Source organism: Scomber japonicus, chromosome 12, assembly GCF_027409825.1.
Source record: "Scomber japonicus isolate fScoJap1 chromosome 12, fScoJap1.pri, whole genome shotgun sequence".
Classification (NCBI taxonomy): Eukaryota; Metazoa; Chordata; class Actinopteri; order Scombriformes; family Scombridae; genus Scomber; species Scomber japonicus.
In genome coordinates, this window is record NC_070589.1 from 24046031 (window position 1) to 24281855 (window position 235825).

Below are 235825 nucleotides of genomic sequence, written 5' to 3' on the forward strand. Positions count from 1 at the left end.
TTTTTGTTTTGCTGGCAGCTGGCACACGTTAGTGTTTTCTGTTACGTGCACAGCTTAACTGAGCAAGGTCAACGAGACAACTGGAATCTTTTCAATTCAGTGTTTGCAAATTTGTCCTCGCAGTGTTCGACCTCTGGAACATATTTGCAAGAGTACGTGCTATCCAGGTCCAGATGGTGCTACAATATGTAGCATTATCTTAGCTCAGGGACACTTATGGTGGTAGTTATAAAATAAAAGGGATGAAGGAAGGGAATTGAACAAATGTAATTGAAAGAAGGTGCAAACAGTTGAACTGTTGTCTCTCTCTTTCTGAAAAACCTTTCCTGAAGCATCAGTTAATATGAATATCAAAAACACTTGATTTGTTAGCATATTATTCATGTAGACAATTGTATTACATTCAGTAAAAAGTGCAAAGGAAAAAAAGAAAATAAATCAATCTTTGGAAAAACAAAATCCAATCTGCAATTTGATTGATGTCCATTGATGCGCGTAGAACATCATATAGCAAAACCTGTAACCTATAACAATAAGAACATAATGCATAACGATAATGTAAGCTGTATGGATTTAGGACAAAACAAATGTATCTCACATAGATTAAAGTAATCTCTCACATATCTGAACCTCACAGCAGCCCTGTTTCCTGGTGTTGTGAGTGACCAAGAGTAAAGCATTGAGCCCTAACATGATCTCACATTCACAGAAATATATATGCTTGCATCCTAAGAATTAGATAAGAAGATTGATACCACTCTCATGTCTTTGTGTAATATGTGGACCTTAAGCAACCTTTTAACAGTAAAGAGCCATGTGACAAATCCAGTGATATTTGAGGAGACCTTACCTCCTCTCCCCTTGAAGAGAATCATCAGTGTTTGTTAGTCAAAATGCTCTCATGTGTTCAGTGAGTCGAGTCGAGCAGCAGCACGTCCAGTTGAAACTACAGTAGGCCCTACACCTTTTTTTAAACTAGAGGTAGATTTAGATAGAGCTAATACTTGTACTAACTAAAAATAGTTGGCAACACTGGTGCTGACATCCTCACAATAGCCTCTTTTACACAGACTTGTCAAAGCAGTTCTAGCTGTTCTGTATAAAAGGTGTGAACACAGTATGGGGGGATATTGTTGTTCCACCATTAACCCAGCAGCAGAGGTCAGATTGCCAGTTTTCTACACAGTTAGACATCTGTGTAAAATGGACAGCTGGCATGGCGAGATTACCATCACATACAGTTGCAACTTTACATAGTGGCAATATACCAGCTTTGACATGTTCTTCAAGGAAATATTGTGGGATGTCTGTATAAAAGATGCAATACATACCAACATCTGCTATTTACCACAAAGTGCAATGTTTTTGGTCATAAACCAAAGCACTGGCCAAAATGAAATGTTGACCTGATGATGGCACTAGATTAAAAGTCATGGAATCACAGAATCAAGAGAAACATTTCTGTTATATTTCTCTGTTTCTGTGTGTTAGATGTTGGTACAGTATGTGTATGCTTTTCAGGCTTGCTGTTCCCACCTGTTTCCATCTATTTACCAGTCTTTATGCTAATAGCTAGCATGCTACTAAGTTCACAGACATCATTTCCCAAAAGTATCAAGCTATTAATTGTGATCTGGATAAAAAAAGGGATTGGTTAAATGGTTGAATCATAAAGAAAATGTGCACAAGTAAATCTGCAAAAACTGTCATATTCTTTTTATTTTATGGAGAAAGCGGTCAGTGTAAAAAGAGAGATCAAATGTTCTTTTCTCAAAGAATGAATGAATAAAGACATCCATGTTAGTGTTATCTGTAATGCTGATTCTTTCATTTGCTCATGCTTCAGGCTTGTACTGTAGTTGGCTGTCGAGCATCTGTACAAATCTTTATTTGCATCATATAACTTTTGTACCCTGAATCTAAAAGTTGTTTTTAATAAATGATTGAACCTTATTACCTGTGTTCCTGACCTTTCATTCAGCCCAAGTCTTCTCTTCTCTCAGTCTGAGTCTTCATTCATAAATTAAAAACTGTCTCCAACATTTTACAGATCTGTTACACTAATGGCCATTTTGCTTGCTGTACCCAGTCAGTGGGTGTAACACATTATTTCTTATGTGTTACCTATTTATTTCACCAAATGCCTCACTTATTCTGCTGTTTCAAGTTTACCCCTCTTGGCATTGGGAGGACTGTAAAACTTTGTGCTAAATTATCTAAACACATTTTATACCTAAACACCGATTGGCTTCAAAGTCCTTCTAAGGACTCTCTTATTATAATGTCTCTGTTGGCTTGTGTGTGGTGTCGTCAGAAGCAGGAGAGGCTCACGGTCGTAAACATCTAGTCACGTGTACTCTGAGATGGATGCGCAGGTCAGGAAATGACGTAAACGGACCGTATATGGTTTGTTATTTGTGTTATTACGTTACGTGTTGGACTAAATACATGGACATATTGAGAAAAGTATTCCGGTTTTATGGAAACGGATTTCATATTTCACAAGAATGGATACTTGGCGAGCTGTACAGAAAGTGCTGAGTCATGAGATGATCGTTGTGGATAAAGGGAAGACGTTGAAGGTATGTAGCATTATAGCTTTTCTTACTTAGCTCAGGGGCTAGCTGAGCCAATCGCTAATACTATTACGGCTGTGAGCAACCATATAAGTCGTGAGTGGTCTTGAATGAATCAGGACAATCTAAGCTTTCCAACGATGTACGGCATGAATATATATGTTTAAGGGTTGGTGTTTAAAACATTCAGAAGAACTTGTGGCTACCTCCTAACATCCGTCCTGTCCCGTAGACGGAACAGCGTGCGTTAAGTGGTTAATTGTTTCCACCCAGTTTTAACAATGAAATCTGGGAGATTGTCATTAGTCTCGATGAGCGAAGTGTTTAATGACCGACTTGTGAGTCTAATTGTATTGTATTATGTGACAAGACGGCCTTTATGATAGCCATAGATGCTCATAAAATCTTTTCTTTCATGGAGTATGTTTGCTCCCACTGGGGTCAAAATATGAATAAACATGAGTTAAATCAGATATGCCAGAGTCCAGCATCTGATTGTGCACCAGAAAACAATGCAGCGTAGTCACTCCAGCTATATGTGGAATACAAGTCAAGAAACATTATATCATCTTCCCCCAAGCGCTTATCTCCAGCTGTGTTACAAGGCTCAAACCATGTGTTTGTTTGTTTATGCCTTTGAATGTTTGTAACTCATTTGCATGTTTCATGAGAACTGTGGATGAAATGTGTGCTGACATTGTGCTTTTTGGACTCTGTCCTGTCCACTTGGCGCACCACTTGTGTTTGCTGCCAGATCCTGTTAATTGGTGTATTCCACTGGTTTCAAAGTGGCCAGTCAGGCCAGTATCTGTGTCCATTCTCAGTTAGTGGCAGAAATAAATGAGAGTCCATGTGGGAGTGAGCAGTGAGCCCTAATTTTCTTTGCCTTCTGCTCAGTTTTTGAATTATCTATAACATTGTGAAGTGCATGAAACATGTAGGAGTGTCATGGAAATTCTGGTCCCACAGAAACGAACCATCTTTCAGAGCTTTTATACTCACTTGTGCACAAGAGAGTCCATCAGTCTGTGTAGACTAATGGACACTGAAAAAAGTTAAGCATTTCCATTTTATACCTGATGTTACACCCGCAGAATGGCAGTTAAGGATAGCAGAAAAGTGTTAAGTACGATCAGGAGGTTATCAAGTGGCCCAGAGTCTCATGTTTCTGTTTTCCTGTGCTGTCCTGTTGTTTTCCTATAGAAAGTAACATTTGTCTACTTTACTATATGTAGGAGTTTTTGTATATATGCTTATTGTCTTTAATGCTTAAGGGTCATTCATGTGAGACCCATTACTGCCAGTAATGGATCAAAACACACAGTTTATCTCTGCAGTCTTCTACAGCGACTCCATACTGTAAGTCAAGAGTCTGTATTACACATATCTAAGTTAAAAAATGTATGAGGATTATATTAAATATATAAGAAGTCAAATTCCCATTACAGAGTTGATTATGTTTTTATTAATTCCATGCAGGTTTGTTAAAAGCTCTTTAACAATATATCCCTGTCGTCAATCTTGTGCCTCATTAATGACTTGCATGCAGCAGACATCACTTTGATCCCTACATTTTACACCCACCTCCCTAAAGAAATATGAGTGCGACACTAATTGCCTCATGTTTATATTGATTACACCCACCTCCTCCAGTAGTTGCTCATCCTCCCATCTTTTCTTTCTTTGAGCATATTGAGCCTGTCAGGAATCAGGAGTGTTCAGAGGATAAAGTTTATGGGCTGGCTCTAAATGTCAACACTTTTCAGATTATCTGAGGCAACAGAAAACATTCAACTGTGACTAATTGCAGCCGTAGCTCTGACAGAATAAATCTCTGTCCTGTCATGAATAGCTACAGTATATTCTTTCACAGTCAGTGTTCATACTCCTTAGTTATTCCTGCAATTATAGCGCTTGAATTATTGCAGAAAATTTCTGTTTAACATTGACTGCAGCTAGGACTGTGTAATATATGACCACAAGCTAAATAATGTCTCAGTTAATGTCCCTGTTTACAACCCTCTCTTCCCATCCTTTCATCAACCTTGATGTAATCAAAGTTTATAACATTCTACATTTCCTGTGGTCCTGCAGGTAATTGAATCACTCAAAAAGGTCTCTGGAAAGCCTCCTTCGCTCATTGCAATCAATCATCTCCTCGGATGCCTATTTATACTCATCCTAATACATTAGCCACAGGTTTTCTCTATTCATTTTCAGTGCCTTTTCAGTTTTATGCTGATGACACTCTGATTTGTGTGAAAGCAGACAGAAGTGATAGACCCCTCTGTCAAATACACTGCTGGGAGGTGTCAGCTGCTTTCAAGGTGCATGAGGATCAACGATGACTGCAAAAGAGTCCTAGAAATCATCGCCTTTCATGTCTCATTCATATGTGACAAACATTACCACATTCTTCTGCCGTTTGTCTTTATGCAACCCCCCTAAGCACAGTGGGTAGTAATTTACATAAAGCAACTGTAATTTTTTATATTAACACTATATCAAATGGTTGTGTCTATGTGTTGTGTGTGGGTTGTATTGATGAACCTACAGGGAATTATCTGAATCTCCCCTTAGCTTAGACACAGTTAGTGACTATAGCTCGTGAACGTAGTGATAAATGAACAATCTCAGGGACCTCTTTCACACTATACTTAAGTCATTTGAACCATTAGTCATGTAAAAATAATGATCAGCACAGCTTTTATTAATTAAAAAGTATTTAAGGAAATGTCAATCAAGTACATAAATTAAACAAGAATATGGGTACAAACACATTCACAATTAATTAAAGATGTAACTAATATGTCCTACTCCTATAAGAGTTGAATAGTGGCACTTACAGTACAACACCTGTAGACAATTGATTGATTGACATTCTTATTGATTACAAGTTAAAACAGTCCTAAAGCCAAAGAACAATTGCACACTGCTATACAAACTGCAGACTTTCTGGACTTTCTCTATAGTTAGCGTTACATAATTATGCACCCTACAACTTTCTTTTTGTCCTTGGTTGCACCCCTCTGCTTTTAAGGAAGTGGCATTTTCATTATAAGACCTTTATTTGTAACGATGTGTGTTGAGAATGTGATATTCTAACTTTTGCTTAAAGGGCAAACTCCAGTTTTTTTTTTCAATCTGGACCCTATTTTCCCATCTTTTTGTGTCTAAGTTACTAATGAGGACAACAACGTTTGAAATTGGTCCAGTATTAAGTAAGAGTGCTTCAGCTGGCAGCCGCGAAACAAGTTGCAATGTAACCTGAAGTGACAATAGTGCCCCTTTAAGTTCTGTACGTCCACTAAAGGTGCTTGATTTTGGCATTGCCAGTCTCAGATTGTTAATATCAGTGTTTGACAACATTATGGAACGGGCTATAGAGAGAAATAAAATGTTCTTTGCCTTTACGTTTTTGCTTGGTCTGGTCTGTTTGTTATTGTGTAAAAGCAAATCTTGCTCAAGGGAAAGTCTCATTCTGAAATGTTGTGAGAGTTGAGTTATTGCACACTGGAAATGTGAGAGAGATTTGGAGAGCGGAGTGTGAGCAAAATATTATTGTGTTGGAGTGCATAAAATGTATTTTAGTGTTATCTAAAAGATTTTCAAAGACATGACTGAATATTTAGCAGATTATTTCACTGTCTTCCAAAAACAACTCAATTCTCACAAGATTTTAGAACAAGACTTCTCCATCAGCGAGCAAAAGATAAAGAAAGATATTACTATATGGTCCTTTTTCATATTGTTGTCAGAACAAGGTGATCCTGTCAGTGCCAAAAACAAGCACTTTTGTTGGATGTACATTGATGAGGTGCTATTGCCCCATTGGATTACATTGCATCCTTTTTTGCGGCTGCTGGCTGAAAGCACTCTCACTCATTACTGGATCAGTTTCAAAAATTGTCCCCATTAATCACCTAGACAAAAAAGATGGTAAAATAGGGGCTACAGAAGTTGAAAAATTCCCACATTTCCCTTTAAGTTAAAGTTCTAAGCATGTCCTCCACTGCAAACCAGTTTGGCTGATTTAGTCTTAGGCATCATTTAATTTCATTTTTGAGGCAGTGAAGAAACACTCGTAACACTGTAAATTCACTGGCAATGTTCCCACTTCATATACCAGCTTTTCTAACCATTAGACTCTCACTAGTCAAGACCAATCTGAAATCAGAAAAGAAATGCTTCCAGTCATCTGAATGATGAGTATGATTTTATAGGCAGTAAGAGATGTTCACAGTGCATTTGCAGTCATGCCAGGCCGCTGACGACATGAAAGATTTCGCTGCCTGTGCTTGCCAACTTGGTGAAATTTAGGAATCCATTGACAGCTTGATGAATCCGTGCTCTGCTGGAAATATGCTTCCATCTATAGCAGATTTTTAGCCCTGAAGCAAAGTAAAATTGCAGTACAGCCCCACACACCCGTTGTTCTCTTTCTAACCAAATATTATATGAGCACAGTTATCATTCCTGCTTTAGAAACCCAGCGTGTATGTTGAGCAGTTTGCATGTCTGTCAAATCCTCTGAGGCAGCCCTGATCTCTCTAGGGATTCTCCCACTACAGGGACAGAGGAACTTTTCAAAGCCTCCTGAAAATTAGATCTGTCCAAACGGATCCAAAAAAAAAAAAAGATGAAAGGATTTGTGGTTTTTCAACAGCAGGGTTGTCTGTCGGTCTTGCTGCATAGTGCAGCTGTCTGAACATTCTTGACAAGCCATGGTACATCTGAACTGTGATCCTGACAACACCATCGTGGACTTTTCATTGAAACTAAATGTTGTGTTCTGGAAAGAAATGATGCCGTTCAATTTTGTACATGCAATTTGTCACAAATAAACTTCTATTCTATTTTCCAGTTTATCCATTTAAGTTCCAAAAGTTTGACTTGTTCATGATAACATCTGTTGGAAGTGTAAAAATTAAGCAGGTCATTAAATTAATGAGGGAATGCTATTTTGTTTCTCCATTTTGAAAATGAGTCATCAAAAGAATGACTGAAGCACTGCCATAATCCTCAGCTTTGCTCATTAGGTGACAGGTCTCTCCAACCACCGAGTTTATCCACACAAGAATTTGTTGGGGAGTCAGACTAAACCTGAGTGTCATGAACGCTTCAAATAAAAGGATATGGCTGGTGATTTTCTATATCTTTCTTACTGTCAAGAAATCCAATGTGCAGATCCAAACCAACAATTAATTGATCCTACTTAAAAGTATCAAACGCCTGAAGTATCTTATTCATCTAGACCAGGGGTGTCAAACTCATTTTAGTTCAAGGTCCATATACAGCCCAATTTGATCTCAAGTGGGCCAGACTGGCATAACTATTGTATAAATCCTACAAATAATAAATAACATATATATATATATATATATATTAATTATAACTTTACTATAATAACCATCTATTTACTGTGAAAAAATGAGCAATTGCAACAATATTATAGTTTTTTCAGACTATTTTGCACAGAAACTGCTGATTGACAACATTTTGTACAATGTTCAATATATGAATGTTTTAAATCTGACCTCAATATATATTCATTGTTTTTTCAGAGGATTGTATTCTGGTCAGGGTGGAAAAACCTTTGAAGCAGCAGAAAAAGTGGAATTACTTTGCTGCAATTTTCATACTTTTCTGCAATATTTCCAAACTCAGATTGGACCAGTTCTATTAAAAACACGTCAATGAACCACACATGTTCCTTTGCCATGAAGATGACATTAGTTTGCATAGAAACATTTTCATAATCATGTTTTCAGTCTTTGGAGAGTAGTTCTTTGTAAGGCAGATGTGTACTACTGTATGTAGTGTGCTCTTCACAGACTGAACATTATGTTTTCTATTATTAGTCTTTGTAGCTGTTTCTACACAAACTCTTCAGGGTGAAGGAACATGTCACACAATGCTGTAGCAGAAAATCTCTAATGATTGCAAATAGAATTACTATTAACTGTAGTCCCATTATTACATTTATATAAAAAAGCAAGCATAACAGAGTAAATATTCCTCCTGTTGACACACTGTGAAAATGTACTGCCTTATTTTTTGTTATATTATATTTACACTTTCTTTATATATAGATTTGTATTTTTCATTAGTGTGAGCTACTTTTATGTGCACACATTTGTCTGTCATCTGTTCTTCAATAATTAACAGTAAGATTGTATTTATAATGTATGATGTGTATAACTGTTGAATTATTTGCTACTGTACAGCAGCAGCATTGTGTGTTCAAAGCAAATTTCCCTCTGGGACAATAATGTCTTATCTTATCTTATTATAGTCTTTATGTGTTGGAAAGTTAATGAAAAACTTGAATTACAATGAAAATACATTATATTGGATGGAAGCAGGAATCTCAGAGGCAGTTATCTCAAAACCTGGACAAATAAAACCCAAAATATCTGCCTGACTAGGTACCACTAGAGATAAGTGAAAAAATATGTTTTTGTATTTTGAGTGAATCAGGCTTGTAAGATTTTGATGAGAAAAATCAGACAATACTACTGTCCCTAATCACAAATTACATTTCCTTCTAACCATCTAAGAGGTCACTACGATGAGAACAGTCTCCTGAGCAACAGAGATTGATGCTAGTTTAATCACTTATTGCTGAACCTTTTGCCATTAAGAGGAACAAATTAGTCAGATGGGAGAGATGGACTGTTTTGAAAGGTCAAACCCAGGATTTGAGAATTCAAAACAAACCATTCAGTGATTTTTTTCTGCACTGAGAGTTGTTAAAGTAAAAATGTAACAAAAGCATTTAACAATTTACCAAGAAGATATTATATTTAAAAAAGGCAGGACTACCTTGGCTTTTGCACTCTCAGACAGCATTACAAATGATTTCAGACTGCCTGGTTTGCAGTCCTTCACTCCTGACTTCTGATAGCTCCTTTGTCACCCAGGAAGTTTACCCCAGCATCTGGTCCACTCGCAACCCCCCATGAGAGCAAGCATGTCGGGGCAGACGAGTGTGCCTCCCTCCGGGCCTGGATGATGAGACAGTGCATTTACATTAGTCTGGTGAGGCAAGAGCAGTGGCTCGCTGCCAGCATTGAAGCACAGAGCATGCAGCCAGAGCATCTGGTATGTTTGTGCTAACATCAGGAGCAGATACATTCACCGACACACATGCGGGCAGGCAGGTAGACAAACTGGCACACAGTCAGATCATAAAGTCAGATAAACAATCATATTCAGGGAGTTAATTAGCCATTACTCATTCAGCCAAATCATTTGTCAGCCAAAAAGGGAGACAGGCTCCTGGCCTATACCTCAGTCAGTTATTACCAGGGAAGAGAATTAGAGAGAAGAGAGGGGATGGCTTCATTTATGGGAGTCTGGCCTCCAATCTCTTGGCTTGGACGGTGAGGACACCAGGTTGTCCAGTTCATGGGGAAATTAGGGTGGAGAAAAAGTCACTCGGCGTTGAAATTACCTTGGATACAAACTGCAATTTTCCTCCCAACCACCAGCCATCAAAGGGGAATTTTCTTTGGATTTCAGCATGAATTTCAATAAAGATTCAAATGGAGGGGGTTGGGAATGGGACACTAAAGTGGCACTTTGAAAGAGGCACTTAGGTACACCAAATGTGAATTTTCATTAGTTGGAATGGAGGATGGACCAGTTAATGGCAGCGAGCACAGCAGCATTTTGGGGAAGGCTGCATTACACACAGATTTGATGTAATAGAGAAGTGGAAAAGTGCAGTTCTTTAGCTGAATTTGGTTAAAAATCATTGTGCACTGTAGCTGAAATAAGCGATAAAAATAGCACCAATGAGCATTTATTACAGCTCACAAAGCAGCAAAATGCCACAAAATACCTTTCAAAGCAAAACAGAAAGAAAAGAGATTGTGGATGATTGACAGCAGTGGTTGCCAACCGTTTTGTGATCCTGTAAATTGTACTTATGACCCTGTGTCACAGGGGAAAGTCTAGTTAGGATGCGAGTTGTGAATAGGTAACCAAATAGTGTTTTTTTCACACTTGGATTCTTTTATTCAAAGGTTTTATTTATTTATTTTTAATATAAGGACAAGTACATACCATGGACCAATATCACATACCACAGCCCAAGCTAGAATGCGGCTCAGCGGGCTTTTATATAAATACACAGCTCACAAGTCTAAATGTAAATTTCAAAACTGTACTGTACTTTCACTTTTTCAGCCTTGCTCACTACATGTTTTTCAAATGTTATAAGGGAATATTATATAATACCAATACATTTTTATCAGTTCAATACACTGACCACTAACCTTAAATTGAACTTAATAACATGGGATGCAACAACTGGATGGAAACTGAAATAGTTATACCAGATAGCTAGAAGAGGATCATCTGCTGAAACCTGCTTTATGACATAAATCTGGAAAATCATTAATACTGTATATAAACTGAAGTCGACCAAGAATGAAACCCTGTGGAACTACTGTTTCACTTTTTAAGAAAAATAATTTCTCATTGTTAAAGAAGAACTCCACAAATTTTGCACATCAAAGTCTATTTAGATGTCTTGGGGAGCAGTACTGCATACTGTATGTAAATGGTTGTAAACAGCCCTTTTGGTCCAAAGGGAGCTTCATGAAGTCTGATAATTACTACAAGTAGAAAGAAGTGAATTTATGAGCCCACTCCTGATCTGTGCTTGAGGCTTGCTGTTCCAGGATACATTAGCTGATACTAGTATAACACACCAAAGGGGGGGGGGGTGAATGGAATGAGAAAGATATCTCTGAAACTGCCACATTGATTTGATCCTTTTTTTTAAACCACCCATCATGAGTCCAACAATGTTGTAGGAATTCTATGCTGAATATTAAATGAAGTTAAGTATTTTCGGTTGCAAACCCAATTTATCCAAAAAGTCACATTTTCTGTCTCGTCTTGTGGTTGAGAACCACTGATATACAGTAGCATTAACCATCTACAAGTAGCCTACTGCACCTCGAGCTGGTTGGCTGCTTGAGTGATTCGGGGACAGTGATGCATCACCACAGAGTTTCTTTTGCATTTGGTGAAGTCAGACTGTGAGTGCTGGTCTCGCCTCTAGCAGAGGCATACAACAAAGCTAGACCCTCACAAAGCACCAGGTCTCCCTCTGCACCCGTAGCCCAGTCACCCCTGAAACTAGATTCCCTCTTCGATCATGCCTGAGAGAACAATTTAATTAAAGGCCAGCTCATAGCAAAGGACACCTATCACCCTTTTTCTTGATGCGTCTGCAGTCAACAAATATGGAGAGCAAATAAATCCCCTTGGGGACACTGTTTTGCGGCCTCGCAACACCAACTGTAAATACACACCAAGTGAACAGATTGTGGTGTAATGACAGTAATTTACTGGGCAAAGGGGAAGGCTTAAATATTGTTTGGGCCTCAAGTTATTTTCATGGGAATTGTCTTCACGATTGACTTTATTTCATTGAATCCAGCCCTGGAAAACGGTTTTCTAATTTACCTGCAGTCCAACCTGAATAGGATTCATTTTTTCATCCCGTCTGGTAATACAATCCATTCATTTCCCACTAATGACCTGTCAGCGGTGGTTATCATGTTAACAATGTGTTCATCACAAAAAAAAGCCAACCCAGCATTCCTGCAAAGAGGAAGGAGGTCAAACTTAAACTATATATTTCAGTTTCAATTTCCACCATAGACAATGGGTCCAATGTGATTAAAGGATCAAACACTGTTTTTGGTTTAGCTCATTAATGGAACATTTTGATTTATTTAAAAAATGTGATGATTGATTAACTTATCAATGATCAACATAAAATATCTCCAGTTTCTCAAATGTGAGGTTATTCTGCTTTTATCTGTTTTACATTACTGCAATCAGAATATTTTTGGATTTGGACAAAACTTCCAATCTAAACATGTTGCCCTGGGCTCTGGGAAATGTTATGGACATTTTTTAAACATTTTGTAGTCTGGACAATTAATTACATTTCATTGTTGACCTCGGTGTGTGAAAACAATCTGAACTTAAATGTCGGCTTGCTATTGGGGTCAACCTCAATGTGTTAGCACACATTTTTTCTGTTTCTTCTTTCATTGTTCTTTAAAGATTTACTGTAAGATGTGGTCTTGTGTAGCATTATTGTCTATATGTGAATTATTAATAAAAAGCATTATATTGGGGTGGAGGCAGGAGGCAGTTATGTCAAAAACCGATGTAAATAAAACCAGAGTTCTGCATGGCTGAGTTTCACATACCAAAAAGACCACAAAATGAAGCTAGCCAGTAGTTACCGTGAATTATATTGTCTCCATTAACTGTGTTGAAGTTACATTATCAGCTCAGGGAGATATAGACAGACTGCAGATTGCACTGAACAGGGCAGCAAGATTGATCCTATGATATGTGTTTGAAACAGGAGCGAGTGACTTGCAGAGCATGATGAGATGGCCAACAGAAAAACATGAGACAACATTCAGTTGCACAAATTGGAAAAAATAAAATGTTCAAAAAATCAATAAGTATTCAGGACAAACTATTCTTGGTAAGAGATAAACACAAAGTCAATATAAGGAACAAGGATTAAAATTGTATTACTAAGATTAAAACGACGAGACCTTTATTTACAGGACAATCAAACGATGGAACTCATTACAATAACATGTTAATATAATTGACATATTGGTTACTCTCACTTCTGATGGTGGTTGTCAATATGCAATACTTGTACCATTGCACTCAGAATTTGTGCATATGTTTAGATTTATGCAGATATGTTATATATGAATTGTGTGTGTATGTGTGTGCGCGCCACAAATTGTGTTTGTATGTATATATTAAGCTTAACTGGGTGTGTGAGAATGAGTCAGCGTATTACAATCCTGTGTATACAGTACAGTATATGACGTGAATGTATAAGTGAGTTGTAGTATTCTGAAAATGTTTCATTGGGTTTTTAAGATGGACTCTTTAGAGATTTGTGTTGCACTAAAGCTAGATCCAAATACACAAATCAACAAATGAGGTGGTGTGGCAGGTGTAAGGGAAGATTGATTTGACAAGTCTGTACAATACACTATGATGGATTGAACATCTCAGGTGAGTCTTCAGAATCCACTAATTGATATTGATACTGTAGGGAAATAAAATCAAACCAAAAGCTGCCTTGAAGGTAGAAATTATATTTTAATTCTAAAATGCTAAATAATTGTATGAAAAGCAGTTAGCAGTGATGTAAAATAGATGTGAATTGTTGTAAATACAGTTCCACATACACTCAGTTCTAAGTTTACTGACAAAACAACATTTCTGATATTCATTAAACCTGTAATGACAGTTTGTTGAAGTTAATTTTCTTCATTTGCATGACTTAATCCCCCTGTGCACCTGTCCACCAGATGTGCATTGGACTATTTTCTGTTTGTTCAATAATAAATGAGCTAAAACACGCCAATTCCCCTCTGTGTGTTCAGCACTCTGATGAAACATGCTGATATTTTCTAAGCTGATGGGGGAAAAAAGAAATCCCTGTTTGCATTTTGTGTGATAATTGAACTACCTTGTGAATGTGTCTCCAATCTCCCATCTCCCATCCTCTTGTATGCACTGTTGTTCATTCACCGTGAATGGGACAGCCAGTGAGGCTGCATTAAAACAGGCCTCCTCGTCATTTGTCTCTGGGCCCAGGGGTAATGAACAGGGTGAATTGGATGTACTCTCTAATTATGGAAAGGACAAAAAGCCAGTCAGACTCTCTTGTCAAGGTCCCCCTCCTGCAGCACCACAGGGAGCAGATTTCACTCATAAATCAGAGGCGAGATACAGATCTGCGGTGGATTAGAGAGAGCATAAAAAAGGAGAAATATAGGCCTGTGTGGACCCTAGACAATCAACCATGTAACGGCCTACGACAGGCAATAAGGGGGTGCCCGAGCCCCTTGCCTGTTATAGGCATCATAAACACCTGCTGATCAGTTTCCACCACACTCCACATGCTCAGCAGCAGTAACAGCCGCCATCTTTTACAGTAACCTTCCCATTATTATCATCACCATCGAACTGGCCCTGGCGATCACACAGTGCTCTGTGAGAGCCATAACCTTAGTGTTACAAGCACCATTAACATCGATCAACATGCTCCTAGTGCTGGTGGCATGTTAAGTTGCTTGCATGCTGATTGCATTTTAAATTTGCATCACAGCCTGATGATGTGGAGAGTGTATAGTGCTGAGCTGCCCACACAGCAGCCTTCACAACCTTCACTGCTATTTTTTAAAAACTTGTTATAAAAAAAAGAAAAGATTTTAAAGGTCACTGCAATGAAAGTTATTTTGAGAAATATTTTGTGAACATTTCTGAATGTTTCTTCCTTGAGTATTTGCAGTTGAAAGGCAGCAGCATGAAAAATTGCTCAGGTGGAATTACAAGCACATACTTTTAATAGGACAAAGAAATGAAAAAGCAGAGTTACTTTAACTCAAGCAGCTGCTACTAGACCAACATTTGTGTCCCTGGCTTTATGGTAAAAAACAACTTTCATTTTAGATGTATGCAGTAAATCAGTGTCTCTGTGTGTGATCAGGTATAACTCCCTGTTCAGATTATACTGCAAATTTAGATTTTTTTTCCACTGACTGTGAATCTGCACTTTTTTCCTATACTACTGTCAGGGGACTGCAGATAAAAATCAGCAACTCAGGGGGAGGTAAAGTAAAAGTGTCGCCACGTAGATGTCTTGTTTTCTACTAAGTGCTGGTTGAACTTTTGGTGCACTATGCTTCTATATCCCAAGAGGAACTGTGAAAATAAAAACCGAACTGTTCTCTTTGAAGTCCTTTAACTTACACTGAATGCAATCGCAGAACCCATCAGCTCTCGGTCTGATGACAATTTAGCCTCTGGGGGCAATGACCAATATTTTGGGGGTTTCAGTGTATCCAGATAACACATATCTGGCAGAGACTTCCTCTTCAATACACTGGTCATTGTTCACATTCTGGTAAGTTTTCTTCTTATCGAATGGTTGTATTGGATAGGATACACAAAAATAAGCCTATTCCTTTTTCAGTCATTGATTTTGTGTCTTTTATTTTGTGAAATGGATTGGTATAAACATGTACGATGATGTTTTGTCAGTTACATGCCCACACAAATTGTAAATTTTGTCCCTTTTGATGTATGACTGAAATAAACTATATATCCATTCATTCATTCATTCATTCATTCATTCATTCATTCATTGCAACTTTTCTGAGGCATTCTAGGTCCACACAACATTTCGGTTAATCTCTATAGACAGATATCTGTATATGCATGCAGATACATTTAAAAAAGTAACTAAAAAGCTTAATTGCCATCAGATAACAGTCGATGGGTTCCCAGATTGTATTTCAGCCAGTATGTTCTGCCTCTTTTGCTCTCTACATGGACTGTTTACCTGCATGCAACCAAACCTTACTCAAACTAAATTGGTCAATATTATTCAGACAAATGGGAAACCAGATGCTGCAATTATATGCAGATATCTGTTTAGAGAGATTACACTGAATAGTCTGGTCATTGGATAGTTTTATGTTAAAAATATTTTCAGGGTTTTACTCATACATGTAAAATTGCAGCTATAGTTTAAAAAAGCCACAAACTAAATGCATAATAAATACATGAAGACTTGTGCAAGCGTTACCTCTGCAAATGCCTGTTATTGCACATTTACCAAATTGCCCAATATCCTTGTCAAATAGAAAGGCTACATTGATATTTATTAGTACTTTCAGAAATTCAATGTGCACCATACACTAACCGCCAGACACACAGACGACTACGATACCAACAAAAAACCCCAACAACACACAAAAACAGAGCACCGCCGCGTAATTACAGACCTCCACACAACATATCACCAAAGTGCTCTACATATTACAAGGTGCAGCATCCTCACACACAGAGGTGCAGTTATTTTTGTAGCTTAGGGACCCACAGGCCTGCTGCCCTTTCACTGCCCTTCAATAACTGCACTCTTCAAAGACGGCCTTTCTTTGAAACTGCTTTTCTGATGTGTTGCTGTTGTTGTTATTGTTGTTTTTGAGCCTTCCAACCTTATCGTGTGTTATCTCACATTATTCTCCAGTGACTCCTATGGCGACACTGATGGGGATTATTGCTTTTGGGAAGCCTCTCTTGTGTCTCGCATGAGTACTTGTTTCTTTTTTATTTTGTTTTTGCTTTTTTTTTTTCCATAATCACATTATCAATTGGAGTGACACATACAGCAGCTCTACTCAGGATTGAAATCATTGATATATGTGGTTTATCTGCCCATTGTGTGGTGGATTGGTGCATGCATGCTGCAGTCATGGTGACCAGAGGAGAAATGGATCTTTAAAAGGATAATCCTGCAGACATTCATATTTTTTTTTACAAATCCCATGAAAACACTCAAACCAACAATGAATGTATCCTAAAAACTAATATCGTCTGTGTATCCAAAGCCTGATATTGTTTATTCCTGTGTGCTATAGACCTCCAATATTGTCCACAACATGTCAACAAGACATTGGTGAGCCACACTAATGCACATGGTGACATGACCCTTCAGTACAAAGACAAGGGCTACTATAGTTTATTTTGAGGCACTAATACACCATAATGATACTTTAAATATATCTCGTACATTTCCTCCCAAGAAAAGGGACAGCACCAGCATATGTTTCAACATATGCTTAAAAACAACAACATATGTTCACATTCAGGTGACAAAGACCCCTGGCTAGAACCTACAGACAATAATCACCCAGCTCTGCAGCTCTGCAGCTCTCAGCTTTAAGTCACTTCTAGCTCATTGTTTAGCTGTCCGACTACAGATTCACTTCACTTCTATGTTGGTTCACTCTCAGCGCTCTTATAGTGATGTTTTTGGCTCCAGCAGTCAGTTGTTTCCAGAGTTAAAGCTTTAAACGACTGCACTACCTGCACAGCACTAAGCAAACAAAAACAGTTAGGGACTAAGTCTAACAAGTTCAACATACAGTATCTTAAAAGGTTACCTGTTTCTGCTGCCAGTGAGTGGCCAAAAAATCTGTTGGTGTAGGAAATGCTATCATCCTGCACATGTGGTTGTCAGATCAGAAATATGTATTATTCTAGTTAACAGTTACAAGCAACATATTTTGCTGTAACATTTCATTTCAAGTCCCCCTATTTATCATTTATACGCTGATGGGGCAGTTAATCCATTTAATAAGTTTATAATACCCTATAATGTAGATGTAAGCAGATATTAGTGTTTATTAATGTATTTGTCACTAAACGTGGATATAACTTCACCTGGACAACTGGACACCTGTATACTGCTATTTAAACAGATAATGAATATAGTAAAACACAGTTGTAATAATAATTTGCTACAAACTACAGTACACAGCTGGAAAGCTTTAAAAGAAATTAAACAATATATCCATGCCCTGTTTTTAAACATGTACATCTTCAGTTGGAACAAATAGGCCTGGTACTGAGAGCTACAGTACAGACAGGGAAGAGAAGTCAGAGAGCATCGAGAGATGGACATAATAGTTTTCTGGTCTTTTAATGTGATTTATTGAAAATGACAAAAAAAAGAACATTACAAGCCTTATCCTTTAATCTGCAATTTCTGCTTTTGGTCTGCTCACTGTGTTCCAGCTATCAGCATCAGTGTTATCTTTTTCCTTCCTTTTTTAGTCCATTATTATTTCTTTCTTACTTATTTCTTTGTCTATCATCCAGAAACCATCTCCAAGATGCTGTCTTTTCATCTATTGCTGACCACATGGAGGTTAAACATGCTTTTATATCATCTCTTTAAAGAGAATTTAATTTTGTCTGAGACAGATTCCCTCTCGTCTCTGCAGTCGTTAAAGCCTGTAGCAACAAAACTTTCAACTAAATATACAAGACGTGACTCTTTTACTTCTGCTTTTAGCTTTAGCACTCTGGTAAATTTTTGATCCATCATTTTAAAACATTTTATTGATCATCTTTCAAGTCTGAACCAGCCAATAGCAAACATCTTTGACCTGTTGATGACCTGAGATCCAAATCCCTGCAGGAGATCTTCAGGCAGTAAAAGATGCTGCTTTTTAGTTCATCCAGAGCTCAAACGAGGAGAGCTGACCTCTGTGTGGATAAAAATGAAGGACTAGCTTCATCATTGTCTTGTTTTATATCCCTTCTGTACATTACACACACGGTTTGCTTCATGTTTATGTTACATTTGAATTCTTCTTCTGTCTTTTTATTACTGGTTATTTCATGTTGCTCTTTGATTACATTTCTTATCAATTAGTTAAACTGTATATTTAAATGTGTATATATACATAGTAGGATAGTTTCACAATCTTTCAAGTGTATCAGTCGCTGTAATCACCTGAGCAGTCCACCTGTTCATACTGACTATTAAAAGATCTACTTCAGATGTGCTTTAATGTAAGTGACGGGGGCCAAAATGTGTCATTGTGTGTGCCACACAGTCATTTTGTGCAAAAATGCATTTAAAGGTTTATCTGAGGCTTATATGAGGCTTCAGCAGTATGAGTGAGTCATATCAAGTGGATAGCTGCCACATTTACAGTCTTTTTAGTATCAAATAACTCTTGTTTCCCTGAAAGAGAAACAAAAGGGGCGACTAAAATGACTGTAACATTACAAGTTATTTACTTAATTTGACTCATTTGGGTGGCCAAAGCTTAATATTAGCTTCAGATAAAGTTTTAAATATATTTCTGCACAGGAGGATTGGGGCGTTTGTCCCCCATCACTTTCATTGTGCATTATGAAGGGATCTTCTCATCGTCAGTATGAACAGGAGGATTGATTGCAGCAAGAAAAAAATGTTTCAATGTTCATTTGGGCTCCTGACTGTTGTTTTAGGGTCGACTTGAAAGAAAGTCAATGAGCTTCTCTACACCAATAGTACCTCTTAATATTGTTAAGAGGTAAGTCACCATTGCACCCTCAATTGTACAAATCTGATTATGTGTTATGAAACCAGTCGTCTGCTCAGTCTCGTGTCCACGTTACTTTGTGCCATTTGACCTTAAAAAGCCTCTGCACGGCCCTGTTTCTGATGCATGTTTTTAGTTTGCATGTTTCCTCCTCACTGCTGCTCTGTGGAGCCCTTTGAACTTTGTTTTGAAAAATGTTCTGTATAAGAAGTTTGTTAATATTTATGCCAAAATGCTGTTGCTGCTGTTGCTGTGCGAAACATAAAATGCATCACTTCCAGGACTCCACAGAGAGAGTTTAGAGCAGCACATTTAAAAGCGTTTTAAGAAGCGGCCATTTGATGTTTTACTGTGTCAACTCATTGTGCTGATGTGAATCTACTGTGCTATACATGCAAACACAGACGTCAGGGGTTTATATAAAAAAGACCGACAATGAAAATAGGCCCAACACTGACTGACTCAACACCATAGCTGCACCCTACAATATTAAGGTACGATGTGATGCGATATGATGTGATACAATAAAAAGGTCAGAACCTTATCCCAAATTATAGAGTGCATTATAAAATTCAAAGAGAATCCATTTTAGGGGCATATAAATAGGATTAATGTGACAGTTCTACCTTGTTGTGACATAATTGTCTGGGTAAACTTGAAGATAAAATGCAGTAAGATAAGCTTTATTTATCCCACTCAGGGAAATTGAAGTGTCACAGTAGCAGAAGTACAAGAACAACAGATGCATAAACTTTAAAAAAAAAACTGGAACACTGCTTCATGAATATCTACTAAATACAAGTGAAGCAGAAAAAACATTTCAATAAAAATGTACTAAATATTTTAATACACTAAGATAAAAAAGTAAAAAGTGTAGGCTATTGAGACAAAAGAAAGTCAAATAAAGTGGAGTGAAAATAAAGCTGGGAACAGAAAATGGAGTAAAAGCAGCTGTTGTAGTGTATTAACCGTGACTCATTCATTGCATGACTTCTCTTGCATCCATAATCCACCTCATACTTTATGCACCAGACGTCAAAAGATGACGTGGCGTGGATTCAGTGTACTCCAGAGTAATCCGAGAAGAGATTTACATCAAATATTGCTCAGCAAGAAATAACCATTAAACAAAACGGCCTTATCACCCTCTTGCAGGTAGTCTCTTTAATTAACTGCGCTGCGCCTTCACTCTTCAGCCTCTGAAACTCGGGGGGCTTTAAGACCCAGCAGAGGTGTAATAGTGAACATCTGTCGCCTTGGTCTCCACTGTATGAATTGCGCCTGGGCTCTAGACTGGAGACACACAGGCAGAGGCAGGAGGGCAGGCAGGCAGGCACAGTACGGACGGGCTGAAGTGGATCCGGGATGCGAGCATATGCAGCTGGACCATGAGAGAAAGTGGAGTCAGACTCACTGAGCCGCAGCGATAAGACAGCGCGCCGCAAAATGAAGACACCTATGGTGAATATATCTGCCATGTAGTTCATAGAAATAACTGTTAGTGCTTGCTTTTAAATCCAGCATTGTTCTGTGAAGTGTGCTCCAATCGCCATAACGCTGCTGTGTGTACACTGTCGGATCAAAAGATTAGGATCTGAACAATGGACACCCAGCTGTGCGCTCCGTTTGGCACTAAGCTCTGGTTTTTCTTATAGGCTACTAGGGATAGAGCATAACACTCAGCGCACTAATGTGTTTCCCCCCTGCTTTTAATGCAGATGCATACATTTCTTTTTTAAAAAGTGCAAAGAATTTTATTGCTTGAATATTTCTTTTAATTCGCAAATGTTGTTCCACAGCTGCTAATTGATTCAAGAATCTTTGACAGATGTGTCAACAAACAAATCAGAAGTGTCATGAGCTGCTTATCTGGTGTAATTTTACGTGGATTTATTTATAAACTCAGGGTATAAGCTCAGGGTTTAAACTTTAGAGCTTTTTTTTTTTTTTTTGGCACCAACCTTAAGTACTGTGCAGATGTGTTCCTGAGCGCGCCTGGAACATTAAAATGCATGCAAACTAATTAAAGATGATCATTAACAGGCTGTCATCTTTTCAATTACATTATTACGCCTGTGGCACTAAATGAAGATAAGGATAAGAGCTGATTTTTTAATGTTTTAGTCGCAGGCGATGTTAATTACAGGAAGTTGGGGGTTTGATTGACAGGTAGAGCAGCCTGCGCTTTCATCCGCGATAAAGCCTATAGCCAGGTGAGGAGACTCAACTCAGTCCAGTGCTACAGGACTAATTTGTCAGCATCTGCTTGTGTCTTTGTGTCAGCGCCATGGGGTAGCCGTGCTTCTCGTGCTCCTCCTGTGTGCCAGCTTGTTCCTTGTGTACAACGGCAACTTCAGCAGCGCTTCCAGGGACTCTAACGATACTCACATCCGACAGCATGAACAGCTGCGGCGGCCCACTGAAGCTACCGTCAGGGTGGCCAAGCCTCACCCCCCAGTCCTCCAGGGATACAGTGGCATCATCGACCATAAGGTAAACAGATGTGGTTTGCGAGTGTCTCCCATAACGGGCAGATGAACGGCTTCAAATGCTCAAATGTAAATGTAAATGCACTGCCAACTAGCCTAGAAAAGCCTTTGAAGGTGAAGGCAGTTTTATTTTCATCCATTAGGAACTTCTTTTTTTGCGCTGCATCTGTACTTTATCCTCCTGAAACACTCACACACACACACACACACACACACACCTTTCTTCCCGCCTAATGACCAGCAGTCATCTATCTGCAGGGCTCTTTAGAGAGAGATAGCCTCCCCTCTGTCATTTATCACAATTTTCTCCAGCACAGTGTTGCGCCATACTCAATACCCACCTGTCGTTACTAATAACAGCCTAGGCAACAAATGAAATCCTTGGCTGCATTCTTGCTCTAATTGATAAGCCCAGGAGACCTGCAGCTAGGTGAACCCTGACGTCACCATAGGGGCATCGACTTCTATCTATTTACCAAGCCAGGAGAAAACAATCAATGTGAGTAGCAGGGAGCAAAGGCCCTGCAAGTAAAGCAGACCTAATCACCTTGTAAAGGCTTTTTTAAGTCAACATACAAAACAGTGTGCTTCTCTGCAGGCAATCTGGTTGATAGATTGTTGTGTAGCAGTTTGCACCACTGACCCAAACCATGGATGCAACAGTTCTCCTATCTTTGATTTGAGATGTTGAAGATTAGAGGAATGGGAAGCCGGGCTAATCAGTGCTGCCATCTCTCTTTCATGGAAAGTATCTGTTGGCTGCTGAAAATAAGCTTGAAGTCATCAGTTTATGTCATAAGTTAATTTGCATCAACCCAGTCTCACATCCAAATGTGTCATAGCTACAGTACACAGCACCGACAGCACAAAACTATTAGTTTCACAGTAACAGCTCTAAAACTCTGAGGTGCCTGTATACACACACACACACACACAGGCCAATTTGTTTCTATTGGCCTGCTTCCACATCATGATTGTGAAGTTTCTGTCTTTGAAAACAATAGCTGTTATTTCTTTTATTCTCAGTGGAAAATGCAATATTTGAAGATAGTTTTGGACAAAAAAAAATCCCCAAATTATTTTAATTAGCTTAAACTAACTTCATGTTTCTGTGTTGAAAATTAAAAGAAAACCTTAACATAGTGACATTGAGGACAATACTTCCGGGAAGGTACTCCTGTCAGCTGATCCCAAAGCTTCAGATTCTGGATTTCAAACTCAATCGCCAGGTTACATTCGTTCAATTCCTGGAAGCCTATCATCATTATGTTATTTGATCCCATAAACACTCAACAACTGAGCCAAGATGACCTGATATTGATGTTTGACATACTTCAGACTATGCCAAATGCATAAAAAATATCTGTCTGAAGGCATTTATTCGACTCTGATTCTGGGGAAAGTGGGAAAAACAGTAAATTCCCCCAAACTACCATAAGCTACCTCTTGATTATCTCTTTAACCAAATCATACACATTTATGCTATTCTATGTGATCTTTTGATGACGTATATGATATATCACCCCCCTCAGGAAGGCCCACCTCCCACTTTGAAAACCTCTAAGCTAGACAGATTTGTGAGTCAACACATTGTTCCTAAACGTCTAAAAGGCTGGCTGGTAAATTAACTTTTGCTAAATTAAACACCAGAGGCTCTGAAGAGTCACTTAATCTTGTGTCACTGTAATGCAGATTTACAACAGAGGGTAAAACCATCATTCATTAAAAGAAACCTCATTGGTGCAGAAACCAACAAGTGTGGAAACCACAAATGTTCTCCACTGATGGCAGAAAAGTTCAGCTGCACCAGATGTTTTCTCAGCAGAAAATCTGCTTGTCTGCTTGTTTCTCTTTTCAGTTTCTGCATGTTGGTGACCTTTTGTGTGAGAACAGGAAACGCACAACCATTCAAACATGACAGGCTGTATTTAGCTGATGTATTGTGCTACATCTGTTAAGAAAAATCTGTCTTTTGCATTTCATGCAGGGCTGCAACAATTAGTTGATTAATTGATTGATATTTTGATAATTGATTAATATGTTGAGTCATTTTCCAAATAAAAATCAAATGTTCTGGTTCCAGCATGTCTCGTTGAAGGATTTGCTGCTTATCTGTTTTTGATGTCATTGTAGTCTGAATATTTTGGGATTTTTGCTGTTAGTTGGACAAAACCAGACATTCGAGGATGTCACCTTGGTCTCGAGGACACTGTTACTGTCACTTTATAAACCAGACAGCTAAAGGAGTAATCCAAAAAATAATCAGCAGATTAATTTTTTTTTTTTTTTTTTTTTTTTTTTTTACAGTTTGTTGGCCTCTTTTTATTAGTTATGATCATGTATGTATATCATAATGTTGCAGTGGCCATGAAGTGGGGATACAGTGATGACTTGAAAACAAAAAAGAAACATTACAATTATTACTGAAACTATCTGTTACCAACATTTATTCAGTATTCAGTTTTAGACTTTGAGCGTGAAGACATTTTTGAACAGTGGTTGATCGTCACTTCTTCTAAGGGATGTTGGAGGCTAAATACTTGGTTGTAGGAATAATGTTAAATTTAGGTTTAAGTTAGGGTTAGGCATGTTGTCACATCAATCACTGTGATCACTGTATCAGATTAGGTGATAAATTCTTCCATAGACCAATCATAGTTTGTCGTTTTTCATAAAGTGCATATCAACATACTGTAAGTGATCAGTTAAGTGTCAGAAACAGACATTGCATCTTTATACAACCCCTCAGTTGAGTCTCTGTGTGACACAGATTGTTTTAGCTCCTGAATGGGTTCATCAAAGCCCTCCCAATGAGCCCCCTCTGTGTGATTGGCAAGTTTTGGGAAGCTGCCCTTCAGCAGACTTGAGTCAGCTCTGGAGGCTACATTAACAAACAGTAGTTATTAGAGGATTTCACTTCTTTTTCTTCATTCTTTACTGGAATCTGGAAATTTCTCAAATACATCCATACATGTTTAATCTCAGAGCCCAATCTGAAACATATGAATAGACAATGTAAATAATCTGTGGAACAACTTCAGCAACAAAGGCTACGGCACAGACAGCCGTCAAGCTCACGTCATCACAAGGAGGGAGTAAAGGTAACACTGCAAACAAAGCTTTCAGAGCAGACTGAAGCCCTGACTAACCAATAACAATGATGCCCCCAAACTATTACAATAAATCTCAGGTTGTAAAACATTCAATTTTGCTTTAAATGTGTTAACCTTTAGTGTTTTGACATAGTCTAAATCAGTGTGTGATGTGGACTGTGGAGCTGTGGTTTGCTTCATAACATTAAAATTCAGTTAATATTTGTCCAGAGGTTCGGTCAATATGCCGGAGGCTGTTTAGGTTTTGGTCTCTGAATGAGATTTATTGCATGGCAAAGTCAGGCAGTTCGTTGAGATTTCAAGTGGCACACAAATAAATATGAAATATGAGTCTGAGTATTTTAAGACAGCAAGATGGCACACAGCAGCGTCTTTTTCCTCACTGCCTGAAATGCCAATACTCAGTGACCGTGTGCGTCCTGATTTGATGAGGATTTGTCTGTAATGCGTCAGTAAACCCAACTATGGATTAGAATTGATTTTTCTTTTTTTTTTGACGACCAATAGAGCATCATAAGAAAACTACCAATTTATTTTTTTCTCTTGGCAATAAACTTATTGACATTTTGGCTATGAGGAACATCAATTAGGGGCCATGGCTCTACTGAACAGCATTTATGGCTCTTCAATCCTGCTATTGTTGTCACGCTTCACATTCTTCAACCACAAGCTGATGTCAATGCTTTATGATTAAATGCATTTTGCTACTACAGCATGTGGCAGTACATAATGCAGTGCAACCTTCACATTCTTAGTATTCAGTTTTCCAAGCCATTGTGTCCTCCCTGTAGTTTGACAACATGGAGGAGGTTTTTGTGTATATATCCAGGAATGAAAAAGTTGTTGGCCTTGCCTCGTATTTGTTCTCCTGCAGTGCAGAATGATCTCTGTTTGGAAAAAAATATCCTTGACATGAACATTTGTCTTTTTCATCTTTACTCGCTGACCTCTCTGCCATATTGATCTTTTCGAGATGTCAGCTGGCTGGCACACGCGGTGCAATCCCGGTCAGCCTCTCGCCATTTCACTTTATCTTCTACGGTTTCCAGCATATTCAACTCATCAGAACCCAGAAAACAGTTTGTGGACTATAGGATTGATACAGGCTGTTGGCCAATATGCTAAAACACAACGTACCAGAACATTTAAAATTATTTTTTCACCATCAGGTTATGAACTAATATATATATATATATATATATTTTTCAAATACAGAACATATTTATGCATCCTTCACACCAAATACTTTCTTTGCAACATGTTTGAATTGGTTCAGAGTGAAGGGTAATTTATTTCTAGCTGTTCACCAACATTGGTTAGCCTGGACATGTGCTGTGCAAGCCAGGCACGAGATAAGGAAGCAAAGAAAGAAACTTAAGAACGAGATGAAAAGGCAAAGAAACTCTGGTGTAAGGGCAAAGAGAATGAGAGAAGAGGACAAAACTAGGAAAGGGTAAGGACTGAGAAAGTGATAAAAGAGAATATAGGACCCAGGAAAAGTTCAGCCTGAGAGAATGAGATGAGAAAGTGAAGAAGGCAGAAACCGACACAAGAGCAAAAGATAGAGAACCAAATCCCAGGGGCTTCCTTTCTTCTAGACTCTCCTCCGTTTTATTTTGTCAGTGAGGAGAAGGAGGTGGAGAAGGACAGGAAACTACTCTCGCCTGTTTCCCTTAGGAGATGGAAGGACGAGACAGCGTAACCATCTCCTTCTGATTGCCTCTCTGACAGCAGAATCATGCAGATTGCTACCTGATATCCCGCAAGTCAGTTGGAGATGAGGCTATAGGGGAGATTTCAGAGAAAACGAGGAGTCTTATCAAAGATGAGAGGCATCCAGATGTCATGCTGGAAAGGGATGAACTGAGCTGACTTTTTTCTGTCTAAGAAGACATGATAGATGTTTTTCATATAATTAAAGTCCAACTTTTGGATTCTTAACAAAGGAGTCTGCAGCTACAGCAGCAACTCTGTCAGACTGTACTTTATTGTACTGACTTATATTTATGAGGTGAAAGGTAGATGGTCAGTAGGATTCATCCTCTGGGGATCATGAATGTATCAAATTCAATGTCAATCCATTCAGTTCTTGTTGAGATATTTCAGTCCAGACAAAGCCACACTGCTATCGTGTCAAAAAAAAAAAGTTACCAGAAATTGTTGTGAAGCTGCAGACAGTCCCACTGAGATAGCACAATAAATTTACAAAGCAGTTTTCTCCGCACAAACTCTGCCCAGTGTCGGTTTTAGACATATATGGGCTGGAAATACTCTCTGACTAGGTACATTTTGCTTGAAGGCATGAGCCAAGGAGAACGAAGCCATCTGTGCCAAGGAGACATGACAAGGCATCTCTCTCTCCCAACCACAGCTTTTGTGACAGCTGGAGAAGTGAGATGTTTAATATTTCATCTCAGACAGCCACATCTTCTATGGTTTTCTCCGCGCACAAAGCCATTTTTCACCATTCATTAGGATTTTGCAATGCAATCAGCCAGCTGGATAGCGAGACTGAAAACTCCCCAATTAGGCCGTTATGGCCAAGGACTCTGTAGTCATGTTATGTGAACTAACAGCCTTATGAAATCTGTAGAGTGGTGTGTATGTGCATACAGTTGTGCATGTGTGTGTGTGAGGTCTGTCTTTGTGTTTTGTACCATACATTGGCAACAGATAACCACTATTTTTATTCAGAGACCTCGTTAGAATGCTAAAAATGCTTTGTTTCGACTGAGGAGAATAGTGGTTTCGTTATGCCACAGCGGTCCCCATTGGGGCATAGTCTTGGATTTCAACTTATCTCCAGTGCATTCTGCTCCCGCCAAACATAACACAGCTTCAGGCTCTTTCCAATGCAGGCCTGTAAAGCAATTATGGATGAATGGGGGGAGGGGGGGCATGTTGCTTCTCGATAAGCATTCCCTCGACGGAGTAATCTCACACTTGGTACCTTTTGGCATTCTGTGGTGGGGGAATCACTGGAGAAGTCATACATTTTCAACATAAAGGAAGTTGAGGGAAAATTCTTGAGGCATGTGTTAGGAGCTGAATGGTGTTTTCATGCTTCTCCATGTTTTAACCTTTGGTGCTCGGTAAGCTGCCGCCTGTGGGGCGCTCTCCTCATTTGGCTCCTGAGAGACCTGTGAAGGATCTGAAAAGGTTAAACTATGATAAATGGATGATACCTTTTGGCACAACATCAGGAGATAGATGATGAGCTGCCCCTGCCTTTCACATCGTTGCGAGCAGATGCAACAAGACGGCAGGCAGAAAGCTTTGCAATAAAACCCAATTTCTTGGCGTTTCCTTCCTGTGGCTCCGTAGATACATGAGGCTGGCTACATTACTCAGCTCTTTAGGCAAGATTAATGAGTATGTCCTCTATAGTGGGTGAGAGGACTGATCAAACTGTTATTTGTATTTTGGCGTAATCTCTTTTTGTATGCCGTGAGCATTATTCTAACCCCCCAGATTAGAAAAGAATTAGATGCCAAGGTTATTAATTATGGAGACATGGACTTTGGCAAAACAATGGACTTGTTGGCCAAAAATAAAGCAGAAGAATAGATGTTTTTTTTGTAATACAAGAAATGACAAAGCAAAAGTCATAGAGGAAACCTTGACTTTGAGCACCAGAGAGAGAAGACGACAGAAACAGCCCGCTGTAGCCTTTTAGTGTTTTGCTGATGTGACACGAACTCATTGCCTCCACCACGACGTCAGCCTTCGGTCGAAACTGTCCCAATTATAGAGCGGACTTTGATGCATATCCCATCATCCACGCATTGAGGAGACAGTGTCATGGTTGCTCATGGAGGGCTCTTTGGTCTCTTACACTATCTGACGAGCCCACTGATTACAATTTCAGGGGCGTTGAGGAGTAAGCATTTTTCCTGCATGCACACAGAACTGCTTCCTTTGTCCCTCGTCTCCACTGGACGGGCTCCACATTAATTCAGGTTATATCAATAGCAGGGTCTGTTATGGGACGCCAGATCTCTGTAGTGTAAGGCAGATAGACAGTCTTTTCTCTCACAGAACAATTTCAAATAATGCGTCGTCCACTGCACTGAAAAAGCCAAGTTGTATACGGGCGACAAAGTAATGAAAAAACCTAAATAAACAATGCAGGTGCTTCCATACAGGGGGTCAGATTGCTTGTTTTGTCCAACAATAAAAAAAACCCCCAGAAGCATGAGTTAATACATTTTAAACAAAGGCATTATTTTTCTTAAAAAATATGTGATGACTGTCTAAATTGTTGCCAAATACTTGTCTGTCAATTAACTAATCAATTAATCTTCTGGCTCTTTATGCTGCTTTGATTTTAAAATATGGAGTGGAAGTATATGGAGAGTCTGTCAGTTGGCAAAAAAATCTTTGTGTTCAGAACTTGATGCATGTGTCTTTTTTATTAATTTCTGCCAACACAAAGATGATGGCCCATTTTATCACCAGTGCTCACTGTGTTGATTTGTCAAAAAATTGTAAAAATGTGAAATACTTTGGCCTTAAGGTGCAGCACTAGATAAAGTTTAGATAGATTTAACTTTACTGAGATCTTGGACATGCCTCTGCAGTGGCAAGTAGGTCATACTGCCATTAAGGTCATCACAGGAAGTTTCACGATGGTCAGTACGACTAAATTGATTTTTGGCAGGGAGGCTCAGGGTGTAGACAATGTGGTCAAACCCTCACTGGCTCAACACTGGCTCATCAAAATCCTTCTTTCCTCCTTTTACAAAAATAGAACATTAACGTTCATTTTATATTTGATCAAAGCGTTCATGAAGGCAGTGAAGGTCGTGTTAACTGTAGCTAAATTTAATCAAAGCCATGAGGAATCTATCATGTTGAAAATGCAGGTTGCATTGACATAAAACAGTAAAATAAGAAAAAGCTTACTTGCACTTCTTTCCTAATTTGCTGTATGTAAATATAATGAGATTAACTTGAACACTGACACTGTGGCTGCACCGATTAACAGAAAAATAATCATCAACTACTTTGATAAACTTCTTATTGATTTAAGTAATTTCTTCTGTTTTCTTCTAAGACAATAAACTGAATATCTCTGGGTTGTGGACTGTTGATTGGGACAAAACAAGACATTTTAGGTTATATATTGGGCTTTGGGAAGCAATGATTGACAGTTTTCATTATTTTCTAACTAATCAATTAATCATGAAAATCATCAGCACATGAATCGTCAATGAAAAATAATCATTAGTTTCCGCTGTACTTTACACTGTCAGACAATAAGTTTGGACCTTCAACAGGTATTTCTGACTACTTATTGATGCGTTCTTGTCCTGTCCTCTTCTTTGCTACTAAACAAATAACAACTAAACTAAATCATCAGCTTCCTCGTTGAATCAATGGACGTTTAAGCTTTGATATAATAAGATCAGAATCAGATGGGATTCATGTTTAATATGAACCAGAAGGCAGGTTTCTTTTAAAAGACTGCTCTCTCAGTTTTTGTAATCAAATAAATTAAATGCATTGTTTGCCAGTGAAACAAAAACAGTTCAATAAAAACTGAAATTATTTCCTCAGTAAACATTTGGAACAGCACTTGTGTATCTTTCTGATCATGCCAGCAGGGAATTAACTTCTTATTTATGAACTCAACTTGTTTCAGGATTGTTTGAAACTCCTGTTATTTGCAGTCAAGATAAACAAATGGAGCTTTGAGTGAAATTGGGAAAGAAAAAAAAAACAAAAAGAAAAACTTGTTAGCTTTCAGTTGTTTAAAATAATGTGCTCCGATTTGGTTTATAGAGCCTAGACATGTCCCCAAAATCCCCAAATTTCCCCCAAGATCATTAATTCTCTAAAACTCATGGAGATCTGAGAAGAAAGTCCAGTTTTTAACTGCAAACATGATTAATTGTCATTTTCACACAAAGAAGAAGAACGACTCAAAGACAGCTGGCTTCAGCAAATAACATTAACAGATGCAGAGGCTCATTTCAGTGACACAGAAGACTATCTGCCTATTTATGAGCTGAAGATGAGTCAATTTGCTCGTCTTGTAATTACAGTGTTAATTCCTCCTTCCATCATCCTCTCATTAATAATGCAACAAAGTCTTGATGATGATGATGATAGCATCAGATGCTCAGCTATGTGAGGTACAGTATGGACTGCACAGGCATTAACATTAGACATCAATCAAACATTCAAAGTTACAAAGAGTTTGACCATCGAGCAAACAGCTGTGTAGAAAGTAACTAAGCACATTAGTTAAGTAATGTGTATTTTGAGACATATTTTGTGTTAACTGTTTTATGTCCTTTGTCTATGAATAAAAAATGTTGCTTTCTGTCTTGACCAGGGCTCTTGAAAAGGAGATTTCTTTTAATCTCATTGAGGTTAAAAAACAAGTACTATTCTGAAATTTGACATTGGATAAGTTTTGAAATACACCACATTGTCATATATCCGACCACTGGTTCCTAACTAGTCGGCGTCCCTTACCAAATATTTTACAAGTCCATGAGCAAAGATTTGTGAATAAGAACTTTCTTTTCTTCTTTTTTCTTTCTTCTTTTCTCCGACTCTATCAATCAACTGGAGGGGTCCCAACCATATGTTGGGAACCAGTAGATTAAACTATCTAATGTTTTTTAGGTAGATAGATAGATAGATAGATAGATAGATAGATAGATAGATAGATAGATAGATAGATAGATAGATAGATAGATAGATTTTGCTGATAATACTCTTTTAACTTTGAATGCAGGACTTGTTATGGAGTAAATTTACATTGTTGTATTGGTACTTTTACATAAGTGAATGATTTTAAAACTCTATGCACGTCTGTGGCTGCATGATTCTAGCTTTTCCTTGTGTGTGATGTAACGAGAAAATGGCTGATCAGGGCTCATTACTGGATAAAACGGTGTGGGAGCACCTCCCCAACAGAAGGCTGTTAGCGTTCTTGTGCGCATTGTTTGTGCCTCTATGAATTCCTGCTAGGCAGAATACACTGAGGATTAGACTAATGAGCCCGATGTTTGTGGGGGAGGCTCATCACCTTGGTGAAAAACTGAAAAAAAAGGCTCCAAACAGCCATTTACTGATCTGAGTCGGTTCCAGAACTGCTGGCATGAATTATTTCTGTCATTGTGAGGATCAACCTGTGTGAATGCAGCTCTCACTCACATGTTCCTAATCACCATTTTCGCTATTATCGTATCTCAGGTGCGTATCCATTAACTAAATGAATAGGCATTACCGTGGCAATAAATATGAGCGTTGTGATTCATTTCATTAGCATTTTTCCTATTAAAAGTCTGTGTCTCAGGGAACGCAGCGGAAAAAAGCATAAACAAGCTTTCATTTCTTTCCTTCCTTTTGAGTTCCACTGGTTTGCACCAATGAATTTGAGTTTTTTTATGAAGAGGGGCTTATTCTTATTATTCTTATCATTATAATGATGATGATGATGATGACTATTACTAGTAGTAGTACTAATTTCACGCATAGACCAGTGACGGCAGAGGTAAAAGTATCACAGTACCACAGTGTAAAAATACTCCATTACAAATGAGATTATTACATTCAAAATCTTAAGTCCCCTTCCACTGAAAAATGTGTCTTTCTTCCTGTTACCTCCTTTGGATCTTTGAGTTTCACTGTGTAGAGTCTGTATTTTCCAGTGAGGAAGAAGGGGAAGATTTAATTTGAAGGATTTTTAACCAACCAAACATTTTTTCTGTGGAAAAAACTAAGAAAAATTAACAAAGTATCAAAACTAAATGTGTAACAATCCCTGTAACTAACATTGTTTATTATATATCATTATATTTAACATTATTAAATTGATAATAACAATGCATCAATGAACACGTGCAGCTGGTCGAGATGTTTAATTACTTTATTTACAGTCCAGTCTGTGTGGTTGTGAGACGAGTGATGGAAGGAAAGAACTTCTGCTTAACAAATGTGTATTTATTATTTAGATTTTTTGTGTTTCTTTTCTTTTTTTGTGAAATAGTTAAACCTTTATTACCTTTTAGACTTGAACAGTTATTATGTTAAATGAAACGGAGAGGTTTAGACAGTCGATCTCTCGTCAGTGAAATGCTACATCACCTCTACTGCAGTACACACGGCTATTAGAAAATACCAAAAGCCAAAAGGCTCAGAAACCACTGTAACATTATATTGTATTTTCTGAGATTATAAAACTGTATATTCTTTTAATGCAAATTCATAGTTTGTAAAAGAACTGTCTATAGTTGTACAATAAATATAGCTGCGTATAAAGTACAATTTTCCCTCTGAACCGTAGTGGAGTGGTAGAAGTATAAAGTAGCATTAAATGGAAATACTTAAGGGTAGTATTTGAGTATATTTACTTAGTTAACAGCACAGAGAGACTGCGAAACACACTCACGTGTCCTGCTTGCTAATGCGAAATCTGTCACCTCCCAGGAGATTCTTCCTGCTTGACGAATGTTGTCAATGACAGCTGGTGTTTCACACTCACGCACGCTCACACACACACACACTAATGACACACACTCACACATACCCACGCACATCCTTTTTGGTTACTGTCTCTCATTATCCTCTGTTCCAGCACATAATGGACACTCTCCAACTAGAATATTTAGCATTGACAATGTTTTCAGATGGAAGCAGAGCTTTTCCACACATTGGGACTGTCGTATTGGCGATGTATTATTGATGTCTCCTTTTTGTTTTTCTTGGGCTTGTTGTTATATTGCAAGAACACAACAGTAATTGCTCCTTTGGGATTTTGCTCGGCGGGATTTATTACACTCGCACTCCAAGATTTAAAAACCAGGCTGCAGTCTGGAGGAAGAAGTTTTGCGTTGGTGTGAAAATTGCCTGTTTGCCCTTGTTCACAACAAACTTGTCATCTCGAGTTTGATGGTTAACAGTTCGCCTGAGTGCCATATTTAAATTTCCTCCCGCTGTCCCTACCCATGCATATATTCGTCTCCACGCTAGGATTATGCTGCACCTTTTATCTTTCAGTTTAATTTTCAACTCACTGTATCTTGTGTAGAAAAAGGGTCTTTTGCTGTGCAGGATGGACGTGATGTGAAAATGAAGCAGTGACATACACCTTGAGCTCAGATGTCTCCTCCAAGTCATTACTCTCACCAGACTTCTCTTAACAAGATCATCTTCTCGTTATCGATTCAGTTCATTGTTTACAACGGGGCGCTGGGAGATAACCATTCCTATCACTCAGAACAGCTGATCTGAGAGGATTATGGGAACATATCAGCTCCCTGCATCAATAAACCGTGTGATGATGAAGGCTGCCGTGAGCTCGCTTGCAAATGTGAAATCTCCTCAAAACATGGAGTCATTGACTTCAGGTGTTTGGACACGCTCAGATACAAAGAGGAAACCCTGCAGATGTTTTAATGATGTTTGCGAGGCTGCCGCTTTGTGCTTGCATAATGACCTCATCAGACACTGTATCATTATGTCGGTGCAGCTGTAAAGCCAGTGTGCATTTCTAAGTCTTTCTCATCAAAGGATGTCCCTGAAATTCATCCATGTCTCTCTGAAGGCCCTGCCCTACATTTCTTGGTCTCCAAAGTGCTTCTTTCTCTGACAGCCACTCCTTTTTCTTGCTCCTCTTTTTCATCTATCAGATTGCCTTTCATTTTCCTCCCCTCCTCAGCCCGCCTCTGTCTGTCATGGCTCCCCCTCTTTCACCCTCTCTCTCTCCCCCCGTCTTTCTCCCATCTTTTTTGCCTCCCTCTCTCTTCCTAATGTCCTTCTGTCATTTCTTCCTGGCTTTTTCCTCTTCTATCTTCTCCGCTCACCACCTCCTGCTGCAATTTCAGAGGAAAGGGGAGAGGGAGAGATTCTTTGACCTGGTAAATTGCACCTCATCTTTTGTATTCATGCCAAGGCAATCATTCCTATGGGGATGTGTCTGTGTGGTCCTCACAGCAGTAGCTCTCTCCTCTATCTGGGTGGAGGTTATGGGGACAAGCAATAGCTGCATCATTGTACAGTCTGCACCAGCGGCAACCCAGCTGATATGGAGCCAATTAAGGCAAAGGAGTGTGTTGTAACACGGTGCAACCTGATTTTCTCCACACACCCACTGGCTTGACACATTGGGCTGCCTGGATCTGGTCCTTCCAGCAGAACATACTAATAGATACTCACAGTGAGAGGGGGCGTTTGTTCTCTTCTCCGGGTCACCCACACTGGATGAGGTGAGGAAGAAGATGGGGAGGAGGTTCGCTTTTTATCTGGGGGAGAAGAGAGACACAGAAACAAGGTGCAGCATTGTTCTTTTCACCTTTTGTGCAGGTGGTGAGGAGAGTTAAGGTTTAATGACAGAGTCCTACCTTCAGGGCAGAGCTGAAGTTGCAGAGGAGTTTGCAATACAAGGGCATTTTTGATTGGGGAAGCACTGCAGGGAGTAGAGTGTGAGACAGAATTGAAGCCTTGGGTTTAATGTTGGTGGACACATTAATAGAAACACCGGTATAGTAAAATTCAGTGCAGTGTAGTTATGCACTGTGTTCAGACTTCATTCACAGAGATGATGCAACAACCTTGTCGTAACTTTTGAGGCTGTGGTTTATAGATGTGCTTTTTATCACATTCTACATGTGTTGTTGTGTCAATCGCCTCTAGATATAATACACCACTGCTTGTTGTTGTTTGTTGGGAATTTCAAGGAGACAAGGATTCTTGTCCTGAGCATGTCTATAAATCTGGAGCAGTTCATTCGAAGAGAGATTTTTTCACTTTTTTCGATGTTTCGTACGGGACTGAAGAAGCAAAATGACTATATTTTACAAGAAATGATTGAGAGAACAGACTGATTAGATTAATTAGAGAAAAAGACAGAAAAGTACACATAATTTTGTGTATCATAATTTATTTTTCCCCCAATTGCTTACCTAGAACAATCACCCAAAAAGACTTTGAACATACTCCCCTCAACTCAGGCCCATGAACATTGCCCTTATGCATGTTACACTTTACATGTGAATTATATGGCTCATTGGCATGTTTTTACACACAATACTTGTAAGTAGGATCAGTTTATTGTTGTTTTGGCTCTGCACATGAGATTTGTTGACATGAAGACTAATATGGAAAATTGCCAGCCAAATCCTTTTAGTTAGATTCAAAGGATAAAGTTCTTGCTGTGATAACTTTCCAGATTTGCAAAATCCTATTTCATCATGTTGTAAACCACCGTGATGTGTTTTGGGATTTGATTATCCTTCCAACTCACAGATCTGCTCTTTAAATTGGCCCTCCTAAAACATATTTTATCTTCTCATTGGTACCTGGAGGCATTCAGTCTGGCTGGACCAGTGCAGCCACTTGCATTGTTTTTTGGCAGTTTGAACTTCCAAAAAACTTTTAACAACATCATGCTACATACTTACTTGCTAGTGAAGATAAAACATTTCAATCTATCAAACCCCCCCCCAAAAAAACAAAACAAAAACAAAGCTGTGCCATTTTTCGTGAAGATAATCAATATTTGCAGGAGGTCAATCAGCCTGGTGAGGACAGCCAACTGACATCATCCCTATCCAGCTCTTCCTCCATACTATCCATTCTTTAAACTGCATTTGGCAGAAATTTCAATTCTGTAAACCAAAGTGATAGAAAATTAATTGCTCAGTTTTGCCCGCTGTGTCATTGTTTTTTTAATAGATGAATCTCAAAACAATCAAAACTTTGTTCAGTTCATTTCAGACTTGTTAGCATTTGTCAGTAGGAAATCTCCCTGTGTGCAGCTTTAGTCATTAATCAGTATATTAGACTCACTATGTGACCGAACCATCATGTTTATGAGCCCCTATCATAGGATTCAGTTGTTGCTCAGAAATGAACAGGACTCACAACTCTGTCAGCTGTATTGCACCGTGCTTTGTTTTTGTCCTGTGTGTGTGAGAGAGAGAGAGAGAGAGAGAGAGAGAGAGAGAGAGAGGGAGAGAGAGAGAGAGAGAGAGAGAGAGAGAGAGAGAGAGAGAGAGAGAGAGAGAGAGAGAGAGAGAGAGACTCATGTGCTTTAAACTGTTGCATTCCTCTCCAGTGGCCATACTTGTTTACTTTGATCACGAACGTGCACAAAGTCGCACATTGAATCTTACTGTCTGTAGCACTGTCTGTGTTGAATCTCTCTCTCTCTGTCTCTCTTGCTCTCTCTCTCTCTCTAGCTCTCTCTCTCTGTGCCACACACACACATACACACACACAAAGTGAAGAGCCCTCTTTAAACTCCTGCTTGCTTTGAAGATCACAGCTCCGCCGCCAATCTCTCCTCTTCTTCAAACACTGTGGATGATATCAGTTCTTGTTTCAACCGTGCCCTCCTAACAAGATCATCAGCCATGTCACTTATCCAAAAAACACTCCATCAATGAATTTTCATTAGTCTCTTTTTTTTTTAGGTCAGACGCATTTATTTTTTTTCTGAAGTAGATAATTGCCCTCCATCAAACATGTCTTCTATTCAAGGTGCTCACAGAAAACTCTGCCTTAATTGAGACCAGAGTGTCAGCACAGCATGAGCTGTCAACCTGGAGTATGACTGCTGACCACTGGAATCCCTAATTGCCCCTGTTTCGATATCCACGCTTCCCCCTCGATCCTCCTCCTCTTCCTCCTCCTGTCCTTGTCTTCATTAGTTCTCAGCAGTGTTTGCTTCCCACCTCAGCTCTCTCTAATGACTGGTCAAACGTGCATGCTGGACAAAACAGCTCCAAATAAGCCCTCCTCCATCAACTCTGCCCTGCAGCACTCAACCTGCCGGACTGTGTCTGTGTGCCAGCATTCATCAGCACAATAGAAGCAGGTTTGATTCTGGTCTAAATAGGACTTTTATACAACCATGACTGAATTTTTCTCTCTCTGCCGTTGCCTCCAGCTGCCGGGAGATTTTACTCTAATTGGTAGCCAGACTCATGCCGCCCCTCCCGTCCACTCCTCCTTTGCTGCCATTGACTCTAATTGGTGTTTTGTTTCTCCGTTCGTTAACTGTATTCATTCAGTCGTTCACTCTCTCTGTCCCTGTCCATTTCATTCTTTTATCCTTCCATTTACCCCTCTCTTTCTCTTCTTTTAATCCTCTCATCTCATAAATTGCACACAGTTATTTTTGAGGGCATTTTATCCCTTAATCTGATTTTTTTATGATGTTTTTTTTTCTACTGAATGATGAAATAATGCATTAGCATTGCAAATATACGCCCCATTGATCCCAGAGAGATTTGTTTTAACTTTACTCAACAGATAAAAAACAGCTGGCTTTACAGAAGATTGTGATGACATTTTTATTCCTAACCAGTCTGTCCTCCGCTCTGCATTATTAATATTTATTTTGTTTGAGGATATGTTCACAATATTGGTTGTTATTTGTAACTGTGTACATACAATTGGCATGACTAACGGCAATGTTGGTCTGTTGATCCACCACTGGGGTCCAGGCTGAAATATTATCAACAACTGTTGGATTAATTGTCATAAGATTTGGTACAGATACTCACTAGGCTATATCTAATGACTATAGTGATCCACAGACTTTACTTCTAATATCTTCATGAGGTTAACAGTTCTAGTTTTTAGTTAAATGTCTCAATTGTTGCACTGATTTTCATGAAATTTTGCACAGTTGTTCATCCCCCTTAGTCATTTTTCAGTCATAACTTTGGTGACCCTGACTAGCGCTGTCATCAAATCGTATTTTCAACTGGTCCAGTACTTTGGTTTATTACCAAATATCTGCAAAACTAATTGTGTTTAATGCTAATTGTTTGCAAGTTAACACACCAAAGACTGGGACCATCATAAACATCAGCATTGTTAGCATTAATGTCATTTTGTTATGCTAGTGTTAGCATTTAGCACAAGGCAAAAGTGTTGCCAACTATTTTCACTGGGAAAACAGTTAAGCTTGCTTGAACAGTCGCTAGATGACGCCACACACATGACATAATGTAGTATTTAAAAAAAAATTGAAATAAAGAAAATGCACTTCAACTACCTCAATATGTTAAGTCTACCTCTAATATGTACCTAAAATCTGCTTCATGCAGATTGTTGTATAGACTGTAAATGAACTGCCATCAATAGAGAAATTATCTAGACATGGGAATGTTGGGTCTCTTTAAAATTAAAATCTTAAGAGTTCGGTTTAGAACCTGCTCTATGTGTAAAGTGCCTTGAGATGACTTTGTTGTGATTTGGCGCCATAAAAAAAGACTGATTGATTGATTGATTGATTGATTGATTGATTGATTTAGAATTCATGATTAATCATATGTAGGCACATTCACAACTCATACTCTGTCTGGCTGATAATGGGTCCACAGAATGTGTTGCTGCTCTGTGTCCCACCCAATGAACACAGTCAGAGAGTCACAGCCACATTCACTGAGAAACACTGCCAACTCTATCCAAGGAAAGTATATGGTCTGCCCAAAAAGTTGTTAGACTTGTCACCAAAGGGGTCTAAAAGTCACCAAATCTATTGAAAAAGTCGCTTAGGTGGCAACACTACAAAGGAGTGTCGTGTAAAAGTAGTGCTGCAACCTCACAGAGCTGCTAACATAACTGCAAACTCGTGCTTCTTGGTACAAACTATTTGTACTGCCACAGGCTGAATGTTTGGTCGTTTTCTACTCAAAACCTGCTTTGTTTTACCATCAGTCGCCCATGAACAAACGCTGCATTCACAACCCACATGAGCAACACATGAGCAACACATGAGCAGTGTGACATACAATAAAAGATACTTATATATCAAGGTCATAATTCCCCCCGTTTTTCTATTTAAAGAACTTTTCAGAGCATTTTTGCTTTAAGCTACCATTAATTTCTGTCTGTGTGTAGAAGCCTTTTCTCTGAGGAGACTGTAGAAAACAAAGACATCTTTGATGAGCCTAAAGGTCAGCCTGGAGGAGGTTGAAAAATGTTCTGTTCTTTTATCTCTTGGCGATACTAGACAGCCAGACAACATCCTGCTGGGCCGGATGATTGGCGCCTCTCAACACTCACATTTACTGGCCATATCCTCCATTTCGCATCCTTGAAGACGCGGCATCCTCACTAAGCCCCCGCTCGATCCTCCTTCCCACTGCATTCACCCACACAAAATCAATAACAACACTCGAATGCTATTTCTTCACTCAGAGGGGGTATGGCATACATCAAGCGTAAAGGTTCACTGCAGTGTAAGTATGTCTTTTCCTCAAGGGACTGAGATGCGTTGGGGAAGTGAGGGGGGAGTCGGGTGAGGAATTAAATCTGATTTCACACACCCTTAAGTCCCATGTGAGTTTTAACCACCAATTATTACCCATGTTACCCATGGGCAGCGAAGGGCTGTGAGCGTTAACCACGAAACCAATCAAGCTGGGCTGAACTGCACGAACTACAATCACACAGTAATAATGTGTGATTATATGAGTCCTCTATGGATTTTATTCCTCCCCGTTGTTTAATTTCACACTCTCATACATGGTCTTCAGCTGCCACTCAATAACACCAGACTGACACATGAACAATGAAACACCCTCACTGAGTACAGCTGGAAACACATTTTGAAAACTAAGCTTCATTTTATTCTGTACTTGAATCAATTCCAGAAAACTAATAACAAACCATCTCTATTTGGTCCCCAAAGGCCCACACCGTCTCTCTCAGCTCTGAAGCATACTGCCTCCCAAGGTGGTCTGGGACCGAGCTCCTTCTCCCTTTCATCCCCTCCACTATCTTCTCAAGGTTAATCCCTGCAGCTCTGACGGACATGTTTTCCTCCACACAGAGTGGGTCAGGATGTCAGACAGGGTGAGCGGTGGGCAGGCAGTGATGGTTCATACAGCCCAGTGAAGGACAGGTGCTCCAGAGGCAAAGGAAGGTTCAGATGCCGACAGAATAAGGAAATAGAGGGGGGCGGCCTCGGCTGTCTGGGTTGTCGCTCCAGCAGGTGAAGCAGAGATGTGACAGGCCGTTGTCTGTCTGTATGTTGTTGCTGTACCTTTACTAGGACAGTGTGGATGGATGAAAAAGCTTAATGAAACCAGGGCAAGCTCCTGCTGTGTGCCACAAGTGGGACAAGGTTACCCTTCATCTCTCTTTGGCTGAATATCCTATAATAAAATGAAGAATTATTTTTTTCATCCTGCGAGAGTTAATTTTTAATGTAATATTCTTAATATACATACGCTGTTTAACAATATAGGGCAAAAAAATTCCCTCCACTTTCCAGTTCATTTGTAGTGGTGTTTTACATAAATAATAAAACTATTTAGAGCTAAAATGATTAATCAGTTAATCAGTTGACAGATATAATTTGACACATTTTCAAGCAAAAATGGGGAAAACTTGGTCCGGTGAGAATTTCTCTGATTGCAAAAATGAATCTGCTGGATTTGGGTTGTTTAGATGAAACAAAACTTCTGGCACACTGTGATTGACATTTTACATTTTACCATATTCTAATACTTTATAGAATCAATTAAAAAAAAGTAATGCCTGCACACTTATTCCAAGCCACAAAAGATTAATATGAAATTTTATAGACCAAATGATTACGGAATTGACAGAGATAATACTCAGCTTCATTAATGATTTGCCACTCTTCAGGCAAATAAAAGAGATAAAACTACCTTTCACTCCCTAAAGAATCACATAATTTGTTGTACTTTATAGACCATCAGCTATTTTTCATCAGTGACTCCTCCCTGCCTCTTAATCCTTTTCCATCTGTCAATTTATTGAAGAAATATAGACTGACACATGCTGTGTGAGTTTGAAAAATGCCCCTGAAATGGTTTTATATTAGAATATCTCAAAAAAATAAAGGGGACTTCTTAGTGTCAACAAAGAGTAAAACACTCAGCAACACTAAGATATATTATTTTTGTTCATGAAGTCATTAGGAAAAAGAAACAGTGAGTAGTGTGTAAATCATTTTCCGTTACATAATATTCATATTAATTTCATCAAGATGGTTTAATTTCCTTTTTTATTATGCTTAGTTTATCAATTTGCGACACTACAGCTATAATTCAACTATGGTTACAGTGCCTGTCTGTGGCAACAACAAAATAAAGTTCCACAGCAATCTGTATTTAATGTTTTATTAGTCAATAACTAATCAAAACTTGTGTTTAGTTTCATTTTCGGGACAAAATTAAGGATTTGTGACAGCTGCTCGTAAATTGGGACTGGTACAGGAGATAAATGAATGTTTACTTTGTGCAAACCTGAATAACGTTACCTGAAGATAAATAACATAACAGTGGTCAAAATACAGTGTTTATTTTGGGCAATCACTTTGGTTGCATCACTTTCATCGGGTGATGTAACAAGATATTGGAGGAATACTTTAAAACACTCGCAGTAACTATGATCAAAGGTGTTTTGTTATGAAAGTGATTTCAAATACATAAATGATAGATGTGTCTTGAATTATGAACAATTTATTGCATTAATTATTGAGTAGTAAACATTTTGTTGAGGATAAATTCAACATGAGTGAAATTTTCAGTTTCCAGCAGTCAGGAGACACTCACAGCCAGCCCTTAATGCCAGGGTCAGACGTAAACTACAGTTTACTTCGACTCCATCACCTCAACCCAAGCCACCATATTGGATGGGCCACGTAATTCCGGCTGAAATGGAGAGCCTTGTTCAGACCATCCAGCCTATTTCTCGGTAATAGCCTGACTGGGCTCCCTGAAGAGGCCAATTCTGGCCAGCAAGGCTCACTTAAATTCTCCCTGAGACAGAGGAAGAGAAAATAGGGTCTGTGGAGCCACTTAAAAGCCCCTGGGTGAAAATGGGATTTCTGACCTGCTCCACTGGTGTGCGCTACAGCCAGATTGGCTGTCAAGGTGCTGCCAGGTGGGAGAAGGAAGGACAGAGGGAGATGGGAGGAGTGGATGGATGCTGCTGCTGGTGTAGACCGCCAGGACCTCATTAGCTCAGCGTTTCATCAAACACTGGTAGCAGTGTGGCTCTCACTGCCTCCATATATCTCTTTCTCTTTTGCCAGCTTTTCTTTTTCCCTTTTTTTCTCCATCACTCTCTCACCCAGTTTTTTTCCTTTATCCCTGTTTCCTCTCCCCCACCTCTTCTTTTCATCTCTCTTTCTCTCCCTATCTCTGCTCCTTAAGGTCTCATTAACCAGATGAGCCAGATCTGCTGGTAATCTGCCACTAAGTCAAAGTCAGCAGATGAGGATGATAATGACACATCTCCCACCACCCCCACACCACAGCAATAACCATTTGTTCTCATTAATGCCACGAAAATGTAAATTTGTTATGGCTATAAGCATGTAAATAACTACCATATTTCTGCTGGGGAGATATTTCAGGGCACATTAGAGGGCTCTGCAGGACTGGTTTGCATATCATTGATTTTCATTGCAGAGGTCTGTGTGGAAGCAAGAAGAATTCTGGACACACCCACATTCACGCATACTGTACATGTGCAGCAGGCTCACAACATGTAGAGCAGCTTAACATACACAAATAGGTCTGTTAATGATTTATGTGCATGCACATCCTGGAATGAATATGCTGATGACAAAAAGAGGCCACACACACAATCAACCACAGTGTGCATTTACAGATGCTCCCAATGTGGTTTCAAGTAGCAGCTGCATTTCTGACAATAGCAAAGAAATTCTTTGTGATTTTGTGAAGAAAAGTATTAAATGAAGAAGCAAAAAGATGCTGACAGAAATCATAGCAAAATCACATGTTGCTTTGTGCTAGAAAATATCATGGATGGATAAGATAAGATAAGAAGTACTGAAATTCTTTAACAAAAGTGAGTCTACTGCTTAGATTGCTGTGCCTGCTCCTGTGAAACAATATGTGACAGAGATGTCTTAATTATTAATTTTTGTGGATGTGACAGTCTTTGATTCAGCCTGGTTAAATGAGTGCATGTTTTCTTTGCAATCATCAGAATAGTAAGAATATTTTCTGGTATTGTACTGTTGCCAGCAGAAAAATCCTTTTTTTTCATGAAGTAGTTAACTGATTATTTGTTAATTTCAGTTAAAGCTTTCATTACTTTACATTACATTACATTACATTACTCATTACCTATATCAAAAATGTGTTAGAGAAAATAATTGGAATAATGTAAAGCTCCCTATTTAAGTATGCAATATGAATTGTATGCATCGGGTCTGGTTATGGAGGTAAACACACATTCCCCTGTTGTGTGCAAGTGGGAGAAAGATTAAAGGTGAATCCTTTGTACAACCCCCGGGTTTCTACCAATCACAAAGCAATATGACAAGCTACATATAACCAGGAGGCTCTGTCTCTACCCGTTTGTCAACAAAGCATTTTCCACCTCAAACACACAGTGAAGCTTTTTATCAAAGTCCCCCTAGGTGTGCATTTCTGTCCGCTTTGCATATATCTGTTTAAACCAAGAGCTAAACACAACTCTCAGAACATTTTTGACTACTTGAAAATACATTGGTGTGTTGACTTATGGTGCAACATAAACATGTATATTCTGCTGGTAGTGCAGTGGTTACTTCCACAGTGGACAAGGAGGACAAATATTTTGATGCACAAGATATTAACAGAGACACCTTTTTTTAATGTTTATTTCATTCTTTTTTTTTTTATGCTCTGCTTCCATTAATCAGCCTCTCAAGATGCACTGCCAGACCTGCGCCCTGGTGACCAGCTCAGGTCACCTCATTGGAGGCGGTCGGGGTGAAGAGATCGACCAGGCTGAATGTGTCATTCGCATGAACGACGCTCCCACCGCCAGGGGTTACGCCCACGATGTCGGCCGACGCACTTCCCTGCGCGTCATCGCTCACTCCAGCATGCAGCGGGTCCTGCGGAGTCGCCATGAGCTGCTCAATGCCAGCCAGGACACAGTATTCATCTTCTGGGGCCCCAGCAGCTACATGAGGCGTGACGGGAAGGGCCTCGTGTACAACAACCTGAGGCTGATGAACCAGGTGCTACCCAAACTTAAAGTCTACATCATTTCCTGGCAGAAGATGCTGCAGTTTGATGAGCTTTTCAAGAAGGAAACTGGCAAGGACAGGTGAGGGGAAGATGAATATGCAAGAATACAATAAGGAGGGAGGTAATTTAGATTCTCACCATGAGGTGTATGGAGGACAGAATATGTATCAAATTTAATTACAGTGAAATCATTCTATTGTGATGATACTTTAGGGTTAGAAGAGCATTTCAGTGAGGTGGTTTTGCATTTTTAAGCTATAATTACTGATTAAATTGGGCCAGTACTCACCAGTGCACAATGACGGCATATTAAGATTTCTTTACAAATGCGTACCTTGACTTGACTTTCAGTATCACCATGTTCTTATGATGGTAGGTACTCATCTGTGTGAGAGAAGGTATAAATGTGCAGCTGCATGAGATAAAACCTGGTTCAGTTCAGGCACAAATTGGTGGATATGAGCTTTATTCTTTGTACTTAGCCTGGCAGGTAGCAAGGGTACATTTTATTATTTGATGAATGAAATACTCCTTAGTGAGTCAAAAATAATTATAGCTTGTGGGAAAAAGGCTTTTTGTATCACTATACAGTGTGGCACAGAAGCATTGTTTGTTTTGTGTGTTTCTTCCCATATGTCCATTTTTATACCTAAGACTAAATAACCTAACAGTAATTAAAATACATTGACACAACATGCAAGTCTTCTAAAGCAAGACAGTAAAACTTGTCCTACATATAGAAAGCAAGAAAAGAGTTAGAACCAGTAGAAGACTTTCAGCACAATACAGTCACTGCTTTTCTAACAACAGTTCATCAGTATTTTGTACTACAAATTAGTCATTTGTATCCTAAAATTAAGAATGCTTGTGCCCCAGAACACTATCTGTATGCTATGCAGACTACTGGGTCCAATTTGAGCTCAGACTACAACAACAAAACACATATTTTGCAATATTTTACCCAGCATTTTAAGATTAATTTCCTGTCCTCCGGGCTTCTGTCTCAATTTCTTCAGTACAATATGAAAATCAACTTGTAGAGAAATTAAATTTGCTTGAAATACAGTAGGTAATCCATCAACTTGAATGTGTGCTTGTAAGTGTATAGTTTATTTTTCTGTCAAGGTCATCACATAGTAATACAATGGTAACATTTGGGTACTATAGTGCATTCAGTGCTTGCAGGAAGCCCCTGGAATCAAAGACATGAGATTCAATCTGTGCTGTTACTGAAAATCAAGTTTGAAAGACAGTTTAATTAACATGGACATAAAGAAAGTGATAATGGTTTCTTGCTGCTATTTGGCAGCAGATTCTCATGTCATTGATGCTGTGGGTTTCCTGCAATCACAGAGCGAAAGTTGTTAATGCCCAACGTTAAATAGTGATGTAACTGAAAAAACCTCTGCTTTGCTTTGTGTGATGTGCAAATGACTGAGTTTCTCTTTCTGCAACACCTTCTCTCAAGCTGAGCAGTGTTAAAAGGACTCAAATTTAATGAAACCAAGCTGAGTTCCTCGGTCCTGTGGCTATTAATGCTTAATGAAAACACTACCGTACACATCCTGTTTGTTTCTCTCTCTCTCTCTCTCTCTCTCTCTCTCTCTCTCTCTCTCTCTCTCTCTCTCTCTCTCTCTCTCTCCTCTCTCTCTCTCTCTCTCTCTCTCTCTCTCTCTCTCTCTCTCTCTCTCTCTCTCTCTCTCTCTCTCTCTCTCTCTCTCTCTCTCTCTCCCTCTCTCTCTCTCTCTCTTTCTCCTACCCTGCTGTGTCTTTGTCTGAGCCTTTGTCCGAGTTGTCAGTGGAGACTGAATCTGACTTCAGCTTAAGATAGGTGTCAGAGGAGGGAATTGCCAAGTAGAGGATTTAGTGAATAGCTGAGACATCCATCCCTCAGAATGTGTGCCTCCAATCATGGTAAATGTTAACAGTGATCAAGTGGCTTCTGTTACTGTTCCTATTACCTGTTTCTCATCCTTTATAGCATTAGGCATTAACTTTTGTGATCTCGATTTCATATGAGAGAAGTTTAAAAGAAGCCATCTGTATGCAAAATGTGCCGTACCTTTATGAAATGACAATATTTTTTACCTAATTTATAAAATGAATCCTATGGTCTTTAAGGATTTAGAGCCTGTGCGAGTGGCATTAATAACAGAGTTTCTGGGTAATCAACTGTGCAATCTGCAACCCTGCAGCCTGTAACTGTAATTATGGGCTATGCCATTTCAGTAAAGGTAATTAAGATGGTGTGGGATGTTGCCACATCCACCCATTTTAATAACACCACCGGAGGAGCAATGAAAAACAGGTGTCCCTCTGCATCCTCTGAGTTAAATTGCCAGGCCAGAATGAGCTTCAACTGGTGATTAAAGGCAAATTAGCTTTTGAAATAACTTTTTTTCATTCCTTGTTTTATGTTCCTGTAATGCTTTATTGTAATCACTAAAAGCTTCACTTTGTTAGGTTTCTACTGGACCCATTTGGGCTGAGTTGAGGTGTAGTTTGCTGGAACAAAATGTGTAGGTGGCAAGCATAGTGGTGAGAGATCGCTCAATTACCAAAAGATCACAGGTTTGATGTTTTTAAAGGACCATCTACCCACTACTGGAGAGCTGACAAAATGGATGTTGATGTTAAATCTTCAAAAAGGTCTACCATGCCAGCTAACGCCTGGCAATCCTGCAAAAATCATTCTGTGGTGACTTATGAGAAAAGGTCAAAAACAGGAAAAGAGAAGAGCCTCAGCAGGCCAGCTGTGCAACACAGAATGATGCAACAGCTGCGGCAGCAGAGAATACACAGACCTGAGAGGAATAATTGGTCGCAATAGGAGCTTTACAGGATGAAATGGATCAAGAGCAAAGAGAATCAGACCTCCTCCATGACTATAGGTTTTTTTCTGCTTGTTAGTCTTTGCTTTAGGGGGGAAATTTTGCCTTTATTGGACAGCGACAGTGTAAGCAGCAGGCAGGACTCATGAGGGGGGGACAAAGAGGGATATTCAACAAGAAGTCCCCAGCTAGAATGTTTTGTGGTTATATGCGTCATAACGTCTAGGCATCAGAGACCCCATCTTCAACTATTGTAAGTACATGTTTCCAACACCTTAAAGACCATGTAAAGTGAATTCAGACTTTTTCTTTTCAGACTTTTTTTTTTCAAATATGTCACACTGATCATGCCTTCACTTCACTCTTAAGTGATCATGTGATTAATCACATGTATTGAATTCTCAGAGCAAAAATAGCCAATCAGACAGTAATTCACACTTTTAAACTGTATACACTGTGTATGCCAAACATCACCTTATGAAGTAGTGAGGGAAGTTGCATTATATTGACATCACTTCATTGGGAAGGTTCAGCTGCATGCAAAATTAGACTTTGGCAGGTGCAGTATACGTAATTTGAAAGTGTCAAGTTGTGTTATTTGAATGCAGATTGAAGAGACCTGGCTAGTTATGCACTGTGGCACTGTGAGGCACTCTTAAGACAGCTGATGTTTAGTTGGACCTGGACAAGTCAGAGAACCACATAATGGTAGCCCTAGTCAGCCCTCTGAAAAGCTGTTATAGATTCACGACTAGGCTAAGACGGCATTGGTGCAATAGCTTGTATAGCTTATAATATGCATATTTTTTTGTACTCTTATTGAACCTCTCTTTTTATACTATTTTTCACTGTGTGTTGTGTTATATGGACCTGTGTCTGCAATAACGTTTATTATTATGCTAATAGTGGCTAATAGCCTTGAGCTCCTAGCATCAAGAAAAGATCAGGAGTGGGCTACAGAGGTCTGGTAACCTCTCTTTTTTCTATCTCCAACAGTTTGGTCTGATAAAATTGATTAAATTTCCCACAGCTCCCTCCCTCCCACAAAAGTCCTTATACGACTTTTTCACATATTCATTTTCATTAGAAAAGTACTGGAAATTGGACAAAACAAAAACAAACTGAAGCAGAGGGAAGTCTGCTGCTGGTCAAGGAGGTACATCAAAGAAGATAAAGGGGAGGGAGGGGGTGGGGGGTCTAATCCAAAAAGATGCATGGAAAGAGATAAACAAAATACATGCCGGCACACTTTCCATTTCTCAGAAATTTAAAAACAGTGATGCAACAAAAATGGGAAAGATGGCCTTGGAAAAAAATGGAGCCTTTAATTAGTAATCAGCACCAAGCAACATATAATCACTGTAGTCACTGAGGTAGAGAGCAGCAGGTACAAAATTCATGGTATATGTGCCTGCTGGTGTTTCCAGTGAGGGAAGCAAACCAGGAACTTCATTAAATAATGAATAATGATAAAAAAGGTTTTTTTTAATGTGGTTCATTTACATATACTGTACTCATAAGAGTGTACTGATACTGATTGTTCAACAGGTGTTTCAGCATTAACTAATTATGCCTAATCATACCTTCAGGTGACCTTACCCTCAGCAGTTGCATACTAATAATAATAATGACAATACAGCTGCTCTTTAGAAATCAATACAATGCAGTAACAAAAAACACAGAGAGAAGCACAGTTCTGTTTTTCTGATCAACTCTACTTTTCCCAATTAGGCCTGTACACACAAAAAAGTCTTGACTAATTTGATCAAGTATTGAATTATTTTTCCCACATGGAATAAAACTGTGCCTGCAAAATCAACTTGTACTCTAATATCAAGGGTGATCCTCTTTAAACCAGTCATCTCTTTTGTTAGATACAAGTGTCATTCTTAAGTACTCTCAGTTTTTACTCATTTTAATAGAAATAAGATTTTAAGACTCAAGGATCAACACACAGTTAAACTACACTTTAATTGCTAGATTTAAAATACCAAACTGAGCAAACATAGGGAGCCATACAGTTCTCCTTCACAGGGATAAATCTGTCTATCCCACTCACAGCTTGCTTCCAGTCCTTTTTAAGAGCTTGACATTTCACACCACATTATTCATCAGCATGTTCATAAACAAGGAAATGAGGAAGACTTCTTAAGTGAGATTAGCTGCATGCCTCCTGACTAAGACCTCCATGCATCCACCACAGAGTGCTTGATGACAAAATGTTGTGCTTTGAGCTATGAAAGTTTTCTCATTTTCCGAAGATGTGATTGATTCAGGGGGTTTAGGTTGTTTGGCAACAAAGTAAAGCAGCAGGCTCTGTAGTAAAGGTCAGGCTGGGAAGAAATAATGGAGGAGTAAAGATGGAGCATAACATGATTGTTTGCTTTAATGCATGTAAAGAAGGCCATCACTTTGTATGGGCTGAGCTGACTGTAGTAATAGACCCTCTCTTTCTGTCAGTATTATCTTAGTCTACCTCAACTTATCTTATCAGCATGAAGTAAGGTTATTTTGATATCTTGATAGTGAAGGATGCTATCCCATAAGTCTGAACTCTGGTGGGAATGGGAAGACCACATGTAGGGCCTAAGGTTTGTTACCAGCAGTAATTTATGAGTGTGCTAGGTGACATGACTTAATATTGTGCATTTATTCATGTACACTGGTTTTGGATTATTGAGTGCTTTGCTTGGTGCAATGCCATTCTTAATATATTTTAACCTCAGTAATTATTGCGTGTGCAGAGTTATTACTGTTATCACTGATATTCAATTTGTTAAAGATATTTTTTTCTGTAAGGGCTGATATGCCACAGTAATTCTTTCTCTCTCTCTATGGCAGCAACTATTAAGGTTATTGATACAGATATATTGAATTCTGTTCATTTCATTTGGTATTTGGTCTTTATTGTTTATTTGTAACCTAGTTATATACATAATTTATATACTTAGCATTTGTTTTTTGTGTGACAATAAATAGAAGATAACTGAGAAAGAAAGTCACTTTTGGTTTGTTTTTTCCCTTCAGTAGTCCTGGATTGATGATCACTAATCATTCATAGCAAATAGTTACTAAGGTAGGACCCCTATTTTTACTTGATCCTTCAGGCCAGATTCAGGCCAACCATGTCAAATCATCCAGATAAGCTCACAGTGCAGTTGGCAGACTATACTCTCCAGCCAACTTACCAACAAAGGGGGGAAGAGGAGTGTGAGAGGAGTAGAAGTCACACTCGCTCATCATCACCAATAAGTCAGGAGCATCAATGCCCGCCATTATGGGAGATCCTGGACAGCTGGGAAGAGAGGACTATACGCTACAGCAGGAGAGGCATTCCTGGAGGCAGTGGTTGTGTAATGAGGTTGGTTGTGTAATTAGGATCTATACCTTCAGTCAAGACAGACTGTGCACAAGCTATAGCAGCTTAGACACCACACTACCTTGGAGACTGGGCAGCTTTCTCAACAGATCAACAGAGCAACTAGGAAATGTTTTCCAGCAGCTACAATCCACACATTTAACTGCAACACCTCAGCATCACAGTGATGAGGCCCGGGAGGGAAATATGGATATTCCTTATAGTCCTCCACAGAGCACCACACCAGGATATAATAAGCCTATGATTGAAGGCCAACACAATAGTGTAAATCCACAACACAATACAAGAGATGAAGGTACAGAGCACAGGCCCTCTACAGACTAAGAGCAGCTGGACAACAATTCAATGCCCACTCAAATGCACACAGCCCCATCTCCAATGGACCATTACTCCCTTAAGCATCATAACACAGTGCCTGTTATGTGATATTCACATTGCAGAGTCATGTGTTGGATCACAGCCATGTGGGAGAGGATGTACGTGAGTTAGTCTTTCAGTCTTTTAACATGGACAACTGTGTGCAAAGCATTACAACAAAGGAAGTCCAAACCCTTGTGGATAAACTGCTAACCTTGCCTGCTAATGCGGGTTTTGAACTGTGACAGTGGGCAAACAAAATAGAAGCTGTTATCAGCTACCTGTCAGCTGAAGCCAGGTCAGATAGTGCTGAGCTTAGGATAGCACAAGGCAAAGTAATCAGCACTGGGTCTTCAGTGGTACTGACCCCCAAACACCCTATTCTTTCAGTTCTTCCTCTCAGTGTTTCCACAGGTCACCAAGTGAACCGACATAAGATTCTGGCCAGCCAATATCTTGGGTTTACCATTCATTACATGACGAGAGGCAGGGACATATTGAAGCACCAAGAAAGCAGCTGAGCATCCCCAGACTAAAACTCTATAGGGCACTTACACAGCTATCACTGCCCATCCATCAAGTCATACTACGGACAGACTCCACCACGGTCTTGACTTGGCTGCAATCGATCAACAAGGAGGAAATAGAGCAACCAATCACCTGTAACCTCACATTTACAAGCCCCATGACCGAACCCGAGATAGTTCAAGACCTTTGTGGATCAGATGGCTCTCTGTCTCTCTCTGTCTATTTCTATCTCTCTCCATGAGTATCTGAAGGCCGCAAGTGCAACAAGACTGCTTCCCTGAAGAACTGTCTCTATTGTGCCAAACAACAGTCAGCTTCTCACTCCTCATGCTCCTGATTTACATAGCAGCACACAGTTTATTCGGGTAGGTGGACATCCATGTCACAACACAGGATTTGGTCAAGCCATTTGTCCACCCTTACACAGCTCATCGTCAAGGACATAGATGGGAAACTACATCACCAAGGCCCAGAATGGTTCTGACCTCAAGAGGTGGTCCATTACATTTTTCCATGTAGGAGGTCAGAAATGTTCCAGTTCCAAGTTGTCTAGCACACAGCAAAAGGTCTTGTTCAGGCCAACTGCATTTTTTATTTCATTCTGAGCTCTAATTCAGTCCAGAAATAACTTTCCTCAGGTCCCCTTTGGAATGAGTTTCTTCTTTTTAAAGCGATGCACTTTGGTTAGAGATTGGTTTTCCCTGGGTCCACTTGAGAACAGGTAAAAAGAGAGAAAGAAAAGAAAATTGAACCAATGACAAACTCTACAAAATTTCATTTGCTATTAGTTTCTGAGACATGTCACTCTGACACTGCACCTGGACACCAGCGTGGTGTGGATATAAAGCTTTGGGAACTCAGGACAATAAAGTATATCTTCTTACACTCAAGGATCATGTCTGTAAAGTCCCATGGACTCATTTCAACACTCTGGGAACATTTCTTTGTTCTTCTACAGCTTCCCAGGAAGTTGTTTTTCTTTCTCGCCATCCCCAACCAGGGGAAATGTTTCAAATACAATGCTAAACAGGCCTTTCATTTCACAATTTTTTCCTGATGTGTATCCCCCCTACACTGTTCTCTGTGAGAAACATAAGAGAAAGGAACACCTTTTCAAACAACCAAGTAAACCCTCCACTCCAAATGTGTCACCTCCATCAACCGGAGACGAGCATGGTGTCGAGATGCCTGCCTGGTTGTTCTTGTCAACATTTTTCTTATCAGGCTTTGTTTCTCTATCTTGTGGAGGGAAAAAACAGCTGCTGTGGATTTGGTGTATATATGTGTGGGAGCAGACAATAAGCAGCAACAAGCTTTATGGAAGCAGCAAGGTGACGAGGTTGACGAGAGATCAGGAATGCATCCTGTCAAACTGCTCATAAGCTAGAGGTTAAACCGCTGCATATGCAAAATCACATCATATGAGATGATAAATATAATGGCTTACCCTTAAAAAATAAATAAATTAAACAAATAGTCATGCATTTAATATTGCGTTAAAATTGTGCACATTTGTTTTACAGAGGAAATCCTAAGTGGATGTTTTTGAATGGCCAATAAAAAGAACTGCTGCACTGCATTTGGAAATGGATAAGTTATATTCTAGTATGTTTTATTACCATTTTATTACAGTATCACATTACCAGACTACAGTACCACTATACAGGCTATTGTAGCGCCGCTCTCAGAAACTGTTGAGGGTTTGTGATTGCTCTGATCAATATTTATTCATTACATGCATCATAAATGTGACATCAGATTCTTTTTCATTGACGAGGGTGGGAACATTTCGTAAATGTAATGTGACTATACCTATAGACATGGTATGACAAAAGTCTAACTTAAGGTCAATATTCAGCTCCACAGCTGTGATACTATTATTTAACAACACACAGCAAAAAGTACATACAATTTTTCCTGTATTTACAAACTGAAATGCCAATAGTTTGACTTTCACTTCTGTAGTTTGATTTAGTTCGAGTCTGAAGGTTTTGGCTCACACTTAACTGGCATTGCGCCATAAAACAATCTCTCTTTGTGTTTTCTGTCAAATTCAACCATGCTTCACTAAAAATAAAATGCTATCAATATGTATGATTTACCGATGGCAGAATACTTAAAGGTGGCTGTATTGCATCTCAATTTAATGAGGAAGTTCATGTAGTGTACAGTAATTGCTGTGCTGTGTATTATTGATTTTATGTTATTCCTTTATTGTTAATTTATTTTTTCTCATAAATCTTCATATTGTGTTGCAACTTAATGCTGACAAACTGCTATACTACATGCACACTAGAAAATTACCCTGGTGGAATAATTATAATAAAGTTAGCAAAGCTTATTTATATCCATCCAGTAACCTTTGTGCAATAATAACCGATGCACGGATACATCCACTGGTCACCAGTCACAATTCCAGTCAGGATGAGGTTCAGCTGTGCAGCAGGGGAGGCATGACGAGATGCACAGCTGTGCTTGATTCAGCCGAAGGAATCAAATATATCCTTGCTGAATTTTTCATTGTAAACCTGTTACATCAGCTCATACTTGTATGAATATTTTCATACTTTCTGTGAAGGAACAAGAACAAATATAAAGCAGAAACTAACTTATAAATTGATTTATGCTTCAGATCACATCAGTTAAAACCCCTGCATGACTGTGCTTGGCAGATTACAACGATGGCTACATGACAACAGCCAGGGATCAGCATCATGAAGTTTTCTGTCACTACTGCATAATGAAAACCAGACTGTAGGGTATAAACACTAGCAGCTCTGTGAGGCTTAACTAAGCAAAGAGGGTCTTTTAGCTGAATGCTAACATGCTCAAGCTAATATTTATAATGCAGATATTTACTAATTCACACTAAACACAATGCACTTATGAGGTTGTTGCTCATTATTTTGGCAGGTATTTGGTCACAAACAAAAGTGTTGGGAAACCTGATGATGGTTAGATGATGAAAAGACGATCAGAAAAGTAATTCAGATTTATCCTCTAGGGACCTTGAATATCTTTTACATTTCACAACAATCCATTAAATAGTTGTCAAGATATTTCACTCAAAACTAAAAATGTAAACCTCATGTTGATGCTAAAGGAAAGGTCAGGGGATAACCAATGTCAACAGGATGCAATAGATGTTGAGATATCTCAGTCTTTGTGGTAGAACAACCAACCAACATTGTCATCTTAAACATGAAAGCATTTCAGGAATGTAAATAATTCAAAAAATCCTCTAAAAGGCATTTTGAAAGATATACTGTATTTCATTCTGCAAAGTTAAATAATGTATTCTTATAAACATGTTATTGTTTTATAATGTTTTCATTACAGCATTTTCCATTATAGTGCATGTATTTTCTGTAAAAAAAAAAAAGCTAAATTCTTTTCACTTTAACTACTCCTGCATGGAGTACTTGCCACATAGAAGAAGTACATGTTATCTGAAAATTCGGAATCAGAGATTAATTTAATGTACAACTCAGCATTAAGTGGGCTTGTCTGTAAAGGGACCCCTTTGAAAATGACCATGACAGTTTTTTCTATCTTTCCTTCCTTTTTTAGCCTGTAGCATTATGTAGCCCCCTTCTTAACAAGCTAGCATGACATGATTGGTACCAACTGATGCCTGCTATAGCCTCTGAAAGACAGTAATGTTGGCCGAGAACATTTTTTTTCAAGGTCCCTCAGAAGTAGTGCAAATTTAATGACTAGAGTCCATTAAATCTATTAAAAACCAGCGTTGAATTCTTTAAAAAATGCCTGCTAATCATTTTTGCTGTTCAAGATCAAATTTGACCCATTTTCATATTTGAGAGCTGTAAAAATACTGAATACTCATTTCTTTTGCAGCTAATGTACATATTGGTACATACAAATGTGCAAATTTACAAAACTTCACATTCCATAAAATGTTCTCCTGGACCATAATATAATGAGAATGTGAATGTTATATCCCCTATAAATAGATAACAAACTCTCTGACAGCTTTATTAAGGATTAATCAAATATTTATTAATGACTGATGAGGTATTTATGAATGTAAATAGATTTGTGTTTCAGAAGTTTGGTTTAAAGATGAGTCAGAATATAAACAGTAGGGGTTAAATCTGACAGCCACCCTGAAAAAAGATCACTCTGATGTACATTTAGATTTACAGAGATGTTCTAATGCAAAGTAAAATAATACTTTCATATTTCTTTCATTATAGCATATTTCAGAAAACTGATTAGTGTTCATTTCTTTGTGGACATGACTTCTGAACTGCAGACTTAAAAGCAGGCAGATCTTCCTACAGCTGAAACTATGTGATTCCAGATATCTGCACTACATGCAGACCAAGGCTACTTTCTGATTAAAGGTTTGATTATTTGACAAGGTTCATTTGTATCAGTCGATATGTAGGATAGATCTGTATTTTAATGAGGCTGTGAGGGAACTTGAATGATCTTGCAGTCAGGGAAATCGACCCCTGGATTTAGATAAATCTATATTCTGCCATAATACACTGACATGAGATTTTCTGATTATCTATCCCAGTTAATCACATTCAAAAAATTCAAATATGGTACAGTTTTCATCCTTGTGGTCTCCCACCCCTGAAATCCATCTAACTGTCTTCTTTCTCTCTCTCATCTTCCCTCCACCCCTTCTCTCTCCTGCAGGAGGATATCAAACTCCTGGCTGAGCACCGGCTGGTTCACTATGACCATCGCCCTCGAGCTGTGTGATAGGATCAATGTCTACGGCATGGTTGCCCCTGACTTCTGCAGGTGAGACAGTGAAGCTGAATGTCAAACATCATCATCAGCTCGCTAACAAGTACTATCACTATCTACAAGTACCATCAGAGTTTTAAAGCTGAGCTGTATATGCAGTCGCTTCTAGTGTAAATAAATTCATAGCAGCACACACAGCTGCCTGATAAGAAGATTAAAACTGTGAATATATTCACGCAGCTTATAAATAAAATGTCAGTATGGCTAGAGATGTTTTCAGAAGGCTGAAATTGCTTGAATATTAGCAAGATGGTAAACTGATTTAAATTTTTTGTGTGATCCAAGAGAGGGAGAAAAAGTAGAGGTCTCACTTTGCCCATTTTCTGGTCAACATAAACATTATTGAAAGTAGTTGAAAGTTTTCACAGTGATTCAGGGTCTGTTAACAGTCCAGAAGTTTATAAATATGTTGCTGTATTACAGATATACATGTGTAAGTTTCTATACTGATAACATTACATATTACATTTCCTGTGAGGTCTGAATCTGTGGACAGGCTTCCTCTATAGTGCAGATAATTCTCGCAGTGGCTTGGACTGAAGGGTTGAGTCAGGTCGTCAGAGAGATTCAGCTCATGTGGACTGATCTGACCCGCTGCTACACTACATGAGCTTGTGGCAGTTGGACAGTCTTCCTTTATTTCCCCCTGGATAGGTCCACTCTTTTCAGTTTGGTTATATTTATTTTGTATGCCGCACTGTAAAGAAACCAGACGGCACATTTTTCATTCATTCTTTCCAGACACCACAAACATCCGGCGAAGAATACATCTATTATGTCCTCTTAACATCAAGTAAGAGCGGCCTGCTTTTCTTTCTTGGCTGCATTTGAGATAAGACAGGTCTTACTTACCCTTACTTACGTATTCTGATTCATTCAGTATTGAAATGCTGACTTGCAGATAATCTATTTGGTCAATACTCCATCACCATATCACACACATTTCGTAGTCATGAAGAACATTTTCAGGGGCTTTAAAGGCTGCATGTGTTGTGGTGTGATGTTCCCTCCCTAGGTGGTACAATTAACACTTTTTATCTCCAAAATGTCAGCTTTTAATGACAAAAAAACAAGTACTTTTAAAATAATAAAGAAAGATTTAATCATTCATTCTGCTTGTCTCAAAGAAATTAAAATTCTCACATTTTAAGGTCCTTGATTTTCACTGTGCAGCAATTTAAAGCTACTCTTCATGTCCTCGTTATCAATGGTGATAAGAGTTTTGACATTAAAACCAACATGAAAAAATAATAATTATCGCATCAGTGGCAAATTAATCTGCGGGTGCTTTGCCAATCCGACATTAAACAGATGAATCACCACAGCTGTAACTATGGCACTGAAGTGTAACCACAACAAATATCAGATTGAATCCAGGTCAGAGTGAAAATGGGACTGACTGCGGGCTGCCATGGAGACACACTTATTTGGCAAAAAGTGAAGACGTTTGGGTTTCTGTGTGTGTGTCTGTGTGTCTGTGTGTGTGTGTGTGTGTGTTCAGCTTCCTTAGAGCTCAGAACAAAGAAGTGTAGAGAATTATTTCCCTCTATATTCATCATGCTGTGCACACTTCAGGAAAGCACATTTTCCAGGTCAGTAGGATTTGGCCTCTTTTAATCAGAAACACAGTGGATGTGTCAGAAAAACAGCACAACAATAATGTTAGTCCTGTATAGTGGTCCTCCAATGTGTAAAGAACTAGGGGATACAGAACTATTGTCTTGCTTCGAGCAACTAACTCATCCAGCCTCATTAACACTGTTTAATGTTTTGAATTACAACTCACGTCTCTTCCACCTCAGCCAGCCCTTTAATTGGGGGATTTTATTGGACAAAGAACAAATCTTATTAGATTTCTCAGTAAAAAAAAGAACAAACTATAAAATGTTCAGTATATCTTGGTTACTGGCTGTATTTGATAAGGCAATTGTCATTTATTTTAGTTTTACTGTAGGCATAAATTTAATCATGAGGATAAATATATATAATTCTTATAGTTCTTATGACAAGCGAAGTGTAGATTTTACTGGAAGTGATCCAAATAAGAATTCAAACCATATTTTCTAACATCATGTTAAATACACCCTATTGACATGAAACATTTATTTATAAAGTCAGAGCGTCAATAAATGAAAAATAAATATAAACAATGCATCAGCAGTAATTCCCAATAACATTTAATTGTTTTGATACTAATTGCTCATTTTTCTTTTGCCCACTCCCCCCCCCCCCCACCCCCCACCCACACACACACCTCTCTTGTTTCTGCAAAATAATAGTTTTCTAGGTTAAGCTACTGATATGTGTTGATGTTACTACTTTAAAGTGCTCCCCTTTCATCTATTTTCCCTCATGAAGGAAATGTTGTTCTTACAGACAACTGAGCCACTATTTTTGACATATATGTCAAGTCTCAATGACAGTAGTTGTAAAAGTGTTCAAATGCAGATGTGAGATGCTTCTTTTCTTCCCTTTCAAGCTTGTGTCAATGGCATTTTCATTCATTTCACATTTCGTTTGTGCAGAGAGAGTGTGGGGTGACATGAAACAAAGGTCTCCTGTCTGATTTGAACAGAGACATCATGTATTTCAATTGATTTGATTGTTCATTTAAGTGTCCTACATCCTTCTGGTGCCCAGCCTATATGTCTTTAACCAGGATGACCACATGACAAATTATGATGTTAAGACACAAAGATTCAAGAAGGGAACATTTTTGATTCAGTTTATATGGCATAAATGTCCTCTTATGATGGATACAGTGTTGTCTGTCTCAGCTGCCAAGTGTCTCCTATAAATCTTACAAAAACAAAGATCTCCATATTAAAAAGCCAACTCAAGATATCAGCTTTAGACAACCAAATAAATCAGGATTTTTCAATTGGATCTTTTCAAACAAATACTTCCTCAAGTCATTGTAAAAAGGGTAATGAAATAAAAAGTGAAATTCATCCTCAACAATGCCAACATCACAAAAAACACAAACATTGCTCTTTAGGAATACCTTTATATCTGCCAGTGGTAAAGTACCACTTCTTAACTGAGCCCACAGGGATTTTCGTCTTCTCTGTAAATGTCTTTTATATATAGCTCTGTCCTCTGTATAGTAAACATATTTGATTTGTTTTTTTTTTTTTACAAATGTCCTCCCTCCATTGTTCCTCATGAAGGAAAAATTCTAATCAGAAAGAAAAACTATTGCAAACCTTTCTCAACTCAGGATAAATGTGTGCTCGATCCCAGTTAAAGATCTTTTTGGTCTGTCATTCCTTTCCTTCCTCCAACTGAATGAGAAGAAAGCACCTCATGGTTTGACTCTGGATGGCATCACTGGCGGGGGAATCCTTAAAAGCCTATACTCCTGTAGCATAAAATGAAATTGGGCCTACCATTGAATCATAAAGTTTAGTGAAGGTTAAAAAACTAAGGTCAGGACACAGTTTCATTTTATTCATTACAGACCTATATAGCACTATTCCTGCTGATTCTGAAACTAAAGCAAAGACATGTATAAAAACTAGAGTACTTTAGAGGCATTGATCCAAACTTAAAAATATGGTTGCTCTGCTGTTCACCATCCAATTTGTAATCTGTGTTTTGTCTCTATTAATTGTCAGTCTCCATTGACTACACAATAAACTCAAAGTATTTTGTTGTAAATTAATCTCTGGCTCTGCAACCAACACAGTATCATCAACATATAACAAAACACTTAATATTATCAATCACTATACTTAGATTGGCCTGCTTGCTTTCATTAGAAATAATAGGAAAGTAAATATTCCTGCTTCACTACAAATGGAGTAATAAAGCAGCCATTCCTGAAATTAATTAACTACAAAGTGGGACTTTGTGCGAGGCTTTGATGGCATTATGAAATGTGCCAGTGATATCAGACCACATCAATTTATTCTCTACAAAGTCTCTATTGATCCAATCAAAGCCTTTCTTGAAATCAATGAAACAAGCAAACATATTTTTCTCTTCTTGTAGTCTTGCTCTCACCACTGAGGATATAACATAACCACCAATAATCCATGAGTCTCTATGTAATGATTCAGTCTGTTATATAAAATCATTTTAAAGTATAATGGAATTCTGGGGTCAACTTTTAAAAATTTAGGGATAGGTTTGATTATATATTTATTTCACACAAATGAATCAGCGCCATTCTGAAAGTATGTTTGATACCGTTAATGTATTGGAGTTTTAAAGACCTTGTTCAGGAGTTTTTCTACACCCACAGCTTTATTCGCTTTAGCTTTATCTACCGCTCTCTGCACTGCTATTACACATTCCATTTTCAAGCTCACATTTTACAAATTTCATTTAACAATTGACCATTAAATAATGAACTATTACATGCATACAAATAGCTATAAATTCTTTTCCACTTCTTCAATATCTGGTCAGCCTCAAAAGAAGATTCAAAGTTGTCCATTAAAATCTCTATTGGAATCAACTTGGTCTTTTGTGGTTCCAGCTTTTTTTATTTCTCCCTAAAATTGCTGTGGATTATTGAGCTGTAAATGTTCTAACTGGAGAGTTTGTCCTCTTTTAAAACGTCTCTTGAAAAACCTTAGCCTTCTATCAAAATGAGATTGAGTCCTTCCTTTACTCTGATCCTTACAGATAAGAACTTGCGCCAGTCAACCTATAACTTATTGAATTTGTCATTCCTGTATGGTTGGTTTAATCTATGATGCTTTTTTACCACAACCTTTTTACCACACTGTATTTATCCATTCACTTATTCATAAGGTTACAAAATGGGTCGTTTTTCCAGTTGATCTATGACCTTGAGAAGATGTGGGAAAATGATCAGGAACATTTCTACTTTGTCTTTTCACTTGTTGTTGAGAGCCTACAATATTACAGCTAGTAAATAATTCTAATGTTTGGAATCGTAGACACAGCACTGAATTGCCAGGAAGTCTACTACCATCATCTATAATGGTCAAAACTTCAGATCCAAGTTTTATCACAATAAAATGGATTCAAATGAAAAATCTGAGAGTTATTATAGGTTGCAGAATCATTAGCAGAATTGTTTGCAGCATACAAGACCTCTTCTGTTGATCTTCTCATAATGGTTTACTCACATCAGCTGCTTTACAAAACTCTGTTTCTTTATTTGACTTTTTAAATCAGTGTTCAGCTGCAGGTGGCATTTAAAGGTTAATAAAACAAGTTATATTTAGCTGTGTGAGACACAAATAAACGCAGATCAAACCATAGTTTCCCTGCTTTGCTATGAAATGAAAAACACTGCATGGTGTCACATGAAACTCAAGTGACTCATTAAAGCGTTTTTCAAATGTCATCTGTCTCTCTTCCACTGCAGGGAGCCTCAGCACCACTCCGTGCCCTACCACTATTATGAGCCACGCGGCCCAGACGAGTGTGCCATGTACATATCTCATGAGCGCGGCCGGCGTGGCAGCCACCACCGTTTCATTACAGAGAAGCGGGTCTTCGCCAACTGGGCACGGACATTTGACATCCACTTCTACCAGCCGGACTGGAGCCCTCCACCACTTCCAGCCAACCGGACGCTGGAGGCAACAGTCACTGCAGCGCCCCTGGTACACCATAAGACGTGATTGGTGTTGTGGTGAAGAAAATGATTGAGAGATTCATCTCAGAAGGACTGAGTATGGAGGGTTACTGGACCCTTAACTGAAGAGGAGAAAACATGAAGTAGATGAGCAAAATAGTGAACACAGAAGACTGAGTCTCGTTGATCCAGCTGGACATTTGTTACAAACATTTCTCCAGCTCCGCTACTGCAGCTCTAGCAGTGTGTTTTGTTTACGGAGTTCAAAGTTGTACATCCCTTTTGTGAAAACCTTGAGAAGGTATAAAGAGGCAACATCATTACACACTCCACTTTCAGTGCATGCATGCAGTGTCTTACCGTCAATCCTCCCGGTCTTTGTGCATATATGTGCGTGAGTGTATTTGTATGCATACCAGAGGGATCACTGAGGATACAGACTTGAGTTTGGGCTCCCCATAAAGCTTCTGTTAGATGAAGGATCCATGCAGTATTCACTATTTACAGTTCATCGAAAGAAACACACCATTACAATGCCCATAATCAAATAATGTAGTGCTCCAGACAGTGTAGGCTGAATACTAATAATGTAGCTTGAATTACGTTTGGCTATTTGAGGAAGTAGGAATATCTCAGCAAAGAGGTTGAATTCTTTTGCAGTTTTCAAAGATTATAGAGGCCAAGTTGGATGCGATTCTTCATTGCTGAGATTCTTCATCGTGTGGCATGCAGCAAAGGCTAGAACTCCATCAAAGCATATTTATAAATCACTTCACAACCTTTCATTTATACCACCTTTCAACTGTGTGCATCGTAAGCTCACCAGTGTCACCCAAGTCAAATTTTCCTGGCTGAATGAAAAGTGTGGCACATTCACACTGAGGTTTTATCTTGTGTGTGTGCACCTCCTTGGCCCCCGTACGTATGTATCATAAGGCTCTGTCGGCTCCTGTCACCAGTTAATAGTGCGATTTATATAGCTACAAGCTGTATTTCCATGTAAATGCACAGCCATGTCACACAAGACAAGTGGGAGATTAAGATCGAGAGCAGGGATGCAGCAGCAGCATCCATCCTACTATATTCATCTGCTGCCGCTTCTGTGAGCCTGAATCGCCTCGTAGGAGAATTACAGTTTGAAAGAACACCCGGTTTTCTTTTTTTGTTAAACTGATGAGTATGTGATCTGTCACTCTCTCAGTTGTATTTTATGTGCACACTCCTTTCATTTGATGGAGTGTATGCTACATGTAGGCTGACCTGCTCTCTGCCCGAGATCCTTTATATTTCCACCTCCTTTCTCTCCTTGTCCATGAATAAGAATCAGGTGTCAGTCAGGAGAAAGTGATGAGATGTGTGGTTATCTTAATGATACATCCTGGTGCTAAGTCCCTATTGATTTTGCCTTCATCTCTGTAATGTGAGTAATGCATGAAGAGATGCTTTGGGTCAGATACATAGGTGCTCACTACACAAGAACTTACATCACGTTTCCTCAGTGGAGATGAGGACACGATTGCCTCTCATACATCAACAATAGCTGCAGCTGTGCAGGAGTGGTGATAATGCATGTCGCCTGGTTGTCCATGTTGAATTTATACAGCAGTAAAGACCAAGATATGTGTTTGTTTTTTTAGGGGCAGATGTGCAAACAGCTGTGTGCTATGGTAGCAAAGTGATACGCACTTGAACATTTTAGGTTAGTGCCAAATTAAACCTGTACCGAGTCATAGTATGTTTTGTTATTTAAAGCTATACCTCTGATTATTTTCATCATCAGTTCATTGTTGAGGTCAAGAAATTGTGTTTCCAGAGACCAAGGTGATACTTTCAAATTGTTTTTGTGTAAAAATCAGCTTAAACCTGTGAAAGTCTTGGTATTCTTGATTGATCAATTATCAAAATCGTTGCAGATTAATCTTCTGTTGCTTGACTAATATGACTACTCATCTCAGCACTAATGTTGGTCTGTTTTCTGTCCTTTTTGTTTTGCACATGATGATAATGTCATTCCACTTATAAATAAAACTACTTTTTCAAAATTTGAGCAACTATAATTGAATAATTATTTCTGTATTTGTATCTCAAAGCATCACTGAAATGAATCTGAAACAAGGAGGTTTTATAGAGGATGAGAGGCCGGTGCAAGTAGGTCTATCTGCTGACTCTCGGTAACTACACAACACACACACACTTTATCACATGACCCTTCCGCTAGGTTAGGTTTTGGCATGAGCAGTGAGATGGTTTGGGTCAGGGGTCATGGGTCAGGGGATGTGTGGTGTAGCATGTAGTTACGTTGACATCAAGGCATCGGGGGGGGTTGTCATGTAGCATAGTGAGTGTGTCATGTGGGTGTGCCAGAGTGCAGATAGACCCTTCTCGGCCTGTGACTCACCTTCACCCTCCACTGACGGCACTTTTCAGTCTCTCTCTTCCTGTGTGGTTGTGACATCAGGCTGTGTCACACTGAAATAATAATGAAAGACAGGAAGAGCTACAAGGCCTTCTCATTACTCCCCAGAGGTACAAACACATCCCTGACTGTCTTCATAACTGAGTGTTGGAGCATTTTTTGGTATTTGAAAATATCACTATGTCATCTGAAGGTAAGTCACATAGATCAAGGAAACACTACATGATGATGAAAGGAAGCTAAACTTCCTGCAGAGATTTGCTCAGAATATAAACACTTCACTATAAGACAGTGGAGCCTTTACCATGTCAAAAAAAATGTACTTTATATGCATTAAAGCTCATTTTAAAAACTATGAACAGGGCTGATAACTGAATTTTTTTCTCTTTAATAATCATATTTAAAAAATGGAGTTCTGATACAAAGACTGCAAACACTAATTACAGTATTTTCATTTTCAGCTAATCAGTTAAGCCTATTCAATTGATTGTTTAGTCTATAAAATATGTGACAAAAATGATAGTTGCTTATCACAATTTCCCAGAAGTCATAATGACGTCTCTATAAGGCTTATATCTTTACATAATTCCCATTTGCATAAAACAAAGGAAAGCAGCAAACTCTCACATCGAGAAGCTGGAACCAGTTTGTTATTATTGCTACATTAATAAATAGATAGCTTTTTATCAATCAATGAATTTATTATTTTAACACTACTGGATACATTTTACTACATAAATCCATAAAATATTTTAATATTTAAGAACTGAGCCAGAGAGTTCACTCTTCACCTTTCTAAATTTAAATCTCTTTTAAGATCCACTTACTAACTTTTTATAGTGTTTTAAATCACATCTCTTGGTCATCTACTACTGAGTTTTCTCTGTTGTCATGGGGACGGCTCAGTTCTCCTCCCAATATTAGATTATGGAAGTTTGGTTATGTGATGACGAAGACCATGAAAGCTCTGGAGGAAAAAAAAGTGGGTCTTGAGTTGATTTTATGGTTGGTAAAAGTAGGAACTGTGTTACATGATAGCTACGTTATCTAGGCTTATATTGTCATGCAATTAAATCTAATTAACATAAATTTACATATTAATTGAGAAGAGAAACTCATCCTGAAGCCAGTTTTACTCACATTTACGGAACTTTCAATCATCCTCAACAATTGGAGTTTGCCCAGATGTCATGAAATTATCAACATAACATTTTTAACATTTCTCTGCCCACTTGAATTTTACATCTGTGTTGGCTTAAAAATTTAGACTGACAGTTTACTTTTGATGTTGAAAGCAGTCTATTCACGTTTCTGACTGTTTCCAATGGCAAGAATGAACTTTAAATCTATTTAAATGTTGATCATAGAATCAAACATTCCAATAATATTTCTGATTCTTGCTATACCAATATTGTATGAAGCTGTCCTTCATTAAAATTCTCTTTGCTTTCTTAGTTTATACTTTGAGTCAAATCTATTTTGCATAAATGAATGAATTTCAAACAACACAATTTAGACAGAGGAGAGAAAGCTATTCATAGTTCTAAATTTAATAATACAGTAAGCAAGCAACCACTGAGCAAGATTTGTGCCTTGGCTATTGTCGCAATCTTTACTGCTCTGAAATTACTATGAAAATTCTGGTGAATGACTGACAATACAAAAGCTCACTGACAAGCAAGCAGTTAGAAATCCCAAGTTTCCATGGAAATTGGACAACCTGTCAGGCTCATACACAATCTCTAAACTCTATGCGTGTGATTGTTTGTGCGTTAATCATTAAATTTAGCAGGCTGCCACATGGGGCTGATGTCGACACTGTTACACTTCTTAAGACATGGAGCATATGTGTGCGCATTCACTGGTGAATACCGACGCAGTTCGTCGTTTGAACAACCTATGTGACATATTCAGAGCATCCTACCTGACTCCTCAGCCTGAGATCTCTGTGCCTTTTTGGAGATGGCTTCTCTAATATTGTCCTGTCACTGTTTTTTTTCCTCACCACCGAGTCAGGTGTGAAGGAACACAGACACTGATCTTTATTAGCATAGAGAAACCATTGTGACAGAGGAGACGGGAGTGCATCACCATGCTGATAGGCAGAGTATATTCAGTTCTATCTGCAGGTGCTGAAGTAGGAATGAGAGGCACAGATGAGATGGAGTCAATTTTGAAGTGGGTTTAAGAACAAATAAATCCATCTGAGATAGGGCAGCTTTTATTTTTACTGTGTCTACTACAAGCCTGGTATACAGTGATTGCATATGGAGGCTGGGATCCAGTGGCTGCTCTGTCTTTTGTCTTTTGAAATACAAGACTGGAACAGAAAAGAAAACTGCATTTAAAAAACCTCCCCGGACTGTTTGAAATGTTTCCAGTAAGAAAACAACAGAGCAGGTGTGCAAGTCAACTCAAGCAGCACAGATTTCAAGGATGTCCCGGTGGTATAAAATAAGCTTAGACTATCAACTCTGCCAGGCATAAAGTGCATTCAGAAAGTATTCAGACCCCTTTACTTTTTTCACATTTTGTTATGTTGCAGCCTTATACTAAAATCATTTAAATTCATCTCTTTCCCCTCATCAGTCTACACCCAGTACACCACAATGACAAAGCAAAAACACGACTTTAGACATTTTTGCAAATGTATTAAAAAGGAAAAACTGAAATATCACACTGACATTAGTATTCAGACCCTTAACTCACTGCATAGTTGAAGCACTTTTGGCAGCGATTACAGCCCGAAGTCTTCGTGGGTATGGCGTGACAAGTTGTGCACACCTGGATTTGGGGATTTTCTGCCATTCTTCTCTGTAGATCCTCTCAAGCTCCGTCAGGTTGGATGGGGACCATCAGTGGAAAGCCATTTTCAGGTCTCTCCAGAAATGTCTGACAGGGACTCTGGCTGGGCCACTCAAAGACATCCAGAATTGTTCCTAAGCCACTCCTGTATTGTCTTGACTGCATGTTTAGGGTCATTGTCCTGTTGGAGTATGAATCTTTGGCCCAGTCTGATGTCCTGAGTGCTTTGGACCAGGTTTTCATTAAGGATAACATTTTCAGTGTCATTTTTCTTTTGCAAATTCCAAGCCGACTTTTCTGTGTCTTTCACTGAGGAGAGGCTTCCCTCTGGTCACTCTGCCATAAAATTAGAGTAGGAAAATGCACACCAACCCTTTCTAAAAGGTGCTGGTACTAACAGCAGAATGCAGATAGGATTTATAGGAAAAAGTACCACACACTTGGCTTCACTTCTAGTTCTTTTAATCACCAACATTTCCTAATTTCCCTATTTATCCATACAGGCCAGATGGCTGCAGTCAAGGTTGTCCTTGTGAGAGTTTCTCCCTTCTCAATCAGGGTCTCTGGAGCTCAGCCAGACTGACCGCTGGGTTCTTAGTCACCTCTCGTACCAAGGCCCTTCTCCCCTGATTGCTCAGTTTGGCTGGGCAGCTAGTTCGAGGAAGAGTCCTGCGGTTCTAAAAGCCAAAGTGCTTTTAGGAACCTTTAACAAAGCCCTCATGGCTTGGTTTTTGCTCTGATATTCATGGTTAGCTGCAAGACCTCATATAAAGAGGTGTGTGCCTTCCCAAATCATGTCCAATCAATTAAACTTACCACAAGCAGACTCCAATCAAGATGTAAAAATCAAGGTCTAGAAACATCTTAAAGATGATCAAGAGAGATCACTTTGTCAATATGGAATATTGAGTGTAGATTGATGAGGAACAAAGGAAAATAAGGAGTTCAAGTACTTTCTGAATGCACTGTACCTTCAAGGTTTTGTAACAATAAAACAGATCTGGTGTCTTCAAATAGTATTAGAGAGGAATTAAGGAAGCTTAACATCTTCTTAAAAAGGAAAAAAAGGCAATTAAAGACATACATTCATTCCTTTGATTCAGTATTTCATCTTTAATCAGGGCATCAAAATCTCACCAATTGAGGAAATAAAATGTGCTAGCTCTCACCAAAAGGGAAGCAGGAGGAATAAGATTACAGGAAATAAGAAACAAGGAGGAATCAGGAGGAGGAAATAAGTGTTGCATAAATAATGTATAAGAAAAGGTACACAGTGGCTGACACAGCAGCTGCCTTCTGATACATATGGTTTCATTTCCAGCTCCATCTATTTTCCACATCAGCCGCCAGGCAGAGTGGCACTGGGCACCCCGATGGGCGGGTCCACACGCCAAGGGAGCAAAGATAAACTACCACCGGTTCAATCCATATGCCATGAGCATCAGTCATTCCCCCAACAATGGCCCTAATGTAAAGTGGTTACATATGGAGAGAAAGAAAGAAAAAAAAAAGGAGGAAAACATGTCCCAGCAATGAGAAGATTCATTTGGGATGGCTGGCAGCTTACTAGGTTATCACTCACTTATCGCTGTTGTAGCATGAGACGTTGAATGGCTGGGAAATAGCTGTCCATCAGCCAGAATACAATCAGTGGAGTACACAGCTAGAGAGCTACGAGGGCAATTTGGTGAATGGTAAAGTAGATGGGTCCATCATGTGATATGGTATTATGTAGGGTTGTTATCCTTCACAAGCATGATATGACGGTCAAGAGGTGTACTGTATATGGACGAGAGAGACATTAAATTGTAATCTCTCCACAGCTCACTTACAGCCAATCAGCCTGCTCTCGTGGCACAATTCCCTTTCTGACTGAGTAGATGTTCTGAGTAGCACTTAAAAAAAAAAAAAAGCTGCTGCTGAAATGTGCAGAGCTCTCAAAAATAAATTAAATTCTTATCTAAGGACTCGAATCAGTGCATTTTAGCCAAATCAGCGCAATTATGGAATGGCTTAACAAAACAGAACTTGACACCCAAAAAAATAAAATAAATAAATATATTGATGTCCTTGTCAGAGTGAATACATGAAACAGGTAAAAATGGCTGTTTTGCTGTAGGTATACGCATGCTAACACTCATATCTTATGCATGGACTTTCAAGTATTTAACATTTCTCCTCAAATGTAAAAAATGTGTTAACCTTTCATCAGTGTAGGGAGCAATCATAACAAAGTAAAAAAAGGCATCAGTAGCATTACAGCATATCTGGCCAGGCAGCTCCATGGAGGGTAAAAAACAAGCCTGTCACAAACTGCTCCTTCCCTCTAATATCCCTTCAGTCCAGGCTCCTGGTCTCCCTCAGCTCCACATCCTCTGATATCCAGCGACGTAAACATGGAGCCCTCAGAAGATGTGTTTGAGGTGCTTGATGCCATAAGTCTTGAAAAACACCAGGAGGATTAGGGTCCACAGCCCCAGGATGAAGCCATCAGGAGGATGCCAGTCTTTCTGTTTGGGTTTCTGAGGGCAGGTGGGGGGGTGAGACAAGGTAATGTGAGGGTGGGGACCAGGGAAAGAAAGTGGAGCAGGGCATGGAAGGGTGGGGAGGGGAGATTGCAGGTTAGTAATAGTGTGTATATATCTCCTGTTGAGGCCACCGCTGATTGTTCTGTCATTCACACAGGCAGGCAGGCGCAGAAGCACACACTCACGCACACACACGCTCACTTTATCTCTACACACATTTTATGTACACTATCTGCCGTCTCACACACACAAACACAAAGGTTCACACAAAAAGCGGGTGGTAAAGCTCATCAGCACCCCTCCCCTGTCTTGTGTTTGTCCCATTCACTGCCACATCATCACTTTGTGTATGATTATACTTTTAAATCTCCGCCGTATTAAACATGCATCTCACAAGGAGCACATTTATATGCTAATGCGGCGGTGATATTCTGCAGAGAGATGAGATTTAACCTCTAAAAAATCTTCCTAACTCCTCTGCTAGCGACAAAGCTATAGATAGGCTGTGAGGACGCACTTAAAAGATTTTTGTTATCCCTTGCTATACAAGCTGCCATTATTCCATCAGGAATTCAACAGTCAGAAAAGGTATCCCTCAAAGCCAAAACCCCCACTACTTGGCAAGGAGGATGAACACACAGTAAGCACCCGGAGTCTGCCTGAGTTGCAAACTGTTCACACAACAGTCGGCCGACATACTGTAAAGTCCTCGAGAAATCTGTCTGTCTGCCTCACTTGCTTCCCTGAGCACCACTACAGTATCCAGTGTACATTTACTCCGTTTTTTCCTTGCCACCATCACCAAGTACTTGCTCATGCAGGAATTTTGGGTCTCTGTAAATGAAAGGAGTACGGTCTTGACCTGCTCTATATGAAAAGTGCCATGAGATAACTTTTCTTGTGATTTGGTGATACATAAATAAAATTGACTTGACTCATTCTGAAGTACATCCGTATCTGAAATACACACATTCACGGACACACTGCGGTGGGAGTGGGAGCTGGAGCAAGGCTGACAGCAGCTTGACAAGCCCCGGAGGATTAAATGCTGGTGTGAAAACCCAGTCCAGGGTCGTTACTCCCTACAAAGTCACAGACGCATAAAACTTTCATACAAAAGTTATCTGCAACAGAACATGTGGATCAAATTAAATGTATTAATCAAACACTGTGATACTGAAATTGTGTAGAATTATAATCAAACTCCATAGATCCTCAGAGCTCTTTTCCCACTTTTAGCTCATTGCTTTGCTTTACACATTAATTGTATAATTGACTCTGAGTAGCTTTCATCAACCCCCTGTAGGCAACCATTTTTAGCACAAAAAGCTCCAAAAAGAACCTGCTGTATGCCACCTGCCCAGCACTTAAAGTTAGTGACTATCTCTCAAATTTTCTCCCAGATTAGTATTTATAACCTCAGAACAATTCACAGTCGCATTTCAGAACAGCAAATTGGAAGAAAATGTTGGGCTTGTGAGGCTCTGATCAAACACCATCATATAACCAGCGTATATATAATGTGTTAATTGTACTGAAGACAGAATCATATTTCTTCCCATCCTGATGACTGTTCGCACCTGGCTGTTTTGAAATGATCTATTTGCTCTGTAAAATGTGAGTAAATTGTTTTGTGCATTCAACTGGTCACTATCAGAGGATGATTGAATAGGTATACATACAGTGGTACCTTCAGCAGCATTAGTGCCAATACAAATTGTGTGTAATGTCTGAAATTACCACTCACTGAGCACCAAACGCCAGTAAAATCTGTCTAGCATTTGAACACCTCAGTTTCATTAAGTTCAACCTGTTTCTGAAACGTTCTCCCTGCCGATGAATATACAACTCAGTTCATCAGCCATTCAACTCAAGCAGATTTTTCCAATTGTGACTGAAAGGCTCCTTCTACACAAAGTGGCATTATCTCAGCTCGTGAAGACGGGGTTGATGATGAACATGAACACTGCATAATACAGAGAGTCTTAAAATAAAGCACTGCACCTGACTCTATTCATGAAATAGCATTTAGAGTGGGACTTATTACATGTTTCTTTGAATAATGAATATTAATTGCTTTAGCCAGTATAAATTATTTTAATTTCTTATTAGTTTAACAGCCCTTGGTAAGTGAGGCGAAAAGCTCATTTCAGGAACTGTGTGTGTCTGTGTACTCGTTCCTCCATGCAACTTCTGTGTGCAGGGTACTGTCTTCTCAAGGCTGTCTTTTCAATCCAAACTCCAGGTTACGTGACAACGCTGCCAATTTCCAATGTATAAAGACTGAAGACAGCAGTAAAATTGGATTACGTCTGACTCCAAATTTATTTAACAGCTCAATCAAGTCAAATCAATAGAGCTCCACAGCCATCCAGAATGCTAAAGCAGAGACTGAGAGGCGTTTGCAACCCACGTCAGCCCCGAGCTCCAGGCTAAGCATCGTGTTGGACAGTCACGGCTGGAGTTACAAGGCAAAAGGGCTTCTGATTTCAAGTTGCATTCCCACTGCAGATTTTACTTGACGCTCTCTGCATAGGTTATTTTTAATGGCCTAACATGTCTGGCAATAAATACAAATGGCAAGTGGAATCAAAAGGAGAAAAAAAAAGAGACAAATTCAAGCTTAGAGAGGAGCTTTGGCACTACAATCCAAACCTCCAGTCAGTTGCAGGCACATCGCCCACCTACAGTGTATCTACAGTAGATAGTGTCTGACAGAACCCAGCTGCAGGTTATGCAGTAAGAGCTCAAAGCGCTTCAACAGAAAAGCAATGACTTCACTGAACAACTGAAACAATGAAGCTCAAACTATAAAGAAATACTTTCAGTGTCTGATTCAGTGCTGTTTTTAAAAGAGAGGGAGAGAGAGAGAGAGAGAGAGAAACTACAGAAAACATGTCTGAGAACAGACAGAATTATGAACTTGTTTGTCTGGTGTCAGATGTCAAAGTGTTGTTGTTTTTATAAAAGGCCTGTGCTAAAGGTCTCAATCACAGCTTCTTACTGTGAATGAATGGGAGCCTGAATGGACTTGCTATTTTCTGCCTTAATTAGAGCACATTTTTTGTCATGAGTGATTTCTGTATTTGTGTTCCAGTCTCCACTCTTCTCACTGGTTTGAAGTGGTTGGGGCTCAGTTGGAAAAAGGTTATTAGCAGACTTTATTAGGTATTGTACAGTATCAGTAGTAGTAGTGTAGTGTTAGATATTATTTATTGATGGTTTAAGGACACCTCATTATTTTCCCCCTAACCTTAAATGATTTTATTGTTGTTGTTTGATTGATTTGTACAAGTGAGTAAATGAAATGTGATCCATGAACACCAGTTTGAGAAATAGATTTCAGGTGGCAAAATATTGTCTTAGATTGTGCACATGCATGTGTTTTGTTTGTTTGTTCATTGTTGGATGGCAATGCATTACATTGGGAAAAAAAGTTGAGCCAGTTCCAAACAATTGTCTCATACTAATGGAGGGATTACATGTATTTGATGCAAAACTGTCTCATGTTTGTGTATATTAAAGGATAATTACCGTTTTTTACAACCTGGACCTTATTTCTAACATAAAATATGATTATTTACTCACCCAGACAACCCAGGGCTCGGAGGGGAATAGCACTAACGTATCATAACAAAATATTGGTGAAATGAACTAGTTTCGCAGCAGATCATGCGTTATATAGAGTCTGCGCTTCGGTGCCCCGTGTACTCGCATTATACGGATATACGCGGCGCTCCACTGGAGCTAATTTCGTCCGAACGACTCCAAATGACACCAAAGTTGTCCGGGTGAGTAAATGATCGTATTTTATGCTAGAAATAAGGTCCAGGTTGTAAAAAACGGTAATTATCCTTTAAGCCTGGCCAAATGTGTTAAATATTCTGAATCATAAGTGAATTCAGATACTTTCTGAGACGAGATAGGACTGCCACAACAGACGGGCATATCTAACATTAACATCTGTTGAAACAGACCTCCATCCTGACATGACCGGCAAACTTATTAAATCACACAAATAATGGTGAAATTCAGTGTAAAAAAGCACATTATGCAGTCATGGTAGCAGGTTGGCTTTGCAGCTTGATTTTTCGCGACAGTGCAACCAGAATCCACTCACAATTTCGAGTGCGATCCATTTTGACTTGACTGTTCTAGTTAAACTGAAAACTCTGCACCCCCCCCCCCCCCCACACACACACACACACACACATCCCATTTCCCAATTAAATTTGCCAGCATGCTTGAGTTGTCATCTTCTATGTTTTCTGGTTTAACGGACACAGGGCTATGACAACATCGATCTATCCTGTGGAGACTTGACATAATCACATGAATACTGATCCGACAGGTCAGACAGCCTTTGCACGGCCGATGATTTCAGACCGCATAAATGTCCAAATCATTAATTCAGAGCGTTTTTTTTCCCCCTTGCTCTGACTACATCACAGGCATCAAATTTGTGTTACATAACAAAATTTGAGTTGGGACACTTTCAGCTTCAATCTTGGTGACAAAGTGACCGAAGGGAACAGAGGAAGAGGAGCCCAGGGTTAATTACCAAGAGGAAAGCGGAAAAGGACAGCTGGGAATGTTCATAACAGACGACTGGGAGCATGTGGCCATCGGGGCCAGTTGACCTCTGTGACAATGGTTGGCAGAGTTGTGCAGGATTTCAAGAAATGTATTTGTCATATGCATAATTGTACATGTGCTACAGCTGTGAAATGAAATTGCGACAACTACGATAACTGTGCAAACAACAAATGTAAAGCTATAAATAAATATAGAGCTACATACAGGAAGTAAAAGTAAATATCAATATAATGATAATACAAAGCAGTCACAAAAGTAATATGTACATAATAAAAGTAAGGTAAATATTAAATAGAAAGAAATAAGTGGCAAGTTATAAACAATTTACAGTGTTAGCGAGAGTGAGTGAAAAGCAAATGTAGTATGTGTATCAAAGGTGCTGAGCTGTAAAAAGATGCAAAGTGCAAAACAGTTGCAAGATGTGTTGTTTAAGTGCTCAAGGTCCATATGGCCTGGGGGAATAAACTCCATAGCCTCACAGTCTCTTTGGCTATGATGGAGCAGAGACTGTCCTTAATGATCCAGTTTGCCCTGGACCTGCACCACCTGCTGTAGATGTCCTGAAAGTAGGTCCTGTGCTGTCCTAGTGTTGCGTTCAGTGCACCGGATCACTCTGTGAAGGGCTTTCCTATCCTGAGAGCTATAACTGCCGTACTAGGCAGTGATGCTTCAAGAGCGTGACTGTGACTCACTGTGTGTGTGCACGAATATGTGTCTGTGTGTGTGTGTGTGTGTAAGTGCAAGACCCTTGGGTAGGGAAGAGCAGAGGGAGATGGATCGACTGTGACAGGAAGCCACGTCAGCATAGCCAGCAGAGAGAGGAGCATATGTCAAGAGCGAAGTTAGGGAGAAAAACATTAGAAGAGAAGTAAAGCAGTATGAAGTCAGAGCACAGCGGATGATATCTACACACAGTCTCCACAAATGAAACTAAATTAGGGTTGCAACTAAAGATTATGTTCACTATTTGTCTCTTGTTTTCAATTATTCAGTCATTTGTTTAGTGTATAAAATGTAGCCTGATCTATACTCCATTTTTATGGCTGAGAGTTAAAAAAACACAAACATATATCTGTCGATAGTCTCTATGTAAAAAATGATTAAAAAACATCACTGATAAAGATTGCTTACATTTGGTTCTTTAAGATCTGTGACCGAGAATGAGTGAACATTTTACGGTGAAAAACAAACATCTCAGTTTTCTCTAGTGGAAAAACTGTGATAGACACTGTTTCTCAAAAGACATCAGACGCATCTTTCAAACAATTCTTGTTACCTATCAGCCGACATATACAAACGAAAACCCAAAAGGCTCATACTGCCTTATGTATCATCTATCACTTAAATGAAACTTAAATCTTGAAAAACTTGTGGAAAAAAACCTCCCAACTAGTTTACATTGTCCAAGGTGCAATTCTTGAAATTGCCTGTTTTTGTTTGCTGAAAATGTTAAAATCCAAAGTTTTGAAATTTTGAAAAGCAGAAAATCTTTACAATTACGGAGCTTGACAACAGATCAATCCTTCATCAAAACAGTTAATATGTTTTCTGTTGGCAGACTAACTGATTAAATTAATATTCGATAAGGTCACAAATTTATAAACGACTTTGAAAGTCAAATTTGAGTTGCCTTCAATAGAAATCAATGCTCTAATCTGCTCACAGACATGTATGAGTTTTTGCTTTTTCCAAAGAAAAGAAAACACAATGAAAATCCTTCAGATAAAGAAAAACTGAATGGAGGATGGCAGGATGAAAAAAATGTTAGGGATGGGGATGAGCGAGAGGAGAGAAACAGCTGTGAGAGAGAAACAGAAAAGAGGCGAGTGTTTGCTGACCTTCAATGATGAAACCATTCACATGCCACAGCCAAGGACAGGGACCTACACTCAAGCAGCCTGCCTCCATTACACGCACTTTGTGTTGCGTATTCAATTCACCGGTAAAATCAATTAACGGCTACCCATCTGATTGATTGGAGCTAATTAACATGGCCACGCAGGATGCTAATGGCCATTGAGGGAGGTCTGAAACACCCTGCCAAACAGTAGCACTCCAAGGTCAAAACTGCAGCAATGTAAGTTGTGCAGAGCTGGGTGACAGAGCAGTAGTCACTGAGCGCTGCCAGGACTCTCCACTGTATTGTCTTGACATTTAAGCCCTCAGCAAGTGCTGGACAGTGGAAGTAGAGGGTTTGTTTTTCTCTCATGAAGCATACTTTGCTTTTCTAGAGCACATAATTTGTAATTATTGAGCATGAGGAATGCAGAAACACAAATTCCAATTGATATTTGATTAAACGGAGGGAGCTTGTCAGAGTGGGCTTGGCCTGTGATCCACACAATCCCAACATCCACTTTTGAAAAAGCGTCACTGTTGCAGCCTGAGTGAGGATTTGGAGAGGAATGGGAGGGAGGCGAAGCATTAATTTTCACTGTTTTCATTTTCAATTCTCTGGAGCCATATGGTGTGGCGTCAAGCTGGCAAAAGAACAAATAACAATTTGACGCCAGAGACCAGGACTCACAGCAGCGAGAGAGAGAAAAAAAGTAGAATACACTAGAGAGTGGAGCGGGGGGAAAAAAAGAGTTCCTTTTAGTTATTTCCAGAAATGAACATATTGTGATCAGGCATTGGCAACCTGATGAGATGTGTGAGGTTGGGAAGAGGAGGTAGAACCACTAATGTGACAACAGCTTACGGTAACAGGGCATTAATCAACTCCTCACATGCACACATCAGCATACAAGATTGTATACAGATGCCATATAGCACAGCCTTATACATCCACCATCAGTCAATCTTATGTCTTTTCTATTTACAAGTTGACTCAAGTTCTACTGGCAAATGGAAAAATAGTTTGTTTATATGATTTGTTTTTGTTGGTGGCACAACTGAAATCAGCTACAAAACACTTGGGAATATTTCGGAGATCAAATCTTAGGAGATTCAATCTCATCTAGCTCTTCAGATGAGTGCATCTGATCAGTGACAACAAAGGGCGCTACCACACCTGCATGAAAACAAAGATATCTCCGAGATTGCAGCACACAATATGACAGCAAATCAAAAACAGAGGAGCTGTCAATAGGCTTGATGGACATTGGTCATTCTGCTGCAGTGCAGATGGACTATAGTGAGGAGGAGAGAGATGAGTCAGTCTGTCAAGACTCCCATCTTCAACCCAGCAGGAGTGCTAGCTGATAATCAAAATCTCTGGCAGGGGTCGTCGGGTTGACGAGCGTGTTTGTGTGTCGTACGTGTGGATGCATTTAAAAAGAGGAGGGGGAGGACAGAAATACAAGAAAGACAGAAAAAGATGTATGAAGATTAACTGGCAGAAGGGAAAAAAGAGGCAAAAGAGAGTGTGAGTCAAGATATGAAGCCAAGTAGCAGATAGCAGAGGCTTAATGGGATGTGTTTGTGTGAGTGATCGTGCAATCTTTCAATAGTGTGATTGCCTCTATGTATTGAAAATTACATACACAGTTTACCGGGCACTCTTATGTGAGCAGCGGGAAGCACATCTACAACCAGCCTGTGTTTGCCAGGCTTTAGAGGCAGTCCTCAGCTAATTTACCAGAGTGCCACTGGGTGTGGAGACCCCTCCAGTTTCCCATCACGACACTCAATAAGTCGTCTGACAGAGCCTAGGCCTGTGGTCAGCCTCATTTCTCTGTGCCAACTGACTGACTCCTTTATTCACACCAACAATATTCCCAGCAGTGTTGTGTGTGTGTGTGTGTGAGAGAGGTACTCAGTCAGCTGGATCTGACCCCTTGTATCAGCACCAACAGTTTAGTGTCTGCCTCGACAGAGGAGACAAATATCATTGTCAAGTCAAACGTCAGCCACTCCAGTTTTACTGTAGTCACTGAATGACCTATGATCATTTCAATCATATGAGACCTCAACACATTACTAACTGTTTTCGACACACAGTCTTGATGTCTTACAAATCAAAAACAGCTAAACAGCTTTTTTTGAGGGAGGTGGTGACCATTGTTGTGAAAACCACACAAATTAGCTGAAACACAAAGCCAGGTTTGACACTTTTACAGCATTTAACATATGTTTAAGCATATAAAGTAAAAGAAATAATGGAATATACGGAACTGTCATATTCTCCTCAACAAGAATATCATGTTAAATAGTCTGCCTTGCATTCGTTGGAATTTTTTAAACCCAAGGAGATACTGTAAGATGACCTTCCCTGAGGACAGCACCACTATGGCTAATGGTCAGGTTATGCTAAAAAATAACTGATTAATATGATGGATCAAAGCCAGCCATCATGAAAAGGGAAGTGAAATATTGTGATACTGTTTAAATACGGGAGTAACAGTGCAACTTTTCAGGCAGTCTCTCCTGGTACACTTTCACAGTGTTGCACTATGTTGTATATATGAGGAGTGACAGAAATAGATGTGTAAAAATGAAAGAAGAAAGCTTAAGAAAGAAGGTCAAACTCTGACTGCTTTTTCACCTCCACACAGTTGACCAACTGCTGCATCAAGCAGGTGTGAATGTTACAGAAATGGTCTGACGCATACCCCCAATGGTGACGTCTGAAAGGTGTATGGGGAGCAGGTTTTTGAAGGTATTCATCCACCCAACAAGCACTTTACTGGCAACTTATAGGAGATCTAACCCTTACTCTAACAACTTGCCTTATCTTTGTTAAAATGTAAAACATTTGAATACAAATTTAGGTTTTAATATGGACAGTAAATCTGGGGTTTGACACAGCTAATTATTGCATTGGATAATACTGTATAGATATGCCCCTTTTGTATTTTTTAGTATGGGCAGCTCAGTGGCAGCTGAAGCCTAAAAGTAATCACCAATAATGTCTGCTCTTGCCTGTGGCAAGGATTAATGTGATGTCTTTACTTTTCTGAGGCACAAGTTGAAGTGGGAGTATAGAAATAGTATTTTTAATAGGCTGATAATCCTGCAAGAACAGATACAGGACCCACAAGCTGCTATTTGAATGCAGAGCACATGTTCCTGAGGTGGAATGAGGAGAAATAGGTGTTCATTTGTGAAGGTCGGCCCGACTGAAAGCCACAATCCATTTGGGAATGAGGTGAATGCACAATTCTTTACCACGATCCTGCCTATCCATTCTGCTGGATTTCACGGTGGCCCCTCCACACCGAGACCAGGAGGCACTTGCATTTCACACTTAGAGCTGTCACCATGGACACGGCACAAAGACATCTGTTGGTGGATGTTGCACATAACTTTGTGTTCTGTGGCCAAATTAGGAACGAGAGTGGACACACTTCAAATAACAAAAACACAGGAGCCTGAACAAATGGCTGCCTACGCTGAAGCAGAAAGGATGACAAACACAAAAAGTCTTGTCTAGGTATAATAATGTTAATATGTCTTACATGGAGCTGGTGTTTGTGTGGATCTCTTACCTGATGGATGATCTCAGACACTGGCAGCTGGTCCACGTATGAGTATGTAACCTCTGTTTGCAGCTCTCCATTCACAGGACTAAAAGACAAAACACACACAAAACAGCGCTATTCTTTAGCATTTACCTTAAGTAAGTAAAATGCACTTTGGAAGCATTAAACTTTTGTTATATGGGCCACTATTGTTCAGTGATGAAGAAAAGCTGTCAGGAACAGGAACAGACCCCAGTGTTTCTGGCAGTGTGTGCGTAGACGAGGTGTGTGTCAGTGATATGCATTGCAAATGGATACAAATGAACTCCCAGGCTCCCTGAACTACCCACATTGCACTCTCCAGTTAGATTTGTTTTTCTAAAACCTGAGTGAACATTGTGGCATTTGAAACTTAAAGGGAGCCTCAGACTCAACTTCAACTCACTGACACAGGGCTGGCATTAGATGTGTTGAACAGGTAAACAACCTGTGATGCAGCTGCTGTTTGTTGATGCCACACAGCAAACCTCTTTCTGCTGCATTTCATTTGCTAACATGTTACAATCACGCAGCAGTGCTCTCAATGAATGCTGTCCTATTCTCTTCCTGTTTATACGTGACAGAAATAGAAATGATAATGGGGTTACATATATACTTTTTTACGGAGTGGCATGAGCTCTGTTGCACCAAACAACATAGATCTGGAGGGAAAAGCCTCTCAAGTGGAAGTCAGTGATATCAAAAGAAAAAAGGAGGCAAGCTGTTGAATATAAAATGAATTCAATTGTGAGGATTTAATGTGCTCAACAATATGTACTCTGGATTTGTTTCAAAACTTCCATAAACTGTCATGAATACCTGAGTCAGTCTGTACTACAAGCTTCTGGTCTCATCTCTTAAGTACTACAGTATGTATATCAGTTGGATAAGCCTGAAATTTGTAATAGATTTTGCTATAAATATAACAACAAAATCTGTAAAGGAAAACAAAACTGTTAGGTTGTGAAGGATTTGCTTTTGAGTTTTTTTCAAATTTAATTGAATTGAATTTAATCCTTTAGTTAGCCAGGTAGTCTCATTGAGATTGAAAGTGCAAGTGAAATATGAGAATGCAGCTTTAGATTTTTCTGAAGCTCATCACATTTGTGTGCAGCCAAATTAAATAAGTATCTAAGGAGCCATTTCGTACTGATAATATCTGCCAAGGTGTATAACTTTCACTTACATAGATTTTCTAAGCAACATGAGGTAACTAACAGGCTTTTAAAAAGGCTCTGAGAGCTCTGAAAAGCATAGGCATCATTTCAGAAAGAGCAATTAACACCTAATTAGAAAACCTTGCATCCTGCCTCCAAGGTTAAGGGTACAATCATGAGTAATGTGTTTTATGGACAGAAATCAATGCAGAAACACTTAGTTTCTAAAGTAAAATATGGTCTTTCATCCTTTTTGGCAACTAAAATACACAGAAACAAGACATTTACACTGCAAGCATTCCATTTTCTTAGCCTCAGCAAATTATATTAATGAAGTGAGTTAAGGGTTCAGTGTCTTTGTCAAGGACACTGAAAAAGGGTCACCACATGGCAGTTGATGGATAGACATCCATTAATGTGATCCAAGATTAATAAAAAGCTGTGACCTTTCAGATATGCAACAGGTTATCCAGTCACAGGGCTTCCCTGCGTTGCAGTTATTTAACACTGCCATTGTTAAATAACACATTAAAAATACAATAATGAGTCACATTGTTGCACTGAATGACATGTTCTTTATTACAATGAACATGGCCACTGTAATTAATTTCAAATAAAGCCTACATATACTATACTGCTGCTTTAAATGCATTAAATCCTCAGCATACTGTAAATGACTAATTAAAAGTACAATGCAGGAAAAAGTCCCATTCTGTCTACTACTTGCAGATTTACTCTACCTGACCACTAAATATACAATATATATTCAATGTGGAAAATATTCTTCAACCAAGATGCTAAATTGCCACGGGCAGTTTTAAATGCTTGTGTACTTCCGTGTATTTATCTGAGCGACCGTTTGACTCCAACATCCCATTCTGATACAGAGTCAAGAAGAAGCATCTCAGCTAAAGGTCACAATCGAGTGGAGGTTTAACTGAGTGGCTGTCTCTGGCTAATCAAAGAAAGTTCAGGTCAGACAGCTGCTCACAAAGTGGGCCATATCCCTTAGTGAGTCACCATGGCTCTCCTCCAACCACTTGCTCAGAAAGGCAACCTGCTCTCCTTTTTCTTCCTTTTTCTTTTTGTCTTTTTTCTTCCCTCAGTTACTTTTGGTATTGGTCTCAGTCGCTCACTCAACATTTTTCCCTCTGTGGTTTCTGCTCCTCTGCATCTCCTTTCCTGTATTTTTTCAGCCTTTATTCTTTTCTTTTTAACTGCATTTCTGTGCCCTGCTCTCTTCTCGACATGTCTGTGCGGTAGGGCAGAAGTTGCTCTGACAGACGAGAACAGAGACAGAAGAAAACAGGCCGAACTGGCAGGCAGGGAGACAATCTCCTGCTGAGCTTTATACGTGCTCTAAGCTTTTTCTGCCGCTGGAAACATGTCACTGTGCACCGATGTCTCACCGCTGCCCCCCCCCCCTTTTACTTAGCACAAGAGATGAGCTCTAATTCAATTCAAACCACTTTCCACTTTATTTTCCATAAAGAGATTTTTGGAGAGGATTTTTCAATCCACTTAGCTGATTCTAATGGATGTGGCTGCCCCTCCCCACCTCCAGCTCGGGTATCACTGCTGTCTCCAGCTGTCATCTTTAGGTCAAACAAATTTCCTTTTAACATCTGCTCTTCTAATGGCCCAAGTAGTTTTTGGGGACTCTCTCCGGCGCTCCAGGTCACAAATTACATTACATTTACTTAATAACTCAATGGGATATGAAATTCCGCTTTAATTTGATAGTTATAATTATTCTGGGAGCTGTGTGACCCACAGAAAGACGTGTTTTGGTCAACACCCACCCATAGCTGGAAGTGAGTAACTACACAATGTCATTACACTGTTAAACCTATGTATAATGAAGAGGATTGAGGGGGTCCATTAAAATGTCCTCTCCATCAAGTGCAATTCACTTAATGAAAGAGCCTGTTCTGAGGAAAAACGGCCATTTAGAAATGGTTGAGAGGAGAGAAGAAGAGAGAGGGAAAGAGAGCTAGAGGATGAGTATGAGACAGGCACACTTGTACACACATGTACCCATCAAATATCCTCCTCCACTTGCCTGAGTGGCCGAATGAGCCGACAAAAGTGGATTAAAGCATCACTATATTCAATAACAGCTTGTTTCAGAGGACATCTGTGATCTTTTCTCTGTGGGAACACAAAGGGTTCACTAGGACCCATTTTCAGGTCTTATGAAACACTATTATTCAACTTTACCAGTGCCGTCCGAACTAAGGTATAAATAAGTCCTTATTCTGTTAACAAAAACTGTCAAAAGTACTCATTTATTATTGTTTAATATGCAAATTAGTCTCTAAATTAATCATATTTCTAAAAAGAAAATGTCAGATAATAGTAAAAAATATATATATAATTCACCAGAAGCTGAAGGAACATTCAAATTGCTTGTTCTGTCAAAGTAACAATCTAAAAATACTGTAAGATAGAAAGTAACTCCTCCTTCTGAAAACACCTGAAACCTGAAAACATTTTTTTTCTTGAAAATTGACTGAAAGGATTAATTAATTCTCAAAACAGTTAGTGGAAAAAAGCTTAAAAACAAAAAAACAAAAAAAGCTGCTTACTGCAGTGTAGAAACAAAACCTGTTCAAAATGTGAGGACAGTTGTGGAGTGGTTCGCTTAGGCCACTCTCAGTCAAGATGGATCACACACACACACACACACACACACACACACACACACACACACACACACACACACACACACACACACACACACACACACACACACACACACACACACACACACACACACACACACACACCTAATGCAGCAGATTAGTTGCCTTTTTTTAAGTTTGAACTTTTTTTTTCTTCTAAACTTTAAATGTATTGCTTATTTAATCATGAATAATTAATGTTATAGTGAACTACTTAAGATTTGAAACTAAGATTTCAGGAGCTTTAATCAAATGACTTGATAAGCCCACTAATGGTGAAGGCCATGGTTTTTCTGGCTAGAATAATGAGCTCATTTACCAGAACAAAGAGCAAATATTTAACTACCCACCTACTCTTAATCCTTTCCAAATGGGGGTAAAGAAACACTAATGTGACATCCAAAATGATGGAAAATACCATTAGCGTCCCCAATATCTCTGAAGTTCCTCAACAGTACTTTTTTAATCACTTTTGGAAGCAGCAAGACACTAGTAGACCTTTGGTGCATCAGTAAACTTAGCTCCATTAAAACATCAAATGAATCAGGGGATTGCTGGTTTCTTACATCAGAATTGGAGATAAAACATCTCTCTAGGATGGAATTAGGGCAACAGCCAGCTCAATAACACCAGTGGTGTGCTTCTGTGTTGCATGCAGCAGACCTTATGTGTTGGCCCTAATCAATAATAAAGTAATAGGGGAAGTTGTGTGCAGTGACTAACTAGCCGGAGGCCAAAACAGCCAATGACTAAAATCGGTATGGCAATTGCCTCTAATTACTAATTAGCAGCCAACCGCATTAGATTATTTGACTATAATACCTCCCAGTGGTTCAATTAAAGCCCAGCTTAATGAAATTAATAGAAGTGGAGGGAGCATGTAATCGCGAAATAAAGTTTTAATTTCTATCAAATCTGTTTGCAGAACACATCAAACTGTTCTTCACCTGCAGTCATGAGTCAATATCTGAAGGACTGTTTGGATTTTGACGTATTAGCTATGTGGTTCCTAAAACTCCTGATCACTGTCCTTATTATAGGATTAGTCTGTGTGGGAACAGGCTAATACGAGAAAGCAAACAATATGTCACCATGCATAACGGGTGTTAAGCGGATGATGTTAAGGAGTGTGGCAGTTCTCTGCAGCCATCTAGTGGAAAAGTCCATTTATCACAACATGCATCGACCCAATGCAATGGCAGGGTGTTTTGAATGGGACTTGGGTGCATGCTGTCTAGCTCACCACATGGTAGCGCCAAACATTATGTATCAGAAACACTGCTGCTCACTCCCCGCTACTTATTAACAGTGACTGAATTAGAACCCGAGGACAGTCAGGGAAAAGGTCCAATTATCACCTTCACTACGCAGTGAAATAGAGCATTAAGTGCTGGTGATAATTATATAAAGCAGTAAATGTCATCAAAATGTTCTGTACTATCAGTCCCGACAATAATCCTATTGGACAGCCTGACAATAAAGTCTTCTATCACCTTGAGGGTGCCCATACTAAGATCCACTGTGTGCTTTACTCTCCCAAACACAGACTCGACACTCAACATTAGTAGAGGAATCAATATCAGTAATGAGAGATGTTCTAAGCAGAAATCGAAGCCTAGTTAGTTGGATACGAAAGAAATTGAATTTGGCCAAAGGCGCATCAATTTAAACAAAAGGAGGATGACCTCAATTAAGGTATTACATTCATTTTGTCCCTAATCCTCAAAATCACTACACTTTAGGGTTAAAAGTGTCACTTATTTTCCCCTATACTGTATTTTTTTCTAATTAGTAATATAAAATATTTCAAAAGTAATCATGATATAATTTCTGTAACATAGATCCATGATGATTTTGTGTTTCACAGAGTATATTATATTAAGTTAAAAAAAGAAATTGTAAGGTTAGATTTTTATAAACCAAAAAAAATAGAGAAAAATGAAATCACAGTTTCCTACAGCCCAAGGTGATGTCATCAAATGTCTGGATTTTGGATCATTTGGTTGCTCAAAACAAAACTATCAATTCATTTTAACGCAAGACAAAAAAAAAACAGCAATGTTTCACATTTAACAACCTGCAACTATCAAATGTTTAGCGCTCAATCAATTATTAAAATAGTTACCAATTAATTTTCTGTAGATGTAATAATCGATTAACTGACTAATCAGTGCATCTCTACTCGACTCAGTGTATTTCCCTGTGACGTGTGTCATTAACTCATCACTACACAACAACAACTGAACCTCTAACACAGCAAAAGACAGTATTAGACCCATAAAGTTTTTTTCAAAAGCTGCCATTCATTTTATAATCACATTATTAACACCACATCATATGAAAAAGTTAAAAATGAGTCAAAACATTTGAGCTTACTTTTCTTCCAGTGGCTCAATAGGGTTGGTCAAGTTGATGGTTTCCATTGTGATCTCAACTTTGCGGACACTGCCAAAGAAATCTGTGATAAGGGCACTTCCTGGGTCTCTCAAGAATAGGTCAGTACGGTGGCCTGGAGTGGACACACACTGGCTCTTGGGACACACTTTGAACTGGGGAAACAAAAACAGAAGACAGAAAGACATTAGGGGCCACATTCACATTGTATTTATGTAGATAAATACTGTAAAAATCCTTGTGATGCTTTCAGGAACTTCAGCTGTGCAGTGATAAATAATGTGCATCTCTTTCCTCTCATACTGTACCGCTGATAACTAACTGTGACCTGTAACTAGACATATAAAACCTGGATAGAGCTGCAGTGAGAGTGTTAAAATATGTGACAGTGTGCGGAGAAGATTAGAGGCTTGACATTTTCACATGTCATCGTCAATTACTAAATTTTGCGGTTCCTGGTGTGTTACCACTTGTGAGTTAATCCTCTTATGTGCACGATTCATCCGTGTGTTGTCCAACTGGGCTCTTCATTTGAAAAGAATAATAAAATCATTAAACCGAAGTGAACATTATCTCGATCAGCCAAACAGGACTTGAAAACACACGATTGGTAAAGGATTTCGTAAGGAAGGTTGATGCTATTTCCGTGTCATCAAAAGGAAAGCCTTTGCGGTCCATTATATCGACCCTTAATTCTACAAAATTGCACAAGAACAAAGAGTGCATCTTCAGAGAGGGGAAAATTGGAAAGAATAATAAGGATTACTCAGAGCACATTGATTGCGCTTGGAGTCCCTGACTTAGGATTTGAGATGTTTTGATAGTAACTCCTGGTGAGGTGGAGTAGGTGTTGGGGATGAGGACTCATCACTGGAGCCAGTGGATCTCTGCAGGTGTGGAGAAGATGAAAAGGGAGATGCTGCTAAGATTGAGCCAAGCCCCAGAGCAGCATGTACTCACCATCTCCACCCCCATGTGTCAAAGGCCGACAACCTTAACACAGTATCAGACATTCTGTTTCAAGTGCAGAGTTCAGCGAGTCCTGTTTGACTTAAAAGTGTGCATAGCAAACTAGTGTTGAATCAATTAGTCAATCAGATGATCATATTTCATTTGTCAAGTAAAAATGCCAAACTTTAGTTTTTCTTTGTTTATATCATTATTAAAAATGAGATACTTTTGGTTTTGAACTCTTGGTCTGACAAAAAAAAGCTGAAGACGTCACTTTTGGTTCTAAGAAACTGTCATGGGTAATTTCACTCATATCTGAGACTTAACAAGCAGTCAAATAATAAATAAGAATAATTGATAACCTAAATGAATGTTTGTTGCAGCCCTATATGGCCCACGTGCTCTCTTATATCCTCACCAGGTCGTTCATGTTGGCTTTGCTTGCAGGGTGGATGTCTTCCAGGAACTCCAGCAGGTAGAAGGTGTAACGGTCCATCAGGTGGACTCCGATGGCCAAATCTGGTTGATGCTAAAATGAGACAGATGGGCAAATAAGATTAATCAGTCTCCTGCATTATCAGTATTTCAGTCAGTATTTATTACATTGAGTTGAGATGAGGTGTTTGCTGCCATCCATTCTTAGTTTTGTTTCAAAATACCTCTTTACCTCTTGTCTTTAGACACTAGTTCAGATGGATGTTTCCTTAAAAATGAAATTGGGACCAACTTCCAGCTGCTTATCAAAGCAAAAAATCCCAAACATTGTATCTGCAATTATTTTTGCTACAGGATCAGATGATTGATGGCAGGTAAGAGCAGGGAGTCGTAATGAGTGGCGGCTAAACTACACAGCAGTTTTAATTTCTAGTGTAAAATGTACTTTGCAGATATTTCTGTATTCAGAGATGGTGTCAGGATTAAATAAATAGAACATTTTAAATTAACAAATAGCTGAGACTAATGGATGAGTAATGGCATCAAAAGAAAAAATATTTGGGTAACTTGTCTTTAAAGTATAATATTTTTTTCTCACCAGTAATCAGTGAGGCAGCAGGTGTAATGACAATTAACATGGGTATCATTCTGTAATGTGTAGAAAGCAGATATCAAATGCACATCACGTCTCAGCGTAAATGGGCTACGTGGAACTTGTGAACAGGTGTGCAACAGGTAAATAATTAATATTCAAATAATTAAACACAGGATTTTTAGTTGGCTACCACAGTAACAGTTTTACGGTCAATTGGAGTGATGAAAGCATCAGCTGGAAAGAATACAGTCTGTTCAAAGAAGCAGCTGCTGCCTACATGAAACCTCAGCAGCCGTGAGGAAAATAAATTAGTTTGAGGATTCAGTACTGGATGCAAGAACCAGACCTGTTTTCTTAGTCCAATCCAATCCCCCTTTTTTAAGAGCCCATAGACAATATTAAACATAAATGCTACCATGTGATGTTTTGTCTCAGAGTTATCTTAAAGCTCACTGACAACACGCCACTAAAACAAACTGATTAAACAAGACAGGACACATAATACAAAATGATAACGGTGGCAGAGTTACCAACAGAAATTCTTACAAAAGCAGACTTTAAATTTTTAGCTGGTGACAGTTGATTTTGCCAGCTGTCACAGGCAGACATTATCAGCTGTAGCGAGCAGGCTAATTAAACAAATGTGTAGCTCTGTCAGTTGGTTGATAACACCATCTCCGGCTGACTTTTTAATGTTTCCAGCCGACTTGTTTTAGAAATCCTGTAAAAACGGTCTTAAATACACACTTAATAGCTTAACCACACCTCACAGGCAAAATGTCAGGTCAGTATCATCACCAGCTGATGATCCATGTACGGTAAAAGATTTATTTTTTAGTGTAGCAGTGTATAGTAGTATAATAAGTTAAAATGTGTTGTTTTTTTCTAATATGACCATGTGGCTGCTTAGTTTGTACTTCTTGTGTTTGTATTTTCCAACAAACATTTTCTCAGGATTTGTTGGTATTTTTCTGTTACAAGAGAAAAGGGTTTTAGGATGAGGATTATCCAATGTACATAATTGGAAAATATAATGCTTTTTTTGAAATGCTTGGGTAATATGGCTGGCCTGCCAGAGTGAAAACTAAATTCAAAAAAGAGCAGGTTAAGAAAACACTTGGATTATATTCCAGGCTGAATAAACTTGACTGACACTTGACTTAGCCTTCAGTCAGACTCTGGTATCAAACCTCACTACTTATTAAAAAATGTTTCATTCATCTCTTCCACATGAGGGATGGTAACTCACCGACAGGGAGTCCTCTCCAACTTGACTGCTGGCCAGAGCCATGAGGTTTGGAGAGTAGAACCTCTCATACATTGAGGCGCCCTGACAGGTGTCAATGATGAAGAGCAGCTCGTTGTACCTGGAAACACACACACACACAGAAACACAGGCGCACACACACACACACACACACACACACACACACGATGATACACAATCTCAAACAGCAAATGATGAGAGAATACACAGCTGGCATAACAGTCACCCATTTGTTCTAATAACACATGGTATCACACACAACCTTCTAACCAATCTTTCATATTGCAGTTGCCATGGTGACCAAGAAAAAACGACAGCTCCATTCAGTTCCTGCTAACACACCCACGCATAGTTTCTACCCCTTTTCCTCAGTCGCATCCCTCATTGCTCCTTTCCTCATTTAAACGAGAAAAATTCACAACAACTTATTTTCCATGTTTATACAAACATGATACATATTTTATATTCAGTTGACTGAATTAAGGCAGTTTGGGGACGATAACGGGAGGTGGAAAAGTCTCGATAGTGGCTGTAATTTGACAGTTGAAGCCTGCAATTATCACATCAGCATCAAAGCTCGCATCACTAAGCTTTTATCTAGCAGCCCGCGGCTTGACTGTAACCCAGACACTCTGTATTGATAGGTTTGGAGGATAATAGAGACACCGGTTGCGGAAAGCCGTTTTAGCTCATTTATTGTCTCAGGATTCACAGATTAAACACCACAGCAGCTTTAAAACCAGCAAAATTCCACTTATAAAAAGAGTAGTCTGTCACTCTCATATACAGTTGTGCTAATACGTATACAGTAGATGTATCACAGTCATTTCCTTGCTGTTATAGTTATTTATGTGTATCATGTGTCGACACCAAAAGGTAAACAGACAAAGACTGCAACAGATTCAGTGTGTCTGCATCTTAACAGTGATGTCACAGCCTGAGTACAGCCTGAGTACAGCCTGAGTACACAACATCACAACATCACTGCAGCGAGGTGAGAACTGAAAAGCTGAAAAGAGTTATGAATGAGAACAATCAACCAAGAGCATATCATAATATACTTGAATATTATAATTCATGCTTCAGTTCACCCACCAACAAAGTGGAGCCAATTCTTACTTCACCATGAATTTATACTAATGTATGAGAAAAGGGCTATCAGAGGTCTCTGCCACCAAAACAATATATTCTCTTATTCCCTAAAGCACTTCATTACATAAGAACAAAGAAAACACAACATGGTCCGCATTTCTCACAGATAAACTCCTACAGAAGATGTTCCTAAGTTGCTAAGTTTCATGGCATTATATGCTTTCTGACATGCTGCACAGCTAATTGCCCCTCAGGGAAAAGGGAAAGGGAAAGTCCAATTGAAGTGAACTTGCACTAGAATAAAGACAGTATTTGGTGTTAGTTTGCAAATCCCTTTACCATCTTATATTCCTTATTTATTTACCTTCTTTTCTGCCACATCTGCTCAAAAGCGTCGGCCAGTTCCACATTACTGATCTCCTCCGAGTCCTGGAACTTCAGAAAGCCATTTCCACCATGGCCTGTTAAACAAATATATACACATATTGTCAATAATTAATTTCTTATTCATAATGCAAAAATATGATATATAATGCAAAATAACAAGATGCATGAGAAAGGCTGGCAGCAGTGTGCACTGTGTAGAAGAAAAAAATGTAACTCTGTCACAACTGAGACCGAGGCAACATTCAGACACATAAGTGAGATAAAATGAAGAGAAAAGAAAACCGAACCTTTCAACTAAATATCTTTATAATATATCACAGGAGTGTAAAACACATATGACCTGCTGACTAGACTATGATGTGAACTAGTTACTATTAGTGTTAGAAAATAGTCAGGTTTTTAGGTCCTCTTAGTTTCCCAATTTTTGCCAAAGCAGTCTGTCAAAAAATGTGCTGTACAATCCAACTAAAAAACAATGAAATACTGTTATAGTCAACTCATCATTTTTAGTGGAATATTTTTCACTACTGTGCATGACTGCCCAAACAGGCAACCTGAAGTCTGTATTTTAATGCTCAACTGACATCCTTGTACCTTAAAAAAACACTTAAAGCCAGCTGAAAATGTGCTTGCTCTTACTACTCTCTTGCTCGCTCCACCTAAATGTATAATATAAAACCATAAGAAGTACATTTGAGTCCTTTCTCTGTGAAATAATTTTGTGAAATGCAACCAATTATTGACCAAACCACAGGTAGATGAGACAGGGAAAGTGGGCACACAAAGAAAAGTATTAACAATGCTTCGTCTCCAAATAGTCTTCAACGCTGAAGATCACACACTCATGAAATGTAGTGTTTAAACAGGATTTTAGAGGGTGGATTTGTCCTTTAATTACCTGTAAGATATATGAGGATGTTGCTTCGGTCATCAGAGAGGAGGCGTTTGGAGCGTGGAGTGCTGGGCGGCAGCCTTCCAGTTAAAACTCGCAAGAAGTTCTCCACCGTCACCTGACACATGGACAGGATACAATTACAATGACTTTTCTAATCTAGTATGAATGGGAAGAGATCAGTTATGTAATGTGCATCTTCACATTCAAAGCACATAACGGTTTAATAACACAGTTAGCAAATTGGGACAATCAGAAAAAAAAATAAAAGAGGACTACAGAATTTTCACCAGTCAAAACATTTTCTCCATCAGTAAGGTCAGAATGAGATAACACACAAATATGTTTGTCCTGCTCTACTTATCTTTTAATTAAAGTGTGAAATCAATTACTTTCTGTGTTCTTTTCTCCTTTTTTCCTCTCTTCAATTTCAGCTTTTCTTGCACATGATTACAGTGTGACAGCATACATGTATGGGCAGTTCAATGTCTTTATTCATATTTAAATAACCAGCACAAAGCAGGGCAAATAATCGAAAACAAACTGAGATAAAGAGTGGAAAACCTTGGTCCATAACAAAACAAAGCACTTGGATTCTCCTCTATTTGAGGATTGATATAATATCAAGTCATTTCCTGGTCAACAAACAGAGCAAACTCTGGATAATCAATGTTAACCATTTTTCTTTGATCCCCTATAGCACCTGTTTATATTTATCTTTGTGAGTTTTGTTATATTAGACAGTCTTTAAAAGCAGGTGAAAGTCCTTACATACCACCACCACTGTTGTGCATCTGGCAAAATATTGCCAACTCAACATTTTAGTTTTTTCATTAAAACTGAAGTGTGGCTTAGAAACTACTGAAGCCAGTGAAAAAATGTTCTTAAATGAGGCTTAACAAAAAAAATCTGTTTAAAAAGCAGTGACAGGAGTGAAATGTATACTGACCTCATATCCTCGGTAGTCCACCTCCACATCGTCTCCATACACATTCAGCTCCATGTTCTTGTGGCTAAACACTGTGGCTGGCTTCGGGTTTCTGTGGTTACAAGCCATGTCATCAGCTAGCATCAGGACTATGTGGCTGGAAAAAGAGAAAATATCATGAGATTCAAAATTATAATATCAGAAAATATGATATAGAAGTCGTTCATGTAGTCAAGCATAAGTTCAGCAACCAGTTATGGAGTTTAATACCACTGGCCTGATAAGTTGTTTTTGGTTTTTCTGGCATTCAGAGGGACTGTTTCTTGTGAACCAGAAAGAACAATTAAAATGAAAAACTAAGTTAGATCACATTCATTTAGCAAAAAGGCAGATCAAAACAACAGTGGTAACTGCTTAGAATATCAGTGCCTACCTTATTATAATAATAATGAATCTTATTTATACAGCACTTATCTCTACTTGCAACCAACACCAAAAAAGTGCTTTACAAGGCAGACATTAAAGGAACATAGGACAGAATTAAATGCCAAATACCCACATACAATATATCATTTAAAACAAATAGAGATAGATTAATAAATAAAGGTTATAATAAAGCCTTAGTATGCCTACTATACTATTTCAAAAGTGACTTAAAAGAAGATATTTAAGTGTGTTCTGAATTAGTATTTACAGTTTACTCAATGAATGTTAGTTTCATTGTAGGGCTGCAATTAATGATTATTTTCATCATCAATTAATTGTTTAATATTGTTTTGATTAATGGATTCATTGTCCATAAAATGTCAGGAAATGGTGAAACTTGTCAGTCACTGTTTCAACCAACCTTGAACACCTTGTTTTATTTATTTTTTATCCAAAAGACATTCAGTTTTCTGAATCATATCACATTTGAGAAGCTTGAAACTGTGAATTTGGACATATATTTCTTACAAAAATAGCTGGTGATTAATTTCATATTTACCAACTAATCGATTAATTGATCAATCGACTAATCTTTGCAGCTCTAATACAGTAGTTTCAACATTACCTGTCAGGGATGCCCAGTCTTTTAACGCTTCTGTAGACAGACAGAGTATTGGCCACATGACGGTAGTTGAACCAGAATCTGGATGTACACACCTGTAATAAAAAAATATAGAAAAAGAGGCAGATAATCAGACCCATACATGTTTCTACTGCCCCTATTATTCTTATGGAGTATTGATATTAGCATGTTTGCAAAGATGAAACCTTAATAAATACTCACCAGAACAGCCCAGTTATTGGTGTGACCACTGCTGAAGAATTGCCCTGCGCTATCCTGTGACACAAATGAAAAAATATAAATAAAAATACGTGTTTTTAGATTTAGGCTCATCACCAAAACAGCAGGTGACTGGCTAGCATGACAGCACCGGAGGCTAACACGAGAGCGACGTTTTTTGGAGAAATGCGACGTAAAATCACACAAATAGTGGAGATGTCAGAGACAAATGCAAAAGCTTTACACTCACCTCGATGTTAACGCCATTTGCTAATAAATATGTGGAAAATAAGCTCAATAAAGTGAGTATTTTCATTGTGCAGCACTGTCAGCTGTGTGCATCCAGGAAGTGAAAATGACAGGCTCCGCCTCGCAAAAACTTCCGGTTATGGTATTTCAAAATAAAAGCTGTGTTGTGTGGCAAGTAGAGAATAAAATATCAATAATCGATTTCTACTAAAGAAAGGGAGCTTATGACACATTCAATAAGATATTGCACTTCAGGGTCATGGGACAAGACATTTTATGGCAGAGCTGATAAATCCTCAGTATTTCAAGATATCACTGATATAAATTTTTTTACTTTATTTGTGTAGTTATTGTCTCTTTTCTGTATTGGTGCATCTGTCCATCTGGCTTAAGTGTGTCTGGTTTTATTTTATTATATATGCAAAACCACCATAAATATAATGTTCCAAATAAACTGATTTATATCACACCTTTTTTTAAAAAAAAATCTAATTTAAAGTGCCTTACACATAAGTGATTGACACAATGTTAAAAATTGATTTCGAGAGTAATGCACACCAGAGTTATTAAAAAAGTTATTAAATAAGACAACAATAAAATATGGGTAGTTATGATAATTAAATATAAATGCTAAAATATTATGCAAGCAATAAAATAACAAATAATAATATTGTGAAATAATACACAAAATAAAAGGATGAGTAACATCTTAGATTAGTGGTTCTCAAACTTTTTCATGTCAAATATCCCATACTGACACAAATTAGACCACAAACCCCCTTTTGATTTTATTGATGTTTTACTACAGAAAGTGTATGAAACCAGTGACCAACATTCTCACATATTCTGTCAGTTTCCCAGAAAACAGCAGGTCCACAGTAACTCTCAGATCTTTTAAATCAAGACTGAAGACTTTCCTGTTTGCAGCTGACTATTATAAGATCCAATCACAGTGTAATGTTTATTCCAGTATTTTATATGTCTTATTTTAGCTGTTTTTTGCCTTCTATTCTCTTGACTTTTTATGACTGTTTTTAATTGTATTTAAGTGTCCATTTATTTGTGTTTCTTTTGCACTTTCACTTTCAAAGTTTGTAATGTTTTATGTAAATAAACTTTCCTTATCATTGTGTACTTATTAATGGAATTAGAGTGAAATTAAATGAATCCCCTTTTTACTTGGACCCTCGGATCCTCCTTAAGAACCTCTGGGACTTCCCGTAGCCTACTTTGGTAACCACTGCTGAGAGGTTAATTATTTATTGACTTACAAAATGAAAATATTTTATGATATATCTCAATATATAACTTAAAACTAAACCTGGGTCAGTAGAATATTTCCTTTTTCCCTACTGTGGTACATGGTCACAACAATAATGTGTCCTCTCCAACATGAACTTCAAATAGCAGCAGGAAATTAGTACAAACATAAACCACACATACACATAAAAAACTAGTAAAAATACACTGTAGCCTATACATTGCAGTCAACTGTAAGTTAAAGAAAACACAATCAGTAAATTAAAAAAAAAAACATTTAACTGTGTTAAGCCCTTAAGAGGATTAAGAGGATTCAACCCTATTGGATTTGGATATGTGGCAAGGATTCGCAGAGCTAATGTCCAGCTGCCAACACCATACACTAAAAATCAGAGAGAGAAAGAAGAATGCACATATACCTTAAAGTTACATGAAAACAAGCAGAAACAGTGCTTGCTCTGCAGCAACCTTATGTTATGAATATATAATTTGGTCTTCATGACGCCAAATGGTCCAACTGTGTTGAGTATAAACTGAGATGCCTCTGTGAAGCAGTGAGTTAACTATGCCACGCCTCTAGGTAAGCTAGACTTTTTTTCTATTTCCCAGGAACTTTAACGAGACTGCTGATTCCTGAATTCCATATTTTGAGTTTGTGTACAATTTTATGGTCAGATATGTGGATCTTTAGAGGCCCGTTTGTTTGTCCAACATATACTAAAACCAAAAGACATTTTAGCATGTAACCCATGTGTGCTGCTGCAGTTTATGAAAGATTTTATATTGTTTTTCATCAGTGCGTGGATGTATTTATCCCGTGGGTTGATTTGGCAACTAAGAAACAAGTGTTAGGACAAGCCTGGCTCTCAAACCGCAAGAGTGTTTAATAGTGACCATGGGAGGTGCACAGCTGATATTATCTAGACATAGATCACTTCTGAGCATATGGCTGATATTTGAGGATAATTAGCTTTACTTCATCTGCTTATGGAGAATATTCAATGGAGAAGGTAGTCTTTGTGGAGGTGTTTCCCTACACGTGTGAAGGGCTCTCTAACCAGGAGGCAAAGAAATGCATGCTTGGAGAATTTTCTCTATGCTGGAAATGTTATCTCATTTCAGCAGCTTAGGACTGAAACTTTATTGCAGTTTATGAGCAACCTTTTGCTGTGGTCACTGTGCACAATATTCAAGCTCTTAAAATATTATACACTTAAAACATCCACAGTGTGATAATAAAAGATATCATATAATCTTTCATAAATTGCAGCAGCCCACATGTGGTCTACATACTGAAATGTCCTTGTGGTCTGATGTATATTGGACAAACAGAAAAGCCTCTGGACATCCGTATTCATGAAAACTAGGTTGAATGAACACCTGACCTTGGTTGACTATATATGTGTATGTCTTTTGCCTTTGTCTGACTTCTGATGAAGGCACAATATGTGGAAATGTTGGTGTCTTTACACTATTAAAAGCCACAATTCAATCAGTGTGCTCCAGTCTTCTGCTGTCCTTGACCTGAGCAGCATCTGATTCAGCTGCATTTTACTGGAAGATGTGCCGAGAAACCCTTTCTAAAATTCTGTAGTTGTTTTTCTGTAGTTGAGACATTTCTGACACCCTCTTTGTTCCTATCTTACAAGAATATCAGCTGAAAACAGAAACTCTGGTAGGCTTTTTGTAACCTGAAATGTTGTTGGGTTGTGGAAAATGTAAGAAACTATGAAAGATTGTGTTTTAATCATTTTCATTTTGGTGAATCAATGCTGAGACTGCTGAGAGTGAGTAATAGCATCTCTGTGTGGTTATCAGAAGATGCAACACGTGTATGTGTGGCTTATCATTGCATTGGCAGATACAAATTGATTTTGAGGCTAAAATCCAGAAAACAAACAATATAATTAATTTCAGTATTTGTACATATGGGCTATATTATTGTGTGGACGCATGCTTCTAATTTATATTGACAATGTAAAACAATTACTGAAGTTTAAAGAGAGTTTTAAAGAGAAACAAGGTAATATTTGTCCTGTACAGTCCATTGTGATATTAAAATGTTTAGTTTAGTGCTGTGATTTCTTTTAGTATTTTTTTAATGATGTGGAAATTAAAAAAAACAAAAACAACCCTTAAATACCTTAGGGGTTAGAGCACAGACTTCACTACATGTTTATTTCAGCATACCCTCACATGGCCAGATATGCTCAATCCACTGATGGGAGAAATAAAAAAAAAAAGATTAGACATTAAATTATGCTGACAGCTTCATATTCAAATGCCCTCTCTGGCTAATTGGTAAGGGCATCGATAATGAGAAGTGACATGGATATCGCAGCCAGCAGATGTCATAATGCATGTCATGTTAGTGCTAAAGTAGCCCAAGTGTCTAGGAGCCCCGTGGTAAGTCGAAGCAATGAAAAAACATACAGTATCCTTCTTGCAATTCTAATATAACATCACAGTACAGCCAGCAGACACTGAAATCATTTTGACACATCACAGGGTGCCTTTACAGTTCTGCCAAGCACTCTAATCCTCTGGACGTCTCCTACTTCTGTTGCTTTTTGACCTGCAGCATCACCTCTTTTTTGCCCGCACAACTCATCATTGTAATACTTTTTTAAAATGCATCACGTTAAAAAATTATAAAGGCAGGACTGTGCTCCAACAAAACAGTTATCAGTCGCATAAATCTAATGATTATACCATTTTTACACCATAACCTTTTTTTAAATCCTCAACTGTGACTGATTCTTGGCCAGACATGAAATGCTATTCAGTTGGAGTGAGCCTCACTTTCTAATCTACCTTCTGATCTACTCTAATGTTACCTGTGATAAGAAGACTCAACCTGAGCAGTCCAGTTGTCAAGAGGATTAGTGGCCTATAAGGATCCAAGCCTATGGGATATACTGTACCAGGAAATCAAACTGGCCTATTCCTGGGTTGCCTAAGAAAGACTCGATCTTATGACCAGTAGAATAAAACTTTTGTAGACCGATATATTTTAACATATGACCCAAATTAGATGTTAGATGATGGCCTTCAGCCAACCACATGCAAAAAGCTGCAGTTAGCTGAATGGCTTAATTTAAAAACATTACTTACTATACAGTGAGCACTTAATCATATATTTGGAGGGCACTGGGCTGTATTTGTGGTATAAAGTCTATGTGATAACGTGATTTACTTCGCAATAGTTTTAATCTATGATACATAATTACATTCAGTTTGTCTCAAAATATTGAGCTTTATATTTAATTTTGGCATTTGAAATGTGAAGGATAGACAATTCAAATAGGTTGAAAGCTCTGGGGATTGAGATTCTTTAAGTGTCAGGGTAGTTAAGGCACCTTTTGAGGGATGTGAGTAAAACCAAAACTAACGTGTTTCTCTTCCCAGTTAACATCTGTTTTAACTGAGTGTGTCTTCATTACAACCATTCTGTGATCAATGGGCGTTTTGTCTAAGCTATTATCAACAAACCCCACAAGTTCCCAGGCGAACTGTGGACTAGTGACAAAACGCTGGACGGAGGCGGTGCGTGCGTTTTTTGGCACACCCAGCGCGCAACCTCTGTGCCAACGTCAAGGCACACACATGGTGCGTACTGGAGGCAGCGCGCTGTAGGAGGGAAGACTGACGAACCACGCATCCGCATCACAGAGGAGGGTGGCGCGGTGGCATCGCCTGCAGGAATCCAGTTGTAAAGTCCACACACAAGGCAAAAATGCGCTGAGGATAAATCTGCCTGGAGCTCGGTCGTTAACCAAAGATTATCCTACAGCGCTGAAACAGTTCAAGAAAAAACCCTCCGGATAAGTTTTTATTTCAGAGGAAATCCGACAGAAGATGAATACCAACGATGCCAAGGAGTATCTTGCACGGCGGGAGATACCTCAACTATTTGAGGTGAGAGATGGGGTGCGCTTTGGGGGAATGACAAGTCTGGCGTGCGGATTTGACAGTTTTATTTTACACAGAAATTCATGTTATTCATCGATGCATTACAACATGAATGTCAGAGTGACGGCAAAGATCTTTTTATGTCTACATCTTGTTATGGTTGATGGAAGTGCGATGTCAAACCCACTTCTTCATTAAAATAGTGCTTTCACACAGCTGATTCTTTACAAAGTGCTTCCGAAAATCATATTTTGCAATATTATGCAGCTGAATTTATAATTATAGTAACACTGTAATTAAACCCTAAAGACTTTCCTCCCTTTCTTTGTACAATTTGCTTTCAATTGACGTGGGCCAGTCTGACGTTAGGATTCATCGCTGCAAGCTGCATCATTTTCTTACAAGAATTGAAATTAAACACTTGAACACGGTGCAAAAAGATGCCTATGATATGTAATTGAAGCACATCCAATTGTAATTATCGCAGCGAAAATGTGATAATATGAAACCCATAAATGAAAGAATATTAGCGATATATGAGGAGTTCACAGTTCACAGTACAATTAACTATCAATCAAGTCTACAGGAATGCTGTGGGAATAATAAAGTGATCGACTATTATAGAAGATAAACACTATAAAACACTATAAACTATTTTATTTAAATGCATAGACAGTTTGATAACTTTGAAAATATAGCAATGGAATATCATTCATTTTCCTGTGGGGATAGTAAATGGGCTCATCCACTTAATTAGACTTAATTCCAAGTGAAGAGCAGCTGATGTATGCAAGCAATCACTGCTTGTTTACTTACAGGCAGTTTAAATTACATTGAGCAGTGAAGTGACACATCATAATCATCATAACTGTGCTGTAATTTTACAACTGCTGCTCATATAAAAGTGCATTCAGTATCAATCAGCTAAATAAAGCATGTCAAATTGTTTTCAGTGGTGGTGGGAGATGTTAGTGAGGAGAGTGGTGGAAGGGGTAGGAAGTCCCAGAGGAAGGAACTGTTTTAAAATATTCATGGTCTGAGGACAAATGTCGCACGAACACACACTTGGCATGTGTTTTGGTTTAAAGTTAGCTCTCACATTCATCACAGTTGCTGGCTTTTCTCTCTGACAGTATAATAATAACAGGTCATCGTGGTCCTGTGTTTGTTTACCAGGCTGAGTTCAATTGCATGGACTTCTGACAAAATGAGATGTCGTGTTTCCCTCGTGGAGCCTAGCCAAGGCAACCAGATCCGCATTTCAAAACTTCACCTCATTAAAGTGGGCTGCTCAACGCTGCCACAATGTCACCGAATACATTATAGCAAAGATGCAGCGAGTCAGACAGAACAAACATCTCCTCCTTGTTTCTTATTCTACCTCCGCATCTCATCATGTCCTTCTGTTTACTACAGAGCCTGCTGACGGGTTTGATGTACTACCGACCCGATGACCCCATCGACTACCTGGAGGGCTGTCTGAAGAAAGTCAGGGAGCTCGGAGGAACAGACAAGGTGCGGTGGGATACCTTCGTGGGCCAGGAGAAGAAGCCTCTTCCCCCTCTCAACGGTGGCCAGTCACGCAGGTCCCTTTTCAGAAATGGTGAGAAGTGAATGCTGATTGATTAAAGCTGATCTTGTTGTGTTTCCTGCAAGAAAATTACAATATTTACTATTTCCAGACTCTTAAATGTGAATATTTGCTGCTTGCTTTAGTTTATGGTCAAAATAGTACATTTAAAAGATGTAATATTAAGCTCTAGAAACTTGTGTCATCTATTCTCTGACATTTCATTGACTAAACTATTAAACATGGCACTGTATTTTATCACATCATGTTTTTTTTTCCACAACTGCTCAGATTAGGGGTGGAGTAAAAACTGTCTGCTACTGTGGGATATATATTTTGGCACTAACCTACTTTCTAAGAATGCTGGCAGCCATTCATCTTCCTCTCCTACGCAATCAGGCTCAAACAGCATTTGAACAGGAAAAGGTGTTGACATTTATACTCTACCTCCAGCCCGCTGTGGTAGATAAATTGTTCAAACTGTTTATGCTACTGATGGAAATACTATAAATACTGTTAGAGCATGATAAGACGGGAGGATCGCACAGCTGTGTGTTTATTGACACTCTCAGATAGATTTGGGTTTTTTTTTTAAAAGTGCCAGAGGCGATTTCTGAAAAACCAAAGAACCCACAAACACACACCACATGTAAAGCATGAGCGACAAAACTTTTAGGCTACCCCCGCTGCTGTAAAAACAAGTGAAAAACAACATGTTCAAGGACAGCATTGCTTGAGAAATGTACAGCCTTGAACATGCCTTTGCTGCCTTCAGTGAACTATGGATTTGTTGGTAGTCTGGCAATCTGTCACTATACAGTTCAGTAAAAGACAGATGAACATGGGGTGGTACATTATTGATGTAAGTTTGGATAGTAAAAGGATCCTTATTCATTAGTTATTGATTCTAGCTGTGGCTTTGAGCATATGTAAACAATTCAGGAAATACCCTAGATGCAAAACTTTGTTACAATTTGCAAAGCAAAGTCAAATACAGCTCCCATGTTATAATGACATTTGCCATTTCCATTGTTTGATGATGTAAGTAAACATGTAGAGAGGAACTACCATGACATTAAATAACAGCAGTTACTGTAGTTGTGTGAGAGTAAAAATTTGCATGTTTTATGCCACACAAGTGATAGTAGCAGACATGAAGAGATCATTTTCATAAAAACTGAAGCCTTCACAGAGACATAGTTAAAGAAGCATTTGGAAATTTGGTTTGGTCTCACTTCTCTTAATATTGTGGAAACTATATAAACTGCTGATCTACTGGGAACTGAAGCTTAACCAGAGATAGAGATTTCTCTGCCCTGCGGTTTAAAGCTGACATATTTCAAAACATTTGCCAGAAGGGACCGCTGCTCTGCCATCTTGAATTTATTCTCATGTGTGGCCTGATTGACTGATTTATATGCTAGATATGTTAAAAGAGCAGAAGTAACCCTGTAAATTCAAAGCCGAGGCATCATTATTACTAATTTACAACCTTCTGTGTGTTTTTCGAAATTGCTCTTTATCCTAACGGGCACTTAATTTATATTGCTTGCTCAATTGTATAAAATAGCACCTCTTTTCTCCTCAGTTTCAACAAACCCTTCATTTCCATTTCTGGTGTATGTATTGTCATTGCTAAAATTGTATGATCAATACCATCCTCAGTTATATAATTGATAATACAGTGTAAAGGGATTATGTTTGGTTCTACATGTCAATTATAGCAGTTCTGCTCCCTTGGAATAGCATACAGTAATGATTTCTATCTTTGGTAAATGTGTTATCATTGTTAGTTGCATAATCAATGGTTCCAGTGCCAGAGATGGCATTACAATTACCAAACTGGATGAAGCAGCTTCATCTCTGTTGTATTCATCACACTAACATTTTCATCTCTAATTGACTGTCCGATCGTAAAACAGGCTCAATTTATTTGGGTTTTTGTTATAGGATTGGGGTTAAGATAATGTGACACCTGTGCCTATAAAGTAATCATAAAACATGAAAGATTAAATGATGATTGAGATGTTGAATGATGATTTTTTGTAATTTCCCCCCCTGTATGTTGTAGAAAAAAAGAGCCATTTGTGGATACTTTGCTGAAAAGCAGGCAAATTGGTTCTCATTTGCACTTTGTCTGTGTGTGTGTCTGTGTTTGTGTGTGTGTGACAGTGTTGCCCGACAGTCCCAATTTCCCCTACAGACGGTATGACCGCCTCCCTCCCATCAGCCAGTTTTCCATCGAGAGCGACTCGGACCTGTCGGAGACGGCGGAGCTCATAGAGGAGTACGAGGTGTTTGACCCATCCAGACCGCGGCCCAAAGTCATCCTCGTTATCGGTAAAAGATCAGTAAAACAAACAAAAACACAACTAATAAATGTATAAAAATATACACACAACACAAGAATGAGGAAACTATGAGGCAAAAATGAAGGCCCATTTGTTTACTGTTTCCTCATCTGATCTTTCTGATTAGCACTCACTTAGATTTCTGCTGACTCATGTTTTCCATTAGATAAGAGACAGTAAGATCCTTTTACGTATAAAAATAGAAAAACAAGCACTGTGACCAGTGTTCCTTTATAGCTTCAGATGAGCACTATAGCCATTTATATAAAAAGGTCAACACAAATACAAAGTAGACGTTTATATTTGCCATACTAATGATCTAAAAATACATGGCCTGGATGGGAATCTACGAGAGCATGTGTACACTACCAGTGTGTTTTCCTGGTATTTTGAACGTGGCCCCGCCTCTCTCTGTTAGTATCAGCAGGACAGATCTTGTTGCATGTCACTCACTGTGTTAGACGTGCTCTCCTAATCTGATTTCCTTGATGGGCCTCCATTAACCTGTCACATACGTTCATTAAATGTATAAATTAAACATGGTAGCTGTACAATAAGAGTAATTAGACTGGTTGAGCTGGGCTTAAAATAGTTCTCTTTATGAAACCTTTTTAAAATAGTTTTGGGGGTTTGATAAAGCTCACTGTTTGTCTGTTAAAAAGCCTCAGCATGTTTTGATTTTTGGTGTGAACACCTTGGACATAGTGTGGATGATAGTTATTTGTCCTCACAGCACAAAGCCAGTTCCTATCACGTCTTTGTGAGCACATCATGCCCTATTTTAAAGGGAAAACAGGATGGCAGCAGCTGTCATCTCTTTGGAGGATTGGGGTAAATGTTTTGTCAGTCAGGTTAGCAGAGAGACAGGCAGACATGAGATGTTTGGTCAAAAAAGGTCAGAGGGGTCAAAAGTTAGAAAATAATCAGATGTGAGAAAGAGCTAAATATATAATAAATAAACACATATTAGAGCATTTGTCTGATCCTCCCCAGTCCTCTAGCACGAAACTTTCTCTATCGCTACATAAAAATCACCTCTACATCTATTTCTAATTTACACTGTCAAGAATATTTTGCTAAATCTTAAGACCTGTTTTCCTGGCTGCTTACCATTTAGGTGTGCCTGTTGTTTTAGGGTAAAACTAGTCACATGCTTACTATGGCACATAAATCATTAACATTATTAGTTGCACCTTTGCTTTTTTTGCTATGATGTCAACTTGTCATGAATGAGTATGTGCTAATTTGTGGTTACGTTTAAATGGAATAGTTCTGCATTTTGGTTAGCTTAGTTAAGCATATAGACTGGGAGCTGGGGGAAACGGCTAGCCTGACTCTTTCCAAAAGTGTAAAAAAAAATACTCTAAATATCACTGAATATTCAACTTTAGGTCGTTATGCCGAGCTAAGATAACTGACTAACTCTTGGCCAGACAGCAAAGATGCCTACTGCACATGAGATTGAACTATTCCCTTAAAAGGGAAATATGTTTTCCGTCAGAGACATTCTCAATTCCCTTTTCAACATTTTCAGCAGTGGTACCAAATACAAACAGAAAACATATATTTGGACTTCTTTGCTGATATTTATCAGCTGACAGATATTCAACAGAGCATTGTAATGAAAAAAGCAAAAGTATCTATATCTGTTAGGAAGTCAGGGTTGAAAAGTCTGCCCTCGCAAAGGGGAGCGAGACACAATGTATTGTATAAATGGAGATTATGGTTCGCGCTATCAGACAGTCTCTCCTCAGAAGCAAGTATGATGTTGCACTCAGGTGTACACACGACAAATGACAGCAATAGTTGAGTGAAAAATGAAGCAAGAAATTGAGAAAGAAGTTCAACCTCCCCATCACCATCCCCACCAACACCATCTTTAAATACTAAACCCAATCCATATATAATCTACACTGTGTGAGATTAACCCACACACTAAATGCCTGTAGAACAGTGGTTACATGTTTAGTGACAAATTACAACAACTTCACTGAAACTTGACTATCTAACTTAAATCTGACCTAATGATATATTAGCAAATGTTGATCTGTTACCACGATGTAATAAATTATCAACACAGCTTGTTCTCCATCTAATTTCACTTCACTCCTGCCTGGATATCAAACAGGAACAATTTTGGAGTGATTTCTATGGTAACGGAAGTACCTCTGCAATCCTGAAAATGAAACATAGTTATTTGACAGCGGAGCAGCACACAGAAACAGATATACATAGACCTTTACAAACCCATTGCCCATTTTATACATAGCGAATTATAAAGATGGTAAATTTACTTTAACATTTTCAAGTGGTTCTAACTTTTGCAATTCTTACTTTTGGGTGAAATATTGATTAGGAATCTATTGAAATGAATGTTGCAGATGTTAAAACGTGCAAATACAACATACCTTTTTGACCATATTCATATTTACCAAACTATGCAGCATCAAGCTGAAAGCTACCTTCTATTGTTGTTGCTCCTCTGCAAATCTTTTCATCTGTCAAAATATGAAATTTTAAAAAAGAGGATTTTTTTTAGCGAATGCAGGAGGTTCACACATACCTGTTTCTCTCCCCCCTCCTAAAAAGCCCTCATTTCCTGCATAGACTTGCAAAGCACACATAACCAATTACACACAGTCACAAACACCCTCTCACACATGTGCAACCACAAGTCATAAACACACACACACACACACTCACAAAGTCTCACATCTCTCTGGTCTTCTCTCACTAATACACACATGCGCCTACACAAATACACCCACATACATAATGTTTCACACTCAGAAACATTTCTCTCTCTCACACACACACACACACACACACACACACACATTCACACACAACAAAAATCTCTCCAAAAAACATCAACAGCTCTCCCTCTGTGCTTAGGTGGCCCTGGCAGCGGCAAAGGAACACAGAGCCTGAAGATTGCCGAGCGTTACGGCTTCCAGTATGTTTCCGTGGGCGAGCTTCTGAGGAAGAAGATGATCCACAATGCCACCAGCAACAGAAAGTGGAGCCTGATCGCTAAAATCATCACCAACGGAGAGCTGGCGCCACAGGTAGCAAAGAAACAGAGGAGGTGATGGGGGAAGGTCATGTGTGAAACAGAGAATATATGAGAGCAAGAATGAGCACCAAGTGTGTCTAGTCACTCTCAGGTCATCACCACAGTGTGCATGTAACAAGGGGCTAATTAGCAGCATCCATATCACAAGCATGCTGGTGAGAGTGATGCCTATCTGTCTTATTAGCATCCGCCTTGGAAGAAAATGGGCACAGACCCCCAGTGGTTGTTTGCTAGCTCAGATGCTGAATCGAGAAGGTTGTACTCTTATGCTTCATGAAATTAAGATTGTTGACTTGATTAATATTTAATAAGTACAGAGGAAGGACCAAACCATAACATAATCATATAAATAACCAAACAGGCTTTCATGTGTCCTTTATTGAGGTCTTTTTGGTTGGTGTGACACCAAAATGGCAAACAGCAAGTTATATTTCACATAAAAAGAAGATGAAAAGTTCTTACTTATACTTTACTCAATCATCTCCATCTTATGCCACAGTACTTTATACTTTTACGCCACTACAGTTCAGTGACAAACTGCACTTTTTACTCCTCTACATTTATTTGACCACTGTAGTTACTAGTTACTCTGAGGATAAAGGCTTTACAGTCAAAACTCAGGATCAGTTTATAAAATATGACTAAGCTATCTATTAATATATGAAGTAGTTCGACCAGTTATAAATTGCTGCATTCTTATACTTTGATACAGTACTCTAAGCACATGTTGCTGCTGACACATCTGTGTTCACATAACATTTTGAATGCAGGACTACTGTATTACATAATTAAGTATTCAGACCTTGATGTGTTGCTACATTTACTTTAGTTAAGCTCTGAATACTTCTTCCACCAGTGCATGTAACATTTTTTTCATCTGACTCTTAAATACAAATGCAGTGTTAAGTCCAGTCAAATGGTCTTATGTCAGGAAATATATATATATACATATACATATACATATACATATATATATATATATATATATAATTACATATATATTATTATTATAATATATATGTGTGTAATTGTGTGAGTTGTAGTACTTAGCTGTCATATCCTTAATCCTGCTTTCCTTGTACTATTACAACATTTAAAGCGAGCATAGATGCAAGTTTATATCATGCAGTTCAGAAAACTAACGTTAACCACTTAACGCACGCTGTTCCGTCTGCGGAACGGGACGGATGTTAGGAGGTAGCCACAAGTTCTTCTGAATGTTTTAAACACCAACCCTTAAACATATATATTCATGCCGTACATCGTTAGAAACCTTAGATTGTCCTGATTCATTCAAGACCACTCACGACTTATATGGTTGCTCACAGCCGTAATAGTATTAGCGATTAGCTCGGCTAGCCCCTGAGCTAAGTAAGAAAAGCTATAATGCCTACATACCTTCAAAGTCTTCCCTTTATCCACAACGATCATCTTATGACTCAGGACTTTCTGTACAGCTCGCCAAGTATCCATTCTTGTGAAATATGAAATCCGTTTCCATAAAACCGAAATACTTTCCTCAATATGTCCATGTATTTAGTCCAACACGTAACGTAATAACACAAATAACTAACCATATACGGTAAGTTTACGTCATTGTAACCTCTGCCACTCTTTGTCAGTAAGTCACAGAATCACACAGACACTTTTTACTCCAATTATTATGGCAACCACGGACTGCACAAATGATACTAGTCATTTTACCCGACTTCTTTCTACCCTTGATTTCAATGTTAGCTAATGACTCGGCTGCGCCACCGGAAGTTCTAACACAAAATAAACAAGATGGCTCCGCCCTTGTAACCATGGAGAATAGGGTGAATATGGAAAAAGACAATGTGGAAGTGACTTTAAATTAATAATGAATTCTTTACTACAAAGTAGTGGAGATGGATAATGTATGATGCAGAACTGATGTCTCGTGCCGTTGGTATAAATACTGACAAGTTTGAGTAGAATGAGTAGCGCAATAGTACCTGGCCTCCGCCAGGGGGGCTGTGGCCTTGGGGCTACTGGGCTCTGCGTGCCAATCCGGGCAGTGATTGGCTTTGGCGAAAACCCGGAAGCGTGGGAGACCCAGTGGCTGTTGTCAGTGTTGCCAACTTGGCGACTTTCTCGCTAAATCTGGCGACTTTCCAAACCCTCATAGCGACTTTTTTCCTCAAAAGCGACTAGCGACTAATCTAGCGACTTTTTCTGGTGTTATTGGAGACTCTGAAGTGAAAGCACGTATCGTTACTGTCCTCAACGAGTAGCGGGTGCTGCCGTGCCGAGCCCCTCCCCCGTCCCAAAGCACTCACAGGCGGTCAGGTTCACAGTAGCCTCACACAGCTGCAGTCAGAGCAGAGAGGAGACCCACACCACTCCGCATCCACCCTGCATACCAGTCTTTTGATTAAATTTGATATTCTAACATTTAACAATAAAGATCAAAATGTATTTACATTTAAAAAAACAAACAAACCAAGAATCAACATAAGAAAGCTCATTTGTAGTTCTTAACATATTTAGGGTTTTTTAACTCACTTTTTGTCTCTCCCAAGACGTTATTCCTCTCCCCCACAGCGTCCAATACAATAACATGCAAATGGAAATTATGCAAATTAGGCGATGACGTCATTTAGCGACTTCTAGCGACTTTTAGGACAGCCTATAGCTACTTTCCTTACTGAGGAGTTGGCAACACTGGCTGTTGTGTCCCTGTTTTTTTTGCCCACGCTGATGTAGGCTGGCACATTATGTCTATGGGCTGGCATGTGCCCCGCTAAGCGCAGCGGCTCTGCCGGGACGCTTGGCTGCGGTCTGCTGCTGAACCGGTTTCACACAAATATTCAGTCAAGTCGGACAGGTTGATCTGCAGTTCGTGATCCGTGGTGAGTTGGCTCTTGTAGTAGTAATCATAGCGGTTGTTCAAGTTTTTTTTAATGCAATTATGTGGGAAGCAAGATTTGTTTCTGGCATGACCGTGAAAGTTTGACCTAGACTGCTTGCACGTGAAACTCAAGAGCGAAAGCGGGGGAAGAGGGTTAGGTTTGTTTATATAGGAACCGGAAGGGGTGTAATTGGGGTGTAACCAATGATTGTCAAGGAGGAAGAAATTCAATCTTTAAAAAGTGGTCAGTGTTCATGCAAAGTATACATGATTTGAGTTTTTTGGTTTAGAACCCAAAACTCAAAACCCCAAACCTCATATTATATGCATTCTTCTACCCATTCATCCGGTTCCCTGGTCACATTTGAACACTTTGTAAGCCTGGAGGTAGCTAAGGCCACTTTGGTTTGGTTCAATTTGGTTGCCATGAGGACAAAAAAATTGAATTGGTTTTAAACAGTGAGTGACTGATTCTGGCTGTTTGGACACATTTTGATTAACATAATGAAAACACCTGAGAGATCTTTACTGTCATCACTGGCACCATGATGCATTGATGATGCAGCGAGATCCAAGGCTGTAACATGGACACCAAGGACCCCTCCTGCTTTGTGACCAGCATTTCTTAGCATGTGTCCCCTCATGTATTATCCTCAAAAATTACCTACCTCATCATTTATCACCCCCTCCTCACATGCCTGGCATTATATCACATCTCCCCTCTGGCCATTTAGCAGTTGTCAATCCAAGAACCAGTGAGATAAAAACCAAAGTAGGCCAAGCTGCAGATGTATTAGATATGATGTAGAGACTTGTGGCTGTTAGGCATTTAATTTCCTGCCACGATTAGTTTAGCAAAACAGATAAGAATTTGGTTTCATGAAGATGTTTCGGTGTGTAGTGGTTGGAGGAAGGGGGCAAAACACTCTTGGTACAGTATATGAGAAGGAGCCCTGGTGGCAGCATGTGCTTGTGCTTGTGTAAATATTGTTTCATTATGTGTTGAGTGTCATATTACTGTACATTTAAAGTAAGGGGACAGTCACTATAATTAATTAAAGTATGATGTATCATTTCAAGTCCTGTTGCTCCCTATTAACAAATGATTAGGTCACTGTGACTTAATTTGATTAGTTTACACTTCATAGTAAATTAATTAATATTGTTTCACAGTTACTTTATACATTACACTAATTGATACACACCACAAAATTAGTGGAATTCCAGTCATAGTAAACACCATTTTAACCCATTATTTATTTAATCACTCTCTATGAAGCTGCCATTTTTTCTTCTTTTATCAAACTGGTAGCAAGATGTAATTTACTGTATTTACTGCAGCAACTACTATCAACACTAGACACATCACAATCATGTTGTATCATATACCCAAAATTACTGTGGATAAAAAAAATGTCTGTTACTACATCAAATAACTGTGAATTAACATGTTTTAATTGATTTTAAATGTAAACTGACCACATATTGACTTGACTATGATACATCCTGCATTCATTCGTGCATGAAATCATCATGATTCATGCTTTAGTTAAGCATTAGACCTACTTAAGTACAATATTTTCACCCTTATAAATTGTTATTAAGTGTTATTACTGATTCACAGATTTAGTGATGCAGGAAATGTTGCAAAGGTATTCTTTTATACCTTATTTTCCAAATAGCTTTGTCAATGATCAGTTTTAAAAGTTGCCTACAAAAGTAATAAGTAATCAGATCAGAACTGTTTATTAAGCTGACTAAAGGTTTAGTTGGATATTTGTTGTTGGATGAGTATATTGATTCTACTCTCATATCTGTTTGCTAGATATAAAGCTACAGAGAGTAGACTGTTAGCATAGTTTAGCATAAAGGTTGGAAATATAAGGAAACTGCTAACCTGATCTGAAGCCACTGCACCTGGCCAAGCAATCATCCATCACCCCAATAATACCACAACTTGTTCTCTTTTAAAGTTGCAACAATCAGTTGATTTGATTGACAGGACAATTGACAATTAATCAATTAGTCATTTTTCAAGCCATAATGTAAAATTTCAACTGTTTTCACTCAAATGTTAGATTTTGGCCTGCATGCTGTAGCCACCAATTATCGCTGTTGAAAGTTTTTTGCTTGTAGAGTTGTTCATGCGTCTCTGTTGCAAACAATCTAGTGTAGTCTGCCTTCGGTGAGCAGGAGGAGTAGATTGGATTGTTTCAATAATAACAAACATACATTTGCATAGAGCAAGCATATGTGCCCTATCCCATGATGATAAGAGTATTAAAAACTGAGAAATATCCCGTTAAAGTACATTTAGCTTCATAATAAGTACAGCTATCTATCTGTCTCAGCAAGAAAATGAGAAAGCATATTTTATAAAATGTGAAAAAAAAAATGCATTTAAATATATACAGTAGCAGTCAAAACTTTTGACTTTTGAGTTTCTCATTCAAAAGAACGGGAAAGTGTGTCCAAACTTTTGACTGCTACTGTTTTTCTAAAATTTAGATCTTTCCGTCTGTAATAAGGGTGGGAAAATGTCACTCCTGGGTTTCTAAATAGCCTTGAGTACTGAACTGTGCTCAGCTGTGAAGCACTTTCAGTGCTGCAAATGATTAAAAGTGCAGCAAGCATTCAGTATCACTTCACTCCACTGACTCTCAGACAGCCTCAAAGTCAACTTGAAAACTTGCTGTTTGTCTGTAATTCACTGCAAGGTCATGTGACTCAGAATATTTCTGAACCTCTGTTCCCTCGGAAATCCCGCAGGCTTTCTCATAAAAGACTCCTGGATGTCTGACAGTCTGGTCTAAAATTAAAGAGTGATAGCACTTTTGCTTTTATATCCTTAGACTGTGCTGTGGAAAAATCTTCATATAAAAATGTGCTTAGAAAGATCCAGCGGTTTTAAAAAGAACAACTAAAGAATGTCTTATACTGTTGTTGAGTTTCAGCCCTTATTCACCATTTTTTATCTACTTTTCTTTTTTTTCTTAAGGATGAGTGCCATGTAACAGAAGCTGCGTGCCAATTCCATAATACATACTTACAAATGGGTGGCAATCCAGCAGTGATTTTGGAAATATACTGCCAGTTAGACTTCACAGAGACAAGTGAGATCTCACTCCCATCAGCAGCAAGACTCTTTTTGCTTCTAGTAGCTCCTAAATTTTCTTTGTAATCACCAGCAGCATACTGAAAAGACCACTTGAAACAGTGCATTATTGATCTTGGAAACACAACAATGCCAACTCAAGGACTATTCACTTGTTCTGGCACTTTTGACTGTATTACTCAGTCACTTGGTTTCTATTAACAGATGGAGGTTTGCTCATTTGCTATCAACCTGCAAACCTGTTCAAACTGCATTCTTCAATTATTATGAGCAGCTCTAGGACTTTTCATCCATGTTGTTAAAAACGTTTTTGACTATAGTTATACTTTATTTTATAGTACGTTCTTACCGTTTTCCAAGCTCAATCTGGAGCTCTATCACCACCCTCAGTGATAAGGGAAAGTAAACATCAATACACACTGTCGAGAGAGGCTGAGTCTTAGGTATTTACGGCAAACATCAACACGATCATCTTACTTCTGGAATTGAACCCAAAAGTTTCAGTCTCACTTTGGCTCTTTGTCCACTATGTAATTAAGACTGAGCCACAAATGTGAAAATAGATTTAAAAAGAAATTCCCCCAGTTGAATGAAAAAAGTACACAGTATACTTTCTGGTGGCAATCACACAGCGCACCATATGAGATCGATGTGAAAATTACAACTGTGGGACACTAAGCCTGTCAGATGTGACGCAAAATGATGATGATTCATATTATGTCTGAAACCTTAGTACACTGCTCAATTTATAGCAATCTATTGAGCATCTATCATATAAAGAATTGTGAATGAATGAAAGATGGAGTGATTTTGGACTGCAGCTTCAGTGATAACGCTTTATACTATAGATGTTATTGAGTTGTTGGTGGATTTTCTCTATGGGAGACAGAGATGATTGTTTGAGCCTGGCATTCCTGTGAAAGCTCCGACACTGAGTCATATGGTGGATCAGGGGGCTTTTCTTAGATTAGCTTTTCTCTCTTTATCTCACATGCATACATTAATCTGTTCGATGGAATCTAGATTGGGTTTAATCTCTGTATAGTCTGCTGGGCCGCTGCTCACATTGTGTGGGTGGAGGGAAATGAAACCTCTCTGTTAGTCAATGTTGGGCACGGCAGCAGCTACAGCCACTGATGTTATTTTTAGATCTGAGCATTGCTCATGTATCTCTGCCATATCATATGATGCATTATGCCTGGAGAAATACATTCGAACATGTTGACCTCTTCCAGCCATGAGGAAGTAAGTGACGCTAAAAGATGCTGGCACTTTCTGGCCGCAAGTACCCTCAAGACAGTCATTTTGCAGCATTCAGAGTACAATTGGATAAATACATCAGTTGTACTGTGAATCCCCCAGTGTGCTATCATAGTTTTCCATTGACCGTATTTATGGCTCTGTATCATGTTCAAGTGGTTTTAACCAATTTACGTTCATGATGGAGCCATACTGGGAATTACAATACCATCAAAATAACTAATCTTCTTGTGATGGAATTTATAATTACATACTGATGTTTGTTTTCCAGGAAACAACAATAACTGAGATCAAGCAGAAGATCATGAAGATCCCAGAGGCTAATGGTATCGTCATAGATGGGTTCCCTCGTGACGTCGGACAGGCCTTGTCCTTTGAAGACCAGGTGAGTTTCTATAAAAATTAGATTCTCCTGCAGAAATCTGTTGAAGATTAATTCTGAAGGAAGTTCTCCTCTTGATCCAGATGTTGGGAGTCCCTGCTTGAATGTGTATCTTCATTACTTCGTGTTCATTCCCACACATCCCTCTGTGACTAAAAACTAAGTCAACTGCCTCACAGAGATGAGTTCTGGAAACATATAGTGCTATTTTCATTTGCCCACTCACATACATGAGTATTTCAGAGTTTTAAAGAGTTTTGACCTATACTTACACCAAATGTCAAGTAGACAGTCTGCAAACCACAACATTCTCTCTTACCTGCTATAATTACTGTGTGACTTGGATGAATATGTTGTTCAACAGCATATGGAGCAGTTGGCTTTCACATTTGGGACAACATGAGAGGTGGCCACCTGGAACTGAGTTAGATAACAACTTAAACACTTCATCTCAAATGTACCAAAAACTCATGGGCACCTGCCTCACTTACAGAAAACCTCTCCAATCGATCCAAGAGTGAAGCAGCTCCAAACAGTGGTCAAAGAAAAACAGTGATGTGAAAAACACTCACAGATCTTGTTTTGGCATCCAAACAAGTTTCAGAGTCACTGTGTTTATTTTATGACGTAGATGCAGCAAAAATTGAGCCAAACACAAAGAGCTTTTAAACTTAATATGCTACAAGGCAAATATGTAAATTAGATGGTTACACACCATATTTTGGAGCTGTCACCTCTTTGGTTTGATCTCCAGTAACATCGGTGATGAGATCTGAGGATAGCAGGTGACAGTTGCTTCAGGGTTTTGAGTCAAACCACCAGGGATTGGTATATCTGATATCAGCGTGCCCAACTTCTAGAGGTCACCATTGGGACATTTGACAAGTTAAAAATGTGTTTCTCTTCATGTTCTTTCAGTTGGATGTTTGAGCTTCACTGTGCAGAATGATGTTAATGGTGAATGGTAAATGGACTGTACTTGTATAGTGTTTTTCTAGCCTTCCAAAGACTCAAAGCACTTTTACACTACATGTTACATTCACACACACATTCATACACTGGTGGCAGGGGCTACTATGCAGGGTGCCAACCTACTCATCAGGAGCAATTTGGGGTAAAGTATCTTGCCCAAGGACATATCGACATACGGACTGGAGGGGCCGGAAATCGAACCGCTGATCTTGCGATTAGTGGACGACCCGCTATACGCCCTGAGGCACAGCCATAAGTGCAGAATTTGTTTTGTCATCTGCTAAAGGTGGAAAGCTTCTCGAAACTCACCTTAAATCTCAGTTTCAGTCATTTAACCACAACCAACTAGTTTTGTTTGGAGCCAAGCCAAGTGTGATGTGGAAACTTGACAATGAGAATGGAGATTTTAGTCAAGTAGGAAACATCTTGTGTCCAGCAGTTAAACTTTTTAAATGAAAAATAATTTGTATATCTATTTATCATTCTACACAGAGGATTTAATTTGTGCAAAAACTTGTCTGGAGGGGATCTATAAATATTAAATCAGATTACAATTTGATAATAAAAGGTCCAAATCATAACTAATCAAAATTAAATTATAACATTATTTGCATCTTTGTTGCATCAGCAAGTTGCATTTTTAAATTTAAAGAAACCCTAAAACACTGGATATAATGAAAAGTTTGTATTAAACTGAAATTATAAGTTTTTGACCATAACAAATATAATCTCCACACTTAGAAACAGATATGTAGTTCAGCAACTTTCAGCAGTTTTCTCCATATGGGTCCCTGAAGCAATATCTTTTCGGGTCAGTAACCTAAAGTGGGTCTCTTTAGTGCTTGAGAGCTATTTTTCCCAGATATTCCATTATTTTTTTTCTCATTAATAGACTGTATGGTGTTTTGAACTAGATGTTTTATTTGTATCTGAAATATGAGCTATGAACCATCCAGTTGGTGTGCTTACAGTGTCAGTTTGACTTATCATTTGATCATATATATCATTCAGTCTTAAATTGCCTTAAATCAGTGTGTTTTAGCTGCTGATCAGCTATTCAACACACTGACACTTTGAATTTCGCTGCCTAGTCAATGTTCCTGAAAATGTGCAGATTGTGACACACTGAGCCAGGTCTCTACCCTTTGACTGGCAGATCGATTCACATGTTGTTGAGCATCTGTCCAAATAAAATGTCCTTGAGCATGACTTACCTTGAAATCCCTGGCAGCTGTCGTCCTGGATTCTTTAACCTGTTTCCAAAGCATTACCTGCTTTTTGTCAGACAAAAACCTCTCTGGAGTTTTTTCGATCCAAGAAGTCCACTGAAAACATCAACATCTTTGTAAGTTAGCAATGCATGGAGGATAAATGATAAACCAATACATCTCCAAATGTTTTTTTTAATTACAGCTGTGACTTTGGACATATAGCAGTGCTTTTATCTAAGCAGGAGCACTCTGATGGAAATTTACTCAGTTGAGCAGCTAACTGTGACACAACGGTCAAATGCTTTCAGAAGAATTAATGCTCTTTAAACTCACTCAAATTTGTCATTTAAATGAGCACTCATTGACTTTTAGAGTGGTTGTGGAACATGTCGGGGTCTTTCTGGGTCAATGTGAATAAAGACTAACCTTGTAATCTGGTAGTTTTAGCTGCCTCACAGGAAACAAATGGAAGGACATCAGGATTAATTCTCCAGGAGGTGTTTAGTGTTATATTATCATAAATAGATTTTTGTACTTTTCTTAATACCAAATTGTTTATACATTTGTGAAAAGCACATTGTCTTTGCAAGTTTGGGTTCAGTTAATCCAGGATAGTTTTTTTTAAATTATTGTAGCCCAAAATGACTGAATTGGCAGTGGCATTTCTAAATCCAAAAAAGTGTTGCTAAAATGTGCAACGTGTTATTTTGTAATAAATGTCTGTACTAGTAAAGTAAGCCTTAACATTTTGGATCATTTATGATGTTACTGAAAATCAGTTCTAGTGAGAATTAATATCTTAGAGAGTGTGGTCTCCCTTTGTTTTGATTCTGGACTGTTGGACATTTAAGAGCAATTGGTCAGAAGATGTGAGTAGTTTTGGTGCAGAGTATTGGGTTGTAATTCATAAATATAAGAGGGTGCAATGCCATGGAGGGCTTTGAATGTGATCAGGAAGATCTTGAACTAAATTCTGAAGCATACAGGAAGCCACTGTAAATGGTTCAGGATGGAGGCAATATGCTCTCTTTGTTTAGTGTTTGTCACAAGTCTGGCTGCCATGTTCTGAACCACGTGAAGTCAAGCAATTGAAGACTTGCTTAAACTGGCAAATATGGGGTTACAGAAATCTAGATGGAGGAGATAAAAGCATGGATGATTTGCTCTGTGATGTTCTTAGACAATGCTGAACTGACTTTGGCAATATTTCTGAGTTGTAAAAAACAAGACTGAAGGTCAAAATTCAGTTTTTGAGCAAACACAGCACCAAGATTTCTAGCAGATGGTTTTATATTATCTGCTGAATACCTGTTGTATGAACCAATACTCTTTGAAACTTGGTCTGGGCCAATGAGCAAGATTTCTCTAAACTCAGTGACATCTAGTCTTTGATACTAGTAAGCCAACAGTATAGAGTATCGGTTCTTTTTAGCTTGTCAGATGTAAATGACACATAAACCTGTGTATCATCTGCATACTGGATTAATAATATGACCAAGGAGGAGCATATAAAAGCTGAACAAAATAGGACCGAGGATTGAACCTTGTGGGATGCCACACAACATGTGATTCGAAATAACAAATGAGATAAATCAATAAGAGTCACACTGAAAAATCTCTCTATTACAGTAGATATGTGGGACAAAATCGGAGGAATGTTTCATCTATGCCAAACCAGTGATTTAGTGTATCCAGAAAGATGGTATGATCAACAGTGTCAAAGGCAGCAGACGAGTCTAATAATACTAAAATGGAGCAATGACGAGAATCTTCATTCATAAGCATGTCATTAATGACTTTCAGCAGAGCAGTTTGAGGATTACACAGCTGGCGAAAACCAGATTGAAATGGGTCGAGAACGTCATTAGCTTCGACTATTTCGGGTAGCTTATTAGAGACAGCCTTTTCAACAATTTTTGAGACAAAGAGTAATTTAGAGATTTAGTCTGTTATTATGCGGGAATGTTGGATCAAGGCCAGGTTTCTTTAAAAGGGGCTGAATACAGGCTTGTTTGAAATAGTCTGGGAACAAACTGTAGGACAGTGATTCATTTACAATAGAGAGAAGACACAAGGGGCAGTGACTTCTAATACCTCTTTGAACAATCTGGGGGTGTAGATTATCAAGGCTATGGGAGAATAAGTGCATGTGTGACAAAGTATCAAGCAGATTATTCAAGGAAATTCACTCAACAATGTGGGGGAGGCATCTGGAGAAGTTATACGTGAGGTGGGGGGCATTATAGAGGCTTTGATACCCTTTACCTTCACAACAAAATTAGCTAAGAACTTATCATGATCCTCAACAGAGGAGGCCAACACAGCTGAAGAAGCCAACATAACTCTAGTTATACTTTTTTGCAGCTACAGTACGAGGTTTGTAAAATATTTAAGTCTATTTTTTATTAATAAATTATAAGACATCAATAACTCTCTCATATGAAGGAGATGGACTTGTAGGTTAATTATCATCGTTATTCTGCTCTTCTACATACTCGTTTTAATTGGCGAGAATCCTCACTTATGCAAGGTGATGTATTCGACTGGTACCTTGACCTTTCCCTTATGGAAGCGATCTAATCTAAATAATAATCAGTAGTCCAAAACTGATGGACATAAAATATTAAACTGATCAACCCAGTCATTTACATCATACAACTGAGTTAAGCTGCTACACTGAGCAGAGATTGAGGCATCAAGGATACAAGAGTGAACTGTAGGTTTGGGTGAAGGAGTAGCTTGAAGGGCAGTTTTGTGATCAGAGACAAAATCTTTCACACTGAATGAAGTAACAGATAACCCCACAGTAAGCAATAAATCAGGAATGTGGCCTCCTTCATGTGTGGGATGTGATACATGCTGTTTCTGGTTAAAAACACAAATACTTGAATAATTCAGAGGCAAAACGATCAGTGGGGTAGTCTATGTGAATATTAAAATCTTTATTAATCATAGACACCAACAACAGAGGAAATTAAATCTGATAAATCAGATGAGAAGCTATTATTGGTTTTTAGGTGGACCATAAATAACAATAGTGCAGACAGAGGTATGACAATTGATTTTGAGCATCAGCACTTCAAAGCTAGGAGGTTTCTCCACTGATACGGAGCTACAGCTTAAATTATTTTTTAAAAGCTGCAGCAATGCCCCGTAAGCCACCAGTAAGTCTGGGAGAATTAAAACTCATATAATCGGGTGGACATGCTCAGCGAAAGCCAGGTCTCTGTTAAAAACACATAGGCTGTCATAAAACTCTATCGGATAAATGTCCTCCTCACCTGTTAGCACTTGTTATTTGACTTTGGCTTTTAAAAGTGCCTCTGACTTTATTTTTATGTATAATTAGGTGATTTCTAATACATTTTTTGGGGGGGACTATGAGGATTTGGAAGATTGTAAAGCTTGCAGACTATGAATTACTATAGGGCCACATCCATGTATGAGTCCATGGATGTGTCTGGTGAGGTCTAACTGGGCTGGATCTCATGCCACTGTACCAAAGTTGTTTCACAGGGCTTGTTCGAACACCAGCAACGAGTTTATCCACCCACAGTCATGTGTTTTTTTGACGTGTCGCTTAAGGAAGCACTGAAGCAGAGCACGAATGTAAATTTCAAACAGCATTAAATTTTACAAACAGCAGCTCTGCGTCGGCCCACAGAGGTGATTAAATGTCTTTGTGGGATCCTGCAGAGGAAACCAGATGGGGCTCTTCTAGACGTACCATTTAGTGAAAGATTGCGGGGCGTTTTCTCTCGACATATTCCCAGACATAACGTGTAAATGGCTTGTTAATGTGTGCGACCGAGGCCAATCAGCTGGCTGTATACAGTTACCCTGCTTCAGTCAGTTAAGCTAACAAATAGCACAGCAGGCAGTCTCCCTTTCTGGGACTGTGATTCTCATTTCTCATTTCACATCTATTAGTGAGAGTATCACATAAGTCAATGCACATTCACACAAAGATGAGACACGAGTGCACACAGTCACGCAGATCTACAGTGTACAGTAATACATTAATACAGGTGCATACCCACACATGCTGATGAATGCATACACTGAAAAACATGCAATGTACACACATGCAGACACACACCAATACTTTAATAATAACATAAAAACATGCATGGAACTTTTCTAGGCTACCTCTCTGGTTTACATTCAATCACATTGATTTTAGTCATGTTCCCTGATGTTTGAATAATATGCTTTTGCCACCGTGGATGTTTTGAAAATGTGTTGTTCATTTATTTTATATTCACATGGTATTTGTAGTGCAGGAGCGGCTCTAAAATAAACATGTAATATATTATGTTAAGTAGAGATTCTGTTAGCATACACATGCAGACAAATAACACAATCACATTAAAATGCATGCACATTAATGTAAAGAAATCCTTTGGTAATTGCATATAGGTATAAACAAATCATACACAGAACAAACAACTGCATAAGTGAAATTCAACACGATCAGGTTTTCATATTTGCTATGGGAGTGCTTTTTAATTGTCTTGTTGACTTTGCATATTGCATTTTTTAAATATTTGTGGTAATTAACGCCTAAGAATTAGTCGATGTGAAACCGCTCAGACATGATCAAGATTCTTTGTATATATATTTTTTCAGATGTTTTCTGTAAATGTATTATAGAGGTTTCCTGCTATTGAATAGCTGAGGTTATGTTTTTGTATAGTATCAACAAATCACATGACAAGACCAAAACCAACGATGTTTGTCAGGGCAGAGGGGCTTAAAATGATTTTTAAAATTACGCCACCTAGTTTGAGGAGAGCAGCACTGGGTAACCATGGACTCACACCAAAAATGATTACAACTTCTAACTTACTACAATAAACTAAAAATGAAATTGCAATACTCAAATAATAAAACCCAAAACAAATAGATACATTTCTGCCCTGTCTGTTTCTTGATACTTAATAACTTCCCTCCTTTGTCATTCTTACTGAAGACAGAAAGCTTTGAAAACAGGTCACATACAATTTCAATTTTTTAAGAGGCTCAGTCATTTTATAAAACAGCTGTGCTCTGTATGCTCACCTGTGTGCTCTGAATCTTCTGTAGATTCTTACAGATTTGATGCTCCATCAGGAACACACTGTTCTAACAACAGAAAAACTAGAAAGGCATCCATTTTTATAATTAATTACAAATATATTCTTATTCCATCTTATTTTGTTTGGATTCTCTGATTTTTTTCCATCATCATGATCACTGCAAACTGAGTATTTTTAATTTTGGACTGTTGGTTGGACAAAACATGATATATAACGTTGGGTTTCTGGCATATTGTGATAGATTTTTTTTTTTTTTTTTTTTACATTTTATAGACCGAACAATTAATCAGTTAATCTAGAAAATAATCATTAGCAGCAGCCTTCAAATAAGCTACAGTATATCAGGCTTTGGCTACACAGGATGTTAAGGAAATTATATATTCTTAGAGCTTAAATATTATAAACCAGATTTTAAAGCTTTAAAACTATAAATTATTCTTCTCTTCCTCTGTTAAAATCTCCTTTAGATCATAAATACTGCTCCCTTATTCCATGCACTGTATGTCTGTAACTTAATCTTCCACTCATACCTGATCTATCGCACAGCAAATTGTTTCAGGCATCATGTATAGATTCTTTAGTCCATCATAATAACTGGTGAGGCTTACTCTCTGGCTCATGTCTTCGTTATATTCTCTCGTCTCTCCGGTAATTGTACATTCTCTCCCTCTTTTTGTGAAGAGGCCCACGACTCGGCATAATGAGAGCTCGTAATGTGGTTGTGGTTGTCTCCCAGTCCACCTTGTCTGGCAAGAGATTCCACTCAGTACATGTTCCCTGTCTGAAAGCTGCCTGAGGAAACAAAAAGACAGAAACAAGATGATGTATGTGGCTGGCTCATGTACAGAGAGAGGCGTTTCTAACTAGACAGTATCTGCACAAACCCTCCTCCTCCCCCACCTTTGATAGGGCTCACAAGTGAGCTATTACTATGGTTATTATCAACAATTCCAGCTGTTTCAAACATGGAGCTGATTGGATGTGATTAAACTACCTTCCCTCACCGTCTCCACATCAGTTCAGGCTCTAAATAGGGAGAAAAATACTGTTGCTGAACATTTGAGAATCAACAGGCATTTCCACATTCACGGAGCCTGGAAGTCTCCTCATTAAAATCCCATCTCTCATCTTATAATTCAGTAAATGACATTCCATAATGTCATTCACAGAAATTTGATTCCGCTGACAGGATTTTTGTAGTTATTGTTACAATATTATTTAAATTGTTGCATCAAAGGGTTGCTAAAAGGCTTGATGATGGTGTGCAATGAGGCCTGGGGGTTAGATAAGGACTAGAGGAAGTTGACTGGAGGCAAAATTGTGTAGATAACATATGTATACAGATATGTTTATAACCGTGTCCCAGCAACCGCACAAAAACAGCTCATATAATCATTGGAGATTGGACGGGAGCTGATGACCTCTGAGACAATAATGCAAAGATGCAGCAGCCCTGGGATTTACAATTGAATTAAGTGACAACTGGTTATTAAAGGGCCTTTTGTGCAGCTGAGAGAAAATATCATTGGTATGCTTTCAAATGAGGTGCTGAGACCTTGTGGTGTCGTCAGAGCTGAGCCCACTTAGCAAGTGTGAGTCCAGGTTTTGGTCAGCCTCCAGCTCATTGTTGATATAGAATAGTAGGTTATAAAAAAGACATAAACAAGGCTGGTGAAGCTTTATATTTCTCTTATGAATCCTATACAAAGACCAGAACAAACAATGGTTTGATCCTATTAAGACGTTTTGTCTCTTATAACTTATTCCTCTGTTCCATTGTTTACCAAAAGGAATTAAAAACACATCAGTGAGTCACACTGTTACACTGGGTGACAGATTTTTACATTATAATGAACATGGCAGCTTTAGTTCTTATTGAGTGAATCCCACATACATTATTGTATTGCTGCTGTAAATACTCACTAATATGTATTAATCTGCAGATGAAAATATTCCCCAAGAAATGCACTGTTGAAAAAAGAGAAGTGATAGTGTAAGTGTACTGTATATTAAGTACACTTAGTGAAAACAAACAACGAAGGATATATTTACATTTGAGCAACCTTTCGGGCATTTTACATGGAAAAAATTACTTTCCAATAATTGACAGTTATTGTTGTTGTTGCGCTCCATCAACTAATCATTTAATTCTGCACTACAGAGCAAGGGCTGTGACTAATAATTCATTTTCATCATTGATTAATGTGTTGTTTATATTCCACAACACAAAGATATTCAGTTTATTGTTAAATAAGACTAAAAAAAAAGAAAATATTAGATGAATATTGCAAGCTGGACTCATTTTTTACTTTTTATTCTTAAAAAATGACTCAAAAAACAGTTGGTTATCACTTTAATTGCTGGACACTAATCCATTAAGGCAGGTATTAATCACCTGGGCCTGAATATACTAAAAAGACTGCAAAGTCCTTTGAAGCACACCTATCTCACTGCCGTCACATGGCCCAGTGGGGCTGCTAAAAACAGGACTCAAAACTCTACTTCATTAGCAGCAGCACCACATGTGAGACTTGAACACCGGCCAAGAGAGCAGCTTTTAACACAGAAGAAGAAGAAGAAGAAGAAAAGTCTGAGATGGTGATAGGGAGACCGCTGTGATTAAAGATGAAGGGCCGAGACAGATGGAGAGGAACAGAAAGTAACACACTGAGCTACAAAGTCACAGAAAAGGCTGGAAACTTTATCCGAGCTCTGGAGGAACTACAGTAGTTGTGTTCCTGGGAGAAGGATTAGAGCTGACAGATCCAGACGGTAGGCCAGAGATTTAAGTGATCAAACTCTAAATATTTCTGGCTATACATCTCTATTCATTTTCTGTTGCTACAAAGATCAACACAGACATCTTACATGACCAGCTGTAAATTTTAATAAAGATTAAAACACCACCAAATACACTAATATGTTTTGTATCAGCTGTGTAATCATATTTCAGGCTGTATTGTGTCATGTTGTTTTTATTGGATTGTATAATAATAATAAACACTTTACATAATTTGCAAATCAAATTCTTTGGGGGCGTTTTATACCTTTTATTAGACTGCAATGGTAGCGAGATAACAGGAAATGAGGGGAGAGACAGATGGGGAACGATGTGCAGCAGCATTGCGGTTATGTTGCATGGTAGTCTAAAAGGCGCCCCATGCTAATCAGATAAAACAAAACTAAACACTGAGTTGAATCAACAACACTTTCTCAAAAACATTTCAAAATCTTAATTGAATTTTACATTTACATTTTAAAAATATCCTCTTCACCTCACCTTAATTTCACTACTTTCAGAGGAGTTTCAAGCCATCAGCGGTCTTCAAATCAAGTGCTTCTCAAATAGTCAAAGATCATCTGAAACCCTTTCCTCCTCCAGCACTTTCCCAAAGTCAAGCTGTGTTCAGACAGGACACAAAGCTCATTTTGATTTGCGTCATTCATGTGTATTAGACCATTGAACTGCGTCTGTTTTATTGCCCCAAACAACCAAAGTACTAACTGTTCATTAGCTTTAAGCAAGAAGGTTATTTCCCTTCAGTCTTTCATGTCTCCTCTGAGTCTTTGCGTTTATGAAGCACATTCATAAAGCCTTTGCATACACACAAATGCTTTGTGCAATATTTATTTATCTTTTCTTAACCTTTTTTATTGGACTTTCCTTCCATAAATTTGCCTCCCATAATAACTTAATCGAATCAAATGAGTCTATAGTTAAGTTATGAGTCTGAGTGTAGATTCTAGAGAATACCGCTTCCAGAGATGGAGACAGAGTCAAAAATGCATCAGACAACACAAATTGCACCATCTACTAGGGAAGTAGAAAATACATAATTAGAAACTAAATTAGAGACTAAATGTAAACCAAACTAATGAAACCAGATCTTAAAGGATTACTTCACAATTGTATTTTTTGTCTATAGAGATACAGAGGAAGTAATTAAATCCTATAAGAGGGCTTTCAGTGGTAGTTTGCATCGATTGTTAGCCAGGTAGGAGAATTATTAAAGCTATCATATTGTAGCCAGTAATTCAGGGATCTAATACTATCATACCAAAAAAAACAGATTTTTTTGTAGAGACAGTCCTGCTAGTCACTTAGCTACCCATATTCCAGAGGTTACTGAATCCAGCCGCCCTCTACGACAGCTGGCTTTTCATCCCACATTCAACATCCTGCTTCAGAGTGTTTACAGCCTTACAGATCTGAATACAAACATTCAATTTCTGCCATGTTTTTGCATCAAAGTGGTCAAGCGTAGCTATGTTGAATATTTGCAGAAACCATTCAGCCAAGAGAAAAGTTAATTTAATGGAGTGATCCTCTCACTGCCTATTTCCTTTTTGTAGTAAATATTGTGGAAAGTTCAATACTTTATTTTGGATCCCGTATTGCGCAGCGCAGTGTGAGCTCAGAGCCAACCGAGTGATCCTCTGAGGACACGCAGCATCTATTTTCATTAGTCTCCCTCACCCCATGCTGCTGCTCTGCCCTTTCAACATCACAGCAGCCATTTATGGGCCTCCACAACAGTCCTGCTCCCCTTTTATAGCTGCCTGGAGAGACCATTTATCCCTTCATCCTCCCCTCAGGCCTTTTTACCTCCACTCCCATCAACTATGGAGGTGTCAATCTTTCTATTCATCTCTGTCAATCTACTTGTGTGGGTGTCTAAATGTGAACCCACAACATGACGCACACATCTATCCAATCCATATTGATCATCAATTGATCTTCTAAAGTGATTTGTAAGGAAAAAATGCTGTTTCCATCTTTTCGAATGTGAGGATTTGCTAATTTTGTCTGTTTTAAACAATTGTAAGTCAGTTCGAATTGTAATCTTTGTGATTTTTCCGGTTCTTTTTTTTGATAATCAAGCACACACAGACCAGCAGTATTGCTCTCTTTCAGTATCAAAGTCGAAGTCCACACTACTGTACGTTTCCTGTCAAACAAAAGAGAAAAATTAGCAAATCATTATGCTTTGAGAAGAATTAATTACTGCATACTGCAGCGCAAATGGTCTCATCCACCTCCTGGTGTGAGTGTTCTGGTAAAAGTATTATTTCTGGGAGCTCCAGGGGAAGTTAAATAATGATGTGCTTCAACAGGACACAAGTTTTCCTTCCTCACATTTATTCTTTGAAGTTGCACCTCGACATGTGTCTACAGGGAATTAGGAGGAAAAGTGGAAAAATTACATTCACAGAATCTATAGTGGAGCCAAGATGAAAGTCTTGGTTTTCTGGTTTCTAGTTTCTAGTCGCTTTTAGACAAAATTCATAGATCTTTGACCACCATGGTTGACGTAAAATTACTTGAATACAGGTCCTTTACTAATAAAAAGAGGAAACTCTTTTAGTGCCAGTGAAACTTCCGAGAGTTGTAAAAGTATAAAGCAAAAATTACTAATTGATTAATTAATTGATTAATTAAAAAACCTTATTGTATTCCACTCACTCTCATTTTTTACTGTTTTTAAAATTAAATGATTATTATCATTATTTGAGAAAATGATCATCAGATTAATTGATAATGAATGTAATCATCAGCCTTACACTGAACAAAGCAGAGGGTATGTATGGTTAAATTTAGCTGATGCATGCACTGCACTGATCTAACTCTATTTGCCTGGACAAGTAAGAACAAAGCCATTTGAACCTTCCTGAGAAGTGCTCAATGACGGATAAAGAGGAAACAATCCCAGGACATTCGGCTTTATGGAGACAGATGGAGACGTCTGATAGTCAGCAGCCCCACATGCTTAGAAAGGCTGAACAGAACAAAATGAACCAAAGGCAAACAGTAGTCTGGACTGATGCCCATATTGAGCCATTTCCTCATGTAGGCATAATGGGTATAAACACCAGATAAGTTCAATTTACATCCCATTAGGTAAAGTCTGACCAGCTGGAATTAAGTATCCCTCACTCAGATGGGAGGTAACTATAGCATTCGAAATGTGTACCTATGCTTTTGTGTCTTTCATTAGACAAAATGCAAACCCTTCTAAACTCTTCTACTGCTTGTTTGTGTGCCTGAGACAGTATCAGTATCATCTGGATTTTATATTTTGTTTCATAAAGGATGTTGACTTTTCTCTCCACATCACAACAGGAAGGCACATTTCAAATGCTTGATTTGCTGCCATTAGTTGTTTTTTTTCATCTTCTTTTTTTTTTTCTTTTGATGGAGTGCATTTAGCAGAACATCACTAAAAGTATAACCTGCTGTGTTTGGCAGTGTAGTCAGGTCAACATCTGCCTGCTTATGCACCTTATGTCTGGGTGTGGGTGTCTTTATGTACTCGCGTGTGTGTGTCTATGTTTGTGTGTGTGTGTGTGTGTGTGTGTGTGTGTGTGTGTGTGTGAGGAGGCCTAGAAACCTAGCACATGCTTCCTGCCCTTTAAGCCAGAGATAGTATCGCTGACGGAACTGACGGCATTAGAACAGTTGCTGAAAATAGATGGCTTTTTACTCTGATGTGATGTGATGATAATACATTTCTGGAGACATTTTAATGATGATAAAACTAATAACTGCTGTCATAAGAAGTGGTGCCTGATTCCTGCTCCACAGTACTGTACAGTATTGTTTCGGAAGACTCAAAACTGAGTCCCGTTGCAGGAGTGGCGTGTGCCTCAATAAGCAACACTATTCTATCTATTTTTTGACTCTGGCACTACACCAAATCAAATGCAGACTCTGGAGTGCTCAGCATGTATTTCATCTAACTGAAACACTCACAAACGACAGAGTATGAATAGTAATAAAACACTCTGATGCTTTTTATAGATGAAAGTTCCCAGTGGTGAGCAGTTGTCAGGCTCAAGATGAGTGTTCAACAATCCGTCCAACACAAGGTGTCTCACCTAATGAGGTCAGAACCATAGAAACCAAGTTATTTTAGTTTGGCGCTGCTCTGCATTAGATGGATATAAGCTCAATCTATATTGTCTGATCTTTAAATACACAGCACACACGTCATCCCCTGTTATTCTATTGAGTCGGTGGTTACTGAGGAATGTCTTTGTGTGGTGGACTTTGTGAAAAGATAAGTGGTCAAGCTCATTGGCCTTTCATAAATGAAATCTCTATTACTCAGGCCTCAGTCAGTGCTGTTGCTGTTATCTGACCTTTTCCTTTAAATTAGAGTAGTTAGTGTTCATTTTCCCACCATTATATCTTGGCAACAGGTACTGCAGGCCAGTCGTAGTTACAGTAAGTCCTGATTGCAGTAAATTATCTTAACAACATCACTTTGCTGTATTTTTAGAGGATATCTTGATTATATATGCGCTCGAGGCTGCTAAAACCACTTTCCTACAAGTTCCCACGCATACACACATACCAGGTATCATTTGTCACATTTGCTGTCGCTTAAAAACATCCCCAAACCTCATGTGGCTTTGAAAAGCTTTTATATGCAGTTACATCAGATCACATTTTATCTTGTGTAGTGAGGCATAAAAATGTTGAATTGCATATTATCTTTAGAGGAGAAATAAGTAATAACATTTTAACAAGTTATGGGCACCAAAAATTTATGAGATCAATCATGCAGTAGCTCAGCTAATTAGAAAACCCAAAAATTATGACTGACAATAAAAAAAAAGAATTACAAATTGGTGTGATACTGATGTTTAGCATATTTATTGTCACAGTAGCTATTAACCGTCTGGCCACAACAAGCTAATGTTTGCCTGAGCCTGAAATAGCTTTAACACCTTCACACCATACGTATTCTGTGATAATGTGCAAACTAATTATCAAAGATTGTAAGATTTTTATAGTTTTTTTTAATTGGAATAATAATATTTCTTCATTAAAAACTTTTAAATTTCATCTATTGCTTTTCATTGAAAAACTATAATCAAATAATCTGCAAATATTATTAATTTCAAAAGTTTTACTGCTGGACACAAGATGTCTACTTCTTCACATAGAGTTCATTCTCACTGTTTGTTCACTGGAGACTTCAAGTTTCAAATTGCATCTTGGCCCATGATTGGCTCCCAAACTAGTTGTGACATCACAAATCCTGCTCGTTGACCCGCCCATTGAAATTAGATTTAAGTTAAGCTCAGAGAAACTTCCCTCCTTCAGCAGATGAATGTGAAAACAGCCTTCTAGTGTCAAACTCTGCACATATATCATTCTGTACACAGTGACGTTGAAACATCCAATTGAAGCAAAACATGTGTTTAAGTGTAGGGGGACTTTAAGAAAGCAGTGAAATCAAAATAGATCATTTAAAGTAACGATAAGTGGTTGAAATGCTTCAGCCACAAGACAAAGAGACCAAGTCTGAACATCAACAGTGTTATAAAATAAAATATTGTAACAATATCTATTTTTATATGATTAAAAATAATTATCATAATAAACTTTTCTTGACAAAGTTACAAAGTGCTTCACAGAACAAGAAGAAAGAACCAAAGCAACAAATAAAAACACTGGGGGATAAAATAGATAGAATAAGAATATAAAAATATAAATACACAGCAACATATTAAATATTCATGAACACTTTCCTACAAAAGAATGTTTTAAGAGGATATTTAAAAGACTGTAAACACACTGTGGTGGTATGTCAGACCAAAACCGCAGGACTATATGGTCTGTCTTGAATCACATATTAATTCTGTTATTTCATAGTTTGACAAAAAATAGATTTTAAAGTCTAAACACTTGATACATTGTCAAAGATGTTATCAGATTAAATTTGCAAAAATACGTTCATAATTGTATTTTTCACATTTTAACGCAAGTCATGCAAAACCAAGAATCTCTCTCTGTAGACAGACAGACAGACAGACAGACAGTATGTATGTATGTTTTGAGAGTGTCTTCCTATCATTGATCATGAATGTCTTTATACTTCCACTCTTTCCATTAGAAAGGAGCTTCTTCTATTTCACCATTGAGTCTGAGTTAAGGAAGAGGATTTAGATTGAACCCTGGCATATATCCTCCATGCTTCCTGCAGATGGGATATGATGGGATGGGATCGATACCGGAGAGACAATTTGGTAGACAAGCAATTCAACAAAGGGAGAGGAGATCACCCACTCCATCTCTGGAGGAGCCCTCTCTTGGAGTCATACCCACCGAGCTAAATGTCTGCTACTAAAGTCATAATGATGAAATAGCAGCTTAGGCAGCCTTACACTCCCCTATAAACTGGAAGTTGGAGCCTATTAAATATTCTGTCAAAATTTTAGAAAAACACAAAGTGTGGTCCATCTTTCTACATCACACACAATTTCACTCAAGTGGCGAGGAGGTAAAATGTCTAGCTGTCTCATACCCTCTTCAAGCAGGGTCAATGTAATAACTCTGCTTGGAACAAGGATTTGAGGCAGTAGGAAGTCAGAGAGAGTGCTTCAGATTTTGAGCAGTTTGCTTCATATCCAGCAAGCTTTGAGAATGAGATGTTACATCTTGAGCTGTTCAGTTGGCTCCTTTTCATACTTGATCTCTAAACAGAAAAAGTGCAAGAAAAGGCTGCATGTGTGATAGCACCTATAATATCATTTGCTGTCTCTCATACCGTTCATCACAAGAACGAAAATGATTGTTCTCATCTCCTGCTGGGAGCATATAGTGTAGCGTCATCCTGTTTGATTCATAATCCCACCTGTATTATAACTGGATGATCAATGGAGCCATTTCAAGCTATTTTCAAAGCTACAATCGTGATTCAATCCAGTGCAATTCAGGCGGCTGCCAAATTCAAATATCCAATCTATTCAGACCTAACTGAGTAGAAGTCTTCATTCTGTGTGAAAAGCAGTTTTGACATTTTGACCTGAATGGATTTAAAAATGAGACTGACCTCACTTTCATTTGTCTGGTTTCTGGGAGCTCTGAGACTGAGTCTCCTCGAGGTCATCAGACACATAATGAATGAAGTCTTAGCTGAGCGACAGGACTGGCTGTAACGTTTCCACACATGCCTCCTCTCTCTCCTGGTAGATCTGCACTCCTGACCTGGTGGTGTTCCTGGCCTGCACCAACCACCGCTTGAAGGAGAGGCTACAGAAGCGAGCCGAGCAGCAGGGACGACCGGATGACAACCCCAAGGCCATAGACCGCCGCCTGACCAACTTCAAACAAAACACCATTCCTCTGGTCAAGTATTTCCAGGAGAGGGGCCTCATTGTCACGGTAAGGCTGATTGAATAGTTGCTTTGTTTGTGTTTATATTGGAAAAAAATACAGGAAAATATTATGTTAACAGGCCAGTATCCCTACATCCGATGCTCGTGCAACTTGGTGCTAACACAGGAAGCAGTATGTAGCAGGAAAGGGTGTTTGTGTGTGTGGCATTTCCGACTTTTATGCCAAAGACAGCAGTTCCCATCCTATGACAGACCAATAAATTCACATTATGTGGAATAGAAAGTAGAGATGGGAAAGACTCTTATGGGTACAATTTATGCTATTGGTCACAATACCAACAAGTGTGTAAAATGATTGTGAGTGTGTAAAACAGACTATATTAATGACTACTAATAACAAGTCTAATTTGAGCTCTGAATGAATAACAATAGTCATCTAAGGTTGAGTGATTGTATGATAACAGAGTCTGAGTCATTTGAGATTCAAAAATACTATATATGGTCAATCTAGCACTATATAAAGTAAATTACAATGTAGTTTTCATTCAGTCGTTCGTTCATTCATCCAACCTTTACTTACAATGGGTGGTGCAGTGAGAGCAGAATACTCTCTTTTGCATGGGCGCCCTCTTCACACAGGAGAATAAAAACCGAAGCGTGACTAAGTGCAAAAACAAGGCAAGCAGTAACATTAACATAAGACAAGACAATTCTCTCAAATCTGACCACAGACAGGTACAGGTATAGTTAGTGGTGGACTCAATGAAAACTTTATTATCAGCTAAAGAAATCTGTTCCAGTTGCTATCTGTTTCATTATTTACCAAGTTATGTTTTGTATTTCTAGGACATGACACTCCTGAGATTTAGCGAAGCAGTGGATTTGCCTGTACCGTAGATGATATGTGAGATATATGGGCTGTTTTCCCAAAAGGGCTTTTATAAATAAATACTAAAGAGTGCAGGTCTCTTCTGACAGAGGGAAGGCCAGCCAACACTCTTACATAAGTCACAGTGATGGATCCTAAAGCTGTCACCTTTTATGAATCTCAGAGTGCTGAAATAGAGAACGTCTAAACAGAGCAAATGGAAGAGCATGCATATTAATAACACCATAGTGAGTACAGATGAGAGGGAACAGAGATAGAGAGAAACAGTGTTTATGTCTGTACAGACAGTTTAGCTCCTGTTAAATTTATTTTCCATGAATAATTAAATGCTGACATGTGGCATGATGGTTTGTTTGCAATTTCGGATGTTTTCACATTATTTAGTGTCAAGTCAGGTGTTGAAAATTGTGATAGAAAGTTTGTAAGTTAAAATTGGTTTGTTTTTAACCTGTGAAAGCTTAAAAAAAGCTTTCACAGGTCCACTGACAGTAGCTTTTTCCAGAGATTTCAACCATGGGACCAACCAGTTGCTGTTTAGATTTAATCCGCAGGAATCTAAGTTGGCTTAAAGGATAACAGTTAAAGACACCCTGTGGAGTCTGTGACCTCTTGTAGCACTATAGAGACGTTTTTTCATGAGTGGACGACTGCTTAGTTTTGTCTTTGTTTCCTAATGAGTTTATGGTCTAGTTTCAACTCTTCTTCAATATAGCATGATGTTAATTTTTTTAAATTATTGTCCTATTTAGAGTAAAATAGACAATAAGGCAGGGTATGCTTTAGTACATGGCTACCTTGTGATTGACAAGTCACTACCACAGCAATAACATTAATTACGTAACCATGGCGTACAGAGTACAGGCGTAGCTCGATTTGCTTACTCAGCTGTCCAGGAATGATTTTAATATTATTAATTAGTATTTCATGTGCACGTTCTACCTATTTTGTGGCCACGAATTAGTATGTCGTGCGCACGTTATAGCTATATTTTGGCCACAATTGAATTTATTTTTTTTACCATGATACCAGAGGGGCTCCGTAGTTTTAATGGTTTTGAGACAGTTTTTTACTAGTGAATTAACATTAGCATTAGCATACCATAGACTGACTGCATCATGCTAACCAGACTCACAGCTAGAGGTGAAAATATTGTCACTTCTATCTCCAAAAATCAAAGATGAAACTGTCAGATCACCAAAATAGACTTCAAAACGGCACTCTAAAGTCATGTGACTATGTTCATATTTGTCCATATTTGTCTTTTTGGCATATTTGGCAAGTGTTTTATGAGGAAGGAAATGCATTCAATACAGTTGATAGACCTCAAGGACGAAGACTGTTACAGTGTAATGTTTGATGAGTAACACTCAATGTGAAGTCGTTAATTGGGGTCTAGAAGTCATGAATCTTTTCTAACTTTGTCTATAGCTACTGATTGCTTTGCAAGGTGAAAGGCATATTGTAGTTGCTGAAAGAGAGGATTCTTTTAATTGCAGACTACTGGGATCTTTCATTAGAGTGTGTGGTTTGGTGCAGACAGGCATAAGGTTTCCCTTGGTACATGTGAGCTGGGTGTTAATAGAGCTTTTGACTCCTGCAGTCAACAGGAAACGGCTTCCCACTCCTTTAGCAGGAGTTATATTGATCTGTCTGAGTCTCAGCACAGCATTGTCCACCACACAGCAGAGGGATTACTGAATAACTCTTCTACTGTATTACTGTGAGATTTTCTTTGTATGCTTTTAGGCTGTTGTCTCACGGCATTTTAAAATAAAACACTCAGGATAATCTCTGTTGGATCTTACATTAACATTCAAAAGAATGAAAGTTAAACCAGATGCCCTTCAGAAGTCAGTGTCTGCGATTTATGTGTCAGCTCTCTCTCTCTCTCTCTCTCTCTCTCTCTCTCTCTCTCTCTCTCTCTCTCTCTCTCTCTCTCTCTCTCTCTCTCTCTCTCTCTCTCTCTCTCTCTCTCTCTCTCTCTCTCTCTCTCAGTATAACTGAAAATGCTGGTGAAGTGAACAATACTCCAGAGAAGAATTAAAAATTAAGCCTGTGTCTGTATTGTTATTGCAAAAACATGTTTTTCTGCTGTGTGATATCTTTTCCAATTACTTTTATACTCTAATACTGTGCTTATTGCATCCTTGTCTGACTCGCTCTTGCCTGCTGTCTCTTATTTCCCTACAGTTCCCAGTTTTTGAATCTTGCCTCTTGCAATATTTTTCTGCCAGTCTTTGGTCTATTTTCTGTCTCTGTGTATCTCTCTGCTAAAGAAAGGAATCTCTGTCTGTATGTCCGTCACGTAGCTCTTGAATCATTCATCCATATGACTCCACACTTGACGGGTGTATGGTTGGGGACCCAAGGGGTTGCAGTGTTGAATAGGGAGTCAAATAAAGTTGATATCTTTATATAGGTTATATAAGTTACAGTCTTTTTATTTTTAAAAATCCCTCTTTGTGTTTTGATATATAGATATTGACTTGATTTGACAAATTTGGATCACAAAAGCTTCACATTACCTTCAGATAGACTTTTAGATTTTATTCCCATCGCTCAAACTGATTTGGAAGGGAATTTTAAAATTGTTATTAAAAGTATTTATTACATCAAGAAAAAGATGCTAAAGTTGTACTGATATCTATTCGGTGTGTTCTTCTGTTGTAATTCAATGAACCCAAAAAGATGTGTTCTAGGTTAGGTAGGGTTATCAAAAACAAATATTGCTTTGGTATTGGTATCAAAACTTGTGATTCATATAATATGGCCTTCACAGTTACCAGGTCTCAACCCAGTTGGCAACACAGTGGTGCGTCTGTTGCCTCATATCCTGATATAGGTTGTTTCATATAGATCAGTTGTGAATGTATGGACGCTCAAAGACTGTTTTTGATTGTTTTTTTTTTTGCAAAGTGAGGGACATACTTGATAATGTCAGTTAAAACAACAATAAAAGATATCATTGTAAACTATATGTATCGCACACTCCTACTGCCACCTCAAAGCAACAAGATTCTGTGTTCAAACCCTGCTCTGGCTTCCTCCCACAGACCAAAAGCATGAAGGTTATGTTAATTGGTGACTCTAAATTGCCCGTAGATGTGAATGGTTGCCTGTGTCTATATATGTTTGCCCTGTGATTGACTGGTGTACCCAGCCTCTGACCCAATGTCAGCTGAAATTGGTTTCCGCTCTCCCGCTCCACCTCTAGAGGATAAGCAATAAAGAAAAATAAATGAATGAATTCACATTGTACGGGCACTTGTATCTAAAAATGTTACTCAAACAACCTGAGAGCAACAATCAAACTGAGAACCAGTCAATTTTTTATACAGATGAGATATATCTTCACTTTTTTTCCAATGATGACTCTGTGAGATAACAATAACACTTCCAAACAATATAATTGGCCAGAAAAAAGTGCTGTATGTAGGTGTTTTGTTGGCAGGAATGGGCAAACTTTAAAATTGTTCTTTTCACAGCTTTTTGGTTGTTGGCAGAGGCTGCGTTGCCTCAGACACTTCACAGCCAGAGAAAAGCTGCATGCCTGAACTATCATAATGCTACATTCACACTCTAGTGTACAGTAATCAATAGAGGTTATACTATTTAACTGTCTGTGTCAGCCTTTTTTTCCCAATAAAGTAATGATAAATGTTGCTTCAGCTTAAAGCCACAGTAGAGCCCTTACGATTCAAGAGAAGTACTGTAAGGGTGGGCCAAGACATGATTTTGTCCTCATTTTTTAATGGAAAGCCTGCAGAGTGTCTTCTCTAAGAAACACTCCACATGGAAAACAATGACTATATATATAAAGCACTTTTATAAACCAGCATTACAAAGCATTTAAGGTTAGAACAAGAGTATAAAAAAAACTTAAGTGCAAATTGCCTCTAACATGCACAAACAAGTAGATTATAGAAGGTGTAATGTTATCCCATCTCTTAATTGTACTGTGACGTGCAGCAGCTGACTAAAGCTTTTTGCTTAAGACACAAGATCACTGCAGACGTGACTAAATAAAAAACACAGTTTTAGTATCTGTAAAATTAAGGACAGGTCTAATCTCTGCAATCCTCCTGAGGTGCAATATGTGTTTGCTGTTAGCTTTATTGCAGGTTTGAGACTTAGTGCTACCTAATTAGAGAAATGCTGAGAGTTAAACTAAAGAAAGTAAGCAGGGAGTTATCTGCAAGTACGTGTCACGTGACGGTCCGTTGATGCAAGGATAATTGTCTCGTCGGCTATTTTCACTTAAACGAAACGTCAAGAAAAAAATACTGAGGACATGACCTCGGTGTCCTCAATGGTAGCTACAGCCATGCTTTTGAGTCTCCTCTCTGGGTGCTTCTACTGAGTTTTAGAGATGGACTGGGCAACATCCCCCTTTAGACATAATGGTGAACTACACCGTTTTGAAAAAGCTGTATAAAGCCTTTTGTGGGTCCTGAGAGAGATGTTTGAAGTCTCAGAAACAGTTGGAGCAAGTTTGAAAATGAAGCATACATCTTCAACTCTGAACAAACTGTTGCAGTGCATTGCGATAAGATACTATTTAGTATGCCAGAAAAATATTTAGTATATCCTAATACATGACCCATGATCCTCTGCACAGATAGGTCACATCGACAGCCACTGACAGCAGAGTATGAACTACAAGGGACCCGGGGGAGTTGGTCCCTCTTAATAAGACATGAGCTCCCCTGAAAACATGATTTGTGCAATTTTGCAGGGTCTCTAAAATATTGACAATATGATATTTCTGCCATGCATTTATATCTTTCTATGTCTTTTACATCATGTATCATGTGTAGACTTATTATTAATGTAAGATTCATGCATGAGGGTGAATCATCACTAATTCACTTTAATAAAGATAGCACCATGCATGCTATTCTAGCCATCACAATTGAAGCCTCACAGCTCAATATCATAAACTCCCTTTTACTCAAAAAGTGAAAAACAATATTTTGGATTTAAAATATTTGGATTGAAACTACAACTTCAAACATTAAGGAGAAACTTCAACACCGTTAAATATACATATGAGTGTTCCCTTGTTAAAGATTTTGAGCCAACATGTATGTAGATGTTTCAACATGACCAGCTGAATTGTAAATGTAAAGCTAGAACTGAGATGAGATTGCTGCAGCCTGCTACATTTTTTTTTAAAATGAGGAAAGCATCTCCAAGTCCTTCCTGTTGTCCCAGTGGAGCCAACTTCATTAAGACAAAGTTAGTTGTAAGTCTCTCACAGTAGATGCATATGTACGGTGTGAATCTGCAGTGTCTTATGTGGTGTAATTATCTCAAATAAAACCCTCCATGGATACATGAGACGTTTGAAGCTAAATACCTATGGATAAGTGGATTCTGTAACTACATTCACGATCCTTAATACGATGGATTTTCTTTTTTTCATGTTGCACAGTTACATATGAGTTGCTGTCCAGGATATTACAGGCCACATGGTAAAATAACATGTTTCATACATTTTCTTGAAGATATATACTCTAGAATATTGTAAACATTTTGGCACAAGTAATTTCTATTTTTATCCCATACAAATTAGTCATCCACAATTCACTAATGCTCATTTGTAATCAGAGCATTATATGGAGCTGAGCCAAAGTTTTTATTGCCGACTCTAACAGTAAGTAACAGTGATTCAGGAAAGATGAAGTTGCTCTGGACGAGACTGTCAGCTAATATCCATAATGTTAATATAATGTGCTTTAAATGTACAATAATGTCCATTTATAGACTTATTGTTGGTTTAGGAGATATAAATCACCAATAATTAACATAGACATATAACTCATAGATTAAAGCAATTTCCAATTATATCAGTGGATTAACAACTACCAAAAGATTTCAAACTTCCAAACTAACCATGGTCCCATACAGGTACATCGTCCTTCTGCCATTTTGTATTTTTGTAAAGACACCTGGGGAATAACAAATGTCCTCTCCTCACACTTGTGAATGAAAGAGGTCTGCAGCCGGTAGCCATGTGATTTGAACATTTTGAGAATTTATTGATGGATTGTCCCTTCTGTGAATTGTTGCTTTGAAACTCCACTTCCTTCATGTAGCGTCAACATGCAGCTGCCACCATTCTCGGACAAGCAGCATCACTCCCCCTTCACTCTCAGTGTGTCTCTTGCCTGTCAAATTGTCACGGCAATCACACACAGAAGCCCGACACCCCGGATATCAAAGGTTGGCACAGACTGAAGTGCTCTTAAAAGACAACTTCATGACAAATGATGTCCACACTTCTTGGGCGTTCCTTGTACTTCAGAACTAAAATCTTGACGAGAAGAAGAAAAACAATATCTATATTTATTTATAGAAGATGTGTGGAGGATTGCTGCAAGCTACTGAACAACTACGTGTTGTTATATTGCACATTTCATCCCACATCACCTAACTGCATGTGTGTTTGTGGGTGTTAGTAAGTGTGAACAGCCCTTTATCTGAACATGCCTATTAATCCCTCCTTGTGTAAGTTTACCAGAGCTTCCAATCAGAGACCAACATCAGTTCTGGACACATGAAGCCACAAAAGGCGACAAAATGTGATCTTTATCTGCATGAAACTGTCTGCCTAACACTGGCACAGAAACTTCCAACATGCCTGACATGGAACTGTGTGATTTTCTGAAATGAACGTGAAAGTCTCTGCTTAGATTAAGACATAAAGGTCTTCTTGCAGACATTAACTCCTGAAGCAAAAGATAAAAATGAGTGCTGTGCTTGATTATACGATAAAGCCATGACTGTCTCTTATTATTATTATTATTACTGCCAATTTTACTGCTTATTACTGCTGTGTTATGGATTACAAGTTATGAATCCCCTGTAAGCTCTGATGCCTCAGTTCTTGGCTGTTGGTCTCACATTTAATTAATATTCTGTAGCTGCAGCTGATACAGTATTCCTGTCAGTACTGTGAGGTGTTTTAATGTTCACAACAAATTATCTACTTTGGCTAAAGTGCCCTCTATCAGTAACTATCTAGAACTATAATTGAACGATTTATTAACACTATATTGCATTTATTGGAAATTTTGAACAAGAAAAAAAAAGAAAGCTCAACTATAAAACTCTGATGCAGAAGCCACTTTAAATGCTGAACCAAGTATTTTATGAATTCATGCATGAGCTGTGATTATTCATACCTCACACTGTGGAGGTAACCAAGTAGCCTTGACAGAGAGCTGGGATTTGTGTGTAGCAGAGGGTTAAATATGAAAAGAAAAGTGATGTTTGTTTATGTACTATATTATTAGAGATAATTAAAAAGACTTTACTGTGAAAATAGAGTTTAACAAGTGGTAAAGCCATCCAGTCTCTAATACTTGAGGGGGCATGTGCTCATTATGTTGAATTGGCATGACACCTCTCCATGGGTTCATGGGTGGGTTTATTAAAATAATCCCACATTTTCCTGTGGGAAATTGGTTTCTGCCTTCTTTCTTGTTTCACTACTGGATTCTCACTGCTTGACATGTAGTTGATTTCCTTACCGTTAAAACAATGCTGATTATCTTGAGGGGAATCACCTGTGTGTCCTACTTAAAAGCAGCTGCACTGCATGAATGTGATGAGGAGCAGAAGGCCAAAAATATTTTGTCTTCTGTAATTAAGAGATCTTTCATTATTGAGTGTGATCATCCTGTGTCATCATTAGTGAAAATAATACGGACAACCCACCAGTTCTTCTGAGCACAGTAGAAGCTCTATGATGCCTCTTCATACAAGCTTTGTCTCTGTTTTCTCCGTTTTTTCAGTATCTTTACATTAATAGTCAATCTCAACATTTGTAGGTATGAATATTCATCTGTTTCCAACCTGCATCCAGTGGTGAAAGAAGTATTCAGATCCTTTACTTAAGTAAAAGTACCAATACAGCAATGTCAAAATACTCCATTAAAGGTCAAAGTCATGCATGAAAAATCCTACTTAAGTAAAAATATATTTGTATTATGAGCTTGATTTAGTTAAAGTATTGCAGTAAAAGTAGTGGTTTGGTCCCTCTGTGTTTTAATGTCCTTAAACACTATAAAATGAGTGAATAGTCCTTAGTTTCTGTCTTATCTAATCAAATTCTGATTGGATAAGTTTGTCCCTCCTCCTCAGTAATTATCCCAGGAGACGGACTCAATAGTTGCTTGACTAATGAATGCAATAACCTCTGGGGCTTAACTGCTTTCACTAAGCGAAAGGCTTCTGTGTGAAAGAAATCCTTTCATTTCAAATGTCACGTCCAATATGGGAAGGCATAATTCTATAAAAGAACAATGCTCTCCATCATCAGCGCTGAATTTGAATGACTGAACTGTCAATACTCACATCTGCGAGTCTATTAATTCTCACTGTTACATTGAATTAACTTCTTATTGCTGTCATATGTTTGGTTTTATTTTAGAGCTGCTGCCTGTCGGAAAAATGTGGGATTTATGACGTTTATCCTGAAAATGACATTTGGACTTTCATGTATAAACGTGACAATGACGAGGACGATATATGAATGACAGCCTCTTTCTCGTGTAGGGTGACTCAACTCACACAATGTAACCTTACAGGAAATTGAAGCACGTAGAGATAATCGTTTGTTTCGGCCTCGATACGAGCCGTCGTGTCATTCTGGGAAACACGGGCCATCTAATTAAGTATTCCCTGAGCGAGTTCAGCTATAGCTTCGTTCCCACGTGTTGCTACTGTAGATGTCACACAGATACACTCAAACAAAAGAGATCTCGCTCCATCTTTCTGGGTGTGTTATCTCTCTGGGGGGGGGGGGGGGGGGACAGAGCTCACCTGAATTTTAAAATATATCTCGCTTTGACATAGACTGACTGGAATATACTTAAAATTGGTATCTGATATTTGTATGAAGCTGCACTGTCTTTTATAACTTTACCACAAGAAGTCAGTTTATTTTTATAATTTTTTTATATTTATATTAATTTATATTCTCTTCTATTTTCTCTTCACAAGAAAGAGTGACAACACTGAGCTTTATATAAACATCAAAAATACTGGAGATGGACTGTCATGTGCTGCTAGAATCGATTCAAGTTTTTTGTCAGCTCCATCCCTTGAAAAACTTCATTCAAATGATCAAACAGATTATAATTAATACGCGAAACATCTTCCTGAAAAGAGTAGTGGCCTCATTTCAAAAGCAGCTGCAGCTTTAAACTGTCTCAAGGCTTTAATACTCCGTCATTGAGTCATCAGTTTCCTTTAATCTGTCTCGATTCGTGTGATAATGGATGATGCCTTTTACCTCAACTCACCTCATAAATTTACTTTATTATAAAGAAATGTCTATTTATACTTTATATGCTGTATGTTCAGTGCATGAATTAAAATATGTATGTTCTCTGTAGGGTTGTGCCTATTTATGAGCAACTAATTAATTAACTAACTAATGTCAGTTGAAGAGGTGATTACTCATCCTCCTGCCAAGTCTTTTTTTCTTGGTGCTATATGTCTGGTGGGAATAGTTTAAAAATACATACATTACTACTACTACTACAATACTACATATATCTTCATACATTTGACGGAGTGCTCCTTTAATGGTTATCGTTGTGCACCACTCTACTTTGTAGTTTACATCCAAGCTGCTTGAATTTCAAAACGCTTCTTTTTCTCTACATTTTGATCCTCTGCTCAAACCTAAATGTTCACACCCAAAAACTCAACTTTTCCAAACTACTCGATAGTGAACGATTCAGAAAATGAACAGAACTGAGATGTGATCTGGAGCCGTGTAACAGAAAAGTAAAGGAGACACCTTTTCGTCAATAGTGATTTGATTCATGCTTCAGTGAAGCTCTGAAGTTACTGGGCAGTGACAGTCCTGCTCCTCTTCAGATGTTGAACAGTTTTGTCCTTCTGCAGAGCTGTTCTGCAGCTTTTGATCTTATGAAACAACCTTCAACAGCAGATTAAGTTCGCAGAGAGGTCATGAAATTGTTCTTCTTTGCTTTTTGTGCATTTCAAGGATTTCTTGTTCATGTTGGCTTAAAGGTTTAAATTGAAAGTTAAATCTTGTGCTAAGCCCAAGATTTAGTTTTGGTGGAGCTTGTCATTGTATCACACATCTCTTCCTCAGCAGAGATTACAAACTCAAAACTTAAGGGACAGATTTTATTGTTTTTCTGTTTTGGTGTCTTAGCGTGAAAGGAAATCTTGTTTGAAGTGACACATTTTTTTGTCACACATACAGTAAATGGCATTTTCAGGTTTGTTGGACTTAATTTGAACAGTTTTATTAATTATTATTATATTATTATTAACTATAGGAAAAATTGCACTATGCAACTTGTTATAAACAAACTTTGTTCTTCCTGCCCACAAAAGCAATTCTGTGCACTGTTAGGCAAGCTATGGACACATTATGGACTCCATACATTATACCTTTATAAACGTGCATTATGATTCCATAGTTTTTCCAGTTTTTTGTTCCTTGTACTCTGCCTTGTGTAAAAACACTGTAATGACTTTGAATCAGCCAGACAATGTTTAAGCCTTACCCCAAAAAAGTTGAAGCCGTTAATATGTCCTTGAAAAATGACACTTACCCTGAAGACTCTCCAGCAGCCTCTTCTTGTAAGCATAAATGAATTATAACAGAGCCTCTTTGCTGGATTAGGAGCAACTTTTGGTTATAAAAACACTCAGATCAGTCTCTTTAGCTGCTCATGATGCCAGAAATGGAGCGGTCTGATGTGTTTTTCGAATGCCACGCTCTCTGGGGAATCCTCAGTTTGATCTCATCTGCTCCTCTTCTGCAGGTATAAACTCACAGGGCCCTCTGGGCTCAGGGGACTCTCCCACGCAGTAGACATCAGATACTGGTCTCTCTCTCTCGCTCTCTTTTTTTTTAAGGTTGTTGCCATGGAAACCCACAGAGGAAGCTGGGTGTTGGTTATGGACTATTCTTATCTTGCCTGACCTCTAGCAATCATTTATTTAATTGTTTTTATGTTTTTATGTAAATAACCCTGATGGGATTCACACACCTGAAGTCAGCAGGAAACGCTGAGCGCAATATGCCACGTGTGTTTAATTTTGCACTTTTTTCCTATTGCACGGTTGTCTCTCACCCTTCAGCTGCTTGTCATCGGCTCTGACGAGAGCAGAGGGACAGGCAAAATGCAGATTAGGAAGGAAGAGAGATTTGCTTCAGTCAGCTCTGAGTTCACTCACAAAACAGATTTTTCATGGTCCATTTGCAAGCACTGTGCGTGCAAAGAAAGGTACTCGGCCGCTAAATAATCCGAAAGAGACCACTTGGCACAGAAGGGGGGAAAGAGGGGTGGAGTAATTAATCTAGTGTTATTAAAGCTTCCGGTGTGTGTTGCATACAAAATAACTCAAGTGTGAAGCTCTCAGCGTCAGACCTCATTTCTAATGTTTGATCTTATAATGAGTCTTATTCCGGATGTCACGGCAGCTTAACAGACTGAGCATGTCCGTTCTGCTGGTGATGATGTAAGTTCGGGTCATGACTTTTGCACATGTCAGGCTCTACTAAAATGCATCTTGACAATAACTCCAACGATGAAGTCACAATAAACTGAGTATTAATTCATGTTTTTCTTCTGATTTTAGCTGGATGCAGACCGAGATGAAGAGGAGGTCTTCTGTGACATTAGTATGACTTTGGACAACAAGCTGTTTCCCTCCAAAGAGCCTGCTGCAGGTGAGACTAACATTTATAAATACATGAGACAAAATCTGCTGAACTAGATCTCAGCTTCAGTAACATAATCTTGGGTAATATTTCAACCCAACAGGGATCCTAATTAAGTAAATTACATTCAATGGCAAAATTAGACTAAATTGGTCTAATTACTCTTGTCTAATTAAGAGTGATATAATGGGACTTCACACAAATTTGGCTCACTGGGAGCAAAAGTTAGCAGTTTTATTGCTGTATTAACATTTTAGGTGCGCTGTAGAATAACTCATTTATTTAAATTCCTTCTTGTAGGTACGGCTGCATATTTGAGCTTCACTGTGCAGAATGATGAATGTGCAGACACTTGAAGGCTATTTTCACATTCATCTGCTGTAGCTGGAAAGTTTCTCTGAGCTCATTGAAAAGCTCAACTTAGGGTGTGACATGATTTGTGACATCAAAACTAGTTTGGAGACTAATCGTGATTCAGCATGCACCATACACAAGTGAGATGTGGAAACTTGAACCCTCTAATGCATGCCAATTGTATGTAAATAGCTTCAGAAACAACTTGCTGTACGACAAAGGGGAATCTTGGTTACAAGGAAAGATCAATTTAGAGAAATCTAAACAACTATTAATGAATAAAATGTCACAGATATGTTTAAAATAGACTCGATATTAATTAGAATTAGTAAAAAAAGGCCATGATGTCAGATGATGTTGATCTTTAAGTCAGAGATACTTCTGCCAAGAAATTGACCATTTATAGCAAGATAATTAGACTTGTTAGAAAGGTGTGAGGGAGCTTTACAGTAAAAGAATTAAGGTAAGGATTATGCTGGGATAACTAATTCCCACTTCATAAACACATACATGAACCATAGACCATATAAGAAGCATGTGGCAAGATGTGACATCATCCATTGGTTTGCATTGGAGCCAGTTAGAAGCCCAAAGTTGCTGCTTATGGTTGGTGCCATGTTTTCCATTTGGAGCCAGGACCTTCCAAATGAGTTGGATCTTATCTAAATCTAAGGAGAAAGGCAAAATAGGCTGTGAGTGGATCTGTTGTCTGCTGCTAATAGACTCAGACAGATGGGCCTGTCTAAATGGCTGAAAGCAACAAAGACTAAGAGAAAGTCTCTCTCTTTTGTCTCACTATAGAGGTGAGTTAAAATTACATATTAACAGAGACATCTATCACTGCGTAAACCACCATATATTTCTATAAATACATTATTAAATACAATTGTGTCTGGTGTTTTACATTAATATTTTTTATATTAAACATAATGGAAAATAATTGTGAACTCTAACATTGTTACACTGAATAACTTATTCTACCAGTCATAGGTTAAAAGAAAAGTTAAATTTGGCTGAATTATGAAAGCAATTAATAATTATTAAAGAGCCATTTTGGAGCCAAAAGAGCCGACTCCTCTTGCTGAGCTGAGCCAAATGATCTTGCTCACTCAAAAGAGACAGAACTCTCAATCACTACTTCCAATCTAATTAACGGAGCAATCATTTCCAAAATGACCACCAACATACTTAGTAGAGGGCCTGAATTTAATGATTGAAACCATAGTGACTCACTGAAAAAAAAAGATGTACTTAGTATTTGTGGAGAGAAGTTGATGCTTTTTGAATGGGAGTCAATTGGAGCCAGCATCTCGTAGCTGTTAGAGGCATTGCACTTTAAGATATTTCCACACTGGCTTCAGCCTAGAGCCGTGGTTGCCATTTGATATCACTTACAAAATTACAAAATCTTAGTACATGAGTTTGAGGCAGATGAGGTGAAGAAAGCTGAAGCAAATGTGACCCTGGCATGAGTGTATATTGGACATGTTGTGCGCCTGCATGAATATGAATGGACATTACTCGTTAGCTGGTTGCTAGGCAGCTGGTGAATGAGCCAGTGATAGAGAGGCATGAATGAAACAGCTGATGCCAATCAGGTAACATCAGTGCAACTTCAGTGATCTGCCTAAACTACACCATTATATGCAGATCTATGTAGAGGAGTACAGATGTGCCAAAGTGTTTGGTGCCTCTCGGCCTGCAAGCTGTTTATCTCACATAAAACACTTGGACATTTTGATCTGTGTAAATATGTGTTTCCTGCACTCAAACTACTGATTTTAACTTTAACCATGTCTTACACAAGTTACATTTAGAGTATATGGGTGAGATTTATTTTTTAGAAAAGTATTTTTTCTTTTCTGATATTTTTGAAGGGTAATTGAAGGTAATTTGTCACCAAGAAGTGAAACTGCCTGATATTACTAGTGTTAAGAAGAAATGTTCCTTCAACCTTTCTTGCATTCGATCAAAGTTTTTTGAAAGCTATTTGCTATCATTGTGTGTGTACATATATAATGTAGAAGAGGGAATTCTTTACAGTAGCTGTGTGCCAAAGTGATGATGAAATGTGCTGCAAAAGATATCAAACACCAAAATATCAACAATCAAAGTAAAGTAGACTCTGAGGAGTTATAGGCCTTTTTAAACTGCTGCCAGTGCCTGTGTATGTGTATGTGAGAAAACCTCCAAAAAAGGCGAGAGAACAAGTGAAAACCAAAACCATCACCCACCAGCTCCCTGGTTACCACAGGAGTTGGCATAGCAACCAGTGTTGCAGGGTTAGGTACGCTTTGTGAGAAATACAGAATCAACAAGGTAAGGATCAGTGTTTGATCAGAGAGATGATATGATAGAGACTGTCTGTGTTACATAAAAACCTGATCATTTACTGTGTTTAAAATGGGTTGAAGAGCCAGACAGATCAGATCCACATTCCTGAGTGTGGACCTGCTAAAAGCATCTGATGTTGGTTTAAATGATATGATCAGTCAGTTCTCTGAATGTGTTTCTAACAGTCAGTTTGTGATAATTATCATAAAGTTTTTATTAAAAGGAAGAGATGTTAACATTGGCAAAGACAGAAACTGGGGAAATATTCCTGGTTTTGGTTGCAAAGCGGTGATTAATTTCGGTCAGTATAAAGTGACTGTGCCCACACAGTACAGAAACCCAACAGCTTTAGTGCAAAAGCAGCTCACAGCAAAGACTCTTTCTGCTTTACTGTAACATACTGTGTAAACACATGATGAATTAAAAATATTAATAATTTTCAGGGAGAGAGTTAATTAGAAGTCTTTACTTTGTAGTTGTGTTATTTTGTGTGTAGTTCTTTCTGTTTCTCTGCATTGTGAATCCAAACTTCTGCTTCATTGATCTGGTGCAGCTGTTCTTAAACATTGTTAAACCACTGTGAGGGTTTTTTTCAAGGCATCTCTCTTTCATATAGTGTGTGTAGCACCTTTCGCACAGGTTAACTTCAAAGTGCTTTACAGATGTCTAGCCAATAAGACAGAAGAAATGTAAACAGTAAAACTATTTGAGACTAATGCACAGCAGAAATGAAAAAGAAAAAGAATGAAAACTTAAAGAAACTAATAAGCAGAATTAGATGAAGCACATAAAACACTGAACATGTAGATAAGATGTTGCTGTATAGATCTGTTCATACTTCATAGGTTTCAGTGACAAAAACACACAACATCAGGCTTTATTTTTCTCTCTTAGTTGCTTGAAAGGTTTCACATTATTTCCGGCTAAAGAGGTTTTGTGTCAAAATGTCTCAACAGCTTGTTTGACAATGTGTCCGTGCAGATGACACGCATGACACGCTCGGTGTGGGACAGCCAGCTTTTTGCTCTCTAGGAGAGGTGGTGTTCGTTCTGCTTGCTCTGGTTTGGCACACCGTCTTAAGGGCCAAAATGCATCAGCACCTCTTGGAGCTCTGCATTATTTGTAACAAACCTTTCCATCACTGCTCTGACAGTCATTATATCTGACTGCTGTGCACCTGGAAAACTCATGTGCCAGGAAGCAAACTGTCAGCTTTCATCACATCAGTCTTACAGTAGCTGCTGTGTGACTGCATATTCAACAGATCAGATTTTAATAGGATGAGTTCAATGTTTATTGCTTATTTCTTCAGTTTGAGAACATAATATGAAATTGTCACGCTGTCCTAGATGAGGTGAAATATTAAAAAATTTGAATATATCTTTTCCATCCATATCTGAATATAAGGACAGAGGTTGTTAAAGGCTGTGCAAAAAAAACATGATTTGAGTCTTCATAAATAAACCTGCCTCAAAAGACTATTTTTTTGTTGTTTTTATGTTTATGATTCATTATGTCAAGCCACACAGCTTGGGCACAGTTGCAGCACAGCAGGAAGATGCATAGAAATTAGAGAAATACTTTATCAGCATTGGCTATTAGTGACAACCAATAAAATTACATTTATTTTACAAGCAGTGCAATCTATAGCATAGTGTTTTGGTAAATTCATGATGAAGGAAACAGTTTGGAGCACATTTGCCACAACAGATTCACTCAGGAGGAAACTAAAGTTTGTGTCAGGAGGTGCAGAATCACCACAAGGGAACATATGGCACCTCAAACTAGTTGAGGAGGAGTAAACCTGTTTGGATACTGAGATCAGAGGAGTGCTGCCACCCCATGAAATAATCAGGTCAATGATATAACAGATTCACACTCTCTAGTCTGTATGTCATTGTTCAAGCAGACAGCTGAAGCCAGGGTGACACTTATTCTGATTTCATATTGAAGTCAAATTCACCTACATACCATGCATTTTTGTTTATAATCCATACATGATGTGATAAAGCCCAAACCCATACTGCGGCAAGCCTGAAGCTCACATTTCCAGTGATCCTTGACATCAAAATTGTCATGTAAGACTTGACAGCTACCAGATAGCACCTCTCTTCTCTCAACACTCGAGAACAGCCTACTACATGACAAGTCACCAACATACGAAACAGTGGATGAAACAAAGAGAGGGGCCATTAAGTAGCATATATCCTGCAAAAATCTTAAAAATAACCCTTGAATAAATGAGAAAGCCCTCATGAAGCAAAAGAGAAACCTCAATTAATTGTTCTCGAAATAATATATTAGTCTTGTGGAAAGCAAAAACCTGAAAATATTTTATAGCATAGTATGTAATAGCATAATTGTCTGCCAGGTGTTCCAACCAAGAAGTCACTTACACACCGTTTTTTTATAGCTACACTTTTAGATGCATTGAAAAACAGCACTTCTACTGTACATATGTTCTTCTACATATATGTTCCATAATGGAGCCTCACAAAAGGTGTTCCTAGGGATAAAAAGGAATGTAGCACTTTTTGAATGGACCACTTTGGTGCTGCATATCTCTAAACCACACTTAAGAAATGTTTGAAATCTGGGTCATATTTATACAATTCTAGCTTAAATCTTCTCATTGATGACATGTTCAAAATGAAACCTATATGGAATAGCTGAGGGAAACACAAAGACAGAGTAAAATTTAAAAATAGGCAGCACTTGACAGCAACTCTTTAAGGAAAATTGCCTTTTAGTCCATCTGCTGTTTCTAGTGCCACATTTCCCCCAGGAAGCGAGGAAAAACCACTGCCTTTCTCCTCCAGCCTCCAGCTGTGATTATCACAGCAGCACATGTGGACTGAAGTGCTGCTGATGACCACCTGACATCACTGGCCTCAACAGCATAACAAAAATCTCCACACAAAGAACAAGATTCAATCTGACATGTTGCCGACACTTAAGTTTGTTTGTTTGTGTGTTTGGGTATGTGTCGGGTTTCTACACAAATTTGGTGCATTCTGGAGGTGTTTAACATAATGCATCTAGGAAATTCACAGCTGCCATCTCTCAGGAATCTGCCTGGCTGTATGAGGCTGCAGAATCCTTGCAGACACTAACCCACTCAAGATGCTCTGTCCTGCAGAAAAAATCTGCCAAAGGGGAAAGTTGTTAACGACACATTTCCACTGAGGAAGGTGATGAAAATCTCCCTCCGCTGCTTTTTAACAGCAGAAGTTCAGGTGTTTATGAAGCCAAAATGAACCTTGCTTTGAGTTGATTTCTCTTTGCAATGTGTTGCTCTGACTGAACATCAAAGCACAGATGTGCAGCTGCATCTGGGCGTTGCTTCACCTGCTGTTGTGGCACACAAAGACAAAATGAGCTCACATGTAATACAGAGAGATCATGCGATATACATCAGTACAGGCATATATCTGCTGGCTCCCCTTCCTACCATATACCCGTTCTTGTCTGTTTTAGGGTGGAACAGTCATTATGGGGAGATAGCAGGTCAACAGTTTATGCTACATAGAAGATCATCGGAAATCTGGGAAGTTGAAGATAGTTAATAATGAGATGCGGTTTAGCAATGTGTGTCATGTTTTTCTCGTCATAAAACTGTAATGAGCACTGTGTTTTGGTAAGGTGCCTATTTAGAGTGCAATATTGGTTGCAGCAATTTTTGGGTTGATACCATTTGTTACACAGATTTGGTGCCAAATTTAACTATATCTTACCACTCCAGAATTGATCCCTCCAAAATATCACATTAAGACACCAAGATATTGATCAACACCACAGAAAAAAACAGAAAATGTCATTTTGTGATTTGGTATCAAAAACTTGACATTTGGACATTTCTGTAAGAATTGCATTGTTTGGCAATCGGATGGGGAGCACTTCTGTTATGGAAATTACTCTGAAATTATTCTAACCCTAACCCTATTGTCAACATACCCAGGAAATCCATACATCCTAATTTGTGGTTGTAAAGTTTTGTGAGATAGTGACTACAGGCCACAAAAGGTATTTTTTATGACTACTAAGGGGAATTACATCATCAAATATAAATACAATTGGGCTCATTGTAGTCTCAGCTTTCCAGTTGTTAAATGTATGCAATTCAAACTGTTTTGGGATCCCTGTATGCAAAAATATTCAAATACACTATTTTAAGAATAGGAGGGGACAGCTAGCATGACTCTGTCCAAAGTTCAAATATGTGTGTACTAGCAGCTCTAAATATCACAAATAAACACTATATCGTGTTTGTTTAATTTGTACCCAGCAGCTTCCTTGAGTCTTGTCCTCATTAAGACACTGCCAGGAAATTAGTGACTCTTGGCAGGCTAATTACCTCCTAATGCTTCTAACTCCATATTTAATACAGACATGAATCGTATTGAACTTCTCATCTAACTGTCATCAGGAAACCGATGTTGAACTATTATTTTAAGCCGATACCTGCATCAAGTTTTGTGATTGTTGTTGATGTTTTTCCTACAGGCCCCAGTGAGCTGGATCTTAGTCTACTGGGAGAAACCAGCAGCTTGGCAGATGTTGCCTGCAAGTACGATGAGGTAAGATCATGATTCATTAGTATCCGTTAAATGTGGAAGGTTGAGCATGGCGGCTCATTCCTGAATTTGAGAACACATACTGTATATTATGATGAATATCCTAAGGCTTATTTTAGTTTACTGTTGTCTCTTTCTTAATTAGGCAGAACCATTAACATACTGCACAACAGACTTCCTCCAAGTATTCTGTTGTTCATCAGAAAAGTCATCGTCTCTGGAAATATGAATTCATTTGGGTTCAACTTAAAAACACTCACCAAGCACATTGTACATTACACATTGTAAGTGCTGAAACGGGTCAACGATGTCTTCCAAAACTCTTAAACAAAACAAATTGAAAGATACTATTCGATGGAGAGATTTCTCAAACTGGAACCTTTTACCAACCAACATAAAACACTTTTCTAATACAAGAATTATAAAATAAAACAGCAAATCCAATATACAATCACCAAAAAACTATTATTAGAGTTAATTACAGTTTATTAGTCTATTAGAGTTAATTGCCAAAGAGGTACTGTATATTGAAAGTTATTCCTAATATTTTGCCCCCCTCATGTATGTTAATGAGGTGAACACAAATATTAGGAAACCCTTTCCAATATAATGCACTCTGGTACACCACCATATAAAGTAGAATTATCACCTGTCTAACAATGTCGGCAAAAATTGAACATGTATAAGCTTAATGAATGCATTAGATCCATGTGCTCAATGAGTGTATATTGGCTAATATGATGTATTGTTAAGATCTATCTCTTTATGGTGATGTATCCGCTTCAGTCTTTCATGTTAGTCATTCAGTTTTGTTTTATGTGATATATGCTAATGTATAGATCTCGTCATAGTTCAATATCATATTTATGTGTACAAATGGATCACAGGAAGACTAGCAAGTGAATCAGCACATTCTCTTAACAATACACAATAATATTAAATGCCAGAAACATGACTACTAACAAAGAAATTCAAAATATTCTGACCTACTTGCTTAGAAATACAAAAGACCTGAGTATACACAAGGAGGAGGAAATATAATTAGTTTTATTTCAGGAGTTTCTCACTATAATTTTATTATACCAGAAGTCAGCATAATATACCAGGCTTATAAGTTTACAACAGAAACTATATACATCAAAAGCCTTCATCAGCCTCGAGATGACGGCAGTGCCCCAAGCAGTAATGCATTTAGGAGAATGAGCTAAATGTCAAAAAGCTAAACTGTGAATCTTTCACCTCAATCGTCTCCATTACATCCTTGTTCAAATACTGTGATCTGTAGTAAGTTCATATTAATCTTATTGTCCTTTTTCGTGTTAACAGATATCTTATTTTTCCCCAATTCCAAACCTCCACTCTCTTTTTCCTTGCTCTACCTTTTTATAGTTGCAAAACATAAATGACAATCTGCAAATTACCTTTCTCAAAAATGGCAAACAGTGAACTTGTTTCAAAGGCCGGATGATTCAGCGGTGTGCAGAGAGTTGGAGAAGTTTGTTGCGTAATGTTTGGCAAAGGTGCAGATGAGCATCTTTCCTCCGCACAGTTCTGCCTCTGCTGTGAAGCACAACCCTGACCTCTGTCTCATCCTCCATCCTACAAAGTGTCTAGAAACAAATTACTCAGCTCTCTTTCGCATCAGCTACTCTCTGCTTCTTCCACTTCATTTTTCTAACTCTAGGCTCCTTTGGTTGTGCTGTGTTGTGTTGATGGAGGTTGTTGTTGTTTATTGTTGTGTGTTTTTTGAGAGCATATACACTCTTTCTGCACACAATTCACATTTAATAGTGAGTGCATTTAATAGTGAGTGCATAATTCACACTTGAGAGCTGCTTGTGGTAATTCAGTCTGTCAGTCTGCTTATTGTTGGCTGCCACAGTAGAGGAGAAGTGTTGGTTTACTCTGGGGTATAGAGCAAAAAGTCTGTTACATTTCTGTCTCAATCTTCCTTGTAGATTATAGATAACTTGTTTTTCTATTTTTTTCACATTTTGCTTGTAAGTGCCTGTCAAGTTTATGTCCTTATGTAGCTCAGTACACCGGTGTTCTGATTCCAATGGAAATATTTGATGGTTGTAATGGAAAGTATCAACTCAGTAGGGTACTATATGTCCCCTACAGTATTTCAGAAGAGATTTTTAAGGGATTCACCAATTACACATTTTAGTCCTGATGACTTTGTCCAATAACTCAATTCAGTTCAGTATTGCCTGATACAGAGTACTGATTTCATACCAGTGCTTTTCTTTTTTTCTTTTAAATTGAAATCTATGTCACCTCACTATACTGAACTGATTAGGATCATAAATGGTAATATGTTGCTGTAAATGAGAATATTTTTATTACAGTGTTTTGAGTCTTTATAAAATTGTAGAAGAATGGTCTCACTTTCAGTGACTTTCACATCCATAATGTATGCTGAGTATCCATCAGTTTAGATATTAATCTCCACACAGCCATGCAGCCCAAACTTTGCTTACTCAGCTGGAAACTTCAGCAGTAAGTCTGTTTCCATCCACCTGTTTTATTTTCAGATTGTGCATACAAGCATAGCAGAAAAAGGTTTAATGTCACAAAAATCTTTACATTTGGCTGATGTGTAAAAGTTGGCTGTATCACTAAAAAAAAAAGAATGATGGGGAGACTTTTTTATGTGACCTCTTTTTCTGCACTGGACTAAAGAATCATCAACAAAAACTGTTTATCTCGATGAGCCAAACTCCAAATACTCACAGTACAACAGTAGTAAATAAAAACATGCATTTGTATCTCTTTTGCTGATTTTATGGAAATGTGGTTTAAATTTGCAGTGCATTTGGTTGTAAACTTGGCAGATATGCCAATTTCTCTCGTAATTAGTTCAATTTGCTACAGCTGGTGGCGTTCACTCCAACTGCAGGAAATATTGAGTGAGAGAGAGAGCAGCTGATCAATACTAAAGCAACCCAGGAGGATGATTCAAAACCAAACAAAGACATTGCCTGGCTGTACCCAATTACAGTCATACTAAATTAAATTTAATACCAGTAGAGTACTCTACTTAACCTATCAAAGGCTGCAGCCCTCTCTTCCAGACTCAGCCTATTGTGATACAGTATGTGCTGTCGGTGTGTAATTGTGCACAGAGCTCATCACAGAGCACCAGCTCTGCCCACAGAAAGAGTGACTCTCACAGAATTACTCTCACAGCCAGGTGCCTCGTTACTGGTCTGCCAGCAGCCTGCTGGGGGTCTCCTGGGCTTCATGGCCCACTGTGATTTCCTAAAAAACACTCTTAGTCATACAGTATCTGTTAAATGTGAACATTTTTAAAAAGTTCAATTATCTTGTTAAAATCCTTAAAATTACATCTACAGTACTCCCTCATTAAACATTTGAGAATCTGTGAATATGCAAAGATGTCTCCTACTTCACTTTAAATCCATTTTCAGTGTTTGTGCACTGGAGGCTTCAGGATTCTTGAGAGGCTGATCAATAATTATTGATTAATGTGACCTAATTGTCATTATTCAGACACATTCAGCCTCAGAATAAAGCCTGACCTATCAATACAGAATGCTGCTAATCCTTGTAGAAGAGATCACAGAGTGGTTTGTGGACAAGCAGGGTGCAAACTAAAAGCAGCAGCCAGCTCATTGAAGAGCTAGCAACCCTGTGCTGTCCTTCCTGCGGCGAGCAGTGACACTCTTTTCTGTGAAGTGGAACGAAGACGCTGTGCAGCCTTGTCATCCTATATTTTTGGCCTTGGATATGAGATGGAGATGGATTTTCTTGGCATGCTGCTGTACAAAAGGTGGCGGAGTAGGGAGACGGAAGGGCAGAGCAGCTATTTTGAGTCTCGGGTGTCAAATCTCATAAACATTTTCCTCTAATTATTTCTTGCCTTCCACCGCTCCTAATTTACTCTGGATAAAAGAGCATCGGCTGTGGATGTGCGTGGCATTTATGCTCATATTTGAAGTTTGATGTAGCATATTTCTTATTACCTTTGATAACTGGCCAAATGCAAATAATGTAAGTACTATTCTCTACATAATCTACTAGATGACATTTACCAGAAAATATCTAAAGGTGAACATGGCGCCAATATTTCAGAACACAACATTTCCTCAACAATGGTCAAGGGAGAAATCCCCACAGAGATAATGTATTCAATGACATTTAAGGAATACTATGGAGCCCCTAAGGGGACATAGGCAAAAAATATACACATATTGAGGCCACGTATTACTACATTGAGTGCTCAAAATATTATTGCATGTGTAAAGATACAATTTGTTCTCATGGTTTGGGTCATTTCTGCACATAAGATGAGTGTATATATGCAAAGAACCAACAGTTCAGTGCACCTGCCTCAACTATCAGGTATCAGAGTGTGGCTGCCCACTACTCCTAAACAGTTAGGATGGGTATCAATATAATAGGATGGGTAAGGATAGGATAGGATGTAGAGTATACATTCCTACAATAAAAAATGAGATTTGGCTCATAACAGCAATATTAATGCTGTGTACACACTCCTCATCAGCTTGGTAAATGTTAACATGGATTTGTTAAAGGGGACGTATTATGCACATTTCTAGGACTATATTTAGATTACTCTACCGGAATAGCTTTATATGATTTACACTTCACATAACTTCTTATGTATCTTTTCTCTTTATGCAGCCCCTCAGTTCAGCCTCTATCTGAAACATATATATATACATATATTCACCCCAATTTTTGGAACTTTGACCAAATTTAACACAGATATCAGACATTATAACAGTATAAAAGTTGTAGAGTGGTACCTCACGGAAAAACAACAGCTGTATCAGATTGGAGTCAAACTTTTTAAACCACTTCTGCATTATAATATACTTTTATTCCAGTGATGAAAAACTGTTTCTCCACAACAGAGCTTGATTTGCTGTGTGCATGTCATGCAATCACCCACCCATAGCTCATGACTTGAGTACAGAGTACAATATCATCTGGAAAAAGTACAGAACAAAGTCTCTCAAAGTCAAACTAGATGTTTACCTGACATTTAATACAGTATCTTAATGGAACGGCTATTCTCTGTCAAAAGGCATTGTGGGAAATGTAGGAGATAAGTGCTGTTCAAAGGTTAATGATTTGTTAGAGGTAAAATGTTTAGAAGGGTATTTAGGCTCCAGTGAGTAATTATTTTCAATATTGATCCATTTGCTGATTAGTTCTTTGAGTAATCATTTTGTTGGTAAAATGTCAGAAAATTGAGTTAATAGTTATAAATTCTAAAAGTCAAAAATGATATCTTCAAATGTCTTGTTTAGTCTGATCCGCAGTCCATATCCAAAGATATTGAGACCTTTAAGTTCTCACACCGCAACCTCAGAATATTAAAATTATTTAGCTTAAAGACAAATGCTAAAATGTTTTTTTCTCTGATCAAAATCATTGCTGATTAATTTTCTAAAGGGCACACTTTGCTCCAGTGAGTGAAAACCACATAGAAGCAAAGTCCATATCAAACTTTCATCGTCACCACATCAGAAATAGACATTGTGCTGCTGCTCCCTGTGTAGTGATGATGATGTCTGGCATTCTTCAGCCCACCAGAGGATCTCCAGGCTCATTTTGACAGACATGACAGTTCAATATCAGGATCCTGAGGTTTGAAAGTAATGAGTTTAGGGCGATAGCCACCGCACATTTGATTAGATCACAAAGGTGACTCATCAAGAGAGTCTGATGTTGAGGATCATAAGAAATGGACATTGTGCTGCTGCTCCAAACCTGCTCCATCAGATATCTGTAGAGGTGAAGCTCCAGACATAGTCCAGACATTCATAGTCATCAGAGGATTAGTCCTAATGGCTTTTGCAATCCCCTGACTTTTAGTTTCATTCCTAAACTTTACTTCATTACAGTATGTGAAACTTTAAAAACGAATTACTAGCAAAATTGGATTGCAGCATGTGCACAAAACTTAAACCCAATAAAAGAAACATACACACTAAGAAGAAAAATGCAATCCAAAACATCTGCAGATAGGAAACATCCTTTATAAGATAAATAAAACTACTGCACAGAACCACCCAGCAGTGCTCATGGAGATATAATGAGAGAGAAAGCCCAGAAATATAAACAATACAATTCTTTCCACTGTACTAGTATGAGTAATAGGAGTTGTTATGTGCAAGGCAAACACACACACCCCTTCCCCCTTGTGCTGTGTGTGTATAGATCGCTGTGGCTGATGGTATAAAGGATTTTCTCCCTTTTACTGCGAGGGGCCCACAGACGTCGACCTGCCTGATGGAAGAGGCTGAATCTCACTAAACAGGAAGAGTTGTGGGTGTTTTTTTTTTTCTCTTTTTTAAGATTACTTTAAGATTGACCGTCTTCTAGAAAGTGTGTTGCAGTACAATATCCACCAGTAGAAACAACAGCATCATTAAACTTCTATGGTTATGTTTAGGTACTGGCAGCACTTATTTACAGTCAGGGGAAGTCAGGGGTGGTCTTACACAGAGAGGGTTGCAGTGGCTTGAAGCACATTTTCATTGACGTTTAACTGAAACCACCAAGTGCTTTATTTAAAAACCTAACCACACACAAGACTCAGGATGTGAATCTCTGCTGTCACTGAAATCTCTACTGTGAGCCAGTATAGATTTGTCAAGTAATGCAGATTTCACCAACTCTTTGACGTCTTTGTACTTTTGTGGACAATGTTGCATTTTATTGAGCAGCACCGCTTTATGGCAATACTGGATTTACTTGCAATGATGAATTCATGGATTAGTGTGATTATCCTTGAACTAGCGTAGTAGTAGTAAGTAGTAAATTATACACGTAATAGATTATTTTTTCCATGTTTTAGTACCACAGTCAGGCCACAAAATGAGGAAGACTACCTTGAGATTCCCAGAACACTTCTGTGCTCACTGGAAGATAAACCCATTTGAAATCAATTTGGCCTTTCCCCTGATACCGCCCACCCCTCTAGTGGTAAAGATACCAAAAAAAAAAGAAACCCCAGCAAAGTTGTCTCTCTAGCATCCATCTATTAGATTTTCTTGACAGTGCAGTGTAGCCTCACTGGGCTGTTAACATGAATAGAGAGACTTTAGGTGTTATGTTGTTATGTTTTATGATTGAACGTGTGTTGCTGTGTGTATTACGTATAGTCAATCATCACCAATATACAAAATCAGCTGCTGGAATAAGATAAGATCGACTTTAATGTCCCGAGGGAAATTTGTCTTGTGCAAAAGTGCTACGCAGAGCTGCAGTCAATCGATACAATAAATAAACATAGTCAGAAATAGAAGAATAATCTTTACAGATTTGAGTGTTTGCGTGTGTGTGTGTGTGTGTGTGTGTGTGTGTGTGTGTGTGCCTCTGTGTGTGTATACATGTCTTGTCTCCGTCACGTGTAAGCAATGCATGCTGTGAATGTGTTTCTCTCCCTTTCTCTCTCTGAGTCATCGGACCAGTTGGTGTACCCACATGCCAAGCTGGCTCGTCGTTGCCACCCAGCACTCCCCCACACTGACGGCATTTATTTAACACTAACAGAGCTCTGCTTCACTCCAATCCTCCGTCTCTACTGTTCTGCTACTGTATGTGACTGCAGCTTTGCTTTAATCCCTCTGCTGACAGCTACACGTCTCTATCATAAACCATTAAAAGTCAGCAGTAGAGTAATGTGAGGTCAAGAGCCAGCAATAGATGGAAATGTCAACTGAGGTCTTTTTCTGCAGTGATCTGTGCAGCCTGTGACCTAAATTGGCTTTGATGCCGAGCTGTTTTCTGATATGTTTTGGCAGTCGGCTGCATTTCAAACTGCACATTTAAAATACAGCAACTCTGTGTCAATGTTTGGGCACGAGCACAAAGGATTTCTTTAGACCTTTTTTGACATCTCGTCTTCTTCTTCTTGTTCTATTTCAATAACAACTGATCGTCACGTAGCATATTGACTTGACTCCCACTAGTAGCCCAGTGTTTATCGTCGATCCATAGAGGACGTGCAGAAGAGTGAAATGTTCCTCCAGGGCCACAGTGTAACATATATGACAGACAGCAGAGGCTATCACTAAATGGCTGTACTATACTGTTAACTCTGTTACTGAATCTGCTGACAGCTACACAGCTGACAAGTTCAACAAGACAGCACAGACAACTATGCAGAATAAATACAGAATATGAAATATATAAATAACAGTAAATATAAACATGTTCACATTAGATGTAGAGTCAGTCATTCAGGAAAAAGACTGTTTATATTTGAACTAAACACCCCAAACAAATACACCCCTCCCTTCATGCTGCTTCAGAGGCTCCACCCTCAAATTCATGGACGCTCATTGACAAGGCAACAGCCAAAAAAGAAATATGGTGGAGCTCAGACTGACTGTAGAGTCACTTCTGTTCCTCTCACACTTTGTCATGAGCAGAAAATCAAATTTCATCTCCTGAGCACAACGTTGTATTGATTTGTTGACACTGTTAAAATAAGTTCAAAACACATATATAGCAGCAAATTTGAGTGATTTAAGCAGCTGCCTGCTCAGATTTGTGTCACTAAATGCGACACAAACAGACTCAGAATGTAAAAAAACATGCAGGATGTCCCACGCTGAAGTCTTGGATTCAGTGTGGACTGATACATTTAATAAAATAAAAGTGTATCTGCACAGTGAGAAAACACTTTCTCCAGAATCACTGACTCCACCTTTAAAGCACTTACCATTATATGCTAAATTAAATCTATAAGTGTAGTTGTAGTTTGGCACTGAATAGCTCTGATTAAAGTAGTTTATGATGGGGGTTGTTGGTTTGTGTGTGCAGGGGTGTAGTGCAGCGTTTCTGCACAGTGCACTGAGGATCCTGACAGAAGAAGAACAATATTTGTTTTGCACTTCATGAACATCTTTTAGTTTTAACGTATTTACCACTATTATATCGTATTGTGTTCAAATGCTAAATATTTGATTGCATCCTTCTGATTGGTATGTTACTGATATCAGGATTTTAGTATTGTAAACATTGTTAATAATTGTATGTGTACCCGCTGACATACACATCTACTCACACATATGTCTGACTATATTTAATGAAGTAGTGTCAAAACATCGAAGGTGAACTCACTAAATCTATTATCTCTTCAGTGTGTAGACGCCCTTTCCTCAATATTGTTTTTGCCAGAACACCTACAATTTGTATAAACTACTTTTTGGCTCCATAAAGTACAAAACAACACAGTTTTCATTACAGGGTGAGAATGAAAATGCCAATGTACATTTCTATCCACTCTAAGCAGTCATCTCACGCTGCATTTATATGCACATCTCCCAAATGTGAAGTTGGATGTTCAATTTTTACACTTTCAATTGCATTTTAGTGGGAAGTGAAATGAAACATGATGGTAATGAAGCACATAATGTAGTGTTCGGATGATAGGTGCATGACTGGGTTCTTGCCAGTAGAGACGATAAATGTTAGTTTTATGTCCAATTTTATGTAAAAGGTTCATATTACCCAATATTTGAACAGCAGCATGGTGTCAGTGCAGCTACATCACAATTTATGTACCACAAAATTCATCAGTTGTCAGTCCTCAGGGTTTGAGGGACTATCAAGTTGTACATTTAGGTGGAAAACTCAATAAATTCCCTTCATACACACACTGCTGACTGCTCGCATGACTCACTTTCTGTGTCCCTTTTATTTTTAATTTATTCACATTTTAATTTTAAATCCTCTCTATGTTGTAATTATTTGAAGAAGTGAGACAGCACTTAACTTCAGAGTATGTTAAGGGACCAAATTGGATCAATTATTCCATCAAATTGTCTCAAAACAACTTGCAAATCTTTCATTCAAATGATGAATTCATGCACTCAACACAATTATTTGGTTTCTCCATTTGGTCGTTTATATCCTCAAGTCACACATAATTTACTGCTTCTCTTTTTTTTCATAGAGGAAACTGAATGCATTTCACTCTGAGAAATTCAAGCAGGCGTTTTCAGTATTTTTTTAAAAACTTTTTATATATACTATTAAATTAGGGACATTTATTGCATATACTTAGTTCTGTCTACCCTTATTTCCTGTTTGCCTCTTCACAGCCCTGCTAGCTAAAAAAAGAAAGAATGTGTAGCTCAAGCAGCAAGAAAGGTGGTAGTCAGGCAGACTCAGACTCGTATTTGAATAAGTAAAAACTGATTTATTCAGTCCGGAGTAACAACAAAAAGAATGTGTGTCCAAAAATGTAAAGAATACAAACAATCAAGAATGAACTGGCTTAACTCAAGATGCACAAGGGCTGAACTAAGGCATGAACACATGCACACAACTACACCGTCATCCTCTGAGTCCCACTAAACCTACATCTCTCCCCTTAAATCAGCCCTCCACTGTATTCTCCCTTGTACCAATTGGCACTTAACCACACATCATTCCCAACATTATCCTTATAAACCAAAACAAGAATCATAAAGATAGCAAACCAAACATTTAACTGAGTACAATAAATTCCCCCATACTTAGTCCAACCCACTAATAACCAGTGTATAAATACAGGAATTAGTTGGGCGGTTATTCCTTTTGTCTTCCTTTTACTTATTAAACTCAGAACTAAACCCAATAAAAAATAATTAAAAACTTGGCTGTGTTTTACTTTAACCTAAAGTTTGCTGATAGTATGCATCAGCATATGATTACTGGTAAACTAATGGTTTAACAAGTATAGTCAAAATCAAAAGATAGCTGGTGTTGATGGTAAAAAATGATGAGAAATGATGGGTTTCACCTACTTTGTCACAAATAGTTTGTTGTAGTGCTAGTATAATATAAAATAGCAATAATTGATTTATAAGGCGGAGAGGAACTGCAGGATTGGGTGAATCAATAAGAGCAGCTCCTTACATTTCACACATAGTAATTGAATCTATTGTCAATATAAAAATATTCATTACAAGAGCTTTAGATTAAGTAAATAAAAATACTTAAAGACTAATTGAGCCTCCTTAATTGAGTAATATTAAAAATAATTATAGTTAATAGGGACTAAATTAATGCGTGACTAAATGGATCACAAAAAAATCCACACAAACATTTCAGCAATTTACTGTAATCATTCATTTCTTGATCCATGCGAGCTTCTAAATGTTTGTGTGCCTTGTAACCATTATTTTTTTTACGCTAACAGTCGAGTCATTAGCAGGTCATTTGTGCCAGAATGATGCAAATGGCCAAAGTTAAGGAGGATGACCATGGAAACCTGCTGAAACATCTCACATAATTGATGGCCACTTAAATTGAATGACTCAGATTTCCTTTTAAAACCAAAGAAAACGTCTTTTCAGCCATATTTTTGTACCCTGGTTAGACTCTGACATGTGTTTGTAACTCTGTATTGATTCATGACTCAGTGAATGAGGCTGCTGACAGTTTCAGTCTCCCTCCAGGCTCAGACCACATGTTTGCCGCAGGGACACTGAGGGTTTACACAGCAGTCAGAAAAGAAAAAGTATTTGAGAAAGAGAGAATATAACTGTCTCAGTCTCAAAGTATTTTCTTTGTTATACTAACAAATACTGTCTCCATTTTTTCATGGTCTCTCTGCGTCTCCTTTTTCTCTTAAGTTGTAATTTTCCAAAGTATTGTTTTATCACATATCGCCAAAAAGTATGTGAACAGAGCTGCTTGGTTATATTTTTATGTTTTGGGAGAAGCCTGAGAGTGCTGCTGTAAACAAACCCAAGTCCATAGAGAAATGATTTCCCAATGTTTGTTGTTGAAGGACTTAACTGGTCTGCACAGAGCTCTAACCTCAACTCCATCTAACATGTTTTGAGATGAACTGAAACAAAAATTGTGAGCCTAAGTTTATTTAACTCTTGTGTGGCTAAATAGACGAAAAAAAACCCACAGTCAGCCTAATGCGTCCCTAGAAGAGTCCCAGAGGGTCGATGCATCAACAGTCAGGTGTCTACATACTTGTGATTATAGTGTCTCTTTGTCTATTTCATGTTCAAGTTTAAATCTGCTTTTAGTGCAAAAAAAGGAAATAAGTATGTTAATCTGTCTCTCTCTAGGTTGAAGAGGAGGAAGAACTCTGTTATGCCGAAGGAGCCGCAGAAAGTGAGTTGATGCTGTGGCTGATGGTGTGTAGGTGTATAAACATGAACTGCATGACTTTTATTGACTGCAGCTGGCAACACAATATCTGCTGATTTCAGGGGAAACAACCAGAGTTTCTATCCTCCTCTGCCTTCACTCACAAACTCCATTCAACATTTCATCACACACACAGACACACAGTCGCATCTCAGTAAATGCCATACATGTCATGTAACTGTTAATCACCAGATGCCTGAACGAACCCCTCCCTGCAGTCCTGTGTGTATGTGTGTGTGTTTACATCAGCACTGCTCCGCGCATCAACAGTATTGATTGTGTAATGGAGGGGGGCGAGGCCTCATCTGTTGATTCACTGTCGCCAGTGAGACCTGATGTTTATCTTGTCAGCTATCTGTCGCTGCACTAACGCCGCCGTGCAGCAGGCAGACAGAGAGGAGGACGCCTGTCTGATCAAAAGGAGAACAAACACTGGCCTGTGAATTTGCATCAGCCACATTTACAAGATGGAATATATTTTGTACCCTGTAAAAGTCCCCTATGAAACGTGGGTGTGGTCAGAGCCACCAAACACTACAGTTAATACACTATCAGTGTCTAAATATAATCTATTTAAATACTGTATGCTCATGCAAAAAGTATGAACTGTTCACATAGTTCATGTTCCATTACGCACAGCTTACCTAAATATTCCCCTCCAGATATTTTAAGATGTATAAAAATACTCTGCCTTGAAAAATGATTTGTCTTTTTTCCTCCACAAAAGGTAAATTACGTAGTTTAAATCTTCTCCCTCTTAATAAAAACTGAATATATGAACATACAAATAATGTTCATTTCCAGTTTTGAATCTACAGACACAAGATTTCTACTACTTTGCTAAAAAAAAAAGTGCATTGTCAGAGATCATGTGCTCTGGAGGCTAGTTGTGATGTCACAATTCAGGTTTATAGGTCAACATGTCAAATGTTTGACCTATGATGAGCACAGAGAAATGTTTCCTCAGCAGCTGTGAAGACAAATCTCTATTGTCAAAATCATTGACTGTATATAAAGATGGGTGACGGCTCCCCAAAAGTTAAGCCAAAACATCTTCATTGCCCCCTGGTGGCTGTGGCTATAAATCGCCTGAGGGCGTGGCGGCTGAGGAGGCGTGACCCATGAGCCGTCATCCTGTTGTCCGACTCTACTACACAGACCCTGGCTCCAAATGACATCACACAAGCAAGATGGCAGCTCCCAGAAAGGAAATGGTTCAGCTTCACTTTTGCATAGCTGTAGGAAAAGGAGACACATTGTTAATATTTACAGTCAACGGTCAAACTATACATACACGATCAAAATATGTAAATGTCTCGTGCATCCACTACTTAACATGAATAATTAAACTGGGTCACAGCTTCTGTTTTTTTCAAACATTATCTCAACATGAGGAGTCAGCCACAGGACACACTGTTGCATTACTATAGACGTCAGCAGGTTGATGTGGGTTTGAATGCTGCTCTGCAAGTTGTGGTTTATTATCAATGAATTTATCATTTGAACTACACCTTGTAAACAGAGCTGAGTGTCAAATACAAAGATACAAATATAAATTATTAATGTGCGTGTGTGTGTGTGTTTATATCATACTGCATGAATGTTGTTCTGCATCACAAATCAAACTCTGATTTATTTCCTCTTACAGGTTATTGTACAGAGCAGAAGAAACCAAAGGTTATCTTCATGATGGGTATGTACATGTAGTCAAACACACACACACACACATCGTAACATTGGTGGAGCCTTCTCCATTAGGTCGAGCTGAAACCACCCACAGATGTTAATAATGAGCAGCTGCTGACTGCTCAGCTGGCTGTTAAACTGCCCTCATTCTCACACACACACACACACACACACACACACACACACACACACACACACACACACACACACACACACACACACACACACACACACACACACACACACACACACACACACACACACACTGAAAGGAAAGCTATGCAGAAACACAGAATAGTACCAATCAGTGGATCAGACATGGTTCTGCTTGTTTGTGCTGCTACACACAGACTGTAACTCAGATGAAAAAGCTGCATACAGCAACAACAGATGTCTGTTCTCCGAGGGTCCCACTTACACGACAGAAAGAAACTAAATTAAACCATATTTTAAAAGTTTCAGCTGAAAACTTTGTTCCTGTTGAGTTTCATGGCTTGTTTCAGCACTATTCAAACAAGATGTTGATTATTATGTGCACAGGGTTCAATTCCTTAAGTAAAATTAGTAATTACTGAAATTCCAGTTTGGCTATTAAGTTGCATGAAACCTCACTTGTGTAAAAGTATCAATACTAGAATTAATTATAGTATAGAATTAGATATGACCGCTTCTTTTCATAAATAAAGTATCATGTCTAACCTACTGTTTGTATTTCATAACATTCTATTGATCTTGAACTTTACCAGTCAGCTTATAGCTATTGCACACATCAATTTATTTAGGTGCAGTAAGCTAATATTAATGATGTTACTTTTGCAATAAATCATCCCTTCATCAAGGTTTTAATGTTCAGTTTTTGTTTACCCTGTTTTAGAGGTGATAAGTTTCCGAGGAAACTCAAAAGACCCCCCACGTTGAATTAAACTAAAGTTTTTCTCAGCAAGAGATGTAGATAATTGGTGGAAACCTGTAAAACTTCCACCTGGACACTAATCTGAAACATTTGATTGTATCTGATGTATTGAGCGATTATTTTCATGCTCCGATCATCACCATCAGCTCCCTCTGATCTCTAACTTTTTAACCACCCACCGCTCTGCCTGCAGGACATTAGTGGGACTAGCACTAGTCTGCCAACAGACACAGTTACTGATATAGGTAGCGAAAAGTGGGTTTTCTATTTTTCACTGAAAACAGCTGCCTGCCACGACTGGAGAGCGATGAGAGTTAAAGGTGCAGTGTGTGGAATTTAGTGGCATCTATGAGAACAGACTTGACAGATATGGAATATAACATTCATGAGTGTGTTTTAATTAGTCTGTAATTACCTGAAAATATAAACTACTGTATTTTTATATTACATTAGAATGAGCCATTAAACCTACATAGGGAGTGGGTCCTCTTCCATAGAGCCCGCCATGTTTCTACAGCCGCCCAGAACAGACCCAAAAACTAGCTACAGATTGCATTTCATGTTTTCCAAGTTTTGTGGCTGTAGATTCTCCTTCACACTTGCAATCTGAAAACTCACCCCTAGATGCCACTCAATACTTCACATTGGTCCTTTAAGTTGCGGACCATCAAACCCCAAAAAATGAGCTGAAAAGCGTTCCATTGAGGAAACTGCATGCTTTAAACATACGGTGTTTTCCTACCTTCAAAGCAGTTTGGCTGTCCAACAGTCTTCAAAAACCTAATGTCCAAATTCATTGTCAGGGTTGAACAATCAGAAGTCTATTTGTTTTAATTTAGGTTGAACACCCACACGAACGATGATGGATATTGAATCAATAGGACTGTTTTTGACACAGGTCTGCACTGATCTGGGAAAACCAGGCACAATAATGTATAAAAATCACACACATTTTTATAATTTTATTTCATACCCAAGTTACAAAGTGTTTCTCAACAAGAACTAATTAACTAAAATTTACTGCATAGCTATGGGATACACTCAGCAAAAGTACAGTTAGTGTCTTAACCATTTACGCATAATATGTTTGTGTGAACAGGGAGGTCCACATAACAAAGTAAAGCCTGCCTGTATGAGCAGTTTTATATCACCTCAGAGGACAAGCCCTCTTTCTCGCCATCATGCTGACTTTGGAAAACACTGGCTGAAGACTCCCTGACTCAGCATAATGACTTCACTTCTGCTGTAAATAAAATGTTCTTGTCCCCTTGCCAACTCTATGTCCTTCTGATGCTCTTTCCTAAGCCAGCTCTGCCGCTGCTGATATGTGGCTTTAGGGGAGAGACATACGTTATCTACCAGTTATTTGTAAATCCATTACTAAATTTGTGGAAGACTGTCCTCCCATGAAAGGCACAACACAATAGGTTTAAATATCAGTTGCCCGGTAATGGCGTATAAGTTACGTTTGCGAGAAAGACACCATCTATCGACCATAGTAATTATGACCCAGAGTAGTGGAGCAGTTCAAATGGTGCAAATATTTGAATTAAACAATGGACTTTACCACAGGAGATTGATGTTCATTTCTCATTTCCAACTATGAGTCAGGACCTACAATCATCAAGTGAGAGCCTTGTGTGTCTCTATACAGATGCCAAAGGGTCAACATCAACAACTAAGAAACATCTCTTCAAAATAAATTATGCTTTTCTGTTTCTAATTTACAAAAGGTGGAACAGAGAAGTTTTAAGACTATGGGGAAAAGTTGAAGTGTTTTGCGGTGGTTCTTGGTGATAAGCTGGAGGGAAATGCTAATGTGAGCTTTCACTGGGGCCTTTTTTTCCTTTTCTCTTTGTCCCGTTGTCTCTCCTTCATGTTCTTATGCCAGACCTTTTCACTTCCATCTTCCTCATTTCTATTTTTCTCCTCTCTACAGAAAAATGATCATTTCTATTCTCATAATCCCACTAACGTTTGAATAGTGAACAGTCTGCTGCTGTTTTGTTAAGGCAATGCAGTTTCTTAATGTGTAATGTAATAATGAAATGGAAATTTTCCTCTTTAGGGAAAACCAAAATTATGTATGAAGAAGTCATTAAGAAGCATAAACCACCACAGCTGAGCATTAAAAGACAACACTGGTGGTGTTTTATATTTTTGTAATTGTCATCAAATCCTATGAAAAGGCAAAAACCTACAATGGTTTAAATCCGTCTCTCATTACTTTCTGATCCTAGCCTGTTTGTGCCTCTCAGCCCCAAACGGAGGCATAAATCTTTAAAAGATATGTGGTTTAATTTTAAAAAAGGCTCAGCTATTTCCTAAAAATGCTGGGCATGTAGTTCCAGCAAACATTACTCAAACAGAAGTAAATTGTCCATTTGTTGGGGATTATTTTCACTTAATTAATACACATTTGGAGTCTTATTTACGCCGGCAGGACGGTGTATGACGTCTGAGCTGCAGTCTGAATTATTGTTGTAGTTAGGCAGAATTTCATCCAATGCAAATGTGTGCTTCACTGATTAGTTTTTAGTTTTTAGATAACAATTGAGCTCTATGGCACAGAGAAACTCTTCACTTTCAGTTTATTCAGAGGATCATTCAGGGAATTTGTGGACAAAAAAATAAATAAATAAATAAAAAGTAAATGAATAAGTTGAAAGCCGCTAAGCTTAAAGGATAAAGCTAAAGATTTTCTATATTTTTCTTACTGTCAATAAATCTTGTGTGTAGAACACACAATGAACTCATCCTACTTACAGATATTGTGTGTGTCTTAATCCTCTGTGCTGTAGAGCTCTGTTGTGACAGAAATGTACAATGAAGGTAAAAAGTCAAAGTCGTCCATTACAGATTCATCAATAAAACCAAATGAAAAAATAGTAATACAAGTCATCTTTAGCTTTAAGTTTCTTTTTTTTAAGAAACTTAACTCTTTTTAAGATGGCAGTGAGCACAAACCCAAACCCCAGAAACAGACTGAGATCCAGACCATGGACTTTAAAAAAATAATGGACGTGGCTAATATGACGTCACCCGTTGGTTTAAGGACTCCTGTTTTGAAGGGTTGAGTTTGGCATTTTGATTTTGACATAAATATTCGCTGGTGAAAAACAGGCTTAAAACGTTTTAAAACAAAATGTGCTTACCAGACAAACTGAACATCCGACTTCAACTTCAAGGGTTATTTAGAACAACCAAATGCTGAACAAGACTTTTTAGGCAACCAAAATATTACAATTGATTTTCATGAACTCAAAACGCACTGAAATGGTGACGGCTGCAGCAACGCCTACTGTACACTCTGTGAATCTGGGTTTACACCATGTTTATATTACCTAACCAACGTTGTTGCCATAGTAACAACTCAACTGAATCACAATGTAGCCACGCCCTGAAGCATACCCTGCCATATGTTCTAATTTAAATTAAATTAAATTAAATTAAATGTACCCAATGGATATCATGCTGAATTTACAAAGACTTTAAACTAGTGCTTGAGACTATAAACTCATTAGGAAAGTGTTTACTGAGGTAATAAATCAAGTGAGAAATAGGATCATTTTCTGTGTTATCCATTAATTTGTCAACAATATAAAAAAAGACACCCTCAAGTCTCTTGTGTTTTGCAGACACTGACTGTGAAAAAGAAAAATCCTTCATAGATTTAACCGCCATTTGGGAATCCAGCACTCATGTTATGCAGCCTTCACTCATTGCTCTTTGGAAAAACATTTATATTTTGCTTTTACTGTCGCCAACATCTGAAAGTAACCTGGATAACTGGGACATCTGAATTAGTGGAGCCGGAAAGCTTGTCCACTGGAGCCCATTTGTAGTTTAGACTGATTTATTTTTACATTAAAGTATTACCTGCCGAGGCTTGGAGAAAAATAGAATTATGTAACATGGCTGGATGCAAAATTAAATTAATAGAGATGTTTTGTCCATATATTCCTCTGCCCTCTTTTTCTGTGTTTCATGTCTCTCATCTCCATCTCTGTCTGCTTGCTCCATCTCTCTCTGATATATCCCATCTGTCACTTTGGCGCTTTCAGAGGATAACGCTGTGACAGAACTGTTCACGCGTGTGGGATGTTCTGAACTCCTCAGATCTAAACCTACCTGAGCATCAAAAGAGAAACTAGAAGGTGCTCAGCAGTGTGCAAACGCCTGCCGATGCTGAACATGTTGAAGATCTGACGTATTTGTTCATTAACCAAAGCAGTGCATGAATACAAATTTACAAAAGTCACATATTAAATCGCAATAGTTCTGGCTAAAAGTGCTTTAAATCACAAATAAAGCAAAAAAAAGAGAAAAGGTGAGTTTAATGAATGCCTTGAAATTTGGTACAGGTGACAATCATGACCTATCTAGATTATTTGAAATAACTTTAATGATCCTTTCACTTTTCATCTAATGCCATCATCAGGTCAGAGTTTTTGGTTAATAAATAAATGTGGGGATAATGGGGCAGGTCTCTCTCTGGAAGGAAGTCCTAGTGCTGCACTCGGCTTTTCACATAAAAAGTGACATGAATAAAAAAGGAGAGCTACAGAGAAGATAAAACCCTCACTCCTCTCTCACCTCAGCATAGCTGGCCAATCACTACGTGAAGTGGGTGTCAATGTCTGCTTGTTCATTTCAGAAAGTTACAGAAATGGCCATGAACAGCCGACCCTGATCCACCACCGGAAAGATACGTTTAATGGGCTTTTCCACCATCCAGCAAACATGTCTGAGGGGGTATACGTCCTCTTTTAGTTTCGTTGGCCTAAGAAGAAGACATTTTTAACTAACTCAAGATGTAATGATCCAGCTTTCCCTTTATTCAGTTTCATGGTAAATAAGGCATTTAACCTTGGTGGAGACCTTAAAAAAGGGATTGCAAATATGCTTCAGGTCTTGGTTTGTGGTTTTACTTCCAAGGCCACTTAATCTAAATTTTAGACTGTCTCAGAGAGAGGAAGCTAACTATAGCCACAGAGACAGTGTATACAGGAGATTTGAAATTGACCCAACTATCCAGAGGAGTCACTAACAAGCTTCACAGGGGTTTTGCTTCATCTCTGGTGGGTCATTATTTTACTTCTTTCCAGAGGTGTCAACTAGCAGAGGAATACTTCCAGAGAATGGGCATATAGGGGCTTTGTGCAGCACTTTGTGGCAGATGAAATAAATTAAGTCAGTGAATATATGTGCTGAATGCACAAGTAATGAATATATAAACAGCCCTCCTCGATTTCTTATGGACCTCCTCAGACTCCACAATCATTCCTGGGTGAGCAGCAGCACAGCGAATCGAGCCCAGGTCGTATCTGTCTGCGCTCTCTGAGGAAATTGTGATGAGGATGTTTGTTTTTGGATGCTGGCTGAGGGCAGAGGCACTCACACTCAAGGAGAATACTGATGAATACGAAGCCCGGCCTGAGTTTTATTACTCAGCTCAAGGTCTGTTATAATAAATCACTGCTTTCCTGTGATGCCTCACACAGCTTCATGGCCGTGTAATACAGTTAAACTGTGATAAAACACCTGCAGATACACAGCAGAGCAACAGACTGCTGAGTTTGCAGCAACGTTCTGAATTATTTAAAAGATAATAACTAAATTGAATTACTGATGGTATGTTTATCTTTTTGCTTTGTGTTCTTGTGTCTTGTGTGTAAACCTGCTGACTATGTGTGTGCTCTTCTATCTAGGACCAGGTTGAGTTTTAGACATGAAAAGTTAGAGTCAAAGGCTCAAATTGGTGGCCAATCCATGTGTCTCATGCTCCCTGAACCATCTGCTCACCCTGTTCCAGAGTGATGGGCCCATCAGAGTAAGAAGAGAGGCAGATGAAGTGATGCACCCATCATGCCTAGTGCCTACTGTACAAGCCTGTGGGGGCAGTGCTATGATCTGGGGTTGCTGCAGTTGGTCAGGTCTAGGTTCAGCAACATTATGTGCTCAGGGAGCATGAGACATCATTTTCACACATGGATTGTCCACCACAGAGAATCTTTGGGATGTGCTGGAGAAGGCTTTGCTCAGTGGTTTGACTCTCCCATCATCAATACAAGATCTTGGTGAAAAATGAATGCAACACTGGACGGAAATAAATCTTGTGACATTGCAGAAGCTTATCGAAACAATGCCACAGCTAATGCTAAAGGCGGTCCAACGAAAAATTAGAGTGTGTGACCTTTTTTTTTGGTGGCGACTTTGTTTTTGGCCAGGCAGTGTCCCCTTCTGTCTGTCTCCCCTCTTCTTGTCTCTCCCTTTGGCAGTGAGAATAATTACAAAAACACTGTTGACGTTATGACATATGCCAACCAGCTACTCTCACCCAGCCAACAGCTCCTCAATATCAGAGCAAATTTCCAAAATAGGCGCTCTTTTTGACAACATGTTGGGACTAAAAACCTAATAAAGTGACATATTCACAGTTGTAGTGCCCATCAGGATGGGTCAGAATGCTGCACATGACATTAATTACCTGGCAAATCTGAGGGGAAACCAATCATTACTACATACCAGACACCAGCTTTAAAAAGTATACTGTGAAAAGACAGATTGTGACAAGACAGAGATTTGTGATAGGCTTAATCAGCATTGTGTGAACTTGTTTGGCAGAAGCTTGACTGTAACAGATGTTTATCTGTATGTAACATTCTTGCACTGCAGCTTTAAGCAAAAAAATGAAAAGTTATAATAAAACGGTCAAAATAGTTGCCAATTAATTGACTAATGCTTTCAGCTCTATGTGCATTTTTATACCTTTCACATGTTTGCTTAAAAAAATGTACCATGTGGCTAAAACTATGTGGTCATCCCCGTCCACATACTTATAGTTTGGGACTGTTTTTGATGGTTTGATCCCCTTAGTTCCAGTTAGGGGAAATCTTAATGCTTCAGCAAACAATGATACTTAAGACAGTGCTTCCAACTTTACGACAAGGCTTTCCTGATTTAACATGACAATGCCCCCATGCAGAAAGTCAACAATTTTTGGGATTAACTTGAACAGCGACTGTGAGTCAGTGTGTATGCTGTGCTCACGCCCATATCCAGAGAATGTAGGTTTAATCTCCTTGACAGACAGACTTTGGCTGATATGATACATCCCAATTTTCTCGGCTTTCCACTCAGTTCAGATCTACTGGACCTTTTAGAAACATCAGTTTTTTAGTTGTAATTACAACTTGGACAAGTCGTAATCTTACAGTTACAATAATTCCGATATGACACGAAGACAGAATTATCACTAAACACGAGTGGGTGACCTCACCGATGCTTTTGGGCCTGAATGGGAGAAAATCCTTCCAGCCAGCCTCCAAAATCTGGTGAGGAGCCAGAAGAGGAGGAGGATGCTGTTATTGCAGCAGATTAATGCTTGTGGGTTTGGAGCAAAATGTTCAACAATCACAAGTGGGGGGTTGTTGTTGTTGTTGTATGCTTACTTTGGCAATGTTATTTATTTTAGTCAGATGGTTTCTGGCTTTTTATGAAGGTAATATGTGCTGACGTGCTGATTCATAGAACAACAGCAAAAAGATATGAGCGTGCAACTTTCCCCTTATTACTTTGAACTTTAGGATTAGGCAATATTGTGAGTATTAAGATGTAGAAATGCATTTTGACAATGATGTTCCTCATTAGTATAGTGTGTATGTGTGTGTGTGTGGGGGGGGGGGGGGGGTGTTAAATCGTGGTTTTAGGGCAGGTTGATTCAGTTAGAGGAGAGAAGATGATAACCGTCTGTGATAACCTGGCTCTGAGCCCCTGGCAATGAATCAGATCTGCAGTGTGTACGAACATGTACACACACGCGTACACACACAGAGTTCACCAACCCACCTGCTATCTGTTTCTTCTTTCCTATCCTTCCCTCTTCTCTTTAAGTCTGCCCTCTCCCCGACATCACATACCTTTTTCATCAATACTCACATCTCTCTCACATCAACACACACACATCATCCATTTCCTATTCTCTCCCTCTTTCATGTTCTTCTCTCACCTCTCAATTTCCTCCACGTCATCCTTGTGTCACTCTATGTTCTGTTTCAGTGATTACTTCTCTGTGAGGATTAAGATTTGTGTGTGTGTGTGTGTGTGTGTGTGTGTGTGTGGTCTGTGCTCTCAGGCGGTCCAGGCTCAGGGAAGGCTCTGCAGTGTGAGCGGATGGAGGAGAGGTTCGGCCTGCGTTGTGTTACCCTGGGTGACCTGCTGTGTAACGAGCTGCAGTCCCACAGTGACAGGGGGCGCCACCTGCGGGACGTCCTGGAGAGAGGAGAGCCTCTGCCTGAGGTCAGTGTGTTGCTGTGGTTACAACGCCAAAAAATGATGTGCTACAATCATGATGTATAGAGAGATAAACTCATTTATTCTCATTTATATACTCATTCATCTTTATAATAGCTAACAGAGCCCAGGAGGACCTTTCACTAAAGACAAATGAGAGTAATCCTTAATGAAAGATTGCACTAAGTTACAAAAGCCACTGGAAGAGAAGCTATCTATTAGGTTATGTGAGGACTTTAGCTTTCTGTTATGGGGACTAGATAACACTTTACGAGATGTTTACAAGATAGTGCTCTGATCGTCCAGCACAACAGTTTAATATGTTTTCTCTGAAGTTGTCAGCTCATCATCTACAAACAGGCAATGCCCCAAAAAAAGATTTTCTAGGTTCTGAAAACAATCATTTATTCATTTGTCCATGGGAAAACTATAGGAAAAGGTTTCCAAAGCCAATGAGTGAAAATATTGAGTAAAAAGGAATAAATGCAGGAACTAAACCGCAAGAGGAACAAAGAAAAGCTTGGCGCTCTTCCTCAGGCAGCATCAAGAGGTTTATTTGGATGTCGCTCTAGAAATACAGCATACTGAAAAACAATGTACAAATTAATTAATTAGTGGATTGACTGAAAATTATCATTTCAGTCATTTCTTTAAGCAAAGAAAAAGCCAAAAATTCTCTGAGTCAAGCTTCTTAAATATGAGAATTTGCTGTTTTGCTTTCAGTCAGTTGAACATCTTACGACTGTTGGTTGGACAAAGCAAACTGAAGGCATTAGTGTAAACTCTAAGAAATGATAACTGGCATTTTTTTCCCACCATTTTTTTAATATTTCACAGACCAACGACTCATCAATTAAGAAAATAATCACAAGACTAATCAATGATGAAAACAGTTGTTAGTTGCAGCCATGGAAACAGTAATGGATGCGTGCTTTGTGGAAAAAGAGTAATCAATATGTTTCTCAGTATGTGCCAGATCTTCAATGATACCTCCATACTATATGCTTTTATCACTGTATCACTAAACCAAAAATATGTCATGTTATAGTGACTAGACACAATATACAGAACTATAAGCATATATTACAAGAAGGGTTCAGATTAAACAAGAAACCAACAAATCCAAAACTGTGTTCTTTACACCATTTAGTGCGTACTGTATTCAAGCATATTCAATTCTCACTTTTTTGTATCTTCAAATCTTCACAGTAAAATATTAATCAAGAATTAAGTACAAGCAGAAAATGTGAAGACATAGATGTCACAGAACCACCCACACTGTTTGATTGACAGGTGAACTCTGAACAGAGCGATGAGCTGTGGGCAGAACACAGATTGATAATAATTAAAAAATAATCTTACAGCTTACTGTTTCACAAAGACCTGCTGCTGAAGATGAAGTTCATTTACAAACACATCCTTACGTACTGTCACAGAAAGATAAAACACACAACAGCTCTCAGGCTTATAGAATACTGATAGACCATCAAACATGTTTTCCTGCCTGGAGCCCAGTGAAATAAATAAAAGAGGGAGCTGAAATATTCAACAGTCAAGACTGCTCAAAATGGCTTTCTCAGAGATTGCACATTGTACATACCAGACAGTGCTGGCATGGCCGCCTGAGTCTGGAATCGGCCGCAGTAATTCACTGACAGACTGAGTAAACCAGATAAATTATCTATAACTCCAAACGCTCCCAGAGGAAAAAACATTTTCGGAGAAGACGTAAACATGTTCATCATGACTGGGAGTCAACTCCACAGCCAGGAGCTGAATTAAACTCCAGTCCAGACAATGAGTGAGTTTTCAGATTATGAAAGATTTTAACTCATTAGAATTCACAGTGTTTATATTAACAAGCTCTCAATATGATGAAAACTGCCACTACAGTCGTAATGGCTGTAATCTCTTCAAACCGCTAATGTGATTCAATAAATGTAACTTTTAAACATTTAGTATTGATGAGACACTTAAATGACCCACAAAGGACTGAGGGAGTCATTCATTTTTTTAAATCCTAAACAGGGCAAGCAGTTACTTATTAATGCAATGGGACTCAGCACCAAGCATTTATTCATTATCATAATTGCACATTTCAGCCACGCAGATAAAGAGATAAAGTAATTCTAGGGATGGCCATTTTTTTTGTCTGTTGTCAGTTCAACACTTCAGCAGTTACTGGATGGACTCTTGTGAAATGTTGTACAGATGTTCATTGTACCCCGAGGATTAATCCAGATGTCTTTGGGGATCTGCTCACTTTTCTTCTAGTGCCAGAGTCAGGATTGTAAAAATACAGTCTTGAGTCCAAAGTCAGCTGGCACAACCCCAGCCCCTCTAAATTTAATTTTTATTTGACAAGGAAGAAAAACATTTGTATATTTTGAAAAATAAAGAGACAAAAGAAAAATAAACCAAGGACAAAAAAATGAGTGCTTTGGTGAAGTCACAATACAGAAATTAATACAAAGCTAGTGCAATCAAAACATTCAGATTGTTCCTTTTATTCAGTTTCCAATGTCTCAATTCAGAATATTTCCTCTCACCTGCTTCATTGATGCAGGATTGAAACTTTTTTAAACTTGTTTTTTCATTCATTGAACTGTTCAGTAATGTTTTCTGCTGTTTATCCTTTTCAACACTACAAGGAAATGGTAGAAAAACAGCAAATCATTCAATTTGATTTGATTATCTTTACTTATTGTTCCCTGGGTTAAAAGTAGGTTAATTATATTGAGTCTAACATTTATCATCAAATCAATGCAGAGCAAATTAACGTGGTTGTCTTCCTCATTGGTAGCTAAAGGCTGCATCAACATACTCTACATCTTCATTATTAAACTTACTCTATTAGTTTAGTTACCTAATGTAATCCCAGCATAGCTCAACTTCAATCTACAAGTTTCATTAGTCAGAGTAACTGAAACCACCTGTGTAACCCCTAACTCAACCTGTGGAGACCCTTCCTCTGTTCACTCGTTCATTATTTCCTATATAATGTGCAGTCAGTAGCTTTTCTCTACAGTGAGCAGAACATTTTGGTCTTGGACACTTATAAATCCTTGTTTTGCTCGCATCACTGAGAGACATTGAGCTGTAATATTTGCATCTGCTGTGTTGACTTTAAATCAAATAATCCTTTATCATATTTTTAAGCAGAGGTGCCAAATAGTAGCTCATTAGTGCTTCCCAAATTTGAGGATTTGAAGCTTTTCTTTCTGATACATGATAGCAATGCCTTTGTGTTTTGGGCACAAAACACAAAGACATTTGGAGACGTTACAATGGTCTCTAAAAAATGATAGCAGGCATTTTTCACTATTTTCAGACACTTTAGAAACAAAATAATAGATTCAATAAATGGAAATCATTAGTTGCAGCCCCAGTAAACTTCTGACACTTGAAAAATCATGGACAGTAAATATAATGCACTATACTTTATAGTAAATAGGGTTAGGGTTAGGGTTAAAATATCATGCTACTATAAGATGTTGTGCCTTAATAAGATGCAACAAATCTAACAGGAGAGTTTGTCCATCAACCACAGTCTGTACAGGTCCACACAGTCCCAATGAGAGGCTTATGGGAATTATGAGGATCTTAATTCATTTCAATCATATGATTCAAATTAAATCATTTGATGAGACAGCTAAAACCAAGGTCACATCATATTTGCCAGCAGCACATCCTCATCTGTTCCATTCACTCCTGTAAATAACGAAGTAGCAGGTAAATATTTTACTACCCACCTCCCCCCTGAAATATTTATATCATCCCAAAGAGACTTAGATCAAGGTATGACATGACACGCAGCGGGTGAAGGTGACAAATTGTTATTTCCTTGTCCCCATTTTCAGAATTCACATTTCTCATTACAGCCGCAGAGATTATGAGCCCTGATGCGTTTTGCTGCCGATGATTAATAATCCTCGGCGTCACACCTGCGGTTGGCAAGGTGCTTTTTAATTGAACTGCTGGGTTACAGAGACTGTGACATTTCACATCAAAATACACCCTGCCTATCACTCACACACACACCCTGCTTCACACGTTCAGAGGTGTGTTTGTTTGATTGTGTGCCTGTGTGTTTGTACATCAAGCTTATAAATGACCATCAGCCTGAATGAGTCACAGATATTGATTCGACTCTACACACAACAAATTTGAGAAGACATTTAGCCTGGCAGCGTGTTCATTTACTCCGCCTGACAAACTGGTGTCTGCTCACAATTTATCAAACCTTTTTTTAACCTTTATCTGTCCGCAGAGGATTTAGTGATTGTTGATGTTTTTCATGTTCATAAAGTCGCCGCAGCTTTTACCTGTTTGGTTACTGAGAAACACAAGTATCAGCTAGCTCTGAAACAATTAGACTATTAATGGATAATAAATGATAATAATTGTTTAAAGAGTAAGACTGGTAATATTTTTATCTACAACAAATCCCATCCAAAGACCAAAACCAATAATATATGATCCTTCTAACAAGTATTGTCCCTAAAACCTCATACATCTTATTACTGTGAGCTCTAGAGCTCCATTGTTGTCCAAAAACTATTAAAAATACATCAATGTTACATGACTGACATGTCCTTTCATTATTTTGAGCCCTGCTGCCGTAAACACTCATCAGAGCACCAAATTATGTATTAATCCACTGCTGAAAATAGTCCCTAATGACAAAAAGATTAGCTATTTGTGACCAGTTTTTAAAGATGTGCATCTTTCAGTCAGAACAAACGGGCTTTGGACTGACGTTTGAAAGGATCGTAAAGCTTAGTTAGACAAACTAAAGCCGTGTTGGTTTTTGCATTTTCATGGAATTTACTAATAACCACAAAAATAAAATAAAAAGCCAGTCTTATCCTTTAAAGGGGACTTCTTGCACTTTAGTTAATATATGTAAAAATGCTCCCTGAAAGTCAAAAACTACGGCTTCAACCTGCTCTGTTTGTAACGTTACCTCTACTTCCTCCTCATGATGACATCAAATTGTTTGTTTCATAGTCTTTGTAACTAAGGTTGTTCCATGTGTTGTTCACATATTTTGGATTGGATTCAGGCTCGCACATGTAGGGAAGTATGTGAGAAGTCCCAGAATCCAGCATTAAGTAATTGATCAAGCAACAAAAAGCCAAACACTCATTGGTTCCAGCTTCTAAACTGTATATCTGCTGTGGATGGATGAGGTTGTTCATCAACAGTGAGATTTATAGCCTCACAACTCAGATCTGATTTTAAAACTGTCCATGTACAATAAAGTGTAAAACTCCCCTCCCGTCTCTCCACCCAAACCTGCTGATGTCATCACATTTCTGCTCAAAGAATAAATGAAACTTCATTCAGGAGCCATAAAAGAAACTGACATGACAGGATTTGTGTTATATTATAGATGCTTCTTTTGGATTTTGCACTGTGGAAATATGAAAACTGTCAGACTCTGTTGATATTACAGATCCTTAGTCTGCAGCACGAGCAGATAAAAGTCACACATGAATTAACCCCTCTGTAAGGAGACTTCAGCGCTGGTTGTTACTCATGTACACTTCTCTGCCCACATTTTTCTCGAGCTGATCTGTGGACTGGTACAGACAAATCACAAGCCTTGCTTCTCTAACCAGCAACTTCTATCAGTTGAAATCTTGAAAGAAAATCAAAAAAAAACACCACAACAACAGTTCAGTGGATGAATTCGCCTCGCTTCACTCTAACCTGCAGCAAAAATAGACCTTCAGTCAGGGCAGCCGCCTCCGAGAGAAAGAAAAGATGAGATGAGAGTTGAAAACCATTGACTGGAAAATGTATTGTTGAGCAGCGCGGAATTGAATATCTGCCACCAGGAGCTGTTTGCAAGTCAGTGTTATTTATGTAGCATTCAGCTGAAGTTCAGCATAAATTGACAGTAGTCAGGATTTCCAATTGTTTTTGAGACATTTCTATCAAAAACACAGGTCAAGCTGATGGTGGTCCTGGATTAAAAGTAAGGGGTCCACCAAAGTCATCGGCAAGCAATAATATCAATAAATAGGTATTATAAATATTTAAGTTACTTCTTAAAACCAATTTTTATACACTTGCTTTTATGTAATGTTGTCTTATTATTTGCTCTCTGCTGTATTTTTGCATTTTGCATTTTGTCTTTATCTTAATTTGTCTTTTTTTGTTTTGCTCTGGCCTCGCTGTTTGACTTTCTCTTGTTATATTTCTTACTCAGTATCCTGCTTTTGCTTTGTCTGTCAAAGCACCTTTAAACCTGTAAACCTGTAAACGTATTTGAAGTCCTTATTTCAATACAGCAAATAAAATCTTGAATAAAGCCATGACGTTTAATCATAAGCAGGGTCTGATAGCCTGATAGCATAAACCGCTGATGATCATCCGTCAGAGATGAGAGCAGCTAAGTGCAGCAGCAGCAACATAAACAGCAGAACAGGAGCTCAGCTATCTGTATGTAAAAATGCTATAAACTGTACACTATAAAAAGCTGTTCTGTAAATGAATTGTTGTGAGTTGAATTGTTCCTCTAATGCTTCTCTGAATATACGGTGCATCGAGAAAATATGAATATGACTGACTGTCCTGTATAAGACAAGGATGAGGCCAATCTTATAGGAAAATAACAGCACAAAGAAGCCAATATCTACAATATTACCCTCTACGAGAGACCTAAGTCTGCTTGGGCTGTAAGTGATTATTTTCATTATCAATTAATCTGCTAACTTCCTTAATTAATTCACCAATCGTGTTTGTCCATAAATTGCCTGAAAACAATGAAAAATGTCCATCACAGTCCACCAATCAAGACCTAGAATAGCAACAAATTCTCACAAATGAAAGAACTGAAGAACTGGGGAATACTTGACGTTTTCTACTGTATAAATCCACTCCACTTTGAATAATGATTTGTGTCTGATAGATTATCTTGTTAACATCCTTAAAATTAAATCTACTTCCCCCCTCATTAGAAATCCAGAATATATGAATACGCAAATATGGTTAACTTCACAGTAAAGTCCATTCTCAGACTTCAAGCTTCCACATCATACTTGTTGAATATTGGACCAGGATTCACTTTAATCACCAGCAAGTCACTCCACATAAAATAATCAGTCCATATCTCTCATAAACATCAAGAGTACCAATACAAGCAGCAGCAGCAACAAGGAAGTACTGCAAATAATTCATGACCCGTAGCTTAATTAGCATCTAGCACATGTGAAGAGAACAAGCTCAAGCACTCTTTGAAGACCAGAAACAAGACAAACACTTACCTTATCTCTGTGAGATGAACCAGTGTTTCCAGTTAAATGAAGCCGTGGTCCCGAACACTCACCAGTTGAAATGCAGACAGATGAAATGACACATAATAAGACCTTATTTTTGAGTTCTCCTCTTTTTCGTCCTTTTACTAGTAGCTGATTTGGATTTGCAGATTCACACAAATGAACTCTGTGTTCTCACCATCGGGTTTGTTGTGTATTAGATATAAAAACAACTCACTGCTGCTTACCTTTATACTGATCAGTCATTTAGAGTTCATAGTGTACAGTTGATAGAAATGAATCCTCAGTGGCCATGATATACAGTTTGTCTTTTTTACCTTTATCTTTTTATTTATCCAGGGAAAGTCACCTTAGCATGCTCGCTCTTTATCATCAGTGTCTTGGGTTCAGTTGAGACAGTTCATGCTGCAATAGGACAAAATAACAGGAACACCTGTACTATAATACATAACCTAATACAATCCAGTGAAATAACCTTCCAATAAATCTGACTTTTATGCAGCTTTTCCTCTTTGATAACTGCAATCATTGTGTCAGAGAGTTGATAAAAATCTTTTAATTTTGAGGTTGTACTTTTTCAAGTTGCATTAGATTGTATAATGAGGTGTTGTGTTATTCGTCCACCGCCTGCACTGATACCAGTTCAGTACAATCACCTCTACTGGTGGCCACTTATTTCTAATTAATATTCTCAACACACTTTTGTAATCAGGTCTGCATTCAAACTAGCAACCCTGCAATTACAAGCCCTACATAAAGCATATTAATACATAGCTACCACATGTACTTGGTATATATAAAGATATGTATATACACTAAATGCATATGTGTGAATGCAAATATTCATGACTGATTAACACACAAGAGAGCCTGCAAGAGAAAAGTCTTTTGATTATACCCACCACTGTTTCAATCTCAGCTACATGTTACACTACATGTAACAATATGAATATGAATATAAAGACATGTTTTCAGTCTGAGTTTATTCATGTTGTGTGTGTGTGTGTGTGTGTGTGTGTGTGTGTGTGTGTGTGTGTGTGTGTGTGTGTGTGTGTGTGTGTGTGTGTGCGTGTGTGCGTGTGTGTGTGCGTGTGATCTCCAGGACACACTAACGGAGCTGCTGTGTGATACGGTGGCGTCGTCGGTACGGAAGGGGAAAGGTCTTGTGATCAGCGGTTTCCCCCGAGACCTGAGACAGGCGGAGGAGTACGAGGCCAAGGTCAGAGCACAGACAGCTGAGTGACAGGACATGAATAAAACAAGGGAAAAAGTGATCAAGCAGTAGACACAAGACCTTTAAAAGAGTGTAAAATGGAGAGAAAAGACACAAGGAGAAAATACAGTCACGCAGCACTGACACTGATCGGTGTGAAAACATGAATCAAACGTGACTCATAGTGTTAATGCAGGAGTTTAACCAGAACAACAAAAAAGACTGGAAATAATGAAAGTAAATGGGGATGCAAGACAAAAAGAAATGACATGCTCAGAATGACAATGATTTGCTTCTGTTCAGTGGTGTGTGCAGGGGGGGGGCCTGGGGGGGTGCATGGCCCAATTGTTGAATAATGCTAAAATGCCCTCCTGGTTGGCAAAACACACTAAACTGCCCTCTTGGGTGGCAAAAACGTGCTGTCTGTGCCCTTTTTTTTCTTTTCTCCCCTGCCCTTCAAAACATCTGTGCACGCCACTGCTCTTGCTAGTTTAACAAAATCGACAGAGAATACCTTTTTACAGATGTAGAGTGACAGATTTACAGATACACAAGTAACATTCACTGTATATTAAAAGGACTTTACTACAATCAGATCTCTGAACTGGCAGATGTGTTGCAAACTTTCCTCTCTCTGTATCCTGTGTGTGTATCAGATGGGGGATCCAAGCACAGTCCTCCTGCTGAACTGCTCACCTGACACGATGTGCAGTCGTCTGCAGTGCCGCGGGAGATCCAGCTCCGGATTCCATCCCACATCAGACAGAGACCAGCATCAGACGGCTGAGAGCTTTCGCAGTAACAACCAGCCAGTGGCAGCTTACTATGAACACCGGAGGCTTCTGCACAAGGTAAGATTGTCTGATAAAAAGAGACTGTGTGTGTGTGTGTGTGTGTGTGTGTGTGTGTGTGTGAGTGAATACTTTTCTTGTACTAATCGATGATGTGGGGCATCAGATTTAAATGCCTGGATCAGGACTTTAATTCCCATTGAAGCTTACTCCCAGAGGAACAATTCTCCACTCAAATGAGAATTAACTTATTATTTATGTCCCATTAATCTCATTCAAATCTCCATTTAAAGTCACCTCATTCTCAAAGTATTTAACAGGATCAGTTTCTACCACCCAGAAATACATTTAGGGTATTCATCATTTGTGGCCAAACAATTGCATTCTGGGTCCAAAAGTCAGCCAATATTTACCTCAATAGTATTTTATGAGAAGATACCAACTTTCAGTGTGTGTATGATGAGATTGTTAAATAAAATATAGCACATAATGATGGACTCTCAGTACAAATATGTATTAAATCAGGTTTCATGAGCTGTTTAAAGGAATATAATGTTTGTCCGGAAAAAAATACTGTAGTGAAAAAAAAGAAAGAGGTTTGCAGCAAGTGGTATTTGAAAGTAAAGCAAAGTATTAGACAGCTGAACTGAATTTTTTTTTCCTTATGACAACACCCAGGTGATGAAAGTTATTAAAATTCATCTTCTGGAGATCATGAATTTCTGCTACAGATCTCAGTGAAATATTTTATTTTTTTACTCAGTTTAATTGTATTTAATTGCTTGTTTTCAATATTTGATTTAAGCCTTAATGTTTAATGTGATTCATGTGAAGTACCTGGAGCTGCATTTCATGTATGAAAGGAGCATCTATACAGTGTCTATACAGTTGTAAGTTAATCAGTAGTTGTCCAAATATTTCACTCTGAGCCACAAATATCAACCTCATGGTGGCGCCAGAGGAAAAGTCAGGCATCTCCAAAATCAGTAGGATTCATTTTCTGGGGATCATAGATGAGTTTTCAACATTTCATGGAAATCCAGGCATCAACACCTGTTAAGATATTTCAGTCTGGACCAAAGTGGTGAACCAACAAAACACTGACCCTTGAGTTATGCTGCTGGCATAAAAATGAATATATCAGTATGTATGTAATCAATCTGCCCTCTTTTCCAAGCATTTGCATAAAACCAATCAGTGGTAATCTATAATCAGAAACGGATATTTTAGAATATAGTTGGAACTGTTGAATATGTTGTTTTTAAGTGCAGTAGTGAAGGAAGGATGAGATGTAAGCACGTTCATTCTGACATGAGGGGGAGTAGATAATCATTGACTCTTTTCTTAAGGTGAACTGTTCCTTTAAAATGAGCTGTTTGAACATTTAAATGCCACATCAGGTGTCAGTGTGCGTGTCTGTATGTGTGTGTGTGTGTGTGTGTGTGTGTATGCTTAAATGTCACTGCAGGTATTGAGGTCATCAGTCTGCTGCGAGCTCGCTGAGGTTGCAGCAGCAGCAGACTGTTGTCCCTAGACTGACGTTAAGACTCTGACGGCTTTCCAAAGGCCTCGTCTCAGCCACTTTTGTCTCCACCTACAGATTGACGCAGAGAGGCCGCCGGATGAAGTGTTCGCCCAGATCTGCCAGGCGACGGATTCCTGTTTGACCATCTGATTACTACAACCTCTACACTGCCCAATCCAACCCCCACCCCCCTCCCCTCCCCTCCAAAAACCTCCAAAACTCTGCTATCCTGGAGGTCCCACCTGTATAGACCCTCCCTCCGCCTCCTTCTCTCTGCTGTATCACTCTGAGGAGACTCACCCTCATAACCTACACGTGACATACAGTACGCTCATTGAACTCCAGTGGTATGCATGTCCCACCTCATGTTTTTCAAAATACACAGCAATCAGTGAAAACCTCTTTCTGCTTTTGACAATAACGGAAGCGCCTGGTTGTCATACTCTGCTCCATCAACATGCATCACCTCTCTTTCTTTCTTTTTCCCTCCTTCTCTCTCTCTCTCTCTCTCACATTGACCTCAATATATGCTGCCAACTGCCAGACCGAGGCAGATAACTGTACTGAGAAGATAGCATCCCCTGCTGTGACTGAGAGCATGTTTCTAGCTAAATGTGGGGAGTATCTCCATTTCCCAGAGGAACCGAGAGAGAGAGAGAGAGTTCTCACCTCGCCGGAAAGTGAAAATGTCAGTGTGTGAGTGTGTGTGAGAGTGTGTGCGTTCATGCTCTCAATCACAGCATCGTGCTTTATATTGTAACAAGCATGCAAGAATTACAATCAAGCTTAACTGCCTTTTGAGCATTAAATAATAAGCAGAAGAGTATTTACGAATATTGCATTTGTATGTTTGTTTCAGAGCTCATCGTGCAGGTGCTTGTTTTCAGTCTGGTATTTAACATTCAATAAAGCCAGTGCATTTGCTAAACGGAGTATTTCTCAGTGTGTGTTTTGATGTTTAATGTGTGTGTTTGTGTGTGTGTGCGGGGACTGGGACGGGAAAGGGAAATGAGCACAGCTGATCTGATAGCTCCATCTGCTGGTGAGAAGCTCTTAACAGAAAGGTACAGATATTATATGAAAGGTGACAGAAGGAGAAGCGATTTAGCTCCTCATTTAAAATGCACAAAGAGATTATTCTCATGTCCAGCTGATGGATCCGACACCAGAAAACGACCTTTAACTGCAGCGCTCGGTGGTGCAGAGGAAACTCGGGTCTGTCAGGGAGTGTTTGAAGTGATCACTGATGGTCACAAGTTACACAAAAATTAAAAAAAATTAAAAAAACTACATATAACATTTTCACATTTTCCAGATATCCCACTGCCTAATTCTTGATTGCTTTCATTCTATTAAAAAAACCCTCATTAAACAGCACGATTCCTTTCAAAGAAACAAAAGGAGCACAAAAATTCTGTATTTGTCTTGTTTCGCTTAAGCACATAGTCTGATGTTATTCTGGTAAAGTAAAAATTTCAGTGTCTTCTTTTCTTTTGTAATGAATGGGAACAATCACTACAAAGTTCTTGCACATCAACGAGTCTTGACAGGTGTGTCACATTAAAAAAACTCACCTGTCAATATCTGACTCCTCACAGATATTAAAGATTCTTGAATGATGATGATTGTTGAAGCTGCCCAGTTATGACCAATATTAAAACTACAGTAAACCACAAAGTGATCATATTATATTATATAATCTTGATTTGGGAAATATAATTTTCCTGCTTTTATTGATTTAACTGTCAGGAGTACATTGTGCTACTGAAATGACGACTTCACAAGCAGATTTGTTAACAATAGTTTTGACAAATAAGCTGAAGAGTCTTTTAGTCACATTTAGAGGTTCTAGTTTCTAAATTGGACGACTTCCTGCTTTTCTCAGTTTGTGTAAATTCAGTTTCTTTGGATTTTGGACTGTTTGTTGGACATAAGAAAACTGAAGAAAGAATGAAACACAACTTTGGGCTCTCAGGCATTAATTAACTTATAATATCAAATGATTAGTTAAAAGTGAAATAATCATTACTGACATAGTTACAGAGGACCACAAGTGTCACAGAAATTAATAAAAAAATATCAATGAATTACCTTATAATGTAGCCTTTAGCATTTATTGAATAATTTGTTTATAAATCAATGATTAATTCCAGTTTCTATCATACAATTAGATAATAAATTAACTTTATTGCTATTTACATGACACCTGTGGTCCTTCCATACAAGTCAATTCAACGTCAGTTATTCTAAATGAAAAGGATTCAGTACTGACACATGTACAACTGATTCAGTGCTGCAGTTACCAATCATTATTGATCAATGTATTTCTTTGATTAACTACCTAATTATTTGAGCTATAAACTGACTGAAGGCGAGTTTCATAAAGTCCAAGGTGAGTTTCGAGTGTCTCGTTTTGTTAGACCTCTAATTTAAAACCTGAACATATTCATCTTAAAATTATATAAAACATAAAATCCTCACACTGGAATAAAAAAAAAAGAATTTATACTACAGTTGCACAGCTGATCTCATCGTTTTACTGCTGTTCCACATTGAGCTTGGAGTGACCATGAGGTATATTAACAATAATAAAACTAATAATAATAATAATACAGGAATCACAGGTATAGAAACACTATTTGCACATATTTTTATTTCCACGGTTCTCCTCTAGCATTTTTTTTTTTACATTATCTTTTTTTTTTACATAAGAACAGACTGTTATACACAGATATTGAAGCAGGGAAAAGGGGGTGAGGGAAGGAGACAAAAACCATACAAAATGGTGTCTACTCAAGCACAACAAAATCTATGTGTATAAAATTGTGTGGGTTGTTCCACTGTGGAGGCACCAACCACTACCTCAATTCACTTTTTAAATAGATTAATAAAAATACAATCTTTTAAATGGACCTTTAAAGTGGACTGCAAAATTAAAGAAGATCTAGAGGCATGATGACTGATCAGTAATGTAGGACAATGTGGGTCGATGGTGCCACGCAGGAGGGGAGAAGTTGTGGCCGAGTTCAGAGGAGGAATCACACCCCCCCCCAAAAAAAAAAACTATTTCTTTTTTTGTTTTTTTAAAAATGGCACACAGCAACTAGCGCTGGCTACTTTTCACCATATACTTGTACACTCAACATGATCAATAACGGCACACATTGGGGGGAGGAGAAAAAAAACAACTCAAAAACACAATATTGTGTATTTTTCCATTCGTTCTCATTCGCCTGCCTTCAAAAACATTTGCTCTCCATGCTGTAGTGCTTGTTAGACATGTTTTAGTGGAGAGAGCAAAAAGGGAAAGGAAAAAAACATGAAAGTGTGCGTCTCTGTGTGTGTGTGTGTGTGTGTCTGTGTGTATGTGTGTGTGTTTGAAAGGTGAGGGGTTGAGAGCAGCGTTATGTGACAGTGGTGGGGATGGCTCCATGCTGAAACATGGCGCACAATCCGTTGAACACATACAGGTCTGTCTGAAAAACGTCATCTGGATCAGCAGAACTTCCTACAGTCTGCAACCGGAGGGAGGAAAAAAAAACAACAAAAAAAAAAAAAACACACCGGCCTCAGCATCAAGTTCCACACCGCCTATCTTCTCTCGCAGCAGCCCCAGCTCCCGCTGAGGACGTACGGCTCATAAATACTCAATCTACAGATACCTAGCTAGAACATTTTTTCACTCTTGCATAACACGGAGAGACCACATACACACATACAAACCACCTATGTGTATCTCAGTTGATGACTTCACAGTCCACTATGACACACTGGTCAACCACATTATCTCCATTAGGTGGCGCTTCACCAGACTGATCATCAGTTCTCCAGTTTCAAAGCAGCACAGGGAGGTAACTGGAGGTTGATGGGGGGGTAAGAGGGGAACAGGGACAGCCCTCCTGGAGTCACAGAGCTCGGGAATGTCGGTGTGCCTTCTGGTTTGTTTGTTTCTTTGTTTTTCTTTGTTTTTAAAAATAGTGTATCGTTTCAAATCACAGATCCGTTGATTAACCTGGCTGAGGTGGAGCGGGGGCCACCTTGTTCTGAGGAACCAACATGGCCGCCCTTTTTGCTCAAGTCAGGGAGGCCAGTTTACCAACAGCCCCCCTCCACCAGCAGCACTGTGGTCTGCTCTGAGGCCCCCGGCTGTCTGCCTGCCTGCTGGCCTTCCTGCCTGGCGGCGGGTTAAGCGGTTATCTTGGACTTGGAGGATGGAGCCATGCACAGAGTGGCCTGTGGGATATGTGGAGAGAGCCTGGAGCTAGGGGCGCCTGGGACCCTGTCATCTATTGGCTGGGAAGTAGTTCGGGTCCAGGTAGTTGTAGCCTGCGGTCTGTGGCAGGCAGTAGTCCCTGTCCAGGAAGGTTTCTGGCTGGTACACTGGTTCCAGGTGGTGGTTAGGCTTGTGGGTCTCTGTCTTGAACAAGCTGGTAGAAAACAAAAAAAAGAAGCCGTCACTGAGTGATGCCAAAAAAAAAGTTTTGGCAGCGTGATGATTCTTTAGTTAAGGATTGATCATAAATCTCAGAACGGAGCAGAGCTGTGACTCTTGACACTGAAGTCAGTTTGAGTACTGATAGATAAATGTCTATATTTTTTCTTTCTTTTTAAAAAGCCAAACCTTTTAACAGCTCATTGACACATAAACTGAACAAAGGCTAAAACGTAAATACACTTAAAGTAAACCAAAAAAAAGCCCAAAACTATATCATAATATTGATACATTTTGTTAGGATATTTTATATCTTCCCTGGAAAAGATGTTAAAAAACTGTTTATGCGCAAATTATTCAGAAAGGAATGTAAGTTTTTGGTTAATCAAGTCAATGAAACACATTAAATAAAATGTCCATTAACACCTTGATCCATATTACCATACCACAGTCATGCCTTTCATTTACCACAGTGCCCATAGATAATAAAGGGCAGCTACCACAGAATAAACGCTACAGAAAAACTTGAAATGGTTTACAAATTAATAAATTCATATACAATAATATATATATAATGATCAGTTTGGTTGTCCCTAAGCAGCTGTATGTAGTGTTTTAGCTCTCATGACAGAGGTGGAGTGTCTCACCAGTCGGAACAGTTGGAGCAGAAATCAACGGAGCTGTCCTGCGGACAATCCTGACAGTGCCACCGCACTCCCTGGATAGGCTCCATGCCGCAGACGTCACACTGTGTACAAAACATGGAAGCACAAAATAAACCTCAGAATACACTAATGCAAAATCAACATCCAACAACTATTAAAAACACTGATAAACGTCGTTGTTCCTGAATGGATTAACACACTCCACACTGTTTATCAACACTAAAAAACAAAAATGAAATGCTACACTGTTTACTATGCTGATATTACAAATCTCAAATCAAGGAACAACTTCAGTAATATGTTGGTTCTAATTTAAAATCTTAAAGAACATGAAAGAAACACAAACATCAGTTATTACTTCGTCAAGCTTAAACACAGGAGAAAATACACTGAAAGAGCCAGAGCTGAAATGTTTGTGCATTTTCCCCTGTGATCAAATTAGATGAAGGAAACTAAATAAAAGGAAAAATATAAACAGATTTGGTATGAAAAAACTTTTTTGTGATTTGAACTTTGACCCCAGCCCCCCCTTTTGATTTTTGGTTGAGCATGATGTTCTTTACTTTTACTTTGTCAATTTAAAATCTTTGTTGTTAAAATCAATACATAGCATGCAACTAGGTCAGAGTTTGTACTTGGTGATCAGTGTACAATCTATCACTCTCCTCATAATGTAGTTTTAATATCCTACAAGCAGATGAATGAGGCTATAAGCCAACGCAGAAGCTTCACCTTGTATCCTAAATGCCGCACCCCGACCTTATCCTCCTGGATCTCCTGGAGCTTCTGTTTTTTCAGCCGCTTCAGCTCCAAAAGCTCTTTGTACTCTGGCAAATTTCTAAACTCTACAGGTATACCCTCGTCATCCTGAGTGTGCAGGAAGGCAAACACACACACACACACACACACACACACACACACACACACACACACAGAAAAAGACAAAGACAAAGAGGAGATGAGTGATAGGCATCAGGACACCTGCAGAGACAATATCTCGACACGTCTCCAAGGATCCAATCTGGCAGGAATATTCATCTACAGACAAATTTGCATTCATTATTGATCAGGTTAATTTTAGATGAAGAAGAGAAAATTATCAATAAACATCATTCTCGGTTTTCTTCTGTTTGGACAGCAGTGTTGTTGTTGGCAGATTGTCTTTCGGCTACAAGTACAAACCTCTGTGTCCTTCAAAAAAGAAACAGACTCTGTTAACTCAATGCAGAGGTGAAAAAGAAGCATAAAGGTGCGTCTTAATTTTCAGAAAAATAAATCAGACTTCTGGGGTTTTGACTGGAAAATGGCTTTGTGAGAATCTTGCTTAGCTGCATTTGGCCTCAGCGGAATTGAATTCTATCCAGCAAACGCGACCAAAGTAAAAGGACAACGTGATGAAGTGCTGAATTATTGTGGCCCACGCTGGCAACACCGTTATGACTTTACTTTATACCGGCGGTGTCAGAGGTTTTGTTAACGTGCTGGTGGAGCTGGGAGCCTGTGTTCTCAGCAGGGCACGGCAACCCGGTTTTACTTAAAGGTTACTGTCATCAAAGAGAGAGAGAAAGAAAATGTCAGTGCCTGGATAACAGCGAGCGTCTGCTCTGATTTAACTGCTCTCAACGGTACACACTGCCCTGATTGGAGTGGGGGGAAAAAAAGGCAGACACACATGATCAAGGAGCAAAAGCTTCATTTCATCCAAAGGTGTTAAAGTGGAGTTAAGAAAGAGAAAGAGGGAGAGGGAGAGGGAGAGAGAGAGAGAGAGAGAGAGAGATACAGCCTGTCACAGGAAAGGAGATGTAAGTGATAAAGCAGGGAGCACAGACGCAGTTGTTTCGCCATGTCTGAAACATATTCAAATGAACCAGTCGGGTATAAAAAAAAAATACAAAAAATGTTCCAAATGCACCAAAAATCCAGCTTTCACCAATTTACATCTTACTGGTCACTGATTACAGGAAGAGGAAGAGAATTTAAAAATGTGATCGGTGAGAGAGAAGGAAGAGATGCAAGTTTGTGATTAGCTTAATTCAGCTGCAAAGTGCCACAGTCTGGTTGATGATCAGTGACACGGAAAAGTAAAAGAGGGGAGAAGATCAGTAATAATCTCCCAGGCCAGATAAATGGGAGCTTAATTGTGCAAAAATAAGTGAAAATTATTTTTTTAAAATGCACTGTGGCTTTCAGTAATTACTCCACAGAGAGAAACAGAGAAATACACAAAGAGAGAACTGAGAACTGACCGAATCGTCAGCAGAAGGGTCCTGCATGCTGCCGTAATACGTGGACCGTTCGTCGTCTTCGTCCATGAAGACCGGAGGCTCATAGGAGGTCAGGAAAGTGGACGGCCGGTACAGGTGCTTGTTAAGGTGATGCTGCCTCTTACTGGATGCCTGAGGAACAAACAGGTATGGTTACAAGAGCATTTCATGAAGGTTGAATTGATTTTTCCTCATAAAAATCAATGCAATGAGAACTGTAACTACGTTCAAATTAGTAATTCAGTGTAATTACAGGCTTTAGTAAACAAGATGAGAGTTACCTTTTTAGTGTACATGCAGAGGTTGGGTGTTCTTCCAGGCACAGGGATACCAGCTTTTGTCAGTTTGATGAAGTACTTCTGAACCCTACTGGCAACCTGGAATAGTTTAACAGGAAAATGTCTCTGTTAATGATTTCTACAAATTGAGGAACAGCCACTTTAAGTAAGTGAGGTCACACATATGTATCATCCAGGTTCTTGCAGTGGGTTTAGTGAGTCAGTGTGTACACTCGCCGATTTTACAGTCTGTTTCCATAGTGAAGACAGTTAGATTCATCAAACACACGACAGTTGTTCAACTGGTTCACAGACAACTAAAAAATATGTTGTTTGGCAGGAAACAGTCAACGTTAGCCGAGTCAGTTGTCAGCTGCAATTTCCCGTTGTGATTTTTTAAACTTTTATTGATATATGCATCACACAAAAATAAGGTTTTCTAGTTAGCTCTGATTTTTTCTTTGTCACCTGTTTGGCTGTTCGATTGCCCAGCTCATCAGCAATCTTCTGCCATCGTCTGGTCTCCACTTCCTCTGGAGGGAACTTCACAAGAAGCTGCTCCAGTTTTTTCTATAGAAAAAAAAACCTCTTTCAACTTTTCAAGGACAAATGTAGATTTCTTTACTGCATAACTGATCAAACTAAACATTGGTACATTAGTGTTTAATGTATCGACTACGCTTTTATGACAAACCTAATATCCACCACACAAAAAAAGCCTTTGGAGCAGGTTGGTAACACATTGGTTATACATTTTAATGCATGCAAAAATATATGTAAAATGAATCTGAGTATCTAGTATGTCTACTGAATACATTTACACTAAACTTGAAACTATTTAAATGTATCTATACCGATTAGACCTGAAACATTTAGTTTATTACTTGATTTGTCAATTGGTATTTTCATAATCAATCATTTCTTTCTTTCTTTTCTTTTCTTTTACCTAATATTGTTGTTGTGTTGCTGTTAATGTTTCTTGACACCATTATAAATGAGGATTCCTCCTCATTGGTCTTTTGAGGTAAAATAAAAAGGTTAATAAATATATAAATAAATTTAAGTCATTTTTTCAGCAAAAATGCAGAAAATGCACTTGTTCCAGCTCCTCAGATGTGACTGTTTGTAAGATTTCTTAGTCTAGGATGGTAAATTGAATATTTTTGGGGTTTTGGACTGCTCATCAGACAAAGCAGGCAAATCAAACATGTCAGCTTGGAATCTGGCAAATTGTAATGCAGCTTTTCACTGTTATCCACCATATTTTAGACCAATCAATCAATAGCTTACTCCATAGTGAAAGTGTTATCAGTGTTCCTGCACATTCATGGTTATTCATCTGGCTGATTTCAAGTGCAACATCTTACTGACCTGTTCCTCCACAGTCCACAGCTGGTTAAATGTGTCAGGCTTATTTGGGTGACAAATCCTCCCCCTGATCATCTGTCAAGAAAACACCAGTGACAGGCATGTTAAAAAGACTGACATGGCAAAAAATAACAGGCGCTCCATCATTTTGTAGAGATCTGTACAGATTAACTGGTTGGCACACTGAATCCTTCAATTTGACAGAGAAAGCCCGGCTGTCAAATGTGACTAAAGATGTGTCACTGGGAAGACGCAGGAAGTAAGCGACTCTTTGACTCAGTTTAGTCAGAAAATGCAAATGGGCTTGTACAATATAAACAGAGAGCAACATAAATAATCAAGGAGTTGTTGGCTCGGTGTTAAATGCACAGACACGTACATATAACTGGCAGAATGAGACATAATCAGAGGTGTGAGAGAGGCAGCTCCTCATGTTTCCATAGATACGGTCTTTAGCTCTCATATGTGCTGCATTCTTAACTATGTCAAGAAGTGAGAATGGGGGAGGTGAGGAGGACTGGAGGAGGGCAGGCTGAGGAAAATGGTAATAACCTGATGATTTGTAGGGCAACCTGCAGGAAAGCGGTGACTCACCCGCTACAGTTAGGAGAGGATGTAGCTGCATCTGAACTAATGATATCCTGGGAGACGATCACAGCTGTGATGACAGCACCGGCTTGTGTGTGCTGTACAGATTATTTTAGAGAGGAAGCTGAGGCGTACCTGCGTTTGCCTGCCGTTCTCTGGGCCGTCACTAGTGGGCAGAGAAGAGTACATGGTGGAGGATTCGCCTTCCTTCTTGGGCTCCACAGGACTTTTTGGTCGAAGTGGTAAACCTGAAGGAGGGAGATGAGCAGAATTTGTATTTTTAAAGACTGTAAAATGGCTGAAGAGTCTTTTCTATGTTCTACAAGATAAAACATAATTCCTCTAAATCTTTGAATTTATACATGCCTTGGTCAAAAATCAGCTTAAGCCGCCTGGTTTTGCGTTTTTTGTCGCAGAACTCTCTCTCAAAATCACCGAGGCCTGAGGTGTACTGCTCCCACGCAATGTCAGGGACCTGGACGACTCGCTGAGGGCACGGCAAGCCCAGATTCACCTGAGAACAAGCAGAATAAGCGATCAATCTTTTCTTAATCTGCAAGTGAATTTATGAACTATTCATTTAACTTCAACAAGGCCATAGAAGAGACATTAGATGAGAAACCAACAGACAGAGTCAGACATGCTTTTACATTTTGGGGACATGGTCTACTTTTGTAATGCTGATACTTAATGATGTGATCACTTTGTAATCTGTGCTTCCATAACCCTGCTTTTAAGTCCAGTCTTGAATAATTTAATCGAGCAAAAATTGTGAAGATTTTTTTTACAGCTTTGTCCTTCTTAACCTTTCACAAAGAGGGGGCTTTTTAGTGATTCCAATTCAAGACATGGGATTGATAGTTATGTGCTTTTAATACTGAGCTGAGACAAATGTTTCACCACATCATTTCACAACAATTTCAGTTTTGCATGCATAATTTAATTCTCCATGTATATAAAATAGGATATGCCCATAAGTAATACCAATTTTATATGGGTGCTTGATTCAGGCTTCTTCAACAGATATTCTAATTTTATTTAGTGGCCACAGTTACCTGATTGCATTTATTTGCAAGTAGAAACGGTGGATATTGTGCACATCCAACCGTAGACGTGTGCAGGTGCAGGGCAAAGAGTTGCAGTGTCATACAGTGGAAAAGGAATAGAAGTCTGCCAATTGAATTTTACAGGCTTCCAAATATTTATTAAAGCAACATCTAAACCAGTAAAGTAACCCTCAGGCAAAAACAAAAAGTCAGATCTAAAGCAGCATGTCTCAGAGAGGACTTGATGCACAGTTAACTTTAAAACCTGCACATTGTATTCGCACGGTTTCAAGCAACTCATTCAATGAAGGGATTAAAACTTCCATGAAATACATTTTTCTGCCGTGCACTGTTGGGCTTTGAGCATGTCAGTCTATCAAAGACTTTTTTTTGTTTTACCCTTTTCTGCAGCTGCTCCACAAAGTTGATGGGATCGGAGAGCGCCTCTCTCTGGTGACACCCCAGAGTCTCCAAGTCCAGGACGGCCTGTGTGCGCTGGGCCTCCAGGACTCCGATGGTCTGCAGCAACCTCTGATAACTGAGGGGAGCAAAGTTAGACATGAGTGGAAGGAAGGGACCGCTTACATTATTTAACCTCACGCTTGCAATGCTGCAGTGCATCAAACTTTTAGACCCCAGACCATGAATAATTCATCCATGGTGCTGAGAAACTAAATACAAGGCATTCTCCTGTGTTTCTATCAAATCTGCAAATAATGTTTAATGAAGTATAATAAAAAAGTGTGTGATTCTAGTAATTCTTGACACTGACTGGAAATTATGTCTTGTCCAACAGCCACTTTGGCAGATACCTCGCACATTTAAAGTTCCTTTCCTAGTCTGGCCATCGAGAACAAATTAAGTTGATAAGAGGAAAATACATTAAAACACTGATCTGATTTATAGATGTGCACATTACTGAGATTTCATAGCAAATATCAAAACCTTTGCATGTCAAAAAATTGGGTTTTGCTGTGCTTGAGGAGCCTTCCGAGCTGGAGACGTCTGACCTTTTTACTCAGAGCCTCTGGGGGCAACAAGCGAGCTGCAAACTGAGCTGTCAATGACTAAGTGTGGTACTGACTCAGAGGCTTTGCAGTGTGAGCGGAGTTGAAGGAATCCACAGGAATGTGACAGCATCCTACATGACTATAAACCTAATGCAGGTGCTCAGTGAAGCAGAGTGGATCAATCTCTCCTAACAGGACATGAATGAAAATCAATACACAGGACACAATTTATTCACACTAGCTGCCGGTGGTTTGAAAATCCTACAAGCAAAACATTCAGACTAGTCGACTGTGCTTAACCTCATATACCTTCATTTGTTACAGAATAAAAGCTGCATATATTTCTCTGCAACAGTGACGCCCAAAAAACATACTACAGCATAATTATCCTGTACTGCTGATTGGAGTGTGAGATCTCTGAAAAAGAAAGCAAGCAAACATGTTGACTTCCTCAGATGAACAGATGATCTGTGCATTAATCTGTTTTGGGGGATGAGGAGGACTTGGCTCTGCTTCTCGACACTTTGGACTCGCTCCAGGTGTCCAGGGACAAGCCGGGTGTACCATTACAAAAACCGGTGCCAAATGAAAAGCTGTCCAGGACAATAGTGTTGTGAACTCAGTGCCTTATAATCAAGGATTGGGGCTTGAAAACATAAAGAGATATGGGCAGAGGCGACAGTCTCAAAATCCATAAAGCTGTAAGATGCATATACAAGATATTCTATATAAACATCAATTATGTCAGTGTCAATTTTCCATATTAAACATCTCTAAAACGCTTAGTCATGCTTCCCAAAAACTGACTCCTCGCCACATTGATCTGAGCCTTCAAAGATTCCTCCGACTCAGCACAACCGAACCTTGGCATGTCACTGAAACTTGATCGAATTACAGTGCAATACGAGAGCGGTGAAATCTTATTCTGAAAGCCATTAGCCAAATTTGAAACATTCACCAATACTAGTGACAAAGACAAAAGGGGGACCTCAGCTGATGATGTCTCTAAGCCCCTGAAGTCCCGCCGCACCCCCTCCTTCTTATGAAGACACATCGAGAAACAGCTGACCTGCCACAGTGCGGTTAGCAGAGCCTGACTGAGCGCAGCGTGGGACCTGTCCAACAACATGAACATCCCCTCCTGCAAGACGACTGAGACCAAAACTAAGAACACAGTTCAACACTGAGAAATCATTTTCCTCTAAAAAAAGAACCTCCCCCCTACTTAGCAAACACAATCAGCTTTGTAAGTTTTTTAACATCCAATCTCCCTTTGGAAATCTGACAATTGGCAGCTAATTCACACAATCACAGCAGTGGGTTGAAGGTGGAAATTAAATGCTGGAAAAACACATAAAAACGTACAGATGAAGACAGGAGCTCTACTGAGATGCTGACCAATATATTCACATAATAACTGACAAATGACTCTGAAAATAACTAAGATAATGAAAACCCCACAGATAAGTTTACATGCCAATTCAATGTCTCCTACCATCTGTTCTTGGAATTAAGGGGTGGGAGGGTCTGCTGACTAAAAAAGCTACTAACGATTATTCATAATGGTCCCCCCCCCCCCCCCCCATACATTACACAGAAACTCCTGTAGCTCTGTGGTGCTATGACTACAACTTATATACTTACTTATATAAGAAAATGCAGGTCATAACCAGGATTAAGTTATTTTTCATTCATTAGCAGGATCTCAAGATAAAGCTGAGGGGCAGTGAGATATTTAAGGATGATAGGAAAGAAGGAAAATAGAGTTTTTTGTCCTTTAACTTCTACTGCATATTTCCTGTGAAATACTGAGAGGTTTCACCTCTTCACACCTTAATAGTTATTCAAATTAAAGAATCTAAGGTTTCAAGGAGAAAATGGCTCTACTACAACTACTCAACCTACTTATTCAGCCAATGAGGAGAGGGCACCATCAGAGAACCACTGATGTTTATGACCACAATAAAACTGATTCACTTATGGACTTAACCTCAAATGAAACAAACTGAAAGATTCTTGAGGTTATTACAATGTTCATACACACACACACCACATACTGGTAAATCTCTAGGTGACAAATCCTCATCAACTCAAGTGCGTGTCTGGTTTATTCCAAACCACGGACCAGAAGTAACGCAATGATCACAGAATATATTGAACGACATGTGTGAGAGCAACTTTTAACAAAAGATGAGGAGAGATCTGAATCCCCGGGGAGTTCCCACATACTCTTTGTTGTGTTTAAGAGCCAGGTGGTCGGACTCAAAGTAATACACGTCTGGCTCCTCCTCCTCCTCCTCCTCCTCAGCCGCCTGGCTGCGTGTCAGCTCCTTGCTGCTCTCGGCCTCCTTGCCTTCCACAGGCCCACCGTCCTCACCACCTGCCCTGTCTCCAGGATCCATAGACGCTGGCTCCTCATTGGAGGGGCCCAAAGAGTCTGAGGGAGCAGGTTCCTCCATCATAGGACAGTCCTCCTCTAGCCCTGTCACCACTTCCCCCTCCTCCCTCAAGGGACCATTGTCTCTAGGAGGAGAGCTGGGCTTTGAGGAGGAAGCTTTGCCACCAGTGGCAGCCCTCCTGGGTGAAGTCCGCAGGGTGTATCTGTGTTCATAGAGCTCTGTGAAAGAAGGGGGCGTGCTGGATATTGAGGGGTTACACCCTGGCTCTGTAGGGGAGGGGGTTGGTGCTAGTGGGGGTGTAGTTTCTCCTGAGTTGCTGTTGTTGATTGGACTACTGTTCGTGTTGTTGTTGTTGGTGGTGGTGGAGGAGGAGGTGGAGGCAGCAGCTTCCTGCACCGGTGTCACCGGCCGGCCGTTGGTGTCACTCTCGATCTCCGTCACCTGCTCCTCGTGGGCCAGACACAAGGGGTCCCCCACCACATCAACCTCCACCTCCTCCACCTCCTGCTCCTTGGCCATGACCAACTCGGGGACAGGATCCTCTGGAGCAGCCTCTAATGTCGGAGCAGGTGAGGCTGACGGTTCCCCTGAGCCAGTCACCTCCATCTGCACAAGGCCAGAGTTTCTACAAGGCACGGCGGGGTCAGGGGAAGAGGGAGCCCCCGTCTGACTACCGTTGAGCAGCGACGGGCAGTTGGTGGCAGAGGTGGGATTTGCACTAGGCTCTTCAGTAAGTGTGCTAGCTTCCTCTGCTTTATTCTCTCTGAGTCCATTCGAGGCCTTGTGGGCATTCGGGGGCTGAGCTGCCCCGTCACACTCCACATGACCATCCTCTGCCTCGCCCCCCGTCGGCTCACCTTCCTCTTTACTGAGGACCGGTGAGGCGGGAGCCGCGTTAGCAGAATTTTGGCTGGAAAGTTCTTCACAACTGTTGTCCTTGCTAGGCTCCGGGACAGAGACTGGACTTTCAGATTTCAGGAGCTCGGGGTCCTCCTCGTGTCCCTGAGACTCTCCAGAGCGGGAGCATCGCTTGGCCCTTTTAATTTGAGGAGAGGCATCCTGTGCCCCCTTCCCTCTTTCACAGTTCTCGGACTTCTCAGGACTATTGTCTTTTTCCAAACAGGCCACGCCCCGCTTCCTGGAGCTGGTCCAATGCTCTGCCTCAGTCGGAGAAGCATTCGAGTCAGTTAGCTTTCCCTGCAGCGAGGCCTGCTGCTGGCCGTCCTGCTGAGTGTCCTGCTTTGTATCATGCTTGGCGTCCTGTTTAGCATCTTGCTTCGACTCCTGTTTGGCGTCCTGCCTCGACTCCTGCTTGGCGTCCTGTTTAGCGTCTTGCTTCGACTCCTGCTTGTCGTCCGGCTTTGAATCCTGCTTGGCGTCCTGTTTAGCGTCCTGCTTCGACTCTTGCTTGGCGTCCTGCTTCGACTCCTGCTTGGCGTCCTGCTTCGAGTCCTGCTTGGCGTCCTGCTTCTTCTTGGGCGAGCGGGCCCTGGGTAGCGGAGACACAGCGGTCTCCTCTGGCTGGGCGATGCTGCGGTTCCTGAGGGTTCGACCACAAAACTTCTCATCCAATCCATTGAGCCCCACTGATGACCTTGTGACGCGCGAGGAACGGGACGCGGCCATACTACGGCGGGTGCCTACAGTCTCCTCATCCTGGTGCTCTCTCCTCTGCAGCAGAACGTGGGCACCTGAAAAACACACACAAAACACACACATTCACTTCAATAAGGCGGCATAATCAGTGAACACTGTAAACCTTTACAGCTCAATGAATGCACCACTGCACTGATGTTACAACAGTTACAGGTTTGATTGGTTTCACTGGCCAGCCAAGCTAAAAAAAAATAAATGCAGGAACAAAAGCGTCCACCGGCAGACCTTTGTTAAACACTGCTCGGGCCATTTCTCAGCTCACGGCCAGAGGGGTATTGATTTCTCCTGTCATTGTAGCTAAGCAACACCTTCTGTCCACAGGCTAAACCAGATGTCTTATATGTAATAGGTGTGAGATCTTACACTGGGCAGACGACGAAACAGGAAATAATAAAAAAGGTCAGACAATCCACCTCGCGGAAAATGAGCGGTCACTAAATTTCTTCAGATGTCTCACAAATCTAACAGAGTTGAGGCTCACACTGTGTGAGCTTTGTAAGTCTAAAAAGATAAAAGGTGACTTCAAAATGAAAATCCAAAAAGCTGGCATGCAGTAGATGTTTTATTTAAACTCTACCTAAAGCTATAAGAGACACCTGAAAACATATTTATTTAATCTGGCTATTGATTAGAGTCATTTTAACTAATTTTTACATATTGTCTGATTTTATTTTTTGTTTTTTGTTGTAATTTTATTGTATTGCACTTCTATTTTTCTCTGTAAAGCACTTTGAGCTACATCCCTTGTATGAAAGGTGCCTTATAGGTAAAGTTTACTATAACTATATAATGTGTATGTACGTAAGTAAGGCCCATTTATTCCCTCTTTAACCATTATCACTTATTTGAACTCATGTTTTAATCACATTCTCACTCATGTAAGGATAAATATGATTTTCTGGTTGACTGGTTGCTGACAGAGAAGCTACCTTATATTTCTTACTTCCAGCTCAGCAGAGATAAGACTGCAGACGCAGGTTTGTCATCATGCACTGCCTGCTGTTTATCTCTTTTTTTATGACAGGTGTGCTGGAGCACCAAGAAGCTGCGATCCTTTTGAAACTAGTCAGAAGGTATAGAAAATGAAATACTCCCGACAACACCAACAACAACAACAAGAATCCTACATAAAGCAGAATTAGATTGAGGGCAACCACTGAGGCTTCAGACGTGACGATTAACTTCCTGACACGATTTACAAACAAAGCTTTCCCAAACTCGCTCTGCGTGTTACTTTGGTTTCCTGCACATGAACTACAAACAGCAAAAAAGAAAGAGAACAAACTGTAAAATGCCGGCCACTAATAACATGTCAATATTGGATGTCTTATTCAATATAAAATTCAATCTCACGACAAAAAAGATACATTTCATGCACAAACAATTAAGCTGCAGTCTAGGTCAGACAATGCATGATTATTTAACTATGTCAAACACTTTAACCAGCTTCTTTAGGCTAAATTAAGTTATCATTAAAGGCCAGGTAATGCTAGAGAAAAACTAGTTTATACTGTGTGTTGTTTGACCACTTTGGAAATCAGACGTGTTAATAACTGAAAAATCAGTGTTCATAGAGAAGGATGAGGCTCAATATCCTTTTAAAAATGGAGAATAGCAGCACACGATTTCGCACAGTCTCACCTGGAAGACATTCATAGACTCCTTGCACTTTGCATTTTCACATTAAAGAGTGACAAAAATAGTTTGAGAGAATAGTTCAAACCCTGGCTCCTTTCTCACCTTCGCACACCTGGCCGAGCACAGTGTGTGAAATGAGTGTGAATGATGTCAGATTGTCTATTTTAAAAAGTAACAGAAACTGTCAGATGAAGCCGCCTCATTCCTCAATCAGAGACGTGTATGTATGCGTGTGTGTGTGTGTGTGTGTGTGTGTGGTTTCTGAAGACAAGCAGGTCTGGCCAGTAATTTAGCACTATAAAGGTTGTAATTGGGGGGAAACATAACTTCATTAAAAGAGCTGAGTTGCTCATCTACCTCATTAATACTCTGAGCATAAGCAGATATGTACAGTTGTGGTTTTTCTCAGTGTTTCTGGTTCCACTAAAGCTACAGCCAAAAGGTCAGGGAGTGAAGTGGATGCAAAACAATATGTCTGAAAAAAAAAAGAAACACCATTGTGGCTGGCGGTCATGGACGACTAAAAATGGAATAGCGAAGCAGTTTTCACATTACAAACAACAGACCTTAACATTAAGGCTGCTTTGAAAACCCATCAATGTGACTAGACGCATACAGAGTTCCTCAATTTTCTACACATTCATCTCACATAAATCAAATTTTAGTGGGTAAATTGGATGATTATAAAGCATGTACATACATTAGTCTTAATCTAGGTAGTCATGATGATTAAAGTGTGTGTTTAAAAAAGTAGGGGCAACAATCTGGGAGACGTTTCCTGCCCTAGTCAGAAAAATTCCCCCATTCCCAATTAACACACACATGCACACACACACACACACACACACACACACATGCACACACACACACACACACACACACACACACACAAACTTGCCACTGAAGTCTCCTCTAGACGACAAGAAATCACAGCTTCAACTAATAAATCTAACAACAGATGACAATAAAATACGTGACATGGTTAAGGTCGATTTAAAAGTGACACGCAGTGGATAAATGATCTCAGCGGTGTCCTACACAGAAAAGACGACACACCGCAGTCTGTTTTTTAAAAAAAAAAAGGAGAGAAATGATGGCATCAATTAACATTTTGATCGTGTTGTTCATTTACATGAATTCCCAGGGCATCAATCTGTGGGCCGACCTCTGTCAAAACTCATTTAAAAGCTCCTTGTTGCCTTTCCTGGAACGATCCCGCCCTTTCCTGTACAATGCCAACACAGCAACATCAAATCCAAAAAAGGCTTTACCTTTAGCCACAGCTACATTTGGATAAAACCCTCCTTCAGGGGGGGATCTTACAGTATGGTCACCTGGAACAATATGCGCTGCGACCATGTGCACGTTATTACTCACACTCCACTAAAGACTCCAGCTGAGAAAGCTAATGTGATTTGTCCATGCATAAAATAAGAGAGAGAAAGAAAGAAAAACAGAGGGGGCAGGTTATTCAGACTGAGCACTCATCCTTAGACTCAACACGACAAACCTAATTAAGCCCGCCTGCTCATCTGACCTGCTCTCAACACACACACACAAAAAAGAAAGAAAGAAGAAGAAAAAAAAAGATAGAAAACTTATTACTTCACAATGATCAGGGTTACAGTTTCACTAAATAACTGTGAAAAATGTTTGCTCACATTTCACACATCGTCCTAATTATTAACATGTAGTTGGTATGGATGGAAAAGGCCTCAATTAATAATTAATACAGAAAAAAAAGAAAAATTAGAGCTGCCTGAAGGTGCTTTTCGGAAATAAAAGAGTTAGTTTGGTGCACATGAAATATAAAGCAGGTTGTGATTACTTTGCTGAAGTGACTACCCTTTCTAAGAATAAGCTGGTGCTCATGTACAGCACACCTGATGGAGGAGTTATGACTGGAATGTAAAACAAAAAGGAGTACACGTAGTAAAGACGGTGCGTGGGATTGCTGCCTTTTTTTAATAGTCCACACGGTTACAGAGTAGTTATGCAATGACTTTCTTTTTGAGGGTATATTACTTTACAAATATTTTAATAATGACAGGGCTTGAACATACATGCTATGAACTCTTAAAGCAGATTCAGGCCAGTAGCTACAAACACTGAGAAGATAAATCTGAAGGAAAGACTAATTTAATCAAAAGGGTCACAAGAGGGTAAGTATACAAATCATAATTTTGCTTTTCTTTTATTTCTGCATTTTTTTCCCGCCTCCTTCATTAAATAATGGATGCTGTCAAATCTTTAGTCCCATAGAAATCCTCCAAAATAAACCGTCTAATATGGGGAGGGGGAAGGAGCACTCTTTGCTTGAAGTGCTGCTTGTAACTCATGTCAACAGTAGGGGCCATAACCTCAGAACGAGGGGGTCGCGAGTACACATTGCTTCATTTTTTTTTTTTTTTAAAGCGCAACAAGCCACAAAGGTTGGGAAGCGTTGCATTAGAGCCAAACATCTGACTGAAGGGCTCGACCCGGAGATGCCCTGCTAATATTTTACATGTTCTTTGTCAGCTGTTAGTGGGGGTATTAATCACAGTAAGCACAGATGTTTTATGGATTAGGTGAACAGTTGCACATACTTCTGGGGTTATTTTTAAGCCACTTATAAACATTTAATTATAGTAACTTGTCATGAATTAAATACTACAGAGATTAAAGTAAAGTAGTTTCTTTTTCGAAGGAAAATCTCAAACACATGTACACCTACTAATTTACCATTTGCAAGTACTCAAGTTTTAACTACTGGAGTATATAAAATCTGACTATAAGATAATATATTCCTTTAGTATTCCTACAATGGGGGAAATTTACATTATTGCAGCAGCAAAGTGGATAGTAATATATCTATAGCACAGTTGAACTGGAAATAGTAGTATATCTAAAATAGTGATGTGTTGTTTTTTTATTTTAAATTTGTTTGGGTTTTTTAATCTAAATCTTTTTAACTTGCCATCTTCTATTTTTATTGCATTATTATTTGCACTGTGTGAAGCTGGTGAGAAACATTTCATTTCAGTATTTTTTGTAAATACCATGCTAAATGACAATTAAGAAATTAATAACTATATGACTTACATACAGCTATCTATAGACACTGAGACTATATTAGACAATAACAACTTATGTTCAAAGGCAGGGCTGTTTAACATTTTTCTTTTTTAAGTGTCAAAGTCATTATCAGTGTCAGTGTAGCGACGTAAACCCAAAACCCATGTGTGCCTAGTTAAAACAACCCACACTTCCTGTTCTTGTGAAAAAAGCGCATGTTTGGTTGTGAAGTTATGTTAAACACGTGCTGATTACATTACTATAAGCATGACAGATCAGGAGGACCTACAAAAAAATGGGTTGCACACAAGCTGTTAACTGAAACTCTCCATATATTGTTATTATATATAAATATATAATAACAACAACACTACAGCACACACACATACATATATATACATAACACAAGCAATAGATGTGCAAGTGTGCCATTGGTAACCGAGCTAAGCTAAAACACATCTCTACCGGAGCTTGTGCTGAGACATTTGTTTAACATAGATAAAATAGACCAAGCAACTCTCTTTTCTTTTTGCTTTACCGTTCATGTGGCGTTTGCTGACCTGTAGTTCAACACTTCCACAAGGCCCACTGGCAACAACAACATCCACGGAGCCAAGTGTTGGTGCACAAACCGAGCAGCAGACTCACTCAAATCCTGCAAACATCGCTGCTGCTGCTAATAATAATCATCATAATAATCATCTACTGCGAGTTTACAAAAAAAATAAAGGCTGCAGACTAAAAGAAAAAAGTTGAGTTAAGTTGGGTGTTAGTTTGCATGTGGGTTAGATGCACACACACAAAGTTCACAATTAAAAACTTAAACAACATTTAGAAACCTCTCTCTCTCTCTTAGAGCCGGCTACACATGTTGACCTAGCCTTGCAAACTAACTTACTGCTAGCTATATCCAACACATTAAACCACTTCACACACAAACTACTTACATATTGTCAACCTCACGCGCTTCCTCTCGTACCCAGTGTTTAACTACACCCCTTATCTAACCGGGGGTAGTTGTGTGTTGTGATTTTACCCCTCATCTAAGCGACTAACTAGTTGAACCAAGTTACCTTCTTCTCGGCTAATATCTGCGTGTTAGCTTCGTGTTAGCTCCCCCTTTTTTAATGCTACACACGCTATCTCCACCAAGAAAACACAATGCACACATATAGAATAAACACCAGCTTACATTATGTTTTGCAGAGGCGAATACGTACAGATAATAGTCGCATAGTTTGCAGCTAAAGAGATATATAACATTTGTCACCATTAGCAGCTAACCGGGCTAGCAGCTTGAAATGCTAGCTGATTGTTCCCTGCACAACTTTACCCGATGTATTTCATGTACACCAACAAATAACAGGCTCCAGATATCTTTTTAGTGGGTTAACAAACTCGTTTCTTAGCTAACAGCATTTGCTAAAAGCGCTGAATTGGAGGCTTACTTCTAAAAGAATGAGCTTTTTTTGTAAGCTAAAAGATTTTTACACATACCTCACTTCCGTAAATCTGCTGCACGCTCGGCCGCAGCCATGTTTTTCAACCCCAGTCAACTATAGTCGGGGTGTGTGTGTGTGTGTGAGTGTGTGTGTGAGAGAGAGAGACGATTCAACCGCGCTCGTCTAAAATGCAACACTATACTGTACATTTTTGGACCCTGCCAAGAGTTGCAAGCGGTCACAGACTATATCTGGGGGTGTCACATTTAAGTGTGGTGGATGTTTGTTGACACTTTACAAAATGGAAAACATTACAATTCAATTTACCCCCCTCACCCCCCGTTTCTTTTACACCCCCACCACCACCTTATTCATCACACTCCACAAGCATTAAATCAGCAATAAAAATCAAAGTGACCACAATGTTCAACAAGTTTCCATCAAGTTTTAATAGTGCCAGCCAGCAAAAATCAGAACAGTTCTTACTCAAGGGACATCCATATGCAAAAAACATACAGTACAGCATCCTGTGTATCCCCCTTATCAGCCAACACATGAAGCAACACCATGCCCATACACAAAAATAATGCCTTTAATTAGATTGCTGATGATAATGCTGATTACATATACTGCAATGTGCTTTCTGTAGCTGTACAATTTAGTGAAGATTGATCCGGATTGTGATTGGCGCACACATTTTATGAGCAGCGTTGCATTTTACATGCAGTTACATGTGATGTTAAACTGGGATTTAGTGTTAAGCATGCATTCTTAACTGACTCTGCCTGCCACATATTTTCTACAAAAAATCTATTAACATCATATTAAATCACTCCCTTCTGTCATAAATAACCAAGTGCTGAATCTTGACCAACATACTATTAGTACTGGTACATTCAAATACAAACCAGACATCTGCGTGAGCATGCCAAATTTGTAAGTCTACAGAACAGTGCAAAACACAAAATTCATTCCTGAGACTAGCCGGTAATTAGTCCCTTCATAACCTTATGATTTTAATCACTTGAAGTGTCACAATTTGCTCCTCTTTACTATTCATTGGACAATATTATCTTACAACAGAAAAAGTGAGTCATATCTACAGCAAGATGTATTGTGATTCATCGGTATCAGCAACACAAGACACATGGACATACAATATGTGCTCATTTGGTCAAGAGAGAAAAAAAAATATGGCATTCAGTGGATTTTTTTTTTTTTTTTTTTTTTTTTAGCTGCACACAATTTAAATGCTTGGTTCTGAAAACAACCTGACACATGAATACTACAGTGCTAATAGAAATTCAGGAGCTCTTTATACAGATTTGTACAACATGACAAACCTTTTTAGAGACATGTTAATTCCCTCTGTCAGCTGTCAAAGGCTGTCATGTAGCGGTAAAGATGAGGTCCTTTGCTTTGAATGCTTTTTTTTAAATAAAAGTCAAGTGCAAAATAAAAAGGCTTTTTTGTTTCTTAAATGTTTTTTTTTCTTTTCGCTGTTTGCTGTCGAGTGCTTTGATTAAACAGAGCGCGTCTCCACCTCTATCTTCTCCTCCGACTGTGATGATTCCGCTTCCTGGTGGCTAATGCTTGGCCGAACCGTCACCAGGGGACCACCGCCGTAGATAGAGTGGAGGAAGTTCCACGTCTCCTCAGAGATCTGCCCCGAGTCAGCTCCTGTAGCGTAATTGAAAGTGCACACACACACACACACATAAAGATCACCAATATATGCATAGTTCAAAGATATTACTACAATCCCCGAAGGCTCAGCAAGACCTCTTCTGACATCGAGAATATCATTCATATTCTGATTATTCAGTTTATATACTTCTTATGTACTTATTTTAGGCTTCTCATTTTTCTTTCATGCTACTTCTAGAGTATTAAAGCAGATAGACAATACAAATATAACAGTTTGTACCTTGTTTGAGTGTTAAATGGCCGTTCTTGTTTACTGTTATCTTGGAATTATCAATTGGTCCCGGTGGATCTTAAAAAAAAGGAAGGAAGTCAATTAGTTGTCATGATTACACACAGCAGTAATATGCATGCATTTTTACTCCCCCAAGATATTTAAAGCTCATTGTTAAATGTTTCAAAGAGCAACAATGTTAAAATGTCAAATGTTTTTGTCACACTTTAAACAGGAAAATTCTTCTCTCTGCTTACTACAAGAGAGAAAATAAATATTCGAGGAACAGAAGTCAGAGGAAAAAAGAAAAAAAGACGTCTGGAATCACGCCAGCTGTTATAAGCTGTTATAAATAGATATGACAATACAAAGGAATGGGAGCAAAAAATGAGAACAAGTGGAATAAAAATGCACTGTATCTTGGCTCTTCATTTTGCTGTAGCAGGAGGGAAAACTTGACTCGGGGGACTAAAGCGAGCTCTTTGAAGATAAATCAAGAGAAGAATTGGGACTTCACAGTTTCTTTTGAACATGAGACGTTTCTTGTAACTCAAGAATTTGGACCTTGTATAGGAAAACTATTTATTGGCCTTTTTTCCCTCCCCCATAAAAAATTTGTAGACCTGACAAGTGTTTGTTTTAAAAGAGAAATGTGCATAAAAACAAAAATCAAGCAGCTTTTTCCGTGATAAATCATCATAATTCAGCAGATATCAGGTAGAAGTGAGTGACTTGGCCTTTTAATAAGACATTTAAGCAGGATTGTCGATGGATAGGCAAGACGTCTGTCCAATTACCATTGTCTTTTCCTTTGACAAAGCCCTCCCAGTCACGAAACCACTGCATGCTGATGCAGTATATGACCACTGGAGACTCCTCCTCCTGGAACGCCTTGTTCAGCTATAGAGAGAGAGTGAGAGAGAAGAGGGAGGAGAGGGAGAGAGGAAATGGGGGAGGAGTGAGTGGTACAGACACAGAGGGAGGAGAAAGGACGCAAAAGGGATGGGGAGGGGGAGGAGGAGGACGAGAGAAACAGGAGTGGTGGGGTGTGAGAGAAGAAAAAAAAAATTAAGTGAGGATGAAAGGATTGAGAGGAGAGGAGATGGAAAAACCTAATCGATTCTCTCTGGTGGTTATTCCAATTAGATGACAGCCTTAACACCACACTGCACCAATTTCATCTTTCTTGGAAATGACACAATTCCTGTTCCTCTTGTTAAGACTGCTGAAGCTCTTTCTCTCTCACTCAGTCTCTCTCACTCAGTCACACACACACCCAGAGACACACACACACACACACACACACACACACCATCAATCTCTCCGGAGCAGCCATTGTGTGAGTGGGCAGACTGAGTAGACAATAACAGCTGCATCTGTCCCAATGCATTAATGATAAGGCTTTCATCAGGCTCACACCTCTCATCTCCTGCCGGGGTGAAGAGCACCAGCACATGCAGCCTATCAACTGGTTAAATAGACAGGAGGAATAGGCCTACACACACACACACACACACTCACACACACTCACACACACACACATGAGTACATGAGTACTGGCTGCACACTGGCTCACTGACACATTATCGCTGCATTATCGCTCACTTCAGTTTTTATTGCATCTGGCTAAAGCTCTGTCTTCCTTGCTCTCTATTACAGCCTTACAGAGAACATACAGAGAGAAAAAGGCTCACCCTGACAAACATGTCCAGCTCCGACTTGCGCCGTTTCTCCAGTTTTTCTATCTCAATCTGGCACGTGTGGCAAACATACAGGTGGTTGACAGCTGGTCCTCCTCCGTACCTGCAGATGAGAAGCCCAGGGCCATTTATTCGAGGATGAAATTTACACTACAAAAGACAAATGAGTGGTGGGAGATCTGAAAAGCGTTGGACGTTTAGTTTACCTGCTGTACAGGTGATCCCAAACGTTCTGTGGCAGCATTACTACCAGGTCGTCAATAAATGTTGCTTTGTTGGGGGGCACACCTGATAAAACAAGAGCACAACATCCATCAGACAATGAGAAATGTAATAAGGTAATGGAAATGTGCAGAGATATGTAGAATATGTTTTGTCCCATCAGTGTTGGAAGCATTGCTATTATTATGTGTCGCAGGCCAAGAAGCTGAATTATGCAGAAATATGTCAAAGTCACTGCTCAGATTGTCTTATTTTTCCTATCCAATATCAATTTTTTTTCCCTCTCCTCCTTCTCCACCCTATCATTAGAGCAGTGGTGTTTTAAAGATACATCTAAAGCATCACAAGATAATTAGAAGGTATAAAAATAAGAAAAAGTCTGCTTTTTCCTGACTTTTCTCTCATTTTCTTTTCTCTTATTAAACGTTCCAGATATCTTCACCTCTTTATAGTTCTAGAAATCCTTCCAAAGAAACAAACTAAGAAGAAACAATCACTCTCCACCATAAGGCCATGAAATGTGATAAGGGGTGACAAGTACATACTGCATCATGTCAAGGGGTCACTAGCCAAAAAACGTTGGAAACCGCCGCATTAGATGACAAATAGTCCTATTCTGTGACGATTACAAATAACAAACTGGTGCTCTTATAGTGATATAATCATTTTAAAGAGGGAACCTTTCTGCCTTTCATGGGCGGGGTGTGGCAATAAAAACATCCAACTAAAGAAACTTCAAATGGATGGTTGGAAATAAAAAGCTTGTAATAAATACTGGCTAAATTAAATATAAATACTGAATATAGCCTTTTTTCTTTATTACAGTTCTCCCTTCGTTCTCTTTCTACCTAGACGACTGTAATCCTACTGACTATTCCATTTCAAAAATGATTTACACAACATAGTTAAAGCGAGCAAATTAAAAAACACCAATTTAGTTCTCTTATACAGAGATGAGAAGGGTAATAATCCTTTATAGTGCCCACTGTCCGCTTTTTAAATTAACCGTCCTTTGAACAGCAACATAATAAGAAGAATTTATAAGTTTGTACAATATGAGCAGTAAAATGTACACCAATCCCCTTTAAATAATAACTCTGCCTTTTCTTATCACTTAATTAACCTCTGAAATCATAACAAACAAAAAGATGAGCTTGTACTCGGACCCAGCAGAGACAAATGCAACACAACAAAATGTGTGCATGCTGAAAACTAGAGACACTTGATGCTTAAAAACTAAATAATCTACAATATAATCATCTGTATTAGTCGCTCCATATAGTGGGTCCATAAATCTAAATAACTTATATTATATAACATGCTTAAATTGCACTACAGTACATATATGAATATATAACTCAAAGCGAAGTTATTTTTGGTTTATTGGCATATTTCCTCTTTAAGTGCCATTATGGTATATGGCTGTTTATTTATTTATTTAAATCTCCTGAGGAAACATGCTGCCAGAGCTCCTAATAAACACTATGCATGTCTTAATATAGATATCTGATGCCACTCTTGGATATGTGGAGGAAAGTGAAAATAAACTATTGTAGTCAGATTTGAATAGATAAATAAAGCAACTGGCCACACAGCTAAACAATCCTGGTTTCACGGCTCTGATATGATTTGCTTATGTATATGTATATGATGATATGATATGATATACTTATGTACCTGACTAGCCATTTATCATGTGCTTGTAGCTATACAGAAGGAGGAAAAACAACCCGAAGGTGCTTATCTGCACTATGAGACACATTCTTCACAGCTACTGTAGTCTAACAGCCTTATCAGAAATTTACATTTCTTCCAACTTAGTTTTCCATTCCATAATTTCAAGTGCTCTCTGAATGGAGGCTTGAAAAGAGCCGATTCGGATTGGCACAAACCCTGTTGGAATCCTTCCTTCTTTTCAACTAAAAAGGACAAGAAAGGATCATCTGCTCAAAGAGAAGTAAAAGCCCTTTTTGAAGTCGGCTGTGTTGCGAAGGGAATACTCAGTAGTCTTTGTCAAAGTCAAAAATCCTTGGTGAGGATCAAAAGTAAAAGCTGTGTTAAGAGAGGTCATAGCGCTGTTTCTGTGCTAACTGTAGAAGAAGAACAAGAACAACAATCCCTGGTCAGAGACGCTTTGACTTCTGGGATGTTTTCGAAAATTATGTGTTCATACGAACCTCCATGCGAACACAGGAAGTCATCGTTGGAAATTGGTCCTGGCTCAGCAAAGGTCTTGAACTTGTTAAGCCACTGCCGGGAGACGTAGAACTGCAGGAGGCTGGGCTCCATCATGTTGAGTAAACCTGACACCCTCCGACGTTCTTTCAGTGCGTCCTCATTGCTTTTTCTGTGACAGGAGCAGACACCGTATCGAAACTCAGTTATCAGATGTAAGATTTATGCAGGAAGCTAAAATCAACTCACCGAATCTTAAAATGTTAATGATTTACATTCAAGTGTGGTGTGGCTTACTTATAGAAGAGCACATAAGCTTCAGCATTCTGGACGCAGGACTCCGAGACCTCTGTCACACTTTGGTCGTCAAATTCATACCACAGATTGTTCGCATCGTTCCTGCAGTAGGCTATGTAGTGTCCACCTGGGATCAGACAGGAGAATGAGTTAGACTAGCACTCGTAAAGCTAACAAGCATATGTGAAATCTTTCTAGAGGCTGGTGAATGTAGCCTCTTATGTGCCAGCTTTATGTGCCCACTCACTGCTGGCAGTGCCATGGTGACAGATGACAGACAGCAGGTCATAGTTGGTGGTCTGGGCAGTGCTGTCTTTGGCGAGGAAAGGCTGCAGGTCCAGACCCTCCAGTGGGAAGGAGACATGGGTGCTTATCTTGGTGGAGAACATCAGTTCATGTCTAAAGCGCTTCAAGTGGATACACAGGATCTGGAACAAAGAACACATAATTTTTTAATTTTAGACAGCTGGTGTTTGAAGACTTTAGGAGAAAGATTTTGTGTTTCTTCATGATGTGAATGATTAGAGTTGTGTGTTTACCTCCGGCAAACTTTGCATTTTACAAAATTTGACTCCGTTTCGTAATCTAAGAGGAAACAAAATGAAAAGGTTGGGTTAGGTCATTCTTCATTTTTCCTGTTAAATTATGTGAAAAATCAATTAATAATCCAGTTCAGTATTCTGGAAAAGCATTCAAAATAAAGTGCTCACTTCTTGCATTTTTCACAGCTGTACATGTTGTCTCCTAGAAAAACAAAACAAAACAAAGTTACAAGTTAAAATCTCAGATGTCTTCTCAATATTTGTGTTGGAAGAACAAATGTAAGATTGCACTTTCTCACCTTTTAGTTCATCTCTGGCAAAGAAAGCTGCAAGACAATCTTGTAGCGTCACCACTGGACCCCAGAACCAACTGAAAACAGAAACAGACATGAGAAGAAATGTTTGTTTTTGGTTTGGGCTTTTATGCTTTTTGTTTATACAGTAACTGGCAGAGAGGCCGAGAGGAAACTGGGAGACCTGCAGCATAGGTCCCTGGCTGGATACAAACCAGGGACGCTGCAATTACATGGCATGCGTTCTAACCACTGGACCACCAGGGCGCTCCATGAGAAGAAATGTTTAACAAAAAAAAGGAAAGCACATTTCAAGATATTTCAAACTGAGCAGCCAGGCACTACAGGAGGTAAAAATGATTGTCGAAAACAGACACGGACAGCATCAGATTATTGTACATACCAAAATCTTGTAAATGTAAAAAGCATCATTTTGTGAACATATAATAAACACACCTCTTAATGTACTCCATGACAAATGCAATCCAACCCTGCGGTGCATAAGCTTCCCCACAGGAGCCAGCTTTTACCAGGGAGGTCTGGTGGGTGGCCGAGTGGAGCTTAGCCAGGTCCTCCTTGCCTGGGATGGGCAACGAGATATCCTGGAAGTTCTCCAGGGTCACAGAAACCTGACGGCCACAGAACACACACACACAGTAAAGCTTCATCTGTTGACAGCCTCAACAGAATAATCACATTTCAATTATAACTCCTTTACATGGTTTAGGTTTTATCTGTCAGTAAATGTCACTTTGTAGCTGAATATTATTATCGCTACAGCACAAATAGCACAATATGTGACATGACAGCGGGTCGACAACTACAATAACAGTGTATAACAAAACATTTTTTCCCATTACATTCCATTTTTAGAAACTTGAAATGACTTATAACACAATGCCCCGTTCTCTAGTGTGCACTCCTCTGCTGCCAGCTCTCTCAGCAATCCCATTATCCCAAAAAAGATGAATTCCACACTAACCCGATCACAGGTGAGGCACTGAACTGAGCTGACAATGGTGCCATCGAACACATCTGAGATGACACTGCGGTATTTCTTCTGACGTTTGCTCTTTGGTGGCGAGAATGTGGTCACTGCTATGGAAAGGCAGAGCAATAGTGAGAGAGAGAGATGGAGAAATGTGAGAATAGTGCTTTTTTTATCTCACACATTCAAGAGTCAGCAAAGATAGGCGTAGGATAAACTACACTGCTAACATCAGGACATTTTAAGCTTTTAAATCTGTGCATAGCTGCTTGTGATTATACAGATGAATTCAGTGAGTAAGCTGTGCCAACCAAAGCTTCGTACCTTTCTTGTGTGCAGGGTTAAGGTTGGGCCAGCCGGAGGCAGCTTTGGGTGGGCTGCTGGACATTTTGGAAATGTGTCCCTCCATGGGGACTGGACTCTGCGGTCTTGTGGTGTTGGAGATTTGAATGTCTGGGAAGGAATCTGGTGGAGCACAGGCCAAATATTTGTGTTTCAACACCACAAATGTAATGCTGGATGTCAAAAAGTATGTATTTCAAGCAATAATTGTGAAAATAAATATGGCAGGGAATGTGAGCTGGCATGTCTCTACTTCTTTTTAATTACCTGATGTTCTGCCCTGAACCTTGATGGCTCCCTGGCTGCTGATAATGGGTGTGGTCTCAGTGGTGGTGTCAACATCTTTGTCTATGTCCGCTCCATTGCTTCCACCCATAACGCCATTTACCCCGCAGCGGTACAGGTCATTAATCATGTTCTTCTCCTTCTGCCACTCCCTGTTGGCTTGGATTTCATCTTGCTCAGGAATCAGCATCTCTGCCTCGTTGGTGACGTCCATCAGCACGTTCCCACCCTGCACCTCGTTATCGGCTCGCTCGCTGCTGCCGCAGGACTCGCATGACTGGAAGTCGGTGTCTGACTGGCTGCGGTTGTCCTCTTCCGGGCCGTCGTCCACCGTGACGCCGTTGGACTGGTCGTAAGGCTCGAGCTGCGGCTCCTTCAGCTCTTCGTGGAGCTGATCCATCAAGCAGCGCAAAAACTCCTGGGAGTCCTGGAAGCCGTGCGGGGATAAACACAAGATGATTCACTTTTTATCACCTAAATCTTAGCTGTAACTGCGAATTAGTTCTAGCTGGTGAAATCTGACAGTTTTTCTACTCCAACAGTTATTTTGGATCACTGTAGTATGTGGAAAAAAAGCTAATTTCCTCTCCCTGAAAGGAACATCAAAACATAAAAAAGCATTAATTCTTCCAAAGTATAATTGTGTTTGACAGACATGGCAAAGATTATCCCAAAGCTAATTCTTCCTAAATTACAAACAACCACTTCACCTCCTTGTTTATACTGATTCTGCATCACAAAATCCGAAACCAAATGCTCATGAATGTGTAATCAAACTTAATGAACCTCAGATATCCAATCTCCCTCTCAAGCCTCCCTCTCCGACTTCATTCATAGCGATGCTAATTCTGAGGCTGCGCAGCCAACATGGCATGACAAATGAATATTCCTCAGCTAACTCCCCTGAACAAACATTGGCAAACCAAGAGGAAACCAGCCTTTTACCATTTCACCATTCAGGCTTATAAATCCCTTATTCACAGACGCTGGACAAAGACAAGATGTGCTTCAGTAACACATCCTTTGAAATGTGCAATGGCTACAACAAATAAAAAATCTGCTTTGAAGCTCCACCTGGAATCAACTCAAACAATACATCTAATGTGTGCATTTGTTTGAGTGGAAGTCTGTAGCTCCGAATTAGTAATTACCAAGCGAGGGGTTTTCGTTTATCTGACTGAGTGATTTGAGCTGGAGCTAATGTAATTTCTGTAAATGAATGAGCACAGAGGAATAAGGAGTGGAAGAGAAAAAGGAGAGAGTGTATAAGATCTGGGGCAACTGAACAGTCTGGGTGTCAGACTCGCACATTAATGAACACATTTTAAAATACCCAAACATCACTCTAAATCCTTCTGACTGTAATCAATTCAAACCTAATTTTATTTTATGTTCACATTTACCAATATGCCAAATGCACAGAGAAAATAAGAACAAAAAGAACAAAGATAACGTATTACTTTTTCAATAATCGCAGACTCCTCATTATCTCTCCAACTGTGAAGTGTCTCCATGTTCTATTTTCTTGATAAATATGCACACGTGCACATTTTTATTTTTTTTCTCACCATCTGCAAAGCACCAACCTGCTGAGAATATCCTCTGAACATGGGGTTTATGGCTTTGATCCCCTGGAACAAGTTGGTCGGGACCACATAGGAGGGTCTGCAGTGTGACAAAACAAAACACAGTCTGCTGAACAAAGTCTTCTGAATAAAGCTGCAGATAATGCTGAGTAAGCAAATTAACTAAATGTTTGGCTGTGAAGGCATAAGAGGAGTTTAAGTGTAAAGTATCACTCTAGACTCATTTTATATTTGGTTTAAAAAAGAATAAAAACAGTGAACTCTGAAAGCAACCTTGGCTTGTAGGTGTATGTGTATTTTCCAACTATTAACCATTCATGGTGACAAATGCCTACCTGTTCTTGTGCCACAGGTCAGACACTAGTTTCTGGTAGCTTTTGCAGAGTGCAGGCTTCTTGTCCGTCCTCACCAGGCCACCGCATTCAAGAAAGAACTGTGTCAAGGGCGGACTGCAGTGGGGAAAAAAAGGGATAAATATATCATATGTGGGGACCAAACAGGCCAAGTTTTATTTTTTGATTACTACAACCAAAAAGCTTGTGATGCAGTGAAAAAACCGGACCGGATATAATTAAATGAAGATTATAATGTCTTACTGAATGTTTGAAAATGGGATAAGACCTCCAAATCCTACTGATATAGTTCACACAAAGCAAAAAAAAAATGACATGATGAAAAATAGGGAAGGAGATCTGGAGAGGTTCAACTTCTGCATTTCTACACTGTCTCCTGCCTGTATTTTTGATTTATTATATTTCATTAAAAGCCATTTATCACTTATACAGTACTATCTTTAATTCCCAGAGGAACAGGCTCATGAAAGGAAACTCCACACGCAGCTTTAAGTTGAGTTGAAGGACATCGGAAAGAGCTGACAAGAAAAACAGCTGAGGGGGGGGGGGGTTTCATTTGATGGATTCGGAGTGAACAGGAATTCTGAGAGAAAAAGACAAACTACAGAATGAATAAGGCATGGAGTGTTTCCCCTTCCATTGGCAGGAGAAAAGTCCTTCGAACTGAATAATGACCCGACGGTAAGTGAAAGAAGCGGCGCTCGCACAAACAGACATCAAAGGAAAGTTTCAGAAAAAGTTCCCTCCTTCCGCAGCTGCATGACTCAGTTTCCCCTATTTTTGGAACGTGATTTAGATTGCAAATTTTGACCCACATCTTTTCCCGTTTTGACTTCTATCCAGACTCGGCATCATCAGTTTAATTTAGAAAAAAAAAAAAAAATCAGCTTCTGGGTGTATAGCAGTATTAAGGAGGAGAGTGTTTGCTGTGCTTTGCTGTGCCATCGTGAAAGATCAAATAAAAAAGTAAGTAATAACAGCCTCAGGCTCTGCAGTGGAGCCCTAATTTAAGTGACCACACCAACAATCCAATCATAAGGAATAAATCAGACAGACTGGCAATTCAGTAAACAATAAAAATGTGGCAGACTGAGCGAGAAACAGTAAAGGGAGACACATAAAAAAGGCACGATAGGGAAGGAAGAGGAGAGGAGGAAGAGGAGGAGGAGGAGGGACAGGAGAGATGGGGAAATAGTTGGTGTTCATTTGTAACTGAGGACCCTACGGGGAACTACAAAAGGCCGTTTCTGCCTTCTCGAATGGTGCACTGCAGCAATTTTCGCTCAGTCGTTACTCTCCGAAATGAACAACGTCCACGGCTGTTTCTCACAGTCAACAAGACGCAGGCAGGTAGTCATAAAACAGCAAAAGACTACTGAAAGTGTGAGTGGTGGGTGGGAAGTGAGATAAAGAGAAAAAAAATAAAATAAAAAACCACTGAGTAGAGGTTACGGAGATGAGGTGGGGGGTAGACAGGTGGGGAGAGGGTTAAGTCTCACCAGTTGGACAGGGCTTGGAGGGCAGCGTTCATGTAGCAGGTGTTGCCGATGTTCTTCAGTCCTGTGAGGCCTGCGGGGAGCCCGAACACACCGGGGAAATTACAACAAGTCACACATCACATGCTTTTAAATTTTGACAGCAGCCAAAAAACGCCTACATCCATTTCTAAATATTTTACAGCTACAGAGGAAAAAAGTAGCAATTGAGTAAGATGTTTTATATCAGCAGCAGCTCATTCATCCTAAATGACCAACCCTATTCTGCAGGGAGACATTACTAAGCCTATTTACTCCTGAGTCCTGATCATGTGATCTGTATTTGTGACAAAACTAGCCAAGGCGGTGACTGCTGCCAACTCCTGAGCTACACCACATGAGGTTTAACATAACATATGTTATGAGGTGGAGCTTGTTCACCAGCACTGAGTGGAAACATTATATATATACGTTAGTGGCTCCAGCAGCACTGAACCACTCAGTACTGAAAGTGTTACTGCTTGGCTCAAACCACTGAGCTACAAAGGAGTGGCCTGTAGTCCTGCTTAGAGGCCGTGTGTATAACTGTCTGCCTTTAGTTTTTACAGTTTGTCTGGCACAGTTGGGTCTAGTCAGCTCTTATCAGCGACTGCATAAGACAAGACTGTTAGAGAGTCACAATCATGTACAAAATAGTTGGTTCATTTGTTGTGTTTGTTGTGTGTTTAAAATGTTGGGCTGTAGTCAACATCTGAAACAAGGCTCTCATTCTCATGGGTGGTGTGTTTAAGTACGGCTTTTAAAAGAAGTCTTGAGGCAAAGTGAGGCAATGTATCCACTAGTGTTAGTAAGGCCAAGTACTTTCAGTCAGCATGATGCGCCTCTCATGTCGATGCACTCATTTACTGCTCTCATTAATTCCAATCATGAGCCGCACTTTAAACTAAACTAACTGCTGATTACTGAGTTTCTGTATTTGAAGTATTACCTCGCAAGCATAAGAGCAATTTTTCACTTTTTTAATTTTGTCATACTCGGAATAAGAGGTGATTAAATTTAATTACATTTTCTCACCTCACTGACTTTAAAAGTATTATGATTGCAATTATTAAAATGAAATGATAACACCATGGCGAAATGATTGGCTACTGTATGCAGCAGCTGTGTAACTGTGGATTAGGAAGTATTTAATAACTGCATGTAGGTCACCTTCTTTTGCAACATTTATACATTTCTTATTCTTATTTGCTGTTGATATTTATGGATTGAAGATTATCTCCTGTGATAGATGGAATATTTTGTGATGTCCAATATGTGTCAATATAATGAGTGAGACTGCTTGTAATACCATAATTCTTCAATTGACATAACTTCTTAAAAGCAACTAATTATTTGTGTGATTCATGTTGCAGACGTCCCAGTGCTACTGCTGACCTCGGGCACGCACGTCGTCCTCCTCTTCTGTCTCCATGTCCAGGTCTTCACAGCCACCATTAGGGGGCACTCTCAGAGAGGTCGGGCTCCCAGGGGCCCTGCTGTTATCCTACAATACAGCACGCACACACACACACACACACACACACACACACACACACACACACACACACACACACACACACACACACACACACACACACACACACACACACACACACACACACACACACACACACACACACACACACAACTCATCATAAAAATCTTATCTAGTAAATGAATGACCACACATAATTGAACAATTTATTATCGTATTGAAAGAACACAGTTATTATGTAACTAAGTGATTATCAAGTGTATTGTAAAGTAGGACAACTCTACTTGCATTGTGTGAAGCACCTTGTAACTTCGGTTTTGAAAGATGCTATAGAAATAAAGTTTATTATTATTATTATTATATTATTTTAAAATAAGATGTAGCTGTTGACCATGATTATAACATGATGACGGAGGGAAACCCCGGCTCTTACCTGAGCAGCATTCTGTGAGGAGGGGAGGGGTTTACTGTTGGTGTGGGGTGAGTGAGGGCCGAGTTTACGCTCCAAGAACACTTCCTTCCCGCAGGCGTAACACCACACTCGAAGCGTGGTCAGGTTCACTGTCAGGTTGTGTCGTGTCTCCTGCGAACACAGTGAAACAAGAAGAGAGTGTTAATATTTACCCGATAACAGAGCACATGTGCGCTTTCTTATCAACAAGACGCTTCATAATACAATCTATTAATCGAGCTTACTAGTTAGAAATAAAACTAGGTTGTGCTTGTTGGCAGCTGCACCTGATACAGAGAATTCTGCTGCAGCTTATAGTCAAGTTAAAAAATATTTTCCTCTAAAGCATAATGATTAGATTAGATTAGAAAGTCTTTATTGTCCCCAAGGGGTGATTTGATTTGCAACAGCAGTCGACAACCAAACTCACACCATAAAAAACACAAAAACAAAAAACCTTACAATACATAGAAACATAAATATAAATAATAAATATCATCAGGTGAGTTATCATGGATGCACAGTACAGGAACACTAAAGCTTATTTAGAAACCCTACAGCAGAGGGAACAAATGATCTGAGGTATCTGTTTGATTTGGCCCTCTTAGAAAAGGTATTCCTCTTTCCCGACAGCATAAGTCAATTTTTCAGATCAGAGAGTGGAATTTCAGATCATATCCCACATTTTCCCCTCCTATTGATGACATCCTAGTACTGAAACATGTTTTATATCACTGACAAAAAAGCAATTTTTGTTACAATAGACCTTTTTCATTGGCTTATGTTTTGAGTTCTCATAGCACAAAAGGCACAGGTGGAACTAATAATACAAACAATAGTGTATCTGTAAGCCCAATCAGTGAGCTATCATCCACAGCAGCGCTCTGGAGCTGGCCAAACCAAAAGGGATTCAGCTATAATTATTGTAATTAATTCCACCTGTGTGTTTCCTGCTATATGACATGTCAAAATGTTCGCTGTGAAAGAAGTCTACTGTATATTGATATTGTAGTTTAGAAGCTATAAAGACAAATAAAATAACTTCTAAACATCCAGATGTTCTAAAGACAGGTGCATGAGACTGAAACACAAACGTCCATCCCTAAAATGATCACGCTAACAACAGAGGCTGGTCAGGAAGTAAAATTATACTCAGGGTTTCTTTGTTAATATTGGAGCTCATTTTGGAGTGATTTTATGTACTTGCCAACTGTCATCCTGACAAATCACATTTCTAGGTCACAATTTTAAAAATGGAGTTTCCATGTAACCCATTTCCAAAAAAGAAACCTACTCAAACTGTATAAATATTTTATGTGACCTTAAAAAAGAAGCTGACATTCAACATGAGGGCTTACTCTCCTTCTGTAAAATACAATCACACACACACAAACTAAATGTATTACAGTGTGGACACTTCAGGAACACATCAGTCTCACTGTTTTCTTTTTCTTGACTCTGTACAAACAATATCTTTTGGTCCATTAAAGATTGTTTTTTGAGGAGTTTTATTCATCCAAATTGAGGATCTCAGGATAAAGAGTAAAGCCCTTTGAGCCATGCGTGTGATTTGTGTGGTCTACAGATAATATTGACTTGACTAGTTTGGAGTTAGATGTCTCAGGTTACAGGTAGAGGCGGGGTTGCGGTGCAAGATTGCAGACTGGCGCTGCTGTAGAAATATGGCCGAGTTCTGCTGACCCACTGCTGCCTCCTGACAAACACCAGCAGCCTGGCAGGTTGTCAGGAGACCGAACGTGAGCAGCAGCCGACCAGCCGACCTTGCATTATTCATCAGGGGCTGCATTAGCCATCGCACACAGCGGGGCAGAGCGGAGAGTTGCGGAGCCGGCAGACGGGACACACCAGGCTGAACACGAAAACCACAAAACTCATGCGTTAAATCATTTATGAGGGGATGAATACTGTATCAGGTAGAGCATTAATAACAAGCTGGATTTATAGGGGTTTAGATAATATTCTCAACTCTCCTGCAAAACAAACACTTTGCACTCCTCACACAAACCTGTCTGATCATGTCAGAGCTCATATCGTGTGCTCTCGCCAAACGAAATAAAACACTGCAAAAGCGTTTATATCATCGCTGTAGCTCTTAGATCCAACATCTGCTTTCGGTGTATGATCTCTTGATTAAAAAGCAGGTCGGGTCTGGTTGCGGTTTGCAAAAAAAAACAAAACAATAACTCAGCTGTAAAGTTTTCCTTTCTGACTCTCAGCAGCCAAGACGTTACTAAGAAAAATCTCGAGAGCGAAGTCGGATGAGAAACACCTTTCACACATTTCTTCTCTGGGCGATTCTGACAATGAGTTTGCTTTTTGTACAAAAGCCAGAAAAACTGCAGAGGAAGTGATGAACTAATTGTGTATTCTAGGATAAAGTCTGCTTCTGCTGTCTATGAGTAAATACTCATCTTAAGAAGTACATACAGGACTGTATGTACTACTGGAGCTTCTACTTCTGCATGAGCGTGACTTTTTTTGCTCAAGACTTTGAAACGCTCACTCATATTTACTCATAACGGTCTCAGTTTGACAGGCAGAGGCCGTCATTCTCGTACACTACCTCTCCTCTCCTCCTGATCGGATCCAGCAGCAGTCTCTCTCTTATTGCTTCGTCAAGAGATTAAAATGTTTCCCTCCCTTCAGGGCCTCCAGAACACTAATTAAGCATGGCCTTCATTCTTACGAAATTTAAAGAAGGCTTCAGCTAGAACACACACAAACGGCAGGGGGGGTTGTGGGCTTGTGATATCAGTTAAAACTAATCAGCTAATATTAAACTTCCTCACTGGCACACTTTTAATCTGGCTTTGATTTAGAGGACGAGAACTACAACTCACTTGCTCACTCACTCAGCAGAAAGAGCTGGTTGGGAAAGCAAATTACATGTTAGCCTTCATATATTCCTCCATCTCTCCTCCTAACCACCACTTGGTCCTCACGTGCCGGAGGAAAAAAAAGCCTGAGTCAACGTTGAGAGCACCAGAGGCACAAAGTAAAGCTTCAGAGCATCCGGGAGGTGCAGATACTGTAACCATGGAACTGACAGTACGAGTGAATCTCCCCCACTTCCCCCCGAGGAGTGGCAATTAATAATGGATGATCCACTGCTGAAGCTGCACTGAATATGGAGATGTAGGCAGCCAGAGCAGGGTGGGTGGTTTTTATAACAATACGTGCACTAAAAAGAAGCAAAAAGATGCACGTGCAGGCTCTTTGATGGAAAGAAAAAGCAACGCTGGAGGCAGTTTAATTCCGAGTCACTGCTCCCGGGACTCTGAAGTGGTTTTCCTGTCCCGTCCTGCCATCTGTGCCTCCTCCGCTTCTCCTTTGACACCTCCACTCCTCTACTAGTTAGATCCTCTTTTTTAATTCAAGATCACATTCAAAAGTTGTTAAGTCACATTTCTTCCTGTCTCATCTCTATGCATTAATTATCATCTCCAAACTGGAAGAGGCATTAGAAGGGTCTTAAAAGGGATAGTTCAGAGTTTTTTGAAGTGGGGTTATATGAGGTAGTCTTTCACAGTTAGAATTGGGTCAACACCCCCCCCCCCACCCCCACCCCCCCCCCCAGCAGTGTGGAGAACCAGACATCAGAATTTGCACGGAAGCTAAATAATATACTGCTGTGGATGATGGAGCTACCAAAAAAAAAAGACCCAGTTCGCTATATTTAGAATATTCTTCCACTTAACATTGTTGTGAGACAGCTCTTTGCTTTTTCCCACTATATTTTCTCAACACTACTTCCCTATTCCTACGCATGCTGCACGCTGAACACCACAGAACAGCTGTTTGGGTCAGAAAGTGCTGCTGCAGCATAATATAGTGTGTGGCATACATAAGGATATGGAAGTTTAACAGCTGAGGAAAATGTAGTGCCAAGGAAATGGGCTGTCTGATGGCAGGAGAAAGCAGTGAAAATACTTCTCTCTTTCTTGTTACACTTGTAAAACCATAGCCTTTTATGTTTTTGTTTAGTATTTGTCTGAATGTCTTTACTCTTAAGAATTTATGTTGTATGTCTCACCATAAGGAGGACCACCCGACAAGCTTTTATGGATTTCATTGGTTCCTCCTGCACATTTCTCTTTAGTTATTGTTGTCGTTTCCTAATCTCAATGTTGTGCATGTATTATGTAGATTTCTTGTATTATGTGTTTTTTTATTTTATGTGCAATAAAATAAAATAAATAAATATTGCATACACTTAAACTGACAGGTGCGCCTTTTATTTATGTAGCTGAAATACATTTTACTGTTGGCTCCATCCACAGCAATACATTATTTAGCTTCCGTGCCAGTACTCCCGTTTGTTTCCCCATACTCTGGAGTGAGCCGCTGACCCAAATCTACTGCGAAACCTCATATGATCCCACTTCAAAAACTCTAAACTGTCACTTAAAGATTTCTCACCTGCGAGTGGACAGTGCTGTGGTCAGTGTGAGATTCTCCGCAGCCTACGTACGCGCAGCCATTCTGGAGAAAAACAAACAGAGGGTGCGGACACCAAGGTGTTAAAAAAAACAAGCACATGTTTCTAGTGGGAAAAAGAAAGCGCTAGAAGGTAATACTTAAAACTGCCCCATGATAAAGTTTATTTGTCTTACCTCCAAACACGCCCACAAATTTGGTCCTCCGACTTTACAGTCTTGGCATTGGCCCTAGAAAAGTATGAAGACACCTCTGTTAGAGTCACGTGTTTGAAAAGGAAATCAGTGAGACAACAGCAAAGTTCAAGAACAGACTGATAAGGACAATAACACCCACAATCACATATTTATGTCAAGGAAGAAAAACAAATTTAGACTAGGTGAAGTTTACTTAAAGAGTTATTAAAATGTTATTAAAGCAAAGGTTCACATTTTTTCAATATCTTCCATCAAGAGAAAAAACTTGTTTTACTCTATAAGACTATGCCTCTTTATGGTTTGCATCTCCTGTCTGGAGTTCTTGTACTGTTTTTTATGTCTAGAAAACATTATATAGGATGTAATTTGTGGAAGGAATTGTGTATTTCATATCAATAAAAAGTTAATTACAAAAAAGAAAAAAATCCCTCCATAATGTGCTTACAATGTGAACTAATATGAAGCTTCAGTTGTCAAAATGAATCAAGTCGAGTCAGTGTTTTACAAAGTTTCTGTCATTTTAGTGCCAGATTCCCTTTTTTTGTTGTGATACTTCTACTGCAGCTGGACAGGAAAACACCGTCCACTGAGACACCAAGAGGGGATTTTGTTGTTACAATAATATTTGACTAACTGAGACTCTTAAGTCTCATAGTCAAACACAATAGGACTGTGGATTTCAACCCCCCCCCTTCACTTAGACTCTAGGCTCATTTGGAGTGGATCTTCTAACAGCAAGTGAAACCTGCTTCAATTTTCATATGAGCACCCCTGATTTGTTTTATGACTTGAAAAATTGCAAATCTATCCTTTAGCAGGTAGCACTTACGTGAGATTTCTGAATAAGTTCCTCCTTGGTGATCTCCCCCACACAATCCAGGTGAGGGCAGTCGCAGCTGGACGCCGGCGGCATCGCTCACCGGAAAAAAAAAGATCTACGAGAGACAGGCGGAGCAAGAGGAAGAAAACATTCAGTATGCAACTTTCATTCTTGGGTCAGGTGACTTCACGAGTTCCTTTTCTTTAAAACGACCTGTCAGGACTTCCTGTTTTTTTTAAGGAGTGTTTATTATAGTGAGTGTTAAGTGTGTGATGACTTGATTATAGCATATAACCACAGACAGACAAGCACAACAGTCCAGCTACTGTAACTTGAGTCACCACCACATGAGAGAAGTTTGCTCATGCCTGCGTGACTGACAAGCTCTTCTCATTATCAGACACTTAAACACCGAGCAGCATGTCATTCAGCAGCTGTTCGCAGCTCGTGGTGGAAGCAGCCGTGTCTGCATAGCGCTGAACTGCCATAAATAATGATTTTTTTTTTTTAAGTGCTGACAGGGCAGAAAAGAAAAAAAACATAGCCACACACAATATCGGATGTATGAAACGTGTTCAAACAAATCTCCTGCACACACACACACACACAGCGGGAACAGTTTCATTTCTGCACGTCACCGAAGCTTGAATCAACAAATCTAGAAACGTCTATCTTAACATTAACTGCTGTGATTTTAATCTATTTGACAGGTAAGACGTAAAAAAAAAAAAAAAAAGGACGGGGTGAACTGAGACGAGCTCGGCGAATGGGCGAATGGGCACAAGCACGGGTCGGTCGTGTGCTGTTGGTGACAGCGGCGTTCAGACGAATAAATGGGGTGCCCTGAAATGACGTAATAACTTGGAGGAAGTAGTTCATGTCCAGAGGGATAAATGAGAAAGAGGAGGAGTGATACTGAGGGTGTTTACATGTACAGTAGTATCCTGATTGAGTGAGGGAGGGGTTTGGAGAAATCAGACTATGTGCACGTGTCCCATTAACTTAAGTTACACAGCAGCTACTCAGTAAAACAACCAACTGATGATAAACACTCTGAAAGGTGCTCAGACTTCAGATTTATACTTATCAATAACTTAAATTGTACCCTAAGCATCCTGAAAACAAACCTCAGCTGTTTAAAGTTAGTCTGAAGAGAAAATGAGCAGCAGAGATGTCGAGGAATCAAACTCACACCTGCTGCACACAGACGATGTGAAATCTACGACAAGACTCAAAACCGGGATACTAATCTCTGATCTGTTTTATATTCTCAGAAAGAAAGTAGAGCAGAATCGTTTCTTATAGTGCATAAAATCTTGTCACTGGAGCAGCGTCTTTTTAACATTTTCACCTTTTAAGATACAATTATGTGCCCTCACTGGAAAGGAGCTTTTATCTCCCTTCTCTGTAGGGATGTTCATTTAATTTAGCTTCTTAACACAGGCTGTAACTGTTCAGAGGAAGCAATTAAAAGTCTGATAATATATTTAAAGTGTTGAAACCGAGCTGACGATGAATGTTACTACCAAATAAGACTTTTCAAATCTTGTGCATTAGATAAAAAGTTCACAGATTTCTTTGTGTAGTTTCAATTTAGTCTCATTTCATACACAAGTGAATCTACTGTGTGAGAAACTCCTGTTGTACTTCTATATTTAAACGTATAAAGAAAAAGACCCGTACAGTTGGATGGCAGAAACCCACTGGAGCTTTTCTTTTATCAGTCTTCTTGACGAGGGAAGAAGGGGAAGGAGGCTCGTGCACTGCTTCAGATTTCCCTGAGGGGAGCTGGGGACAGAAGACGGTGGTCCCTTTGGCGTCTGTCCTGAATTACTGCGTCACAAACAACTTAAGTCACAGGTTTTAAGCTTTACATGGTCAGTACATTTAAGACACGCCCTCTCAGGAGGAAAAAGTACATCTGATAAAAAGCACCTTTTGAGAAATGTAAAGAATGAAAACAGGAAATAAGAAAGTGAAAGCATTTAGTCGGCTGCATAAAACATGTGATAACATATTGATAAATAATTAAAGACGCAGTTAAGAACCTGCTATATTGCTGCAGGCTTATTTGTTCAAGTTTCTGTGGCTGAAATCTTCAGAGCTAAAACTTTTAGTGTTAATGAGTCTGTCGTCTGCATGACTTGACAGATTTTTAGATGTGTGACTGCGTCAGGGTGAGGTTGTGAAGTGTGATCCGTGTTTGAGTCTGAAATCAGCCCCAAATGTCAATTTTTTAATCCAGGTTAAAAACATTTCTCTGTTCATGTGCTTATGACTGAACTCTTTTAAAGCTGCAGTCTCATATTTATGCTCTATTTTAGTCTAGCTTTATATTTTCTTTCTCTCTTTCTTTTTTTCTGTACTTTGTTTGGTTTTTGTTATAATTGGGTTCTTTTTTTTTTTTTTTTTTTTTTTTTTTTTAAACTGTATGCTTTTATGTTTCCAATTCTTACTGTTAAATGTTTGTTTTTATTTAAAGCACATTGAGTTTCTCTTTGGTATGAAATGCACTATATAAATAAAACTGCCTTGCCCTGGAGGTTGCACGTTAACGTTTTGGACTGTCGAGGAGCGATCCGGTGTCAGTGGACATGAAGGCAGCGAGAGAGTCTGCTCACAACTCCTCCCTGAAGCTACCCAAGATTCAGAGATTTAAACGCACACTAACACAACCCGGACTATTCACAGCAAACCAACAAAATCTACTTCCAACAAATGTACAACACATCACAGCAGCTGATACTTTCACGTTCACGGCTGATGATAAGTGATTATTTGTTACGATTTTTTAAAGGTTGAGAGACACTGTTTGTTTGCAGACACGACACGCTGATATTACATCGTCATGCAAAGAAGAGGATGCAAAACATAATGTGGTTACATCATGTTTCCTAACAACAGGTCAGCGGGGAGCTCAGCGGGAACACGGGAAGACGCTGCTCCTCAGTTAAAGGGCAGGTTCACAGTTTTTAACAAAAGTCAGGTGTAAATATTTCCTCGCTGTAATTATTCCTCCTGTTCATCATGCTGACTGTTAAAATACGCTTTCAATCGTGCTTTCAATGTAAGTGATGAGGCCCAGAAAAAGGCATTTTAATAGTTTATTTGAAGCTTATGTGAGGTAATAGTCACTTAAAGTGGATATCTGCCACATTTAAAGTCCTTTTAAAGCATCAAATTCCTTCTTTGTGTTTCCCTGTTGAGCTGTGGTGAAATTATAGTAACAAAAAGAGGGAGTGTGGCACTATAAAGACTGTAACATTGAAAGAAATGGACCAATTTGGACGGCTGAAGCTTCACATTAGCTTCAAATAAACTTTTAAATTATCTTTGTGCTGAAGCACGACTGTGGATTTTGGTTTAATCCTTGTAAATGCATTATGAAGACATCTTCTAATGGCTGGTATTAACATAAAGGATGATTACAGCAAGAAAAACATGTTTCAAGTTCTCCTGACAGTCTTAAACCAATCCTTTTAAGTTCGTGTTCAGTCTTGTACGAGTTAATACTACTATGAGGTGTTTCCTCACCTCAGAGTATCTATCTCTAGAGTCTATTTAACAATCAAACTTTCTTATCAGTCTGTTTTTTTACACATTATTTGTTTTACATGCATGGAGTAAACCCAAATATATCGATAAAAAAAAAAAAAAACAAGGTCAACAACATTTCAATTTCTCTTCCAGGACTGCTATAACAACCCTGAACTTTGGAGGCCTCTGCTCAAAAGGTCAAAATGAACAAACTTACTATGTGTGTGAACAGTGAACACTACAGTCTACTACTATTACAACTAGTGTGGTACAAAGAAGGAAGAAAATCGAGTAAGCAGGGGTGGTGTCACTGGTGAGCCTGCAACGATTGTGCAAAAGGCTTTTTTTAAAAGAAAGCAGAAAAAAACATCTTTCATCATCTCAAACCATCCTCACCCATTTTTTTTCAGTGTCTTCACACAGCAGACAGACATAATAATGATGCAGGGAGATTTACCTCTGCACAAAGAAGGTGAGGAGGAGGAGGAGGAGGAGGAGGAGTACAGTCAGGGCGGGGCGTTGACCCAAAGCAAAACCAGGCTGATAATGACTCAGATTTTCATGGCTTTGCCTTTTATTTAACAAGTTAAGCAACTTAATGTTTGCAAGTTAGATTATAATAACATAATGCATTATAAGACGGCAGCATTATAATTAAACACCCTTTTTTTTCTTAATAGCACATTACCATTTAACATTAGCCAAGTAGCAGTGCAGGAATATTAAACATAACAACCCCTCCACTGTATTTCAGCTAAGAGGGGATACATGTGCTCTGCGTGAGATAAAAAGACAGCGTGCATTACAGAGGTGTGTGTGTGCCTCTTTATTTTTTGGCCTTGTCCACTGTTCAAAATTGAGCTGTCAAACCCAGGCGAGGCTTTGACAGCGTCACATTAGCTGACTAGCAACCTTCCGCTGTTAACATTAGCATTACCCTGCTGATGATAATGACTCATCCCGTCAATATCTCCCTATGAGAGCAAGCTATCATTGATGTCATAGTATCAAAAAAGGCAACTAATGTCTGGTTTTATCTATACAGGTTTATACAAGAGTGAGATGTTAAGGTATTGATAAGCATCTCGCTTGTGACATGCTAGCTACATGTTAGCCTGCTAGCCCCCCCTCCGCCCCGCTGTATTACATGATCACACCGGAGACAGCAGCCTGCCAGCGGGCGTCGAAGTACCGTCAGCTTCGGGCTTCTTACCTTCACTGGATGAGAAGAAGAGACGGTTCAAGGGTAGATCCGATGATGTGTGATATGCCGGGATATAAAAATCAGTCAGTATTTACAGGCATGTTTCAGAGGGAGAGCAGTCCTTCACGTTAAACCGCTCCTGTCGCTCAGCGTGGTTGCTAACGTTACAGCTGGCTCCGCCCCCTTCCGGTTAAAAGGAAACACACCATGAACAGCAGAGAGGTCACACTCATTTACATTAGCTTATTTAGATTAACTCATTTTAGTTTATTCATTTTAGTTAATTCATTTTTTAAAAATGTCTTTATTGATTTTTTTCCTTATATACCACAGAACATAAACAGCTCAGACATCACATGGCAGATACAAAGACTAGATGGTAATTACAGAGAAAATAAATATGCAAATAGATACCTACAATAAATGACAATAGTGGGTATCAAATCAGCGACACATTTAGACACACATAAAATAAGGTTACAAAGCTAACATTCAACAAAGAAGGCGCAAGTTCAGTCTAAGACAATTTTGGAAGTCCTTGTAGCAAGGAAGATGACAGTGCAGATCCAATATATTTTAAGTAAGGGTCCCAGACTTTATAATAAGAGTCCACTGTGCAGTGCAGCAAGCAGGAGATGTTTTCACTGGGAATACACTCCATGATAATATTGTGCCATGACTTTTTTGTTGGAACCCTTTAATCCAAAAGAGCAAAATATTCTTCCTGGCAGCAACATTCAACAGGTTAAATAGTCTATTGTGTTTTGCATTTAAAAATGTGAACATCCAGAAAACCAAGCAGGAGGCACATAGGATTAAACTGAATTGGGACGCCAAATATAACAGACAATTCTTATCAGTCCAGTAGCCTTGTAACTTCACACATGACCCAGAAGCAGTGAAAATAGTGCCCAGTTTCAGAGTTACAGTTCCAGCAAAGCAAAGACACATTTTGTTTTTTGTTACACCTGAATGATGCACAATTCTAAACTTAATAGATTTGTTTTGATTGCAAATAGAAATTCTCATGGAATTAGTCCATACTTTCTGCCAGTCTGAGTCATCAATAACGATGTCCAAATCTTTCTCCCAGGCCTGCTTGGTAAGGTTAGAGGTAGAAGAAAGGTTGGAGTGTAAGGCTCTATAAAAAAACGCTTATATGTTTCTTATACTTGTAGAGATTAAACCCTTTCAGCATGTGAAATGGTATTTTTGGTTATTAAAGTAGTGTTTTTAGTGATGAAACGTCTAATTTGCAAGTATCTAAAAAATCACATTTTTATAAACCAAACTTCTGCTGTAGCTGCACAAATGATAGTAAGAGAGATTAGTTAACCAATTTTAATTTAAACTAATTTTAATTAACTGAGTTCAAACTATGACTGTAATCCGTTACAGTTACATTTATTTTGTAATTAAATTAGGTAACACCGTTACATGTAACTAGTTACTCCTCAACGCTGTATACATTTATATATATATTATTATTATATATTAACTGTCCTGTAATAAACTGTCTATTTACAAAACAGATGAACAGCCTGAGATGTGTTAAGAAATATTTGTGCAATTTCAACAATAATATGTTTCTTTTTCAGATTATTTTGCACAAAACATTTTACACAATGTTCAGTATATGAATAGTTTAAATATGACCAAAATATGTATTTATACTTTTTTTCATAAAATTGTATTTTGGTCAGGGTGGAAAAACCTCTGAAGCAGCAGAAAAATTTGAATAACTTTTCTTTAATTTTCATACTTTGCAAAGTTATCCAGTGGGCCGTATTGGACCCCCTGGTGGGCCAGTTCTGGCCCACTGGCCATATGTTTGACACCCCTGATGTAAACTAATGTCAACTATTTAACTAACATTAATTAATATGTCAATATTAAAAGACAAAAAGGTTGGAAATCTTGGTGTCATCTTTATGTGTTGTGTTTTAAAAGCTTGTTATATTATCCATTGTGTCAAATCTTCATCTGAAAAGTAACTAAAACTCTCAAATAAATGTATTTGAGTAGAAAGCACAATATTTCCCTCTGAAATGTAGTGGAAGTATAAAGTAGCATCACATGGAAATGCTCAAGTACCTCAAATCTGTAGCTAAGTTCAGTACTTGAGTAAATGTGCTATCCACCACTGAATGTTACTGCATTTGAATTCCCTCATCTTTGGACGTGAGGTCTGGAGAGAAGTGAAAAGTAAAGAGGGTCATCTGGTGGCGAAAAAAATTAAAGGCAAATACAATAAAGCTACCCCAGGCGCCATCTAGTGTGTTAACATGTATTTGTGTGACATAATTCCTCGAGGACTCCTCCCCCACTGAAAACGGATCCCTGGGGGACTTTTCATATATTCCTAAGCGGACTTCTAAGGCTCTGTGAAATATCACCCTGTTAACATCATTGTCTGCTTTATTGAAGATATTTCTCAACCTGTCCATTGATATTTTTCCTTTCTTCTTTTTTCAGTGACATGAATTTAATTTTTATACATGTTTGTAAATGCAAGGTGCTTTTATATCTTATCTGACAGCAGGGTCAACATAGACATAGGAGGAATTATTCCAACCTTGGAAATTGTAAATATTTTGAATTAATGTGAACCCAAGAAAGGAAACAATGATGAAAACAATGGCAACAATACAAAATACCCATAGTAAGTAAAAAATGACAAGGTAGTGGGTTTTTTAATTACATACCAAGACACATACTACCTGTTTATGACATAATAAGTAAGTTTGAGATAAGTGAGATTTTCTGAATACAAATGATATTATGAGTCAAAAATATGACACAACAAGAAAAAAATTGCCTTAGGTAAACATTTTGAGATAGTTAGTGTGTTTTGATTCACCAGAACTTTAACTTTAGATCTTAACCCTTTAACATTTTTATTTTTTTATGGAAAGAGTTCCTGTGTATGAAAATGATGAAGTGAGAGAGAAACATTTCAGTGGAGGCTGCTGATCATATTTACTCTTGCTTTACATTACTTTGAAAAAATGTATTGTTGGATTCAGTGAATATGACAAAAATCTCCAAAAATGTGATTACTTTGCTTATTGTTTTTGACCAAATGTTCTCTGTGTGTGTGTGTGTGTGTGTGTGTGTGTGTGTGTGTGTGTGTGTGGTTCACATGTTTGGCCAATAAAACTGATTCTGATAGGGCACAAAGTTGTAGCCATGACAGTAGACAATGCTTCAAGTATGGATGTTGCTGTAAAGACACTACAAACTCTTAAATGTGGAGTGACTATTCTGTCATTTGATGCCCAGGTGACTTAAGTACTGTAATCCTGCTTTGCTCAGCTGAGACAATGAACCAAAATCAGGTCATTGCTTGCAGGTCATCTTATCACTTCCAGGCTTGATTACATAACGCGATTTATTCTGGCATCAGCAGGCGAAACATACATAGACCACAGTTGGTTAAAAAATGCTGCAGCCAAGCTTTTAACAGGTTCAAAGAGAAGAGACCATGATACACCAATCCGTGCTGCCCTTCACTGGTTACCTGTGAGTTTTAGCATTGATGTTAAGATTTACTGCTTGTTTTCAAACCATTAACGGTCAGGCTCCTGCCTTTATATATGATTTGCTAACTCTTTATTAGCCTGATTGCTACCTTGGATCCTCCAGCAGCTATTGGTTCCAAAATCTCATCTCGTCACTAGAGGGGACCAAGCCTTTGCTGTTTCAGCCCTCAGCTGTGGAGCTCCCTGCCTGGACGATCTCAGGCAGGCAAACTCAGTGTCATCTTTTAAATCTCTTGTTAAGACTCACTTTTATCATATGACTTTTTCTTAACTATTAGTATTTGTTGTGTTATTTAATTATTGTATACTGTTAGCTAGCTCTATATTTTATGCAAGCTTGCTCTATATTTTTTTTTGCTTTGGATATTTTACTTGCATTATCTGTTTTTATCATAAAGCACTTTGTAACTTTATTTTGAAAAGTGCTATATAAATAAAGTTATTATCATCATTATTATTATTATCATTGTTAGTA

General features: G+C 38.9%; 5 protein-coding genes across 7 annotated transcripts; 2 read left to right on the top strand and 3 right to left on the bottom strand.

Annotated features, from left to right (window-relative positions):
• The first annotated feature begins 20983 nt into the window (after window positions 1–20983).
• On the top strand, window positions 20984–68534 carry st6galnac5a (ST6 (alpha-N-acetyl-neuraminyl-2,3-beta-galactosyl-1,3)-N-acetylgalactosaminide alpha-2,6-sialyltransferase 5a). The gene is made up of 7 exons (XM_053330763.1): window positions 20984–20998; window positions 21821–22030; window positions 44803–45215; window positions 56903–57010; window positions 62361–62601; window positions 67810–67924; window positions 68353–68534. The coding sequence occupies exons 1-7, from the start codon at window positions 20984–20986 to the stop codon at window positions 68532–68534; spliced, it is 1284 nt and encodes a 427-aa protein (XP_053186738.1).
• Window positions 68335–94768, bottom strand: pigk (phosphatidylinositol glycan anchor biosynthesis, class K). 2 transcript variants are annotated; one of them, XR_008322003.1, is made up of 12 exons: window positions 94659–94768; window positions 94412–94465; window positions 94193–94284; window positions 93163–93298; window positions 92220–92331; window positions 91299–91395; window positions 89825–89942; window positions 87964–88074; window positions 86577–86749; window positions 80348–80426; window positions 70055–70316; window positions 68335–69573 (listed from the first exon to the last, which is right to left on the bottom strand). XR_008322003.1 is itself a non-coding variant. In XM_053330309.1 (11 exons), the coding sequence occupies exons 1-11, from the start codon at window positions 94722–94724 to the stop codon at window positions 70200–70202; spliced, it is 1155 nt and encodes a 384-aa protein (XP_053186284.1). In that variant the 5' UTR covers window positions 94725–94768; the 3' UTR covers window positions 69839–70199. The 2 variants fall into 2 exon arrangements, 1 of the variants encoding a protein (XP_053186284.1); XM_053330309.1 differs by lacking the exon at window positions 68335–69573 and having other exon boundaries at window positions 69839–70316.
• A 4854-nt stretch (window positions 94769–99622) lies between these two features.
• ak5 (adenylate kinase 5) lies at window positions 99623–185761 on the top strand. The gene is made up of 14 exons (XM_053329965.1): window positions 99623–99835; window positions 101246–101432; window positions 103572–103739; window positions 106646–106818; window positions 114345–114458; window positions 131699–131890; window positions 144371–144461; window positions 151644–151717; window positions 163798–163843; window positions 165528–165572; window positions 174616–174779; window positions 183162–183278; window positions 183929–184123; window positions 185664–185761. The coding sequence occupies exons 1-14, from the start codon at window positions 99776–99778 to the stop codon at window positions 185736–185738; spliced, it is 1701 nt and encodes a 566-aa protein (XP_053185940.1). The 5' UTR covers window positions 99623–99775; the 3' UTR covers window positions 185739–185761.
• A 2517-nt stretch (window positions 185762–188278) lies between these two features.
• Window positions 188279–201325, bottom strand: zzz3 (zinc finger, ZZ-type containing 3). Its single transcript, XM_053329919.1, has 11 exons — window positions 199469–201325; window positions 196629–196767; window positions 195550–195697; window positions 195319–195431; window positions 194599–194670; window positions 193696–193797; window positions 193231–193326; window positions 192932–193081; window positions 191418–191552; window positions 190668–190768; window positions 188279–190015 (listed from the first exon to the last, which is right to left on the bottom strand). Exons 1-11 carry the CDS (start codon window positions 201262–201264, stop codon window positions 189871–189873), a joined length of 2997 nt encoding a protein of 998 aa, XP_053185894.1. The 5' UTR covers window positions 201265–201325; the 3' UTR covers window positions 188279–189870.
• Window positions 201326–207875: 6550 nt separating this feature from the next.
• Window positions 207876–231945, bottom strand: usp33 (ubiquitin specific peptidase 33). Of its 2 annotated transcripts, none has more exons than XM_053329911.1 (24): window positions 231818–231945; window positions 227077–227182; window positions 226227–226280; window positions 226033–226095; window positions 221575–221724; window positions 221042–221150; window positions 219632–219701; window positions 218115–218228; window positions 217780–217858; window positions 216176–216620; window positions 215891–216031; window positions 215561–215676; window positions 215035–215207; window positions 214585–214655; window positions 214454–214487; window positions 214283–214328; window positions 213991–214171; window positions 213744–213870; window positions 213449–213618; window positions 211256–211337; window positions 211044–211152; window positions 210147–210249; window positions 209359–209427; window positions 207876–209111 (listed from the first exon to the last, which is right to left on the bottom strand). In XM_053329911.1, the coding sequence occupies exons 2-24, from the start codon at window positions 227158–227160 to the stop codon at window positions 208954–208956; spliced, it is 2748 nt and encodes a 915-aa protein (XP_053185886.1). In that variant the 5' UTR covers window positions 227161–227182; window positions 231818–231945; the 3' UTR covers window positions 207876–208953. The 2 variants fall into 2 exon arrangements, with proteins under 2 accessions (XP_053185886.1, XP_053185885.1); XM_053329910.1 differs by having other exon boundaries at window positions 217762–217858.
• Window positions 231946–235825: the final 3880 nt, after the last annotated feature.

Bases quoted from the DNA above. Each gene is read 5' to 3' on its own strand.
- st6galnac5a (XM_053330763.1), top strand. The intron at 57,011-62,360 runs GTGAGACAGTGA...CTTCCACTGCAG, and splicing joins GTTGCCCCTGACTTCTGCAG to GGAGCCTCAGCACCACTCCG. The intron at 62,602-67,809 runs GTACACCATAAG...TCTTCTCTGTAG, and splicing joins CAGTCACTGCAGCGCCCCTG to ATCCTCTCAAGCTCCGTCAG.
- usp33 (XM_053329910.1), bottom strand. From the start codon at position 227,160: ATGCCGCCGGCGTCCAGCTGCGACTGCCCTCACCTGGATTGTGTGGGG. The intron at 219,702-221,041 runs GTCAGCAGTAGC...GGCTCCCCGCAG, and splicing joins GGACGACGTGCGTGCCCGAG to GCCTCACAGGACTGAAGAAC. The intron at 211,153-211,255 runs GTAAACTAAACG...TCTCATCTGCAG, and splicing joins TGGGATCACCTGTACAGCAG to GTACGGAGGAGGACCAGCTG.
- pigk (XM_053330309.1), bottom strand. From the start codon at position 94,724: ATGAAAATACTCACTTTATTGAGCTTATTTTCCACATATTTATTAGCA. The intron at 93,299-94,192 runs GTAATGTTGAAA...CTCTTTTTCCAG, and splicing joins AGACTGGGCATCCCTGACAG to CCACATAGTCCTGATGCTAG. The intron at 70,317-80,347 runs GTAAGAGATCCA...ACCTGCCCTCAG, and splicing joins TGTCTGAGATCATCCATCAG to AAACCCAAACAGAAAGACTG.
- zzz3 (XM_053329919.1), bottom strand. From the start codon at position 201,264: ATGGCCGCGTCCCGTTCCTCGCGCGTCACAAGGTCATCAGTGGGGCTC. The intron at 193,082-193,230 runs GTAACTCTCATC...TTTGTTCCTCAG, and splicing joins TCTGCATGTACACTAAAAAG to GCATCCAGTAAGAGGCAGCA. The intron at 190,016-190,667 runs GTGAGACACTCC...GTTTTCTACCAG, and splicing joins TGCTCCAACTGTTCCGACTG to CTTGTTCAAGACAGAGACCC.
- ak5 (XM_053329965.1), top strand. From the start codon at position 99,776: ATGAATACCAACGATGCCAAGGAGTATCTTGCACGGCGGGAGATACCT. The intron at 165,573-174,615 runs GTATGTACATGT...CTGTGCTCTCAG, and splicing joins AAAGGTTATCTTCATGATGG to GCGGTCCAGGCTCAGGGAAG. The intron at 184,124-185,663 runs GTAAGATTGTCT...CTCCACCTACAG, and splicing joins ACCGGAGGCTTCTGCACAAG to ATTGACGCAGAGAGGCCGCC.